Source organism: Hemicordylus capensis, chromosome 2 (assembly GCF_027244095.1).
Source record: "Hemicordylus capensis ecotype Gifberg chromosome 2, rHemCap1.1.pri, whole genome shotgun sequence".
In the NCBI taxonomy this organism is placed as follows: Eukaryota; Metazoa; Chordata; class Lepidosauria; order Squamata; family Cordylidae; genus Hemicordylus; species Hemicordylus capensis.
The window spans coordinates 181,509,647-181,773,886 of NC_069658.1; the positions used below are offsets into that span (position 1 = coordinate 181,509,647).

At 48.0% G+C, this 264,240-nt stretch overlaps 1 protein-coding gene across 27 annotated transcripts; it reads left to right on the top strand.

Moving 5' to 3' along the window:
- The first annotated feature begins 13,890 nt into the window (after nucleotides 1-13,890).
- Nucleotides 13,891-200,693, top strand: LOC128342168 (transcription initiation factor TFIID subunit 3-like). Of its 27 annotated transcripts, none has more exons than XM_053289149.1 (21): nucleotides 16,794-17,061; nucleotides 27,211-27,312; nucleotides 28,274-28,359; nucleotides 28,870-29,100; nucleotides 29,231-29,268; nucleotides 29,552-29,668; nucleotides 29,820-29,899; nucleotides 30,173-30,264; nucleotides 96,478-96,583; nucleotides 97,545-97,630; nucleotides 98,502-98,539; nucleotides 98,823-98,939; nucleotides 99,091-99,170; nucleotides 99,444-99,535; nucleotides 195,710-195,851; nucleotides 196,816-196,901; nucleotides 197,773-197,810; nucleotides 198,094-198,210; nucleotides 198,362-198,441; nucleotides 198,715-199,904; nucleotides 200,287-200,567. In XM_053289149.1, exons 5-20 carry the CDS (start codon nucleotides 29,254-29,256, stop codon nucleotides 199,118-199,120), a joined length of 1,692 nt encoding a protein of 563 aa, XP_053145124.1. In that variant the 5' UTR covers nucleotides 16,794-17,061; nucleotides 27,211-27,312; nucleotides 28,274-28,359; nucleotides 28,870-29,100; nucleotides 29,231-29,253; the 3' UTR covers nucleotides 199,121-199,904; nucleotides 200,287-200,567. The 27 variants fall into 27 exon arrangements, with proteins under 27 accessions (XP_053145113.1, XP_053145116.1, XP_053145112.1 ...); XM_053289150.1 differs by having other exon boundaries at nucleotides 16,796-17,061; nucleotides 27,211-27,659; nucleotides 28,870-29,047; XM_053289148.1 differs by having other exon boundaries at nucleotides 16,798-17,061; nucleotides 27,211-27,659.
- The last annotated feature ends 63,547 nt before the right edge of the window (nucleotides 200,694-264,240 follow it).

Here is a 264,240-nt window from a genome sequence, read left to right on the forward strand (position 1 = left end):
GATAATAGTAACAAGAAAGAAACAAGAACTGAGGACCATGGTGCTTTCTATCTTCTAAATAAAGATATATATATATATTAAAAAAATAATTATATTTATTATTATTATTATTATTATTATTATTATATTTACACACAATCTAGTAGATGTTATTGACTGCATTTGATACCACCACCACCACCACTACCATCATCATCATCATCATTGCTACTACTAGTATCCCAGCTAAAAGAGCAAAGAGGCAACTTTTGAAAGTGGTGATTCTCTTATATGTAGCAGAGGGAGAGCAACTGGCCCTATCCATCTCCAGCACAGCATCCCTCCAGTGACTGTTGCTGGTGTCTATCTTACGTTTCTTTTTTAGATTCTGAGCCCTTTGGGGGACAGGGAGCCATTTTTAAAATTTATTCATATTTATGTATACTACTTAAGAGGACTTTTCTTGGAAAGTGGTATAGAAATATTATGAGTATCAGCTTCCTTGCTTGTCCCTGTTTTTCCTGCTTGTGACACTTTCTAGTTCCCAAGCTACTGTTGAGTGTTTCCCAATATAGTTTTTACTGGGGAGGGCTAATCCAGTCCTGGGCGAAGCTATAAGTAAGCAGATGGAGTAATAGCACGGCTGGAAAACGACTAGACTAGGGAGCCAGAGGTTGCCAGTTCCAATCCCCGCTGGTACTATGGGAAAAACCTCTATCGGGCAGCAGTGATATAGGAAGATGCTGAAAGGCATCATCTCACACTGTGTAGGAGACAGCAATGGTCAACCCCTCCTGTATTCTACCAAAGACAACCACGGGGCTCTGTGGGTGCCAGGAGTTGAAATTGACTTGATGGCACACCTCACCTCTTCCAGCGGTTACCGAGGAATACAGGAAGGTCCTCAATGCTTTGCATTCTCAGCGGGATGCTGCTGTTCCTCCGTCGCTCCCACAGTCCCTGGCTGCTCTGGCTAGTAGCTTCTTTCCTTGGTCAGCTTGGCTCTTTGCATCCATGGCGCCACACACCCTGGAAGCTGCCATATACTGAGTCAGACCCTTGGTCCATCTAGCTCCAGATTGTCTCCTCGGACGGGCAGCGGCTTCTCCAAGATTGCAGGCCGGAGCCTCTCTCAGCCCTATCTTGGAGATGCTGCCAGGGAGTGAATCTGGAACCTTCTGCATGCCAGCCTGCAGGTGCACTTCCCAGAGCGGCCCCTCCATCCCCTGAGGGGGGAATATCTTACAGGGCTCACATGATGTAGTCTCCCCTTCCCATGTAAACCAGGATGGATCCTGCTTAGCAAAGGGGACCATTCAGGCTTCCTACCAGCTCTCCTCCCCTTCCTCTCCAAGAACCCAAGCCGCCCAGCTGCCTAGGAGCCACCTTGAAGCAAGAAGACCTCCAGCTGACAACAAAGCCAGCTAGGGAAAGAGCTCCAGAGGGCCACCTGGGCCCTTTCAGCTTATGGCCACGCCCCCTAATGTGATGTCACACACAGGTATATGTGGCTGGCATGCAGGAGGGCTCCCCGGGGAGACGGGTGCACCTGAGCTCTCTGTCCCCTGACTCAAGTGGCAGCAGATGAGTCGGGCAAAAACGGTTGCTTTGGGATTTCCCCCCTTCATGGAAGCCTCTTTCAAGGTCTAATTTGGGCTGTTGGTGGTTCTGGTCTTCCAGGCAACACTGCCTCCAGGGTGGTGTCATGGTTAGCGTGTTGGACGAGGACTGGGGAGAACGGAGCTCTAATCCCCGTTCAGCCATGACATTCCCTGGGGGACTCTGGGCCAGTCACGTCTCTCTCAGCCTCGCCCACCTCACAGGCTTGTTGTGAGGATAAACACAACCACGCACGCTGCTCTGGGCTCCTTGGAGGAAAAGCGGGATATTACATACGTACATACATACTCACTCCACTGTGCCCCCTGGAGAGGTGGGGGGCAAGTCATTCAAGTCAGGGCATCACTTCAAGGGTCAAGGGATCCACTTCCCACTGCTCAGTCTACAGCTGTTCCTTGAAGGGAGAGATCCCTTTGGTTCTCCACAGGAATCCCCCAAACTTTGGTTGGCCAACAGAAGCCAGGAACAGAAGGGGTCTCTTCTGCCAGTGGAGGCTGGTGGGCAGGGCAGTGAATGGGGCACAGCTGCGGGTAACCACAGGCCAACCCGGGACTGAGAATTCACACACACACACACACACACCCCTTTATCATTGTTTGCTTCCAGAGGTCCTCGACCGGTGGTCCTCTCGATATTGCTGGACTAGAACTCGGGTTCATTGTTGGCCTTCGAGAGAGCCCTTAACACCTCTCTGTTTGTCCTGGGGGCTTTACAGAAAGGGCTGTTTCCCCGAATCTCCTCCGGAGGAGAGAGTGTGCGTTCATACACCAGCCGAACGTACCCCAAAGTCCATTCAAGGTCCTTACAGCAATGATGTGGACTTGGGGATTTTTATTCCAGACTATAAGACAGATATGATTCCAGCCTTTCGGAAGGCAGGATTACCACCAAAGCACAAGTCTGGCAAGGTTGGGGGATAGTAGACTCATGTTTGTCTGTAGTGCTTTGCCCCTCTTGGGTAAGCCCTCCTTTCAAAGTGTCTGCAATACAGACTGACCACAAGGTTTTACAGGGAGAATGTTTTCTGTCTACTCATGCGCACACACACACACCAGGGAAGCCCTATTCAGACATTATGTTGTACTAGTGTACAGACATCTGTCCACTTGTCCATGTTTTTCTGTGAATGACAGGATGGGCTTCATTTTTAAAGGGAACCTGGGTACTGGCCCCACAAGTGTTTGATACAGCTCTAAGATGGGTACTGCTGCACCTGTCTGCAACATAACATGTGAATCACTCTACTTGTGTACAGAGCGGTATCTGTGGACAACGTACCCTCATTGTGCAAGTGGTGAACATAACACGTGAATCAGGCTACTGAGTTCTCAACCTTGTGTTGCACTGTAGCATGCTAAGAAGCAGAAGCCCTGATGGGGCCATGCAGACAGGAGCGGGCTTGCTTTTGGTTTAGCTGCCACCCCACTGATGTGCCTGAGTGCACCTCCTCACTTTCCCCCATATCTATGCACCACCTCTGTCCCTTCCATCGGGGAAACCTCCAGTGCATCACTTGGAAATGTGGTTGCCTACCTTCCGCTCTGATGCTTCATGTCCCAGCCCTCACTGACAAGGATCCTTTTACGTGTGTCCATCTGCTATCAATGTTGGGGATTTTGTTCGTCTCTAACGCTATGCTCAGTTTGTGCCTGAATCGTCTCCTCGGAAAGGAGTGCTGGTGAGTGTTGCTGCTGGCTCTCTCAAGAATTCCAGTGGCATAAGCATTATGATATACAGACACTAGGCAAAAGAATCATTCCCTAAAGCCTGATTTTACACATTTACTGTGCAATGGATTCCCTTTCAATAGGATCTGGGCCCGGCAGGAGCCGCTTTTCGGTGGGTTCTTGGCACAGCTCTACAGTCATGTTCAATGGCCTGCAGCCACCTGGACAGAGCAGTTGTGCAGTTCCTGTAGGCACAATTGCTTCCCGACTGAGATCGGGGCAAGAGTTTGGGGTGAAACTGTTGTGCAATTCGCCCTGCCCATTGGTTGCGGGCCTTTAGCATTCCATTCAGAATCCCGTCTCTAGCTGTTAGAATCTCATCTCTACCTGCTGCTGTTTCTAAGTTAACCTGCTAACTCAGAACAGCAGGCTATTACCACTGGAGAGATAAAATGTACTAGTAAGTATTGAGGCCCTATCTAGAAACATCCATCTTTTGGGCTACCAACTCCAAATGGCAAATGGATAATATCCATGAGATATTTGGGAAAATATCATCAAAGCCTGAGAATAGGGCATTATAGTTTTGATCAATCTGGAAAAGGTTGTAAAGGAACTGAATAAGAGATAGTATCCAAAATACCTGTGATGTGAGTGGAGAGTGCAGTGACCTTCCACTTGCAGATCATCTCAATGGCCGTTAAGTAAGATTGACAGGAACATACTCTGATCGTTGTTCTTACTTAAGGTTGATGAATGTGTGTCACATATTCACTGGATCATTGAAACACCAGGTGGTAACTCGCATCTCTGAATAGGCTCCCCTAACAACACCACAATTGCAACCTCCATATCACCTCAAGCGCAAAGCTTTTCCATGGAGTTGTTGTTTCGGACATTTAGCCATGAGCTGGGTGAATATGTATGTATGAATTAGCCCAGGGGCATAGCAAGGTTGGAGTGGGCCCAGAGACGAGATTTTAAAATGCCCCCCCCCACTCAAAGTCCAGGGCCTCCGCACACCCCAGGCCCCCAAGGAGTTAAGTCTGATATTCCAAAATAAGTATGCTGCCTGGAAATACATTTCATTGAATACACGCATGCACACTTCACAGTATATAGTGATATACATTGAGTACTATACATTTGTTTTACTTTTAATGCCTAGAACACACTAGAAAGATGAATGATTAAAATGGCCCCCTCGCTGCAGATTAGCAAAGGAGACTTTCAACCATGCAGGGTGAGCCTATGTTTGTTTTCTCAGAATTCTGAACAAATTCAGTCAAGTTTGATTCCAGGAGTCTTTTCACACCAGGCTTTTAAAGCCCTATAACACACATCTCCTCTGGAATTGAGGTGCTGCATTCACATGTTGGCCAGATTTACCCTGAAGTCCCTGCAAGTTATTGGGGAGCAGTTCACACACAAGAAAAATAAAATAAAATAAAATAAAAGCACAAGACATGCTTCACAGTTCTGGGTTGCAAAACAACTTGAACATAAGTGCATTTATAAATGAATGAATGAATGAATGAATGAATGAAAGAAATATAATACTGTTTCTTCCAGAAGTTTTTGTAATTTTCTGCCATGAAACAAGCCACTTATAGGACTTTTTAGATAGTTTTTTTTAAGCCAGCAAATTTTCCAAGCTGTTTAAAAATAAATATCCAGAGACTTCTCAGTCCCTCCCCCCCCCACATATCAAAGCCCTATGGCAAGCAGATGCCTATATATCCAGGGCGGGGAAGGTCACCACAAAAAGGAGTTCACACTCTACCGGGCAGGGCAGCAAGGGGTCTGCTGCTGCAGAGAACAGTGGTGGCCACTCTGGCTGCCTCCTCCTTCCTGGCTGGCTTGGGCCCTACTGGAGTTCAGGCTTCACAGAGGCCTACACAGAAGCCTCCATGGAAGCCCCGCCCACCCGCCGATCATCTGAGAGGCGGGAGAAAAGAAACATTGGTAGACTTACCCTGAAGGGTTCTTTTTCAAGTATGGGGAGGGCATCCTTCACACGGTGGGTTGTCAGTCACTGCATGCTCTGAGACAGGGCCAATCAGATTTAAGCAGGACCCTTACTCCCTCTGTCCAGCCCAGCTTGCCCAGTTCTGGTCTTGTAGAGCGATCCGCAGTCTCTCAGACTCTATAAATCTACAACTTAGATATAAGATACATAGAAGAAAAATGGGGGGAAAACGAGCAAGGTTGGGCCACAGCGTGAGACCCTTCAGACAGGAGCAAGGCCGAAAGGAAAGTGATAGCCAAATCTATACGCCCTAGGAGTTGTTCCACCTCCCCAAAAACAAACTCCCCACCCAAGCATCCGCGGGCGGGCCGGATGCCCTCCCCAGACTTGAAAAAGAACCCTTCACGGTAAGTCTACCAATGTTTCTTTTTCCACGTATGGGGAGGGCGTCCTTCACACGGTGGGACATATCCAAGCTCATGTGTGTGTGGGTGGGAATCGGATGCTGCCAATCACACCCTGTACTAACTATAATACTTTTTGCAGGACTGTACATCCTACGGCTGCTTGTGATTGATGGAAGGACGGAATTTTGTAATGCTTAATGAAGGGTGACGAGGAAGACCAGGTTGCTGCTTGACAAATGTCTTCCACAGGTACCCTGGCCGAGAAGGCCGCTGAAGCCGAAGCACTCCTAGTCGAATGTGCTGTGATTCCATGTGGAATGGGCAGGTGTAAGGATTCATAAGCCAATGCAATAGTGGCTCTAAGCCACCGCGCTAAAGCCTCCTTAGAAGCCTTGGTTCCCAGCTTAGAGGGTAGGAAACAAACAAACAAGGAGTCCGATCTCCTAAATGATTTGGTCCGTTTTAGGTATATACAAAGTGCCCTCCGGACATCTAGCCAGTGCCAAAGCTGCTCTTTCGTATGTTGAGGATTAGGGCAAAAGGATGGTAACACGATATCTGGAGCCCTATGGAACATTGAATTCACTTTGGGGAGAAAGGTGGGGTCCAATTTCATTACGACGACTTCTTTTTGAAAAACACACAGCTCATCCCTAGCCGATAGGGCAGCAAGTTCAGAGACTCTCCTGGCAGAAGTTATAGCCACCAAGAACAGAACCTTAAAGGTCATCAACTTTAGTGAAATCTTACATAGTGGTTCGAATGGATCCTTCGTGAGCGCCTGGAGGACCTTATCCAAGTCCCACGAAGGAAACCTAGGAACCGGAGGCGGATTTAGGTTAACCGCGCCCCTCAAAAATCTCCGAATGTCGGTATGGATGGAATGTGAGTCCACGCTGCCAAGATTCAGGACTGATGACAGGGCGGAGGTCTGTCTCCTTAGAGTAGCGGGGCGAAGACCCCTGTCAATCCCTGCCTGCAGAAAGCTAAGCACTGAGGCCACCCCGGCACGTGTCGGATCCAGTCCCTTCTTGCGTGACCAATCACAGAAGGTCGCCCATGTCATTTGATAGATGCGTTTTGTAGAGTGACGCCTCGATGCCAGGATAGTTTCTTGGACTGGTTCAGAATATCCTTTTTCCTCTAACATCCTTCGCTCAATCTCCACGCGTGAAGGCGGAGCCACGCCGGATCCGAATGCAGCAGAGGACCCTGGCTGAAAAGATCGGGTCTGTCGGGCAGAGCCCATGGTTTGTGCACGGACAGGGCCAACAGATCCGAAAACCACGGGCGCCGTGGCCAGAATGGGGCTATCAGGATAATTTCGGATCCCTCGGACATCAGCTTTCTGATGACTCTGCGTAGGATCATCAGCGGGGGGAAGGCGTACAGAAGAGCTCCCCGAGGCCACCTTGCAGTCAGGGCGTCCACCTGTTCCGCCTGAGGACAAAGATGGCGCGAGAAGAACCGTGGCAGTTTGCTGTTCGAAGGAGAAGCAAATAGGTCCACTGCTGGAGTGCCCCACCTTTTTGAGATCTGATCGAACACCCCCTGGTGGAGCGACCATTCCCCCGGATCCAGGTACTGCCTGCTCAGCCAGTCTGCCAGGATGTTCGACTGACCAGCCAGGTGTTCTGCAGTTATTGAATGCAGGTGAACCTCCGCCCAGCTGAACAACGCGTTTGACTCGAGCATCAGAGACCATGACCTCGTTCCACCTTGATGGTTCAGATGGGCTTTGGTTGGAACGTTGTCCGTACGGACTAGCACATCTCTGCCCTTGATGTAAGCCTGGAACTGCAACAGAGCCAAGCAGACAGCCTTCAGCTCTAACCAGTTTATGTTGTGGCAGAGATCCTCCTGACTCCATGTTCCTTGGGCCCGGTGCTCGAGGAAGTGAGCTTCCCAACCGTAGAGGCTGGCATCCGTTGTGATCACATACCTCTGTGTGAGCTCCAGGGGCAGCCCTTGTAACATGGCCGGTGAGGTCCACCATCGAAGAGAGTACAGCACTGGCGCAGTCATCCTGACCCAGACGTTTTTCCTGTTCATAATGTGTTCCTGGTGGGGCAGAAGGAGCCATTGAAGAGGCCTGGAGTGCCATCTTGACCAGGGCACGCAGTTGAAGCAGGCCACCATCATGCCCATAAGCTGGGCTAGATGAAGGAGCGGAGCCTTTTTCCTGCGTGTAAGAGAAGTAACCGTCTTCACAATCTTTTGCCTCCTTTCTTCGGGTAGGCAGACAATCGCTGTCTTGGTGTCGAACAACACACCTAGGTGAACTAGGACCTGAGTAGGTCGTAAGTGGCTCTTCATGGCATTGATGAGAAATCCGTGGTTCTGTAGGATGCTGACCGTGAGACGGACACTCTCTTCCGCCTCCTGCACTGAAGGTGCCCGTAGCAAAACATCGTCTAAGTAAGGGTATGCGTGTATGCCCTGCAACCGGGCATGGGCAATGACCGCCACCATTAACTTCGTAAACACCCTCGGCGCCGTGGAGAGGCCGAAGGGGAGGGCCTTGTACTGGTAGGAGTGACCGTTGTACGAGAAACGGAGAAACCGTCTGAAATCTGGATGAATCGGTACGTGAAGATACGCCTCCGACAGATCCAGCGAGGCCAACCAGTCCCCTGGAGGGACTGCCTCCTTGATGGATCTGAGGGACTCCATTCTGAAACGCCTTTTCCTCACGTACCGATTCAAACGCCTCAAATTCAAAATTGCCCTCCAAGACCCGTCCTTTTTGGGGACCAGGAAAAGAAGGGAGAAAACCCCTTTGTTGTTCTGCCATGCCGGAACCAACTCTATGGCTTGAATGTCCAGAAGATGTTGTATGGCATCCTGCATCAACTTTTCCTTTACTGGGTTTTTTGACATGGGCGTGATGTAGAAAAATTCTGGGGGCGTAGAGATGAACTCTATGCGGTACCCCTGAGAAACGGTGTGAAGCACCCAGGAGTCCGTGGACGTATCCCCCCAAACTGTGGCAAAGGCAGCTAATCTGCCTCCTAGCTAGCAGTAGTCATTGTTTACGGCCCCGGTGGTCCTGTCCAGGGGTGAAGGACCCTCCACGTCGGCTGGTTCCTCTGGCTCTCGGGTTCCAGGATTGGCACCAGGAAGGCCTATACTGGTGTCCTCTGAACTCTCTGTCTCTGAAAGAGTCTCGATAGCCAGTCGTGCCTGATCTTCCAAAGGACCTGAAGGGACGAAAGGAGTATTGAGAATTTGTTCCCCCTCGAAAGGTCCTCCCCCGTCCCATCGGCATGGCTTTCTTTTTATCTCGAGTTTCAAACAATACTGGGTCTAATGCCTCCCCAAATAACTTTGCCCTGCGAATGGGGGTGGCCGCCAGCGCCGACTTAGATTTAGAGTCGACATTCCAATGTCTTAACCATAGGCCTCTACGGACCGCTACATTGGCCGCCATAGCCCTAGAGGCATGCTGTAAGCAATCCAGGCTGGAGTCAGCCATTAGCGCGGAAGCCCTTGCAATTTTGTTCAGGCCTTGACGCAGCTTTGTGAGCTCTGGAGGTACCAGTTTTACCAACTCCTTTGTCCAGAGAATTGTAGCCCTGGCAAAAATAGAGTTAGTGGAGGCTGCACGGATGATGGTCGCCGAGGCCTCGTGCGCTTTCTTCAGGAGATGATCCGTCTTTTTCTCCTCCGGTGACTTGAAGAATTCCTCACCTTCCTTGTTGACCAAGGCTCCGGTCACCAATTGTGCGACTGGAGCATCAACCACTGGAACGGCTATCAAGGACATAATATCTGAAGGTAGAGTATACAATTTTTTAGGAAAGTTTAATGATAGTTTAGACGCCATAGGTACCCCCCATTCTGCCAACATAACTTCTTCGAATAAGGATGGAAAAGGAACTGTGGCTGGAGATGCAGAAGTAGATGGAAAGACTTCCTGATCAAGACCGGGCACAGTCTGAGGACCAGGATCATCAGAGACATCTTTAATTGCCCTCTTCGCCTTAGCCAACAGAACTTCAAACTCAGTAATGGAAAACAATCGTGCTGAGGGAGGCATTTCTGAGGGAGTCTCTTCATCAGACAGCTCCCCTTCCTCTTTTTCTGATTCATCGGAACTTGAACCCGGCTCCCTGGAACGACTAACGAGCGCGTCAGACATGGGAATCCCGTGAACCATGGATTTCTCCCGACCCTCCCGATCCCCTTGCAAAATTTCCACCATGGGGGCTGCGACAATAGTGGGGGCTGTAACAGTGGATCGAGCGCCGGTTCTTTTAGCCACTGGAGACACCTCCTCCCCTGAGGAAAAATCATGTGGTGTTCTCCTATGGCGGCGCTTTCTGGTGGTCCTAGCCAGCCAGACCCTTTCTCCCACAGGGATGGATTGTCTGACCGGACTGGAGTCCGGTGAAGATGAAAAGGAAGGGCGCCTTCCCCCGCGTGGCCTGTCCTGATGTGTGCTGACTGCCACCGTTCCCGTTTGGCCCCCCGCTGGAACAGTGCCAGCCATAGGGTTTATTATGCCCCCTTGAGTGTCAGACCTGTTCACAGGGGCTGAAGTAGAGGCACTGAGAGTACCCTGCTGAGTAAGGAGTGGAGACACCACCGCAAGGCCATTCTTCTGAACGAAGGCACTAAGCCACGCTAGTTCCTTTGGAGACAATAACTCCCCGCTAGGACCTACAGTGCCTGTCAGCGGTTCTCCCGCCGAATCACTCACCACTGAAAACGGAGGATGCTGCTGTTCCGAACGAGCCGACAAGGCGCATGGCTCCCCAGCCGCCTGTAAAACAGGCGGCATAGTCCCAGTGATCGGTCCGATTGAAGCTGGAGAAGCCGCGGACCTTGCCGATGTATCTAAAATGGCGGCCGCCATTTTGGCGGGAACAGCCGTTACCTCTTTCCCGGGCTGCCGCTCTCTGACTGCCTTCAACTGGAGCCTTTTGCTCATAGGCACCTTCAGCATGAGGGAAGCCTTAATCTTTTTCTTCTTTTTAGGCTTTTCGCCCTTCGCCCCTAAGTGCTTAAGCTTCTTGGGCGCTTTAGAATGGCCCGTGAGCACTTCCTTTTTTGCAGGCAGTTCCACCCCCGGCGGAACACTCTCTGCCGAAAACAAGCCTGCTGCGGCAATTTCAGACGTTTCCCCAGCCCCCAAGGGGACTATTGGGGACTCTTGCACTGGGGCATCAGAAAGGGGCCCTTCAGAGAGGGAACCCCGCAACATGTCGCCAGCGTGAGCAATCTCCATAATCAGGCTTCAATACGGACGAAAAGGAAGCACACAGCACAGAACCGGGGAAAGGTGAAATTGACCAGAAAACCACAATCGGAAACAATTACAGGGGGAAACCACAACAGAGGAAAAAATAACCGACCGTAATGTCGCCAACAACTCCTTTCCCCCCCTCGCACACAGAAGAACGGAGAGAGGAAAATAAGCAGTACTGTCCCAGAGCGAAGACAGGACCAGAACTGGGCAAGCTGGGCTCAACAGAGGGAGTAAGGGTCCTGCTTAAATCTGATTGGCCCTGTCTCAGAGCATGCGGTGACTGACAACCCACCGTGTGAAGGATGCCCTCCCCATACGTGGAAAAAGGAGCTCTTTGCAGCTTGTCTGCTGCTCGATTGCCGGCCAGGAGAACAAGCTGGAGAGACGGCGAACAGGGCAAGTGGCTGAGGGGCCTTGGGGCTAGGCAGGGGGCAATGGGGAGTCACGTGAGGTGCCTCTGGGGGGCCCCTCCAGGCAGTGGGGCCCCCAGACAACTGTCTCCCCTTGCCCGATCGTTGTTACGCGCCTGAATTAGCCTTTAAAATTGTTTGCTTTGGGGGTCAGGGTGGGGGATCAACATTCTTTCAATTTGGCTCTTGCATCTCTGCATATCTTCAAATCCACTAGAGACGTCTCATTCAAATTGTAGCAGAGGTTATATGCGCAAAGGTGACCAATTCAGATGTAGCATATTCTCAGTTTTGTGTGTTTCCAGTGCTCAACTGCAGCCTCTATGAAATATTTTTGTTCATACAAGGTGTATTTTTGTCTCCCTTACAAGTGGAAGACAGCTGGGAGCTCTCCTTTCAGGGAGAAGATGATGTGAATGTGTGGAATGGAGGAATACAGGCCAAATCGGGCAAGGTATTCTAGTATGATTTGGGATCCATGTCTGGGGGGAAGAAAATGAGCTACCTGACCACCCTATGATGAAATGCTCCTCCCAGGAAGCACAGAGCATCTGTCTTGGTGGAGGGAGCATAAAGAAGAAGGAGCCCACCAGGCATCAAGCAATTGCATCGTCTGCAGCTGGGTTTTCAAACTGTGTTTTGGGGAACCCTGGGATCCCACAGAGGCATATCAAGGGCTCCTCAATGAGAAGGTCAGGAATGGTGGGCAAATTCTGCCTGAAAGACGAACCTGCTCTTTTCTTTTTAACCAACCTTGTGTTGGAGGTAGAAGAAAGAGTTAACTGTGTTTCAAACCACAGTCAAAGTCCAGGTGAGGAAACAGTGAGGCCCCTCATTTTGTGTTTCTTTTTCTATGTAAACTGCTTTGGAAACATTTGTGGGAAAGCAGTCTATAAATAGTAGTAGTCCATAGTAAGAAGAAGCTTCCCCCAGGAAGGCTGAAAGCAGGATGCCATCCATCCTCAGGCAGTCCAGCTCCACATTATTGACCCTTCCAAGAGAATAAACAGTTCTTGGGGAATATCATCTGTATGTATGAGGGCCAGCTTGGTTCCAGCATTTTTCAAAAATGGTGCGTCATGCTCACAGCCAGAACAGCATTCTAGAGTGTGCTACACTTGGACTAAGACCACCTGTGACGAATGCTGGCTAAACCCATGAAACTGACTGAGTGATATTCCCCAGGAAGTGTTAATTCTCCTGGAAGGGTCAATAATGTGGAGCTATGACTGCCTGAGGTTGGATGGCATCCTGCTGTCAGCCTTCCTGGAGGAAGCAGAATGTTCTTATTATTCGCTGCTACTACTACTACTACTATATAGATCTTGCTTTCCCACAAAGGTTGTGCTCCAGTTCATGGCAAGGCTTTTTCAAAAAATGCATTCCATTAACCCTCCTGTCCTTTATGTTACACAGGTCCCTGTTTTCCAAATTCACACTCTGTTGGACCAAGTTCATAGAACTCAGGGTACGTGTACCGTGTGAAGCCCTCCAGTACATCAAAGCCAACCATGGAAGATACCTGTGAAGGCTTGGGACTGGAAGACCATACAACCCAATGTACAGTCCAATGGGATCTGTCCCATTGATGAATGGGAAGACATCATTCAGCTCGACTGATCTGTCTATAAGACACAACAACCTGTTGTGGCCCTTATCCAGCCCTTCTTTCCCCCATCAGGAAGTCATGGCCAGAAGAAGTTTTCCGTTCTGAGATGCTCTCTTCATTTTGCCAGAAAGACCCAATAAAGGATGTATTAATTGCGGGATTTTGTTTTCAGTATCACACAAAAATTGGTGTCTTTCACATTTTCATACCAAGGACAATACATTATTTTAATGTTTTATTTTTATATAATGTGTACTGTTTATTGTAAGCCTCCCAGAGACATAAGTTTTGGGTGGTACATAAATACGTTAAATAAAATAAATCAATTGATAATGTAATTCTGCTCTTGGAATCTTATTTTCTCTCTCTCGGAGTAGTTCTTCAAACGGGCCACCATGCAAGCACATCGCTTGGAGAATGTGCAGGCAAGGCATCAGCCCGGCCACTGCTGCCTCCGCTCCTTCCATAAAGATCAGCTTTCAACATTTTAACGGGTGGGGAGCAGGCCGTGCCCTTCCTTCTAGACGCCCTGATTGATTGGGTTGTGTCTCTCCAGTGGTGTTTCTGCCTTTCCCACTCTTGCAAATGTCAGGGGAACATCACTTTTCTAGCCTCCATACATTTTCTGCAGGGAAGAAAAATAAACCAGGCAAAAGAGGAAGCAATTTAGAACACAGACGTCAGTGATTGTTGTTGGAGGTTGTTAATTTTCACCCCCAGTAGGTAAAGCAGCAGAGCACTAAGGAATGAGCACACACTCCATTTCCAGAGTAGGTAGCAGAGGATGGTCTAGTTGTTGCAGCTCTTTAGAGAAAACACATGGAGATTCTTGTAGAACTAAATACTAAGCATTGATTGGTGAAGTAAGTGAGACTGCTCAGCCCTTGGGGGAGGGTTTGGCCACTTAATCCCCCACCCCCAGGCACCGTATATGGGGAGCATGTTTCCCCACATCAAAATAATAAAGTGGATGGTGGCAGCAGCCTCCTGGGAATCCCTTCCGGACAAGGGTCCCACCCCAGTGAGGGAATTCCTCCCCGCTCCCCCTGGGCCTCTGGCAGGAGTCCTGACACACACACAGGAGGAAAGGGATCTGGCTTGGAAAGACCGGCTTCTTCCTGCCTGAGGGATGGTGAGTCCTCCTTGCTGCCTCTCTCTGTGGGCACCAGCCAGAACTGTGGGCAGCGAATGCCTTGTGCTGAATCCGTGTTGCCGTCCTGGTATGTTTCAAAGGGTTTCTTAGGGGGGTGGGGACAAACCATCCATCCCAGAGGGAGATAACTAGGAGGAGGATGGAAGGCACAGACAAGACCGAAGATCGGAAGTCTCCGTGAAGCCCGAGCTGTCCATTGATTGAAATTACCACATCTCGACTTCTGCGAGACTTTTAGACTAACACTAGTGTCATCTGAATCTTGATTCTGAGATTGCCCTGGATGGACAAATGTCTCCAGGAGTCCAGATCTGCAGGGCTTGTGCCACCCCCACCCCCCATAGCCCACCAGGAGTGTAATGAAACTCCCTGGTTCTGCTTACTTCCCAGCACCGCAAAGACAGGGGAGTTGCTGAGCATCCATCAAGGCCCTGTCCATGCCTGGTGGGTCACCAGCGGTGCAGCCACCTCCTTGACGAGAGCTGCTTTCTGTCGGTTTGGCTGACCTTGGGGGGGCTTGATCAAAAGGGAAGGTGGATTCTTCATTGCTTCCTGTGTTTGAAGCGGTGTACGTGGTTAGGTTTACCCTCACAACAAGCCTGTGAGGTAGGTTAGGCTGAGAAATAAGTGACTGGCCCAGAGTCACCCAATGAGCTTCATGGCTGAACAGGGATTTGAACTCAGGGCTCCCCAGTCCTAGTCCAACTCTACACCACACTTGCTCCAGTGTGGACAGATATAGGATGCAGAAGTTGGCCATTCCTTCTCCTTGTCGCCTATGTGAGGAGGTGTGTCAAGCTGCACCTTTTCAGTCACTTCCCCATTGCAGACTTCTTGTTAGTCTTGTACTGCACGGTCTCAACACTCGGTCCCAGTTTGTATGTTTCTGGAAGAGTGTGCTTGTCTGTGGCTGGATCCCATACCGCTCAAGGAAGGGATATACAGGCGCACCTCAGTATCCGGGAGGGCTCCATTCTCTGCTACAACCGCCGATTCCGAAACGGCATATACCAAGGCATTAAGTCAATGAAAAAATCGCTGGGGAAATGGCCACAGAACGTTTAAAAGAGTGAAATAATGCACCCTACTGTGCTCTGCGGGCACCCAGCTAGCCATCCACCCACCCACCCACCCCCGTCTTAGTCCTTTCCATTATTCAGCAATTTCTTTTGCAGAAAATAGTGTTTTTAAAAACTGAATGAGCTCCCTTTTACAAAACGGCATCTGGACATATTGTTGGAGGATATTTTCGGGCATCTCCATACCGTGGATACATGGAAATTAACCATTTCCTTTCCCTGTATGCCGGGGTCAGGTGTCAATTGCCCGACCACGGATATGCTAAACCGCAGATATAGGATCCATGGATAACTGGGTTTGAATTCAACCTGAGGACAACTTCAGCCATGCCCTTTTAATTCCACAACGCTCCCATGATATCTGTAAAGAAGATCCAAAGCAGGCCCAGGGAATGAATCAAGGGGTTTCCTTTCATATCACCATCTCTGGGAGGGCTAAAATGGGTTCTGCTTTACAGGCAAGCCCTGTTCTCCATGAATCCTCCTCCTTCATGGCCAGGAGGCACGTTGGTGCTCGCCTTTTCTGGCACTCTTCATGCTGATGTATAGTAAATCAGAAATGCATAGAGGTTCACAGCATGACATAAGCAACGCCATTATGTTTAACTAAACTCAAGGATCTGCTCTGCTAGAAGGATGCTTACTACTGTGTATTCTATCTAGTGGTCTTCCATCCCCCATAGGTTACTGCGACCGTCTGTGGAATGTACTGAAGCTGATATGTAGAAGGGGTTGATATGACTAGGAAGATGTTGGCAGTCTGCCTGCGTACGTGTTTAGAGTTTGTTTTCTGGCCTGGGTTAGGCACCTTGGCATCATATGTTGTTTTCTTGTGAGGATGACTTTTGCATTTGTCATGTATAAAGATATGGATGTTTGAATATTCCTTTGTCTTGCTTTGAGCGAAAGCCAAAGTAACACCTCTGTTCTTAAGGCAGAATAAAACCTTTGATCTTGTTATCTCATCTGGGCTGATGATTATTGGGCTCCATCTGCCCAGGAACGAACCTCCTTGTTGGGGACAAGGTTACCCTGATACAGCAAGTGGTGCCGTGGCTGGGATATGGGGTGCAATCAGGGACCCCACTGGGCGGTGCGTCCCCTCCGGGGCTCTTGCTGGGTGAAAAGGGCATGCTGGCTACCGGGCAGTTTCCCGGGTCCTTTTTCACGAGCAGAGCAGCCCCCGAGTGGCCACCACAAGTGAGGAGTCCAGAGAGGAGTCCAGAGAGTCCAGAGATCACTGGTTGAGAAGCGCGCAAGGGTTAAAGTCCCAAGGAACGGGTGAGTGTTGTGCAAGCCTGGACACTAGAGTCCAGGTGCACAGGGTGGGTGGAGGTCCCACTTGGTTTGAGTCCCACTCCCAAGCCCCATATCGTGATGGGGAATGCTCAGAGCGATTTTGGAAGGGGAGTCATGAGCCCCGTTGGAATGTGTTTTATAGACCTGACTGCTTCTTGCGGGTGGCGTCCCGTTAAGGCAAAATGATTGGTCTTTTTCAAAAATATGGTTTTGTTATGACTTGGATGGAACGAAATGGCTTTTGGAAGTGATATTGCAACTTCTATTGTTTTGTACCCGGGTGGGAATTGGTTATCCACTTCTGTCCAGTTGGTTGTCCACTTCTGCCTGGGAGGTTTGTTTAACATATGTTCTAAAGTTTGTGGACTGAAATTGAAAAAGGCAGGGAAGGCTGTTTTCCCCCCCTCTTTTCTTTCTTCCTTCCTGCTGGAAACATGTTATCTGTGTTCGGTTAGTTGTTTTGGCTGGGAGAAAGGGGGAGAAGGGGTAAGGGAGCGCACTTTAGAGCGCACTGCTTAGGAGAGAGGAGAGTTTGTAAGTAAGAAGGGGAATTAGGATGGAATGTATTGCTATGTGGCTTGTCGTTTGAAGGACAAAAGGGAAGTTTTTATTTAAACGGTATTTAAATGGAACCACAGTTTTATTTTGTTTAAATGCAGTCTAAAATATGTGACTGTTCATTTTGTTAAAATGGAATTTGAATGTATCCCTAACATGCGAACTTATCTGCCTCCCTCCAAATACTTTGTCTGAAGGTTAACTGCGTTTGCTGTTAGTTCCAGGGGAGCTATGAATGTGTGTGTGTGCTTTTGAAATGATATTAAATTGTATCACTAACGTGTGAGCTTTTCTGCCTCCCATCAAGAGCTTTGTTTAAATATTGTCTGCGTCTGATGTTAATTTCAGGGTTGCTGTGGGGGTGTTTGTGTATGTGTTCAGTGTTACTATGCCTGATGTTAATTCTAGGGGAACTGTGTATAACTCTGTCCCCCCCATCTAACACTGTTTAATATTGACTGCGTCTTATGTTGATTCCAGGGGGATGTTTTGATTCCAGTTATGCTTCTGTTAGGTTTTGTGTGAAATTCCACATTTGGTTAGAATGCAGAGCAGGGTATTCTGCCTTTTTGCCGATTCATTTTGCTGATGGGACTTTTGTTATATATGTGAAAGTGTTTTAGTGGCTTCTTTGTGGGTTTTCCTCCTTCTGCAAAGGGGGAGAATGGTTGCTGGATTCTTCTGCAAAGTGGGAGACTGCTGCTACATGGTTGCAAGGTATGCAGGAGAAAGGGTGGGTTTTGTCTACTCCATTCTCCCAATGTCAGATTGCCTGTGTATTCCTTGTTACACGGGATGCAATTGTTTTTGTCGGATGTAGTTTTCTACTGTGGTATTGGCTTCTTTATTACAAGACTGTAATGTTTTTGAGCTAAAGGGGGATTGGGGAAAGGCTTTGTGATAATATATACTATTGTTTTCCTTTTGTTTTCTGTGTGGCCTGTGGTTCTGTGTTTTCTGTGTGGCCCATGAAGATGTGATCGCCTCACTCCAAATACTGAGTGAGAAGGAAAGTCTTTGAACAGCCACTTATTGTTGTGGGTGAGAAGGAAAAGAAATTCTAGGTCAAATAGTCAAATGGAGTTATTGTTTAATATCTTTTCAATATGTAAGAAATATTCCTGCTAATGATTTCTGATGTAAACTGAGAGTATTGTCAATGGGTTTGAGGCTTCAATTTATAAATCTGTCCTATCGCCAGCCCTGCTTTACCTTCACAGTAGCTGGATCTTGACATTCCAGATCCCGGATGTGGGATTGGTGAAAGGAATTTGGTTTGGCCACTCCTGCAAGTGGAGGGGAGTTCCAAAGGACTGGTTTGCATATTACCTGGAAAACCTCCCAGATTGAAAGGGATCAAGTTTTTTGTGTGTTATCATGGAATCCATACCCTGTTTTCACAGCTCCCGCCTAGAGAATAGATAATAACTGTGTTTATCACAGGTTTCACTCCTCGGCGAAACTAAGGACATTTTTCTTGATGATATCTTTTAATAAGGAAGCCTGTTTGTTTCATGAGACATTGGACCTCATGTAAGGGGTTTTAAATCCTATTTCAACAAGGTATAGTATTCTTGCTTGGACTGGGTGGGGACTGTTTCTTTTCTATAGGTTTTTATGAGGATATTGTAGCCCTACCAAGCTTGCTAGTACTGAGGCTGAAGATGGAGAGCTGGAACACTATCTGCACGTGGCTTAGATGGGGATAGTGAAAATCCCAAAGGCCAAATGTTACTGACAATCGAAGTCAGGTACACTGGATGGAGACTGATTGCCCTAACAGGAATCTGTGAGTATGGAGGCAGCCACTTAGGTTAGAGTGCTGGGCTAGGAAGGGGAGACCTGAGTTCAGATCCTCATTTGACCATGACCCTTGCTGGGTGATATTGAACCAGCCACTTAAACTGCTTGGCCTGCCTTGAAAGATTGTTGCGTACAGACATAGGACTTATGTAGTACACTGCTTTGGACTTTTCAGAAGAACAGCTGGACATAAGAGAGACTCTATGGGGCGATGGGGGAATGGGACTGTCAGTTCCACCCAAAGGGCCTTCGTGACATTCAAGCGCTGGAATTTCTGTTGCGGCCTCTCGAGTGATAAGACTGTGTTTTCCAACAAGGGGGGGAAGGATGTGGACTTCATTATTGCTTTCCCTTTGGGTTTTTATTGTTTTTGCCTCCTGCTCCGGATTGCTCATTGGGTGAAGCATTTAACCTGTTGTCAACAGCAGTTGTCGCAAGTCCCAATTGAGGACATCCCCTATTTTGGACTTTGGGGAAAGGGAAAAAGGGCAAGCAGGAAAGCAAAGCTGGAAAGAAAATGCCTAATGATCAAACTGAAAATAGCCTCAGGTTTGTTTATTGTATTGGGCTATTCAGGGACTCAGTCTCAGCATGATGTCCCTACCCAAGGCAGGGGGGGGGGCCTTGGAAATTCATGCGTCTATCTTTTATTCCTAAAATGAGCAGGATTGTCTTGAGCAGAGGACAATAGTCCTGACCCAGAAGAACTGGCAGTGTGACAGGCCAGACTAACCAACGGCGGCTGCCTGAAAGGGGGGTTCCCCATCTGCATTCCCAGTCCAGGCCAATGATGACGGAACATCCATTGGCTGCCCTGTTTTGGATTCGAGGAAAGGGTCGTGATGCAGGTTGCTTGTTCCTGCTTCTCATACGTCCCGGAGTGTTGTAGTTACTGATGCCAAATATCTGATGGAATTATGGTGATGCCGCATATCTAAATTGGTGCCAAATATCTGGGGAAGGCCTGTATGCATCCAGAGGACGGCCTTGCATATATCCGTGCCCTGAGAAGCCTATACCCACTATACTTGGTGCCTCTCGTTCCCCGTGAGGGACAGTGACTCTACCTGTTCGACGACCCCAGCCTTTTGAAGACCCCAAGTTGATCCTTAACACCCGGTTGTGTTCGAAGAAGGGGGGAGGGGATAGGTTGTGGTTGTCAAGATAGGGAGTGGGCATTCATGTCGTGATTTGAAGTGTCAAGCAGCCTTGCTGGGTGAAGAATTCCTGGATGGATAAGTTTTTAAAGAAACACTTGACATGTTTGGCTTTGGAGCTTCATTGAAACTGGGTTGGAGCATTGCCATTGGCTCTCTTGTGCACGTCTGACCCTTTTGCCCCTTTTTGAGGTGTTCTATGGGCGGTTCCCATTTCGAATGTCACGATTGACATTGACTTGCTTTTGAGGGGGGATGATGAACAGCAGGTGTATGTACAGGAACTGGTGCAGAGACTTGTTACCGGATATGCCTGCATCCCCAACCTACTGCTGACCAGCCTCTACGTGTACAATCTGGGGAGCCTTGATGTCCGTGACTGTGGGATTGGGGATGGCTCTTGCAGCATACTTGTGAATGTATTTTTGTGTATTTCTGTGTGTTTCTGTGGATTTCTGTCACAGATATTGAGGAGCACTCAGTGGGGTAGGAGAAGCCAAGTTATCTGTTTAGTCACTCAGGTTTGACTGTGGGTTGCTGTATTCCCCCCAACCACTTGTTCCCAACCATATTGTTCCCAACCACTTGGGGCCAAGTGATACCCCACCCCCAAGGTACAGGCAGTAGTCCTTGCCACCGGGCTTAAGGACTGCTGGGTGTGCACACGTGCTGACATACTGCGCAAATTGCCTGGTTAGGAGGTCTGGTACCCCTCACATGGTGGATAGGGGGCCCCCCCCACGTGTGGGATGAGGTCTTGTTTGGGTTAGCAACACTAACTGACCTTGCCTGGAGACCCACATGGAGGGGAGGTGGGGCCCAGGTTAAGGAGAGGTTAAGGCCTTTAGTCACGCATGGGGACGGAATTGGTTCTTCTTGGGAATACCTGAATGGTGGAGAGTGGAGCATCGGTTGCATTATCCTGTTGGCATCCAAAAATGATACCATATGGCTACTGTGCCCACACCTGGCTTGTTGGCATTGTGAATGTGGGGATGTGTTTCCCTCTGCATGATGGAGAACATACAGGTCCCTCAGGTACATTGTTCATTTGCATGGAGGGAGTACAAGGCTAGTGGGGATTCTGGTGAGCAATGAAACATGCAGGGATGATACGTACACCTGGGGTACCCCTTTTGGTATCTATGGCTCAGCATCATCTGTGCCAACCACAGGGATTACTCCCTGACCAGTGCTCCAGCCTGAAGGACCAATGTTGTTGGGAAGAAACACTGAGAGAACAGAAATATCTACTAGATTGAGTCATTGTTGTGCTACCTACAGCATGTTTCATTTCTTACCCGTTATGAGATTAAAGGGAAGAGGCAAGCAAACGAAACACCATGTGGTTGGGCGTGTCAGGAAGGAGACCAGTGCTGCCATAGCCTTGGTGTTTCAGTTTCTGATTCCCAGATTAACCCACAACGATGAAATCTACAGGCCATGTGATGTGTGGGAAGAGAAACTGTAGGACAGAGATGTGGATCAGGCATCTCCCCTATCCTGAAAGAACCAAGGATGTATTGGTTTTGCATATAAACAGAACAGCATATAAAACATAACCCCCTGAGTGGAAGGGCCGTTACGTCCCAACCTATAGGGCCCCTTGGGTGGCAGTACCTCCAGAGTATTGAATCTAGCTTTCTGCATTGGCATCGGAAGTCAACCGATGGCAGTGTGGAACACAGGGTTTCACATGGCCTGGAGGGCAATCCTATCCAGTCTGGGGTAATTGGACTGGAAAGGGCGATATTCATCATCTCCCAGGAAGAGCCAATGATTGATTTGTTTGATGATTGTTTGGTAATTTGATGATTGAACCAATGATTGATTGGTTCAATCAACGATTGAACCGGAAGGCCCAGGAACTTAGGAATGCCCTGCAGGTGTTTTAGAACACAGGGATCCACACGAGTTGGGATTCCTGGGAACAGCTTACCAGCTGGTTGCCTGACCTGAAATGCTCAGCTTGCATTGTCTTGATCGATATCATGAAGGTTATCATGATAGGTTATCACTGTTACTGTCACTGATACTTATAATACTACTGGAGGAAATGACTGATATAGCACTGCGTTTGGGAGTGAGGGCATATTTTCAGTGTGAACATAAGGATGATCCTATTTCTCTGATGTGGGTGTCATTGCTATGAGGGAATACTTAGTAAGTATGCCCTTTATTTGTAATTGATGGACTTAATAAGATAACTGTGTAGATGTACGTAATATCCTGGTGTAACTCATGATTTCCTATGTTGGTTGTCAGAAGGAAATTATTTACTGTTTCTCCTGTACAGAACTGCTCCTTATGATAATGTGCACGGATGGTTGTGATGGCTTTGGGCTTGTTTCTGTTTGCGTGTTGTTACTTGTGTTACTTGTGTACCCTGTTACTTATCTACCATTAGAGGATATGGAACCTCTAATATGAAAGATTTAACCCTTCTGGGAATCAATTACAAATGGAGGCGGCTTGATGCTAATGGGAGGAGAGGGGCAGGCTATGCTATGGTCACCGCATCCTCTGTTCTTGAGGTCACCCCACTGCCCCCTGGAACGAGTGCCCAGCTGGCAGAACTGGTAACACTTCATAAAGCGTTGGAATTGGCTGCGGGCTATAGGATGCTGCCTTGTGGGCTGGATGGGGATCAGATCAGCCTGTTAAGTGCTCAGTTGCTACAGGCAGTTCAGCCCACAGCCGTGGCAGTTATGCATTGCAAGGGACATCAGGATGGGCAGGACCCTCTAGCGCAAGGGAATGCCTTTGCTGATTCCATTGCCAGGCTTAAGGGCGATCCCTGCTTTCCATGTTCCCTTAGTAAACCATCCACATCCTTTGCCTTTGGCCCCTGAATATGCTAAGGAAGATCTGCAGTCCCTACCCACTCGCCCCATGAGGACTGGACATAGACTAAGAATGAGTGATGTATTGAATTTGAGCTTGCAATTATGTTTATGTGTTGCCATTATGTCAAAAAGCGCAGTCTAACGTATTCTATTTGTGAAAGACAGTTATTTCAGTTGTCCTATTGGCTTTTGTTTTTTTTCGGGTTCGACATAGTGGGGCTTATTTGTGAGTAAGCATGCATTTGTTTCAATTTGATTAGTTAGAATGTGAAACCGATATGTGTAACAGCCCAGTTCTGCTCATTGGAGTTCCAAGTTTATTCCCCAAGTGATTATGCACAGAATTGGCTGCCCCAATATTTGGGTTTTTGATAGAACTTTGTATAATGATGTCTTGTATGATCTCAGTGTATGGTGTATGTGTAGTATTGGTTCACCCTAGAGGGAGAGATAGGTTGCTTTAATGGATCTGACGGTTCAGATACGAACAAATAGAGAGGGGGGAATTGATGTATAGTAAATCAGAAATGCATAGAGGTTCACAGCATGACATAAGCAACGCCATTATGTTTAACTAAACTCAAGGATCTGCTCTGCTAGAAGGATGCTTACTACTGCGTATTCTATCTAGTGGTCTTCCATCCCCCATAGGTTACTGCGACCGTCTGTGGAATGTACTGAAGCTGATATGTAGAAGGGGTTGATATGACTAGGAAGATGTTGGCAGTCTGCCTGCATACGTGTTTAGAGTTTGTTTTCTGGCCTGGGTTAGGCACCTTGGCATCATATGTTGTTTTCTTGTGAGGATGACTTTTGCATTTGTCATGTGTAAAGGTATGGATGTTTGAATATTCCTTTGTCTTGCTTTGAGCGAAAGCCAAAGTAACACCTCTGTTCTTAAGGCAGAATAAAACCTTTGATCTTGTTATCTCGTCTGGGCTGATGATTATTGGGCTCCATCTGCCCAGGAACGAACCCCCTTGTTGGGGACAAGGTTACCCTGATACATCAATGCAACCTCACTTAGCGACTTGGACAACTATGGAGCAAGAGAGGGTGGAGGGGGACAAAAATGACACAGCACCGACAAAATGAAGGTGGAAAGCGGGGGTGGGGGGAGAATTCCCCAGGTGCTGGTAGATTTTTCTCAATGTTGTTATTGGTATATTTTCACAAAATAGAATTTGTGGCTTTGGAGATTACAAACTTGGTTCGGGGGTTACCAGCTCGTGCCACATTCAACCTGAAATCTAACTTAAGCGAGGTGCAATGCAGCATTGGCTGCTAGGTGCCATCCACCAAAGTGAGAAGCACAGAGACTTGCATCGACCAGCATGCCTACCAGGGGGAGGAGAAAGGTGTGTGGGTCTGCTGGCCCTCCCCTCCGCTCTGCTCCTTGGCGGCACAGGCTTGCACGTGGGCTTCTGGCATGTTACTGCGGATGACACTTGCACAAAACCATTCATGGTCTTCTCTTTCATTTCCCTAACGCACCTCAAGGCTGTCAGACAGATCAAGGAGAGGGACAGTACACACTTCTTTGCTTGTAACCACAGTTTCTAACTGAAGTTGAGGATTCCAGTATAAAACGCTCTCTTCTAATGTCTTCCTTGGGATTCTCGCTACTGAGTTCTGCATGGTGTCAAGACATGCTGCTCTGAGCTGGATTGACACTTCTTCCTGCTCCGTCTGTTGTTTCTCATGTGGTAACAAACATGGTCATATCTTAAAGAGAAGTGTAGTTATGTATTCCACAGCAGAGCTAATAATAGTAGCTTCCTTACAGTATTTGCAATTGCAGACCTAATTCAAAAGGAGCACGGAAGTCTCCTGAGCAGAGACAAATGAAGAGGTTGATCCCCTCCCTCCCTCCCTCCCTCCCTCTCGTAATGTACATCTCATGGACAGCATCAAAACTTCCATATGGCCTAGAAAGTTGGGCTTTGGAACATGTTGAAGACAATCTAACTAGCAGAAAAAACCAATAGTAGGATGTTGGTGCACTTGTTCCCGGGGTCAGTGCCAGACTCTTTTGCGCCCTAGGCAAACACATTGACACTCTACACTCTGCACCCCCCTGAGGTCTGAGGTCTGCACCCTGCTGCCTAGTTGGCCTAACGGTAGCACCGGCCCTGCTTGTTCCTCACAAGGGGGACACAGAACTGTAAGGCACTTGCATCTAGACCTGAAACTTCCTGAAGGTGCCTCCGATTAGAACACTCTTTGAAAGTGAAGATCCTTTTGACATGTAATCCTGAACCTGAGACAAGGAAACCCTCCAACAGAGGCCAGGCTGCTTGCTTCTTGCCAGTGATGATGAGAACTTGCTGCATCTCTCTGTGTGAACAAGCCAAAGGTATGAGCAGGGCCTGACTGATGTTGAATACATGTTGTGGAGGAGTTGCCGACTGCTTTGGCTGCTAGCCCAACCAGAGTGGTCTCGCTTGGAGATGGGTCTCGCCATGCCCCCAATCCCGCTTAGCAATGCGAGTCTCCAGTTGTGATGGTGGGGTCCCTGAAGGAACCAGCAGCTTCACCACCCATGGGCCGGTGAGCATGGTGGCAGCATGGTGTGGGATCACTTCAATTTCTGCCTTAGTGACCATAGACATGCTGACTGCACCTACTGGGTAGCAGGTACTGGGTAGTACTGGGTAGTAGGCACTGTCTGCACCTACATGTGTCAGCAAGGGAAAGGACCCCAAAGCGTCTTGGGACGATGGTGGTGCTGCTGTACCTGCGACCCCTTTCACCTGGGGGTCCTTTCTCCTGCTGGCAGCAATGGGTCTGGCGTGCCCTCGACTGGCAGCAACAGCTGCTCCTGCTCCCAAGCCTCCAGGATTCGAAGGGCACTTGCAATAGGGGGCTCCCACCACACAGGCCCTGCTAGGGCCCATAGCCAGCCTCAATGTACAACCTGGGACACACCCTGGCTACGGGCCCCTGCTGCTCCCATGGCACTCTTGCGGAGAAGCGCCACAAGATAGCCAGCCATTTCCACCAGGGTGAAAAGGCTCAGTGCATGCTGAAGAAGAGGCAGCTTGAGCTGGACATGCCTGAACACCTGATCCCTCAGGAGGTTCCTGCCCAGTGGAACTCTGACCTTCTACTCCAGGATGGTTTGTTTGGGGGGTTTTCTGCTCCATGCTGTGCCTCAGGAGAGGCAAGGAGGTTTGATTCTGTAATGTCCTTTTCTCTGCACTGAGTGTAATGCTGTTCTCTTGTCAGTATAACAACCTGGTTTTGCTGGTTCTCAGATTGACAAAAGCAGTACTTGGCTTCCTCGCTTGCTTGCTTGCTTGCTTGCTTGCTTGCTTGCTTGCTTGCTTCCTTCCTTCCTTCCTTCCTTCCTTCCTTCCTTCCTTCCTAGAGCTCTGGTTTGGTAGTCTGTGTGTGAGATGGTGTTGTGGAGAGAAAGGGACAGTGGCAGCTCAGCTCTATGTGTCTGTGTGTAATATTTCTTGGTGATTGCCGTGATGAGCTCTCTATCTAGGGTTCCCTTTGAGCACGATCAGGAAGCTACAGTGGGTCCGGAATGCAGCGGCTCGCCTACCCATGGGTACCAGAAAATATGATGGGGTAACACCTCTCCTGCAGTCATTGCACTGGTTGCCTATTGGCTTCCGAGTTCAATTTAAGGTCCTGGTTCTGACCTTGAAAGCCTTGCAGGGCTTGGCGCCTTTCTGCCTACAGACCCGCCTCTCCCTTTCCAGTTACATCCCTTCCGGTTAGATCGTCTCAGATGGCCCTTTTGTCGGTCCCTGATTTCCGAGAGGTTCGGGGCTCTAGGACCCGGGAAAGGGCCTTTTCGGTTGCTGCCCCACTTCTTTGGAACACTCTTCTGGCTTCTGGGGGCACCAGAGTGGGTTGAGCATGATGGGTGCTACCCACCACCCAACCCACAGAGCAATTGGGAAATCAGGTGGTTTTTAATGATTTCTTTTTAATTGTGTCAGGGTCATTTCAGTCCATTGCCCTACTGAGCCAGATAAAATTACATCTGGTTAGAGCTAGTCTCTCCGTTGGTTTTCTGGAAGGTCTAGTCTTCCCATTGGTCAGCCTTTTCCTTCCCACTGTCAGCAAGGTGCCATTCACATTTCCAATGTCTTCTTTGTGGTTTTATTGCTGTGTTACAGCCCTGTAACGCCAGCCTCCACCAACAGGCACAATTACCATCCACATGCCCAGTCAGCTGGTGTGACTGCACAGACCAAGACATGGGTGACAGAGCATTCCTTCCTCCCCAAAGTTTTTCCCAGCAGCCAGGCTAGGTTTTGCCATTTGGTAGCAAGCCGGCTGTCTTACCAATGGATTATTGACTTGTGCTGTAACCAATCAATGGTAGCCAGCCTTCATTCCAAAGGACGGTGTCCCACCCCTCTCTGTTTCTTTTTCCATTCCAGATCTGAGGACTGCAAAGCAGAAGAAAGAAAGAAAGAAAGAAAGAAAGAAAGAAAGAAAGAAAGAAAGAAAGAAAGAAAGAAAGAAAGAAAGAAAGGGCGGAGGTCAGGAACCATTGAGTAGAGGGCCTTCCTCCACCCAGCCCAGGACATTCCCCAACACTTGCTGGCTTGCCATGATGCTCTGCTCTAGATGAGCTTCCGTGGACTGGATCACCAGCCCTCCTCACACGATGAAATCTAAGATTTCTTCCTCCAGCGAAATGAAGCCAGCTCTGCCAATTAATCTAATAGCAGCAGTCCTGCACGTGGCCGTGTCCAAAGTCAACCAGCTGGACCCAGGGACGCAGGGATATTCTTATTGAGCTTTTTTTCTCCTGCGCCACAAACTCCAGCTGCTTCCACTCCCGGGATACTTGTCCCATTTGAGACCACTGCAGAATCTTTTCTATGTAAGGATGCCACAGTTTTGCTTTGTCATAATATGTTCTATGAAGAAGGGAGAATTCAGTGTCAACTGAAAATCTCCTGGTTGGCCCCAACTGGAACCCGAAGCAAAGCCCTGTAGTGGTAACCAATTCAGAAGATGGCGTTCCATAATTCCAGCATTGGTTTCATTCAGAAAGATTGGCATGATGCTTTCTTCTCAAGTCAAGTCCCATGGTTGTCTTTTTCTAGCATTACATGGCAAGCTAAAGAGTTTGGATATTATTCTGTAGGAAATGTAACTAAACTGGTTCAAGGTGTTTGAACTGGTTACCAAAACACTTTGAATATTTGACCCCACACTGAACGGGAGAGTTCCAAAAGAATGACCAAGTTTGAAATGGTGTGACTCCCTGCACAGGTGGTTTCTTACTTTTTTGAGATTTAATGTATAAGCTCTTCTTCCAGGTTAATTGTGAGCACCCTTTCCCACTTCCATATGTCCTGGTGGTTTCTTGGCCCAACTGGAATCAAACACAATACCACGATAAGCATGAGTGCTTTTTCAATGTTGCATTCTCAAGACCAGTTGTCACTCAGTTATATACTCATGTCTGATCTTTTCTCCCCCCCCCCATAGAAAGAGAACATTGAGGTGCTCAGAGGATGATAAGGGATTTGCTGGAGGAGGCCCCCTCTGTCTGGAACTTAATCAGCATCTTGAAGGTAAGTGCAATGAAAGCCCTATTCAGACAGTCGGTAGTACATGTGTGCAGGTGTCTGAACACTGGTACGTGATTTTGTGTGCATGACCGTAGTTGCATTTGTTTTAAAAGTGAACCTGGGCACAGGCCCCTTACAGGACTGGTCCAGCTAGGAAGTGTCATGCAGTGCCTGAAAACAGGACTGCCTTTTGGTTACACGGTTCCCATTCACCCCTGAGCTCGTTCATGGTTCTTCTCTGCACCTTTCCCAGCTCTAACATAACCTGGCTGAGCTGGGCTGACCAGAACTGCACCCCATATGTCAAAGGTCTCTGCCCCAAAGCGTTGGAGCAGCTGTCTGGACCCAATTCCTCAGCCAGAAGGAGGATGGTGCACCACCGTGAAGCCTATTGGGCTACCTGTATTGCTGCCCCTCCTTCTGTTCTGCACTCCTTCCCTGCCCCATTGGCCCCCTCTCCTGCCAATGTCTGCTTAAGGGTCGCATTCTCACCTTCTCCCTGCTCTCTTCTAGGTTGCGAAGAGTCTGCCTTTGCTGTAGGCAGCTCTTTAAGTCCTCCCCCACCAGTGACTCCAGCAAGGGCAAGCCCCCCAGAGGGATGTCCTGGCGATGTATTGAGCTGACTCCAGCACCACCTCCAACTCCCTCAGGAGGCACCCCAGCCGTCTCCGGAGTCACCATCGGTGTGGAGGTGCCCCAGGCTCCTGGGGAATGGTTGGGACTGGGGCTGACTCTTTGGGGAAGGTGAGCCAGCTGGTGCTTGGGAGCCCGGTAGCCAGCCTGAATGCCAACAAAGGGAATTCCCGTTGGTTAATTCCTCATGGGAATTCAAGTCCTGAATCCCCCCTCCCTTCCCATTCTTCTTCCCTTCCAGGTCTGACAACTGTCACGGAGGAAATGGACAGGGCTGAGGTAGGGAACCTTTGAGTAGAGGGCCTTCCTCCACAGAGCTCAAGACATCTCTGTGAGAGGCATTTCTTCCATCCGGGATCTGGGAGCACCAACTCTCTGCTCTGATCCTTTTCCCAGTTCTGCAGTCTCCCTGAGAGGCAGCAGCTGCAGAATATTCCATGGAGCGGGTGGTGTCCCCAGAAAGGACTTGAGAGCAGCCCACCAAGTCAGGGTGCCCGTTCCATTTCCAGGAAGGCACAGAGAGTCCTTCCATTACTAACAGTTCAGTGCTTCTAATTTTCAGGTCATCTTCAGCTGGACCCAGCTTTTGTCCGCCATAATTGAAGATGTTAAAGACGTCAGGTCGCTGGGTGGTCAGCTCCTGTCCTATGATAAGGACGAGGCCATGGAGGCCATACTGGTGAGTGAGATGCGGCAGAGAATGGAAGAGAATGACCAAGCTCAGGTTCAGTCAAAACCTGACTGCCAAAAGTGTGTGTTTGAGGCTGGTGCTATCCCAATGAAGTCCATGGGTAGTGACCAACTCTCTTCTGCTCTTTGATTTATGCCAGGAAATTATGGAGGACATCAAGAAGCATCCAGACCCTGGGTTTCTCCTGATCCTCACCATGGACACTGTTACGGAACTCAGGTATGCTTATAGTCCACAGAGAAAGGGCAGTGGCAAACCAGGAAAGATCTGTAACTGGATCTCCCCTTTTTAAAATATAGCTTTTAATTTGTTAAGTATTAGGGCCTTCTCCCAATCAGGTCCTTCCCAGACCGGGATTGGACCTTTTCGGGGGAAGAGGAGAAACCATTACAGACCTTGCTGGGTTGCTATGTTCCTCTTCTTTAGAGGAGCTTCCATTGGCTGGATCACCAGTCCTTCTCACACTACAAAATATCATCTTTCTCCCTCCAGCAAAATGAAGCCAGCTCTGCCGTTCAATGTGAAAGCAGCCGTCCTGCACATGGCGGTGTCCGGGGTGGAATCAACTGGACCCAGGGACCCAGGTAAATTCTTCTTGGGCTTTTTTCTCTTGCGAAGAAAACGTGATACCGCTGTCATTGTGAGTGATTTTTCAATGTTGTATTCTCAAGACCGGTTGTGTCTCCTACTCATGACTGATCTTCTCTTTCCCCCATTGAAGGAGAAAATGGCATCCTTCAAGAAGATGCTTCTGTCTTCATCCTCTCCAACATCCAAACATGGCCTGACAGAAAGAGGCAGCAGACCCCATTCTCTCAGTTTATTGAAGATATGTCTAGGTCACTTCCCTATTAGAAGCCAACTGGCTGAGAAGACAGAGAAAACATCACTCCCATAAGCAACCTTCAGAAATATTGAAGATCTTGTCAACTTTATTGGGGGGGGGGTGTGTTTATATGGAATTAGATCATCCTTCAATTCCTTTGGGCCGGCAACCAAGGGATCTTCCTGTAGTGGGACAAATTCCTTCCGGTCTTAGCTCTCAGTAGCATGGCAAGGGATGATTTAGGCCAGTGCGATGACTCTGAGCTGCTGTTTCAACCCACAGGAGCTCCACAGGTACATCAACTCGGAGAAGCCCCGGCTGCAGACTCTCGGCCAAGAGGCCTACATTGATGCTCTGGCTCACGTGGCCAGACTGCCCAATGTGGAAGTAAATACCCTGCTGTGGACATGGCTTCAGCATCCTCTGCTTCATCTTCTGCTTCAGCATCCTCTGTGGGACCCCTTGTCAGGTTCCAGGTTCACAAGAAGACCTCCCAGTGGTCACTGGTCACACGGGGGCCGCCGGGCAGCATACTTGCTGGAGAGAGGCTGTTTCCACTGGGGCTCACCGAATGCCCCTGGGGACAGCAGCAGGGGCAGGAGGAATGGAAGAGAGCTGGGTCCCCCCAGTGTCTCTTCCAGCTGCCCAGTGCCCAGAAGAGCCACGCTACATCTTTGTGAATCCTCAACTTTGTATCCAACTGGATCATTTTCAATTCTTAGCTGTTTTTGGATATGGTGTCACATTGACATGAAAATTACCATTTCCATCTCTATTTCTGCAGCTGGCCACATGGAAGGTTTTCTTTCGCAAGGAAGAAGAGTTGGTTCATCATGACATCCAGAGCACCATCAAAGGTAATGCCAATTTCCAGGGAATTGGGGAGCTCAAAACTGTCTCCTTGGAATCCCAGAATGGGCCTGAGCGACAAAGGTCATCGTTTGTCCAAAGAGCCCCAGTTTTGCTCTGACCTCTCTGTGGCAGGCCTCCCGAGTGGGCATGTCTCAAACTCCCAACCCCTCTCACAGGGGTAAAAATGGTTCTTGCAGGCAAAGACCTTGTAGCAAAACTGTGAGGTCTGGAAGCCATGCTTGCCTTCCGCTTTGGGAACCCCAAGGCAAAAAGTGACCCATTAGACCCTCCTCCATTTGTTCAACATGTATAAGTCCCTCCTTACCTAAATCAATTAACATCAGAATTTTACTTCTCTTCTCTTCTCTTCTCTTCTCTTCTCTTCTCTTCTCTTCTCTTCTCTTCTCTTCTCTTCAGATGGCCTTGTCTTCGAGGACTTCCATGAAAAGGAAGTCTGATCGCCCATTTGCTTCCTTTTCTTTTTAATGCTCCTAAAGCTAGGAGAATAGCTGCCTGGAAGTATTATATGTTTTTAAGAATCATACATATCATACATATTACATAACTGATTTTAACAATGACTTTGAAATGGTTCTGTATTGTATTTTGTATTTCCTTCACCCCTCCCCCCCCCCTTTTGGACCTGTTATGATTTAATTTTTTTTGTTTTATCTTAATAAATACAGTTTTTTGTTCTTATTCTTATTTGAATTCTTATATTAGTGAAACTGCTATATATCTTGAATTTCTGCCCAGACATTTACGAAGCGACATAACAGCTGGGGGAAGCACCGTGCCTTGTAGAGGTGCACCAGGCAGAAATTCATCTGGGGCATCTCTAGGAAGTTGATTGGGGAAGCTGCAATTCTGGAATGTCTGCCTAGACACATCCCTCCCCAGCCCAATGTCCAGCTGAGAGATCAAGGCAAAGTGTGGCTGCATGGAGCCTCTTTTCGAAAGCCACCATACGCTCCCAGGTAGGGATGTGCGGTTCGGTTCGGATCCGGACCGGTTCGTCCGAACCGGTCCGGATCCGGCGGCTCAATCCCGGACCGAATCGGGCCCTTCCGGGACCGAGCCGGACCGAATTCGAGCCGGTTCGGTACCGAACCGGCTCGGGTTTCCCGAACTGGTTCGGGAATGAAATTGAGTCTCTGGAGTGTCTCTTTAAAGTTCCAAGTGTGTCCTCCATTTTGTGTCTCCTTCCCGAAACTTTTGCTCCTCCTTGCATCCATTTTGTGATGCTATTTCCAGGCATTGTATTGGCTGCGCTATTGATCCTTGATTGGCCAGAATGAGTCCTTTGGTCTGGTAGGCTGCTTGGCTGTTGCACTGTTGAGAGCTGGCACCCTGTTGGCCGTGGGGGGAGTGCAAAGGTGGGGGCTCCCAAAGGAGGGAATTTCAAACCTATATAAACCCAAGCCTCTTCTCTGGAAACTTCTCTTGGCTGCAGTTGTGGGATCATCTCTGAGACCTGCTTGCCCTTTGCTGGCTGCTCTGGTGTCTCTGTGAGTCCTGACTGTGTCCTGTGTCTCTCTGTGTGTGCTCTGTCTAATCCTTTGTCCACCTGCCCTTTGTGACTCTCTGTGTGTCTCCTCTCTCTGTCTGTCTCTTGTCTGTATACTGTGTGTTACTTCACTTTACTTTCTTCTTAATTTCCCCCAATTTTCCCTGTTCCTTGTCTGTCTGCTTTTCTCCCCCCCTCCCCCCCTTTCCCTTCTCATCCTTTGGGCCTACCCTCCCCCTCCCCCACTCCCACCCACTGCATCCTCATTGCTTTAAAACTTCTTCCATTAATTATTGCTCTTTGTCCTGCCTTGTTTTTGTCCAACTTTTTGATTTTCACATTGCATTCCATTGGTTTCAGTTATATATTGCTTGCTGGTTTTGCTTAAATTGTACCATTTTGTTTGTTTCTGCTGACTGCTGCTGCCCTGCGAGTTGGTTCCCTGAATCCCTCCCCCCCACCCCCAGAGGATTCTGTTGTTGTTTCTTGTTGTCCCATATAATCAGTTTTGGTTCCCTGCTCCAAACTTGCCCCTCCAAGTCCAACCACACCCCACCCCAACCCCACCCCATCCAGCCTTCTCCCAAGTTTGCTGCTGCCAAACCGAGTCCAGTTTTCTTTGCTTGGTTCCACTTATTCATTTGCTATTATTAATTTGCAGCAATTGTGGTTTCATTGTCTCTGTTCACTTAGTGGCCCCCCCTCAGAGTCTGTGTTTGGTTCCCCCTCCCCACACCCCCACCCCCAAGTTTTTTCTGCTGGTTATAGTCTTTCTTTTAATTTTTTTTTTAAACTTCTGGCTTGTGTTCTCTTGATATATATTGCTTTATATATTTTGCTACCCTCCTCCTCCTCCTCCCCCCCCTGCCTGCCCCCCCCACGCTCCCTCCTCCCAGACCCTACCCTAGCCCAGGCCCAGCTCCTCCCCCAACCACCCCATCCAGCCTAATCGCTGCTGCTGCCCGAGTTGTTCCAGTTTCTCCTTTGCTGTTTGTTGTTGCCCCCTCCCCTTCCCCCCAACACCCCTCTGCCACACACTAGCCCCCAACCAGACACACCCTCTCTGCTCCCCCCAACCCACCTCTTTTTCTCCTTGCCCCTGACTCTCTCCACTCACCCCAGGCCCCCTGCCACACACTAGCCCCCAACCACACACACCCTCTCTGCTCCCCCCACCCCACCTCTTTTCCTCCTTGCCCCCGACTCTCTCCACTTACCCCAGGCCCCCTGCCACACACTAGCCCCAACCACACACACCCTCTCTGCTCCCCCCACCCCACCTCTTTTTCTCCTTGCCCCCGACTCTCTCCACTTACCCCAGGCCCCCTGCCACACACTAGCCCCCAACCACACACACCCTCTCTGCTCCCCCCACCCCACCTCTTTTCCTCCTTGCCCCCGACTCTCTCCACTTACCCCAGGCCCCCTGCCACACACTAGCCCCCAACCACACACACCCTCTCTGCTCCCCCCACCCCACCTCTTTTCCTCCTTGCCCCTGACTCTCTCCACTTACCCCAGGCCCCCTGCCACACACTAGCCCCAACCACACACACCCTCTCTGCTCCCCCCACCCCACCTCTTTTCCTCCTTGCCCCCGACTCTCTCCACTTACCCCAGGCCCCCTGCCACACACTAGCCCCCAACCACACACACCCTCTCTGCTCCCCCCACCCCACCTCTTTTCCTCCTTGCCCCCGACTCTCTCCACTTACCCCAGGCCCCCTGCCACACACTAGTCCCCAACCACACACACCCTCTCTGCTCCCCCCACCCCACCTCTTTTCCTCCTTGCCCCTGACTCTCTCCACTTACCCCAGGCCCCCTGCCACACACTAGCCCCAACCACACACACCCTCTCTGCTCCCCCCACCCCACCTCTTTTTCTCCTTGCCCCCGACTCTCTCCACTTACCCCAGGCCCCCTGCCACACACTAGCCCCCAACCACACACACCCTCTCTGCTCCCCCCACCTCTTTGGACCGCTGCTACTGCTGTGTCCTCCCCCCACACCTGAATCCCCCCTCCCTGCTGCGCTGCGCTTCTCCTCTCTCCTCTTTCTCTCTATCATCTCTCTTTCTCCTCTCTCTCTCTTTCTTTTCTCTCTCTCTCCTCTCTTTCTCTTTGTCCCTGCCCCCCCTCTCTTTTCTCTCTCTCTTAGTCTTTTCTCTCTCTGCTCCCCTTCACTTTCCACCTCCTCTCCCACAGCTGCAGCCACACACAGTAGCCTACCCACCTGGCGGCTGCCATCGGTTTTTTTTTTCTTTTATAGTTTTTGGTTGATTTTGTCTCTGCTTGGGGGTGAGTTGAGCGACACAAATAGTGTTGTCTCCTCACTTCTGCCCCTCCATCGTTGTTGAACTACCCCGGTTGCCTGTGTGCCTCGTGCGGCCGCCCTGCTGTGTCTCAGCCCAGGGTGGCTGGCTGGCGGCGGCGAATCCGTGACCAGCAGTGAGCGGCAGGAGAAGGACCGGAAGAAGAGGGGTTAGTGCGTGTGCGATTGTGCACCTTTTGTTGCCCCTTTCTCTCCCTAGCTGGCGGTTTTAAATAGGGACACCCCTATTCTGAAATGCATTTGGGTGTGGGGAGGAGGGAGGGAACCTTGGAGAGGAGATGTACTGTTGTAAAACTTGTGTCTTCATGCCCATGCCCAGTAAAGAAATTGCTGCTGTGTGTTGCGTTGCATTGCATGCGTTTTGCAGGTGGTTTTTGAACAGGTGCCTTCCAGAGTGCTTCCTTGCCTCTGGGGCAGTCTGAGTGGGGTCCTGGCTGGGCTCTGATGCTGCCACTACATGCTGGGCCAATACACACGTATGATGATGATCATGATGTTCAATCCATGAGGCTGCCATCAAGTGTTTGCTGCTGCTTGCTTGCCATGGCATTGGGCAGGCAGAGTCACAGAGTGGGTGGGTTCAACCTCTGTGTTGGTGTGACTGGGTTCTGGTTTTGGTTGTGTGCAATTTAGAGTCACTAAATAGGCTGCATTGAGTTTGATGCTCCCCCCACAGGAGCATTACTTGAGAACCACCCCCCAGAACCCACACTTTGTGTTCCAGTTCACTAAATAAGGGTTTCCTCCTTTGATCTGCAGGTTCCCAAGCGTTGACTGCATCCCTCCCCCACCCCCGGTAGGTGCTGTGCCCTCCCCCCATCCACTCTCCCCCCCCAAAAAAGCTAAAAACTTGCCACCCACACCACAACTACTCCACCCAACTGCCCGTGCCACCCTCCCACACCGGGGTTCCACCCTTTAACCCCCTATTTTTCTAAAAAAAAAACCCTCCCAGACCCATCTCCCCAATTGGCTTGGTGGTTGACTCCCAAATTCAAAAAGGACACCCTCCCCCTCACTTCGATTGGCTTCCCCCCCCATATCAAAAAGTCTTCCTTTCCCCCCAATTGGCTTCCTTTTTTGAAAACAAACTTCCCCCCCGCCGCCTCCAAATCAGCTGCCCTTTTTTTGGCCCCTAAGCCCCTCCAAATTATTTTTTTGACCCTGTCTGGCCTTCCTCCTAAAGTCTCCCTCCTTCTGACCTAGCAGCATGTCTGAGCGCCGTGTGGCGGGCAGGGCTCGCTCAAGGCTGGCAGGCAGAGGTGGGAGAGGCCAGGTGCGGGGTGCGCCTGCGGCACGGGGAGGGAGAGGACGCGGGGAGCCTGAGGACACCCCAGTTCTCCCCATTGGAGAATTCTTTGCTCCGGCCCCATCTTTGGTGCGCAGGATTCAGTTCCCCACGCCTGCTGCCGCCAATCGCGGCAGAGGCAGAGGCACTGTTAGGGCTGTGGCGGGTCCCTCCTCGCCGGCGGCACCAGGTGCTGCTGAGCTACCGCCAGTTGTTGAGGTGGAGGAGACTGTGGAGTTGGAAGAGCAGGTAGAGGGCGGTGAGGACCGTGCGGCTGGCAGCGATGCAGCCAGGTTCTCCCTCCCTCTGGGGCCCCTTCCCCCTATCCTTTCGCCGCTCAGTGGGGCCCCCCCTCGTGAAGCCCGACACTCTGGTGGGGAGCGGTCTGGCGAGGTGGTGGAGGAGAGGCCTGCCTCTCCGATGCCAGTTGAGCTGGGCCCTTCCTCCGCTGTGGAGGGCGGAAGGGGCGGGTTGGGTGGCAGCAGTGGGCAGGCAGCGGCGGCCGCCCCCCCCCAGGACTGCAGCCACCCTGCGAGAAACGGCCTAGGACGGCGCCCAGGGCGCAGGAGGCCAAGGGCAGTGGTGCATGGGTGCATTTTGAGGTCCCTCAAGATGCCCCATTCCACGCCCGCTGTGTCCACTGCAGGATGCTTGTCAGCCGTGGAAGGGACCCTGCGCACCTGGGTACAACGCCTATGTGGAGACACCTAGAGCGTCACCACCCAGGTCTCAGGGGACAGGCTGGCAGCACTAGTGTGCCTTGTGCATCTGCCACTAGGGCGGGCAGCGGCAGTGTGCCAGCCAGCAGGCAGGCTACACTGCCCGTCCAGCGGTGGACGCAGTCCTCGGGCAGCCAGCGTATTGTTCGCGTGGACCATCATCACCTCACCCGCCTCATAGGGGAGATGATTTCCACCGATGACCAGCCGTTTCAGGTGGTCAAGAACAACGGCTTCCGCCGGATTCTCCAATACCTGGCTCCCGAATACGTCATCCCCTCAAGGACGACGTTCAGCCGGAACGTGGTCCCCTCCCTGTACCGCCGGTGCAGGGAGCTCGTGTCGGCCGAGCTGCGTGCAGCTCCGGCCGGGACAAGCGTGCATTTCACGACTGACCTCTGGACCAGTGTCAGTGGGATGCACGCTTCTTTCCTGGCCCTCACTGCCCACTGGTGGGGACCGGAGAGTGAGGGGACCTCCGCGGGCGATGCTTCCGGGTCCGGCGCGGCTCCCGATGCACTACGGCACAGGTGGGCCGTCCTGCACGTGGAGACGATGGACATGAGGCACACCGCGGAGGAGGTGGCGGCCGTACTCGACCGCCAGATAGAGGAGTGGATTGGCGGGTGTCCACACCTCTCCCGCGGCTTCATTGTCACCGACAATGGAGCCAACGTTACCGCCGCTGTCGAGACAGTCATGGACTGTGTGAACATACGGTGTATGGCACACACGCTCCATCTGACCGTCAGGGACGCCCTTGGCCTTAAGGAGCTGAGGGCGTCCCAGGAGAAGGGGGCCCGCCCCATCGCAGGTGCTGTTGCTGCCACGGCCACGCTTGTGGATAAATCCCGCAAGCTGGCCGCCCACTTCCACCGCAGCGAGAAGTCCAGGAGACTGCTTCGCCAGAAGCAGGATGACCTTGGCCTTCCTCGCCATCTCATCCCTACGGATGTGGAGACGCGGTGGAACTCCACCTTCCTCCTGTTCCAGCACCTGTTGGAGCAGGAGAGAGCCCTTGTCGCCCTGGCGAGGGACGAGTCCTTGGATGTCTGTGACTTCTCGAACGCAGAGTGGAAGCAGATGTCCGAGGCGGTGTCGGCACTCGAGCCCTTCCAGCTTGCCACGAAGGGCTTGTGTGGCGACACCACTCCCTTGAGCCAGGCGCTGCCCACAGCTGTTGGTCTCGAGAAGCTGATGGGTGGACTCCATATCTCTCTGACCACGCCAGAGGGTCGTGCTCTGGCTGGGAGGCTGAGGTCTGGGGTTGACAAGCGGCTCGTTGATGTGCTGGGAGACAGGGAGGAGTATGTCCTCGCTTGTCTCTGTCACCCAGCCCTCAAGGGCAATGCCGTGAGTGCCGACGACTTGCCCAGGTGGAAGGGCATCCTGGTCGAGAAGGTTAGGGAGGAGGAGGCTGCTAGGGCCCGCAGAGACCAGGGTGTTGGTAGTGGTGCGGGGGCAGCCCTCGCGGCCCAACCCGCACCCAGCAGCAGCATGGGCGGCCAGCCGGCGTCAGCTTCCCCTTCCCCTCCCTCTTCCCAGTCCAGCAGCGCGGCATCCCAGGCGGCGCCATCGCAGCAGCCATTTGCTACCGACTCGAGATCCGCCCAGTGGTTTCAGCGGTTCTGCTATGGCGCCATGCCTGGTATGCGGGAGGCTCGACCTCCCAGGCCCCCCTCCAGTGCTGAGCAATGCGTTGCGCAGTACTTGGAGGAGCCTGTGGAGGGAGACGGCGTGGACTGCGCACAGTTCTGGGCGAGCCGCCGCCAAGTCTGGCCGGACCTGGCGGTGGTGGCTGTGCGCCTCCTCTCCTGCCCCCCAACCAGTGTCCAGAGCGAGCGGGTGTTTTCACGTGCCGGGGACGTGGTGACACCCTCTCGCTCCCGCTTGGACCCTGGTCTGGTGGAGCAGCTGGTCTTCCTTAAGGTGAACCTCCCCCTGTTGGGCTACCCCAAGCTGCAGTTTGAGACGGGCGAGTGATTACCGTGGGTTGCCCCATGGTTGGTCACCTGCCTGGCTCGAACTCTGTGCTTATCCCTACCCTCCCCCCTTCCACCTCTAGCTGAGCTGACGTGACAGATGCTGAGCCGTGCCAGCCAGTCGCAGCGTGTAGTGTGCCCACACAGAGATGCAGTTGTAGTAGTAGTTGTAGTGCTGCGACTGGCCAGATGTTTACAATGCCCACGCCCACCTAAAAAGAAACCCAATGCTGACCAGCACAGGCCCTTTATCTATCCACCTGTCAGCATTTGGGGACCTGGCGTGGGCACGGCACACCCCCCCAAAGTAGCACAGCCCATGGAGTACTAGACTTAGCGGCAGCGGCGGGTATACGTTCAAAAATGCAGTGTAGATATGTAAATACTGTATGTAAATAAACATGTAAATAATTTTTTCTTTAAAAACCCCATGTCAAAATCAAGCCTCAAAATTATGCAAAAGAAAGAAAAAAAGGTGACAAAGGGAGAACAAAATGATGAATGCCAAATGAATTGATTTTATTGAAAATGTCACCAGAAATCATGTGTGGGGGGCTTGGTTTACATGGAGAAAATGATTGGGTGATTTTTTGAAATGAAACGAATGAATTATTATCATCTTATGTTCATCTTGATTGTGGTCACTGTTGATGTTGGCTGATGGCAAAAAACCCAAAACCATCAGAACAGCAATGAACTGGCTGCCAACACAACATATTGATTGATAACTGTGCAGGGGGGGAATTGGGTCTGTGTGTGTGTGTGTGGTGCAGGCTCAGTCTGTCTCTTCCTGTTGTGTGTCTGTCTGTCTGTCTGTCTGTGTGAATGGATGCCTAGCACTGTCTCTGTGTGTGGATGCTTTCTGTGTGTAGTGTGGTGTGTGTCTACATGTTTTTTTTCCTCCCCCCCATGCCTCCCTCCATCCTTCCCCTCTCATCCTCTCCCCTTCCTCTTCACCACCTTCCATCCTCCCTCCCTTCCAGCCCACCACCGCCTCACCTACCCCCAACCCCGGTCTGGCAGATGATGAGAGTCTGGTCTCTCCCACCGAAGCACACACGTGAGCACGTGTGTGCACAAATATGTGGCTGACCAACTCTGAGCCGGACCCTCCCCCCTTCAATCCCCTCTACATCCCTCTCCCCCTCCCCTTTCCTCCCCCCTGCCTCCCAGCCTCCCTCCCTGCCTCCCTCCCCCCTCCTAGCTAGCAGCGCACACATACACACACAAAACACCTGTGGTGGCAAACACCACCAGCACACATGCACTCACACTGGTGCCACCACCTCTGCCTTGGGCCTCTGTGTCCTTGAGCAGATATGTGGTGGTGGACCAGAGAAGCATTTCTTTCCAGCAAGGCAAAAGGCATGCACTCACTGCACACACACACACACACACACACACGAAGAGGTGAAGACGAGAAGAGGCAACTTCTAGAACCAGCAGCAGCAGGTGAGTGTCGTGTAATTGTGTTGCTTCCCAAGGCCACTGCCCATGCTCAATGCTCAGTCTGCTGAAACTAAAGAACTAGCTACAATCACCCTTCCTCACATGCAGCTCAGCTCAGCTCAGCTCAGCTGCACAGCACACTGACTAACTAGACACTACAGCTGGTGGTAGAAAAAACAGAAGTCTAGATTCTAGAAGATGTCCTGGTGGATTTTAAACTTTCAAATCTGTGCTAGGATTGCCTCGCCCGCCTCCTCCTCCTCCTCCTCCTCCTCCTCCTCCTCCTCCTCCTCCTCCTCCTGCCTGTAATTGTGCCCTCTCCCCTTGCAGTTGCGCCGTCGTGATGGGTTGGTGATGTGCGTGCGCCGTCTACTTGTTAGCTCTCTCCTCCTCATGTTGGCTGGGCTTGCCAGGCACTGGCTGGCAGCAGCTGTTGGCTGTGTGCTAGGCTCAGGCTGTGGCGCGTGTGACTGGACTGGGAATGTTATTGTAGCGGCAACACTGGTTGTGGTGGTAGCAGTAGTAGCTGTTGTTGTTGCTGGGCTGGTGGCTGCTGGCCTGTGCTGACTCTGCGCACTTGGTCTGGTCTGGTCTGGTCATTGGGATGCAGATGTAGGGTGTGTGTGCATCATCCATGGGGAGCATCAGAGCAGAGCAGAGCAGGTTGGCTGGCTTCTGTCTGTCGGGCCTAGTCAGTGGCAGGCACTGAGTGAGGCGGTGGTTTCTTTGGGCATCACGTCACCCATCATGCAGAGCGGCAGGTCTGCTGCTCTGCTGCTCCGCCTCCTGCTTCTTCTCTGTGTGTGCTGCTCTTGTGCTTAGTGTGCTGCTCCGCTGCTGCTGCTGTGCTGGCAGGCAGCACAGTAGTGGCCTTTTTGTTAGATCAGAGAGTGGGTGTTGTCTCTCTGAGTGTCCTCCTCTTACTTGCTTGGATAGGAGTGGTGGTAGTAGGTAGGCATTAAGATGGACTGACTAGGTGTTACGTGTTAGGGCGCCCAGAGAGAGGCGCCAAAAAGATGGGGTGGCAATTGTTGGGTTGCTCCTAGTATTATTGGTGAATTTCTGAAGAAATTTTTTTTTTCCATTGGCTAGAATGGGGGTTCGGGGCTGCCCCAGACCCGCCTCTGTGGGGTGGCAGCACCGCCAAAGTGGGTCCGGGGCCATGGCAAAAATGCCCTCAGTCCCTCCCAGCAATCCCCGTAGAGATAGGAGTGATGGTTCTGTTGTTTTTCTGAGGTGTTCTGAGTGAGTGTGGATTCTGTCATAGCAAATGAGAGTGGATTCATGGTGTCTCATTGGAAATCTCATAAGCTATCATAGAATCTACACTCAGAATACCTCAGAAAAACAACAGAACCATCACTCCTATCTCTACGGGGATTGCTGGGAGGGACTGAGGGCATTTTTGCCATGGCCCCGGACCCACTTTGGGGGTGCTGCCACCCCACAGAGGTGGGTCTGGGGCAGCCCCAAACCCCCATTCTAGCCAATGGAAAAAAAATTTTCTTCAGAAATTCACCAATAATACTAGGAGCCACCAATTGCCTTGGGATTTTTGGGGTGGAGGACACCCATGGGTGGCTACCACCCACCCCAGCTTTTTTGCCCCTAAGGGCTCCACATTGTGAGTTATGGGCAAAAATTTATTTTTTGAAAAAATTTGTAAAAAATCAGAGGAAGGTCCAATCGACTTGAAATTTGGGTGGCAGGTAGAACACAATGTCCCCTTCAAAACCAGCCACTTTTTGTGATCCGAACCAGTTCGGTTCAGATCCGAACCGGTTCGAAACCGAACCGGACCGGGGGGGTGGTCTGGCAAAACCAAAACCGAACCACCCCGGTCCGGTTCGGACCCGGTTCGGACCCGAACCGAACCGGGAGAACCGGTTTTATGCACATCCCTACTCCCAGGCTGGACAAAGTCTTGACAGCTTCTATGGTGTGGAATTTATCATGGCCACCTTCGCTTGGAATTTCCGTGCTTTTTAGAGTAGAACTGGAAATGGAAAGCATCTCAACTCTCATCTGAAAGAAGAGGCTTTAGGATGACTGGAGAACATTGAAGCCCTATTGAGTTGCTTTATCTAAACCTTTTCTGATCAGATCGGCTTAAAGTTAAAAGACGAGGCCACCTGAAAAGATGACACTACTTCCAAATGATAGTCAGGAGAGCGCTGAGGACTATTGCAGAGAACGAAGATGGACCTAGTTTGGGGCCTTCTTATGTGGACCAGCTCAGTCTTTCTCCTATTCCAGTTGGACTACTACAAACATTATTAATCTCCCCGAAGGGAAGAACTTTCACAGCTCTTCCTTTTTAATGAAACTCTTACCTTCAGCATCATTTATCTCAACTAGAAATTAAAATGTCTTACTCCCTGAAGCGTATCACACCATCTATAGATGGCAGAAGTAGGATTCAAGCAGCAATCCTAAACATAGCTGCTTGGAAGGAAATCCCTTTGAAATCAATAGGGCTTACGTTGAGTAAGCATACTTCAGTTCAGGGTTGTAAGATCCGAAACATTCAAATTCACAGACTAGCCCAGAGGAGCAGAACTTCTCAATGATTCTATTGACAGGCTTTTGATCTTGCTTGATTTTGGGCTGTGTTGCATGGAATGCGATCTATTCATTTGGAAGTGTGGTATATTGCATAAGTCTATATACACGGACGTTATGAAGAGGTTTGGAGAGAAGAGGTAGCAGAGGAGCTCTGTATGGACAGCAGTGCTGGATGATAGTCTTGACATAGCATCTTTTATTGTACACACCATTTTCTTTGTGGGATTAATCTGCACATAACTGGGTGAGTCATGATAGCTGCTGTTTTACCAGTGGGCAGGCAGGATCACAGTGTGACTTGCTCAAGACCACCCGTGAGTTTATGGCTGAGCACAGATGTCAGCCAGGGTCCAGATCAAGACTGCTGCCCCACCCCACCCGCCCCCATTACATTTATATCCCACTCTTCCTCCCTGAGGGTAGAGTTCTCCATGTTATCCTTGCAACAGCCTTCTGAGGTAGGCTAGGCAGAGAATAGTGACTGGCCCACGGCCACCCAGTGTGTTTCATGGCTGAAAGAGAATCTGAAGCCAGGAGAGGTGGCTCAGTCATGCATTATGAGAGGCTGTCTCCACAGGAGCACCAATGGCCATAGGGCTGGATTTGGGGCTTGCTCCTGCTCTCCGTTTACAATCCTGCTGGAGGCTCAGCACTTGATTAGACAAGAGGACATCTGGAACTTGGTGATGCTAGCTTACCCTCTTTATTTCATGCCCAGACATTGAACAGCTGGCACCAGACCTTTATGACCAATTCAGGTTTTCTGTTAGGCGACAACTCCAGAACAGCATTCCTTCCGTGACTGGCACAAGCTTCTCCCTGGTGCTTCTTTTTAGATTGCGAGCTCTTTGGGGGACAGGGGGCCACTTTCTTCTCCTTTTTGTATGTAAACCACTTTGAGAACAGTTGCGTTGAAACATGAGATATAAATAAGAGAAGTAGTTGTTTGCTTCTGTATTCCATTTCTCAACATCCTTCCTTGACAGAGGGGGGAAGCGCCAGTTGGACTTCCAAGGAGACCCTGACCTGGATGAAGCCGGCTCAGTTTTGAACAATATCAGGGCTTGGGTTGCCCTCCGAACAACTTGAGTTGCCCCCCATAACGTCACGGGCTTGCGATGATCTCTAAACTGCACAGGCGTGCATCTCAGTTGCTTCAAGATACTCAGTTGCTTCAAGACACCGTCCCTCCCCCCTCGCTGCCACCCCGCAGCCACAATTAGAGTCTTTGGTTTGGTTTTTTAATGGAGCTTTGGTGGGGTGGGGCCCCCAAAGGAAGTTTTGGGGAGCCTCGCGTGGGGGTGGGGGCTCGTGGCTGGTCAGTCCGGATGCCCAAATTACCTTGGTGTGCCCCTAGAAGGATCTGCTCTGCTGCTAACACCAGACATGGATCTCCTGACCAATGACCCCTTTAACCACTGCCACCAAGTAGACTTGTGTGTTCTATACTGAATCTACCGCAATGGCCTTCCAACCTTCCGTTGCAAAAGCAAACTTCTTTCAAGGTAGTAAGGCCTATAGGCGTGGGGTGGATTCCACAGAAGCTAGAATTTTCCTTTGGCTATCACAAGAAATCTGACTTTGTAATTAGTTCACTTCAAGGTTGTTTCACACGTTCAGTACAAAACAACAACAACAACAACAACAACAGCAACCAAAAGAGCAAAAGGAACAGACAAAATGTGGTCAAAAACGCATCCAAGATAGAAAGATCTCTGTCTTAGCATATGGTTATGAAATGTCTTGGTGTGATGTCCGGTCACAACATAGCTATGCATCTTCTGGATCTTATTAGCAAAGCGCCAAAAGGAAGCTACCCACACCAGTTACAGAGTAGAGTGCAGAGTTGAGTTGTTGCCATTATTTGAAGAACACGCATGGAGATTGTTGTACAATCTAAAGGAAAAAGATGTATTGGTGAAGTACATTTAGAGAGGGGAAACCTAGTCCTATCTATCAGCTTCATAATGAATAGGAAGGGAGAGAGAGATGTTTCCATCTACTCTCTAAGAGGAAAGGAAGAGGACTGACTCTTAACTGGAAATACCTGAGGAGCCGAGGCAGGGGCCATAGAGTAGAGGCAAGCAGGGACAGGTAAGGAGACCCTCACTAACTACCTCTACTCCCAATACCCCAAGTGGTCATTAGGAGAGCTGGTGCAAAAGGTCGATGCACTGGATCTCCATCTCCAACTCTAAGAGTAGTAGCTTCTTTACAGTAAGTGCAATTTCTGACCTAATTCCAAAGGAGCACGGGAGCCTCTTGTGCAGAGTTCAAGCTCTCTCTCTCTCTTTCCATTAAGGTTTCATGGTCAGCACCAAAACTTCCATATGATCTAGACAGCTGGGCTTTGGAACATGTTCATGACCATCTAACTAGCCTGGGACAAGCTTACCCTGTAGCAGAGGCCTGTACAGAGCAAGCCAGGCTGCACATGGGACATCTCAAGCTGTTTGATGTGGCTTCTGTATTCATGCTTGATGTGGCTTGATGTGGCTTCTGTATTCACGCTTGATTGTGGGAGAGGGGAGTGGCCTTCAATGTTCTAATCAAAGACCTGCATCTGAGCTGGCACAATACAAGCGCAAGTTGCTATTCTCTTATAATGAGCCAGCCCTATTGGTATCCCAGGTATATTTTGGTGTACTTAAGCTTTGCCCATATATGGCAAAGCTTTTCTGCAAGCAAATCAGAGTGTGAAAAGTCAGACCAGATACTGGTGGTCACCAGGGAGCTGTTGCTGAAAACGGCCTCCAAGAGGCTGTTGTTGGGGTTTGTGATTATTTAGCAAAGCACCAAGGAAGCTACCAGGCATTGGAGAAGATCCTTTATCTTCTGCTTCTGGTGGAGAAGGAATGCCCCATCCCCTTCTCTTTTGGATTTGGATGCCAGGGTAATTGGAGATGTTTCCGAGTTCCTTCACCTCTCTTTCCTTGTTCCGGTGCTGTACAGTCTCATGGCTGTCTTGTTTTTCTTCACATGTAATAATCAAGTCAACAACCGAAGTCAGGATGTAAGTCCATCTATTGTCTCTGAATCTGGAATATAGGCAGGGGTCAGCTTTTCCTTCCATCAACCCCTCCTTAAGTAGCAGTTGATTTCGTTTCTCATTCCACACTCTGGCTGCTTGTTTGAAGCCATAGATGCTCCTTTCTGGTTTGGACACAAGCAGCCCCTTCTTTCTAGGTACCTCCCAGCCTGGTGGCTATTGCATAGAGACGTCTTCCTCGATTTCCCCATGAAGGAAGGCAGTCTTTACATTCATGTCTTCAACTTGCATTCTTCTGGCCGCTGCTATGCTGAGCAGTGTCCTCATTGAAGTGTATGTCACAAGTGGTGCAAAGGTCCCATTGTAGTCCTCACCATAGATCTGGGAGTATCCCTCGGCTACTTGCCTCGCCTTGTAGCGCTCTGCCTCCCCTTCTGCATCCTGCTTGACTCTGAAGACCCACTTGCATCCCACAGTCTTTCTTCCTGTGGTCATTGATACAAGTCTTCAAGTCTCCTTTTGGTGCAGGGAATCAATTCCTTCGAATGCTGCTTTTCTCCATGTCTCACCTTTTGTCAGCTGGCATCTTTTCTTTCTCTCGCCATGTGGTGGGTTCTTGTAGCTCTCCTCCTTTGGTCACGAGTGAGAACCTTTTGGGTGAAAACCCTTTGTTGGGCCTCTAGCAGCGCCTCAGTTTGGGCTCAGGCTGTGCAGCCCCTTCTCTAATCTGTATCCCCTTCTGAACCTCCTTCTGGTTGTGACACAGATTCTTCGGGTTCGCGGTCTGGCTCTTGCATCGTGAGACATCTTGCCTCTTTCACCTGGATCTCTGGCACAAGTTCTGGCACATCATCCCTCGTTGGCCCTTGTCTCTCCTCAAAAGACAACACATTGCAGATCCTGACCTCTCCATTTGTACGATCAGAGGTTCTCTATCCCTTTTGGCCAGGCGAATATCTAACCAACACTCCCAGTTCACATTTGCGATTGAGTTTGGTTCTCCTGGCCTTTGGGACGTATGCATAAGCTTTCGATCCAAACATGTTGGCATGCTTTAGAGAGGGTTTGTGCCCAAGCCATCGTTCAGATGGTGTCTTGTCTATTGCTTTGGCTGTCAATCTGAGTTGCAAGGACTTAGGAACACATGGGAAGCTGCCATAGACTGAGTCAGACCATAGGTCCATCTAGCTCAGAATTGTCTGCACAGACTGGCAGCGGCTTCTCCAAGGTTGGGAGAAGGTTGGGGTCCACCCTGGTTGCATATGAATGGGAGACTAGCACTGTAAGAGATTCCCCTTAGGGGATGGAGCCGCTCTGGGAAGAGCAGAAGGTTCCAAGTCCCCTCCCTGGCTTCTCCAAGATAGGACTGAGAGAGATTCCTGCCTGCAACCTTGGAGAAGTCGCTGCATATTAGAGGGGATTCATGGTGTCTCATTGAAAATTTCATTTGCTATCATAGAATCCACACTCAATACCTCAGAAACAACAGAACCCTGTACCCCATGGCTTAGAAACCCATGGGGGTGGTTGGCACCCTATGTGCACTACTACACCACTCGCTCTGGGCCACCCCAGCACCCCCCAAGTACACTTATGGGGCTGCTGACACCTCAATGCTTCTCTATGGGGAAAAACCTTAAAGACGCGTAAACTTCAACAATTAACCAACAATCAGCCCTCTGCCCAAATCCTTTGAAAAAATTCAGGTAGCTTCCCTGCCCATAACCGGCACTACCACCAACCCCACACCACTCTAGGCCACCCCTTTCCCCCCGACATGAAGCGATACACCCTTCATTATATCTAATGGGGGAAAACCTTAAAGACACGTAAACTTCAACAATTAACCAAAAATCACCCCTTTGCCCAATTCCTTTCAAATAATTCAGGTAGCTTCCTTGCCCACCCTAGCAACTACCAGCCACCACACTGCACTCAACAACACCCCTTTCCCCCCGACGTGAAGCTATACATTTGCTGCAATCCTCATTATTCTCTATGAGGAATTCAAAAATATTTTAACAATTCACCAATAATCAGAGGAGTGTCCAATTGCCTTGGGATTTTTTGGGTGGTTGGCACCCCTGCCTGTCTACCACCCACCCCACCTTTGTGCCCCTAGGTGCTCCACAATAGGGGATATGGACTGGTTCAGGTCCCATTATACTCTAAGAGAAAAATAATTAAAAATATTTCAAATATTCATAAAAAATCAAAGGGGTGTCTGATTGCTTCAGGGTTTGCATGGTTGTTGGTACCCATGGGTGCTACACAATAGGTAATAATGGCCTGGTTCGAGTCCCATTATATCCTATGAGAAAAAATAAAAATATTTTTCAAAAATTCATAAAAACTCGTACGAGCCTCACCATGGACACCGTTAAGGAACTCAGGTATGCTTATAGTCCACAGAGAAAGGGCAGTGGCAAACCAGGCAAGATCTGTGATCAACCCTTTTTAAAAAGATGACCATTAATTTGTTAAGTATTACAGCCTTCTCCCAATCAGGTCCTTCCCAGACCAGGATTGGACGTTTTAGGAAAAAAGAGGAAAAACCATCACAGACTTTGCTGGGTTGCCATGTTCCTCTTCTTTAGAGGAGCTTCCATTGGCTGGATCACCAGTCCTTCTCACCCTACGAAATATAATATTTCTCCCTCCAGCAAAATGAAGCCGGCTCTGCTGTTCAATGTGAAAGCAGCAGTCCTGCACGTGGTGGTGTCCAGGGTGGACCAACTGGACCCAGGGACCCAAGTAAATTCTTCTTGTGCTTTTTCTCTTGCGAAGAAAACGTGACACCGCTGTCAGTACGAGTGATTTTTCAATGTTGTATTCTCAAGACCGGTTGTGTCTCCTACTCATGACTGATGTTCTCTTTCTCCCCTTGAAAGTTCAAGGTGTTCTCTTTCTCCCCTTGAAGGAGAAAATGGCATCCTTCAAGAAGATGCTCAGGGGGATGCTGGAGGAGGCCACCTCTATCCAGAACATAATTGGCATCTTGAAGGTAAGTGAAATGTAAGTCCTATTCGGACATTAGGTATTAGATGTATGCAGGTGTCTGAACACTGGTACGTGATTTTGTCTGCATGACTGTAGTTGCGTTTCTTTTCAAAGTGAACCTGGGCACGGGCCCCTCACAGGCCTGGTACAGAGAGGAAGTGTCAAGCAGTGCCTGTATTCAACATTATGTATGAATTGCTGTCCTTGTGTCCAGATCTGCACCTGTGCACTGTCCACTCGTGGTCCGAGTGTGGAACATAAGGTGTGAATGGGGCTTCTGTCTTTAGCCTCTCCGACATCCGAATGTGGCCTGACAGAAAGAGGCAACAGACCCCATTCTCTCCGTTTATTGAAGATATGTCTAGGTGCCTTCCCTATTAGAAGCCAACTGGCTGAGAAGACAGAGAAAACATCACTCCCATAAGCAACCTTCAGAAATATTGAAGATCTTGTCAACTCAATTGTGGTGTGTGTGTGTGTGTGTGTTTATATGGAATTAGATCATCCTTAGACGCCTTTGGGCCGGCAACCAAGGGATCTTCCTGTAGTGGGACAAATTCCTTCCGGGCTTAGCTCTCAGTAGCATGCCAAGGGATGATTTAGGCCAGTGCGATGAATCTGAGATGCTGTTTCAACCCACAGGAGCTCCACACGTACATCAACTCAGAGGAGTCCTGGCTGCAGGCTCTGGGCCAAGAAGCCTACAGATACGCTCTGGCTCACGTGGCCAGACTGCCCAATTTGGAAGTAAGTACCCTGCTGTGGACATGGCTTCAGCATCCTCTGCTTCAGCATCCTCTGTGGGACCCCTTGTCAGGTTTCAGGTTCACAAGAAGACCTCCCAGTGGTCTCTGTTCACACAGGGGCTGCCTGGCAGCACACTTACTGGAGAGAGGCTGTTTCCAGTGGGGCTCACCGAATGCCCCTGGGGACAGCAGCAGGGGCAGGAGGAACAGAAGTGAGCTGGGTCCCCCCAGTGTGTCTTCCGGCTGCCCAGTGCCCAGAAGAGCCACACTAGATCTTTGGGAATCCTCAACATTGTATCCAACTAGATCATCTTCAGTTCTTAACTGCTTTCGATATGGTGTCACATTGATATAGCAGGGGGGAGTCCATCTCTATTTCTGCAGCTTGCAACATGGAAGGTTCTGTTTCGCAAGGAAGAGGAGTTGGCTCATCATGACATCCAGAGCACCATCAAAGGTAATGCCAATTTCCAGGGAATTGGAGGGCACAAAACTGTCTCCTTGGAATCCCAGAATGGGCCTGAGTGACAAAGGTCATTGTTTGTCCAAGAAGCACCAGTTTTGCTCTGACCGCTCTGTGGCAGGCCTCCCGAGTGGGCATGTCTCAAACTCCCAACCCCTCTCACAGGGGTTAATACAGTTCTTGCAGGCAAAGACCTTGCAGCAAAACTGTGAGGTCTGGAAGCCATGCTTGCCTTCCGCTTTGGGGAACCCCAAGGCAGAAAGTGTCCCATTAGATAGACCCTCCTCTATTTGTTCAACATTTATAAGTCCCTCCTTACCTAAATCAATTAACATCGGAATATCACATCTTTTCTCATGTCTTCTCTTCTCTTTAGATGGCCTCATCTTAGAGGATTTCCATGAAAAGGAGGAGTTTGTCGCATCCCACATTTCCTTCCTCTTCTTTTTAATGCTAGCAGCCTAAAGCTAGGAGAATATCTGCCTGGAGGAATTACATGTTTTTAAAAATATGTATCATACATATTACATGATTGTTTTTAATAATGGTTTTGTATTTTATTTTGTATTTTCTTTGCCCCTCCCCCTTTTTGATCTGTTATGATTGTCAGGATCTCCCTGTTAGGATCTCCCCTGATGGCGGCAAGTCAGAATGCACGTACTCTGTGCTCCCTCTGTGCTCCCTGTGGACTTCACTGCTTTTTGCACTGCTGGACAGAACCTGGAAAGTACTATCCGTGGTATATGAGGATGACTGGAAATAACCTCTGAGGTCATTTCATAACACTCACGGTCTAATTTTTTTGGTATGTCCGTGTATACCCTTGTTCTTCGCATTTTGTGTCCCCCGCCCCCCAAGCTTACCTTCTGAGTGATGGCACTATCTAAAAATACATTGGCTTAAAAAGTTGTGCCATCTCCAGGTTCTAGCAACTCTGTTGAGACCTTCCACCACAGATCTCTTAGTGTTGCAGGTAAGAGATCTGTTACTGTGGTGACTGTTGCACTCTTTGTCTGCATTGCTCTGTGGTCAGATCCCATCTGAAGAGTTCCTGGGAAATGCACTAGAGACCTTGGAACCTCTCAGTAGTTTTAACCATACATTTATGTTCTTAAATAGCTCTTAAGCTCATCGTGGTTGGGCAAGGTTGGACAACATGATCTTGCCTCAAGCTTCCAGTCGTCCTCATACCGCGGATAAGAAGACATTAACAATTTGATTCCCGTGGATGTTGAGGTTGGGTGTCAATTACCTGAGCACGGATATGCAAAAGGGCGGATATCAGATTCACTGATAACGGGCTTTGCCTGTAAAGCAGATCCCTTTCTAGCCCATCCAGAGATGCCAGTGTGAAAGGAAACCCCTTCATCCTCTGGGCCTACTTTGCTTCTTCTTTATAGATATTATTGGGGCATTGTGGAATTCAAGCTCAGGAAAACATCAGCTGTGTCCCTTGAATACTGTGTGAATTGGCTCTCACTAGCATTTGTTGCAAGGTTTTCCTGTCCCATTTCCTAACTAGGACCACAATTAACTCACTTATCATAAGAAGCAAAGTAAGAGCAAATGAATACAATCCTAGCTCTTAAGCTTCAGCTCAGTATCCACAAGCCCTGATTCTCTGTACATAGTGCCAAACTGAATATGTGTACAGTGACTTATATTATATTAAATTAATTTTTTTTTACTTGTAGCCCCTTCGGGATGCTTCCTATAGGCCGTGTGTGTGTGTGTGTGTGTGTCTTCAAAGGTTACCCCTCCCACCGCTGGCCTCTAGGGCCTCGCAGAGACCATTTGAACATGTGCAGTGGCCATTTTTTAAAATACTTTTTTTTAAATGGCTGCTGAAAACAAAATGGCCACCGTGCATGCTCAAATGGCTTCTGTGAGGCCTGGCATGGCCTAGGGCCTCACAGAGGCCATGTGAGCATGTGCAGTGGCCATTTTGTTTTTGGTGGCCTTTTTTTTTTATTATTAATTTTAAGAAATTGTGCCCCCCTTCAAGTGGCGCCCAGGGCATGTGCCCTGCCTGCCCTACCCTAGATATACCCCTGGGAGATAGAAAAATACCCAAACCACCAACCAACCACTAGCACAGTTGTACGTCAGACAGATAGGCAGCAAGTACAGTCTGTCTCTTTCCATTCCAATTCTCTGAAAAAACTCCACCCATTCACAAGAAGCAACTCCAAAAGCTCACGGCACATAGGCAACTAAGCAGGGGGAAAGTATCTTTTTTTCCAGAGACTTGCATCAGAGGATAAAATGGGGCACAAGCTGGGGCAAGTCCACTCTGCCTTTCCCTCTTCTTTCTTCTGTTTTTCCTCAGCATCCAGCCCTCAGAGGGATACCTGCATTTGTTCACCGGGCTCCCCAGAGCTCACCTGTCTATTGACAGACCTATCTTCCATTAATTGGTGTCATTCTTAACCAAAGCCAGTGGCACGCCCGAGACCTCAAAGGGAATCCCACAACATAATGATGCATGGTGCAAAGCAGACTGTCCTGAATCTAGTGCCACTGGGTAACTTCAAGTTCTATTATTATTAATTTTTATTTATTTATTTATTTACACAGTCAGACAGGTGTTATTGACTGGTTTGTTCTATCCAGACATCGAGTCCTTCCCAAGGACCTGGGATGGCTGAATTTTATTGTCAATGTTGTTGCTGTTATAGATATTGTCGCAGTATATAGGCTGTTCCCAGTAAAATTGCTTTTTGTAATTGGCTGATGGTGATTTTGTTGTTGTTGTTGTTGTTGTTATTAATATCCCACTCTTCCTCCAAGGAGCCCAGAGTGGTGTACTACATGCTTAGGTTTCTCTTCACAACAACCCTGTGAAGTAGGTTAGGTTGAGAGAGAAGTGACTGGCCCAGAGTCACCCAGCAAGTATCATGGCTCAATGGGGATTTGAACTCGGGTTTCCCCGGTCCTAGTCCAGCACTCTAACCACTACACCACGCTGGCTCCTATTATGCAAGCGACAGCAAAAAGAGGGGGTGGGACCCATTGCCTGTACAGTCCACTATAAAACCATTTTTACTTATTTACAGCTATTGAATTTAGCATCCTACACATCTGACTTCATCTAACAGTTGTCAGCTATACTGCAGTCGAGTCGTAAGGCAAGTCTGACAGCTGTGCTTTGCAAGAAAGACCCAATGATACACCTGAATAAAGAAAGACAAGTTTACCGTTGCCCTGCCAGGTCTGACTTGTCATAGGCTCCAGGGTCGCGGCCAAACGGTACCTTCTGGAAAGGCACACGCTTCCTGTCCATGTGCCGTTTCAACCACAGCTGTCCATGCCAAATGTAGTGGTGCTCCTCTCATCAAAGACCATGAGGCGATTCTTACGATCGCCAAAAAGTGGGCTAAGGGAGCCTAGCCTGCTTTTTGGCGACCGTGTGCTGCAACGGGAGCCGCGCTGCTTCCGGCAGAAAAATGCCCAAAGTACCCTTCCCCTTAGCTGAGATTAACGGAGCAAACATGTTAACTGAAAGGTACTTGATACTGATCATGAGATTATTGTCAACCACCCTCACCGTTTCTCTGTAAGCGGTGACCTATCACAGTATGTTGGAGTTTGTCATTGCTTCCATGGTTGAGTTGAATGGAGCCACTGAAGAATGTTTACCTCAAAGCACTCTTGCAGAAATGAAAATGACACCACCAGTCTAGGGAACAAATGGTGGAGCAAGGATTGGATCATTCCGCTCTGAAGCTGCTCAGCCGATCCTTAAAACCAGGCAAAAGCACATCTCTTCCATTGGACTTCTTGGACTGGTTTGGGATTCTTGAAAAAGCTGCTTCTTAAGACCTCTCTCAGATAGATTTTGGTCATTGAAACTCTCTGGAAGGGTTGTCTGAACCACATTTCCCACATGAATACAGTCCACAAGAGGACCAGTCTTGGACAATTCCCTACACCAACCTTTCTTTCTTTTTCTTTTTTTGCATTTATATTTTTATTGGTTTTCTGTATACCAATGTGACTTCCAGTTCATCTTTCAACATAGTTATACTATAACATCTATATTTGCTCTCATATAAATATTTTCTTCATATTTTACCATCATAATCCTTTAGTTCGTTACTCAAACAAATTCCCCGACTGTTATTTTTATATTTCAGGCCTCATGGATAGGTTCAAATTTACATTTGCATTGTTTTTCCTGTACCACAAAGAGAGTTTCCAGTCTTCTAGAAAACTTGCTAAATGGCCATCCCTTACTAATACAATACATTTAGAAATTTCTGTTTTCTTTCGGGATTTCTTCATTGATTATACCCAACAAAAAGGGTTCAAATCTCTTGTGAGAGTCTTTTTAAATTATCCTAAGGCCTCTTTACTTCTCTGCAGGACTACCACATGTGATAAAGGGATCCCTCGCTTTCTTTACATCTCCAATGCTTATTAGATACATTTTGTAAATTAAAGCTAATTTCTTAGGTATTAAATGCCATGCATCAATTTTATCAGATTTTCTTTTGCATTATAACACACTGTGAGTTTGAGATCTTTCTTCCACTGCTTCTCCCAGACCTCTAAATTAATATTATAACCTAATTCTTGGACCCACTTTACCATTATTAATTTTACCACTTCATCTCTTGTTTCTAGGGTTGTGCATTTTGTTTTGTTTTTCTGTTTTGTTTTTGGCCCGAATCCAAAATACCCCCGTTTTGTTCTTTGTTCGAAACCAGCCAATCCGAAACACCCCAATTTTGTTCTTTGTTCGAAATTGCAAAATCCAAATCTGAAACGTTTGGATTTTAAAAAAATGGCCCCAGGGAAAAACTAGTGGGTGGGGGTGGTAGTGCCCAATGGGTGGAAACTACCACCCAAATGTCAGAGGAATTGGGCAAAGGGCTGGGTTTTGGTGAATTTTTAAAGTATAGGACTTTTCCCTTAGGGAAGAAATGAGGTTTTAGCAAAAGTATAGCTTCATGTTGGGGGGGGAAGGGGTGGCCCAGAGCACAGTAGGGTGGGTGGTAGTGCCCAGTGGGGATGATTTTTAAAGATGCAATGGAGTTTGCGTGTCTGTCAAGTTCTTCCCCATAGGGAATGATGGACCTCCATAATTCCTGCCCCATAACTGCACTTGGGGGGGGGCACCAGGGTGTCCCAGAGCGAGTGGTGGTGTAGACCACATAGGGTGCCAAGCACCCCCATGGGTTGCTAACCCATGGGGTACTGGGTTCTGTTTTTTCTGAGATGTTTTGAGTGTAGATTCAGATTCTCTGGTAGCATATGAGAGTGGATTCATTGTTTGTCTTTGAAAATATCATCTGCTACCAGAGAATCTACACTCAGAACACCTCAGAAACAACAGAACCCAGCACCCCATGGGTTAGCAACCCATGGGGGTGGTTGGCACCCTATGTGCACTACACCACCACTCACTCCCAGCCATCCCAGTGCCCCCCAGGTGGAGTTATGGGTCTGCTGAAACTTCCATTATTCCCTGGGGGTGTTTAAAGAAGCGTAAACTTCCAACAATTCCTAAGAAATCAGCCCTTTTCCCAATTCCTTTGGAATCTGGGTGGCAGCAGGCACCCATTGGGGCACTACCACCTGAACCACCCTTCTGCCCCTAAAGCCCCCTTTCTGCCCCAATCCACCCCAAATAACATCAACATCACACAACAACAACAGCAGAGCTTTGGAAAAAATCAGGCAGATTTCCAAAGGTCATGCACATCCACATCCCCCCCGCCCGAAATGCAATTGATCTACACACAACAGTGTGAAACAACAACAATGAAATGCACACTGCCCCACTGGCCAATGAGGGTAAAATTTACCCTTCAATTTGCTTAAAAGGAACAAGGAGGCAATTGCCAGCAGATCAGCCCATGCTTTCGCTGGCCAATCTGCGGGCTGGAAGGGCTGGAAAGTCAAACAGATGTCAAAACTCAAAATGGAGACTCAAGGAGAAAGACTGAAGGAGAAAGACTTTTTGCGATTGCAAAATGGAGTTGCAAAACAGCCGAAACAACAAAACATTTTGTATCCGAAACAGGGACGTTTTGTTTTGGCTACAAAATTTTCTGTTTTGAGCATTGGGTGTTTTGTTTTGGCTACAAAACAGCCGAAATGGCTTGTTTTGTTCACAAAACGTTTTGTATCCGAAACGAAACGCACATCCCTGTTCCAGAGCAGCTCCATCCCCTAAGGGAAATATCTTACAGCGATCACACATGTGGTCTCCCATTTGGCAGACCCTGCTTAGCTAAGGGGAAAAGTCATGCTTGCTACCACATGTGGTCTCCCATTCAAATGCAACCAGGTTGGACCCTGCTTAGCTAGGGGGCCAGGCCATGCTTGTCACCACAATACCAGCTCTCTTCACTAGACCAGCTCTCCTCTCTATGCAAGAACATCATCCTCTATGCAAGAACATAGCCTGGGACTCTAGTCCGATCTAGAATGGGCCCCATCCATATATGCTTCTATCCATTCTGAAAATAAAGCCAGCCGCTCCAGAACAAATGGAGGCAGGCCCATATTAGAACTGCTTTGAATCAGAGCTTCATATGGTCATAGAATCTGCACTCGAGGCTCTGAGGAAGAGAGCTGGTCTTGTGGAAGGGAGCATGGATTGTTCTTTTTGCTATGCAGTGTCCATGCTGGTTTGCTTTTGGATGGGTGACTACATCCAAGAGCCAGCGTGGTGCAGTGGTTAGAGTGCTGCACTAGGACCAGGGAGACCCGAGTTCAAATCCCCATTCAGCCATAAGACTTGCTGGGTGACTCTGGGCCAGTCACTTCTCTCTCAGCCTAACCTACTTCACAGGGTTGTTGTGAGGAGAAACTCAAGTATGTCGTACACTGCTCTGGGCTCCTTAGAGGAAGAGCGGGATATAAAATGTAAAAATAAATAAAATACATGGGAGCACTCTCTGATGTAAGATATTCTCCTTCAGGCAGGGGTGGGCAACCTTGGCTGTCCAGCTGTTGAGGAACTACAACTCCCATCATCCCCAGCTAAAATAAATTGTGATTGGAGTTCCTGAATGTAGTGGGTAAAAAGGGTCACAGCTTTATTGATAAACTATAATTGGATTAGCGGACTGGATAGGGTTAAGCCCACCTCCCCAAGACAGTGCGGGGCCTAGCAATGACCGGGTTTGGACTACCGCATCCTCCCCCGTGCCTAGCTTGGGCGACACACCCTGGCTCAGGAAGGCAGCAGATGGAAAACCTTCTCCCTCCCCTTCATGGCCAACCCCCAAGGGGGCCTGGATCCTTCCAGGTCTTTGCACACCCCGGACCGCACAGCCCATCGGTATGTGAAGTGCCTGAAGCAGGTTTCATGGAGAATCGTCCTCCCTGGGCCGCACAAACCACAAGGGAACGATTGACCGATCACCTGTTTTGACTGTCCAAGGGTGCTCACCAATGTTCCATCCCATCTACTTACCACCCATCCCGCACTGTCCCTGCCAAGCCATGACCTAACTATCTAACCATTGATGCTAGGGTAGCAGGACGGAGTAGGCGGAACCCCCCCCCCCCAACATGGCCAATGCATTGGGAGCCAAAAATTCCTTCTCAGCCCCCAAGGAGGGCAACCAGCCTCTAGACTCGCTCTACTCCTAGGGAAAGGAGGGTGGAGGAATCGCGCTCCAGACTGATCCTTCGGGATGGGGAGCTGCTGGAGCAGCAACCTTAGCCCCACCCACCAGACGCTGAGGCCCAATCAGGAGCCTCTTGGGGCCCGTGCTAGGGAGCTGGGACAAATCACCCTTCCCCCAGCATGAGGCCGGGGGAAGGGGCATTCTTGCCCTCCTCAGTTATTACTCAGGTAAGGGAGTAGAGGACTCTCTTAACATTGGCTTCCAGGCCAGTGACAAAGAATCTATTTCTATTGTCTATTTATGCTTCAATCAAGGTCCAAAATATGTCTTTCTCTACCCAAGAACATATTCTGGAACTCTGGGATGGTTTAGAGACAGGCCCCGTTCATATGCGGTTTCATCCATCAAGAAGAATATGCACCCTCTGTAACAAATAAAATTAATCAGTGGAAGAGGGTGGTATATCCTCCCAATGGCCATTGATTGCCTTTCATTTTTCATTCTTTTTTGAGATTAGCTAACATTTATTACAATCCATGACCAGAAAACAAAAACAGAAACAAAAAGAAAACATATATACAATTACAGGAAATGAATGCAACTTATGGCAACTTACATTGCATCGATTTATGGTTTTACATTTACATTAAATCATGGATCAAGCTTGGTCTCATGCCATTGAGGTCAACCTTGACCTCATGTCATTGGCTCAGCTCAGGTATCACCTCCTCCAGCGGTGGAGTTCCATTTCGACCACAGCCAATGAGCGTGAGCAGATTTGCATGGTGGACCATTCTTCAGTTCCTGGGCGATGTAAGAAAGAAGAAGGAAGATTCCAGACAGACCTACACTCTTGCCTCACCTTTCACCACCATGCCCTGGTCTCTGTTTCTCCTCACGTTTCTCAGTTACGCCTCAGGTAAGGGTGTGGAGGATGCAGTTTGCATAACCTGAAGCACAGACCGCAGAGCAATTGATGCTCTGTATTTAAGGGAGAAACCTAGCGATGATGTGCTATCTCAGAGCAGGGAGAAGGTACTAAGGCCATGATTGCTGTTCTGTGTTTCTTGTAAAGGTGTCAGGACACAGCCAACGGTGAATCAGCTGGCCACTCAGTCCGTGTCCCTGGGCCAAACCGTTAAACTATCCTGCACAAGACACAGTGGTAATAACTGGGGTGACGACTTCTACTGGCATCAACAGAAGCCTGGACAGGCCCCTCGCCTTCTGATTTACGACACCAGCAAGAAGGGAGAAGGGGCCTCAGATCGGTTCACTGGGTCTGCATTGGGGAATACTGGCCATTTAACCATCACAAACACCCAGGCTGCAGATGAGGCCAATTATTACTGTGGGGCCAGGGAGTGGAGTACTGCTGTGTATCACGGTGGCACAGGCGAATTAGGAAATGAGACAAAAACCTTCATTCCTCCTTCTCAAAGTGAGGGCTCCCAAACCTGAATGTGTTCTGTGCCTGCAACTGTCTCCTTTAGAGGGGTTCTGCTTTGCCTTGTGCCACTCAGGGCCAAAGTGCGCATATGGTTAAATGCAGAAACCCTGGTCACATATCGAGGTCATTCACACAACCCAAAACTGTGTTCTACTTGGGTTTGGGAGCTATCTGTGCTCCCAATTTTTGGTTGTGGAGAAGCGATTGTGTGGAAGCAAGGTAGGAGGAAAAGCTACCCAGGTTTTTCTCCAACCTTGCTTCCACTCAGCTGAAAATTGGGAGTACACACAGCACCCAAATCCGGGTAGAACCCAGGTAGAAGGAGGTTGTTATTTGAACAATCAATCAATCAATCAATGTCTATATCTTTAAAAAAATATTGCAGTCGCCTGGCTCTCTCAATTGCAAAGGAAATTAACATTTATGTAATGATTGTAAGGAGTCCATACAAGTGGAGGAATCCCCCTCCCCTTGCCTCGTGCAAGTGGGAGGGTGTTTGTCCCAGCCCGGGACTCACAAGCCCAAGAAGAAGCCTGATTGGTTGGCTGGCTCGTGGTGGGCGGGGCTTGCTGAGAGGCCGAGCGTTTCCCCGCTCTGGCCTCTCAGTCGGCTGTTTGTTTCCGATTAGGAAGGAGCTCAGTCCGGGAGCTCCTTCCTCGAAGGCCTTAGTTGGGGGGGTGCGCCCGACAAGCGGGCGAGGCGGCATTCGGCGGCGTTCCGTCGAGGGGGCCATAGTGTCAGCGGTGGCCCCGCTGGTAGGGGGGTACTCCCGGGACTGCTCCCGGCTGGGTTGCAGCTGCAGCAGCAGCGTCTTTGGGCCTCTTCAGCGCGGCGTCGGCACTCGGCTTCCTGGGCGTGGTTCTCCTTCTGGGCGTTTGCCCTTTTGGTTTGTGGGGTATTTGGGGGGTTTCCATCAGCCTGGGTGGCTGGGCAGCGGCCCCTTTTCCGTTCCCTGGAGCACTACTTTTGATGCCAACATTCTTTTATTTGTTTGGTGGGTAGCAGGTGGGTGTTTGTGCTCATCGGTGCCCTGGTGGGCCTGGCCTGGTTGAGAGTCAAAAGGCCTTTTCAAGCCTTCTCCTTGGGTGGGGGGCTCTGGTGCTTTCCTGGATAGGATTGAGTATTGTTTTTGATTCAGGACAAGGGCTTGGCTTTTGTTCTATATCCTTGCTACCTTCATTCTGTGTGTGGTTGGCGCTTTTTTTTTTTTTCCCCCTCCAACCCCTTTTGGAATCCCACTATTTGGAGGCAGTATGCCGGGGAAGGCCAAGGGCAAGAAAGGGGGGCGCCCTGTTAAGCAGCCCAAGAGGCCTGCTCCCCCGCAGTCCTCCTCCTCGGAGGAGGAGGAGGAGATGACTCTGATACGGGGGTTAATTAATAGGATGGAAGCTTTAGAGAAAGCAAAAGCAGCCCCCTCCGACAAAGGTGCGGGTCCTTCAGGTGTGGGGGGGTGCCTCCTCCTAAGGTCCCTCGGAGGACCAGGGGTTCTGTGAAAAGCCAGCTGCTAACTTCTCTCTCTAGTAGGCTGGCTGCGCTGGAAGAAGGGCTGAACCCTGCTGGACCGGGCCCTTCTGCTCCTGCGTTACCGCTTCCTGAACCTGAGTCTCCAGTTCCGGAGTCGCCTTCACCATTGCTACCTCCGCCTGCGGCACCAGTTGTTCAGCCTCCAGTGGATACGGCTACTCCTTTGGCCCAGGGTGAGCCTGCAGCACCTACACCGCCCGGCGTCACCGGCCAGTGGCTTTGTCCCTGGCCGATGCCTGCCATGGGTGGATGGGGCCCAGCTTCTTACTGGCCCCCATATACACAACCTTGGGTGGCGGGTTCCCCGCCGGTTTTTCCTGGAGTTATTGCAGGCTTACAAGGCGCTGCGGAGCAGGTCTGGTTGGGCAACCGGCCCTCCAGCGGGTCGCTCCCACTCCCGGGGGTGGCCTCCTCTGCTGGATCTGCCACGGGGGTGCAGGCGGGTTATTATCCGATGGGGATTCTGCCGTCACCTCAGCATGCGCCCTATGGTAGCATGGGCCTCCCGTTAGGGGATCACTTACTCCCTTCTACAAAAGAAAAAATCCTTAAGGGTGAATATGTGGACATTTTTAGCTTGTTGTTCAGGGAACCTGAGGTTAAGCATAAAGAGGGGGAATCTTGTAAGGAGCACGAAGCCACCAAGAGAAAGCCGGTCGAAAAGACTTGGAATAATTGGCTTTCTGGCTTCACGATTTATATGGGGGTTATTGTCCAAGCCCAGCCCGCAAGGGGCCCTGCCCTGTTAAAATACATGGATATAATTCACAGGGCGGTCTCCGACTTTGCTGGATCTTCCTGGGTACGGTACGATGAGAGTTTTAGAATGAGGGCTGCCCTTGACCCCACATTGCCCTGGGATGCTCCGTTGCAGGAGTTGTGGCTGGTTACTATGTCTCCAGCCCGGCCCATAGAGGGAGATAGGTCTGACAGTGGGCATTTGCTTTCTAAACCATCGGGGGTTTTGCCCTCAGGGAGTCCTGGGCAACAGTGGGTTCAACCCCACCTTGTTTGCTGGGAGTTTAACTCCAATGGCAAGTGCTCCCGTTCCCCTTGTCGGTTTAAGCATGCCTGCGGGGTCTGTGGGGCGAGGCACCCCAGTTCCTCCTGCCCCAGGGCCAAGTTTGGGGGTTCCGGGGCTAAGTATAGGCAGGGGAGCAGTAAAAAGGGTGGCCCTCCTCCACCCGCTCCGAATAAAGGGTCCTAGCCCTATCAAGGTGAAGGTGCTTGAGCAGCTGTTGCTGGACTATCCTGACCAGTCAGCAGCTTCTTATTTGTTATGTGGCTTCCGGGATGGTTTCAGAATTCCCTCTTCGGCCCGGAGGGGATTAGGCAGTTCTCGCAATCTGAGATCAGTGGTTGGTAAGGAGGAAGTCGTTGTTAGGAAAATTGGTAAGGAGGTGGCTGCGGGCAGGGTGATGGGGCCTTTTGCCAGTCTCCCCTTCCCCAGCCTTAGGGTCTCCCCATTAGGGGTGGTCCCTAAAAAGGTTCCTGGTGAATTTAGGTTGATTCACCACCTTTCTCATCCCAGGGGGTCCTCAGTAAATGATGGCATCCCTGATAGCTTATGCTCTGTACGTTATACCTCATTTGATGAGGCCGTGGAAGTGGTCAGGGGTAGGGGCCCCGGGGCCCTTTTGGCGAAGTGTGATATGGAATCCGCCTTTCGCCTGTTGCCGGTACATCCAAATGACTTCGAGCTGCTGGGCTTTGCATTTGCTGGCCAATTTTATTTTGATAGGGCTTTGCCTATGGGCTGCTCGATTTCCTGCGCAGCATTCGAAACATTCAGCTCCTTTTTGGAGTGGGCAGTTAGGCGCCAGGCGGGTCTTCCCTACACGGCTCATTTTTTAGATGATTTTCTTTTTACAGGCAGGGGGAATTCGAGGGAGTGCCACCATTTACTTCGCTCCTTCATGGAGCTAACAGACCGGCTAGGTGTCCCTTTGGCACGGGATAAGACGGAGGGGCCGGTCACGTGCCTCGCCTTTTTAGGGATTGAGTTGGACACTGTTGCCGGTTGCTCCAGGCTGCCTCAGGCCAAGCTGCGGGTTTTATTGGACATGGTTAGGTCCCTTGGTCGCGCCCGTAAGGTCTCCCTTAGGGATCTCCAGGTTGTTTTGGGTCACCTCAATTTTGCCTGCAAAGTGGTGGCTCCGGGCCGGGCCTTTTTGCGCCGGTTATGTGACCTGACTGTGGGCGTTAGGGCTCCCCATCACAGAGTACGAATTACGGAGGGTGCCCGGGCTGACCTGGCTCTTTGGGAAGCATTTCTCACTGATTTTAATGGGGTGTCTTTCTGGCGGGATGTTAGACTTCTGGAAACCGACCTGCAGGTCCACTCTGACGCTGCAGGTGGAATAGGTTTCGGGGTTTATTTCAGGGGACGTTGGTGTTCCGCCAGGTGGCCCGAGGACTGGTTCAGGCAGGGGGTTTCCCGGGACCTGACTTTCCTAGAGCTCTTTCCAATTGTGGTGGCCGTGCATATTTGGTCCGCTGAGTTTGCCAACTCCTCAGTTGTGTTTTGGTGTGACAATCTGGCAGTTGTTCAGATTGTCAATAGTCAGACTTCCCAGTCCCCGAGGGTCATGGTTTTGGTTAGGGCATTGGTATTGCAGTGTCCGCGGGCTAACATCCTTTTCCGGTCCCGCCATGTTCCGGGTATCCGGAATGACATAGCTGACGCTTTGTCTCGTTTTCAGTTAAACAGGTTCAGAGCGTTAGCGCCCGAGGCCGCCCTTCACCCGGAACCCATGCCAGCTTTTCTGTGGGAACTTGGCAGGCGGAGGCACAGCGGGCCATAGCGGCATCTCTGGCACCTAGCACCAGAGTGAGCTACACAGCCAAGCTTGAGGCTTTCTCTCTTTTTCGAAAGACTGAAGGTTTGGCGGAGGTGTGGCCGGTCCCTGTAGAGCAACTTCAGCAGTTTTTGGTCTTCCTCCGCAGGGCGGGGCGTGCGGTATCCACTTTGGGGGGCTATCTTGCCGCGTTAGCTTTTGAAGCCCAGGTTCGTGGGGTTGGTGATTCCTCCTCCGACCCGCGGGTGCGGTGCATGTTGGAGGGTTGGGCTAGGGGGGAGCCTAGGACTAGGGACCCCAGACGCCCTTTTACTCTGGAGTTGGTGGCTTCAACGCTGGGCCACCTAGTGGGGTGCTGCTCTGGCCCATGGGAGGTGTCGCTGTTTAGGGCTGCACTGTTGGTTGCCTTTTTTGGGGCCTTCCGTCCAGGGGAGTTGCTTCCCCGCAGCGGGTCTTCCCCCAGGGACCGCTGCTTGCAATATTCTGATTTATCGTTCGGTGACGGGGAGGTGCGTTTGCTCCTTCGTCGCTCCAAGACGGATCAGAGGGGCAGAGGCCAGACGGTTCGCCTCGCGGCGGCCGGGAATATCAATGTATGCCCCGTGGTGGCCCTGAGGCAGTACGCTGGGCTGGGCCCCTTTTCGGGGGGATGTCTTTTTACCCACAGCAATCAGACTCCTCTGACGCAGTATCAATTCTTGGCGGTGGTGAGGAAGGCTCTGTTGGCCGCGGGGGTTGCGCTCCAGGGGCTTACTCTACATTCATTTCGTATTGGTGCGGCCACCACCGCTACACGTATGGGGCTTCAGGAGGTCGAAGTTCAGAGGATTGGACGTTGGAGGTCCGTGGCGGTCAGGCGTTATGTGCGCTGACAGCGGACAGGTGTGGGCTCTACTGACCTGTTGCTTTCTTTTGGCAGGTGCTGGCGGGGCGGCGGTCCCGGTCCGAGTCCTGATGTGTGGCCATTCGTTGGTCTTCTGGGCTTTCAAGCGGGCCAGCACCACCCGCTGGGGATCCCAGTTGGGTTTAGGAAGCAAGGCTTCAGTTTATTGGTTGGGCATGAGGGGCATGCTCTGGAATCAGTTGCTTCCAGCATTGAGGAAGCATTTAGATAGGTTTCCCATTCCCGACATCCTGGTTCTTCATTTAGGGGAGAATGATTTGGGCCGGCGGCCTGGCCTCGCCATCCTTCAGCAAGCCTCCTCGGATTTGTCTATTTTGCGCAGCTGGATGCCTGGCGTGCGCATAATATGGGTTAATTGGCTCCAGCGCAGGGTGTGGCGGGGTGCTCATTCTTGCCTTAGCTTGGAAAAGGCACGCAGGAAGATTTCAGCCGCAATAGGTAAAGTGGTTTTGGCGGCCGGGGGGTCTGTGGTGCGGCAGCCAGATATAGCTGCTCGCTTTCCCGAGTTATTCCGCCCTGACGGGGTCCACCTGTCTGAGAAAGGTTGTGATTTGTATCTGCATAATATCCGGGAAGTGCTTGCTGAAGGTTTGGAGGGGGTGGGGCAGGAAGGTCAAGCGAGGGCTAACCTTCCTGGGTGGCGGTAACAGTGCGGGCTGTGGGTAAGGAGGTCTAGATTTCGGTGAGCACCCTTGGACATTTTAAGGTGGATTGGTCAATTGCTTCCTTGTGGCCTGTGCGGCACGGGAAGAATTACATTGCCAAGAAACCTGCTTCAGGACTTCACCTACCTTTGGGCTGTGCGGTCTGGGGAGGTAAAGATCTGAAGCTGTCCAGATCCCCTCTTCTAAAAGGGGTGGTTGGCTTTGAAGGAATTGGGCGGGAGCTACCTGCCTCTTTCCTGAGCCAGGGTGTGTCGCCCTTGCAGGCGATGGGTAGGACGTTTTGAATCCTAGCCCACGCCTAGGTGCCCGCACTGTTTTTATGTTGGTGATTAATCACCTTGTTTCCAGTCCGCCACAAATGTTGTTATATTAATAAAGCGTGGCCCGTTTCTCCCATTAAAAAATGTCTCTGTGTCTTCTTGGGCTGGGGTCTGGGTACAAAATCAAAGTCCTTGGTGGTATGTTCTCAAAATGTGTTTAAATAGGACTTGTATGGCTATTTATTTATTCATGACATCTATGAATCATCTCTGAAGATCAAAAAACTCCAAAAGGTGTTTAGCATACACAGCAAATTGTGTGTTCTGTTTCTTTATTTGAATCCTACATTGCTATATAGCTTAGATTTGAAAAATATTTCATCTCTTCACCTACATTACCTTGGAGAAGCTGCTATCAGTCTGTATAGAAAGGAGTGAGCTAGATGGACCAGTGGTCTGATTTAATATAAGGCAGCTTCCTATGTTCCTAGAGGAACACGTATTTTCAGAGAGGTTATGAAGCTCCAAGCCACCTAATGGCACAGTGGGGAAGGAACTTGCCTAGGGAGCCAGAGGTTTCTGGTTCGAATCCCCGCTGGTATGTTTCCTAGACTATGGAAACCACCTCTATCGGGCAGCAGCAATATAGGAAGGTGCTGAAAGGCATCATCTCACACAGTGTGGGAGATGGCAATGGCAAACCCCTCCTGTATTCTACCAAAGAAAATCACACAGGGCTCTGTGTTCGCCAGGGGTTGCCACCAGCTTGACGGCACAACTTTACTTTACTTTATGACGCTCCAGCAGAGCCAATGATCACAGAACAAATTTGCTTCAAGGGGCTTTTCTTCAGCGATGGAGGATTTAAGGAAGGAAGGGGGAGATCCCACATGGTTCTCTGTTGACTTCAGTTAAACTGCTCTAGAGAGCTCACCACGGCCTGGACTCTGTTATTCTTGATGCTTCTCAATTACTGCTCAGGTAATGGAATGCAGGGCCCGCATCACATTGCTCTCTGACCACCAAGCAATGTATCTTCAGTATTCATCGGGAAAATCATTATGTGATATATGAAGGCAGCATTAATGTACGGATATCTTGACTGTTGGTTTGTCTTTTTTGTAAAGGTGTCCATTCCCAGGCAAGTGTGACTCAGCCTGCCTCCCAGTCTGCGTCCCTGGGCCAAACAGCAAAACTCACCTGCACGAAAAGCAGTGGTGGTCGCTGAGGCAGCTTTTACTGGTATCAACAGAGATCTGGACAGGCCCCTCGCTTTGTGCACTGTAGTGGTTGCAGCAGAGGAGAAGGGATCCCAGATCGGTTCACTGGTTCTGCCTCTGGAGACAACGGCTATTTAACCATCACCAGTATCCAGGCTGAAGATGAGGCCAATTTTTACTGTGCTATCTGGTATAGCACTGTGGTAGAGCAGAATGGGGACCTGAGACAAAAACCTTCCCCGTCTTCCCCTGAGCGGAGAAGAGAATCAGAGCTTCCCTTGCAGTTTTCCCAGAGGTGCACCGAGGTGATTTTGGAGCCTGGAACTGAAGGCCTTTGGAGCCCCCTCCCCCCCACTGCAAGTTAAGCACAATCCCTTACACACAGACACACACACACACACACATCATGACACATGCAGTATCATTTACACATGGGTTCTTTAGAATGCAAACAGAAACTGAACTCACAAGAATGTATGAATAAAAAACAGTTATATTTATGGAAATATGCATTAGCAGGAACATTTCAGCACGCAGCGTAACATATTTCCATCATACATATTTCTTTCCCCACTCCCCCCATTGTCTTTAAAGCAGAAGTCAACTCTGGTGCAGGCAACAGTCATGCTCGGTCGCCTGGAAAACAATGGGCCAGGATAGACTAAAAAGGATGTTGGGGCCCCCAGGATGTGTGGAGGCCTTGGAGTTCACCCAGAAATCCAGGGGTAAGAGTGCCTCTGAATGTTCCCTCTGATCTTTTTCATCTGTGCGCGGAATGAGTTTTGTTCCGAGTGGAAGAATCAAGGCAGTGTGCGCCTGATCAGCACACAAAAGTGGAATCCTTGTCCCCAGACCCCAGCCCAAGAAGACACGTAGACTTAGTATGGGTAAAAGGGCCACAACTTTATTAACTGTAACAAAAGACACGGCGGACTGGAACACCATGTGACTAATCACCCTTAGAGAACAGTGCGGGCCAATAGGACCGGGTTAGAACTCTGACGTCCTACCCAGCACCTTACTGGGTGACACACCCTGGCTCGGGAAACGGGCAGGTATGCCCCGCCCAATTCCTTCAAAGCCAACCCCCCCTTTCGTAAGAGAGGATCTGGATACTTCAAGGTCTTCGCCCACCCCGGACCGCTCAGCCCAAAGGTTGGTGAAGTCCTGAAGCAGGTTTCATGGCAATCCATTCTCCCCGTGCTGCACAGGCCACAAAGGAGCGATTGACCAATCACCCTTTTAAATATCCAAGGGTGCTCACCGATGTTCTAACCCTCGAATTACCACCCCGCCCGCACTGTTACTGCCATTGTGACCGGCCTAACTCTAACTACACACCTGGAACACAGAACGGAGTAGGCGAAAAAACCCCCAACAGTGGCCAATGCGTTGGGAGCAAAAAATTCCTACTCGGCCCCGTTGGGCGACCAGTCGCTAGACCCACTCTGTACCAGGGAGGGAGGGAGGGGAATGCCTGGCCCAAACTGAGGAGAACAGGGCGGGGATCGGCCGATCCCAGCTGAAACCCCGCCCCCTAACCCAAAGGGCCAATCGGCCCGCTTCTTGGGCCTCGTGCAGAGCGGGGCTGGGACAAACTCCCTCCCCTCTTCACGAGGCCAAGGGGAGGGGGATTTCTGTAGTCCTGAACACGTAATGTAGGTTCTATCTCGGTCCATTGCTGCTGTCATCGGAGTCATGGGGAGGATGCAGTCCACCGAAGGATTCGTAGAAGCCAGCCTTGAGAGAGTCTCTGCTGTTCTCCAGCCTTTTCAGCTCCGCTTCCATCTCTGGGCTTGGGTCTGTTCAGCTCAGTTTGGGGGCAGAATCGGAACAGAAAGAGAGAAGGTGCTTAATATACGGCTGTTCAAGTCTGCATCAGTTGTGTTGGACATGGCCTGAGACTTTTCCTTGAGTAAGGAATAAGGATCCGAGATGGCCATGAGTACACTAAACAAGAAGTCATCTCTTCATGGGTCACCAAACACTTGGGACACAGCGCATATAAAACACGCAACGTGATGCATTTGATTCAGTCTTGATCAAGAGCATGAATCAAAGTGGGTGGTCAGTCGATCCAAATTTAACACTACACCCCTGGCTAAAAAATATGTCCACAAGGCCCTGACAGAATTTAAAGACACCAATCGTCTTGCCCAGTTGAGCCATTGGAGATTCCAAGCTCATGGGACTCCAGTCCACTGTCCTAAAGCTGCCCAGACAATGGTATTTTTTTAAAAAATGGTATCATGCCCAATTCACTCTAAGGGAACCTAGAGATTGTGTACTCAGTCAAACTGGGGGATGCAATTTAAAAATCGAGGCCCACACAGGCCCTGATCTTGCCCAATTCCTTACAGAATTTAAAAACCCTAGAGGTCTTGCCCAATCAGAATACAAATGTCAATGTCAAGCTGGGGGATGCAATTTAAAAATCGAGGCCCACACAGGCCTTGATCTTGCCCAATTCCATATACAATTTAAAAATCCTAGAGATCTTGCCCAATTCAATCAAGACAGAATTTAAAAACCCTAGAGGTCTTGCCCAATCAGAATGCAAATTCAAATGTCCAGACACACATTGTGGTCCGAACCTTGCCCAATCAGTCTGGGAATATCTCTTGTGCCATAACAGAGGCACCCCAAGATGTGTGCCCTACTGTTCAACATCTCCTGGCATCAACGAAAATGTGGTGCTTTAACTGTCAAAAAGAGGGAATAAACCCAAGGTGGTATGAAAGCTTACTGGGGTATAACAACAACAACAACAACAACAACAACAACAACAACATGAAGCTGACCTTCTTTCCAGTTGTAACTGTTCCTCAGAAGTAACTGTGAATTATACAGACATTGTGTTAGGCAATGTTCTGAGTACTTTTTCATTTCACCCTTTGGCCAAAAGCTTGGGGCAATGTACATCCATCTCTTCCTGTGCACCTCACTCATGATTTAACCTCAGAACTGTCTCATAATGGAGGGAAAGTAGCAAGAGATTGCTCAAGTTTCCCCCATGGACCTTTAGTCTGGGTGAGGATTGGAAGCCAAGTCCTGATTACATACTAACGCCTGGCACATCGTTTGGGTAGCTTTGAACGCTGCAAGGTCCGGGCAAGATGGCAACCCTGAGGGAGGAGAAGACCAGTCATACTGTTCTCCCTGCTCAAACTGGGCCAGGGTTCCAATGCGGTGGATGTGGCTGGTCACGGCCTGCTTTGAACAGGGTTGGTGGGCAAGTCTGCTCTGGGTTTGGAGTCAGGAAGCGGAGGAGACATTTTTTACAGCTTGCTATTTCCCCACTGCATGGGGTGTGTGCCCCAATTTCATGGTGCCTGGGAAACTAGAGCCTGGTATTTTGCCACATTTGGAAAACTTACTGTGTATCGTTCCAGTCACCAGATTACAAAAGAAGGGATACTGTCGAACTGGAGAAGGTGCAGCAGAAGAGGGAAACCAAAATGATGAAGGGGCTGATTCTGCTCTTCCCAAAGTGTGTTCTTCCAGTGTAGAGTCTCTTCTCTCCTTCTTCTTAGCTTCTCCCAACCTCTGTAAGAGAGTCATTGAGAAATGTTAGACTGCCTCAAATTTATTTACTAATTCGGCATCTGTTATGGAAGAAGCCCAACACAGACGGGGCATCATCCAACCAGTCAGGCCCAGTTACTCACCCCATCCTCACCACAGGACTCCCGCCGCCTTTGGTGATCTGCCTTCCTCTCCTTAAGCAGGTGCATTCGCCTCCATTCCCTCTGGTGTCCATTTCTCAGGCCGGGCGTTCACGCAATCCATGTCTGAAGAGTCTTGAATGCTAAACAGCTAAACATCATCTTCAACAAAGACACAACCTTCCACAAGGCTTGTTGTGTCTGTGCAAGATAGCAGGATTTGCACCTAGGCTGCAAGAACCTTTCTTGCTGACAAGGCAATCAGACTATTTCTTTAGTCAAGACAGTTCTCAAAACCCTAGCATGACATAATCAATTTAAACATTTGCATGTGAAATGATTTCTACCATTTTATCAATAGACATGAAAAACATCAAAACCTTGAGCCCAGCATTCAAAATCAATGCTTTTTTCCTTGAGTAAGGAATAAGGATCCGAGATGGCCATGAGTGCACTAAACAAGAAGTCATCTCTTCATGGGTCACCAAACACTTGGGACACAGCACATATAAAACACGCAACGTGATCCATTTGATTCTGTCTTGATCAAGAGCATGAACCAAAGTGGGTGGTCAGTCGATCCAAATTTAACACTACACCCCTGGCTAAAAAAGATGTCCACAAGGCCCTGACAGAATTTAAAGACACCAATCGTCTTGCCCAGTTGAGCCATTGGAGATTCCAAGCTCATGGGACTGCAGTCCACTGTCCTAAAGCTGCCCAGACAATGGTCTTTTTTAAAAAAATGGTATCATGCCCAATTCACTCTAAGGGAACCTAGAGATTGTGTGCTCAGTCAAGCTGGGGGATGCAATTTAAAAATCGAGGCCCACACAGGCCCTGATCTTGCCCAATTCCTTACAGAATTTAAAAACCCTAGAGGTCTTGCCCAATCAGAATACAAATGTCAATGTCAAGCTGGGGGATGCAATTTAAAAATCGAGGCCCACACAGGCCTTGATCTTGCCCAATTCCATATACAATTTAAAAATCCTAGAGATCTTGCCCAATTCAATCAAGACAGAATTTAAAAACACTAGAGGTCTTGCCCAATCAGAATGCAAATTTAAATGTCCAGACACACATTGTGGTCCGATCCTTGCCCAATCAGTCTGGGAATATCTCTTGTGCCATAACAGAGGCACCCCATGATGTGTGCCCTACTGTTCAACATCTCCTGGCATCAATGAAAATGTGGTGCTTTAACTGTCAAAAAGAGGGAATAAACCCAAGGTGGTATGAAAGCTTACTGGGCTATAACAACAACAACAACAACAACAACAACAACATGAAGCTGACCTTCTTTCCAGTTGTAACTGTTCCTCAGAAGTAACTGTGAATGATACAGACATTGTGTTAGGCAATGTTCTGAGTACTTTTTCATTTCACCCTTTGGCCAAAAGCTTGGGGCAATGTACATCCATCTCTTCCTGTGCACCTCACTCATGATTTAACCTCATAACAATTGTCTCATAATGGAGGGAAAGTAGCAAGAGATTGCTCAAGTTTCCCCCATGGACCTTTCGTCTGGGTGAGGATTGGAAGCCAAGTCCTGATTACATACTAACGCCTGGCACATCATTTGGGTAGCTTTGAACGCTGCAAGGTCCGGGCAAGATGGCAACCCTGAGGGAGGAGAAGACCAGTCATACTGTTCTCCCTGCTCAAATTGGGCCAGGGTTCCAATGCGGTGGATGTGGCTGGTCACGGCCTGCTTTGAACAGGGTTGGTGGGCAAGTCTGCTCTGGGTTTGGAGTCAGGAAGCGGAGGAGACATTTTTTACAGCTTGCTATTTCCCCACTGCATGGGGTGTGTGCCCCAATTTCATGGTGCCTGGGAAACTAGAGCCTGGTATTTTGCCACATTTGGAAAACTTACTGTGTATCGTTCCAGTCACCAGATTACAAAAGAAGGGATACTGTCGAACTGGAGAAGGTGCAGCAGAAGAGGGAAACCAAAATGATGAAGTGGCTGATTCTGCTCTTCCCAAAGTGTGTTCTTCCAGTGTAGAGTCTCTTCTCTCCTTCTTCTTAGCTTCTCCCAACCTCTGTAAGAGAGTCATTGAGAAATGTTAGACTGCCTCAAATTTATTTACTAATTCGGCATCTGTTATGGAAGAAGCCCAACACAGACGGGGCATCATCCAACCAGTCAGGCCCAGTTACTCACCCCATCCTCACCACAGGACTCCCGCCGCCTTTGGTGATCTGCCTTCCTCTCCTTAAGCAGGTGCATTCGCCTCCATTCCCTCTGGTGTCCATTTCTCAGGCCGGGCGTTCACGCAATCCATGTCTGAAGAGTCTTGAATGCTAAACAGCTAAACATCATCTTCAACAAAGACACAACCTTCCACAAGGCTTGTTGTGTCTGTGCAAGATAGCAGGATTTGCACCTAGGCTGCAAGAACCTTTCTTGCTGACAAGGCAATCAGACTAATTCTTTAGTCAAGACAGTTCTCAAAACCCTTGCATGACATAATCAATTTAAACATTTGCATGTGAAATGATTTCTACCATTTTATCAATAGACATGAAAAACATCAAAACCTTGAGCCCAGCATTCAAAATCAATGCTTTTTTCCTTGAGTAAGGAATAAGGATCCGAGATGGCCATGAGTGCACTAAACAAGAAGTCATCTCTTCATGGGTCAACAAACACTTGGGACACAGCGCATATAAAACACGCAACGTGATCCATTTGATTCAGTCTTGATCAAGAGCATGAATCAAAGTGGGTGGTCAGTCGATCCAAATTTAACACTACACCCCTGGCTAAAAAATATGTCCACAAGGCCCTGACAGAGTTTAAAGACACCAATCGTCTTGCCCAGTTGAGCCATTGGAGATTCCAAGCTCATGGGACTCCAGTCCACTGGCCTAAAGCTGCCCAGACAATGGTCTTTTTTTAAAAAATGGTATCATGCCCAATTCACTCTAAGGGAACCTAGAGATTGTGTGCTCAGTCAAGCTGGGGGATGCAATTTAAAAATCGAGGCCCACACAGGCCCTGATCTTGCCCAATTCCTTACAGAATTTAAAAACCCTAGAGGTCTTGCCCAATCAGAATACAAATGTCAATGTCAAGCTGGGGGATGCAATTTAAAAATCGAGGCCCACACAGGCCTTGATCTTGCCCAATTCCATATACAATTTAAAAATCCTAGAGATCTTGCCCAATTCAATCAAGACAGAATTTAAAAACCCTAGAGGTCTTGCCCAATCAGAATGCAAATTTAAATGTCCAGACACACATTGTGGTCCGAACCTTGCCCAATCAGTCTGGGAATATCTCTTGTGCCATAACAGAGGCACCCCAAGATGTGTGCCCTACTGGTTAACTTCTTCTGTCTTTTGGCATCAATGAAAATGTGGTGCTTTAACTGTCAAAAAGAGGGAATAAACCCAAGGCTGTATATAAGCTTATGGAGGAGGAGGAGGAGGAGGAGGAGTAGTTGAAGAATAAGAATAAGAATAAGAATAAGAATAAGAATAAGAATAAGAATAAGAATAAGAATAAGAAGAAGAAGAAGAAGAAGAAGAAGAAGAAGAAGAAGAAGAAGAAGAAGCAGCTGCTTACCTTCTTTCTCGCTGTAGCTATTTCCCAGATATAACTGTGAATTATAAAGGCATCACATTAGACATTTCCCCACAAAATAGACAGAATATTTATACTAATTCGCCACTAGCAAGCAATTATAGTCTTACCCACCCGTTGGCCAAAAGCTCAGGGCAATGAATGTACATGGATCTCTTCCTTTGCTCCCCACTCACCTTTTAGCCTCACAACCATCTTATAAGGTTGGGTAGATAGCAAGAGATTGGCCCCAATTCCCCCTAGGGAGCTTCAGGCTGAGTGAGAATTGGGCTCCAGATCCTCCTCTCATCCTTATCTCCTGACACTTTTCTTGGGTTGCTTTGAAAGGCACAGGAGGAGAGGTTCCCCCAGGGAAGAGGAAGGCCAGAAGGACAGTTCTTCCTGCTCAAACAGGGCCAGGGTTCTATCATTGATGGTTGCTGGGTAACAGTTGCTGCTCAATGGCTGCTTTGAACAGGGTTGTTTGTCTTCTAGTGGTAGTTTTCCAGTGCCTGCTCTGCCCCCTACAGCATGTGGGGTGTGCTCCATTTCATGGCGCTTTGGGAAATGACCTTTTTGCTTTCTATGGGATTTTAGTTTTGGTTGGCCACTTGGGGCCTGTGGAGAAAGGCAGGGCGCAGATGTTCAAATAAAAGTCAAGGAATGATTAGCCCGGTCTGCTTGGAGAGGCAAGGTCCCCCTGTGGACTGAGCAACGGGGCACCCAGCAAATCGGTGATGCCCTTTAGGTTAAGCAGGGGGAGAGCATCTGGCCCTGTCCAGCCCCACCACGGCATCCCTCCAGCGGCTCTTGCTGGGGTCTCCCTTCTCTCTTCGTGGACTGTGAGCCCTCTGGGGACAGCAAACCTTTCCCCTGTGCAAACTGCTCTGAGAAGAGTTTGCTTTTTGTTGAAAAACAGTCTACAGATAATAGTAACAAGAAAGAAACAAGAACTGAGGACCATGGTGCTTTCTATCTTCTAAATAAAGATATATATATATTAAAAAAATAATTATATTTATTATAATTATTATTATTATTATTATTATTATTATTATTATTATTATATTTACACACAATCTAGTAGATGTTATTGACTGCATTTGATACCACCACCACCACCACCACTACCATCATCATCATCATCATTGCTACTACTAGTATCCCAGCTAAAAGAGCAAAGAGGCAACTTTTGAAAGTGGTGATTCTCTTATATGTAGCAGAGGGAGAGCAACTGGCCCTATCCATCTCCAGCACAGCATCCCTCCAGTGACTGTTGCTGGTGTCTATCTTATGTTTCTTTTTTAGATTCTGAGCCCTTTGGGGGACAGGGAGCCATTTTTAAAATTTATTCATATTTATGTATACTACTTAAGAGGACTTTTCTTGGAAAGTGGTATAGAAATATTATGAGTATCAGCTTCCTTGCTTGTCCCTGTTTTTCCTGCTTGTGACACTTTCTAGTTCCCAAGCTACTGTTGAGTGTTTCCCAATATAGTTTTTACTGGGGAGGGCTAATCCAGTCCTGGGCGAAGCTATAAGTAAGCAGATGGAGTAATAGCACGGCTGGAAAACGACTAGACTAGGGAGCCAGAGGTTGCCAGTTCCAATCCCCGCTGGTACTATGGGAAAAACCTCTATCGGGCAGCAGTGATATAGGAAGATGCTGAAAGGCATCATCTCACACTGTGTAGGAGATAGCAATGGTCAACCCCTCCTGTATTCTACCAAAGACAACCACGGGGCTCTGTGGGTGCCAGGAGTCGAAATTGACTTGATGGCACACCTCACCTCTTCCAGCGGTTACCGAGGAATACAGGAAGGTCCTCAATGCTTTGCATTCTCAGCGGGATGCTGCTGTTCCTCCGTCGCTCCCACAGTCCCTGGCTGCTCTGGCTAGTAGCTTCTTTCCTTGGTCAGCTTGGCTCTTTGCATCCATGGCGCCACACACCCTGGAAGCTGCCATATACTGAGTCAGACCCTTGGTCCATCTAGCTCCAGATTGTCTCCTCGGACGGGCAGCGGCTTCTCCAAGATTGCAGGCAGGAGCCTCTCTCAGCCCTATCTTGCAGATGCTGCCAGGGAGTGAATCTGGAACCTTCTGCATGCCAGCCTGCAGGTGCACTTCCCAGAGCGGCCCCTCCATCCCCTGAGGGGGGAATATCTTACAGGGCTCACATGATGTAGTCTCCCCTTCCCATGTAAACCAGGATGGATCCTGCTTAGCAAAGGGGACCATTCAGGCTTCCTACCAGCTCTCCTCCCCTTCCTCTCCAAGAACCCAAGCCGCCCAGCTGCCTAGGAGCCACCTTGAACCAAGAAGACCTCCAGCTGACAACAAAGCCAGCTAGGGAAAGAGCTCCAGAGGGCCACCTGGGCCCTTTCAGCTTATGGCCACGCCCCCTAATGTGATGTCACACACAGGTATATGTGGCTGGCATGCAGGAGGGCTCCCCGGGGAGACGGGTGCACCTGAGCTCTCTGTCCCCTGACTCAAGTGGCAGCAGTTGAGTCGGGCAAAAACTGTTGCTTTGGGATTTCCCCCCTTCATGGAAGCCTCTTTCAAGGTCTAATTTGGGCTGTTGGTGGTTCTGGTCTTCCAGGCAACACTGCCTCCAGGGTGGTGTCATGGTTAGCGTGTTGGACGAGGACTGGGGAGAACGGAGCTCTAATCCCCGTTCAGCCATGACATTCCCTGGGGGACTCTGGGCCAGTCACGTCTCTCTCAGCCTCGCCCACCTCACAGGCTTGTTGTGAGGATAAACACAACCACGCACGCTGCTCTGGGCTCCTTGGAGGAAAAGCGGGATATTACATACGTACATACATACTCACTCCACTGTGCCCCCTGGAGAGGTGGGGGGCAAGTCATTCAAGTCAGGGCATCACTTCAAGGGTCAAGGGATCCACTTCCCACTGCTCAGTCTACAGCTGTTCCTTGAAGGGAGAGATCCCTTTGGTTCTCCACAGGAATCCCCCAAACTTTGGTTGGTCAACAGAAGCCAGGAACAGAAGGGGTCTCTTCTGCCAGTGGAGGCTGGTGGGCAGGGCAGTGAATGGGGCACAGCTGCGGGTAACCACAGGCCAACCCGGGACTGAGAATTCACACACACACACACACACACACCTTTATCATTGTTTGCTTCCAGAGGTCCTCGACCGGTGGTCCTCTCGATATTGCTGGACTAGAACTCGGGTTCATTGTTGTCCTTCGAGAGAGCCCTTAACACCTCTCTGTTTGTCCTGGGGGCTTTACAGAAAGGGCTGTTACCCCGAATCTCCTCCGGAGGAGAGTGTGCGTTCATACACCAGCCGAACGTACCCCAAAGTCCATTCAAGGACCTTACAGCAATGATGTGGACTTGGGGATTTTTATTCCAGACTATAAGACAGATATGATTCCAGCATTTTGGAAGGCAGGATTACCACCAAAGCACAAGTCTGGCAAGGTTGGGGGATAGTAGACTCATGTTTGTCTGTAGTGCTTTGCCCCTCTTGGGTAAGCCCTCCTTTCAAAGTGTCTGCAATACAGATTGACCACAAGGTTTTACAGGGAGAATGTTTTCTGTCCACTCATGCGCACACACACACCCACACACCAGGGAAGCCTTATTCAGACATTATGTTGTACTAGTGTACAGACATCTGTCCACTTGTCCATGTTTTTCTGTGAATGACAGGATGGGCTTCATTTTTAAAGGGAACCTGGGTACTGGCCCCACAAGTGTTTGATACAGCTCTAAGATGCGTACTGCTGCACTTGTCTTCAACATAACATGTGAATCACTCTTCTTGTGTACAGAGCAGTCTCTGTGAACAACGTACCCTCATTGTGCAAGTGGTGAACATAACACGTGAATCAGGCTACTGAGTTCTCAACCTTGTGTTGCACTGTAGCATGCTAAGAAGCAGAAGCCCTGATGGGGCCATGCAGACAGGAGCGGGCTTGCTTTTGGTTTAGCTGCCACCCCACTGATGTGCCTGAGTGCACCTCCTCACTTTCCCCCATATCAATGCACCACCTCTGTCCCTTCCATCGGGGAAACCTCCAGTGCATCACTTGGAAATGTGGTTGCCTACCTTCCGCTCTGATGCTTCATGTCCCAGCCCTCACTGACAAGGATCCTTTTACGTGTGTCCATCTACTATCAATGTTGGGGATTTTGTTTGTCTCTAACGCTATGCTCAGTTTGTTCCTGAATCGTCTCCTCTGAAAGGAGTGCTGGTGAGTGTTGCTGCTGGCTCTCTCAAGAATTCCAGTGGCATAAGCATTATGATATACAGACACTAGGCAAAAGAATCATTCCCTAAAGCCTGATTTTACACATTTACTGTGCAATGGATTCCCTTTCAATAGGATCTGGGCCCGGCAGGAGCCGCTTTTCGGTGGGTTCTTGGCACAGCTCTACAGTCATGTTCAATGGCCTGCAGCCACCTGGACAGAGCAGTTGTGCAGTTCCTGTAGGCACAATTGCTTCCCGACTGAGATCGGGGCAAGAGTTTGGGGTGAAACTGTTGTGCAATTCGCCCTGCCCATTGGTTGCGGGCCTTTAGCATTCCATTCAGAATCCCGTCTCTAGCTGTTAGAATCTCATCTCTACCTGCTGCTGTTTCTAAGTTAACCTGCTAACTCAGAACAGCAGACTATTACCACTGGAGAGATAAAATGTACTAGTAAGTATTGAGGCCCTATCTAGAAACATCCATCTTTTGGGCTACCAACTCCAAATGGCAAATGGATAATATCCATGAGATATTTTGGAAAATATCATCAAAGCCTGAGAATAGGGCATTATAGTTTTGATCAATCTGGAAAAGGTTGTAAAGGAACTGAATAAGAGATAGTATCCAAAATACCTGTGATGTGAGTGGAGAGTGCAGTGACCTTCCACTTGCAGATCATCTCAATGGCCGTTAAGTAAGATTGACAGGAACATACTCTGATCGTTGTTCTTACTTAAGGTTGATGAATGTGTGTCACATATTCACTGGATCATTGAAACATCAGGTGGTAACTCGCATCTCTGAATAGGCTCCCCTAACAACACCACAATTGCAACCTCCATATCACCTCAAGCGCAAAGCTTTTCCATGGAGTTGTTGTTTCGGACATTTAGCCATGAGCTGGGTGAATATGTATGTATGAATTAGCCCAGGGGCGTAGCAAGGTTGGAGTGGGCCCAGAGACGAGATTTTAAAATGCCCCCCCCCACTCAAAGTCCAGGGCCTCCGCACACCCCAGGCCCCCAAGGAGTTAAGTCTGATATTCCAAAATAAGTATGCTGCCTGGAAATACATTTCATTGAATACACGCATGCACACTTCACAGTATATAGTGATATACATTGAGTACTATACATTTGTTTTACTTTTAATGCCTAGAACACACTAGAAAGATGAATGATTAAAATGGCCCCCTCGCTGCAGATTAGCAAAGGAGACTTTCAACCATGCAGGGTGAGCCTATGTTTGTTTTCTCAGAATTCTGAACAAATTCAGTCAAGTTTGATTCCAGGAGTCTTTTCACACCAGGCTTTTAAAGCCCTTTAACACACATCTCCTCTGGAATTGAGGTGCTGCATTCACATGTTGGCCAGATTTACCCTGAAGTCCCTGCAAGTTATTGGGGAGCAGTTCACACACAAGAAAAATAAAATAAAATAAAATAAAAGCACAAGACATGCTTCACAGTTCTCACTCAGACCTTCTGGGTTGCAAAACAACTTGAACATAAGTGCTTTTATAAATGAATGAATGAATGAATGAATGAATGAAAGAAATATAATACTGTTTCTTCCAGAAGTTTTTGTAATTTTCTGCCATGAAACAAGCCACTTATAGGACTTTTTAGATAGTTTTTTTTAAGCCAGCAAATTTTCCAAGCTGTTTAAAAATAAATATCCAGAGACTTCTCAGTCCCTCCCCCCGCCCCCCCACATATCAAAGCCCTATGGCAAGCAGATGCCTATATATCCAGGGCGGGGAAGGTCACCACAAAAAGGAGTTCACACTCTACCGGGCAGGGCAGCAAGGGGTCTGCTGCTGCAGAGAACAGTGGTGGCCACTCTGGCTGCCTCCTCCTTCCTGGCTGGCTTGGGCCCTACTGGAGTTCAGGCTTCACAGAGGCCTACACAGAAGCCTCCGTGGAAGCCCCGCCCACCCGCCGATCAGCTGAGAGGCGGGAGAAAAGAAACATTGGTAGACTTACCCTGAAGGGTTCTTTTTCAAGTATGGGGAGGGCATCCTTCACACGGTGGGTTGTCAGTCACTGCATGCTCTGAGACAGGGCCAATCAGATTTAAGCAGGACCCTTACTCCCTCTGTCCAGCCCAGCTTGCCCAGTTCTGGTCTTGTAGAGCGATCCGCAGTCTCTCAGACTCTATAAATCGACAACTTAGATATAAGATACATAGAAGAAAAATGGGGGGGGGGACGAGCAAGGTTGGGCCACAGCGTGAGACCCTTCAGACAGGAGCAAGGCCGAAAGGAAAGTGATAGCCCAATCTATACGCCCTAGGAGTGCCTTCAACTGGAGCCTTTCGCCCATAGGCGCCTTCAGCATGAGGGAAGCCTTAGTCTTTTTCTTCTTTTTAGGCTTTTCGCCCTTCGCCCCTAAGTGCTTAAGCTTCTTGGGCGCTTTAGAATGGCCCGTGAGCACTTTCTTTTTTGCAGGCAGTTCCAGGGATCAACATTCTTTCAATTTGGCTCTTGCATCTCTGCATATCTTCAAATCCACTAGAGACGTCTCATTCAATTTGTAGCAGAGGTTATATGCGCAAAGGTGACCAATTCAGATGTAGCTTATTCTCAGTTTTGTGTGTTTCCAGTGCTCAACTGCAGCCTCTATGAAATATTTTTGTTCATACAAGGTGTATTTTTGTCTCCCTTACAACTGGAAGACTGCTCGGAGCTCTCCTTTCAGGGAGAAGATGATGTGAACGTGTGGAATGGAGGAATACAGGCCAAATCAGGCAAGAAATTCTAGTATGATTTGGGATCCATGTCTGGGGGGAAGAAAATGAGCTACCTGACCACCCTATGATGAAATGCTCCTCCCAGGAAGCACAGAGCATCTGTCTTGGTGGAGGGAGCATAAACAAGAAGGAGCCCACCAGACATCAAGCAATTGAATCGTCTGCAGCTGGGTTTTCAAACTGTGTTTTGGGGAACCCTGGGATCCCACAGAGGCATCTCAAGGGCTCCTCAATGAGAAGGTCAAGAATGGTGGGCAAATTCTGCCTGAAAGACGAACCTGCTCTTTTCTTTTTAACCAACCTTGTGTTGGAGGTAGAAGAAAGAGTTAACTGTGTTTCAAGCCACAGTCAAAGTCCAGGTGAGGAAACAGTGAGGCCCTTCATTTTGTGTTTCTTTTTCTATGTAAACGGCTTTGGAAACATTTATGGAAAAGCAGTCTATATAAATAGTAGTAGTGAATAGTAAGAAGAAGCTTCCCCCAGGAAGGCTGAAAGCAGGATGCCATCCATCCTCAGGCAGTCAAGCTCCACATTATTGACCCTTCCAAGAGAATCACCAGTTCTTGGGGAATATCATTTGTATGTATGAGGGCCAGCTTGGTTCCAGCATTTTTCAAAAATGGTGCGTCATGCTTACAGCCAGAGCAGTGTTTTAGAGAGTGTGCTACACTTGGACTAAGACCACCTGTGACAAATGCTAGCTTTCCCATGAAACTGACTGAGTGATATTCCCCAGGAAGTGTTAATTCTCCTGGAAGGGTCAATAATGTAGAGTTATGACTGCCTGAGGATGGATGGTATCCTGCTGTCAGCCTTCCTGGAGAAAGCAGAATGTTCTTATTAGTCACTACTACTACTACTACTACTACTACTACTACTACTATATAGATCTTGCTTTTCCACAAAGGTTGTGCTCCAGTTCATGGCAAGGCTTTTTCAAAAAATGCATTCCATTAACCCTCCTGTCCTTTATGTTACACAGGTCCCTGATTTCCAAATTCACACTCTGTTGGACCCAGTTCATAGAACTCAGGGTACGTGTACCGTGTGAAGCCCTCCAGTACATCGAAGCCAACCATGGAAGATACCTGTGAAGGCATGGGACTGGAAGACCACACAACCCAATGTACAGGCCAATGGGATCTGGACCACTGATGAATGGGAAGACATCATTCGGCTCGACTGACCTGTCTATAAGACACAACCACCTGTTGTGGCCCTTATCCAGCCCTTCTTTCCCCCATCAGGAAGTCATGGCCAGAAGAAGTTTTCCGTTCTGAGATGCTCTCTTCATTTTGCCAGAAAGACCCAATAAAGGATGTATTAATTGCAGGATTTTGTTTTCAGCATCACACAAAAATTGGTGTCTTTCACATTTTCATACCAAGAACAATACATTATATTAATGTTTTATTTTTATATAATGTGTACTGTTTATTGTAAGCCTCCCAGAGACATAAGTTTTGGGTGGTACATAAATACGTTAAATAAAATAAATCAATTGATAATGTAATTCTGCTCTTGGAATCTTATTTTCTCTCTCTCGGAGTAGTTCTTCAAACGGGCCACCATGCAAGCACATCACTTGGAGAATGTGCAGGCAAGGCATCAGCCCGGGCACTGCTGCCTCCGCTCCTTCCATAAAGATCAACTTTCAACATTTTAACGGGTGGGGAGCAGGCCGTGCCCTTCCTTCTAGACTCCCTGATTGATTGGGTTGTGTCTCTCCAGTGGTGTTTCTGCCTTTCCCACTCTTGCAAATGTCAGGGGAACATCACTTTTCTAGCCTCCATACATTTTCTGCAGGGAAGAAAAATAAACCAGGCAAAAGAGGAAGCAATTTAGAACACAGACGTCAGTGATTGTTGTTGGAGGTTGTTAATTTTCACCCCCAGTAGGTAAAGCAGCAGAGCACTAAGGAATGAGCACACACTCCATTTCCAGAGTAGGTAGCAGAGGATGGTCTAGTTGTTGCAGCTCTTTAGAGAAAACACATGGAGATTCTTGTAGAACTAAATACTAAGCATTGATTGGTGAAGTAAGTGAGACTGCTCAGCCCTTGGGGGAGGGTTTGGCCACTTAATCCCCCACCCCCAGGCACCGTATATGGGGAGCATGTTTCCCCACATCAAAATAATAAAGTGGATGGTGGCAGCAGCCTCCTGGGAATCCCTTCCAGGCAAGGATCCCACCCCAGTGAGGGAACTCCTCCCCGCTCCCCCTGGGCCTCTGGCAGGAGTCCTGACACACACACAGGAGGAAAGGGATCTGGCTTGGAAAGACCGGCTTCTTCCTGCCTGAGGGATGGTGAGTCCTCCTTGCTGCCTCTCTCTGTGGGCACCAGCCAGAACTGTGGGCAGCGAATGCCTTGTGCTGAATCCGTGTTGCCGTCCTGGTATGTTTCAAAGGGTTTCTTAGGGGGGTGGGGACAAACCATCCATCCCAGAGGGAGATAACTAGGAGGAGGATGGAAGGCACAGACAAGACCTGAGATCGGAAGTCTCCGTGAAGCCCGAGCTGTCCATTGATTGAAATTACCACATCTCGACTTCTGCGAGACTTTTAGACTAACACTAGTGTCATCTGAATCTTGATTCTGAGATTGCCCTGGATGGACAAATGTCTCCAGGAGTCCAGATCTGCAGGGCTTGTGCCACCCCCACCCCCCATAGCCCACCAGGAGTGTAATGAAACTCCCTGGTTCTGCTTACTTCCCAGCACCGCAAAGACAGGGGAGTTGCTGAGCATCCATCAAGGCCCTGTCCATGCCTGGTGGGTCACCAGCGGTGCAGCCACCTCCTTGACGAGAGCTGCTTTCTGTCGGTTTGGCTGACCTTGGGGGGGCTTGATCAAAAGGGAAGGTGGATTCTTCATTGCTTCCTGTGTTTGAAGCGGTGTTAGGTTTACCCTCACAACAAGCCTGTGAGGTAGGTTAGGCTGAGAAATAAGTGACTGGCCCAGAGTCACCCAATGAGCTTCATGGCTGAACAGGGATTTGAACTCAGGGCTCCCCAGTCCTAGTCCAACTCTACACCACACTTGCTCCAGTGTGGACAGATATAGGATGCAGAAGTTGGCCATTCCTTCTCCTTGTCGCCTATGTGAGGAGGTGTGTCAAGCTGCACCTTTTCAGTCACTTCCCCATTGCAGACTTCTTGTTAGTCTTGTACTGCACGGTCTCAACACTCGGTCCCAGTTTGTATGTTTCTGGAAGAGTGTGCTTGTCTGTGGCTGGATCCCATACCGCTCAAGGAAGGGATATACAGGCGGACCTCAGTATCCGGGAGGGTTCCATTCTCTGCTACAACCGCCGATTCCGAAACGGCATATACCAAGGCATTAAGTCAATGAAAAAATCGCTGGGGAAATGGCCACAGAACGTTTAAAAGAGTGAAATAATGCACCCTACTGTGCTCTGCGGGCACCCAGCTAGCCATCCACCCACCCACCCACCCCCGTCTTAGTCCTTTCCATTATTCAGCAATTTCTTTTGCAGAAAATAGTGTTTTTAAAAACTGAATGAGCTCCCTTTTACAAAACGGCATCTGGACATATTGTTGGAGGATATTTTCGGGCATCTCCATACCGTGGATACATGGAAATTAACCATTTCCTTTCCCTGTATGCCGGGGTCAGGTGTCAATTGCCCGACCACGGATATGCTAAACCGCAGATATAGGATCCATGGATAACTGGGTTTGAATTCAACCTGAGGACAACTTCAGCCATGCCCTTTTAATTCCACAACGCTCCCATGATATCTGTAAAGAAGATCCAAAGCAGGCCCAGGGAATGAATGAAGGGGTTTCCTTTCATATCACCATCTCTGGGAGGGCTAAAATGGGTTCTGCTTTACAGGCAAGCCCTGTTCTCCATGAATCCTCCTCCTTCATGGCCAGGAGGCACGTTCTTGCTGGCCCTTTCTGGCCCTCTTCATGCTGATGTATAGTAAATCAGAAATGCATAGAGGTTCACAGCATGACATAAGCAACGCCATTATGTTTAACTAAACTCAAGGATCTGCTCTGCTAGAAGGATGCTTACTACTGTGTATTCTATCTAGTGGTCTTCCATCCCCCATAGGTTACTGCGACCGTCTGTGGAATGTACTGAAGCTGATATGTAGAAGGGGTTGATATGACTAGGAAGATGTTGGCAGTCTGCCTGCGTACGTGTTTAGAGTTTGTTTTCTGGCCTGGGTTAGGCACCTTGGCATCATATGTTGTTTTCTTGTGAGGATGACTTTTGCATTTGTCATGTATAAAGATATGGATGTTTGAATATTCCTTTGTCTTGCTTTGAGCGAAAGCCAAAGTAACACCTCTGTTCTTAAGGCAGAATAAAACCTTTGATCTTGTTATCTCATCTGGGCTGATGATTATTGGGCTCCATCTGCCCAGGAACGAACCTCCTTGTTGGGGACAAGGTTACCCTGATACAGCAAGTGGTGCCGTGGCTGGGATATGGGGTGCAATCAGGGACCCCACTGGGCGGTGCGTCCCCTCCGGGGCTCTTGCTGGGTGAAAAGGGCATGCCGGCTACCGGGCAGTTTCCCGGGTCCTTTTTCACGAGCAGAGCAGCCCCCGAGTGGCCACCACAAGTGAGGAGTCCAGAGAGGAGTCCAGAGAGTCCAGAGATCACTGGTTGAGAAGCGCGCAAGGGTTAAAGTCCCAAGGAACGGGTGAGTGTTGTGCAAGCCTGGACACTAGAGTCCAGGTGCACAGGGTGGGTGGAGGTCCCACTTGGTTTGAGTCCCACTCCCAAGCCCCATATCGTGATGGGGAATGCTCAGAGCGATTTTGGAAGGGGAGTCATGAGCCCCGTTGGAATGTGTTTTATAGACCTGACTGCTTCTTGCGGGTGGCGTCCCGTTAAGGCAAAATGATTGGTCTTTTTCAAAAATATGGTTTTGTTATGACTTGGATGGAACGAAATGGCTTTTGGAAGTGATATTGCAACTTCTATTGTTTTGTACCCGGGTGGGAATTGGTTATCCACTTCTGTCCAGTTGGTTGTCCACTTCTGCCTGGGAGGTTTGTTTAACATATGTTCTAAAGTTTGTGGACTGAAATTGAAAAAGGCAGGGAAGGCTGTTTTTCCCCCCTCTTTTCTTTCTTCCTTCCTGCTGGAAACATGTTATCTGTGTTGGGTTAGTTGTTTTGGCTGGGAGAAAGGGGGAGAAGGGGTAAGGGAGCGCACTTTAGAGCGCACTGCTTAGGAGAGAGGAGAGTTTGTAAGTAAGAAGGGGAATTAGGATGGAATGTATTGCTATGTGGCTTGTCGTTTGAAGGACAAAAGGGAAGTTTTTATTTAAACGGTATTTAAATGGAACCACAGTTTTATTTTGTTTAAATGCAGTCTAAAATATGTGACTGTTCATTTTGTTAAAATGGAATTTGAATGTATCCCTAACATGCGAACTTATCTGCCTCCCTCCAAATACTTTGTCTGAAGGTTAACTGCGTTTGCTGTTAGTTCCAGGGGAGCTATGAATGTGTGTGTGTGCTTTTGAAATGATATTAAATTGTATCACTAACGTGTGAGCTTTTCTGCCTCCCATCAAGAGCTTTGTTTAAATATTGTCTGCGTCTGATGTTAATTTCAGGGTTGCTGTGGGGGTGTTTGTGTATGTGTTCAGTGTTACTATGCCTGATGTTAATTCTAGGGGAACTGTGTATAACTCTGTCCCCCCCCCCATCTAACACTGTTTAATATTGACTGCGTCTTATGTTGATTCCAGGGGGATGTTTTGATTCCAGTTATGCTTCTGTTAGGTTTTGTGTGAAATTCCACATTTGGTTAGAATGCAGAGCAGGGTATTCTGCCTTTTTGCCGATTCATTTTGCTGATGGGACTTTTGTTATATATGTGAAAGTGTTTTAGTGGCTTCTTTGTGGGTTTTCCTCCTTCTGCAAAGGGGGAGAATGGTTGCTGGATTCTTCTGCAAAGTGGGAGACTGCTGCTACATGGTTGCAAGGTATGCAGGAGAAAGGGTGGGTTTTGTCTACTCCATTCTCCCAATGTCAGATTGCGTGTGTATTCCTTGTTACACGGGATGCAATTGTTTTTGTCGGATGTAGTTTTCTACTGTGGTATTGGCTTCTTTATTACAAGACTGTAATGTTTTTGAGCTAAAGGGGGATTGGGGAAAGGCTTTGTGATAATATATACTATTGTTTTCCTTTTGTTTTCTGTGTGGCCTGTGGTTCTGTGTTTTCTGTGTGGCCCATGAAGATGTGATCTCCTCACTCCAAATACTGAGTGAGAAGGAAAGTCTTTGAACAGCCACTTATTGTTGTGGGTGAGAAGGAAAAGAAATTCTAGGTCAAATAGTCAAATGGAGTTATTGTTTAATATCTTTTCAATATGTAAGAAATATTCCTGCTAATGATTTCTGATGTAAACTGAGAGTATTGTCAAAGGGTTTGAGGCTTCAATTTATAAATCTGTCCTATCGCCAGCCCTGCTTCACCTTCACAGTAGCTGGATCTTGACATTCCAGATCCCGGATGTGGGATTGGTGAAAGGAATTTGGTTTGACCACTCCTGCAAGTGGAGGGGAGTTCCAAAGGACTGGTTTGCATATTACCTGGAAAACCTCCCAGATTGAAAGGGATCAAGTTTTTTGTGTGTTATCATGGAATCCATACCCTGTTTTCACAGCTCCCGCCTAGAGAATAGATAATAACTGTGTTTATCACAGGTTTCACTCCTCGGCGAAACTAAGGACATTTTTCTTGATGATATCTTTTAATAAGGAAGCCTGTTTGTTTCATGAGACATTGGACCTCATGTAAGGGGTTTTAAATCCTATTTCAACAAGGTATAGTATTCTTGCTTGGACTGGGTGGGGACTGTTTCTTTTCTATAGGTTTTTATGAGGATATTGTAGCCCTACCAAGCTTGCTAGTACTGAGGCTGAAGATGGAGAGCTGGAACACTATCTGCACGTGGCTTAGATGGGGATAGTGAAAATCCCAAAGGCCAAATGTTACTGACAATCGAAGTCAGGTACACTGGATGGAGACTGATTGCCCTAACAGGAATCTGTGAGTATGTAGGCAGCCACTTAGGTTAGAGTGCTGGGCTAGGAAGGGGAGACCTGAGTTCGGATCCTCATTTGACCATGACCCTTGCTGGGTGATATTGAACCAGCCACTTAAACTGCTTGGCCTGCCTTGAAAGATTGTTGTGTACAGACATAGGACTTATGTAGTACACTGCTTTGGACTTTTCAGAAGAACAGCTGGACATAAGAGAGACTCTATGAGGCGATGGGGGAATGGGACTGTCAGTTCCACCCAAAGGGCCTTCGTGACATTCAAGCGCTGGAATTTCTGTTGCGGCCTCTCGAGTGATAAGACTGTGTTTTCCAACAAGGGGGGAAGGATGTGGACTTCATTATTGCTTTCCCTTTGGGTTTTTATTGTTTTTGCCTCCTGCTCCGGATTGCTCATTGGGTGAAGCATTTAACCTGTTGTCAACAGCAGTTGTCGCAAGTCCCAATTGAGGACATCCCCTATTTTGGACTTTGGGGAAAGGGAAAAAGGGCAAGCAGGAAAGCAAAGCTGGAAAGAAAATGCCTAATGATCAAACTGAAAATAGCCTCAGGTTTGTTTATTGTATTGGGCTATTCAGGGACTCAGTCTCAGCATGATGTCCCTACCCAAGGCGGGGGGGGGGGCCTTGGAAATTCATGCGTCTATCTTTTATTCCTAAAATGAGCAGGATTGTCTTGAGCAGAGGACAATAGTCCTGACCCAGAAGAACTGGCAGTGTGACAGGCCAGACTAACCAACGGCGGCTGCCTGAAAGGGGGGTTCCCCATCTGCATTCCCAGTCCAGGCCAATGATGACGGAACATCCATTGGCTGCCCTGTTTTGGATTCGAGGAAAGGGTCGTGATGCAGGTTGCTTGTTCCTGCTTCTCATACGTCCCGGAGTGTTGTAGTTACTGATGCCAAATATCTGATGGAATTATGGTGATGCTGCATATCTAAATTGGTGCCAAATATCTGGGGAAGGCCTGTATGCATCCAGAGGACGGCCTTGCATATATCCGTGCCCTGAGAAGCCTATACCCACTATACTTGGTGCCTCTCGTTCCCCGTGAGGGACAGTGACTCTACCTGTTGGACGACCCCAGCCTTTTGAAGACCCCAAGTTGATCCTTAACACCCGGTTGTGTTCGAAGAAGGGGGGAGGGGATAGGTTGTGGTTGTCAAGATAGGGAGCGGGCATTCATGTCGTGATTTGAAGTGTCAAGCAGCCTTGCTGGGTGAAGAATTCCTGGATGGATAAGTTTTTAAAGAAACACTTGACATGTTTGGCTTTGGAGCTTCATTGAAACTGGGTTGGAGCATTGCCATTGGCTCTCTTGTGCACGTCTGACCCTTTTGCCCCTTTTTGAGGTGTTCTATGGGCGGTTCCCATTTCGAATGTCACGATTGACATTGACTTGCTTTTGAGGGGGGATGATGAACAGCAGGTGTATGTACAGGAACTGGTGCAGAGACTTGTTACCGGATATGCCTGCATCCCCAACCTACTGCGTCCCCAACCTACTGCTGACCAGCCTCTACGTGTACAATCTGGGGAGCCTTGAGGTCCGTGACTGTGGGATTGGGGATGGCTCTTGCAGCATACTTGTGAATGTATTTTTGTGTATTTCTGTGTGTTTCTGTGGATTTCTGTCACAGATATTGAGGAGCACTCAGTGGGGTAGGAGAAGCCAAGTTATCTGTTTAGTCACTCAGGTTTGACTGTGGGTTGCTGTATTCCCCCCAACCACTTGTTCCCAACCATATTGTTCCCAACCACTTGGGGCCAAGTGATACCCCACCCCCAAGGTACAGGCAGTAGTCCTTGCCACCGGGCTTAAGGACTGCTGGGTGTGCACACGTGCTGACATACTGCGCAAATTGCCTGGTTAGGAGGTCTGGTACCCCTCACATGGTGGATAGGGGGCCCCCCCCACGTGTGGGATGAGGTCTTGTTTGGGTTAGCAACACTAACTGACCTTGCCTGGAGACCCACATGGAGGGGAGGTGGGGCCCAGGTTAAGGAGAGGTTAAGGCCTTTAGTCACGCATGGGGACGGAATTGGTTCTTCTTGGGAATACCTGAATGGTGGAGAGTGGAGCATCGGTTGCATTATCCTGTTGGCATCCAAAAATGATACCATATGGCTACTGTGCCCACACCTGGCTTGTTGGCATTGTGAATGTGGGGATGTGTTTCCCTCTGCATGATGGAGAACATACAGGTCCCTCAGGTACATTGTTCATTTGCATGGAGGGAGTACAAGGCTAGTGGGGATTCTGGTGAGCAATGAAACATGCAGGGATGATACGTACACCTGGGGTACCCCTTTTGGTATCTATGGCTCAGCATCATCTGTGCCAACCACAGGGATTACTCCCTGACCAGTGCTCCAGCCTGAAGGACCAATGTTGTTGGGAAGAAACACTGAGAGAACAGAAATATCTACTAGATTGAGTCATTGTTGTGCTACCTACAGCATGTTTCATTTCTTACCCGTTATGAGATTAAAGGGAAGAGGCAAGCAAACGAAACACCATGTGGTTGGGCGTGTCAGGAAGGAGACCAGTGCTGCCATAGCCTTGGTGTTTCAGTTTCTGATTCCCAGATTAACCCACAACGATGAAATCTACAGGCCATGTGATGTGTGGGAAGAGAAACTGTAGGACAGAGATGTGGATCAGGCATCTCCCCTATCCTGAAAGAACCAAGGATGTATTGGTTTTGCATATAAACAGAACAGCATATAAAACATAACCCCCTGAGTGGAAGGGCCGTTACGTCCCAACCTATAGGGCCCCTTGGGTGGCAGTACCTCCAGAGTATTGAATCTAGCTTTCTGCATTGGCATCGGAAGTCAACCGATGGCAGTGTGGAACACAGGGTTTCACATGGCCTGGAGGGCAATCCTATCCAGTCTGGGGTAATTGGACTGGAAAGGGCGATATTCATCATCTCCCAGGAAGAGCCAATGATTGATTTGTTTGATGATTGTTTGGTAATTTGATGATTGAACCAATGATTGATTGGTTCAATCAACGATTGAACCGGAAGGCCCAGGAACTTAGGAATGCCCTGCAGGTGTTTTATAACACAGGGATCCACACGAGTTGGGATTCCTGGGAACAGCTTACCAGCTGGTTGCCTGACCTGAAATGCTCAGCTTGCATTGTCTTGATCGATATCATGAAGGTTATCATGATAGGTTATCACTGTTACTGTCACTGATACTTATAATACTACTGGAGGAAATGACTGATATAGCACTGCGTTTGGGAGTGAGGGCATATTTTCAGTGTGAACATAAGGATGATCCTATTTCTCTGATGTGGGTGTCATTGCTATGAGGGAATACTTAGTAAGTATGCCCTTTATTTGTAATTGATGGACTTAATAAGATAACTGTGTAGATGTACGTAATATCCTGGTGTAACTCATGATTTCCTATGTTGGTTGTCAGAAGGAAATTATTTACTGTTTCTCCTGTACAGAACTGCTCCTTATGATAATGTGCACTGATGGTTGTGATGGCTTTGGGCTTGTTTCTGTTTGCGTGTTGTTACTTGTGTTACTTGTGTACCCTGTTACTTATCTACCATTAGAGGATATGGAACCTCTAATATGAAAGATTTAACCCTTCTGGGAATCAATTACAAATGGAGGCGGCTTGATGCTAATGGGAGGAGAGGGGCAGGCTATGCTATGGTCACCGCATCCTCTGTTCTTGAGGTCACCCCACTGCCCCCTGGAACGAGTGCCCAGCTGGCAGAACTGGTAACACTTCATAAAGCGTTGGAATTGGCTGCGGGCTATAGGATGCTGCCTTGTGGGCTGGATGGGGATCAGATCAGCCTGTTAAGTGCTCAGTTGCTACAGGCAGTTCAGCCCACAGCCGTGGCAGTTATGCATTGCAAGGGACATCAGGATGGGCAGGACCCTCTAGCGCAAGGGAATGCCTTTGCTGATTCCATTGCCAGGCTTAAGGGCGATCCCTGCTTTCCATGTTCCCTTAGTAAACCATCCACATCCTTTGCCTTTGGCCCCTGAATATGCTAAGGAAGATCTGCAGTCCCTACCCACTCTCCCCATGAGGACTGGACATAGACTAAGAATGAGTGGTGTATTGAATTTGAGCTTGCAATTATGTTTATGTGTTGCCATTATGTCAAAAAGCGCAGTCTAACGTATTCTATTTGTGAAAGACAGTTATTTCAGTTGTCCTATTGGCTTTTGTTTTTTTTCTGGGTTCGACATAGTGGGGCTTATTTGTGAGTAAGCATGCATTTGTTTCAATTTGATTAGTTAGAATGTGAAACCGATATGTGTAACAGCCCAGTTATGCTCATTGGAGTTCCAAGTTTATTCCCCAAGTGATTATGCACAGAATTGGCTGCCCCAATATTTGGGTTTTTGATAGAACTTTGTATAATGATGTCTTGTATGATCTCAGTGTATGGTGTATGTGTAGTATTGGTTCACCCTAGAGGGAGAGATAGGTTGCTTTAATGGATCTGACGGTTCAGATACGAACAAATAGAGAGGGGGGAATTGATGTATAGTAAATCAGAAATGCATAGAGGTTCACAGCATGACATAAGCAACGCCATTATGTTTAACTAAACTCAAGGATCTGCTCTGCTAGAAGGATGCTTACTACTGCGTATTCTATCTAGTGGTCTTCCATCCCCCATAGGTTACTGCGACCGTCTGTGGAATGTACTGAAGCTGATATGTAGAAGGGGTTGATATGACTAGGAAGATGTTGGCAGTCTGCCTGCGTACGTGTTTAAAGTTTGTTTTCTGGCCTGGGTTAGGCACCTTGGCATCATATGTTGTTTTCTTGTGAGGATGACTTTTGCATTTGTCATGTGTAAAGGTATGGATGTTTGAATATTCCTTTGTCTTGCTTTGAGCGAAAGCCAAAGTAACACCTCTGTTCTTAAGGCAGAATAAAACCTTTGATCTTGTTATCTCGTCTGGGCTGATGATTATTGGGCTCCATCTGCCCAGGAACGAACCTCCTTGTTGGGGACAAGGTTACCCTGATACATCAATGCAACCTCACTTAGCGACTTGGACAACTATGGAGCAAGAGAGGGTGGAGGGGGACAAAAATGACACAGCACCGACAAAATGAAGGTGGAAAGCGGGGGTGGGGGGAGAATTCCCCAGGTGCTGGTAGATTTTTCTCAATGTTGTTATTGGTATATTTTCACAAAATAGAATTTGTGGCTTTGGAGATTACAAACTTGGTTCGGGGGTTACCAGCTCGTGCCACATTCAACCTGAAATCTAACTTAAGCGAGGTGCAATGCAGCATTGGCTGCTAGGTGCCATCCACCAAAGTGAGAAGCACAGAGACTTGCATCGACCAGCATGCCTACCAGGGGGAGGAGAAAGGTGTGTGGGTCTGCTGGCCCTCCCCTCCGCTCTGCTCTTTGGCGGCACAGGCTTGCACGTGGGCTTCTGGCATGTTACTGCGGATGACACTTGCACAAAACCATTCATGGTCTTCTCTTTCATTTCCCTAACGCACCTCAAGGCTGTCAGACAGATCAAGGAGAGGGACAGTACAACACTTCTTTGCTTGTAACCAGAGTTTCTAACTGAAGTTGAGGATTCCAGTATAAAACGCTCTCTTCTAATGTCTTCCTTGGGATTCTCGCTACTGAGTTCTGCATGGTGTCAAGACATGCTGCTCTGAGCTGGATTGACACTTCTTCCTGCTCCGTCTGTTGTTTCTCATGTGGTAACAAACATGGTCATATCTTAAAGAGAAGTGTAGTTATGTATTCCACAGCAGAGCTAATAATAGTAGCTTCCTTACAGTATTTGCAATTGCAGACCTAATTCAAAAGGAGCACGGAAGTCTCCTGAGCAGAGACAAATGAAGAGGTTGATCCCCTCCCTCCCTCCCTCCCTCTCGTAATGTCAAATACATCTCATGGACAGCATCAAAACTTCCATATGGCCTAGATTTAAAGTTGGGCTTTGGAACATGTTGAAGACAATCTAACTAGCAGAAAAAACCAATAGTAGGATGTTGGTGCACTTGTTCCCGGGGTCAGTGCCAGACTCTTTTGCGCCCTAGGCAAACACATTGACACTCTACACTCTGCACCCCCCTGAGGTCTGAGGTCTGCACCCTGCTGCCTAGTTGGCCTAACAGTAGCACCGGCCCTGCTTGTTCCTCACAAGGGGGACACAGAACTGTAAGGCACTTGCATCTAGACCTGAAACTTCCTGAAGGTGCCTCCGATTAGAACACTCTTTGAAAGTGAAGATCCTTTTGACATGTAATCCTGAACCTGAGACAAGGAAACCCTCCAACAGAGGCCAGGCTGCTTGCTTCTTGCCAGTGATGGTGAGAACTTGCTGCATCTCTCTGTGTGAACAAGCCAAAGGTATGAGCAGGGCCTGACTGATGTTGAATACATGTTGTGGAGGAGTTGCCGACTGCTTTGGCTGCTAGCCCAACCAGAGTGGTCTCACTTGGAGATGGGTCTCGCCATGCCCCCAATCCCCCTTAGCAATGCGAGTCTCCAGTTGTGATGGTGGGGTCCCTGAAGGAACCAGCAGCTTCACCACCCATGGGCCGGTGAGCATGGTGGCAGCATGGTGTGGGATCACTTCAATTTCTGCCTTAGTGACCATAGACATGCTGACTGCACCTACTGGGTAGCAGGTACTGGGTAGTAGGCACTGTCTGCACCTACATGAGTCAGCAAGGGAAAGGACCCCAAAGCGTCTTGGGACGATGGTGGTGCTGCTGTACCTGCGACCCCTTTCACCTGGGGGTCCTTTCTCCTGCTGGCAGCAATGGGTCTGGCGTGCCCTCGACTGGCAGCAACAGCTGCTCCTGCTCCCAAGCCTCCAGGATTCGAAGGGCACTTGCAATAGGGGGCTCCCACCACACAGGCCCTGCTAGGGCCCATAGCCAGCCTCAATGTACAACCTGGGACACACCCTGGCTACGGGCCCCTGCTGCTCCCATGGCACTCTTGCGGAGAAGCGCCACAAGATAGCCGGCCATTTCCACCAGGGTGAAAAGGCTCAGTGCATGCTGAAGAAGAGGCAGCTTGAGCTGGACATGCCTGAACACCTGATCCCTCAGGAGGTTCCTGCCCAGTGGAACTCTGACCTTCTACTCCAGGATGGTTTGTTTGGGGGGTTTTCTGCTCCATGCTGTGCCTCAGGAGAGGCAAGGAGGTTTGATTCTGTAATGTCCTTTTCTCTGCACTGAGTGTAATGCTGTTCTCTTGTCAGTATAACAACCTGGTTTTGCTGGTTCTCAGATTGACAAAAGCAGTACTTGGCTTCCTCGCTTGCTTGCTTGCTTGCTTGCTTGCTTGCTTGCTTCCTTCCTTCCTTCCTTCCTTCCTAGAGCTCTGGTTTGGTAGTCTGTGTGTGAGATGGTGTTGTGGAGAGAAAGGGACAGTGGCAGCTCAGCTCTATGTGTCTGTGTGTAATATTTCTTGGTGATTGCCGTGATGAGCTCTCTATCTAGGGTTCCCTTTGAGCACGATCAGGAAGCTACAGTGGGTCCGGAATGCAGCGGCTCGCCTACCCATGGGTACCAGAAAATATGATGGGGTAACACCTCTCCTGCAGTCATTGCACTGGTTGCCTATTGGCTTCCGAGTTCAATTTAAGGTCCTGGGTCTGACCTTGAAAGCCTTGCAGGGCTTGGCGCCTTTCTGCCTACAGACCCGCCTCTCCCTTTCCAGTTACATCCCTTCCGGTTAGATCGTCTCAGATGGCCCTTTTGTTGGTCCCTGATTTCCGAGAGGTTCGGGGCTCTAGGACCCGGGAAAGGGCCTTTTCGGTTGCTGCCCCACTTCTTTGGAACACTCTTCTGGCTTCTGGGGGCACCAGAGTGGGTTGAGCATGATGGGTGCTACCCACCACCCAACCCACAGAGCAATTGGGAAATCAGGTGGTTTTTAATGATTTCTTTTTAATTGTGTCAAGGTCATTTCAGTCCATTGCCCTACTGAGCCAGATAAAATTACATCTGGTTAGAGCTAGTCTCTCCGTTGGTTTTCTGGAAGGTCTAGTCTTCCCATTGGTCAGCCTTTTCCTTCCCACTTTCAGCAAGGTGCCATTCACATTTCCAATGTCTTCTTTGTGGTTTTATTGCTGTGTTACAGCCCTGTAACGCCAGCCTCCACCAACAGGCACAATTACCATCCACATGCCCAGTCAGCTGGTGTGACTGCACAGACCAAGACATGGGTGACAGAGCATTCCTTCCTCCCCAAAGTTTTTCCCAGCAGCCAGGCTAGGTTTTGCCATTTGGTAGCAAGCCGGCTGTCTTACCAATGGATTATTGACTTGTGCTGTAACCAATCAATGGTAGCCAGCCTTCATTCCAAAAGACGGTGTCCCACCCCTCTCTGTTTCTTTTTCCATTCCAGATCTGAGGACTGCAAAGCAGAAGAAAGAAAGAAAGAAAGAAAGAAAGAAAGAAAGAAAGAAAGAAAGAAAGAAAGAAAGAAAGAAAGAAAGAAAGAAAGGGCGGAGGTCAGGAACCATTGAGTAGAGGGCCTTCCTCCACCCAGCCCAGGACATTCCCCAACACTTGCTGGCTTGCCATGATGCTCTGCTCTAGATGAGCTTCCGTGGACTGGATCACCAGCCCTCCTCACACGATGAAATCTAAGATTTCTTCCTCCAGCGAAATGAAGCCAGCTCTGCCAATTAATCTAATAGCAGCAGTCCTGCACGTGGCCGTGTCCAAAGTCAACCAGCTGGACCCAGGGACGCAGGGATATTCTTATTGACCTTTTTTTCTCCTGCGCCACAAACTCTGGCTGCTTCCACTCCCGGGATACTTGTCCCATTTGAGACCACTGCAGAATCTTTTCTATGTAAGGATGCCACAGTTTTGCTTTGTCATAATATGTTCTATGAAGAAGGGAGAATTCAGTGTCAACTGAAAATCTCCTGGTTGGCCCCAACTGGAACCCGAAGCAAAGCCCTGTAGTGGTAACCAATTCAGAAGATGGCGTTCCATAATTCCAGCATTGGTTTCATTCAGAAAGATTGGCATGATGCTTTCTTCTCAAGTCAAGTCCCATGGTTGTCTTTTTCTAGCATTACATGGCAAGCTAAAGAGTTTGGATATTATTCTGTAGGAAATGTAACTAAACTGGTTCAAGGTGTTTGAACTGGTTACCAAAACACTTTGAATATTTGACCCCACACTGAACGGGAGAGTTCCAAAAGAATGACCAAGTTTGAAATGGTGTGACTCCCTGCACAGGTGGTTTCTTACTTTTTTGAGATTTAATGTATAAGCTCTTCTTCCAGGTTAATTGTGAGCACCCTTTCCCACTTCCATATGTCCTGGTGGTTTCTTGGCCCAACTGGAATCAAACACAATACCACGATAAGCATGAGTGCTTTTTCAATGTTGCATTCTCAAGACCAGTTGTCACTCAGTTATATACTCATGTCTGATCTTTTCTCCCCACCCCCATAGAAAGAGAACATTGAGGTGCTCAGAGGATGATAAGGGATTTGCTGGAGGAGGCCCCCTCTGTCTGGAACTTAATCAGCATCTTGAAGGTAAGTGCAATGACAGCCCTATTCAGACAGTCGGTAGTACATGTGTGCAGGTGTCTGAACACTGGTACGTGATTTTGTGTGCATGACTGTAGTTGCATTTGTTTTAAAAGTGAACCTGGGCACAGGCCCCTTACAGGACTGGTCCAGCTAGGAAGTGTCATGCAGTGCCTGAAAACAGGACTGCCTTTTGGTTACACGGTTCCCATTCACCCCTGAGCTCGTTCATGGTTCTTCTCTACACCTTTCCCAGCTCTAACATAAACTGGCTGAGCTGAGCTGACCAGAACTGCACCCCATATGTCAAAGGTCTCTGCCCCAAAGCGTTGGAGCAGCTGTCTGGACCCAATTCCTCAGCCAGAAGGAGGATGGTGCACCACCGTGAAGCCTATTGGGCTACCTGTATTGCTGCCCCTCCTTCTGTTCTGCACTCCTTCCCTGCCCCATTGGCCCCCTCTCCTGCCAATGTCTGCTTAAGGGTCGCATTCTCACCTTCTCCCTGCTCTCTTCTAGGTTGCGAAGAATCTGCCTTTGCTGTAGGCAGCTCTTTAAGTCCTCCCCCACCAGTGACTCCAGCAAGGGCAAGCCCTACAGAGGGATGTCCTGGCGATGTATTGAGCCGACTCCAGCACCACCTCCAACTCCCTCAGGAGGCACCCCAGCCGTCTCCGGAGTCACCATTGGTGTGGAGGTGCCCCAGGCTCCTGGGGAATGGTTGGGACTGGGGCTGACTCTTTGGGGAAGGTGAGCCAGCTGGTGCTTGGGAGCCCGGTAGCCAGCCTGAATGCCAACAAAGGGAATTCCTGTTGGTTAATTCCTCATGGGAATTCAAGTCCTGAATCCCCCCTCCCTTCCCATTCTTCTTCCCTTCCAGGTCTGACAACTGTCACGGAGGAAATGGACAGGGCTGAGGTAGGGAACCTTTGAGTAGAGGGCCTTCCTCCACAGAGCTCAAGACATCTCTGTGAGAGGCATTTCTTCCATCCGGGATCTGGGAGCACCAACTCTCTGCTCTGATCCTTTTCCCAGTTCTGCAGTCTCCCTGAGAGGCAGCAGCTGCAGAATATTCCATGGAGCGGGTGGTGTCCCCAGAAAGGACTTGAGAGCAGCCCACCAAGTCAGGGTGCCCGTTCCATTTCCAGGAAGGCACAGAGAGTCCTTCCATTACTAACAGTTCAGTGCTTCTAATTTTCAGGTCATCTTCAGCTGGACCCAGCTTTTGTCCGCCATAATTGAAGATGTTAAAGACGTCAGGTCGCTGGGTGGTCAACTCCTGTCCTATGATAAGGACGAGGCCATGGAGGCCATACTGGTGAGTGAGATGCGGCAGAGAATGGAAGAGAATGACCAAGCTCAGGTTCAGTCAAAACCTGACTGCCAAAAGTGTGTGTTTGAGGCTGGTGCTATCCCAATGAAGTCCATGGGTAGTGACCAACTGTCTTCTGCTCTTTGATTTATGCCAGGAAATTATGGAGGACATCAAGAAGCATCCAGACCCTGGGTTTCTCCTGATCCTCACCATGGACACTGTTACGGAACTCAGGTATGCTTATAGTCCACAGAAAAAGGGCAGTGGCAAACCAGGAAAGATCTGTAACTGGATCTCCCCTTTTTAAAATATAGCTTTTAATTTGTTAAGTATTAGGGCCTTCTCCCAATCAGGTCCTTCCCAGACCGGGATTGGACCTTTTCGGGGGAAGAGGAGAAACCATTACAGACCTTGCTGGGTTGCTATGTTCCTCTTCTTTAGAAGAGCTTCCATTGGCTGGATCACCAGTCCTTCTCACACTACAAAATATCATATTTCTCCCTCCAGCAAAATGAAGCCAGCTCTGCCGTTCAATGTAAAAGCAGCTGTCCTGCACATGGCGGTGTCTGGGGTGGAATCAACTGGACCCAGGGACCCAGGTAAATTCTTCTTGGGCTTTTTTCTCTTGCGAAGAAAACGTGATACCGCTGTCATTGTGAGTGATTTTTCAATGTTGTATTCTCAAGACCGGTTGTGTCTCCTACTCATGACTGATCTTCTCTTTCCCCCGTTGAAGGAGAAAATGGCATCCTTCAAGAAGATGCTTCTGTCTTCATCCTCTCCAACATCCAAACATGGCCTGACAGAAAGAGGCAGCAGACCCCATTCTCTCAGTTTATTGAAGATATGTCTAGGTCACTTCCCTATTAGAAGCCAACTGGCTGAGAAGACAGAGAAAACATCACTCCCATAAGCAACCTTCAGAAATATTGAAGATCTTGTCAACTTTATTGGGGGGGGGGTGTTTATATGGAATTAGATCATCCTTCAATTCCTTTGGGCCGGCAACCAAGGGATCTTCCTGTAGTGGGACAAATTCCTTCCGGTCTTAGCTCTCAGTAGCATGGCAAGGGATGATTTAGGCCAGTGCGATGACTCTGAGCTGCTGTTTCAACCCACAGGAGCTCCACAGGTACATCAACTCAGAGAAGCCCCGGCTGCAGACTCTCGGCCAAGAGGCCTACATTGATGCTCTGGCTCACGTGGCCATACTGCCCAATGTGGAAGTAAATACCCTGCTGTGGACATGGCTTCAGCATGCTCTGCTTCATCTTCTGCTTCAGCATCCTCTGTGGGACCCCTTGTCAGGTTCCAGGTTCACAAGAAGACCTCCCAGTGGTCACTGGTCACACGGGGGCCACCGGGCAGCATACTTGCTGGAGAGAGGCTGTTTCCACTGGGGCTCACCGAATGCCCCTGGGGACAGCAGCAGGGGCAGGAGGAATGGAAGAGAGCTGGGTCCCCCCAGTGTCTCTTCCAGCTGCCCAGTGCCCAGAAGAGCCACGCTACATCTTTGTGAATCCTCAACTTTGTATCCAACTGGATCATTTTCAATTCTTAGCTGTTTTGGATATGGTGTCACATTGACATGAAAATTACCATTTCCATCTCTATTTCTGCAGCTGGCCACATGGAAGGTTTTGTTTCGCAAGGAAGAAGAGTTGGTTCATCATGACATCCAGAGCACCATCAAAGGTAATGCCAATTTCCAGGGAATTGGGGAGCTCAAAACTGTCTCCTTGGAATCCCAGAATGGGCCTGAGCGACAAAGGTCATCGTTTGTCCAAAGAGCCCCAGTTTTGCTCTGACCTCTCTGTGGCAGGCCTCCCGAGTGGGCATGTCTCAAACTCCCAACCCCTCTCACAGGGGTAAAAATGGTTCTTGCAGGCAAAGACCTTGCAGCAAAACTGTGAGGTCTGGAAGCCATGCTTGCCTTCCGCTTTGGGAACCCCAAGGCAAAAAGTGACCCATTAGACCCTCCTCCATTTGTTCAACATGTATAAGTCCCTCCTTACCTAAATCAATTAACATCAGAATTCTACTTCTCTTCTCTTCTCTTCTCTTCTCTTCTCTTCTCTTCTCTTCTCTTCTCTTCTCTTCTCTTCTCTTCTCTTCTCTCCTCTCCTCTCCTCTCCTCTCCTCTCCTCTCCTCTCCTCTCCTCTCTTCTCTTCTCTTCAGATGGCCTTGTCTTCGAGGACTTCCATGAAAAGGAAGTCTGATCGCCCATTTGCTTCCTTTTCTTTTTAATGCTCCTAAAGCTAGGAGAATAGCTGCCTGGAAGTATTATATGTTTTTAAGAATCATACATATCATACATATTACATAACTGATTTTAACAATGACTTTGAAATGGTTCTGTATTGTATTTTGTATTTCCTTCACCCCTCCCCCCCCTTTTGGACCTGTTATGATTTAATTTATTTTGTTTTATCTTAATAAATACAGTTTTTTGTTCTTATTCTTATTTGAATTCTTATATTAGTGAAACTGCTATATATCTTGAATTTCTGCCCAGACATTTACGAAGCGACATAACAGCTGGGGGAAGCACCGTGCCTTGTAGAGGTGCACCAGGCAGAAATTCATCTGGGGCATCTCTAGGAAGTTGATTGGGGAAGCTGCAATTCTGGAATGTCTGCCTAGACACATCCCTCCCCAGCCCAATGTCCAGCTGAGAGATCAAGGCAAAGTGTGGCTGCATGGAGCCTCTTTTCAAAAGCCACCATACGCTCCCAGGCTGGACAAAGTCTTGACAGCTTCTATGGTGTGGAATTTATCATGGCCACCTTCGCTTGGAATTTCCGTGCTTTTTAGAGTAGAACTGGAAATGGAAAGCATCTCAACTCTCATCTGAAAGAAGAGGCTTTAGGATGACTGGAGAACATTGAAGCCCTATTGAGTTGCTGTATCTAAACCTTTTCTGATCAGATCGGCTTAAAGTTAAAAGACGAGGCCACCTGAAAAGATGACACTACTTCGAAATGACAGTCAGGAGAGCGCTAAGGACTATTGCAGAGAACGAAGAAGGACCTAGTTTGGGGCCTTCTTATGTGGACCAGCTCAGTCTTTCTCCTATTCCAGTTGGACTACTACAAACATTATTAATCTCCCCGAAGGGAAGAACTTTCACAGCTCTTCCTTTTTAATGAAACTCTTACCTTCAGCATCATTTATCTCAACTAGAAATTAAAATGTCTTACTCCCTGAAGCGTATCACACCATCTATAGATGGCAGAAGTAGGATTAAAGCAGCAATCCTAAACATAGCTGCTTGGAAGGAAATCCCTTTGAAATCAATAGGGCTTACGTTGAGTAAGCATACTTCAGTTCAGGGCTGTAAGATCCGAAACATTCGAATTCACAGACTAGCCCAGAGGAGCAGAACTTCTCAATGATTCTATTGACAGGCTTTTGATCTTGCTTGATTTTGGGCTGTGTTGCATGGAATGCGATCTATTCATTTGGAAGTGTGGTATATTGCATAAGTCTATATACACGGACGTTATGAAGAGGTTTGGAGAGAAGAGGTAGCAGAGGAGCTCTGTATGGACAGCAGTGCTGGATGATAGTCTTGACATAGCATCTTTTATTGTACACACCATTTTCTTTGTGGGATTAATCTGCACATAACTGGGTGAGTCATGATAGCTGCTGTTTTACCAGTGGGCAGGCAGGATCACAGGGTGACTTGCTCAAGACCACCCATGAGTTTATGGCTGAGCACAGATGTCAGCCAGGGTCCAGATCAAGACTGCTGCCCCACCCCACCCGCCCCCATTACATTTATATCCCACTCTTCCTCCCTGAGGGTAGAGTTCTCCATGTTATCCTTGCAACAGCCTTCTGAGGTAGGCTAGGCAGAGAATAGTGACTGGCCCACGGCCACCCAGTGTGTTTCATGGCTGAAAGAGAATCTGAAGCCAGGAGAGGTGGCTCAGTCATGCATTAAGAGAGGCTGTCTCCACAGGAGCACCAATGGCCATAGGGCTGGATTTGGGGCTTGCTCCTGCTCTCCGTTTACAATCCTGCTGGAGGCTCAGCACTTGATTAGACAAGAGGACATCTGGAACTTGGTGATGCTAGCTTACCCTCTTTATTTCATGCCCAGACATTGAACAGCTGGCACCAGACCTTTATGACCAATTCAGGTTTTCTGTTAGGCGACAACTCCAGAACAGCATTCCTTCCGTGACTGGCACAAGCTTCTCCCTGGTGCTTCTTTTTAGATTGCGATCTCTTTGGGGGACAGGGGGCCACTTTCTTCTCCTTTTTGTATGTAAACCACTTTGAGAACAGTTGCGTTGAAACATGAGATATAAATAAGAGAAGTAGTTGTTTGCTTCTGTATTCCATTTCTCAACATCCTTCCTTGACAGAGGGGGGAAGCGCCAGTTGGACTTCCAAGGAGACCCTGACCTGGATGAAGCCGGCTCAGTTTTGAACAATATCAGGGCTTGGGTTGCCCTCCGAACAACTTGAGTTGCCCCCCATAACGTCACGGGCTTGCGATGATCTCTAAACTGCACAGGCGTGCATCTCAGTTGCTTCAAGATACTCAGTTGCTTCAAGACACCGTCCCTCCCCCCTCGCTGCCACCCCGCAGCCACAATTAGAGTCTTTGGTTTGGTTTTTTAATGGAGCTTTGGTGGGGTGGGGCCCCCAAAGGAAGTTTTGGGGAGCCTCGCGTGGGGGTGGGGGCTCGTGGCTGGTCGGTCCGGATGCCCAAATTACCTTGGTGTGCCCCTAGAAGGATCTGCTCTGCTGCTAACACCAGACATGGATCTCCTGACCAATGACCCCTTTAACCACTGCCACCAAGTAGACTTGTGTGTTCTAGACTGAATCTACCGCAATGGCCTTCCAACCTTCCGTTGCAAAAGCAAACTTCTTTCAAGGTAGTAAGGCCTATAGGCGTGGGGTGGATTCCACAGAATCTAGAATTTTCCTTTGGCTATCACAAGAAATCTGACTTTGTAATTAGTTCACTTCAAGGTTGTTTCACACGTTCAGTACAAAACAACAGCAACAACAACAACAACAGCAACCAAAAGAGCAAAAGGAACAGACAAAATGTGGTCAAAAACGCATCCAAGATAGAAAGATCTCTGTCTTAGCATATGGTTATGAAATGTCTTGGTGTGATGTCCGGTCACAACATAGCTATGCATCTTCTGGATCTTATTAGCAAAGCGCCAAAAGGAAGCTACCCACACCAGTTACAGAGTAGAGTGCAGAGTTGAGTTGTTGCCATTATTTGAAGAACACGCATGGAGATTGTTGTACAATCTAAAGGAAAAAGATGTATTGGTGAAGTACATTTAGAGAGGGGAAACCTAGTCCTATCTATCAGCTACATAATGAATAGGAAGGGAGAGAGAGATGTTTCCATCTACTCTCTAAGAGGAAAGGAAGAGGACTGACTCTTAACTGGAAATACCTGAGGAGCCGAGGCAGGGGCCATAGAGTAGAGGCAAGCAGGGACAGGTAAGGAGACCCTCACTAACTACCTCTACTCCCAATACCCCAAGTGGTCATTAGGAGAGCTGGTGCAAAAGGTCGATGCACTGGATCTCCATCTCCAACTCTAAGAGTAGTAGCTTCTTTACAGTAAGTGCAATTTCTGACCTAATTCCAAAGGAGCATGGGAGTCTCTTGTGCAGAGTTCAAGCTCTCTCTCTCTCTTTCCATTAAGGTTTCATGGTCAGCACCAAAACTTCCATATGATCTAGACAGCTGGGCTTTGGAACATGTTCATGACCATCTAACTAGCCTGGGACAAGCTTACCCTGTAGCAGAGGCCTGTACAGAGCAAGCCAGGCTGCACATGGGACATCTCAAGCTGTTTGATGTGGCTTCTGTATTCATGCTTGATGTGGCTTGATGTGGCTTCTGTATTCACGCTTGATTGTGGGAGAGGGGAGTGGCCTTCAATGTTCTAATCAAAGACCTGCATCTGAGCTGGCACAATACAAGCGCAAGTTGCTATTCTCTTATAATGAGCCAGCCCTATTGGTATCCCAGGTATATTTTGGTGTACTTAAGCTTTGCCCATATATGGCAAAGCTTTTCTGCAAGCAAATCAGAGTGTGAAAAGTCAGACCAGATACTGGTGGTCACCAGGGAGCTGTTGCTGAAAACGGCCTCCAAGAGGCTGTTGTTGGGGTTTGTGATTATTTAGCAAAGCACCAAGGAAGCTACCAGGCATTGGAGAAGATCCTTTATCTTCTGCTTCTGGTGGAGAAGGAATGCCCCATCCCCTTCTCCTTTGGATTTGGATGCCAGGGTAATTGGAGATGTTTCCGAGTTCCTTCACCTCTCTTTCCTTGTTCCGGTGCTGTACAGTCTCATGGCTGTCTTGTTTTTCTTCACATGTAATAATCAAGTCAACAACCGAAGTCAGGATGTAAGTCCATCTATTGTCTCTGAATCTGGAATATAGGCAGGGGTCAGCTTTTCCTTCCATCAACCCCTCCTTAAGTAGCAGTTGATTTCGTTTCTCATTCCACACTCTGGCTGCTTGTTTGAAGCCATAGATGCTCCTTTCTGGTTTGGACACAAGCAGCCCCTTCTTTCTAGGTACCTCCCAGCCTGGTGGCTATTGCATAGAGACGTCTTCCTCGATTTCCCCATGAAGGAAGGCAGTCTTTACATTCATGTCTTCAACTTGCATTCTTCTGGCCGCTGCTATGCTGAGCAGTGTCCTCATTGAAGTGTATGTCACAAGTGGTGCAAAGGTCCCATTGTAGTCCTCACCATAGATCTGGGAGTATCCCTCGGCTACTTGCCTCGCCTTGTAGCGCTCTGCCTCCCCTTCTGCATCTTGCTTGACTCTGAAGACCCACTTGCATCCCACAGTCTTTCTTCCTGTGGGCATTGATACAAGTCTTCAAGTCTCCTTTTGGTGCAGGGAATCAATTCCTTCGAATGCTGCTTTTCTCCATGTCTCACCTTTTGTCAGCTGGCATCTTTTCTTTCTCTCGCCATGTGTTGGGTTCTTGTAGCTCTCCTCCTTTGGTCACGAGTGAGAACCTTTTGGGTGAAAACCCTTTGTTGGGCCTCTAGCAGCGCCTCAGTTTGGGCTCAGGCTGTGCAGCCCCTTCTCTAATCTGTATCCCCTTCTGAACCTCCTTCTGGTTGTGACACAGATTCTTCGGGTTCACGGTCTGGCTCTTGCATCGTGAGACATCTTGCCTCTTTCACCTGGATCTCTGGCACAAGTTCTGGCACATCATCCCTCGTTGGCCCTTGTCTCTCCTCAAAAGACAAAACATTGCAGATCCTGACCTCTCCATTTGTACGATCAGAGGTTCTCTATCCCTTTTGGCCAGGCGAATATCTAACCAACACTCCCAGTTCACATTTGCGATTGAGTTTGGTTCTCCTGGCCTTTGGGACGTATGCATAAGCTTTCGATCCAAACATGTTGGCATGCTTTAGAGAGGGTTTGTGCCCAAGCCATCGTTCAGATGGTGTCTTGTCTATTGCTTTGGCTGTCAATCTGAGTTGCAAGGACTTAGGAACACATGGGAAGCTGCCATAGACTGAGTCAGACCATAGGTCCATCTAGCTCAGAATTGTCTGCACAGACTGGCAGCGGCTTCTCCAAGGTTGGGAGAAGGTTGGGGTCCACCCTGGTTGCATATGAATGGGAGACTAGCACTGTAAGAGATTCCCCTTAGGGGATGGAGCCGCTCTGGGAAGAGCAGAAGGTTCCAAGTCCCCTCCCTGGCTTCTCCAAGATAGGACTGAGAGAGATTCCTGCCTGCAACCTTGGAGAAGTCGCTGCATATTAGAGGGGATTCATGGTGTCTCATTGAAAATCTCATTTGCTATCATAGAATCCACACTCAATACCTCAGAAACAACAGAACCCTGTACCCCATGGCTTAGAAACCCATGGGGGTGGTTGGCACCCTATGTGCACTACACCACCACTCGCTCTGGGCCACCCCAGCACCCCCCAAGTACACTTATGGGGCTGCTGACACCTCAATGCTTCTCTATGGGGAAAAACCTTAAAGACGCGTAAACTTCAACAATTAACCAACAATCAGCCCTCTGCCCAAATCCTTTGAAAAAATTCAGGTAGCTTCCCTGCCCATAACCGGCACTACCACCAACCCCACACCACTCTAGGCCACCCCTTTCCTCCCGACATGAAGCGATACACCCTTCATTATATCTAATGGGGGAAAACCTTAAAGACACGTAAACTTCAACAATTAACCAAAAATCACCCCTTTGCCCAATTCCTTTCAAATAATTCAGGTAGCTTCCTTGCCCACCCTAGGAACTACCAGCCACCACACTGCACTCAACGACACCCCTTTCCCCCCGACGTGAAGCTATACATTTGCTGCAATCCTCATTATTCTCTATGAGGAATTCAAAAATATTTTAACAATTCACCAATAATCAGAGGAGTGTCCAATTGCCTTGGGATTTTTTGGGTGGTTGGCACCCCTGCCTGTCTACCACCCACCCCACCTTTGTGCCCCTAGGTGCTCCACAATAGGGGATATGGACTGGTTCAGGTCCCATTATACTCTAAGAGAAAAATAATTAAAAATATTTCAAATATTCATAAAAAATCAAAGGGGTGTCTGATTGCTTCAGGGTTTGCATGGTTGTTGGTACCCATGGGTGCTACACAATAGGTAATAATGGCCTGGTTCGAGTCCCATTATATCCTATGAGAAAAAATAAAAATATTTTTCAAAAATTCATAAAAACTCGTACGAGCCTCACCATGGACACCGTTACGGAACTCAGGTATGCTTATAGTCCACAGAGAAAGGGCAGTGGCAAACCAGGCAAGATCTGTGATCAACCCTTTTTAAAAAGATGACCATTAATTTGTTAAGTATTACAGCCTTCTCCCAATCAGGTCCTTCCCAGACCAGGATTGGACGTTTTAGGAAAAAAGAGGAAAAACCATCACAGACTTTGCTGGGTTGCCATGTTCCTCTTCTTTAGAGGAGCTTCCATTGGCTGGATCACCAGTCCTTCTCACCCTACGAAATATAATATTTCTCCCTCCAGCAAAATGAAGCCGGCTCTGCTGTTCAATGTGAAAGCAGCAGTCCTGCACGTGGTGGTGTCCAGGGTGGACCAACTGGACCCAGGGACCCAAGTAAATTCTTCTTGCGCTTTTTCTCTTGCGAAGAAAACGTGACACCGCTGTCAGTACGAGTGATTTTTCAATGTTGTATTCTCAAGACCGGTTGTGTCTCCTACTCATGACTGATGTTCTCTTTCTCCCCTTGAAAGTTCAAGGTGTTCTCTTTCTCCCCTTGAAGGAGAAAATGGCATCCTTCAAGAAGATGCTCAGGGGGCTGCTGGAGGAGGCCACCTCTATCCAGAACATAATTGGCATCTTGAAGGTAAGTGAAATGTAAGTCCTATTCGGACATTAGGTATTAGATGTATGCAGGTGTCTGAACACTGGTACGTGATTTTGTCTGCATGACTGTAGTTGCGTTTCTTTTCAAAGTGAACCTGGGCACGGGCCCCTCACAGGCCTGGTACAGAGAGGAAGTGTCAAGCAGTGCCTGTATTCAACATTATGTATGAATTGCTGTCCTTGTGTCCAGATCTGCACCTGTGCACTGTCCACTCGTGGTCCGAGTGTGGAACATAAGGTGTGAATGGGGCTTCTGTCTTTAGCCTCTCCGACATCCGAATGTGGCCTGACAGAAAGAGGCAACAGACCCCATTCTCTCCGTTTATTGAAGATATGTCTAGGTGCCTTCCCTATTAGAAGCCAACTGGCTGAGAAGACAGAGAAAACATCACTCCCATAAGCAACCTTCAGAAATATTGAAGATCTTGTCAACTCAATTGTGGTGTGTGTGTGTGTGTGTGTGTGTTTATATGGAATTAGATCATCCTTAGACGCCTTTGGGCCGGCAACCAAGGGATCTTCCTGTAGTGGGACAAATTCCTTCCGGGCTTAGCTCTCAGTAGCATGCCAAGGGATGATTTAGGCCAGTGCGATGAATCTGAGATGCTGTTTCAACCCACAGGAGCTCCACACGTACATCAACTCAGAGGAGTCCTGGCTGCAGGCTCTGGGCCAAGAAGCCTACAGATACGCTCTGGCTCACGTGGCCAGACTGCCCAATTTGGAAGTAAGTACCCTGCTGTGGACATGGCTTCAGCATCCTCTGCTTCAGCATCCTCTGTGGGACCCCTTGTCAGGTTCCAGGTTCACAAGAAGACCTCCCAGTGGTCTCTGTTCACACAGGGGCTGCCTGGCAGCACACTTACTGGAGAGAGGCTGTTTCCAGTGGGGCTCACCGAATGCCCCTGGGGACAGCAGCAGGGGCAGGAGGAACAGAAGAGAGCTGGGTCCCCCCAGTGTGTCTTCCGGCTGCCCAGTGCCCAGAAGAGCCACACTAGATCTTTGGGAATCCTCAACTTTGTATCCAACTAGATCATCTTCAGTTCTTAACTGCTTTCGATATGGTGTCACATTGATATAGCGGGGGGGAGTCCATCTCTATTTCTGCAGCTGGCCACATGGAAGGTTCTGTTTCGCAAGGAAGAGGAGTTGGCTCATCATGACATCCAGAGCACCATCAAAGGTAATGCCAATTTCCAGGCAATTGGAGGGCACAAAACTGTCTCCTTGGAATCCCAGAATGGGCCTGAGTGACAAAGGTCATTGTTTGTCCAAGAAGCACCAGTTTTGCTCTGACCGCTCTGTGGCAGGCCTCCCGAGTGGGCATGTCTCAAACTCCCAACCCCTCTCACAGGGGTTAATACAGTTCTTGCAGGCAAAGACCTTGCAGCAAAACTGTGAGGTCTGGAAGCCATGCTTGCCTTCCGCTTTGGGGAACCCCAAGGCTGAAAGTGTCCCATTAGATAGACCCTCCTCTATTTGTTCAACATTTATAAGTCCCTCCTTACCTAAATCAATTAACATCAGAATATCACATCTTTTCTCATCTCTTCTCTTCTCTTTAGATGGCCTCATCTTAGAGGATTTCCATGAAAAGGAGGAGTTTGTCGCATCCCACATTTCCTTCCTCTTCTTTTTAATGCTAGCAGCCTAAAGCTAGGAGAATATCTGCCTGGAGGAATTACATGTTTTTAAAAATATGTATCATACATATTACATGATTGTTTTTAATAATGGTTTTGTATTTTATTTTGTATTTTCTTTGCCCCTCCCCCTTTTTGATCTGTTATGATTGTCAGGATCTCCCTGTTAGGATCTCCCCTGATGGCGGCAACTCAGAATGCACGTACTCTGTGCTCCCTCTGTGCTCCCTGTGGACTTCACTGCTTTTTGCACTGCTGGACAGAACCTGGAAAGTACTATCCATGGTATATGAGGATGACTGGAAATAACCTCTGAGGTCATTTCATAACACTCGCGGTCTAATTTTTTTGGTATGTCCGTGTATACCCTTGTTCTTCGCATTTTGTGTCCCCCGCCCCCCAAGCTTACCTTCTGAGTGATGGCACTATCTAAAAATACATTGGCTTAAAAAGTTGTGCCATCTCCAGGTTCTAGCAACTCTGCTGAGACCTTCCACCACAGATCTCTTAGTGTTGCAGGTAAGAGATCTGTTACTGTGGTGACTGTTGCACTCTTTATCTGCATTGCTCTGTGGTCAGATCCCGTCTGAAGAGTTCCTGGGAAATGCACTAGAGACCTTGGAACCTCTCAGTAGTTTTAACCATACATTTATGTTCTTAAATACCTCTTAAGCTCATCGTGGTTGGGCAAGGTTGGACAACATGATCTTGCCTCAAGCTTCCAGTCGTCCTCATACCGCTGATAAGAAGACATTAACAATTTGATTCCCGTGGATGTTGAGGTTGGGTGTCAATTACCTGAGCACGGATATGCAAAAGGGCGGATATCAGATTCACTGATAACGGGCTTTGCCTGTAAAGCAGATCCCTTTCTAGCCCATCCAGAGATGCCAGTGTGAAAGGAAACCCCTTCATCCTCTGGGCCTACTTTGCTTCTTCTTTATAGATATTATTGGGGCATTGTGGAATTCAAGCTCAGGAAAACATCAGCTGTGTCCCTTGAATACTGTGCGAATTGGCTCTCACTAGCATTTGTTGCAAGGTTTTCCTGTCCCATTTCCTAACTAGGACCACAATTAACTCACTTATCATAAGAAGCAAAGTAAGAGCAAATGAATACAATCCTAGCTCTTAAGCTTCAGCTCAGTATCCACAAGCCCTGATTCTCTGTACATAGTGCCAAACTGAATATGTGTACAGTGACTTATATTATATTAAATTTATTTTTTTTTACTTGTAGCCCCTTCGGGATGCTTCCTATAGGCCGTGGGGGTGTGTGTGTGTCTTCAAAGGTTACCCCTCCCACCGCTGGCCTCTAGGGCCTCGCAGAGACCATTTGAACATGTGCAGTGGCCATTTTTTAAAATACTTTTTAAAAAATGGCTGCTGAAAACAAAATGGCCACCGTGCATGCTCAAATGGCTTCTGTGAGGCCTGGCATGGCCTAGGGCCTCACAGAGGCCATGTGAGCATGTGCAGTGGCCATTTTGTTTTTGGTGGCCTTTTTTTTTTATTATTAATTTTAAGAAATTGTGCCCCCCTTCAAGTGGCGCCCAGGGCATGTGCCCTGCCTGCCCTACCCTAGATATACCCCTGGGAGATAGAAAAATACCCAAACCACCAACCAACCACTAGCACAGTTGTACGTCAGACAGATAGGCAGCAAGTACAGTCTGTCTCTTTCCATTCCAATTCTCTGAAAAAACTCCACCCATTCACAAGAAGCAACTCCAAAAGCTCACGGCACATAGGCAACTAAGCAGGGGGAAAGTATCTTTTTTTCCAGAGACTTGCATCAGAGGATAAAATGGGGCACAAGCTGGGCCAAGTCCACTCTGCCTTTCCCTCTTCTTTCTTCTGTTTTTCCTCAGCATCCAGCCCTCAGAGGGATACCTGCATTTGTTCACCGGGCTCCCCAGAGCTCACCTGTCTATTGACAGACCTATCTTCCATTAATTGGTGTAATTCTTAACCAAAGCCAGTGGCACTCCCGACATCTCAAAGGGAATCCCACAACATAATGATGCATGGTGCAAAGCAGACTGTCCTGAATCTAGTGCCACTGGGTAACTTCAAGTTCTATTATTATTAATTTTTATTTATTTATTTATTTATTTACACAGTCAGACAGGTGTTATTGACTGGTTTGTTTTATCCAGACATCGAGTCCTTCCCAAGGACCTGGGATGGCTGAATTTTATTGTCAATGTAGTTGCTGTTACAGATATTGTCGCAGTATATAGGCTGTTCCCAGTAAAATTGCTTTTTGTAATTGGCTGATGGTGATTTTATTGTTGTTGTTGTTGTTGTTGTTATTAATATCCCACTCTTCCTCCAAGGAGCCCAGACTGGTGTACTACATGCTTAGGTTTCTCTTCACAACAACCCTGTGAAGTAGGTTAGGTTGAGAGAGAAGTGACTGGCCCAGAGTCACCCAGCAAGTATCATGGCTCAATGGGGATTTGAACTCGGGTTTCCCCGGTCCTAGTCCAGCACTCTAACCACTACACCACGCTGGCTCCTATTATGCAAGAGACAGCAAAAAGAGGGGGGGACCCATTGCCTGTACAGTCCACTATAAAACCATTTTTACTTATTTACAGCTATTGAATTTAGCATCCTACACATCTGACTTCATCTAACAGTTGTCAGCTATACTGCAGTCGAGTCGTAAGGCAAGTCTGACAGCTGTGCTTTGCAAGAAAGACCCAATGATACACCTGAATAAAGAAAGACAAGTTTACCGTTGCCCTGCCAGGTCTGACTTGTCATAGGCTCCAGGGTCGCGGCCAAACGGTACCTTCTGGAAAGGCACACACTTCCTGTCCATGTGCCGTTTCAACCGCAGCTGTCCACGCCAAATGTAGTGGTGCTCCTCTCATCAAAGACCATGAGGCGATTCTTACGATCGCCAAAAAGTGGGCTAAGGGAGCCTAGCCTGCTTTTTGGCGACCGTGTGCTGCAACGGGAGCCGCGCTGCTTCCGGCAGAAAAATGCCCAAAGTACCCTTCCCCTTAGCTGAGATTAACGGAGCAAACATGTTAACTGAAAGGTACTTGATACTGATCATGAGATTATTGTCAACCACCCTCACCGTTTCTCTGTAAGCGGTGACCTATCACAGTATGTTTGAGTTTGTCATTGCTTCCATGGTTGAGTTGAATTGAGCACAGGCAAATGAGGAAATGAGACAAAAACCTTCATTCCTCCTTCTCAAAGTGAGGGCTCCCAAACCTGAATGTGTTCTGTGCCTGCAACTGTCTCCTTTAGAGGGGTTCTGCTTTGCCTTGTGCCACTCAGGGCCAACGTGCGCATATGGTTAAATGCAGAAACCCTGGTCACATATCGAGGTCATTCACACAACCCAAAACTGTGTTCTACTTGGGTTTGGGAGCTATCTGTGCTCCCAATTTTTGGTTGTGGAGAAGCGATTGTGTGGGAGCAAGGTAGGAGGAAAAGCTACCCAGGTTTTTCTCCAACCTTGCTTCCACTCAGCTGAAAATTGGGAGTGCACACAGCACCCAAATCCGGGTAGAACCCAGGTAGAAGGAGGTTGTTATTTGAACAAACAATCAATCAATCAATGTATATATCTTTTAAAAAATATTGCAGTTGCCTGGCTCTCTCAATTGCAAAGGAAATTAACATTTATGTAATGATTGTAAGGAGTCCATACATGTGGAGGAAAATCAAAGTCCTTGGTGGTATGTTCTCAAAATGTGTTTAAATAGGACTTGTATGGCTATTTATTTATTCTTGACATCTATGAATCATCTCTGAAGATCAAAAAACTCCAAAAGGTGTTTAGCATACACAGCAAATAGTGTGTTCTGTTTCTTTATTTGAATCCTACATTGCTATATAGCTTAGATTTGAAAAATATTTCATCTCTTCACCTACATTACCTTGGAGAAGCTGCTATCAGTCTGTATAGAAAGGAGTGAGCTAGATGGACCAGTGGTCTGATTTAATATAAGGCAGCTTCCTATGTTCCTAGAGGAACACGCATTTTCAGAGAGGTTATGAAGCTCCAAGCCACCTAATGGCATAGTGGGGAAGGAACTTGCCTAGGGAGCCAGAGGTTTCTGGTTCGAATCCCCGCTGGTATGTTTCCTAGACTATGGAAACCACCTCTATCGGGCAGCAGCAATATAGGAAGGTGCTGAAAGGGATCATCTCACACAGTGTGGGAGATGGCAATGGCAAACCCCTCCTGTATTCTACCAAAGAAAATCACACAGGGCTCTGTGGTCGCCAGGGGTCGCCACCAGCTTGACGGCACAACTTTACTTTACTTTATGACGCTCCAGCAGAGCCAATGATCACAGAACAAATTTGCTTCAAGGGGCTTTTCTTCAGCGATGGAGGATTTAAGGAAGGAAGGGGGAGATCCCGCATGGTTCTCTGTTGACTTCAGTTAAACTGCTCTAGAGAGCTCACCACGGCCTGGACTCTGTTATTCTTGACGCTTCTCAATTACTGCTCAGGTAAGGGAATGCAGGGCCCGCATCACATTGCTCTCTGACCACCAAGCAATGTATCTTCAGTATTCATCGGGAAAATCATTATGTGATATATGAAGGCAGCATTAATGTACGGATATCTTGACTGTTGGTTTGTCTTTTTTGTAAAGGTGTCCATTCCCAGGCAAGTGTGACTCAGCCTGCCTCCCAGTCTGCGTCCCTGGGCCAAACAGCAAAACTCACCTGCACGAAAAGCAGTGGTGGTCGCTGAGGCAGCTTTTACTGGTATCAACAGAGATCTGGACAGGCCCCTCGCTTTGTGCACTGTAGTGGTTGCAGCAGAGGAGAAGGGATCCCAGATCGGTTCACTGGTTCTGCCTCTGGAGACAACGGCTATTTAACCATCACCAGTATCCAGGCTGAAGATGAGGCCAATTATTACTGTGCTATCTGGTATAGCACAGTGGTAGAGCAGAATGGGGACCTGAGACAAAAACCTTCCCCTGTCTTCCCCTGAGTGGAGAAGAGAATCAGAGCTTCCCTTGCAGTTTTCCCAGAGGTGCACCGAGGTGATTTTGGAGCCTGGAACTGAAGGCCTTTGGAGCCCCCCCCCCCAACTGCAAGTTAAGCACCATCCCTTACACACAGACACACACACACACACACACACATCATGACACATGCAGTATCATTTACACATGGGTTCTTTAGAATGCAAACAGAAACTGAACTCACAAGAATGTATGAATAAAAAACAGTTATATTTATGGAAATATGCGTTAGCAGGAACATTTCAGCACGCAGCGTAACATATTTCCATCATACATATTTCTTTCCCCACTCCCCCCATTGTCTTTAAAGCAGAAGTCAACTCCGGTGCAGGCAACAGTCATGCTCGGTCGCCTGGAAAACAATGGGCCAGGATAGACTAAAAAGGATGTTGGGGCCCCCAGGATGTGTGGAGGCCTTGGAGTTCACCCAGAAATCCAGGGGTAAGAGTGCATCTGAATGTTCCCTCTGATCTTTTTCATCTGTGCGCAGAATGAATTTTGTTCCGAGTGGAAGAATCAAGGCAGTGTGCGCCTGATCAGCACACAAAAGTGGAATCCTTGTCCCCAGACCCCAGCCCAAGAAGACACGTAGACTTAGTATGGGTAAAAGGGCCACAACTTTATTAACTGTAACAAAAGACATGGCGGACTGGAACACCATGTGACTAATCACCCTTAGAGAACAGTGCGGGCCAATAGGACCGGGTTAGAACTCTGACGTCCTACCCAGCACCTTACTGGGTGACACACCCTGGCTCGGGAAACGGGCAGGTACGCCCCGCCCAATTCCTTCAAAGCCAACCCCCCCTTTCGTAAGAGAGGATCTGGATACTTCAAGGTTTTCGCCCACCCCGAACCGCTCAGCCCAAAGGTTGGTGAAGTCCTGAAGCAGGTTTCATGGCAATCCATTCTCCCCGTGCCGCACAGGCCACAAAGGAGCGATTGACCAATCACCCTTTTAAATATCCAAGGGTGCTCACCGATGTTCTAACCCTCGAATTACCACCCCGCCCGCACTGTTACTGCCATTGTGACCGGCCTAACTCTAACTACACACCTGGAACACAGAACGGAGTAGGCGAAAAAACCCCCAACAGTGGCCAATGCGTTGGGAGCAAAAAATTCCTACTCGGCCCCGTTGGGCGACCAGTCGCTAGACCCGCTCTGTACCAGGGAGGGAGGGAGGGGAATGCCTGGCCAAAACTGAGGAGAACAGGGCGGGGATCGGCCGATCCCAGCTGAAACCCCGCCCCCTAACCCAAAGGGCCAATCGGCCCGCTTCTTGGGCCTCGTGCAGAGCAGGGCTGGGACAAACTCCCTCCCCTCTTCACGAGGCCAAGGGGAGGGGGATTTCTGTAGTCCTGAACACGTAATGTAGGTTCTCTCTCGGTCCATTGCTGCTGTCATCGGAGTCATGGGGAGGATGCAGTCCACCGAAGGATTCGTAGAAGCCAGCCTTGAGAGAGTCTCTGCTGTTCTCCAGCCTTTTCAGCTCCGCTTCCATCTCTGGGCTTGGGTCTGTTCAGCTCAGTTTGGGGGCAGAATCGGAACAGAAAGAGAGAAGGTGCTTAATATACGGCTGTTCAAGTCTGCATCAGTTGTGTTGGACATGGCCTGAGACTTTTCCTTGAGTAAGGAATAAGGATCCGAGATGGCCATGAGTACACTAAACAAGAAGTCATCTCTTCATGGGTCACCAAACACTTGGGACACAGCGCATATAAAACACGCAACGTGATGCATTTGATTCAGTCTTGATCAAGAGCATGAATCAAAGTGGGTGGTCAGTCGATCCAAATTTAACACTACACCCCTGGCTAAAAAATATGTCCACAAGGCCCTGACAGAATTTAAAGACACCAATCGTCTTGCCCAGTTGAGCCATTGGAGATTCCAAGCTCATGGGACTGCAGTCCACTGTCCTAAAGCTGCCCAGACAATGGTATTTTTTTAAAAAATGGTATCATGCCCAATTCACTCTAAGGGAACCTAGAGATTGTGTGCTCAGTCAAGCTGGGGGATGCAATTTAAAAATCGAGGCCCACACAGGCCCTGATCTTGCCCAATTCCTTACAGAATTTAAAAACCCTAGAGGTCTTGCCCAATCAGAATACAAATGTCAATGTCAAGCTGGGGGATGCAATTTAAAAATCGAGGCCCACACAGGCCTTGATCTTGCCCAATTCCATATACAATTTAAAAATCCTAGAGATCTTGCCCAATTCAATCAAGACAGAATTTAAAAACCCTAGAGGTCTTGCCCAATCAGAATGCAAATTTAAATGTCCAGACACACATTGTGGTCCGAACCTTGCCCAATCAGTCTGGGAATATCTCTTGTGCCATAACAGAGGCACCCCAAGATGTGTGCCCTACTGTTCAACATCTCCTGGCATCAACGAAAATGTGGTGCTTTAACTGTCAAAAAGAGGGAATAAACCCAAGGTGGTATGAAAGCTTACTGGGGTATAACAACAACAACAACAACAACAACAACAACAATAACAACATGAAGCTGACCTTCTTTCCAGTTGTAACTGTTCCTCAGAAGTAACTGTGAATGATACAGACATTGTGTTAGGCAATGTTCTGAGTACTTTTTCATTTCACCCTTTGGCCAAAAGCTTGGGGCAATGTACATCCATCTCTTCCTGTGCACCTCACTCATGATTTAACCTCATAACAATTGTCTCATAATGGAGGGAAAGTAGCAAGAGATTGCTCAAGTTTCCCCCATGGACCTTTCGTCTGGGTGAGGATTGGAAGCCAAGTCCTGATTACATACTAACGCCTGGCACATCGTTTGGGTAGCTTTGAACGCTGCAAGGTCCGGGCAAGATGGCAACCCTGAGGGAGGAGAAGACCAGTCATACTGTTCTCCCTGCTCAAACTGGGCCAGGGTTCCAATGCGGTGGATGTGGCTGGTCACGGCCTGCTTTGAACAGGGTTGGTGGGCAAGTCTGCTCTGGGTTTGGAGTCAGGAAGCGGAGGAGACATTTTTTACAGCTTGCTATTTCCCCACTGCATGGGGTGTGTGCCCCAATTTCATGGTGCCTGGGAAACTAGAGCCTGGGATTTTGCCACATTTGGAAAACTTACTGTGTATCGTTCCAGTCACCAGATTACAAAAGAAGGGATACTGTCGAACTGGAGAAGGTGCAGCAGAAGAGGGAAACCAAAATGATGAAGGGGCTGATTCTGCTCTTCCCAAAGTGTGTTCTTCCAGTGTAGAGTCTCTTCTCTCCTTCTTCTTAGCTTCTCCCAACCTCTGTAAGAGAGTCATTGAGAAATGTTAGACTGCCTCAAATTTATTTACTAATTCGGCATCTCTTATGGAAGAAGCCCAACACAGACGGGGCATCATCCAACCAGTCAGGCCCAGTTACTCACCCCATCCTCACCGCAGGACTCCCGCCGCCTTTGGTGATCTGCCTTCCTCTCCTTAAGCAGGTGCATTCGCCTCCATTCCCTCTGGTGTCCATTTCTCAGGCCGGGCGTTCACGCAATCCATGTCTGAAGAGTCTTGAATGCTAAACAGCTAAACATCATCTTCAACAAAGACACAACCTTCCACAAGGCTTGTTGTGTCTGTGCAAGATAGCAGGATTTGCACCTAGGCTGCAAGAACCTTTCTTGCTGACAAGGCAATCAGACTATTTCTTTAGTCAAGACAGTTCTCAAAACCCTTGCATGACATAATCAATTTAAACATTTGCATGTGAAATGATTTCTACCATTTTATCAATAGACATGAAAAACATCAAAACCTTGAGCCCAGCATTCAAAATCAATGCTTTTTTCCTTGAGTAAGGAATAAGGATCCGAGATGGCCATGAGTACACTAAACAAGAAGTCATCTCTTCATGGGTCACCAAACACTTGGGACACAGCGCATATAAAACACGCAACGTGATCCATTTGATTCAGTCTTGATCAAGAGCATGAATCAAAGTGGGTGGTCAGTCGATCCAAATTTAACACTACACCCCTGGCTAAAAAAGATGTCCACAAGGCCCTGACAGAATTTAAAGACACCAATCGTCTTGCCCAGTTGAGCCATTGGAGATTCCAAGCTCATGGGACTGCAGTCCACTGTCCTAAAGCTGCCCAGACAATGGTATTTTTTAAAAAAATGGTATCATGCCCAATTCACTCTAAGGGAACCTAGAGATTGTGTGCTCAGTCAAGCTGGGGGATGCAATTTAAAAATCGAGACCCACACAGGCCCTGATCTTGCCCAATTCCTTACAGAATTTAAAAACCCTAGAGGTCTTGCCCAATCAGAATACAAATGTCAATGTCAAGCTGGGGGATGCAATTTAAAAATCGAGGCCCACACAGGCCTTGATCTTGCCCAATTCCATATACAATTTAAAAATCCTAGAGATCTTGCCCAATTCAATCAAGACAGAATTTAAAAACCCTAGAGGTCTTGCCCAATCAGAATGCAAATTTAAATGTCCAGACACACATTGTGGTCCGAACCTTGCCCAATCAGTCTGGGAATATCTCTTGTGCCATAACAGAGGCACCCCAAGATGTGTGCCCTACTGTTCAACATCTCCTGGCATCAACGAAAATGTGGTGCTTTAACTGTCAAAAAGAGGGAATAAACCCAAGGTGGTATGAAAGCTTACTGGGGTATAACAACAACAACAACAACAACAACAATAACAACATGAAGCTGACCTTCTTTCCAGTTGTAACTGTTCCTCAGAAGTAACTGTGAATGATACAGACATTGTGTTAGGCAATGTTCTGAGTACTTTTTCATTTCACCCTTTGGCCAAAAGCTTGGGGCAATGTACATCCATCTCTTCCTGTGCACCTCACTCATGATTTAACCTCATAACAATTGTCTCATAATGGAGGGAAAGTAGCAAGAGATTGCTCAAGTTTCCCCCATGGACCTTTCGTCTGGGTGAGGATTGGAAGCCAAGTCCTGATTACATACTAACGCCTGGCACATCGTTTGGGTAGCTTTGAACGCTGCAAGGTCCGGGCAAGATGGCAACCCTGAGGGAGGAGAAGACCAGTCATACTGTTCTCCCTGCTCAAACTGGGCCAGGGTTCCAATGCGGTGGATGTGGCTGGTCACGGCCTGCTTTGAACAGGGTTGGTGGGCAAGTCTGCTCTGGGTTTGGAGTCAGGAAGCGGAGGAGACATTTTTTACAGCTTGCTATTTCCCCACTGCATGGGGGGTGTGCCCCAATTTCATGGTGCCTGGGAAACTAGAGCCTGGGATTTTGCCACATTTGGAAAACTTACTGTGTATCGTTCCAGTCACCAGATTACAAAAGAAGGGATACTGTCGAATTGGAGAAGGTGCAGCAGAAGAGGGAAACCAAAATGATGAAGGGGCTGATTCTGCTCTTCCCAAAGTGTGTTCTTCCAGTGTAGAGTCTCTTCTCTCCTTCTTCTTAGCTTCTCCCAACCTCTGTAAGAGAGTCATTGAGAAATGTTAGACTGCCTCAAATTTATTTACTAATTCGGCATCTCTTATGGAAGAAGCCCAACACAGACGGGGCATCATCCAACCAGTCAGGCCCAGTTACTCACCCCATCCTCACCGCAGGACTCCCGCCGCCTTTGGTGATCTGCCTTCCTCTCCTTAAGCAGGTGCATTCGCCTCCATTCCCTCTGGTGTCCATTTCTCAGGCCGGGCGTTCACGCAATCCATGTCTGAAGAGTCTTGAATGCTAAACAGCTAAACATCATCTTCAACAAAGACACAACCTTCCACAAGGCTTGTTGTGTCTGTGCAAGATAGCAGGATTTGCACCTAGGCTGCAAGAACCTTTCTTGCTGACAAGGCAATCAGACTATTTCTTTAGTCAAGACAGTTCTCAAAACCCTTGCATGACATAATCAATTTAAACATTTGCATGTGAAATGATTTCTACCATTTTATCAATAGACATGAAAAACATCAAAACCTTGAGCCCAGCATTCAAAATCAATGCTTTTTTCCTTGAGTAAGGAATAAGGATCCGAGATGGCCATGAGTACACTAAACAAGAAGTCATCTCTTCATGGGTCACCAAACACTTGGGACACAGCGCATATAAAACACGCAACGTGATCCATTTGATTCAGTCTTGATCAAGAGCATGAATCAAAGTGGGTGGTCAGTCGATCCAAATTTAACACTACACCCCTGGCTAAAAAATATGTCCACAAGGCCCTGACAGAATTTAAAGACACCAATCGTCTTGCCCAGTTGAGCCATTGGAGATTCCAAGCTCATGGGACTGCAGTCCACTGTCCTAAAGCTGCCCAGACAATGGTATTTTTTTAAAAAATGGTATCATGCCCAATTCACTCTAAGGGAACCTAGAGATTGTGTGCTCAGTCAAGCTGGGGGATGCAATTTAAAAATCGAGGCCCACACAGGCCCTGATCTTGCCCAATTCCTTACAGAATTTAAAAACCCTAGCGGTCTTGCCCAATCAGAATACAAATGTCAATGTCAAGCTGGGGGATGCAATTTAAAAATCGAGGCCCACACAGGCCTTGATCTTGCCCAATTCCATATACAATTTAAAAATCCTAGAGATCTTGCCCAATTCAATCAAGACAGAATTTAAAAACCCTAGAGGTCTTGCCCAATCAGAATGCAAATTTAAATGTCCAGAAACACATTGTGGTCCGAACCTTGCCCAATCAGTCTGGGAATATCTCTTGTGCCATAACAGAGGCACCCCAAGATGTGTGCCCTACTGTTCAACATCTCCTGGCATCAACGAAAATGTGGTGCTTTAACTGTCAAAAAGAGGGAATAAACCCAAGGTGGTATGAAAGCTTACTGGGGTATAACAACAACAACAACAACAACAACAACAATAACAACATGAAGCTGACCTTCTTTCCAGTTGTAACTGTTCCTCAGAAGTAACTGTGAATGATACAGACATTGTGTTAGGCAATGTTCTGAGTACTTTTTCATTTCACCCTTTGGCCAAAAGCTTGGGGCAATGTACATCCATCTCTTCCTGTGCACCTCACTCATGATTTAACCTCATAACAATTGTCTCATAATGGAGGGAAAGTAGCAAGAGATTGCTCAAGTTTCCCCCATGGACCTTTCGTCTGGGTGAGGATTGGAAGCCAAGTCCTGATTACATACTAACGCCTGGCACATCGTTTGGGTAGCTTTGAACGCTGCAAGGTCCGGGCAAGATGGCAACCCTGAGGGAGGAGAAGACCAGTCATACTGTTCTCCCTGCTCAAACTGGGCCAGGGTTCCAATGCGGTGGATGTGGCTGGTCACGGCCTGCTTTGAACAGGGTTGGTGGGCAAGTCTGCTCTGGGTTTGGAGTCAGGAAGCGGAGGAGACATTTTTTACAGCTTGCTATTTCCCCACTGCATGGGGGGTGTGCCCCAATTTCATGGTGCCTGGGAAACTAGAGCCTGGGATTTTGCCACATTTGGAAAACTTACTGTGTATCGTTCCAGTCACCAGATTACAAAAGAAGGGATACTGTCGAACTGGAGAAGGTGCAGCAGAAGAGGGAAACCAAAATGATGAAGGGGCTGATTCTGCTCTTCCCAAAGTGTGTTCTTCCAGTGTAGAGTCTCTTCTCTCCTTCTTCTTAGCTTCTCCCAACCTCTGTAAGAGAGTCATTGAGAAATGTTAGACTGCCTCAAATTTATTTACTAATTCGGCATCTCTTATGGAAGAAGCCCAACACAGACGGGGCATCATCCAACCAGTCAGGCCCAGTTACTCACCCCATCCTCACCGCAGGACTCCCGCCGCCTTTGGTGATCTGCCTTCCTCTCCTTAAGCAGGTGCATTCGCCTCCATTCCCTCTGGTGTCCATTTCTCAGGCCGGGCGTTCACGCAATCCATGTCTGAAGAGTCTTGAATGCTAAACAGCTAAACATCATCTTCAACAAAGACACAACCTTCCACAAGGCTTGTTGTGTCTGTGCAAGATAGCAGGATTTGCACCTAGGCTGCAAGAACCTTTCTTGCTGACAAGGCAATCAGACTATTTCTTTAGTCAAGACAGTTCTCAAAACCCTTGCATGACATAATCAATTTAAACATTTGCATGTGAAATGATTTCTACCATTTTATCAATAGACATGAAAAACATCAAAACCTTGAGCCCAGCATTCAAAATCAATGCTTTTTTCCTTGAGTAAGGAATAAGGATCCGAGATGGCCATGAGTACACTAAACAAGAAGTCATCTCTTCATGGGTCACCAAACACTTGGGACACAGCGCATATAAAACACGCAACGTGATCCATTTGATTCAGTCTTGATCAAGAGCATGAATCAAAGTGGGTGGTCAGTCGATCCAAATTTAACACTACACCCCTGGCTAAAAAAGATGTCCACAAGGCCCTGACAGAATTTAAAGACACCAATCGTCTTGCCCAGTTGAGCCATTGGAGATTCCAAGCTCATGGGACTGCAGTCCACTGTCCTAAAGCTGCCCAGACAATGGTATTTTTTTAAAAAATGGTATCATGCCCAATTCACTCTAAGGGAACCTAGAGATTGTGTGCTCAGTCAAGCTGGGGGATGCAATTTAAAAATCGAGGCCCACACAGGCCCTGATCTTGCCCAATTCCTTACAGAATTTAAAAACCCTAGCGGTCTTGCCCAATCAGAATACAAATGTCAATGTCAAGCTGGGGGATGCAATTTAAAAATCGAGGCCCACACAGGCCTTGATCTTGCCCAATTCCATATACAATTTAAAAATCCTAGAGATCTTGCCCAATTCAATCAAGACAGAATTTAAAAACCCTAGAGGTCTTGCCCAATCAGAATGCAAATTTAAATGTCCAGAAACACATTGTGGTCCGAACCTTGCCCAATCAGTCTGGGAATATCTCTTGTGCCATAACAGAGGCACCCCAAGATGTGTGCCCTACTGTTCAACATCTCCTGGCATCAACGAAAATGTGGTGCTTTAACTGTCAAAAAGAGGGAATAAACCCAAGGTGGTATGAAAGCTTACTGGGGTATAACAACAACAACAACAACAACAACAATAACAACATGAAGCTGACCTTCTTTCCAGTTGTAACTGTTCCTCAGAAGTAACTGTGAATGATACAGACATTGTGTTAGGCAATGTTCTGAGTACTTTTTCATTTCACCCTTTGGCCAAAAGCTTGGGGCAATGTACATCCATCTCTTCCTGTGCACCTCACTCATGATTTAACCTCATAACAATTGTCTCATAATGGAGGGAAAGTAGCAAGAGATTGCTCAAGTTTCCCCCATGGACCTTTCGTCTGGGTGAGGATTGGAAGCCAAGTCCTGATTACATACTAACGCCTGGCACATCGTTTGGGTAGCTTTGAACGCTGCAAGGTCCGGGCAAGATGGCAACCCTGAGGGAGGAGAAGACCAGTCATACTGTTCTCCCTGCTCAAACTGGGCCAGGGTTCCAATGCGGTGGATGTGGCTGGTCATGGCCTGCTTTGAACAGGGTTGGTGGGCAAGTCTGCTCTGGGTTTGGAGTCAGGAAGCGGAGGAGACATTTTTTACAGCTTGCTATTTCCCCACTGCATGGGGGGTGTGCCCCAATTTCATGGTGCCTGGGAAACTAGAGCCTGGGATTTTGCCACATTTGGAAAACTTACTGTGTATCGTTCCAGTCACCAGATTACAAAAGAAGGGATACTGTCGAACTGGAGAAGGTGCAGCAGAAGAGGGAAACCAAAATGATGAAGGGGCTGATTCTGCTCTTCCCAAAGTGTGTTCTTCCAGTGTAGAGTCTCTTCTCTCCTTCTTCTTAGCTTCTCCCAACCTCTGTAAGAGAGTCATTGAGAAATGTTAGACTGCCTCAAATTTATTTACTAATTCGGCATCTCTTATGGAAGAAGCCCAACACAGACGGGGCATCATCCAACCAGTCAGGCCCAGTTACTCACCCCATCCTCACCGCAGGACTCCCGCCGCCTTTGGTGATCTGCCTTCCTCTCCTTAAGCAGGTGCATTCGCCTCCATTCCCTCTGGTGTCCATTTCTCAGGCCGGGCGTTCACGCAATCCATGTCTGAAGAGTCTTGAATGCTAAACAACTAAACATCATCTTCAACAAAGACACAACCTTCCACAAGGCTTGTTGTGTCTGTGCAAGATAGCAGGATTTGCACCTAGGCTGCAAGAACCTTTCTTGCTGACAAGGCAATCAGACTATTTCTTTAGTCAAGACAGTTCTCAAAACCCTTGCATGACATAATCAATTTAAACATTTGCATGTGCAATGATTTCTACCATTTTATCAATAGACATGAAAAACATCAAAACCTTGAGCCCAGCATTCAAAATCAATGCTTTTTTCCTTGAGTAAGGAATAAGGATCCGAGATGGCCATGAGTACACTAAACAAGAAGTCATCTCTTCATGGGTCACCAAACACTTGGGACACAGCGCATATAAAACACGCAACGTGATCCATTTGATTCAGTCTTGATCAAGAGCATGAATCAAAGTGGGTGGTCAGTCGATCCAAATTTAACACTACACCCCTGGCTAAAAAATATGTCCACAAGGCCCTGACAGAATTTAAAGACACCAATCGTCTTGCCCAGTTGAGCCATTGGAGATTCCAAGCTCATGGGACTGCAGTCCACTGTCCTAAAGCTGCCCAGACAATGGTATTTTTTTAAAAAATGGTATCATGCCCAATTCACTCTAAGGGAACCTAGAGATTGTGTGCTCAGTCAAGCTGGGGGATGCAATTTAAAAATCGAGGCCCACACAGGCCCTGATCTTGCCCAATTCCTTACAGAATTTAAAAACCCTAGAGGTCTTGCCCAATCAGAATACAAATGTCAATGTCAAGCTGGGGGATGCAATTTAAAAATCGAGGCCCACACAGGCCTTGATCTTGCCCAATTCCATATACAATTCAAAAATCCTAGAGATCTTGCCCAATTCAATCAAGACAGAATTTAAAAACCCTAGAGGTCTTGCCCAATCAGAATGCAAATTTAAATGTCCAGACACACATTGTGGTCCGAACCTTGCCCAATCAGTCTGGGAATATCTCTTGTGCCATAACAGAGGCACCCCAAGATGTGTGCCCTACTGTTCAACATCTCCTGGCATCAATGAAAATGTGGTGCTTTAACTGTCAAAAAGAGGGCATAAACCCAAGGTGGTATGAAAGCTTACTGGGCTATAACAACAACAACAACAACAACAACAACAATAACAACATGAAGCTGACCTTCTTTCCAGTTGTAACTGTTCCTCAGAAGTAACTGTGAATGATACAGACATTGTGTTAGGCAATGTTCTGAGTACTTTTTCATTTCACCCTTTGGCCAAAAGCTTGGGGCAATGTACATCCATCTCTTCCTGTGCACCTCACTCATGATTTAACCTCATAACAATTGTCTCATAATGGAGGGAAAGTAGCAAGAGATTGCTCAAGTTTCCCCCATGGACCTTTCGTCTGGGTGAGGATTGGAAGCCAAGTCCTGATTACATACTAACGCCTGGCACATCGTTTGGGTAGCTTTGAACGCTGCAAGGTCCGGGCAAGATGGCAACCCTGAGGGAGGAGAAGACCAGTCATACTGTTCTCCCTGCTCAAACTGGGCCAGGGTTCCAATGCGGTGGATGTGGCTGGTCATGGCCTGCTTTGAACAGGGTTGGTGGGCAAGTCTGCTCTGGGTTTGGAGTCAGGAAGCGGAGGAGACATTTTTTACAGCTTGCTATTTCCCCACTGCATGGGGTGTGTGCCCCAGTTTCATGGTGCCTGGGAAACTAGAGCCTGGGATTTTGCCACATTTGGAAAACTTACTGTGTATCGTTCCAGTCACCAGATTACAAAAGAAGGGATACTGTCGAACTGGAGAAGGTGCAGCAGAAGAGGGAAACCAAAATGATGAAGGGGCTGATTCTGCTCTTCCCAAAGTGTGTTCTTCCAGTGTAGAGTCTCTTCTCTCCTTCTTCTTAGCTTCTCCCAACCTCTGTAAGAGAGTCATTGAGAAATGTTAGACTGCCTCAAATTTATTTACTAATTCGGCATCTCTTATGGAAGAAGCCCAACACAGACGGGGCATCATCCAACCAGTCAGGCCCAGCTACTCACCCCATCCTCACCGCAGGACTCCCGCCGCCTTTGGTGATCTGCCTTCCTCTCCTTAAGCAGGTGCATTCGCCTCCATTCCCTCTGGTGTCCATTTCTCAGGCCGGGCGTTCACGCAATCCATGTCTGAAGAGTCTTGAATGCTAAACAGCTAAACATCATCTTCAACAAAGACACAACCTTCCACAAGGCTTGTTGTGTCTGTGCAAGATAGCAGGATTTGCACCTAGGCTGCAAGAACCTTTCTTGCTGACAAGGCAATCAGACTATTTCTTTAGTCAAGACAGTTCTCAAAACCCTTGCATGACATAATCAATTTAAACATTTGCATGTGAAATGATTTCTACCATTTTATCAATAGACATGAAAAACATCAAAACCTTGAGCCCAGCATTCAAAATCAATGCTTTTTTCCTTGAGTAAGGAATAAGGATCCGAGATGGCCATGAGTACACTAAACAAGAAGTCATCTCTTCATGGGTCACCAAACACTTGGGACACAGCGCATATAAAACACGCAACGTGATCCATTTGATTCAGTCTTGATCAAGAGCATGAATCAAAGTGGGTGGTCAGTCGATCCAAATTTAACACTACACCCCTGGCTAAAAAAGATGTCCACAAGGCCCTGACAGAATTTAAAGACACCAATCGTCTTGCCCAGTTGAGCCATTGGAGATTCCAAGCTCATGGGACTGCAGTCCACTGTCCTAAAGCTGCCCAGACAATGGTATTTTTTTTAAAAAAATGGTATCATGCCCAATTCACTCTAAGGGAACCTAGAGATTGTGTGCTGAGTCAAGCTGGGGGATGCAATTTAAAAATCGAGGCCCACACAGGCCCTGATCTTGCCCAATTCCTTACAGAATTTAAAAACCCTAGAGGTCTTGCCCAATCAGAATACAAATGTCAATGTCAAGCTGGGGGATGCAATTTAAAAATCGAGGCCCACACAGGCCTTGATCTTGCCCAATTCCATATACAATTTAAAAATCCTAGAGATCTTGCCCAATTCAATCAAGACAGAATTTAAAAACCCTAGAGGTCTTGCCCAATCAGAATGCAAATTTAAATGTCCAGACACACATTGTGGTCCGAACCTTGCCCAATCAGTCTGGGAATATCTCTTGTGCCATAACAGAGGCACCCCAAGATGTGTGCCCTACTGTTCAACATCTCCTGGCATCAACGAAAATGTTGTGCTTTAACTGTCAAAAAGAGGGAATAAACCCAAGGTGGTATGAAAGCTTACTGGGGTATAACAACAACAACAACAACAACAACAACAACAATAACAACATGAAGCTGACCTTCTTTCCAGTTGTAACTGTTCCTCAGAAGTAACTGTGAATGATACAGACATTGTGTTAGGCAATGTTCTGAGTACTTTTTCATTTCACCCTTTGGCCAAAAGCTTGGGGCAATGTACATCCATCTCTTCCTGTGCACCTCACTCATGATTTAACCTCATAACAATTGTCTCATAATGGAGGGAAAGTAGCAAGAGATTGCTCAAGTTTCCCCCATGGACCTTTCGTCTGGGTGAGGATTGGAAGCCAAGTCCTGATTACATACTAACGCCTGGCACATCGTTTGGGTAGCTTTGAACGCTGCAAGGTCCGGGCAAGATGGCAACCCTGAGGGAGGAGAAGACCAGTCATACTGTTCTCCCTGCTCAAACTGGGCCAGGGTTCCAATGCGGTGGATGTGGCTGGTCACGGCCTGCTTTGAACAGGGTTGGTGGGCAAGTCTGCTCTGGGTTTGGAGTCAGGAAGCGGAGGAGACATTTTTTACAGCTTGCTATTTCCCCACTGCATGGGGTGTGTGCCCCAGTTTCATGGTGCCTGGGAAACTAGAGCCTGGGATTTTGCCACATTTGGAAAACTTACTGTGTATCGTTCCAGTCACCAGATTACAAAAGAAGGGATACTGTCGAACTGGAGAAGGTGCAGCAGAAGAGGGAAACCAAAATGATGAAGGGGCTGATTCTGCTCTTCCCAAAGTGTGTTCTTCCAGTGTAGAGTCTCTTCTCTCCTTCTTCTTAGCTTCTCCCAACCTCTGTAAGAGAGTCATTGAGAAATGTTAGACTGCCTCAAATTTATTTACTAATTCGGCATCTCTTATGGAAGAAGCCCAACACAGACGGGGCATCATCCAACCAGTCAGGCCCAGCTACTCACCCCATCCTCACCGCAGGACTCCCGCCGCCTTTGGTGATCTGCCTTCCTCTCCTTAAGCAGGTGCATTCGCCTCCATTCCCTCTGGTGTCCATTTCTCAGGCCGGGCGTTCACGCAATCCATGTCTGAAGAGTCTTGAATGCTAAACAGCTAAACATCATCTTCAACAAAGACACAACCTTCCACAAGGCTTGTTGTGTCTGTGCAAGATAGCAGGATTTGCACCTAGGCTGCAAGAACCTTTCTTGCTGACAAGGCAATCAGACTATTTCTTTAGTCAAGACAGTTCTCAAAACCCTTGCATGACATAATCAATTTAAACATTTGCATGTGAAATGATTTCTACCATTTTATCAATAGACATGAAAAACATCAAAACCTTGAGCCCAGCATTCAAAATCAATGCTTTTTTCCTTGAGTAAGGAATAAGGATCCGAGATGGCCATGAGTACACTAAACAAGAAGTCATCTCTTCATGGGTCACCAAACACTTGGGACACAGCGCATATAAAACACGCAACGTGATCCATTTGATTCAGTCTTGATCAAGAGCATGAATCAAAGTGGGTGGTCAGTCGATCCAAATTTAACACTACACCCCTGGCTAAAAAAGATGTCCACAAGGCCCTGACAGAATTTAAAGACACCAATCGTCTTGCCCAGTTGAGCCATTGGAGATTCCAAGCTCATGGGACTGCAGTCCACTGTCCTAAAGCTGCCCAGACAATGGTATTTTTTTTTAAAAAATGGTATCATGCCCAATTCACTCTAAGGGAACCTAGAGATTGTGTGCTGAGTCAAGCTGGGGGATGCAATTTAAAAATCGAGGCCCACACAGGCCCTGATCTTGCCCAATTCCTTACAGAATTTAAAAACCCTAGAGGTCTTGCCCAATCAGAATACAAATGTCAATGTCAAGCTGGGGGATGCAATTTAAAAATCGAGGCCCACACAGGCCTTGATCTTGCCCAATTCCATATACAATTTAAAAATCCTAGAGATCTTGCCCAATTCAATCAAGACAGAATTTAAAAACCCTAGAGGTCTTGCCCAATCAGAATGCAAATTTAAATGTCCAGACACACATTGTGGTCCGAACCTTGCCCAATCAGTCTGGGAATATCTCTTGTGCCATAACAGAGGCACCCCAAGATGTGTGCCCTACTGTTCAACATCTCCTGGCATCAACGAAAATGTTGTGCTTTAACTGTCAAAAAGAGGGAATAAACCCAAGGTGGTATGAAAGCTTACTGGGGTATAACAACAACAACAACAACAACAACAACAACAATAACAACATGAAGCTGACCTTCTTTCCAGTTGTAACTGTTCCTCAGAAGTAACTGTGAATGATACAGACATTGTGTTAGGCAATGTTCTGAGTACTTTTTCATTTCACCCTTTGGCCAAAAGCTTGGGGCAATGTACATCCATCTCTTCCTGTGCACCTCACTCATGATTTAACCTCATAACAATTGTCTCATAATGGAGGGAAAGTAGCAAGAGATTGCTCAAGTTTCCCCCATGGACCTTTCGTCTGGGTGAGGATTGGAAGCCAAGTCCTGATTACATACTAACGCCTGGCACATCGTTTGGGTAGCTTTGAACGCTGCAAGGTCCGGGCAAGATGGCAACCCTGAGGGAGGAGAAGACCAGTCATACTGTTCTCCCTGCTCAAACTGGGCCAGGGTTCCAATGCGGTGGATGTGGCTGGTCACGGCCTGCTTTGAACAGGGTTGGTGGGCAAGTCTGCTCTGGGTTTGGAGTCAGGAAGCGGAGGAGACATTTTTTACAGCTTGCTATTTCCCCACTGCATGGGGTGTGTGCCCCAATTTCATGGTGCCTGGGAAACTAGAGCCTGGGATTTTGCCACATTTGGAAAACTTACTGTGTATCGTTCCAGTTACCAGATTACAAAAGAAGGGATACTGTCGAACTGGAGAAGGTGCAGCAGAAGAGGGAAACCAAAATGATGAAGGGGCTGATTCTGCTCTTCCCAAAGTGTGTTCTTCCAGTGTAGAGTCTCTTCTCTCCTTCTTCTTAGCTTCTCCCAACCTCTGTAAGAGAGTCATTGAGAAATGTTAGACTGCCTCAAATTTATTTACTAATTCGGCATCTCTTATGGAAGAAGCCCAAAACAGACGGGGCATCATCCAACCAGTCAGGCCCAGTTACTCACCCCATCCTCACCGCAGGACTCCCGCCGCCTTTGGTGATCTGCCTTCCTCTCCTTAAGCAGGTGCATTCGCCTCCATTCCCTCTGGTGTCCATTTCTCAGGCCGGGCGTTCACGCAATCCATGTCTGAAGAGTCTTGAATGCTAAACAACTAAACATCATCTTCAACAAAGACACAACCTTCCACAAGGCTTGTTGTGTCTGTGCAAGATAGCAGGATTTGCACCTAGGCTGCAAGAACCTTTCTTGCTGACAAGGCAATCAGACTATTTCTTTAGTCAAGACAGTTCTCAAAACCCTTGCATGACATAATCAATTTAAACATTTGCATGTGAAATGATTTCTACCATTTTATCAATAGACATGAAAAACATCAAAACCTTGAGCCCAGCATTCAAAATCAATGCTTTTTTCCTTGAGTAAGGAATAAGGATCCGAGATGGCCATGAGTACACTAAACAAGAAGTCATCTCTTCATGGGTCACCAAACACTTGGGACACAGCGCATATAAAACACGCAACGTGATGCATTTGATTCAGTCTTGATCAAGAGCATGAATCAAAGTGGGTGGTCAGTCGATCCAAATTTAACACTACACCCCTGGCTAAAAAATATGTCCACAAGGCCCTGACAGAATTTAAAGACACCAATCGTCTTGCCCAGTTGAGCCATTGGAGATTCCAAGCTCATGGGACTGCAGTCCACTGTCCTAAAGCTGCCCAGACAATGGTATTTTTTTAAAAAATGGTATCATGCCCAATTCACTCTAAGGGAACCTAGAGATTGTGTGCTCAGTCAAGCTGGGGGATGCAATTTAAAAATCGAGGCCCACACAGGCCCTGATCTTGCCCAATTCCTTACAGAATTTAAAAACCCTAGAGGTCTTGCCCAATCAGAATACAAATGTCAATGTCAAGCTGGGGGATGCAATTTAAAAATCGAGGCCCACACAGGCCTTGATCTTGCCCAATTCCATATACAATTCAAAAATCCTAGAGATCTTGCCCAATTCAATCAAGACAGAATTTAAAAACCCTAGAGGTCTTGCCCAATCAGAATGCAAATTTAAATGTCCAGACACACATTGTGGTCCGAACCTTGCCCAATCAGTCTGGGAATATCTCTTGTGCCATAACAGAGGCACCCCAAGATGTGTGCCCTACTGTTCAACATCTCCTGGCATCAACGAAAATGTGGTGCTTTAACTGTCAAAAAGAGGGAATAAACCCAAGGTGGTATGAAAGCTTACTGGGGTATAACAACAACAACAACAACAACAACAACAACAATAACAACATGAAGCTGACCTTCTTTCCAGTTGTAACTGTTCCTCAGAAGTAACTGTGAATGATACAGACATTGTGTTAGGCAATGTTCTGAGTACTTTTTCATTTCACCCTTTGGCCAAAAGCTTGGGGCAATGTACATCCATCTCTTCCTGTGCACCTCACTCATGATTTAACCTCATAACAATTGTCTCATAATGGAGGGAAAGTAGCAAGAGATTGCTCAAGTTTCCCCCATGGACCTTTCGTCTGGGTGAGGATTGGAAGCCAAGTCCTGATTACATACTAACGCCTGGCACATCGTTTGGGTAGCTTTGAACGCTGCAAGGTCCGGGCAAGATGGCAACCCTGAGGGAGGAGAAGACCAGTCATACTGTTCTCCCTGCTCAAACTGGGCCAGGGTTCCAATGCGGTGGATGTGGCTGGTCACGGCCTGCTTTGAACAGGGTTGGTGGGCAAGTCTGCTCTGGGTTTGGAGTCAGGAAGCGGAGGAGACATTTTTTACAGCTTGCTATTTCCCCACTGCATGGGGTGTGTGCCCCAATTTCATGGTGCCTGGGAAACTAGAGCCTGGGATTTTGCCACATTTGGAAAACTTACTGTGTATCGTTCCAGTTACCAGATTACAAAAGAAGGGATACTGTCGAACTGGAGAAGGTGCAGCAGAAGAGGGAAACCAAAATGATGAAGGGGCTGATTCTGCTCTTCCCAAAGTGTGTTCTTCCAGTGTAGAGTCTCTTCTCTCCTTCTTCTTAGCTTCTCCCAACCTCTGTAAGAGAGTCATTGAGAAATGTTAGACTGCCTCAAATTTATTTACTAATTCGGCATCTCTTATGGAAGAAGCCCAACACAGACGGGGCATCATCCAACCAGTCAGGCCCAGCTACTCACCCCATCCTCACCGCAGGACTCCCGCCGCCTTTGGTGATCTGCCTTCCTCTCCTTAAGCAGGTGCATTCGCCTCCATTCCCTCTGGTGTCCATTTCTCAGGCCGGGCGTTCACGCAATCCATGTCTGAAGAGTCTTGAATGCTAAACAGCTAAACATCATCTTCAACAAAGACACAACCTTCCACAAGGCTTGTTGTGTCTGTGCAAGATAGCAGGATTTGCACCTAGGCTGCAAGAACCTTTCTTGCTGACAAGGCAATCAGACTATTTCTTTAGTCAAGACAGTTCTCAAAACCCTTGCATGACATAATCAATTTAAACATTTGCATGTGAAATGATTTCTACCATTTTATCAATAGACATGAAAAACATCAAAACCTTGAGCCCAGCATTCAAAATCAATGCTTTTTTCCTTGAGTAAGGAATAAGGATCCGAGATGGCCATGAGTACACTAAACAAGAAGTCATCTCTTCATGGGTCACCAAACACTTGGGACACAGCGCATATAAAACACGCAACGTGATCCATTTGATTCAGTCTTGATCAAGAGCATGAATCAAAGTGGGTGGTCAGTCGATCCAAATTTAACACTACACCCCTGGCTAAAAAAGATGTCCACAAGGCCCTGACAGAATTTAAAGACACCAATCGTCTTGCCCAGTTGAGCCATTGGAGATTCCAAGCTCATGGGACTGCAGTCCACTGTCCTAAAGCTGCCCAGACAATGGTATTTTTTTTAAAAAAATGGTATCATGCCCAATTCACTCTAAGGGAACCTAGAGATTGTGTGCTGAGTCAAGCTGGGGGATGCAATTTAAAAATCGAGGCCCACACAGGCCCTGATCTTGCCCAATTCCTTACAGAATTTAAAAACCCTAGAGGTCTTGCCCAATCAGAATACAAATGTCAATGTCAAGCTGGGGGATGCAATTTAAAAATCGAGGCCCACACAGGCCTTGATCTTGCCCAATTCCATATACAATTTAAAAATCCTAGAGATCTTGCCCAATTCAATCAAGACAGAATTTAAAAACCCTAGAGGTCTTGCCCAATCAGAATGCAAATTTAAATGTCCAGACACACATTGTGGTCCGAACCTTGCCCAATCAGTCTGGGAATATCTCTTGTGCCATAACAGAGGCATCCCAAGATGTGTGCCCTACTGTTCAACATCTCCTGGCATCAATGAAAATGTGGTGCTTTAACTGTCAAAAAGAGGGCATAACCCCAAGGTGGTATGAAAGCTTACTGGGGTATAACAACAACAACAACAACAATAACAACATGAAGCTGACCTTCTTTCCAGTTGTAACTGTTCCTCAGAAGTAACTGTGAATGATACAGACATTGTGTTAGGCAATGTTCTGAGTACTTTTTCATTTCACCCTTTGGCCAAAAGCTTGGGGCAATGTACATCCATCTCTTCCTGTGCACCTCACTCATGATTTAACCTCATAACAATTGTCTCATAATGGAGGGAAAGTAGCAAGAGATTGCTCAAGTTTCCCCCATGGACCTTTCGTCTGGGTGAGGATTGGAAGCCAAGTCCTGATTACATACTAACGCCTGGCACATCGTTTGGGTAGCTTTGAACGCTGCAAGGTCCGGGCAAGATGGCAACCCTGAGGGAGGAGAAGACCAGTCATACTGTTCTCCCTGCTCAAACTGGGCCAGGGTTCCAATGCGGTGGATGTGGCTGGTCACGGCCTGCTTTGAACAGGGTTGGTGGGCAAGTCTGCTCTGGGTTTGGAGTCAGGAAGCGGAGGAGACATTTTTTACAGCTTGCTATTTCCCCACTGCATGGGGTGTGTGCCCCAATTTCATGGTGCCTGGGAAACTAGAGCCTGGGATTTTGCCACATTTGGAAAACTTACTGTGTATCGTTCCAGTCACCAGATTACAAAAGAAGGGATACTGTCGAACTGGAGAAGGTCCAGCAGAAGAGGGAAACCAAAATGATGAAGGGGCTGATTCTGCTCTTCCCAAAGTGTGTTCTTCCAGTGTAGAGTCTCTTCTCTCCTTCTTCTTAGCTTCTCCCAACCTCTGTAAGAGAGTCATTGAGAAATGTTAGACTGCCTCAAATTTATTTACTAATTCGGCATCTCTTATGGAAGAAGCCCAACACAGACGGGGCATCATCCAACCAGTCAGGCCCAGCTACTCACCCCATCCTCACCGCAGGACTCCCGCCGCCTTTGGTGATCTGCCTTCCTCTCCTTAAGCAGGTGCATTCGCCTCCATTCCCTCTGGTGTCCATTTCTCAGGCCGGGCGTTCACGCAATCCATGTCTGAAGAGTCTTGAATGCTAAACAGCTAAACATCATCTTCAACAAAGACACAACCTTCCACAAGGCTTGTTGTGTCTGTGCAAGATAGCAGGATTTGCACCTAGGCTGCAAGAACCTTTCTTGCTGACAAGGCAATCAGACTATTTCTTTAGTCAAGACAGTTCTCAAAACCCTTGCATGACATAATCAATTTAAACATTTGCATGTGAAATGATTTCTACCATTTTATCAATAGACATGAAAAACATCAAAACCTTGAGCCCAGCATTCAAAATCAATGCTTTTTTCCTTGAGTAAGGAATAAGGATCCGAGATGGCCATGAGTACACTAAACAAGAAGTCATCTCTTCATGGGTCACCAAACACTTGGGACACAGCGCATATAAAACACGCAACGTGATCCATTTGATTCAGTCTTGATCAAGAGCATGAATCAAAGTGGGTGGTCAGTCGATCCAAATTTAACACTACACCCCTGGCTAAAAAAGATGTCCACAAGGCCCTGACAGAATTTAAAGACACCAATCGTCTTGCCCAGTTGAGCCATTGGAGATTCCAAGCTCATGGGACTGCAGTCCACTGTCCTAAAGCTGCCCAGACAATGGTATTTTTTTTAAAAAAATGGTATCATGCCCAATTCACTCTAAGGGAACCTAGAGATTGTGTGCTGAGTCAAGCTGGGGGATGCAATTTAAAAATCGAGGCCCACACAGGCCCTGATCTTGCCCAATTCCTTACAGAATTTAAAAACCCTAGAGGTCTTGCCCAATCAGAATACAAATGTCAATGTCAAGCTGGGGGATGCAATTTAAAAATCGAGGCCCACACAGGCCTTGATCTTGCCCAATTCCATATACAATTTAAAAATCCTAGAGATCTTGCCCAATTCAATCAAGACAGAATTTAAAAACCCTAGAGGTCTTGCCCAATCAGAATGCAAATTTAAATGTCCAGACACACATTGTGGTCCGAACCTTGCCCAATCAGTCTGGGAATATCTCTTGTGCCATAACAGAGGCACCCCAAGATGTGTGCCCTACTGTTCAACATCTCCTGGCATCAACGAAAATGTTGTGCTTTAACTGTCAAAAAGAGGGAATAAACCCAAGGTGGTATGAAAGCTTACTGGGGTATAACAACAACAACAACAACAACAACAACAACAACAACAATAACAACATGAAGCTGACCTTCTTTCCAGTTGTAACTGTTCCTCAGAAGTAACTGTGAATGATACAGACATTGTGTTAGGCAATGTTCTGAGTACTTTTTCATTTCACCCTTTGGCCAAAAGCTTGGGGCAATGTACATCCATCTCTTCCTGTGCACCTCACTCATGATTTAACCTCATAACAATTGTCTCATAATGGAGGGAAAGTAGCAAGAGATTGCTCAAGTTTCCCCCATGGACCTTTCGTCTGGGTGAGGATTGGAAGCCAAGTCCTGATTACATACTAACGCCTGGCACATCGTTTGGGTAGCTTTGAACGCTGCAAGGTCCGGGCAAGATGGCAACCCTGAGGGAGGAGAAGACCAGTCATACTGTTCTCCCTGCTCAAACTGGGCCAGGGTTCCAATGCGGTGGATGTGGCTGGTCACGGCCTGCTTTGAACAGGGTTGGTGGGCAAGTCTGCTCTGGGTTTGGAGTCAGGAAGCGGAGGAGACATTTTTTACAGCTTGCTATTTCCCCACTGCATGGGGTGTGTGCCCCAATTTCATGGTGCCTGGGAAACTAGAGCCTGGGATTTTGCCACATTTGGAAAACTTACTGTGTATCGTTCCAGTTACCAGATTACAAAAGAAGGGATACTGTCGAACTGGAGAAGGTGCAGCAGAAGAGGGAAACCAAAATGATGAAGGGGCTGATTCTGCTCTTCCCAAAGTGTGTTCTTCCAGTGTAGAGTCTCTTCTCTCCTTCTTCTTAGCTTCTCCCAACCTCTGTAAGAGAGTCATTGAGAAATGTTAGACTGCCTCAAATTTATTTACTAATTCGGCATCTCTTATGGAAGAAGCCCAAAACAGACGGGGCATCATCCAACCAGTCAGGCCCAGTTACTCACCCCATCCTCACCGCAGGACTCCCGCCGCCTTTGGTGATCTGCCTTCCTCTCCTTAAGCAGGTGCATTCGCCTCCATTCCCTCTGGTGTCCATTTCTCAGGCCGGGCGTTCACGCAATCCATGTCTGAAGAGTCTTGAATGCTAAACAACTAAACATCATCTTCAACAAAGACACAACCTTCCACAAGGCTTGTTGTGTCTGTGCAAGATAGCAGGATTTGCACCTAGGCTGCAAGAACCTTTCTTGCTGACAAGGCAATCAGACTATTTCTTTAGTCAAGACAGTTCTCAAAACCCTTGCATGACATAATCAATTTAAACATTTGCATGTGAAATGATTTCTACCATTTTATCAATAGACATGAAAAACATCAAAACCTTGAGCCCAGCATTCAAAATCAATGCTTTTTTCCTTGAGTAAGGAATAAGGATCCGAGATGGCCATGAGTACACTAAACAAGAAGTCATCTCTTCATGGGTCACCAAACACTTGGGACACAGCGCATATAAAACACGCAACGTGATCCATTTGATTCAGTCTTGATCAAGAGCATGAATCAAAGTGGGTGGTCAGTCGATCCAAATTTAACACTACACCCCTGGCTAAAAAATATGTCCACAAGGCCCTGACAGAATTTAAAGACACCAATCGTCTTGCCCAGTTGAGCCATTGGAGATTCCAAGCTCATGGGACTGCAGTCCACTGTCCTAAAGCTGCCCAGACAATGGTATTTTTTTAAAAAATGGTATCATGCCCAATTCACTCTAAGGGAACCTAGAGATTGTGTGCTCAGTCAAGCTGGGGGATGCAATTTAAAAATCGAGGCCCACACAGGCCCTGATCTTGCCCAATTCCTTACAGAATTTAAAAACCCTAGAGGTCTTGCCCAATCAGAATACAAATGTCAATGTCAAGCTGGGGGATGCAATTTAAAAATCGAGGCCCACACAGGCCTTGATCTTGCCCAATTCCATATACAATTCAAAAATCCTAGAGATCTTGCCCAATTCAATCAAGACAGAATTTAAAAACCCTAGAGGTCTTGCCCAATCAGAATGCAAATTTAAATGTCCAGACACACATTGTGGTCCGAACCTTGCCCAATCAGTCTGGGAATATCTCTTGTGCCATAACAGAGGCACCCCAAGATGTGTGCCCTACTGTTCAACATCTCCTGGCATCAACGAAAATGTGGTGCTTTAACTGTCAAAAAGAGGGAATAAACCCAAGGTGGTATGAAAGCTTACTGGGGTATAACAACAACAACAACAACAACAACAACAACAATAACAACATGAAGCTGACCTTCTTTCCAGTTGTAACTGTTCCTCAGAAGTAACTGTGAATGATACAGACATTGTGTTAGGCAATGTTCTGAGTACTTTTTCATTTCACCCTTTGGCCAAAAGCTTGGGGCAATGTACATCCATCTCTTCCTGTGCACCTCACTCATGATTTAACCTCATAACAATTGTCTCATAATGGAGGGAAAGTAGCAAGAGATTGCTCAAGTTTCCCCCATGGACCTTTCGTCTGGGTGAGGATTGGAAGCCAAGTCCTGATTACATACTAACGCCTGGCACATCGTTTGGGTAGCTTTGAACGCTGCAAGGTCCGGGCAAGATGGCAACCCTGAGGGAGGAGAAGACCAGTCATACTGTTCTCCCTGCTCAAACTGGGCCAGGGTTCCAATGCGGTGGATGTGGCTGGTCACGGCCTGCTTTGAACAGGGTTGGTGGGCAAGTCTGCTCTGGGTTTGGAGTCAGGAAGCGGAGGAGACATTTTTTACAGCTTGCTATTTCCCCACTGCATGGGGTGTGTGCCCCAATTTCATGGTGCCTGGGAAACTAGAGCCTGGGATTTTGCCACATTTGGAAAACTTACTGTGTATCGTTCCAGTTACCAGATTACAAAAGAAGGGATACTGTCGAACTGGAGAAGGTGCAGCAGAAGAGGGAAACCAAAATGATGAAGGGGCTGATTCTGCTCTTCCCAAAGTGTGTTCTTCCAGTGTAGAGTCTCTTCTCTCCTTCTTCTTAGCTTCTCCCAACCTCTGTAAGAGAGTCATTGAGAAATGTTAGACTGCCTCAAATTTATTTACTAATTCGGCATCTCTTATGGAAGAAGCCCAACACAGACGGGGCATCATCCAACCAGTCAGGCCCAGCTACTCACCCCATCCTCACCGCAGGACTCCCGCCGCCTTTGGTGATCTGCCTTCCTCTCCTTAAGCAGGTGCATTCGCCTCCATTCCCTCTGGTGTCCATTTCTCAGGCCGGGCGTTCACGCAATCCATGTCTGAAGAGTCTTGAATGCTAAACAGCTAAACATCATCTTCAACAAAGACACAACCTTCCACAAGGCTTGTTGTGTCTGTGCAAGATAGCAGGATTTGCACCTAGGCTGCAAGAACCTTTCTTGCTGACAAGGCAATCAGACTATTTCTTTAGTCAAGACAGTTCTCAAAACCCTTGCATGACATAATCAATTTAAACATTTGCATGTGAAATGATTTCTACCATTTTATCAATAGACATGAAAAACATCAAAACCTTGAGCCCAGCATTCAAAATCAATGCTTTTTTCCTTGAGTAAGGAATAAGGATCCGAGATGGCCATGAGTACACTAAACAAGAAGTCATCTCTTCATGGGTCACCAAACACTTGGGACACAGCGCATATAAAACACGCAACGTGATCCATTTGATTCAGTCTTGATCAAGAGCATGAATCAAAGTGGGTGGTCAGTCGATCCAAATTTAACACTACACCCCTGGCTAAAAAAGATGTCCACAAGGCCCTGACAGAATTTAAAGACACCAATCGTCTTGCCCAGTTGAGCCATTGGAGATTCCAAGCTCATGGGACTGCAGTCCACTGTCCTAAAGCTGCCCAGACAATGGTATTTTTTTTAAAAAAATGGTATCATGCCCAATTCACTCTAAGGGAACCTAGAGATTGTGTGCTGAGTCAAGCTGGGGGATGCAATTTAAAAATCGAGGCCCACACAGGCCCTGATCTTGCCCAATTCCTTACAGAATTTAAAAACCCTAGAGGTCTTGCCCAATCAGAATACAAATGTCAATGTCAAGCTGGGGGATGCAATTTAAAAATCGAGGCCCACACAGGCCTTGATCTTGCCCAATTCCATATACAATTTAAAAATCCTAGAGATCTTGCCCAATTCAATCAAGACAGAATTTAAAAACCCTAGAGGTCTTGCCCAATCAGAATGCAAATTTAAATGTCCAGACACACATTGTGGTCCGAACCTTGCCCAATCAGTCTGGGAATATCTCTTGTGCCATAACAGAGGCATCCCAAGATGTGTGCCCTACTGTTCAACATCTCCTGGCATCAATGAAAATGTGGTGCTTTAACTGTCAAAAAGAGGGCATAACCCCAAGGTGGTATGAAAGCTTACTGGGGTATAACAACAACAACAACAACAATAACAACATGAAGCTGACCTTCTTTCCAGTTGTAACTGTTCCTCAGAAGTAACTGTGAATGATACAGACATTGTGTTAGGCAATGTTCTGAGTACTTTTTCATTTCACCCTTTGGCCAAAAGCTTGGGGCAATGTACATCCATCTCTTCCTGTGCACCTCACTCATGATTTAACCTCATAACAATTGTCTCATAATGGAGGGAAAGTAGCAAGAGATTGCTCAAGTTTCCCCCATGGACCTTTCGTCTGGGTGAGGATTGGAAGCCAAGTCCTGATTACATACTAACGCCTGGCACATCGTTTGGGTAGCTTTGAACGCTGCAAGGTCCGGGCAAGATGGCAACCCTGAGGGAGGAGAAGACCAGTCATACTGTTCTCCCTGCTCAAACTGGGCCAGGGTTCCAATGCGGTGGATGTGGCTGGTCACGGCCTGCTTTGAACAGGGTTGGTGGGCAAGTCTGCTCTGGGTTTGGAGTCAGGAAGCGGAGGAGACATTTTTTACAGCTTGATATTTCCCCACTGCATGGGGTGTGTGCCCCAATTTCATGGTGCCTGGGAAACTAGAGCCTGGGATTTTGCCACATTTGGAAAACTTACTGTGTATCGTTCCAGTCACCAGATTACAAAAGAAGGGATACTGTCGAACTGGAGAAGGTCCAGCAGAAGAGGGAAACCAAAATGATGAAGGGGCTGATTCTGCTCTTCCCAAAGTGTGTTCTTCCAGTGTAGAGTCTCTTCTCTCCTTCTTCTTAGCTTCTCCCAACCTCTGTAAGAGAGTCATTGAGAAATGTTAGACTGCCTCAAATTTATTTACTAATTCGGCATCTCTTATGGAAGAAGCCCAACACAGACGGGGCATCATCCAACCAGTCAGGCCCAGCTACTCACCCCATCCTCACCGCAGGACTCCCGCCGCCTTTGGTGATCTGCCTTCCTCTCCTTAAGCAGGTGCATTCGCCTCCATTCCCTCTGGTGTCCATTTCTCAGGCCGGGCGTTCACGCAATCCATGTCTGAAGGGTCTTGAATGCTAAACAGCTAAACATCATCTTCAACAAAGACACAACCTTCCACAAGGCTTGTTGTGTCTGTGCAAGATAGCAGGATTTGCACCTAGGCTGCAAGAACCTTTCTTGCTGACAAGGCAATCAGACTATTTCTTTAGTCAAGACAGTTCTCAAAACCCTTGCATGGCATAATCAATTTAAACATTTGCATGTGAAATGATTTCTACCATTTTATCAATAGACATGAAAAACATCGAAACCTTGAGCCCAGCATTCAAAATCAATGTTTTTTTCCTTGAGTAAGGAATAAGGATCCGAGATGGCCATGAGTACACTAAACAAGAAGTCATCTCTTCATGGGTCACCAAACACTTGGGACACAGCGCATATAAAACACGCAACGTGATCCATTTGATTCAGTCTTGATCAAGAGCATGAATCAAAGTGGGTGGTCAGTCGATCCAAATTTAACACTACACCCCTGGCTAAAAAATATGTCCACAAGGCCCTGACAGAATTTAAAGACACCAATCGTCTTGCCCAGTTGAGCCATTGGAGATTCCAAGCTCATGGGACTGCAGTCCACTGTCCTAAAGCTGCCCAGACAATGGTATTTTTTTAAAAAATGGTATCATGCCCAATTCACTCTAAGGGAACCTAGAGATTGTGTGCTCAGTCAAGCTGGGGGATGCAATTTAAAAATCGAGGCCCACACAGGCCCTGATCTTGCCCAATTCCTTACAGAATTTAAAAACCCTAGAGGTCTTGCCCAATCAGAATACAAATGTCAATGTCAAGCTGGGGGATGCAATTTAAAAATCGAGGCCCACACAGGCCTTGATCTTGCCCAATTCCATATACAATTTAAAAATCCTAGAGATCTTGCCCAATTCAATCAAGACAGAATTTAAAAACCCTAGCGGTCTTGCCCAATCAGAATGCAAATTTAAATGTCCAGACACACATTGTGGTCCGAACCTTGCCCAATCAGTCTGGGAATATCTCTTGTGCCATAACAGAGGCACCCCAAGATGTGTGCCCTACTGTTCAACATCTCCTGGCATCAATGAAAATGTGGTGCTTTAACTGTCAAAAAGAGGGCATAAACCCAAGGTGGTATGAAAGCTTACTGGGCTATAACAACAACAACAACAACAACAACAACAATAACAACATGAAGCTGACCTTCTTTCCAGTTGTAACTGTTCCTCAGAAGTAACTGTGAATGATACAGACATTGTGTTAGGCAATGTTCTGAGTACTTTTTCATTTCACCCTTTGGCCAAAAGCTTGGGGCAATGTACATCCATCTCTTCCTGTGCACCTCACTCATGATTTAACCTCATAACAATTGTCTCATAATGGAGGGAAAGTAGCAAGAGATTGCTCAAGTTTCCCCCATGGACCTTTCGTCTGGGTGAGGATTGGAAGCCAAGTCCTGATTACATACTAACGCCTGGCACATCGTTTGGGTAGCTTTGAACGCTGCAAGGTCCGGGCAAGATGGCAACCCTGAGGGAGGAGAAGACCAGTCATACTGTTCTCCCTGCTCAAACTGGGCCAGGGTTCCAATGCGGTGGATGTGGCTGGTCACGGCCTGCTTTGAACAGGGTTGGTGGGCAAGTCTGCTCTGGGTTTGGAGTCAGGAAGCGGAGGAGACATTTTTTACAGCTTGCTATTTCCCCACTGCATGGGGTGTGTGCCCCAATTTCATGGTGCCTGGGAAACTAGAGCCTGGGATTTTGCCACATTTGGAAAACTTACTGTGTATCGTTCCAGTCACCAGATTACAAAAGAAGGGATACTGTCGAACTGGAGAAGGTCCAGCAGAAGAGGGAAACCAAAATGATGAAGGGGCTGATTCTGCTCTTCCCAAAGTGTGTTCTTCCAGTGTAGAGTCTCTTCTCTCCTTCTTCTTAGCTTCTCCCAACCTCTGTAAGAGAGTCATTGAGAAATGTTAGACTGCCTCAAATTTATTTACTAATTCGGCATCTCTTATGGAAGAAGCCCAACACAGACGGGGCATCATCCAACCAGTCAGGCCCAGCTACTCACCCCATCCTCACCGCAGGACTCCCGCCGCCTTTGGTGATCTGCCTTCCTCTCCTTAAGCAGGTGCATTCGCCTCCATTCCCTCTGGTGTCCATTTCTCAGGCCGGGCGTTCACGCAATCCATGTCTGAAGGGTCTTGAATGCTAAACAGCTAAACATCATCTTCAACAAAGACACAACCTTCCACAAGGCTTGTTGTGTCTGTGCAAGATAGCAGGATTTGCACCTAGGCTGCAAGAACCTTTCTTGCTGACAAGGCAATCAGACTATTTCTTTAGTCAAGACAGTTCTCAAAACCCTTGCATGGCATAATCAATTTAAACATTTGCATGTGAAATGATTTCTACCATTTTATCAATAGACATGAAAAACATCGAAACCTTGAGCCCAGCATTCAAAATCAATGTTTTTTTCCTTGAGTAAGGAATAAGGATCCGAGATGGCCATGAGTACACTAAACAAGAAGTCATCTCTTCATGGGTCACCAAACACTTGGGACACAGCGCATATAAAACACGCAACGTGATCCATTTGATTCAGTCTTGATCAAGAGCATGAATCAAAGTGGGTGGTCAGTCGATCCAAATTTAACACTACACCCCTGGCTAAAAAATATGTCCACAAGGCCCTGACAGAATTTAAAGACACCAATCGTCTTGCCCAGTTGAGCCATTGGAGATTCCAAGCTCATGGGACTGCAGTCCACTGTCCTAAAGCTGCCCAGACAATGGTATTTTTTTAAAAAATGGTATCATGCCCAATTCACTCTAAGGGAACCTAGAGATTGTGTGCTCAGTCAAGCTGGGGGATGCAATTTAAAAATCGAGGCCCACACAGGCCCTGATCTTGCCCAATTCCTTACAGAATTTAAAAACCCTAGAGGTCTTGCCCAATCAGAATACAAATGTCAATGTCAAGCTGGGGGATGCAATTTAAAAATCGAGGCCCACACAGGCCTTGATCTTGCCCAATTCCATATACAATTTAAAAATCCTAGAGATCTTGCCCAATTCAATCAAGACAGAATTTAAAAACCCTAGCGGTCTTGCCCAATCAGAATGCAAATTTAAATGTCCAGACACACATTGTGGTCCGAACCTTGCCCAATCAGTCTGGGAATATCTCTTGTGCCATAACAGAGGCACCCCAAGATGTGTGCCCTACTGTTCAACATCTCCTGGCATCAATGAAAATGTGGTGCTTTAACTGTCAAAAAGAGGGCATAAACCCAAGGTGGTATGAAAGCTTACTGGGCTATAACAACAACAACAACAACAACAACAACAATAACAACATGAAGCTGACCTTCTTTCCAGTTGTAACTGTTCCTCAGAAGTAACTGTGAATGATACAGACATTGTGTTAGGCAATGTTCTGAGTACTTTTTCATTTCACCCTTTGGCCAAAAGCTTGGGGCAATGTACATCCATCTCTTCCTGTGCACCTCACTCATGATTTAACCTCATAACAATTGTCTCATAATGGAGGGAAAGTAGCAAGAGATTGCTCAAGTTTCCCCCATGGACCTTTCGTCTGGGTGAGGATTGGAAGCCAAGTCCTGATTACATACTAACGCCTGGCACATCGTTTGGGTAGCTTTGAACGCTGCAAGGTCCGGGCAAGATGGCAACCCTGAGGGAGGAGAAGACCAGTCATACTGTTCTCCCTGCTCAAACTGGGCCAGGGTTCCAATGCGGTGGATGTGGCTGGTCACGGCCTGCTTTGAACAGGGTTGGTGGGCAAGTCTGCTCTGGGTTTGGAGTCAGGAAGCGGAGGAGACATTTTTTACAGCTTGCTATTTCCCCACTGCATGGGGTGTGTGCCCCAATTTCATGGTGCCTGGGAAACTAGAGCCTGGGATTTTGCCACATTTGGAAAACTTACTGTGTATCGTTCCAGTCACCAGATTACAAAAGAAGGGATACTGTCGAACTGGAGAAGGTGCAGCAGAAGAGGGAAACCAAAATGATGAAGGGGCTGATTCTGCTCTTCCCAAAGTGTGTTCTTCCAGTGTAGAGTCTCTTCTCTCCTTCTTCTTAGCTTCTCCCAACCTCTGTAAGAGAGTCATTGAGAAATGTTAGACTGCCTCAAATTTATTTACTAATTCGGCATCTCTTATGGAAGAAGCCCAACACAGACGGGGCATCATCCAACCAGTCAGGCCCAGCTACTCACCCCATCCTCACCGCAGGACTCCCGCCGCCTTTGGTGATCTGCCTTCCTCTCCTTAAGCAGGTGCATTCGCCTCCATTCCCTCTGGTGTCCATTTCTCAGGCCGGGCGTTCACGCAATCCATGTCTGAAGAGTCTTGAATGCTAAACAGCTAAACATCATCTTCAACAAAGACACAACCTTCCACAAGGCTTGTTGTGTCTGTGCAAGATAGCAGGATTTGCACCTAGGCTGCAAGAACCTTTCTTGCTGACAAGGCAATCAGACTATTTCTTTAGTCAAGACAGTTCTCAAAACCCTTGCATGACATAATCAATTTAAACATTTGCATGTGAAATGATTTCTACCATTTTATCAATAGACATGAAAAACATCAAAACCTTGAGCCCAGCATTCAAAATCAATGCTTTTTTCCTTGAGTAAGGAATAAGGATCCGAGATGGCCATGAGTACACTAAACAAGAAGTCATCTCTTCATGGGTCACCAAACACTTGGGACACAGCGCATATAAAACACGCAACGTGATCCATTTGATTCAGTCTTGATCAAGAGCATGAATCAAAGTGGGTGGTCAGTCGATCCAAATTTAACACTACACCCCTGGCTAAAAAAGATGTCCACAAGGCCCTGACAGAATTTAAAGACACCAATCGTCTTGCCCAGTTGAGCCATTGGAGATTCCAAGCTCATGGGACTGCAGTCCACTGTCCTAAAGCTGCCCAGACAATGGTATTTTTTTTAAAAAAATGGTATCATGCCCAATTCACTCTAAGGGAACCTAGAGATTGTGTGCTGAGTCAAGCTGGGGGATGCAATTTAAAAATCGAGGCCCACACAGGCCCTGATCTTGCCCAATTCCTTACAGAATTTAAAAACCCTAGAGGTCTTGCCCAATCAGAATACAAATGTCAATGTCAAGCTGGGGGATGCAATTTAAAAATCGAGGCCCACACAGGCCTTGATCTTGCCCAATTCCATATACAATTTAAAAATCCTAGAGATCTTGCCCAATTCAATCAAGACAGAATTTAAAAACCCTAGAGGTCTTGCCCAATCAGAATGCAAATTTAAATGTCCAGACACACATTGTGGTCCGAACCTTGCCCAATCAGTCTGGGAATATCTCTTGTGCCATAACAGAGGCATCCCAAGATGTGTGCCCTACTGTTCAACATCTCCTGGCATCAATGAAAATGTGGTGCTTTAACTGTCAAAAAGAGGGCATAACCCCAAGGTGGTATGAAAGCTTACTGGGGTATAACAACAACAACAACAACAATAACAACATGAAGCTGACCTTCTTTCCAGTTGTAACTGTTCCTCAGAAGTAACTGTGAATGATACAGACATTGTGTTAGGCAATGTTCTGAGTACTTTTTCATTTCACCCTTTGGCCAAAAGCTTGGGGCAATGTACATCCATCTCTTCCTGTGCACCTCACTCATGATTTAACCTCATAACAATTGTCTCATAATGGAGGGAAAGTAGCAAGAGATTGCTCAAGTTTCCCCCATGGACCTTTCGTCTGGGTGAGGATTGGAAGCCAAGTCCTGATTACATACTAACGCCTGGCACATCGTTTGGGTAGCTTTGAACGCTGCAAGGTCCGGGCAAGATGGCAACCCTGAGGGAGGAGAAGACCAGTCATACTGTTCTCCCTGCTCAAACTGGGCCAGGGTTCCAATGCGGTGGATGTGGCTGGTCACGGCCTGCTTTGAACAGGGTTGGTGGGCAAGTCTGCTCTGGGTTTGGAGTCAGGAAGCGGAGGAGACATTTTTTACAGCTTGCTATTTCCCCACTGCATGGGGTGTGTGCCCCAATTTCATGGTGCCTGGGAAACTAGAGCCTGGGATTTTGCCACATTTGGAAAACTTACTGTGTATCGTTCCAGTCACCAGATTACAAAAGAAGGGATACTGTCGAACTGGAGAAGGTGCAGCAGAAGAGGGAAACCAAAATGATGAAGGGGCTGATTCTGCTCTTCCCAAAGTGTGTTCTTCCAGTGTAGAGTCTCTTCTCTCCTTCTTCTTAGCTTCTCCCAACCTCTGTAAGAGAGTCATTGAGAAATGTTAGACTGCCTCAAATTTATTTACTAATTCGGCATCTCTTATGGAAGAAGCCCAACACAGACGGGGCATCATCCAACCAGTCAGGCCCAGCTACTCACCCCATCCTCACCGCAGGACTCCCGCCGCCTTTGGTGATCTGCCTTCCTCTCCTTAAGCAGGTGCATTCGCCTCCATTCCCTCTGGTGTCCATTTCTCAGGCCGGGCGTTCACGCAATCCATGTCTGAAGGGTCTTGAATGCTAAACAGCTAAACATCATCTTCAACAAAGACACAACCTTCCACAAGGCTTGTTGTGTCTGTGCAAGATAGCAGGATTTGCACCTAGGCTGCAAGAACCTTTCTTGCTGACAAGGCAATCAGACTATTTCTTTAGTCAAGACAGTTCTCAAAACCCTTGCATGGCATAATCAATTTAAACATTTGCATGTGAAATGATTTCTACCATTTTATCAATAGATATGAAAAACATCAAAACCTTGAGCCCAGCATTCAAAATCAATGTTTTTTTCCTTGAGTAAGGAATAAGGATCCGAGATGGCCATGAGTACACTAAACAAGAAGTCATCTCTTCATGGGTCACCAAACACTTGGGACACAGCGCATATAAAACACACAACGTGATCCATTTGATTCAGTCTTGATCAAGAGCATGAATCAAAGTGGGTGGTCAGTCGATCCAAATTTAACACTACACCCCTGGCTAAAAAATATGTCCACAAGGCCCTGACAGAATTTAAAGACACCAATCGTCTTGCCCAGTTGAGCCATTGGAGATTCCAAGCTCATGGGACTGCAGTCCACTGTCCTAAAGCTGCCCAGACAATGGTATTTTTTTAAAAAATGGTATCATGCCCAATTCACTCTAAGGGAACCTAGAGATTGTGTGCTCAGTCAAGCTGGGGGATGCAATTTAAAAATCGAGGCCCACACAGGCCCTGATCTTGCCCAATTCCTTACAGAATTTAAAAACCCTAGAGGTCTTGCCCAATCAGAATACAAATGTCAATGTCAAGCTGGGGGATGCAATTTAAAAATCGAGGCCCACACAGGCCTTGATCTTGCCCAATTCCATATACAATTTAAAAATCCTAGAGATCTTGCCCAATTCAATCAAGACAGAATTTAAAAACCCTAGAGGTCTTGCCCAATCAGAATGCAAATTTAAATGTCCAGACACACATTGTGGTCCGAACCTTGCCCAATCAGTCTGGGAATATCTCTTGTGCCATAACAGAGGCACCCCAAGATGTGTGCCCTACTGTTCAACATCTCCTGGCATCAATGAAAATGTGGTGCTTTAACTGTCAAAAAGAGGGCATAAACCCAAGGTGGTATGAAAGCTTACTGGGCTATAACAACAACAACAACAACAACAACAACAATAACAACATGAAGCTGACCTTCTTTCCAGTTGTAACTGTTCCTCAGAAGTAACTGTGAATGATACAGACATTGTGTTAGGCAATGTTCTGAGTACTTTTTCATTTCACCCTTTGGCCAAAAGCTTGGGGCAATGTACATCCATCTCTTCCTGTGCACCTCACTCATGATTTAACCTCATAACAATTGTCTCATAATGGAGGGAAAGTAGCAAGAGATTGCTCAAGTTTCCCCCATGGACCTTTCGTCTGGGTGAGGATTGGAAGCCAAGTCCTGATTACATACTAACGCCTGGCACATCGTTTGGGTAGCTTTGAACGCTGCAAGGTCCGGGCAAGATGGCAACCCTGAGGGAGGAGAAGACCAGTCATACTGTTCTCCCTGCTCAAACTGGGCCAGGGTTCCAATGCGGTGGATGTGGCTGGTCACGGCCTGCTTTGAACAGGGTTGGTGGGCAAGTCTGCTCTGGGTTTGGAGTCAGGAAGCGGAGGAGACATTTTTTACAGCTTGCTATTTCCCCACTGCATGGGGTGTGTGCCCCAATTTCATGGTGCCTGGGAAACTAGAGCCTGGGATTTTGCCACATTTGGAAAACTTACTGTGTATCGTTCCAGTTACCAGATTACAAAAGAAGGGATACTGTCGAACTGGAGAAGGTGCAGCAGAAGAGGGAAACCAAAATGATGAAGGGGCTGATTCTGCTCTTCCCAAAGTGTGTTCTTCCAGTGTAGAGTCTCTTCTCTCCTTCTTCTTAGCTTCTCCCAACCTCTGTAAGAGAGTCATTGAGAAATGTTAGACTGCCTCAAATTTATTTACTAATTCGGCATCTCTTATGGAAGAAGCCCAACACAGACGGGGCATCATCCAACCAGTCAGGCCCAGCTACTCACCCCATCCTCACCGCAGGACTCCCGCCGCCTTTGGTGATCTGCCTTCCTCTCCTTAAGCAGGTTCATTCGCCTCCATTCCCTCTGGTGTCCATTTCTCAGGCCGGGCGTTCACGCAATCCATGTCTGAAGAGTCTTGAATGCTAAACAGCTAAACATCATCTTCAACAAAGACACAACCTTCCACAAGGCTTGTTGTGTCTGTGCAAGATAGCAGGATTTGCACCTAGGCTGCAAGAACCTTTCTTGCTGACAAGGCAATCAGACTATTTCTTTAGTCAAGACAGTTCTCAAAACCCTTGCATGACATAATCAATTTAAACATTTGCATGTGAAATGATTTCTACCATTTTATCAATAGACATGAAAAACATCAAAACCTTGAGCCCAGCATTCAAAATCAATGCTTTTTTCCTTGAGTAAGGAATAAGGATCCGAGATGGCCATGAGTACACTAAACAAGAAGTCATCTCTTCATGGGTCACCAAACACTTGGGACACAGCGCATATAAAACACGCAACGTGATCCATTTGATTCAGTCTTGATCAAGAGCATGAATCAAAGTGGGTGGTCAGTCGATCCAAATTTAACACTACACCCCTGGCTAAAAAAGATGTCCACAAGGCCCTGACAGAATTTAAAGACACCAATCGTCTTGCCCAGTTGAGCCATTGGAGATTCCAAGCTCATGGGACTGCAGTCCACTGTCCTAAAGCTGCCCAGACAATGGTATTTTTTTTAAAAAAATGGTATCATGCCCAATTCACTCTAAGGGAACCTAGAGATTGTGTGCTGAGTCAAGCTGGGGGATGCAATTTAAAAATCGAGGCCCACACAGGCCCTGATCTTGCCCAATTCCTTACAGAATTTAAAAACCCTAGAGGTCTTGCCCAATCAGAATACAAATGTCAATGTCAAGCTGGGGGATGCAATTTAAAAATCGAGGCCCACACAGGCCTTGATCTTGCCCAATTCCATATACAATTTAAAAATCCTAGAGATCTTGCCCAATTCAATCAAGACAGAATTTAAAAACCCTAGAGGTCTTGCCCAATCAGAATGCAAATTTAAATGTCCAGACACACATTGTGGTCCGAACCTTGCCCAATCAGTCTGGGAATATCTCTTGTGCCATAACAGAGGCATCCCAAGATGTGTGCCCTACTGTTCAACATCTCCTGGCATCAATGAAAATGTGGTGCTTTAACTGTCAAAAAGAGGGCATAACCCCAAGGTGGTATGAAAGCTTACTGGGGTATAACAACAACAACAACAACAATAACAACATGAAGCTGACCTTCTTTCCAGTTGTAACTGTTCCTCAGAAGTAACTGTGAATGATACAGACATTGTGTTAGGCAATGTTCTGAGTACTTTTTCATTTCACCCTTTGGCCAAAAGCTTGGGGCAATGTACATCCATCTCTTCCTGTGCACCTCACTCATGATTTAACCTCATAACAATTGTCTCATAATGGAGGGAAAGTAGCAAGAGATTGCTCAAGTTTCCCCCATGGACCTTTCGTCTGGGTGAGGATTGGAAGCCAAGTCCTGATTACATACTAACGCCTGGCACATCGTTTGGGTAGCTTTGAACGCTGCAAGGTCCGGGCAAGATGGCAACCCTGAGGGAGGAGAAGACCAGTCATACTGTTCTCCCTGCTCAAACTGGGCCAGGGTTCCAATGCGGTGGATGTGGCTGGTCACGGCCTGCTTTGAACAGGGTTGGTGGGCAAGTCTGCTCTGGGTTTGGAGTCAGGAAGCGGAGGAGACATTTTTTACAGCTTGCTATTTCCCCACTGCATGGGGTGTGTGCCCCAATTTCATGGTGCCTGGGAAACTAGAGCCTGGGATTTTGCCACATTTGGAAAACTTACTGTGTATCGTTCCAGTCACCAGATTACAAAAGAAGGGATACTGTCGAACTGGAGAAGGTGCAGCAGAAGAGGGAAACCAAAATGATGAAGGGGCTGATTCTGCTCTTCCCAAAGTGTGTTCTTCCAGTGTAGAGTCTCTTCTCTCCTTCTTCTTAGCTTCTCCCAACCTCTGTAAGAGAGTCATTGAGAAATGTTAGACTGCCTCAAATTTATTTACTAATTCGGCATCTCTTATGGAAGAAGCCCAACACAGACGGGGCATCATCCAACCAGTCAGGCCCAGCTACTCACCCCATCCTCACCGCAGGACTCCCGCCGCCTTTGGTGATCTGCCTTCCTCTCCTTAAGCAGGTGCATTCGCCTCCATTCCCTCTGGTGTCCATTTCTCAGGCCGGGCGTTCACGCAATCCATGTCTGAAGGGTCTTGAATGCTAAACAGCTAAACATCATCTTCAACAAAGACACAACCTTCCACAAGGCTTGTTGTGTCTGTGCAAGATAGCAGGATTTGCACCTAGGCTGCAAGAACCTTTCTTGCTGACAAGGCAATCAGACTATTTCTTTAGTCAAGACAGTTCTCAAAACCCTTGCATGGCATAATCAATTTAAACATTTGCATGTGAAATGATTTCTACCATTTTATCAATAGATATGAAAAACATCAAAACCTTGAGCCCAGCATTCAAAATCAATGTTTTTTTCCTTGAGTAAGGAATAAGGATCCGAGATGGCCATGAGTACACTAAACAAGAAGTCATCTCTTCATGGGTCACCAAACACTTGGGACACAGCGCATATAAAACACGCAACGTGATCCATTTGATTCAGTCTTGATCAAGAGCATGAATCAAAGTGGGTGGTCAGTCGATCCAAATTTAACACTACACCCCTGGCTAAAAAATATGTCCACAAGGCCCTGACAGAATTTAAAGACACCAATCGTCTTGCCCAGTTGAGCCATTGGAGATTCCAAGCTCATGGGACTGCAGTCCACTGTCCTAAAGCTGCCCAGACAATGGTATTTTTTTAAAAAATGGTATCATGCCCAATTCACTCTAAGGGAACCTAGAGATTGTGTGCTCAGTCAAGCTGGGGGATGCAATTTAAAAATCGAGGCCCACACAGGCCCTGATCTTGCCCAATTCCTTACAGAATTTAAAAACCCTAGAGGTCTTGCCCAATCAGAATACAAATGTCAATGTCAAGCTGGGGGATGCAATTTAAAAATCGAGGCCCACACAGGCCTTGATCTTGCCCAATTCCATATACAATTTAAAAATCCTAGAGATCTTGCCCAATTCAATCAAGACAGAATTTAAAAACCCTAGAGGTCTTGCCCAATCAGAATGCAAATTTAAATGTCCAGACACACATTGTGGTCCGAACCTTGCCCAATCAGTCTGGGAATATCTCTTGTGCCATAACAGAGGCACCCCAAGATGTGTGCCCTACTGTTCAACATCTCCTGGCATCAATGAAAATGTGGTGCTTTAACTGTCAAAAAGAGGGCATAAACCCAAGGTGGTATGAAAGCTTACTGGGCTATAACAACAACAACAACAACAACAACAATAACAACATGAAGCTGACCTTCTTTCCAGTTGTAACTGTTCCTCAGAAGTAACTGTGAATGATACAGACATTGTGTTAGGCAATGTTCTGAGTACTTTTTCATTTCACCCTTTGGCCAAAAGCTTGGGGCAATGTACATCCATCTCTTCCTGTGCACCTCACTCATGATTTAACCTCATAACAATTGTCTCATAATGGAGGGAAAGTAGCAAGAGATTGCTCAAGTTTCCCCCATGGACCTTTCGTCTGGGTGAGGATTGGAAGCCAAGTCCTGATTACATACTAACGCCTGGCACATCGTTTGGGTAGCTTTGAACGCTGCAAGGTCCGGGCAAGATGGCAACCCTGAGGGAGGAGAAGACCAGTCATACTGTTCTCCCTGCTCAAACTGGGCCAGGGTTCCAATGCGGTGGATGTGGCTGGTCACGGCCTGCTTTGAACAGGGTTGGTGGGCAAGTCTGCTCTGGGTTTGGAGTCAGGAAGCGGAGGAGACATTTTTTACAGCTTGCTATTTCCCCACTGCATGGGGTGTGTGCCCCAATTTCATGGTGCCTGGGAAACTAGAGCCTGGGATTTTGCCACATTTGGAAAACTTACTGTGTATCGTTCCAGTCACCAGATTACAAAAGAAGGGATACTGTCGAACTGGAGAAGGTGCAGCAGAAGAGGGAAACCAAAATGATGAAGGGGCTGATTCTGCTCTTCCCAAAGTGTGTTCTTCCAGTGTAGAGTCTCTTCTCTCCTTCTTCTTAGCTTCTCCCAACCTCTGTAAGAGAGTCATTGAGAAATGTTAGACTGCCTCAAATTTATTTACTAATTCGGCATCTCTTATGGAAGAAGCCCAACACAGACGGGGCATCATCCAACCAGTCAGGCCCAGCTACTCACCCCATCCTCACCGCAGGACTCCCGCCGCCTTTGGTGATCTGCCTTCCTCTCCTTAAGCAGGTGCATTCGCCTCCATTCCCTCTGGTGTCCATTTCTCAGGCCGGGCGTTCACGCAATCCATGTCTGAAGGGTCTTGAATGCTAAACAGCTAAACATCATCTTCAACAAAGACACAACCTTCCACAAGGCTTGTTGTGTCTGTGCAAGATAGCAGGATTTGCACCTAGGCTGCAAGAACCTTTCTTGCTGACAAGGCAATCAGACTATTTCTTTAGTCAAGACAGTTCTCAAAACCCTTGCATGGCATAATCAATTTAAACATTTGCATGTGAAATGATTTCTACCATTTTATCAATAGATATGAAAAACATCAAAACCTTGAGCCCAGCATTCAAAATCAATGTTTTTTTCCTTGAGTAAGGAATAAGGATCCGAGATGGCCATGAGTACACTAAACAAGAAGTCATCTCTTCATGGGTCACCAAACACTTGGGACACAGCGCATATAAAACACGCAACGTGATCCATTTGATTCAGTCTTGATCAAGAGCATGAATCAAAGTGGGTGGTCAGTCGATCCAAATTTAACACTACACCCCTGGCTAAAAAATATGTCCACAAGGCCCTGACAGAATTTAAAGACACCAATCGTCTTGCCCAGTTGAGCCATTGGAGATTCCAAGCTCATGGGACTGCAGTCCACTGTCCTAAAGCTGCCCAGACAATGGTATTTTTTTAAAAAATGGTATCATGCCCAATTCACTCTAAGGGAACCTAGAGATTGTGTGCTCAGTCAAGCTGGGGGATGCAATTTAAAAATCGAGGCCCACACAGGCCCTGATCTTGCCCAATTCCTTACAGAATTTAAAAACCCTAGAGGTCTTGCCCAATCAGAATACAAATGTCAATGTCAAGCTGGGGGATGCAATTTAAAAATCGAGGCCCACACAGGCCTTGATCTTGCCCAATTCCATATACAATTTAAAAATCCTAGAGATCTTGCCCAATTCAATCAAGACAGAATTTAAAAACCCTAGAGGTCTTGCCCAATCAGAATGCAAATTTAAATGTCCAGACACACATTGTGGTCCGAACCTTGCCCAATCAGTCTGGGAATATCTCTTGTGCCATAACAGAGGCACCCCAAGATGTGTGCCCTACTGTTCAACATCTCCTGGCATCAATGAAAATGTGGTGCTTTAACTGTCAAAAAGAGGGCATAAACCCAAGGTGGTATGAAAGCTTACTGGGCTATAACAACAACAACAACAACAACAACAACAACAACAATAACAACATGAAGCTGACCTTCTTTCCAGTTGTAACTGTTCCTCAGAAGTAACTGTGAATGATACAGACATTGTGTTAGGCAATGTTCTGAGTACTTTTTCATTTCACCCTTTGGCCAAAAGCTTGGGGCAATGTACATCCATCTCTTCCTGTGCACCTCACTCATGATTTAACCTCATAACAATTGTCTCATAATGGAGGGAAAGTAGCAAGAGATTGCTCAAGTTTCCCCCATGGACCTTTCGTCTGGGTGAGGATTGGAAGCCAAGTCCTGATTACATACTAACGCCTGGCACATCGTTTGGGTAGCTTTGAACGCTGCAAGGTCCGGGCAAGATGGCAACCCTGAGGGAGGAGAAGACCAGTCATACTGTTCTCCCTGCTCAAACTGGGCCAGGGTTCCAATGCGGTGGATGTGGCTGGTCACGGCCTGCTTTGAACAGGGTTGGTGGGCAAGTCTGCTCTGGGTTTGGAGTCAGGAAGCGGAGGAGACATTTTTTACAGCTTGCTATTTCCCCACTGCATGGGGTGTGTGCCCCAATTTCATGGTGCCTGGGAAACTAGAGCCTGGGATTTTGCCACATTTGGAAAACTTACTGTGTATCGTTCCAGTCACCAGATTACAAAAGAAGGGATACTGTCGAACTGGAGAAGGTGCAGCAGAAGAGGGAAACCAAAATGATGAAGGGGCTGATTCTGCTCTTCCCAAAGTGTGTTCTTCCAGTGTAGAGTCTCTTCTCTCCTTCTTCTTAGCTTCTCCCAACCTCTGTAAGAGAGTCATTGAGAAATGTTAGACTGCCTCAAATTTATTTACTAATTCGGCATCTCTTATGGAAGAAGCCCAACACAGACGGGGCATCATCCAACCAGTCAGGCCCAGCTACTCACCCCATCCTCACCGCAGGACTCCCGCCGCCTTTGGTGATCTGCCTTCCTCTCCTTAAGCAGGTGCATTCGCCTCCATTCCCTCTGGTGTCCATTTCTCAGGCCGGGCGTTCACGCAATCCATGTCTGAAGGGTCTTGAATGCTAAACAGCTAAACATCATCTTCAACAAAGACACAACCTTCCACAAGGCTTGTTGTGTCTGTGCAAGATAGCAGGATTTGCACCTAGGCTGCAAGAACCTTTCTTGCTGACAAGGCAATCAGACTATTTCTTTAGTCAAGACAGTTCTCAAAACCCTTGCATGGCATAATCAATTTAAACATTTGCATGTGAAATGATTTCTACCATTTTATCAATAGATATGAAAAACATCAAAACCTTGAGCCCAGCATTCAAAATCAATGTTTTTTTCCTTGAGTAAGGAATAAGGATCCGAGATGGCCATGAGTACACTAAACAAGAAGTCATCTCTTCATGGGTCACCAAACACTTGGGACACAGCGCATATAAAACACGCAACGTGATCCATTTGATTCAGTCTTGATCAAGAGCATGAATCAAAGTGGGTGGTCAGTCGATCCAAATTTAACACTACACCCCTGGCTAAAAAATATGTCCACAAGGCCCTGACAGAATTTAAAGACACCAATCGTCTTGCCCAGTTGAGCCATTGGAGATTCCAAGCTCATGGGACTGCAGTCCACTGTCCTAAAGCTGCCCAGACAATGGTATTTTTTTAAAAAATGGTATCATGCCCAATTCACTCTAAGGGAACCTAGAGATTGTGTGCTCAGTCAAGCTGGGGGATGCAATTTAAAAATCGAGGCCCACACAGGCCCTGATCTTGCCCAATTCCTTACAGAATTTAAAAACCCTAGAGGTCTTGCCCAATCAGAATACAAATGTCAATGTCAAGCTGGGGGATGCAATTTAAAAATCGAGGCCCACACAGGCCTTGATCTTGCCCAATTCCATATACAATTTAAAAATCCTAGAGATCTTGCCCAATTCAATCAAGACAGAATTTAAAAACCCTAGAGGTCTTGCCCAATCAGAATGCAAATTTAAATGTCCAGACACACATTGTGGTCCGAACCTTGCCCAATCAGTCTGGGAATATCTCTTGTGCCATAACAGAGGCACCCCAAGATGTGTGCCCTACTGTTCAACATCTCCTGGCATCAATGAAAATGTGGTGCTTTAACTGTCAAAAAGAGGGCATAAACCCAAGGTGGTATGAAAGCTTACTGGGCTATAACAACAACAACAACAACAACAACAACAATAACAACATGAAGCTGACCTTCTTTCCAGTTGTAACTGTTCCTCAGAAGTAACTGTGAATGATACAGACATTGTGTTAGGCAATGTTCTGAGTACTTTTTCATTTCACCCTTTGGCCAAAAGCTTGGGGCAATGTACATCCATCTCTTCCTGTGCACCTCACTCATGATTTAACCTCATAACAATTGTCTCATAATGGAGGGAAAGTAGCAAGAGATTGCTCAAGTTTCCCCCATGGACCTTTCGTCTGGGTGAGGATTGGAAGCCAAGTCCTGATTACATACTAACGCCTGGCACATCGTTTGGGTAGCTTTGAACGCTGCAAGGTCCGGGCAAGATGGCAACCCTGAGGGAGGAGAAGACCAGTCATACTGTTCTCCCTGCTCAAACTGGGCCAGGGTTCCAATGCGGTGGATGTGGCTGGTCACGGCCTGCTTTGAACAGGGTTGGTGGGCAAGTCTGCTCTGGGTTTGGAGTCAGGAAGCGGAGGAGACATTTTTTACAGCTTGATATTTCCCCACTGCATGGGGTGTGTGCCCCAATTTCATGGTGCCTGGGAAACTAGAGCCTGGGATTTTGCCACATTTGGAAAACTTACTGTGTATCGTTCCAGTCACCAGATTACAAAAGAAGGGATACTGTCGAACTGGAGAAGGTGCAGCAGAAGAGGGAAACCAAAATGATGAAGGGGCTGATTCTGCTCTTCCCAAAGTGTGTTCTTCCAGTGTAGAGTCTCTTCTCTCCTTCTTCTTAGCTTCTCCCAACCTCTGTAAGAGAGTCATTGAGAAATGTTAGACTGCCTCAAATTTATTTACTAATTCGGCATCTCTTATGGAAGAAGCCCAACACAGACGGGGCATCATCCAACCAGTCAGGCCCAGCTACTCACCCCATCCTCACCGCAGGACTCCCGCCGCCTTTGGTGATCTGCCTTCCTCTCCTTAAGCAGGTGCATTCGCCTCCATTCCCTCTGGTGTCCATTTCTCAGGCCGGGCGTTCACGCAATCCATGTCTGAAGGGTCTTGAATGCTAAACAGCTAAACATCATCTTCAACAAAGACACAACCTTCCACAAGGCTTGTTGTGTCTGTGCAAGATAGCAGGATTTGCACCTAGGCTGCAAGAACCTTTCTTGCTGACAAGGCAATCAGACTATTTCTTTAGTCAAGACAGTTCTCAAAACCCTTGCATGGCATAATCAATTTAAACATTTGCATGTGAAATGATTTCTACCATTTTATCAATAGACATGAAAAACATCAAAACCTTGAGCCCAGCATTCAAAATCAATGTTTTTTTCCTTGAGTAAGGAATAAGGATCCGAGATGGCCATGAGTACACTAAACAAGAAGTCATCTCTTCATGGGTCACCAAACACTTGGGACACAGCGCATATAAAACACGCAACGTGATCCATTTGATTCAGTCTTGATCAAGAGCATGAATCAAAGTGGGTGGTCAGTCGATCCAAATTTAACACTACACCCCTGGCTAAAAAATATGTCCACAAGGCCCTGACAGAATTTAAAGACACCAATCGTCTTGCCCAGTTGAGCCATTGGAGATTCCAAGCTCATGGGACTGCAGTCCACTGTCCTAAAGCTGCCCAGACAATGGTATTTTTTTAAAAAATGGTATCATGCCCAATTCACTCTAAGGGAACCTAGAGATTGTGTGCTCAGTCAAGCTGGGGGATGCAATTTAAAAATCGAGGCCCACACAGGCCCTGATCTTGCCCAATTCCTTACAGAATTTAAAAACCCTAGAGGTCTTGCCCAATCAGAATACAAATGTCAATGTCAAGCTGGGGGATGCAATTTAAAAATCGAGGCCCACACAGGCCTTGATCTTGCCCAATTCCATATACAATTTAAAAATCCTAGAGATCTTGCCCAATTCAATCAAGACAGAATTTAAAAACCCTAGAGGTCTTGCCCAATCAGAATGCAAATTTAAATGTCCAGACACACATTGTGGTCCGAACCTTGCCCAATCAGTCTGGGAATATCTCTTGTGCCATAACAGAGGCACCCCAAGATGTGTGCCCTACTGTTCAACATCTCCTGGCATCAATGAAAATGTGGTGCTTTAACTGTCAAAAAGAGGGCATAAACCCAAGGTGGTATGAAAGCTTACTGGGCTATAACAATAACAACAACAACAACAACAACAACAACAACAACAACAATAACAACATGAAGCTGACCTTCTTTCCAGTTGTAACTGTTCCTCAGAAGTAACTGTGAATGATACAGACATTGTGTTAGGCAATGTTCTGAGTACTTTTTCATTTCACCCTTTGGCCAAAAGCTTGGGGCAATGTACATCCATCTCTTCCTGTGCACCTCACTCATGATTTAACCTCATAACAATTGTCTCATAATGGAGGGAAAGTAGCAAGAGATTGCTCAAGTTTCCCCCATGGACCTTTCGTCTGGGTGAGGATTGGAAGCCAAGTCCTGATTACATACTAACGCCTGGCACATCGTTTGGGTAGCTTTGAACGCTGCAAGGTCCGGGCAAGATGGCAACCCTGAGGGAGGAGAAGACCAGTCATACTGTTCTCCCTGCTCAAACTGGGCCAGGGTTCCAATGCGGTGGATGTGGCTGGTCACGGCCTGCTTTGAACAGGGTTGGTGGGCAAGTCTGCTCTGGGTTTGGAGTCAGGAAGCGGAGGAGACATTTTTTACAGCTTGCTATTTCCCCACTGCATGGGGTGTGTGCCCCAATTTCATGGTGCCTGGGAAACTAGAGCCTGGGATTTTGCCACATTTGGAAAACTTACTGTGTATCGTTCCAGTCACCAGATTACAAAAGAAGGGATACTGTCGAACTGGAGAAGGTGCAGCAGAAGAGGGAAACCAAAATGATGAAGGGGCTGATTCTGCTCTTCCCAAAGTGTGTTCTTCCAGTGTAGAGTCTCTTCTCTCCTTCTTCTTAGCTTCTCCCAACCTCTGTAAGAGAGTCATTGAGAAATGTTAGACTGCCTCAAATTTATTTACTAATTCGGCATCTCTTATGGAAGAAGCCCAACACAGACGGGGCATCATCCAACCAGTCAGGCCCAGTTACTCACCCCATCCTCACCACAGGACTCCCGCCGCCTTTGGTGATCTGCCTTCCTCTCCTTAAGCAGGTGCATTCGCCTCCATTCCCTCTGGTGTCCATTTCTCAGGCCGGGCGTTCACGCAATCCATGTCTGAAGAGTCTTGAATGCTAAACAGCTAAACATCATCTTCAACAAAGACACAACCTTCCACAAGGCTTGTTGTGTCTGTGCAAGATAGCAGGATTTGCACCTAGGCTGCAAGAACCTTTCTTGCTGACAAGGCAATCAGACTATTTCTTTAGTCAAGACAGTTCTCAAAACCCTTGCATGGCATAATCAATTTAAACATTTGCATGTGAAATGATTTCTACCATTTTATCAATAGACATGAAAAACATCAAAACCTTGAGCCCAGCATTCAAAATCAATGTTTTTTTCCTTGAGTAAGGAATAAGGATCCGAGATGGCCATGAGTACACTAAACAAGAAGTCATCTCTTCATGGGTCACCAAACACTTGGGACACAGCGCATATAAAACACGCAACGTGATCCATTTGATTCAGTCTTGATCAAGAGCATGAATCAAAGTGGGTGGTCAGTCGATCCAAATTTAACACTACACCCCTGGCTAAAAAATATGTCCACAAGGCCCTGACAGAATTTAAAGACACCAATCGTCTTGCCCAGTTGAGCCATTGGAGATTCCAAGCTCATGGGACTGCAGTCCACTGTCCTAAAGCTGCCCAGACAATGGTATTTTTTTAAAAAATGGTATCATGCCCAATTCACTCTAAGGGAACCTAGAGATTGTGTGCTCAGTCAAGCTGGGGGATGCAATTTAAAAATCGAGGCCCACACAGGCCCTGATCTTGCCCAATTCCTTACAGAATTTAAAAACCCTAGAGGTCTTGCCCAATCAGAATACAAATGTCAATGTCAAGCTGGGGGATGCAATTTAAAAATCGAGGCCCACACAGGCCTTGATCTTGCCCAATTCCATATACAATTTAAAAATCCTAGAGATCTTGCCCAATTCAATCAAGACAGAATTTAAAAACCCTAGAGGTCTTGCCCAATCAGAATGCAAATTTAAATGTCCAGACACACATTGTGGTCCGAACCTTGCCCAATCAGTCTGGGAATATCTCTTGTGCCATAACAGAGGCACCCCAAGATGTGTGCCCTACTGTTCAACATCTCCTGGCATCAATGAAAATGTGGTGCTTTAACTGTCAAAAAGAGGGCATAAACCCAAGGTGGTATGAAAGCTTACTGGGCTATAACAACAACAACAACAACAACAACAACAACAATAACAACATGAAGCTGACCTTCTTTCCAGTTGTAACTGTTCCTCAGAAGTAACTGTGAATGATACAGACATTGTGTTAGGCAATGTTCTGAGTACTTTTTCATTTCACCCTTTGGCCAAAAGCTTGGGGCAATGTACATCCATCTCTTCCTGTGCACCTCACTCATGATTTAACCTCATAACAATTGTCTCATAATGGAGGGAAAGTAGCAAGAGATTGCTCAAGTTTCCCCCATGGACCTTTCGTCTGGGTGAGGATTGGAAGCCAAGTCCTGATTACATACTAACGCCTGGCACATCGTTTGGGTAGCTTTGAACGCTGCAAGGTCCGGGCAAGATGGCAACCCTGAGGGAGGAGAAGACCAGTCATACTGTTCTCCCTGCTCAAACTGGGCCAGGGTTCCAATGCGGTGGATGTGGCTGGTCACGGCCTGCTTTGAACAGGGTTGGTGGGCAAGTCTGCTCTGGGTTTGGAGTCAGGAAGCGGAGGAGACATTTTTTACAGCTTGCTATTTCCCCACTGCATGGGGTGTGTGCCCCAATTTCATGGTGCCTGGGAAACTAGAGCCTGGGATTTTGCCACATTTGGAAAACTTACTGTGTATCGTTCCAGTCACCAGATTACAAAAGAAGGGATACTGTCGAACTGGAGAAGGTGCAGCAGAAGAGGGAAACCAAAATGATGAAGGGGCTGATTCTGCTCTTCCCAAAGTGTGTTCTTCCAGTGTAGAGTCTCTTCTCTCCTTCTTCTTAGCTTCTCCCAACCTCTGTAAGAGAGTCATTGAGAAATGTTAGACTGCCTCAAATTTATTTACTAATTCGGCATCTCTTATGGAAGAAGCCCAACACAGACGGGGCATCATCCAACCAGTCAGGCCCAGTTACTCACCCCATCCTCACCACAGGACTCCCGCCGCCTTTGGTGATCTGCCTTCCTCTCCTTAAGCAGGTGCATTCGCCTCCATTCCCTCTGGTGTCAATTTCTCAGGCCGGGCGTTCACGCAATCCATGTCTGAAGAGTCTTGAATGCTAAACAGCTAAACATCATCTTCAACAAAGACACAACCTTCCACAAGGCTTGTTGTGTCTGTGCAAGATAGCAGGATTTGCACCTAGGCTGCAAGAACCTTTCTTGCTGACAAGGCAATCAGACTATTTCTTTAGTCAAGACAGTTCTCAAAACCCTTGCATGACATAATCAATTTAAACATTTGCATGTGAAATGATTTCTACCATTTTATCAATAGACATGAAAAACATCAAAACCTTGAGCCCAGCATTCAAAATCAATGCTTTTTTCCTTGAGTAAGGAATAAGGATCCGAGATGGCCATGAGTGCACTAAACAAGAAGTCATCTCTTCATGGGTCACCAAACACTTGGGACACAGCGCATATAAAACACGCAACGTGATCCATTTGATTCAGTCTTGATCAAGAGCATGAATCAAAGTGGGTGGTCAGTCGATCCAAATTTAACACTACACCCCTGGCTAAAAAATATGTCCACAAGGCCCTGACAGAATTTAAAGACACCAATCGTCTTGCCCAGTTGAGCCATTGGAGATTCCAAGCTCATGGGACTGCAGTCCACTGTCCTAAAGCTGCCCAGACAATGGTAGTTTTTTTTAAAAAAATGGTATCATGCCCAATTCACTCTAAGGGAACCTAGAGATTGTGTGCTGAGTCAAGCTGGGGGATGCAATTTAAAAATCGAGGCCCACACAGGCCCTGATCTTGCCCAATTCCTTACAGAATTTAAAAACCCTAGAGGTCTTGCCCAATCAGAATACAAATGTCAATGTCAAGCTGGGGGATGCAATTTAAAAATCGAGGCCCACACAGGCCTTGATCTTGCCCAATTCCATATACAATTTAAAAATCCTAGAGATCTTGCCCAATTCAATCAAGACAGAATTTAAAAACCCTAGAGGTCTTGCCCAATCAGAATGCAAATTTAAATGTCCAGACACACATTGTGGTCCGAACCTTGCCCAATCAGTCTGGGAATATCTCTTGTGCCATAACAGAGGCATCCCAAGATGTGTGCCCTACTGTTCAACATCTCCTGGCATCAACGAAAATGTGGTGCTTTAACTGTCAAAAAGAGGGCATAAACCCAAGGTGGTATGAAAGCTTACTGGGGTATAACAACAACAACAACAACAACAACAATAACAACATGAAGCTGACCTTCTTTCCAGTTGTAACTGTTCCTCAGAAGTAACTGTGAATGATACAGACATTGTGTTAGGCAATGTTCTGAGTACTTTTTCATTTCACCCTTTGGCCAAAAGCTTGGGGCAATGTACATCCATCTCTTCCTGTGCACCTCACTCATGATTTAACCTCATAACAATTGTCTCATAATGGAGGGAAAGTAGCAAGAGATTGCTCAAGTTTCCCCCATGGACCTTTCGTCTGGGTGAGGATTGGAAGCCAAGTCCTGATTACATACTAACGCCTGGCACATCGTTTGGGTAGCTTTGAACGCTGCAAGGTCCGGGCAAGATGGCAACCCTGAGGGAGGAGAAGACCAGTCATACTGTTCTCCCTGCTCAAACTGGGCCAGGGTTCCAATGCGGTGGATGTGGCTGGTCACGGCCTGCTTTGAACAGGGTTGGTGGGCAAGTCTGCTCTGGGTTTGGAGTCAGGAAGCGGAGGAGACATTTTTTACAGCTTGCTATTTCCCCACTGCATGGGGTGTGTGCCCCAATTTCATGGTGCCTGGGAAACTAGAGCCTGGGATTTTGCCACATTTGGAAAACTTACTGTGTATCGTTCCAGTCACCAGATTACAAAAGAAGGGATACTGTCGAACTGGAGAAGGTGCAGCAGAAGAGGGAAACCAAAATGATGAAGGGGCTGATTCTGCTCTTCCCAAAGTGTGTTCTTCCAGTGTAGAGTCTCTTCTCTCCTTCTTCTTAGCTTCTCCCAACCTCTGTAAGAGAGTCATTGAGAAATGTTAGACTGCCTCAAATTTATTTACTAATTCGGCATCTCTTATGGAAGAAGCCCAACACAGACGGGGCATCATCCAACCAGTCAGGCCCAGTTACTCACCCCATCCTCACCGCAGGACTCCCGCCGCCTTTGGTGATCTGCCTTCCTCTCCTTAAGCAGGTGCATTCGCCTCCATTCCCTCTGGTGTCCATTTCTCAGGCCGGGCGTTCACGCAATCCATGTCTGAAGAGTCTTGAATGCTAAACAGCTAAACATCATCTTCAACAAAGACACAACCTTCCACAAGGCTTGTTGTGTCTGTGCAAGATAGCAGGATTTGCACCTAGGCTGCAAGAACCTTTCTTGCTGACAAGGCAATCAGACTATTTCTTTAGTCAAGACAGTTCTCAAAACCCTTGCATGACATAATCAATTTAAACATTTGCATGTGAAATGATTTCTACCATTTTATCAATAGACATGAAAAACATCAAAACCTTGAGCCCAGCATTCAAAATCAATGCTTTTTTCCTTGAGTAAGGAATAAGGATCCGAGATGGCCATGAGTACACTAAACAAGAAGTCATCTCTTCATGGGTCACCAAACACTTGGGACACAGCGCATATAAAACACGCAACGTGATCCATTTGATTCAGTCTTGATCAAGAGCATGAATCAAAGTGGGTGGTCAGTCGATCCAAATTTAACACTACACCCCTGGCTAAAAAATATGTCCACAAGGCCCTGACAGAATTTAAAGACACCAATCGTCTTGCCCAGTTGAGCCATTGGAGATTCCAAGCTCATGGGACTGCAGTCCACTGTCCTAAAGCTGCCCAGACAATGGTATTTTTTTAAAAAATGGTATCATGCCCAATTCACTCTAAGGGAACCTAGAGATTGTGTGCTCAGTCAAGCTGGGGGATGCAATTTAAAAATCAAGGCCCACACAGGCCCTGATCTTGCCCAATTCCTTACAGAATTTAAAAACCCTAGAGGTCTTGCCCAATCAGAATACAAATGTCAATGTCAAGCTGGGGGATGCAATTTAAAAATCGAGGCCCACACAGGCCTTGATCTTGCCCAATTCCATATACAATTTAAAAATCCTAGAGATCTTGCCCAATTCATCAAGACAGAATTTAAAAACCCTAGAGGTCTTGCCCAATCAGAATGCAAATTTAAATGTCCAGACACACATTGTGGTCCGAACCTTGCCCAATCAGTCTGGGAATATCTCTTGTGCCATAACAGAGGCACCCCAAGATGTGTGCCCTACTGGTTAACTTCTTCTGTCTTTTGGCATCAATGAAAATGTGGTGCTTTAACTGTCAAAAAGAGGGAATAAACCCAAGGCTGTATATAAGCTTATGGAGGAGGAGGAGGAGGAGTTGAAGAAGAAGAAGAAGAAGAAGAAGAAGAAGAAGAAGAAGAAGAAGAAGAAGAAGAAGAAGAAGAAGAAGAAGAAGAAGAAGAAGAAGCAGCAGCAGCTGCTTACCTTCTTTCTCGCTGTAGCTATTTCCCAGATATAACTGTGAATTATACAGGCATCACGTTAGACATTTCCCCACAAAATATACATAAATTGTATACTAATTTGCCACTAGCAAGCAATCATAGTCTTACCCACCCTTTGGCCAAAAGCTTAGGGCAATGAATGTACATGGATCTCTTCCTTTGCTCCCCACTCACCATTTAGCCTCACAACCGTCTTATAAGGTTGGGTAGATAGCAAGAGATTGGCCCCAATTCCCCCAGGGAGCTTCAGGCTGAGTGAGAATTGGGCCCCAGATCCTCCTCTGATCCTTATCTCCTGACACTTTTCTTGGGTTGCTTTGAAAGCCACAGGAGGAGAGGTTGGTAACCCCCAGGGAAGAGCCAGGCCAGAAGGACAGTTCTTCCTGCTCAAACAGGGCCAGGGTTCTATCATTGATGATTGCTGGGTAACAGTTGCTGCTCAACGGCTGCTTTGAACAGGGTTGTTTGTCTTCTAGTGGTAGTTTTCCAGTGCCTGTTCTGCCCCTACAGCATGTGGGGTGTGCCCCATTTCATGGCGCTTTGGGAAATGATCTTTTTGCTTTCTATGGGATTTTAGTTTTGGTTGGCCACTTGGGGCCTGTGGAGAAAGGCAGGGCGCAGATGTTCAAATAAAGTCAAGTAATGATTAGCCCAGTCTGCTTGGAGAGGCAAGGTCCCCCTGTGGACTGAGCAACGGGGCACCCAGCAAAGCGGTGATGCCCTTTAGGTTAAGCAGGGGGAGAGCATCTGGCCCTGTCCAGCCCCACCACGGCATCCCTCAAGTGGCTCTTGCTGGGGTCTCCCTTCTCTCTTCGTGGACTGTGAGCCCTCTGGGGACAGCAAACCTTTCCCCTGTGCAAACTGCTCTGAGAAGAGTTTGCTTTTTGTTGAAAAACAGTCTACAGATAATAGTAACAAGAAAGAAACAAGAACTGAGGACCATGGTGCTTTCTATCTTCTAAATAAAGATATATATATATTAAAAAAATAATTATATTTATTATTATTATTATTATTATATTTACACACAATCTAGTAGATGTTATTGACTGCATTTGATACCACCACCACCACCACCACTACCATCATCATCATCATCATTGCTACTACTAGTATCCCAGCTAAAAGAGCAAAGAGGCAACTTTTGAAAGTGGTGATTCTCTTATATGTAGCAGAGGGAGAGCAACTGGCCCTATCCATCTCCAGCACAGCATCCCTCCAGTGACTGTTGCTGGTGTCTATCTTACGTTTCTTTTTTAGATTCTGAGCCCTTTGGGGGACAGGGAGCCATTTTTAAAATTTATTCATATTTATGTATACTACTTAAGAGGACTTTTGTTGGAAAGTGGTATAGAAATATTATGAGTATCAGCTTCCTTGCTTGTCCCTGTTTTTCCTGCTTGTGACACTTTCTAGTTCCCAAGCTACTGTTGAGTGTTTCCCAATATAGTTTTTACTGGGGAGGGCTAATCCAGTCCTGGGCGAAGCTATAAGTAAGCAGATGGAGTAATAGCACGGCTGGAAAACGACTAGACTAGGGAGCCAGAGGTTGCCAGTTCCAATCCCCGCTGGTACTATGGGAAAAACCTCTATCGGGCAGCAGTGATATAGGAAGATGCTGAAAGGCATCATCTCACACTGTGTAGGAGATAGCAATGGTCAACCTCTCCTGTATTCTACCAAAGACAACCACGGGGCTCTGTGGGTGCCAGGAGTTGAAATTGACTTGATGGCACACCTCACCTCTTCCAGCGGTTACCGAGGAATACAGGAAGGTCCTCAATGCTTTGCATTCTCAGCGGGATGCTGCTGTTCCTCCGTCGCTCCCACAGTCCCTGGCTGCTCTGGCTAGTAGCTTCTTTCCTTGGTCAGCTTGGCTCTTTGCATCCATGGCGCCACACACCCTGGAAGCTGCCATATACTGAGTCAGACCCTTGGTCCATCTAGCTCCAGATTGTCTCCTCGGACGGGCAGCGGCTTCTCCAAGATTGCAGGCAGGAGCCTCTCTCAGCCCTATCTTGGAGATGCTGCCAGGGAGTGAATCTGGAACCTTCTGCATGCCAGCCTGCAGGTGCACTTCCCAGAGCGGCCCCTCCATCCCCTGAGGGGGGAATATCTTACAGGGCTCACATGATGTAGTCTCCCCTTCCCATGTAAACCAGGATGGATCCTGCTTAGCAAAGGGGACCATTCAGGCTTCCTACCAGCTCTCCTCCCCTTCCTCTCCAAGAACCCAAGCCGCCCAGCTGCCTAGGAGCCACCTTGAAGCAAGAAGACCTCCAGCTGACAACAAAGCCAGCTAGGGAAAGAGCTCCAGAGGGCCACCTGGGCCCTTTCAGCTTATGGCCACGCCCCCTAATGTGATGTCACACACAGGTATATGTGGCTGGCATGCAGGAGGGCTCCCCGGGGAGACGGGTGCACCTGAGCTCTCTGTCCCCTGACTCAAGTGGCAGCAGATGAGTCGGGCAAAAACGGTTGCTTTGGGATTTCCCCCCTTCATGGAAGCCTCTTTCAAGGTCTAATTTGGGCTGTTGGTGGTTCTGGTCTTCCAGGCAACACTGCCTCCAGGGTGGTGTCATGGTTAGCGTGTTGGACGAGGACTGGGGAGAACGGAGCTCTAATCCCCGTTCAGCCATGACATTCCCTGGGGGACTCTGGGCCAGTCACGTCTCTCTCAGCCTCGCCCACCTCACAGGCTTGTTGTGAGGATAAACACAACCACGCACGCTGCTCTGGGCTCCTTGGAGGAAAAGCGGGATATTACATACGTACATACATACTCACTCCACTGTGCCCCCTGGAGAGGTGGGGGGCAAGTCATTCAAGTCAGGGCATCACTTCAAGGGTCAAGGGATCCACTTCCCACTGCTCAGTCTACAGCTGTTCCTTGAAGGGAGAGATCCCTTTGGTTCTCCACAGGAATCCCCCAAACTTTGGTTGGCCAACAGAAGCCAGGAACAGAAGGGGTCTCTTCTGCCAGTGGAGGCTGGTGGGCAGGGCAGTGAATGGGGCACAGCTGCGGGTAACCACAGGCCAACCCGGGACTGAGAATTCACACACACACACACACACACACACCCCTTTATCATTGTTTGCTTCCAGAGGTCCTCGACCGGTGGTCCTCTCGATATTGCTGGACTAGAACTCGGGTTCATTGTTGGCCTTCGAGAGAGCCCTTAACACCTCTCTGTTTGTCCTGGGGGCTTTACAGAAAGGGCTGTTACCCCGAATCTCCTCCGGAGGAGAGTGTGCGTTCATACACCAGCCGAACGTACCCCAAAGTCCATTCAAGGTCCTTACAGCAATGATGTGGACTTGGGGATTTTTATTCCAGACTATAAGACAGATATGATTCCAGCCTTTCGGAAGGCAGGATTACCACCAAAGCACAAGTCTGGCAAGGTTGGTGGATAGTAGACTCATGTTTGTCTGTAGTGCTTTGCCCCTCTTGGGTAAGCCCTCCTTTCAAAGTGTCTGCAATACAGACTGACCACAAGGTTTTACAGGGAGAATGTTTTCTGTCCACTCATGCGCACACACACACACACACCAGGGAAGCCCTATTCAGACATTATGTTGTACTAGTGTACAGACATCTGTCCACTTGTTCATGTTTTTCTGTGAATGACAGGATGGGCTTCATTTTTAAAGGGAACCTGGGTACTGGCCCCACAAGTGTTTGATACAGCTCTAAGATGGGTACTGCTGCACCTGTCTGCAACATAACATGTGAATCACTCTACTTGTGTACAGAGCGGTATCTGTGAACAACGTACCCTCATTGTGCAAGTGGTGAACATAACACGTGAATCAGGCTACTGAGTTCTCAACCTTGTGTCGCACTGTAGCATGCTAAGAAGCAGAAGCCCTGATGGGGCCATGCAGACAGGAGCGGGCTTGCTTTTGGTTTAGCTGCCACCCCACTGATGTGCCTGAGTGCACCTCCTCACTTTCCCCCATATCTATGCACCACCTCTGTCCCTTCCATCGGGGAAACCTCCAGTGCATCACTTGGAAATGTGGTTGCCTACCTTCTGCTCTGATGCTTCATGTCCCAGCCCTCACTGACAAGGATCCTTTTACGTGTGTCCATCTGCTATCAATGTTGGGGATTTTGTTCGTCTCTAACGCTATGCTCAGTTTGTGGCTGAATCGTCTCCTCGGAAAGGAGTGCTGGTGAGTGTTGCTGCTGGCTCTCTCAAGAATTCCAGTGGCATAAGCATTATGATATACAGACACTAGGCAAAAGAATCATTCCCTAAAGCCTGATTTTACACATTTACTGTGCAATGGATTCCCTTTCAATAGGATCTGGGCCCGGCAGGAGCCGCTTTTCGGTGGGTTCTTGGCACAGCTCTACAGTCATGTTCAATGGCCTGCAGCCACCTGGACAGAGCAGTTGTGCAGTTCCTGTAGGCACAATTGCTTCCCGACTGAGATCGGGGCAAGAGTTTGGGGTGAAACTGTTGTGCAATTCGCCCTGCCCATTGGTTGCGGGCCTTTAGCATTCCATTCAGAATCCCGTCTCTAGCTGTTAGAATCTCATCTCTACCTGCTGCTGTTTCTAAGTTAACCTGCTAACTCAGAACAGCAGGCTATTACCACTGGAGAGATAAAATGTACTAGTAAGTATTGAGGCCCTATCTAGAAACATCCATCTTTTGGGCTACCAACTCCAAATGGCAAATGGATAATATCCATGAGATATTTTGGAAAATATCATCAAAGCCTGAGAATAGGGCATTATAGTTTTGATCAATCTGGAAAAGGTTGTAAAGGAACTGAATAAGAGATAGTATCCAAAATACCTGTGATGTGAGTGGAGAGTGCAGTGACCTTCCACTTGCAGATCATCTCAATGGCCGTTAAGTAAGATTGACAGGAACATACTCTGATCGTTGTTCTTACTTAAGGTTGATGAATGTGTGTCACATATTCACTGGATCATTGAAACACCAGGTGGTAACTCGCATCTCTGAATAGGCTCCCCTAACAACACCACAATTGCAACCTCCATATCACCTCAAGCGCAAAGCTTTTCCATGGAGTTGTTGTTTCGGACATTTAGCCATGAGCTGGGTGAATATGTATGTATGAATTAGCCCAGGGGCATAGCAAGGTTGGAGTGGGCCCAGAGACGAGATTTTAAAATGCCCCCCCCCACTCAAAGTCCAGGGCCTCCGCACACCCCAGGCCCCCAAGGAGTTAAGTCTGATATTCCAAAATAAGTATGCTGCCTGGAAATACATTTCATTGAATACACGCATGCACACTTCACAGTATATAGTGATATACATTGAGTACTATACATTTGTTTTACTTTTAATGCCTAGAACACACTAGAAAGATGAATGATTAAAATGGCCCCCTCGCTGCAGATTAGCAAAGGAGACTTTCAACCATGCAGGGTGAGCCTATGTTTGTTTTCTCAGAATTCTGAACAAATTCAGTCAAGTTTGATTCCAGGAGTCTTTTCACACCAGGCTTTTAAAGCCCTTTAACACACATCTCCTCTGGAATTGAGGTGCTGCATTCACATGTTGGCCAGATTTACCCTGAAGTCCCTGCAAGTTATTGGGGAGCAGTTCACACACAAGAAAAATAAAATAAAATAAAATAAAAGCACAAGACATGCTTCACAGTTCTGGGTTGCAAAACAACTTGAACATAAGCGCATTTATAAATGAATGAATGAATGAATGAATGAATGAATGAATGAAATATAATACTGTTTCTTCCAGAAGTTTTTGTAATTTTCTGCCATGAAACAAGCCACTTATAGGACTTTTTAGATAGTTTTTTTAAAGCCAGCAAATTTTCCAAGCTGTTTAAAAATAAATATCCAGAGACTTCTCAGTCCCTCCCCCCCCCCCCCACATATCAAAGCCCTATGGCAAGCAGATGCCTATATATCCAGGGCGGGGAAGGTCACCACAAAAAGGAGTTCACACTCTACCGGGCAGGGCAGCAAGGGGTCTGCTGCTGCAGAGAACAGTGGTGGCCACTCTGGCTGCCTCCTCCTTCCTGGCTGGCTTGGGCCCTACTGGAGTTCAGGCTTCACAGAGGCCTACACAGAAGCCTCCGTGGAAGCCCTGCCCACCCGCCGATCAGCTGAGAGGCGGGAGAAAAGAAACATTGGTAGACTTACCCTGAAGGGTTCTTTTTCAAGTATGGGGAGGGCATCCTTCACACGGTGGGTTGTCAGTCACTGCATGCTCTGAGACAGGGCCAATCAGATTTAAGCAGGACCCTTACTCCCTCTGTCCAGCCCAGCTTGCCCAGTTCTGGTCTTGTAGAGCGATCCGCAGTCTCTCAGACTCTATAAATCTACAACTTAGATATAAGATACATAGAAGAAAAATGGGGGAAAAACGAGCAAGGTTGGGCCACAGCGTGAGACCCTTCAGACAGGAGCAAGGCCGAAAGGAAAGTGATAGCCAAATCTATACGCCCTAGGAGTTGTTCCACCTCCCCAAAAACAAACTCCCCACCCAAGCATCCGCGGGCGGGCCGGATGCCCTCCCCAGACTTGAAAAAGAACCCTTCACGGTAAGTCTACCAATGTTTCTTTTTCCACGTATGGGGAGGGCGTCCTTCACACGGTGGGACATATCCAAGCTCATGTGTGTGTGGGTGGGAATCGGATGCTGCCAATCACACCCTGTACTAACTATAATACTTTTTGCAGGACTGTACATCCTACGGCTGCTTGTGATTGATGGAAGGACGGAATTTTGTAATGCTTAATGAAGGGTGACGAGGAAGACCAGGTTGCTGCTTGACAAATGTCTTCCACAGGTACCCTGGCCGAGAAGGCCGCTGAAGCCGAAGCACTCCTAGTCGAATGTGCTGTGATTCCATGTGGAATGGGCAGGTGTAAGGATTCATAAGCCAATGCAATAGTGGCTCTAAGCCACCGCGCTAAAGCCTCCTTAGAAGCCTTGGTTCCCAGCTTAGAGGGTAGGAAACAAACAAACAAGGAGTCCGATCTCCTAAATGATTTGGTCCGTTTTAGGTATATACAAAGTGCCCTCCGGACATCTAGCCAGTGCCAAAGCTGCTCTTTCGTATGTTGAGGATTAGGGCAAAAGGATGGTAACACGATATCTTGAGCCCTATGGAACATTGAATTCACTTTGGGGAGAAAGGTGGGGTCCAATTTCATTACGACGACTTCTTTTTGAAAAACACACAGCTCATCCCTAGCCGATAGGGCAGCAAGTTCAGAGACTCTCCTGGCAGAAGTTATAGCCACCAGGAACAGAACCTTAAAGGTCATCAACTTTAGTGAAATCTTACATAGTGGTTTGAATGGATCCTTCGTGAGCGCCTGGAGGACCTTATCCAAGTCCCACGAAGGAAACCTAGGAACCGGAGGCGGATTTAGGTTAACCGCGCCCCTCAAAAATCTCCGAATGTCGGTATGGAGGGAATGTGAGTCCACGCTGCCAAGATTCAGGACTGATGACAGGGCGGAGGTCTGTCTCCTTAGAGTAGCGGGGCGAAGACCCCTGTCAATCCCTGCCTGCAGAAAGCTAAGCACTGAGGCCACCCCGGCACGTGTCGGATCCAGTCCCTTCTTGCGTGACCAATCACAGAAGGTCGCCCATGTCATTTGATAGATGCGTTTTGTAGAGTGACGCCTCGATGCCAGGATAGTTTCTTGGACTGGTTCAGAATATCCTTTTTCCTCTAACATCCTGCGCTCAATCTCCACGCGTGAAGGCGGAGCCACGCCGGATCCGAATGCAGCAGAGGACCCTGGCTGAAAAGATCGGGTCTGTCGGGCAGAGCCCATGGTTTGTGCACGGACAGGGCCAACAGATCCGAAAACCACGGGCGCCGTGGCCAGAATGGGGCTATCAGGATAATTTCGGATCCCTCGGACATCAGCTTTCTGATGACTCTGCGTAGGATCATCAGCGGGGGGGAGGCGTACAGAAGAGCTCCCCGAGGCCACCTTGCAGTCAGGGCGTCCACCTGTTCCACCTGAGGACAAAGATGGCGCGAGAAGAACCGTGGCAGTTTGCTGTTCGAAGGAGAAGCAAATAGGTCCACTGCTGGAGTGCCCCACCTTTTTGAGATCTGATCGAACACCCCCTGGTGGAGCGACCATTCCCCCGGATCCAGGTACTGCCTGCTCAGCCAGTCTGCCAGGATGTTCGACTGACCAGCCAGGTGTTCTGCAGTTATGGAATGCAGGTGAACCTCCTCCCAGCTGAACAACGCGTTTGACTCGAGCATCAGAGACCATGACCTCGTTCCACCTTGATGGTTCAGATGGGCTTTGGTTGGAACGTTGTCCGTGCGGACTAGCACATCTCTGCCCTTGATGTAAGCCTGGAACTGCAACAGAGCCAAGCAGACAGCCTTCAGCTCTAACCAGTTTATGTTGTGGCAGAGATCCTCCTGACTCCATGTTCCTTGGGCCCGGTGCTCGAGGAAGTGAGCTTCCCAACCGTAGAGGCTGGCATCCGTTGTGATCACATACCTCTGTGTGAGCTCCAGGGGCAGCCCTTGTAACATGGCCGGTGAGGTCCACCATCGAAGAGAGTACAGCACTGGCGCGGTCATCCTGACCCAGACGTTTTTCCTGTTCATAATGTGTTCCTGGTGGGGCAGAAGGAGCCATTGAAGAGGCCTGGAGTGCCATCTTGACCAGGGCACGCAGTCGAAGCAGGCCACCATCATGCCCATAAGCTGGGCTAGATGAAGGAGCGGAGCCTTTTTCCTGCGTGTAAGAGAAGTAACCGTCTTCACAATCTTTTGCCTCCTTTCTTCGGGTAGGCAGACAATCGCTGTCTTGGTGTCGAACAACACACCTAGGTGAACTAGGACCTGAGTAGGTCGTAAGTGGCTCTTCATGGCATTGATGAGAAATCCGTGGTTCTGTAGGATGCTGACCGTGAGACGGACACTCTCTTCCGCCTCCTGCACTGAAAGTGCCCGTAGCAAAACATCGTCTAAGTAAGGGTATGCGTGTATGCCCTGCAACCGGGCATGGACAATGACCGCCACCATTAACTTCGTAAACACCCTCGGCGCCGTGGAGAGGCCGAAGGGGAGGGCCTTGTACTGGTAGGAGTGACCGTTGTACGAGAAACGGAGAAACCGTCTGAAATCTGGATGAATCGGTACGTGAAGATACGCCTCCGACAGATCCAGCGAGGCCAACCAGTCCCCTGGAGGGACTGCCTCCTTGATGGATCTGAGGGACTCCATTCTGAAACGCCTTTTCCTCACGTACCGATTCAAACGCCTCAAATTCAAAATTGCCCTCCAAGACCCGTCCTTTTTGGGGACCAGGAAAAGAAGGGAGAAAAACCCTTTGTTGTTCTGCCATGCCGGAACCAACTCTATGGCTTGAATGTCCAGAAGATGTTGTATGGCATCCTGCATCAACTTTTCCTTTACTGGGTTTTTTGACATAGGCGTGATGTAGAAAAATTCTGGGGGCGTAGAGATGAACTCTATGCGGTACCCCTGAGAAACGGTGTGAAGCACCCAGGAGTCCGTGGACGTATCCCCCCAAACTGTGGCAAAGGCAGCTAATCTGCCTCCTAGCTAGCAGTAGTCATTGTTTACGGCCCCGGTGGTCCTGTCCAGGGGTGAAGGACCCTCCACGTCGGCTGGTTCCTCTGGCTCTCGGGTTCCAGGATTGGCACCAGGAAGGCCTATACTGGTGTCCTCTGAACTCTCTGTCTCTGAAAGAGTCTCGATAGCCAGTCGTGCCTGATCTTCCAAAGGACCTGAAGGGACGAAAGGAGTATTGAGAATTTGTTCCCCCTCGAAAGGTCCTCCCCCGTCCCATCGGCATGGCTTTCTTTTTATCTCGAGTTTCAAACAATACTGGGTCTAATGCCTCCCCAAATAACTTTGCCCTGCGAAAGGGGGTGGCCGCCAGCGCCGACTTAGATTTAGAGTCGACATTCCAATGTCTTAACCATAGGCCTCTACGGACCGCTACATTGGCCGCCATAGCCCTAGAGGCATGCTGTAAGCAATCCAGGCTGGAGTCAGCCATTAGCGCGGAAGCCCTTGCAATTTTGTTCAGGCCTTGACGCAGCTTTGTGAGCTCTGGAGGTACCAGTTTTACCAACTCCTTTGTCCAGAGAATTGTAGCCCTGGCAAAAATAGAGTTAGTGGAGGCTGCACGGATGATGGTCGCCGAGGCCTCGTGCGCTTTCTTCAGGAGATGATCCGTCTTTTTCTCCTCCGGTGACTTGAAGAATTCCTCACCTTCCTTGTTGACCAAGGCTCCGGTCACCAATTGTGCGACTGGAGCATCAACCACTGGAACGGCTATCAAGGACATAATATCTGAAGGTAGAGTATACAATTTTTTAGGAAAGTTTAATGATAGTTTAGACGCCATAGGTACCCCCCATTCTGCCAACATAACTTCTTCGAATAAGGATGGAAAAGGAACTGTGGCTGGAGATGCAGAAGTAGATGGAAAGACTTCCTGATCAAGACCGGGCACAGTCTGAGGACCAGGATCATCAGAGACATCTTTAATTGCCCTCTTCGCCTTAGCCAACAGAACTTCAAACTCAGTAATGGAAAACAATCGTGCTGAGGGAGGCATTTCTGAGGGAGTCTCTTCATCAGACAGCTCCCCTTCCTCTTTTTCTGATTCATCGGAACTTGAACCCGGCTCCCTGGAACGACTAACGAGCGCGTCAGACATGGGAATCCCGTGAACCATGGATTTCTCCCGACCCTCCCGATCCCCTTGCAAAATTTCCACCATGGGGGCTGCGACAATAGTGGGGGCTGTAACAGTGGATCGAGCACCGGTTCTTTTAGCCACTGGAGACACCTCCTCCCCTGAGGAAAAATCATGTGGTGTTCTCCTATGGCGGCGCTTTCTGGTGGTCCTAGCCAGCCAGACCCTTTCTCCCACAGGGATGGATTGTCTGACCGGACTGGAGTCCGGTGAAGATGAAAAGGAAGGGCGCCTTCCCCCGCGTGGCCTGTCCTGATGTGTGCTGACTGCCACCGTTCCCGTTTGGCCCCCCGCTGGAACAGTGCCAGCCATAGGGTTTATTATGCCCCCTTGAGTGTCAGACCTGTTCACAGGGGCTGAAGTAGAGGCACTGAGAGTACCCTGCTGAGTAAGGAGTGGAGACACCACCACAAGGCCATTCTTCTGAACGAAGGCACTAAGCCACGCTAGTTCCTTTGGAGACAATAACTCCCCGCTAGGACCTACAGTGCCCGTCAGCGGTTCTCCCGCCGAATCACTCACCACCCAAAACGGAGGATGCTGCTGTTCCGAACGAGCCGACAAGGCGCATGGCTCCCCAGCCGCCTGTAAAACAGGCGGCATAGTCCCAGTGATCGGTCCGATTGAAGCTGGAGAAGCCGCGGACCTTGCCGATGTATCTAAAATAGCGGCCGCCATTTTGGCGGGAACAGCCGTTACCTCTTTCCCGGGCTGCCGCTCTCTGACTGCCTTCAACTGGAGCCTTTTGCTCATAGGCCCCTTCAGCATGAGGGAAGCCTTAATCTTTTTCTTCTTTTTAGGCTTTTCGCCCTTCGCCCCTAAGTGCTTAAGCTTCTTGGGCGCTTTAGAATGGCCCGTGAGCACTTCCTTTTTTGCAGGCAGTTCCACCCCCGGCGGAACACTCTCTGCCGAAAACAAGCCTGCTGCGGCAATTTCAGACGTTTCCCCAGCCCCCAAGGGGACTATTGGGGACTCTTGCACTGGGGCATCAGAAAGGGGCCCTTCAGAGAGGGAACCCCGCAACATGTCGCCAGCGTGAGCGATCTCCATAATCAGGCTTCAATACGGACGAAAAGGAAGCACACAGCACAGAACCGGGGAAAGGTGAAATTGACCAGAAAACCACAATCGGAAACAATTACAGGGGGAAACCACAACAGAGGAAAAAATAACCGACCGTAATGTCGCCAACAACTCCTTTCCCCCCCTCGCACACAGAAGAACGGAGAGAGGAAAATAAGCAGTACTGTCCCAGAGCGAAGACAGGACCAGAACTGGGCAAGCTGGGCTCAACAGAGGGAGTAAGGGTCCTGCTTAAATCTGATTGGCCCTGTCTCAGAGCATGCAGTGACTGACAACCCACCGTGTGAAGGATGCCCTCCCCATACGTGGAAAAAGGAGCTCTTTGCAGCTTGTCTGCTGCTCGATTGCCGGCCAGGAGAACAAGCTGGAGAGACGGCGAACAGGGCAAGTGGCTGAGGGGCCTTGGGGCTAGGCAGGGGGCAATGGGGAGTCACGTGAGGTGCCTCTGGGGGGCCCCTCCAGGCAGTGGGGCCCCCAGACAACTGTCTCCCCTTGCCCGATCGTTGTTACGCGCCTGAATTAGCCTTTAAAATTGTTTGCTTTGGGGGTCAGGGTGGGGGATCAACATGCTTTCAATTTGGCTCCTGCATCTCTGCATATCTTCAAATCCACTAGAGACGTCTCATTCAAATTGTAGCAGAGGTTATATGCGCAAAGGTGACCAATTCAGATGTAGCATATTCTCAGTTTTGTGTGTTTCCAGTGCTCAACTGCAGCCTCTATGAAATATTTTTGTTCATACAAGGTGTATTTTTGTCTCCCTTACAAGTGGAAGACAGCTGGGAGCTCTCCTTTCAGGGAGAAGATGATGTGAATGTGTGGAATGGAGGAATACAGGCCAAATCGGGCAAGGTATTCTAGTATGATTTGGGATCCATGTCTGGGGGGAAGAAAATGAGCTACCTGACCACCCTAAGATGAAATGCTCCTCCCAGGAAGCACAGAGCATCTGTCTTGGTGGAGGGAGCATAAAGAAGAAGGAGCCCACCAGGCATCAAGCAATTGCATCGTCTGCAGCTGGGTTTTCAAACTGTGTTTTGGGGAACCCTGGGATCCCACAGAGGCATATCAAGGGCTCCTCAATGAGAAGGTCAGGAATGGTGGGCAAATTCTGCCTGAAAGACGAACCTGCTCTTTTCTTTTTAACCAACCTTGTGTTGGAGGTAGAAGAAAGAGTTAACTGTGTTTCAAACCACAGTCAAAGTCCAGGTGAGGAAACAGTGAGGCCCCTCATTTTGTGTTTCTTTTTCTATGTAAACTGCTTTGGAAACATTTGTGGGAAAGCAGTCTATAAATAGTAGTAGTCCATAGTAAGAAGAAGCTTCCCCCAGGAAGGCTGAAAGCAGGATGCCATCCATCCTCAGGCAGTCAAGCTCCACATTATTGACCCTTCCAAGAGAATCAACAGTTCTTGGGGAATATCATCTGTATGTATGAGGGCCAGCTTGGTTCCAGCATTTTTCAAAAATGGTGCGTCATGCTCACAGCCAGAACAGCATTCTAGAGTGTGCTACACTTGGACTAAGACCACCTGTGACGAATGCTGGCTAAACCCATGAAACTGACTGAGTGATATTCCCCAGGAAGTGTTAATTCTCCTGGAAGGGTCAATAATGTGGAGCTATGACTGCCTGAGGATGGATGGCATCCTGCTGTCAGCCTTCCTGGAGGAAGCAGAATGTTCTTATTATTCGCTGCTACTACTACTACTACTATATAGATCTTGCTTTCCCACAAAGGTTGTGCTCCAGTTCATGGCAAGGCTTTTTCAAAAAATGCATTCCATTAACCCTCCTGTCCTTTATGTTACACAGGTCCCTGTTTTCCAAATTCACACTCTGTTGGACCAAGTTCATAGAACTCAGGGTACGTGTACCGTGTGAAGCCCTCCAGTACATCAAAGCCAACCATGGAAGATACCTGTGAAGGCTTGGGAGTGGAAGACCACACAACCCAATGTACAGTCCAATGGGATCTGTCCCATTGATGAATGGGAAGACATCATTCAGCTCGACTGATCTGTCTATAAGACACAACAACCTGTTGTGGCCCTTATCCAGCCCTTCTTTCCCCCATCAGGAAGTCATGGCCAGAAGAAGTTTTCCGTTCTGAGATGCTCTCTTCATTTTGCCAGAAAGACCCAATAAAGGATGTATTAATTGCGGGATTTTGTTTTCAGTATCACACAAAAATTGGTGTCTTTCACATTTTCATACCAAGGACAATACATTATTTTAATGTTTTATTTTTATATAATGTGTACTGTTTATTGTAAGCCTCCCAGAGACATAAGTTTTGGGTGGTACATAAATACGTTAAATAAAATAAATCAATTGATAATGTAATTCTGCTCTTGGAATCTTATTTTCTCTCTCTCGGAGTAGTTCTTCAAACGGGCCACCATGCAAGCACATCGCTTGGAGAATGTGCAGGCAAGGCATCAGCCCGGGCACTGCTGCCTCCGCTCCTTCCATAAAGATCAGCTTTCAACATTTTAACGGGTGGGGAGCAGGCCGTGCCCTTCCTTCTAGACGCCCTGATTGATTGGGTTGTGTCTCTCCAGTGGTGTTTCTGCCTTTCCCACTCTTGCAAATGTCAGGGGAACATCACTTTTCTAGCCTCCATACATTTTCTGCAGGGAAGAAAAATAAACCAGGCAAAAGAGGAAGCAATTTAGAACACAGACGTCAGTGATTGTTGTTGGAGGTTGTTAATTTTCACCCCCAGTAGGTAAAGCAGCAGAGCACTAAGGAATGAGCACACACTCCATTTCCAGAGTAGGTAGCAGAGGATGGTCTAGTTGTTGCAGCTCTTTAGAGAAAACACATGGAGATTCTTGTAGAACTAAATACTAAGCATTGATTGGTGAAGTAAGTGAGACTGCTCAGCCCTTGGGGGAGGGTTTGGCCACTTAATCCCCCACCCCCAGGCACCGTATATGGGGAGCATGTTTCCCCACATCAAAATAATAAAGTGGATGGTGGCAGCAGCCTCCTGGGAATCCCTTCCGGACAAGGGTCCCACCCCAGTGAGGGAATTCCTCCCCGCTCCCCCTGGGCCTCTGGCAGGAGTCCTGACACACACACAGGAGGAAAGGGATCTGGCTTGGAAAGACCGGCTTCTTCCTGCCTGAGGGATGGTGAGTCCTCCTTGCTGCCTCTCTCTGTGGGCACCAGCCAGAACTGTGGGCAGCGAATGCCTTGTGCTGAATCCGTGTTGCCGTCCTGGTATGTTTCAAAGGGTTTCTTAGGGGGGTGGGGACAAACCATCCATCCCAGAGGGAGATAACTAGGAGGAGGATGGAAGGCACAGACAAGACCGAAGATCGGAAGTCTCCGTGAAGCCCGAGCTGTCCATTGATTGAAATTACCACATCTCGACTTCTGCGAGACTTTTAGACTAACACTAGTGTCATCTGAATCTTGATTCTGAGATTGCCCTGGATGGACAAATGTCTCCAGGAGTCCAGATCTGCAGGGCTTGTGCCACCCCCACCCCCCATAGCCCACCAGGAGTGTAATGAAACTCCCTGGTTCTGCTTACTTCCCAGCACCGCAAAGACAGGGGAGTTGCTGAGCATCCATCAAGGCCCTGTCCATGCCTGGTGGGTCACCAGCGGTACAGCCACCTCCTTGACGAGAGCTGCTTTCTGTCGGTTTGGCTGACCTTGGGGGGGCTTGATCAAAAGGGAAGGTGGATTCTTCATTGCTTCCTGTGTTTGAAGCGGTGTACGTGGTTAGGTTTACCCTCACAACAAGCCTGTGAGGTAGGTTAGGCTGAGAAATAAGTGACTGGCCCAGAGTCACCCAAGGAGCTTCATGGCTCAACAGGGATTTGAACTCGGGGCTCCCCAGTCCTAGTCCAACTCTACACCACACTTGCTCCAGTGTGGACAGATATAGGATGCAGAAGTTGGCCATTCCTTCTCCTTGTCGCCTATGTGAGGAGGTGTGTCAAGCTGCACCTTTTCAGTCACTTCCCCATTGCAGACTTCTTGTTAGTCTTGTACTGCACGGTCTCAACACTCGGTCCCAGTTTGTATGTTTCTGGAAGAGTGTGCTTGTCTGTGGCTGGATCCCATACCGCTCAAGGAAGGGATATACAGGCGGACCTCAGTATCCGGGAGGGTTCCATTCTCTGCTACAACCGCCGATTCCGAAACGGCATATACCAAGGCATTAAGTCAATGAAAAAATCGCTGGGGAAATGGCCACAGAACGTTTAAAAGAGTGAAATAATGCACCCTACTGTGCTCTGCGGGCACCCAGCTAGCCATCCACCCACCCACCCACCCCCGTCTTAGTCCTTTCCATTATTCAGCAATTTCTTTTGCAGAAAATAGTGTTTTTAAAAACTGAATGAGCTCCCTTTTACAAAACGGCATCTGGACATATTGTTGGAGGATATTTTCGGGCATCTCCATACCGTGGATACATGGAAATTAACCATTTCCTTTCCCTGTATGCCGGGGTCAGGTGTCAATTGCCCGACCACGGATATGCTAAACCGCAGATATAGGATCCATGGATAACTGGGTTTGAATTCAACCTGAGGACAACTTCAGCCATGCCCTTTTAATTCCACAACGCTCCCATGATATCTGTAAAGAAGATCCAAAGCAGGCCCAGGGAATGAATGAAGGGGTTTCCTTTCATATCACCATCTCTGGGAGGGCTAAAATGGGTTCTGCTTTACAGGCAAGCCCTGTTCTCCATGAATCCTCCTCCTTCATGGCCAGGAGGCACGTTCTTGCTGGCCCTTTCTGGCCCTCTTCATGCTGATGTATAGTAAATCAGAAATGCATAGAGGTTCACAGCATGACATAAGCAACGCCATTATGTTTAACTAAACTCAAGGATCTGCTCTGCTAGAAGGATGCTTACTACTGTGTATTCTATCTAGTGGTCTTCCATCCCCCATAGGTTACTGCGACCGTCTGTGGAATGTACTGAAGCTGATATGTAGAAGGGGTTGATATGACTAGGAAGATGTTGGCAGTCTGCCTGCGTACGTGTTTAGAGTTTGTTTTCTGGCCTGGGTTAGGCACCTTGGCATCATATGTTGTTTTCTTGTGAGGATGACTTTTGCATTTGTCATGTATAAAGATATGGATGTTTGAATATTCCTTTGTCTTGCTTTGAGCGAAAGCCAAAGTAACACCTCTGTTCTTAAGGCAGAATAAAACCTTTGATCTTGTTATCTCATCTGGGCTGATGATTATTGGGCTCCATCTGCCCAGGAACGAACCTCCTTGTTGGGGACAAGGTTACCCTGATACAGCAAGTGGTGCCGTGGCTGGGATATGGGGTGCAATCAGGGACCCCACTGGGCGGTGCGTCCCCTCCGGGGCTCTTGCTGGGTGAAAAGGGCATGCCGGCTACCGGGCAGTTTCCCGGGTCCTTTTTCACGAGCAGAGCAGCCCCCGAGTGGCCACCACAAGTGAGGAGTCCAGAGAGGAGTCCAGAGAGTCCAGAGATCACTGGTTGAGAAGCGCGCAAGGGTTAAAGTCCCAAGGAACGGGTGAGTGTTGTGCAAGCCTGGACACTAGAGTCCAGGTGCACAGGGTGGGTGGAGGTCCCACTTGGTTTGAGTCCCACTCCCAAGCCCCATATCGTGATGGGGAATGCTCAGAGCGATTTTGGAAGGGGAGTCATGAGCCCCGTTGGAATGTGTTTTATAGACCTGACTGCTTCTTGCGGGTGGCGTCCCGTTAAGGCAAAATGATTGGTCTTTTTCAAAAATATGGTTTTGTTATGACTTGGATGGAACGAAATGGCTTTTGGAAGTGATATTGCAACTTCTATTGTTTTGTACCCAGGTGGGAATTGGTTATCCACTTCTGTCCAGTTGGTTGTCCACTTCTGCCTGGGAGGTTTGTTTAACATATGTTCTAAAGTTTGTGGACTGAAATTGAAAAAGGCAGGGAAGGCTGTTTTCCCCCCCTCTTTTCTTTCTTCCTTCCTGCTGGAAACATGTTATCTGTGTTCGGTTAGTTGTTTTGGCTGGGAGAAAGGGGGAGAAGGGGTAAGGGAGCGCACTTTAGAGCGCACTGCTTAGGAGAGAGGAGAGTTTGTAAGTAAGAAGGGGAATTAGGATGGAATGTATTGCTATGTGGCTTGTCGTTTGAAGGACAAAAGGGAAGTTTTTATTTAAACGGTATTTAAATGGAACCACAGTTTTATTTTGTTTAAATGCAGTCTAAAATATGTGACTGTTCATTTTGTTAAAATGGAATTTGAATGTATCCCTAACATGCGAACTTATCTGCCTCCCTCCAAATACTTTGTCTGAAGGTTAACTGCGTTTGCTGTTAGTTCCAGGGGAGCTATGAATGTGTGTGTGTGCTTTTGAAATGATATTAAATTGTATCACTAACGTGTGAGCTTTTCTGCCTCCCATCAAGAGCTTTGTTTAAATATTGTCTGCGTCTGATGTTAATTTCAGGGTTGCTGTGGGGGTGTTTGTGTATGTGTTCAGTGTTACTATGCCTGATGTTAATTCTAGGGGAACTGTGTATAACTCTGTCCCCCCCCATCTAACACTGTTTAATATTGACTGCGTCTTATGTTGATTCCAGGGGGATGTTTTGATTCCAGTTATGCTTCTGTTAGGTTTTGTGTGAAATTCCACATTTGGTTAGAATGCAGAGCAGGGTATTCTGCCTTTTTGCCGATTCATTTTGCTGATGGGACTTTTGTTATATATGTGAAAGTGTTTTAGTGGCTTCTTTGTGGGTTTTCCTCCTTCTGCAAAGGGGGAGAATGGTTGCTGGATTCTTCTGCAAAGTGGGAGACTGCTGCTACATGGTTGCAAGGTATGCAGGAGAAAGGGTGGGTTTTGTCTACTCCATTCTCCCAATGTCAGATTGCGTGTGTATTCCTTGTTACACGGGATGCAATTGTTTTTGTCGGATGTAGTTTTCTACTGTGGTATTGGCTTCTTTATTACAAGACTGTAATGTTTTTGAGCTAAAGGGGGATTGGGGAAAGGCTTTGTGATAATATATACTATTGTTTTCCTTTTGTTTTCTGTGTGGCCTGTGGTTCTGTGTTTTCTGTGTGGCCCATGAAGATGTGATCTCCTCACTCCAAATACTGAGTGAGAAGGAAAGTCTTTGAACAGCCACTTATTGTTGTGGGTGAGAAGGAAAAGAAATTCTAGGTCAAATAGTCAAATGGAGTTATTGTTTAATATCTTTTCAATATGTAAGAAATATTCCTGCTAATGATTTCTGATGTAAACTGAGAGTATTGTCAAAGGGTTTGAGGCTTCAATTTATAAATCTGTCCTATCGCCAGCCCTGCTTCACCTTCACAGTAGCTGGATCTTGACATTCCAGATCCCGGATGTGGGATTGGTGAAAGGAATTTGGTTTGACCACTCCTGCAAGTGGAGGGGAGTTCCAAAGGACTGGTTTGCATATTACCTGGAAAACCTCCCAGATTGAAAGGGATCAAGTTTTTTGTGTGTTATCATGGAATCCATACCCTGTTTTCACAGCTCCCGCCTAGAGAATAGATAATAACTGTGTTTATCACAGGTTTCACTCCTCGGCGAAACTAAGGACATTTTTCTTGATGATATCTTTTAATAAGGAAGCCTGTTTGTTTCATGAGACATTGGACCTCATGTAAGGGGTTTTAAATCCTATTTCAACAAGGTATAGTATTCTTGCTTGGACTGGGTGGGGACTGTTTCTTTTCTATAGGTTTTTATGAGGATATTGTAGCCCTACCAAGCTTGCTAGTACTGAGGCTGAAGATGGAGAGCTGGAACACTATCTGCACGTGGCTTAGATGGGGATAGTGAAAATCCCAAAGGCCAAATGTTACTGACAATCGAAGTCAGGTACACTGGATGGAGACTGATTGCCCTAACAGGAATCTGTGAGTATGTAGGCAGCCACTTAGGTTAGAGTGCTGGGCTAGGAAGGGGAGACCTGAGTTCGGATCCTCATTTGACCATGACCCTTGCTGGGTGATATTGAACCAGCCACTTAAACTGCTTGGCCTGCCTTGAAAGATTGTTGTGTACAGACATAGGACTTATGTAGTACACTGCTTTGGACTTTTCAGAAGAACAGCTGGACATAAGAGAGACTCTATGAGGCGATGGGGGAATGGGACTGTCAGTTCCACCCAAAGGGCCTTCGTGACATTCAAGCGCTGGAATTTCTGTTGCGGCCTCTCGAGTGATAAGACTGTGTTTTCCAACAAGGGGGGGAAGGATGTGGACTTCATTATTGCTTTCCCTTTGGGTTTTTATTGTTTTTGCCTCCTGCTCCGGATTGCTCATTGGGTGAAGCATTTAACCTGTTGTCAACAGCAGTTGTCGCAAGTCCCAATTGAGGACATCCCCTATTTTGGACTTTGGGGAAAGGGAAAAAGGGCAAGCAGGAAAGCAAAGCTGGAAAGAAAATGCCTAATGATCAAACTGAAAATAGCCTCAGGTTTGTTTATTGTATTGGGCTATTCAGGGACTCAGTCTCAGCATGATGTCCCTACCCAAGGCGGGGAGGGGGGCCTTGGAAATTCATGCGTCTATCTTTTATTCCTAAAATGAGCAGGATTGTCTTGAGCAGAGGACAATAGTCCTGACCCAGAAGAACTGGCAGTGTGACAGGCCAGACTAACCAACGGCGGCTGCCTGAAAGGGGGGTTCCCCATCTGCATTCCCAGTCCAGGCCAATGATGACGGAACATCCATTGGCTGCCCTGTTTTGGATTCGAGGAAAGGGTCGTGATGCAGGTTGCTTGTTCCTGCTTCTCATACGTCCCGGAGTGTTGTAGTTACTGATGCCAAATATCTGATGGAATTATGGTGATGCCGCATATCTAAATTGGTGCCAAATATCTGGGGAAGGCCTGTATGCATCCAGAGGACGGCCTTGCATATATCCGTGCCCTGAGAAGCCTATACCCACTATACTTGGTGCCTCTCGTTCCCCGTGAGGGACAGTGACTCTACCTGTTCGACGACCCCAGCCTTTTGAAGACCCCAAGTTGATCCTTAACACCCGGTTGTGTTCGAAGAAGGGGGGAGGGGATAGGTTGTGGTTGTCAAGATAGGGAGCGGGCATTCATGTCGTGATTTGAAGTGTCAAGCAGCCTTGCTGGGTGAAGAATTCCTGGATGGATAAGTTTTTAAAGAAACACTTGACATGTTTGGCTTTGGAGCTTCATTGAAACTGGGTTGGAGCATTGCCATTGGCTCTCTTGTGCACGTCTGACCCTTTTGCCCCTTTTTGAGGTGTTCTATGGGCGGTTCCCATTTCGAATGTCACGATTGACATTGACTTGCTTTTGAGGGGGGATGATGAACAGCAGGTGTATGTACAGGAACTGGTGCAGAGACTTGTTACCGGATATGCCTGCATCCCCAACCTACTGCTGACCAGCCTCTACGTGTACAATCTGGGGAGCCTTGAGGTCCGTGACTGTGGGATTGGGGATGGCTCTTGCAGCATACTTGTGAATGTATTTTTGTGTATTTCTGTGTGTTTCTGTGGATTTCTGTCACAGATATTGAGGAGCACTCAGTGGGGTAGGAGAAGCCAAGTTATCTGTTTAGTCACTCAGGTTTGACTGTGGGTTGCTGTATTCCCCCCAACCACTTGTTCCCAACCATATTGTTCCCAACCACTTGGGGCCAAGTGATACCCCACCCCCAAGGTACAGGCAGTAGTCCTTGCCACCGGGCTTAAGGACTGCTGGGTGTGCACACGTGCTGACATACTGCGCAAATTGCCTGGTTAGGAGGTCTGGTACCCCTCACATGGTGGATAGGGGGGCCCCCCCACGTGTGGGATGAGGTCTTGTTTGGGTTAGCAACACTAACTGACCTTGCCTGGAGACCCACATGGAGGGGAGGTGGGGCCCAGGTTAAGGAGAGGTTAAGGCCTTTAGTCATGCATGGGGACGGAATTGGTTCTTCTTGGGAATACCTGAATGGTGGAGAGTGGAGCATCGGTTGCATTATCCTGTTGGCATCCAAAAATGATACCATATGGCTACTGTGCCCACACCTGGCTTGTTGGCATTGTGAATGTGGGGATGTGTTTCCCTCTGCATGATGGAGAACATACAGGTCCCTCAGGTACATTGTTCATTTGCATGGAGGGAGTACAAGGCTAGTGGGGATTCTGGTGAGCAATGAAACATGCAGGGATGATACGTACACCTGGGGTACCCCTTTTGGTATCTATGGCTCAGCATCATCTGTGCCAACCACAGGGATTACTCCCTGACCAGTGCTCCAGCCTGAAGGACCAATGTTGTTGGGAAGAAACACTGAGAGAACAGAAATATCTACTAGATTGAGTCATTGTTGTGCTACCTACAGCATGTTTCATTTCTTACCCGTTATGAGATTAAAGGGAAGAGGCAAGCAAACGAAACACCATGTGGTTGGGCGTGTCAGGAAGGAGACCAGTGCTGCCATAGCCTTGGTGTTTCAGTTTCTGATTCCCAGATTAACCCACAACGATGAAATCTACAGGCCATGTGATGTGTGGGAAGAGAAACTGTAGGACAGAGATGTGGATCAGGCATCTCCCCTATCCTGAAAGAACCAAGGATGTATTGGTTTTGCATATAAACAGAACAGCATATAAAACATAACCCCCTGAGTGGAAGGGCCGTTACGTCCCAACCTATAGGGCCCCTTGGGTGGCAGTACCTCCAGAGTATTGAATCTAGCTTTCTGCATTGGCATCGGAAGTCAACCGATGGCAGTGTGGAACACAGGGTTTCACATGGCCTGGAGGGCAATCCTATCCAGTCTGGGGTAATTGGACTGGAAAGGGCGATATTCATCATCTCCCAGGAAGAGCCAATGATTGATTTGTTTGATGATTGTTTGGTAATTTGATGATTGAACCAATGATTGATTGGTTCAATCAACGATTGAACCGGAAGGCCCAGGAACTTAGGAATGCCCTGCAGGTGTTTTAGAACACAGGGATCCACACGAGTTGGGATTCCTGGGAACAGCTTACCAGCTGGTTGCCTGACCTGAAATGCTCAGCTTGCATTGTCTTGATCGATATCATGAAGGTTATCATGATAGGTTATCACTGTTACTGTCACTGATACTTATAATACTACTGGAGGAAATGACTGATATAGCACTGCGTTTGGGAGTGAGGGCATATTTTCAGTGTGAACATAAGGATGATCCTATTTCTCTGATGTGGGTGTCATTGCTATGAGGGAATACTTAGTAAGTATGCCCTTTATTTGTAATTGATGGACTTAATAAGATAACTGTGTAGATGTACGTAATATCCTGGTGTAACTCATGATTTCCTATGTTGGTTGTCAGAAGGAAATTATTTACTGTTTCTCCTGTACAGAACTGCTCCTTATGATAATGTGCACGGATGGTTGTGATGGCTTTGGGCTTGTTTCTGTTTGCGTGTTGTTACTTGTGTTACTTGTGTACCCTGTTACTTATCTACCATTAGAGGATATGGAACCTCTAATATGAAAGATTTAACCCTTCTGGGAATCAATTACAAATGGAGGCGGCTTGATGCTAATGGGAGGAGAGGGGCAGGCTATGCTATGGTCACCGCATCCTCTGTTCTTGAGGTCACCCCACTGCCCCCTGGAACGAGTGCCCAGCTGGCAGAACTGGTAACACTTCATAAAGCGTTGGAATTGGCTGCGGGCTATAGGATGCTGCCTTGTGGGCTGGATGGGGATCAGATCAGCCTGTTAAGTGCTCAGTTGCTACAGGCAGTTCAGCCCACAGCCGTGGCAGTTATGCATTGCAAGGGACATCAGGATGGGCAGGACCCTCTAGCGCAAGGGAATGCCTTTGCTGATTCCATTGCCAGGCTTAAGGGCGATCCCTGCTTTCCATGTTCCCTTAGTAAACCATCCACATCCTTTGCCTTTGGCCCCTGAATATGCTAAGGAAGATCTGCAGTCCCTACCCACTCGCCCCATGAGGACTGGACATAGACTAAGAATGAGTGATGTATTGAATTTGAGCTTGCAATTATGTTTATGTGTTGCCATTATGTCAAAAAGCGCAGTCTAACGTATTCTATTTGTGAAAGACAGTTATTTCAGTTGTCCTATTGGCTTTTGTTTTTTTTCGGGTTCGACATAGTGGGGCTTATTTGTGAGTAAGCATGCATTTGTTTCAATTTGATTAGTTAGAATGTGAAACCGATATGTGTAACAGCCCAGTTCTGCTCATTGGAGTTCCAAGTTTATTCCCCAAGTGATTATGCACAGAATTGGCTGCCCCAATATTTGGGTTTTTGATAGAACTTTGTATAATGATGTCTTGTATGATCTCAGTGTATGGTGTATGTGTAGTATTGGTTCACCCTAGAGGGAGAGATAGGTTGCTTTAATGGATCTGACGGTTCAGATACGAACAAATAGAGAGGGGGGAATTGATGTATAGTAAATCAGAAATGCATAGAGGTTCACAGCATGACATAAGCAACGCCATTATGTTTAACTAAACTCAAGGATCTGCTCTGCTAGAAGGATGCTTACTACTGCGTATTCTATCTAGTGGTCTTCCATCCCCCATAGGTTACTGCGACCGTCTGTGGAATGTACTGAAGCTGATATGTAGAAGGGGTTGATATGACTAGGAAGATGTTGGCAGTCTGCCTGCATACGTGTTTAGAGTTTGTTTTCTGGCCTGGGTTAGGCACCTTGGCATCATATGTTGTTTTCTTGTGAGGATGACTTTTGCATTTGTCATGTGTAAAGGTATGGATGTTTGAATATTCCTTTGTCTTGCTTTGAGCGAAAGCCAAAGTAACACCTCTGTTCTTAAGGCAGAATAAAACCTTTGATCTTGTTATCTCGTCTGGGCTGATGATTATTGGGCTCCATCTGCCCAGGAACGAACCCCCTTGTTGGGGACAAGGTTACCCTGATACATCAATGCAACCTCACTTAGCGACTTGGACAACTATGGAGCAAGAGAGGGTGGAGGGGGACAAAAATGACACAGCACCGACAAAATGAAGGTGGAAAGCGGGGGTGGGGGGAGAATTCCCCAGGTGCTGGTAGATTTTTCTCAATGTTGTTATTGGTATATTTTCACAAAATAGAATTTGTGGCTTTGGAGATTACAAACTTGGTTCGGGGGTTACCAGCTCGTGCCACATTCAACCTGAAATCTAACTTAAGCGAGGTGCAATGCAGCATTGGCTGCTAGGTGCCATCCACCAAAGTGAGAAGCACAGAGACTTGCATCGACCAGCATGCCTACCAGGGGGAGGAGAAAGGTGTGTGGGTCTGCTGGCCCTCCCCTCCGCTCTGCTCCTTGGCGGCACAGGCTTGCACGTGGGCTTCTGGCATGTTACTGCGGATGACACTTGCACAAAACCATTCATGGTCTTCTCTTTCATTTCCCTAACGCACCTCAAGGCTGTCAGACAGATCAAGGAGAGGGACAGTACACACTTCTTTGCTTGTAACCACAGTTTCTAACTGAAGTTGAGGATTCCAGTATAAAACGCTCTCTTCTAATGTCTTCCTTGGGATTCTCGCTACTGAGTTCTGCATGGTGTCAAGACATGCTGCTCTGAGCTGGATTGACACTTCTTCCTGCTCCGTCTGTTGTTTCTCATGTGGTAACAAACATGGTCATATCTTAAAGAGAAGTGTAGTTATGTATTCCACAGCAGAGCTAATAATAGTAGCTTCCTTACAGTATTTGCAATTGCAGACCTAATTCAAAAGGAGCACGGAAGTCTCCTGAGCAGAGACAAATGAAGAGGTTGATCCCCTCCCTCCCTCCCTCCCTCCCTCTCGTAATGTACATCTCATGGACAGCATCAAAACTTCCATATGGCCTAGAAAGTTGGGCTTTGGAACATGTTGAAGACAATCTAACTAGCAGAAAAAACCAATAGTAGGATGTTGGTGCACTTGTTCCCGGGGTCAGTGCCAGACTCTTTTGCGCCCTAGGCAAACACATTGACACTCTACACTCTGCACCCCCCTGAGGTCTGAGGTCTGCACCCTGCTGCCTAGTTGGCCTAACGGTAGCACCGGCCCTGCTTGTTCCTCACAAGGGGGACACAGAACTGTAAGGCACTTGCATCTAGACCTGAAACTTCCTGAAGGTGCCTCCGATTAGAACACTCTTTGAAAGTGAAGATCCTTTTGACATGTAATCCTGAACCTGAGACAAGGAAACCCTCCAACAGAGGCCAGGCTGCTTGCTTCTTGCCAGTGATGATGAGAACTTGCTGCATCTCTCTGTGTGAACAAGCCAAAGGTATGAGCAGGGCCTGACTGATGTTGAATACATGTTGTGGAGGAGTTGCCGACTGCTTTGGCTGCTAGCCCAACCAGAGTGGTCTCGCTTGGAGATGGGTCTCGCCATGCCCCCAATCCCCCTTAGCAATGCGAGTCTCCAGTTGTGATGGTGGGGTCCCTGAAGGAACCAGCAGCTTCACCACCCATGGGCCGGTGAGCATGGTGGCAGCATGGTGTGGGATCACTTCAATTTCTGCCTTAGTGACCATAGACATGCTGACTGCACCTACTGGGTAGCAGGTACTGGGTAGTACTGGGTAGTAGGCACTGTCTGCACCTACATGAGTCAGCAAGGGAAAGGACCCCAAAGCGTCTTGGGACGATGGTGGTGCTGCTGTACCTGCGACCCCTTTCACCTGGGGGTCCTTTCTCCTGCTGGCAGCAATGGGTCTGGCGTGCCCTCGACTGGCAGCAACAGCTGCTCCTGCTCCCAAGCCTCCAGGATTCGAAGGGCACTTGCAATAGGGGGCTCCCACCACACAGGCCCTGCTAGGGCCCATAGCCAGCCTCAATGTACAACCTGGGACACACCCTGGCTACGGGCCCCTGCTGCTCCCATGGCACTCTTGCGGAGAAGCGCCACAAGATAGCCGGCCATTTCCACCAGGGTGAAAAGGCTCAGTGCATGCTGAAGAAGAGGCAGCTTGAGCTGGACATGCCTGAACACCTGATCCCTCAGGAGGTTCCTGCCCAGTGGAACTCTGACCTTCTACTCCAGGATGGTTTGTTTGGGGGGTTTTCTGCTCCATGCTGTGCCTCAGGAGAGGCAAGGAGGTTTGATTCTGTAATGTCCTTTTCTCTGCACTGAGTGTAATGCTGTTCTCTTGTCAGTATAACAACCTGGTTTTGCTGGTTCTCAGATTGACAAAAGCAGTACTTGGCTTCCTCGCTTGCTTGCTTGCTTGCTTGCTTGCTTGCTTGCTTGCTTGCTTCCTTCCTTCCTTCCTTCCTTCCTTCCTTCCTTCCTTCCTTCCTAGAGCTCTGGTTTGGTAGTCTGTGTGTGAGATGGTGTTGTGGAGAGAAAGGGACAGTGGCAGCTCAGCTCTATGTGTCTGTGTGTAATATTTCTTGGTGATTGCCGTGATGAGCTCTCTATCTAGGGTTCCCTTTGAGCACGATCAGGAAGCTACAGTGGGTCCGGAATGCAGCGGCTCGCCTACCCATGGGTACCAGAAAATATGATGGGGTAACACCTCTCCTGCAGTCATTGCACTGGTTGCCTATTGGCTTCCGAGTTCAATTTAAGGTCCTGGGTCTGACCTTGAAAGCCTTGCAGGGCTTGGCGCCTTTCTGCCTACAGACCCGCCTCTCCCTTTCCAGTTACATCCCTTCCGGTTAGATCGTCTCAGATGGCCCTTTTGTCGGTCCCTGATTTCCGAGAGGTTCGGGGCTCTAGGACCCGGGAAAGGGCCTTTTCGGTTGCTGCCCCACTTCTTTGGAACACTCTTCTGGCTTCTGGGGGCACCAGAGTGGGTTGAGCATGATGGGTGCTACCCACCACCCAACCCACAGAGCAATTGGGAAATCAGGTGGTTTTTAATGATTTCTTTTTAATTGTGTCAGGGTCATTTCAGTCCATTGCCCTACTGAGCCAGATAAAATTACATCTGGTTAGAGCTAGTCTCTCCGTTGGTTTTCTGGAAGGTCTAGTCTTCCCATTGGTCAGCCTTTTCCTTCCCACTGTCAGCAAGGTGCCATTCACATTTCCAATGTCTTCTTTGTGGTTTTATTGCTGTGTTACAGCCCTGTAACGCCAGCCTCCACCAACAGGCACAATTACCATCCACATGCCCAGTCAGCTGGTGTGACTGCACAGACCAAGACATGGGTGACAGAGCATTCCTTCCTCCCCAAAGTTTTTCCCAGCAGCCAGGCTAGGTTTTGCCATTTGGTAGCAAGCCGGCTGTCTTACCAATGGATTATTGACTTGTGCTCTAACCAATCAATGGTAGCCAGCCTTCATTCCAAAGGACGGTGTCCCACCCCTCTCTGTTTCTTTTTCCATTCCAGATCTGAGGACTGCAAAGCAGAAGAAAGAAAGAAAGAAAGAAAGAAAGAAAGAAAGAAAGAAAGAAAGAAAGAAAGAAAGAAAGAAAGAAAGAAAGAAAGAAAGGAAGAAAGAAAGAAAGGAAGGAAGGAAGGAAGGGCGGAGGTCAGGAACCATTGAGTAGAGGGCCTTCCTCCACCCAGCCCAGGACATTCCCCAACACTTGCTGGCTTGCCATGATGCTCTGCTCTAGATGAGCTTCCGTGGACTGGATCACCAGCCCTCCTCACACGATGAAATCTAAGATTTCTTCCTCCAGCGAAATGAAGCCAGCTCTGCCAATTAATCTAATAGCAGCAGTCCTGCACGTGGCCGTGTCCAAAGTCAACCAGCTGGACCCAGGGACGCAGGGATATTCTTGTTGAGCTTTTTTTCTCCTGCGCCACAAACTCCAGCTGCTTCCACTCCCGGGATACTTGTCCCATTTGAGACCACTGCAGAATCTTTTCTATGTAAGGATGCCACAGTTTTGCTTTGTCATAATATGTTCTATGAAGAAGGGAGAATTCAGTGTCAACTGAAAATCTCCTGGTTGGCCCCAACTGGAACCCGAAGCAAAGCCCTGTAGTGGTAACCAATTCAGAAGATGGCGTTCCATAATTCCAGCATTGGTTTCATTCAGAAAGATTGGCATGATGCTTTCTTCTCAAGTCAAGTCCCATGGTTGTCTTTTTCTAGCATTACATGGCAAGCTAAAGAGTTTGGATATTATTCTGTAGGAAATGTAACTAAACTGGTTCAAGGTGTTTGAACTGGTTACCAAAACACTTTGAATATTTGACCCCACACTGAACGGGAGAGTTCCAAAAGAATGACCAAGTTTGAAATGGTGTGACTCCCTGCACAGGTGGTTTCTTACTTTTTTGAGATTTAATGTATAAGCTCTTCTTCCAGGTTAATTGTGAGCACCCTTTCCCACTTCCATATGTCCTGGTGGTTTCTTGGCCCAACTGGAATCAAACACAATACCACGATAAGCATGAGTGCTTTTTCAATGTTGCATTCTCAAGACCAGTTGTCACTCAGTTATATACTCATGTCTGATCTTTTCTCCCCCCCCCCCCCATAGAAAGAGAACATTGAGGTGCTCAGAGGATGATAAGGGATTTGCTGGAGGAGGCCCCCTCTGTCTGGAACTTAATCAGCATCTTGAAGGTAAGTGCAATGAAAGCCCTATTCAGACAGTCGGTAGTACATGTGTGCAGGTGTCTGAACACTGGTACGTGATTTTGTGTGCATGACCGTAGTTGCATTTGTTTTAAAAGTGAACCTGGGCACAGGCCCCTTACAGGACTGGTCCAGCTAGGAAGTGTCATGCAGTGCCTGAAAACAGGACTGCCTTTTGGTTACACGGTTCCCATTCACCCCTGAGCTCGTTCATGGTTCTTCTCTGCACCTTTCCCAGCTCTAACATAACCTGGCTGAGCTGGGCTGACCAGAACTGCACCCCATATGTCAAAGGTCTCTGCCCCAAAGCGTTGGAGCAGCTGTCTGGACCCAATTCCTCAGCCAGAAGGAGGATGGTGCACCACCGTGAAGCCTATTGGGCTACCTGTATTGCTGCCCCTCCTTCTGTTCTGCACTCCTTCCCTGCCCCATTGGCCCCCTCTCCTGCCAATGTCTGCTTAAGGGTCGCATTCTCACCTTCTCCCTGCTCTCTTCTAGGTTGCGAAGAGTCTGCCTTTGCTGTAGGCAGCTCTTTAAGTCCTCCCCCACCAGTGACTCCAGCAAGGGCAAGCCCCCCAGAGGGATGTCCTGGCGATGTATTGAGCTGACTCCAGCACCACCTCCAACTCCCTCAGGAGGCACCCCAGCCGTCTCCGGAGTCACCATCGGTGTGGAGGTGCCCCAGGCTCCTGGGGAATGGTTGGGACTGGGGCTGACTCTTTGGGGAAGGTGAGCCAGCTGGTGCTTGGGAGCCCGGTAGCCAGCCTGAATGCCAACAAAGGGAATTCCCGTTGGTTAATTCCTCATGGGAATTCAAGTCCTGAATCCCCCCTCCCTTCCCATTCTTCTTCCCTTCCAGGTCTGACAACTGTCACGGAGGAAATGGACAGGGCTGAGGTAGGGAACCTTTGAGTAGAGGGCCTTCCTCCACAGAGCTCAAGACATCTCTGTGAGAGGCATTTCTTCCATCCGGGATCTGGGAGCACCAACTCTCTGCTCTGATCCTTTTCCCAGTTCTGCAGTCTCCCTGAGAGGCAGCAGCTGCAGAATATTCCATGGAGCGGGTGGTGTCCCCAGAAAGGACTTGAGAGCAGCCCACCAAGTCAGGGTGCCCGTTCCATTTCCAGGAAGGCACAGAGAGTCCTTCCATTACTAACAGTTCAGTGCTTCTAATTTTCAGGTCATCTTCAGCTGGACCCAGCTTTTGTCCGCCATAATTGAAGATGTTAAAGACGTCAGGTCGCTGGGTGGTCAGCTCCTGTCCTATGATAAGGACGAGGCCATGGAGGCCATACTGGTGAGTGAGATGCGGCAGAGAATGGAAGAGAATGACCAAGCTCAGGTTCAGTCAAAACCTGACTGCCAAAAGTGTGTGTTTGAGGCTGGTGCTATCCCAATGAAGTCCATGGGTAGTGACCAACTCTCTTCTGCTCTTTGATTTATGCCAGGAAATTATGGAGGACATCAAGAAGCATCCAGACCCTGGGTTTCTCCTGATCCTCACCATGGACACTGTTACGGAACTCAGGTATGCTTATAGTCCACAGAGAAAGGGCAGTGGCAAACCAGGAAAGATCTGTAACTGGATCTCCCCTTTTTAAAATATAGCTTTTAATTTGTTAAGTATTAGGGCCTTCTCCCAATCAGGTCCTTCCCAGACCGGGATTGGACCTTTTCGGGGGAAGAGGAGAAACCATTACAGACCTTGCTGGGGTGCTATGTTCCTCTTCTTTAGAGGAGCTTCCATTGGCTGGATCACCAGTCCTTCTCACACTACAAAATATCATCTTTCTCCCTCCAGCAAAATGAAGCCAGCTCTGCCGTTCAATGTGAAAGCAGCCGTCCTGCACATGGCGGTGTCCGGGGTGGAATCAACTGGACCCAGGGACCCAGGTAAATTCTTCTTGGGCTTTTTTCTCTTGCGAAGAAAACGTGATACCGCTGTCATTGTGAGTGATTTTTCAATGTTGTATTCTCAAGACCGGTTGTGTCTCCTACTCATGACTGATCTTCTCTTTCCCCCATTGAAGGAGAAAATGGCATCCTTCAAGAAGATGCTTCTGTCTTCATCCTCTCCAACATCCAAACATGGCCTGACAGAAAGAGGCAGCAGACCCCATTCTCTCAGTTTATTGAAGATATGTCTAGGTCACTTCCCTATTAGAAGCCAACTGGCTGAGAAGACAGAGAAAACATCACTCCCATAAGCAACCTTCAGAAATATTGAAGATCTTGTCAACTTTATTGGGGGGTGTGTGTGTTTATATGGAATTAGATCATCCTTCAATTCCTTTGGGCCGGCAACCAAGGGATCTTCCTGTAGTGGGACAAATTCCTTCCGGTCTTAGCTCTCAGTAGCATGGCAAGGGATGATTTAGGCCAGTGCGATGACTCTGAGCTGCTGTTTCAACCCACAGGAGCTCCACAGGTACATCAACTCGGAGAAGCCCCGGCTGCAGACTCTCGGCCAAGAGGCCTACATTGATGCTCTGGCTCACGTGGCCAGACTGCCCAATGTGGAAGTAAATACCCTGCTGTGGACATGGCTTCAGCATCCTCTGCTTCATCTTCTGCTTCAGCATCCTCTGTGGGACCCCTTGTCAGGTTCCAGGTTCACAAGAAGACCTCCCAGTGGTCACTGGTCACACGGGGGCCGCCGGGCAGCATACTTGCTGGAGAGAGGCTGTTTCCACTGGGGCTCACCGAATGCCCCTGGGGACAGCAGCAGGGGCAGGAGGAATGGAAGAGAGCTGGGTCCCCCCAGTGTCTCTTCCAGCTGCCCAGTGCCCAGAAGAGCCACGCTACATCTTTGTGAATCCTCAACTTTGTATCCAACTGGATCATTTTCAATTCTTAGCTGTTTTGGATATGGTGTCACATTGTCATGAAAATTACCATTTCCATCTCTATTTCTGCAGCTGGCCACATGGAAGGTTTTGTTTCGCAAGGAAGAAGAGTTGGTTCATCATGACATCCAGAGCACCATCAAAGGTAATGCCAATTTCCAGGGAATTGGGGAGCTCAAAACTGTCTCCTTGGAATCCCAGAATGGGCCTGAGCGACAAAGGTCATCGTTTGTCCAAAGAGCCCCAGTTTTGCTCTGACCTCTCTGTGGCAGGCCTCCCGAGTGGGCATGTCTCAAACTCCCAACCCCTCTCACAGGGGTAAAAATGGTTCTTGCAGGCAAAGACCTTGCAGCAAAACTGTGAGGTCTGGAAGCCATGCTTGCCTTCCGCTTTGGGAACCCCAAGGCAAAAAGTGACCCATTAGACCCTCCTCCATTTGTTCAACATGTATAAGTCCCTCCTTACCTAAATCAATTAACATCAGAATTTTACTTCTCTTCTCTTCTCTTCTCTTCTCTTCTCTTCAGATGGCCTTGTCTTCGAGGACTTCCATGAAAAGGAAGTCTGATCGCCCATTTGCTTCCTTTTCTTTTTAATGCTCCTAAAGCTAGGAGAATAGCTGCCTGGAAGTATTATATGTTTTTAAGAATCATACATATCATACATATTACATAACTGATTTTAACAATGACTTTGAAATGGTTCTGTATTGTATTTTGTATTTCCTTCACCCCTCCCCCCCCCTTTTGGACCTGTTATGATTTAATTTTTTTTGTTTTATCTTAATAAATACAGTTTTTTGTTCTTATTCTTATTTGAATTCTTATATTAGTGAAACTGCTATATATCTTGAATTTCTGCCCAGACATTTACGAAGCGACATAACAGCTGGGGGAAGCACCGTGCCTTGTAGAGGTGCACCAGGCAGAAATTCATCTGGGGCATCTCTAGGAAGTTGATTGGGGAAGCTGCAATTCTGGAATGTCTGCCTAGACACATCCCTCCCCAGCCCAATGTCCAGCTGAGAGATCAAGGCAAAGTGTGGCTGCATGGAGCCTCTTTTCGAAAGCCACCATACGCTCCCAGGTAGGGATGTGCGGTTCGGTTCGGATCCGGACCGGTTCGTCCGAACCGGTCCGGATCCGGCGGCTCGATCCCGGACCGAATCGGGCCCTTCCGGGACCGAGCCGGACCGAATTCGAGCCGGTTCAGTACCGAACCGGCTCGGGTTTCCCGAACTGGTTCGGGAATGAAATTGAGTCTCTGGAGTGTCTCTTTAAAGTTCCAAGTGTGTCCTCCATTTTGTGTCTCCTTCCCGAAACTTTTGCTCCTCCTTGCATCCATTTTGTGATGCTATTTCCAGGCATTGTATTGGCTGCGCTATTGATCCTTGATTGGCCAGAATGAGTCCTTTGGTCTGGTAGGCTGCTTGGCTGTTGCACTGTTGAGAGCTGGCACCCTGTTGGCCGTGGGGGGAGTGCAAAGGTGGGGGCTCCCAAAGGAGGGAATTTCAAACCTATATAAACCCAAGCCTCTTCTCTGGAAACTTCTCTTGGCTGCAGTTGTGGGATCATCTCTGAGACCTGCTTGCCCTTTGCTGGCTGCTCTGGTGTCTCTGTGAGTCCTGACTGTGTCCTGTGTCTCTCTGTGTGTGCTCTGTCTAATCCTTTGTCCACCTGCCCTTTGTGACTCTCTGTGTGTCTCCTCTCTCTGTCTGTCTCTTGTCTGTATACTGTGTGTTACTTCACTTTACGTTCTTCTTAATTTCCCCCAATTTTCCCTGTTCCTTGTCTGTCTGCTTTTCTCCCCCCCTCCCCCCCTTTCCCTTTTCATCCTTTGGGCCTACCCTCCCCCTCCCCCACTCCCACCCACTGCATCCTCATTGCTTTAAAACTTCTTCCATTAATTATTGCTCTTTGTCCTGCCTTGTTTTTGTCCAACTTTTTGATTTTCACATTGCATTCCATTGGTTTCAGTTATATATTGCTTGCTGGTTTTGCTTAAATTGTACCATTTTGTTTGTTTCTGCTGACTGCTGCTGCCCTGCGAGTTGGTTCCCTGAATCCCTCCCCCCCACCCCCAGAGGATTCTGTTGTTGTTTCTTGTTGTCCCATATAATCAGTTTTGGTTCCCTGCTCCAAACTTGCCCCTCCAAGTCCAACCACACCCCACCCCAACCCCACCCCATCCAGCCTTCTCCCAAGTTTGCTGCTGCCAAACCGAGTCCAGTTTTCTTTGCTTGGTTCCACTTATTCATTTGCTATTATTAATTTGCAGCAATTGTGGTTTCATTGTCTCTGTTCACTTAGTGGCCCCCCCTCAGAGTCTGTGTTTGGTTCCCCCTCCCCACACCCCCACCCCCAAGTTTTTTCTGCTGGTTATAGTCTTTCTTTTAATTTTTTTTTTAAACTTCTGGCTTGTGTTCTCTTGATATATATTGCTTTATATATTTTGCTACCCTCCTCCTCCTCCTCCCCCCCTGCCTGCCCCCCCCACCCTCCCTCCTCCCAGACCCTACCCTAGCCCAGGCCCAGCTCCTCCCCCAACCACCCCATCCAGCCTAATCGCTGCTGCTGCCCGAGTTGTTCCAGTTTCTCCTTTGCTGTTTGTTGTTGCCCCCTCCCCTTCCCCCCAACACCCCTCTGCCACACACTAGCCCCCAACCAGACACACCCTCTCTGCTCCCCCCACCCCACCTCTTTTTCTCCTTGCCCCTGACTCTCTCCACTCACCCCAGGCCCCCTGCCACACACTAGCCCCCAACCACACACACCCTCTCTGCTCCCCCCACCCCACCTCTTTTCCTCCTTGCCCCCGACTCTCTCCACTTACCCCAGGCCCCCTGCCACACACTAGCCCCAACCACACACACCCTCTCTGCTCCCCCCACCCCACCTCTTTTTCTCCTTGCCCCCGACTCTCTCCACTTACCCCAGGCCCCCTGCCACACACTAGCCCCCAACCACACACACCCTCTCTGCTCCCCCCACCCCACCTCTTTTCCTCCTTGCCCCCGACTCTCTCCACTTACCCCAGGCCCCCTGCCACACACTAGCCCCCAACCACACACACCCTCTCTGCTCCCCCCACCCCACCTCTTTTCCTCCTTGCCCCTGACTCTCTCCACTTACCCCAGGCCCCCTGCCACACACTAGCCCCAACCACACACACCCTCTCTGCTCCCCCCACCCCACCTCTTTTCCTCCTTGCCCCCGACTCTCTCCACTTACCCCAGGCCCCCTGCCACACACTAGCCCCCAACCACACACACCCTCTCTGCTCCCCCCACCCCACCTCTTTTCCTCCTTGCCCCCGACTCTCTCCACTTACCCCAGGCCCCCTGCCACACACTAGTCCCCAACCACACACACCCTCTCTGCTCCCCCCACCCCACCTCTTTTCCTCCTTGCCCCTGACTCTCTCCACTTACCCCAGGCCCCCTGCCACACACTAGCCCCAACCACACACACCCTCTCTGCTCCCCCCACCCCACCTCTTTTTCTCCTTGCCCCCGACTCTCTCCACTTACCCCAGGCCCCCTGCCACACACTAGCCCCCAACCACACACACCCTCTCTGCTCCCCCCACCTCTTTGGACCGCTGCTACTGCTGTGTCCTCCCCCCACACCTGAATCCCCCCTCCCTGCTGCGCTGCGCTTCTCCTCTCTCCTCTTTCTCTCTATCATCTCTCTTTCTCCTCTCTCTCTCTTTCTTTTCTCTCTCTCTCCTCTCTTTCTCTTTGTCCCTGCCCCCCCTCTCTTTTCTCTCTCTCTTAGTCTTTTCTCTCTCTGCTCCCCTTCACTTTCCACCTCCTCTCCCACAGCTGCAGCCACACACAGTAGCCTACCCACCTGGCGGCTGCCATCGGTTTTTTTTTTCTTTTTATAGTTTTTGGTTGATTTTGTCTCTGCTTGGGGGTGAGTTGAGCGACACAAATAGTGTTGTCTCCTCACTTCTGCCCCTCCATCGTTGTTGAACTACCCCGGTTGCCTGTGTGCCTCGTGCGGCCGCCCTGCTGTGTCTCAGCCCAGGGTGGCTGGCTGGCGGCGGCGAATCCGTGACCAGCAGTGAGCGGCAGGAGAAGGACCGGAAGAAGAGGGGTTAGTGCGTGTGCGATTGTGCACCTTTTGTTGCCCCTTTCTCTCCCTAGCTGGCGGTTTTAAATAGGGACACCCCTATTCTGAAATGCATTTGGGTGTGGGGAGGAGGGAGGGAACCTTGGAGAGGAGATGTACTGTTGTAAAACTTGTGTCTTCATGCCCATGCCCAGTAAAGAAATTGCTGCTGTGTGTTGCGTTGCATTGCATGCGTCTTGCAGGTGGTTTTTGAACAGGTGCCTTCCAGAGTGCTTCCTTGCCTCTGGGGCAGTCTGAGTGGGGTCCAGGGTTCTGATGCGATGCTGCCACTACATGCTGGGCCCATGCCATGCCAGAGTGCTTCCTTGCCTCTGGGGCAGTCTGAGTGGGGTCCTGGCTGGGCTCTGATGCTGCCACTACATGCTGGGCCAATACACACGTATGATGATGATCATGATGTTCAATCCATGAGGCTGCCATCAAGTGTTTGCTGCTGCTTGCTTGCCATGGCATTGGGCAGGCAGAGTCACAGAGTGGGTGGGTTCAACCTCTGTGTTGGTGTGACTGGGTTCTGGTTTTGGTTGTGTGCAATTTAGAGTCACTAAATAGGCTGCATTGAGTTTGATGCTCCCCCCACAGGAGCATTACTTGAGAACCACCCCCCAGAACCCACACTTTGTGTTCCAGTTCACTAAATAAGGGTTTCCTCCTTTGATCTGCAGGTTCCCAAGCGTTGACTGCATCCCTCCCCCACCCCCGGTAGGTGCTGTGCCCTCCCCCCATCCACTCTCCCCCCCAAAAAAAGCTAAAAACGTGCCACCCACACCACAACTACTCCACCCAACTGCCCGTGCCACCCTCCCACACCGGGGTTCCACCCTTTAACCCCCTATTTTTCTTTAAAAAAAACCCTCCCAGACCCATCTCCCCAATTGGCTTGGTGGTTGACTCCCAAATTCAAAAAGGACACCCTCCCCCTCACTTCGATTGGCTTCCCCCCCCATATCAAAAAGTCTTCCTTTCCCCCCAATTGGCTTCCTTTTTTGAAAACAAACTTTCCCCCCGCCGCCTCCAAATCAGCTGCCCTTTTTTTGGCCCCTAAGCCCCTCCAAATTATTTTTTTGACCCTGTCTGGCCTTCCTCCTAAAGTCTCCCTCCTTCTGACCTAGCAGCATGTCTGAGCGCCGTGTGGCGGGCAGGGCTCGCTCAAGGCTGGCAGGCAGAGGTGGGAGAGGCCAGGTGCGGGGTGCGCCTGCGGCACGGGGAGGGAGAGGACGCGGGGAGCCTGAGGACACCCCAGTTCTCCCCATTGGAGAATTCTTTGCTCCGGCCCCATCTTTGGTGCGCAGGATTCAGTTCCCCACGCCTGCTGCCGCCAATCGCGGCAGAGGCAGAGGCACTGTTAGGGCTGTGGCGGGTCCCTCCTCGCCGGCGGCACCAGGTGCTGCTGAGCTACCGCCAGTTGTTGAGGTGGAGGAGACTGTGGAGTTGGAAGAGCAGGTAGAGGGCGGTGAGGACCGTGCGGCTGGCAGCGATGCAGCCAGGTTCTCCCTCCCTCTGGGGCCCCTTCCCCCTATCCTTTCGCCGCTCAGTGGGGCCCCCCCTCGTGAAGCCCGACACTCTGGTGGGGAGCGGTCTGGCGAGGTGGTGGAGGAGAGGCCTGCCTCTCCGATGCCAGTTGAGCCGGGCCCTTCCTCCGCTGTGGAGGGCGGAAGGGGCGGGTTGGGTGGCAGCAGTGGGCAGGCAGCGGCGGCCGCCCCCCCCCCCCCAGGACTGCAGCCACCCTGCGAGAAACGGCCTAGGACGGCGCCCAGGGCGCAGGAGGCCAAGGGCAGTGGTGCATGGGTGCATTTTGAGGTCCCTCAAGATGCCCCATTCCACGCCCGCTGTGTCCACTGCAGGATGCTTGTCAGCCGTGGAAGGGACCCTGCGCACCTGGGTACGACGCCTATGTGGAGACACCTAGAGCGTCACCACCCAGGTCTCAGGGGACAGGCTGGCAGCACTAGTGCGCCTTGTGCATCTGCCACTAGGGCGGGCAGCGGCAGTGTGCCAGCCAGCAGGCAGGCTACACTGCCCGTCCAGCAGTGGACGCAGTCCTCGGGCAGCCAGCGTATTGTTCGCGTGGACCATCATCACCTCACCCGCCTCATAGGGGAGATGATTTCCACCGATGACCAGCCGTTTCAGGTGGTCGAGAACAACGGCTTCCGCCGGATTCTCCAATACCTGGCTCCCGAATACGTCATCCCCTCAAGGACGACGTTCAGCCGGAACGTGGTCCCCTCCCTGTACCGCCGGTGCAGGGAGCTCGTGTCGGCCGAGCTGCGTGCAGCTCCGGCCGGGACAAGCGTGCATTTCACGACTGACCTCTGGACCAGTGTCAGTGGGATGCACGCTTCTTTCCTGGCCCTCACTGCCCACTGGTGGGGACCGGAGAGTGAGGGGACCTCCGCGGGCGATGCTTCCGGGTCCGGCGCGGCTCCCGATGCACTACGGCACAGGTGGGCCGTCCTGCACGTGGAGACGATGGACATGAGGCACACCGCGGAGGAGGTGGCGGCCGTACTCGACCGCCAGATAGAGGAGTGGATTGGCGGGTGTCCACACCTCTCCCGCGGCTTCATTGTCACCGACAATGGAGCCAACGTTACCGCCGCTGTCGAGACAGTCATGGACTGTGTGAACATACGGTGTATGGCACACACGCTCCATCTGACCGTCAGGGACGCCCTTGGCCTTAAGGAGCTGAGGGCGTCCCAGGAGAAGGGGGCCCGCCCCATCGCAGGTGCTGTTGCTGCCACGGCCACGCTTGTGGATAAGTCCCGCAAGCTGGCCGCCCACTTCCACCGCAGCGAGAAGTCCAGGAGACTGCTTCGCCAGAAGCAGGATGACCTTGGCCTTCCTCGCCATCTCATCCCTACGGATGTGGAGACGCGGTGGAACTCCACCTTCCTCCTGTTCCAGCGCCTGTTGGAGCAGGAGAGAGCCCTTGTCGCCCTGGCGAGGGACGAGTCCTTGGATGTCTGCGACTTCTCGAACGCAGAGTGGAAGCAGATGTCCGAGGCGGTGTCGGCACTCGAGCCCTTCCAGCTTGCCACGAAGGGCTTGTGTGGTGACACCACTCCCTTGAGCCAGGCGCTGCCCACAGCTGTTGGTCTCGAGAAGCTGATGGGTGGACTCCATATCTCTCTGACCACGCCAGAGGGTCGTGCTCTGGCTGGGAGGCTGAGGTCTGGGGTTGACAAGCGGCTCGTTGATGTGCTGGGAGACAGGGAGGAGTATGTCCTCGCTTGTCTCTGTCACCCAGCCCTCAAGGGCAATGCCGTGAGTGCCGACGACTTGCCCAGGTGGAAGGGCATCCTGGTCGAGAAGGTTAGGGAGGAGGAGGCTGCTAGGGCCCGCAGAGACCAGGGTGTTGGTAGTGGTGCGGGGGCAGCCCTCGCGGCCCAACCCGCACCCAGCAGCAGCATGGGCGGCCAGCCGGCATCAGCTTCCCCTTCCCCTCCCTCTTCCCAGTCCAGCAGCGCGGCATCCCAGGCGGCGCCATCGCAGCAGCCATTTGCTACCGACTCGAGATCCGCCCAGTGGTTTCAGCGGTTCTGCTATGGCGCCATGCCTGGTATGCGGGAGGCTCGACCTCCCAGGCCCCCCTCCAGTGCTGAGCAATGCGTTGCGCAGTACTTGGAGGAGCCTGTGGAGGGAGACGGCGTGGACTGCGCACAGTTCTGGGCGAGCCGCCGCCAAGTCTGGCCGGACCTGGCGGTGGTGGCTGTGCGCCTCCTCTCCTGCCCCCCAACCAGTGTCCAGAGCGAGCGGGTGTTTTCACGTGCCGGGGACGTGGTGACACCCTCTCGCTCCCGCTTGGACCCTGGTCTGGTGGAGCAGCTGGTCTTCCTTAAGGTGAACCTCCCCCTGTTGGGCTACCCCAAGCTGCAGTTTGAGACGGGCGAGTGATTACCGTGGGTTGCCCCATGGTTGGTCACCTGCCTGGCTCGAACTCTGTGCTTATCCCTACCCTCCCCCCTTCCACCTCTAGCTGAGCTGACGTGACAGATGCTGAGCCGTGCCAGCCAGTCGCAGCGTGTAGTGTGCCCACACAGAGATGCAGTTGTAGTAGTAGTTGTAGTGCTGCGACTGGCCAGATGTTTACAATGCCCACGCCCACCTAAAAAGAAACCCAATGCTGACCAGCACAGGCCCTTTATCTATCCACCTGTCAGCATTTGGGGACCTGGCGTGGGCACGGCACACCCCCCCAAAGTAGCACAGCCCACGGAGTACTAGACTTAGCGGCAGCGGCGGGTATATGTTCAAAAATGCAGTGTAGATATGTAAATACTGTATGTAAATAAACATGTAAATAATTTTTTCTTTAAAAACCCCATGTCAAAATCAAGCCTCAAAATTATGCAAAAGAAAGAAAAAAAGGTGACAAAGGGAGAACAAAATGATGAATGCCAAATGAATTGATTTTATTGAAAATGTCACCAGAAATCATGTGTGGGGGGCTTGGTTTACATGGAGAAAATGATTGGGTGATTTTTTGAAATGAAACGAATGAATTATTATCATCTTATGTTCATCTTGATTGTGGTCACTGTTGATGTTGGCTGATGGCAAAAAACCCAAAACCATCAGAATAGCAATGAACTGGCTGCCAACACAACATATTGATTGATAACTGTGCAGGGGGGGAATTGGGTCTGTGTGTGTGTGTGTGGTGCAGGCTCAGTCTGTCTCTTCCTGTTGTGTGTCTGTCTGTCTGTCTGTCTGTGTGAATGGATGCCTAGCACTGTCTCTGTGTGTGGATGCTTTCTGTGTGTAGTGTGGTGTGTGTCTGTCTACATGTTTTTTTTCCTCCCCCCCATGCCTCCCTCCATCCTTCCCCTCTCATCCTCTCCCCTTCCTCTTCACCACCTTCCATCCTCCCTCCCTTCCAGCCCACCACCGCCTCACCTACCCCCAACCCCGGTCTGGCAGATGATGAGAGTCTGGTCTCTCCCACCGAAGCACACACGTGAGCACGTGTGTGCACAAATATGTGGCTGACCAACTCTGAGCCGGACCCTCCCCCCTTCAATCCCCTCTACATCCCTCTCCCCCTCCCCTTTCCTCCCCCCTGCCTCCCAGCCTCCCTCCCTGCCTCCCTCCCCCCTCCTAGCTAGCAGCGCACACATACACACACAAAACACCTGTGGTGGCAAACACCACCAGCACACATGCACTCACACTGGTGCCACCACCTCTGCCTTGGGCCTCTGTGTCCTTGAGCAGATATGTGGTGGTGGACCAGAGAAGCATTTCTTTCCAGCAAGGCAAAAGGCATGCACTCACTGCACACACACACACACACACACACACACACACACGAAGAGGTGAAGACGAGAAGAGGCAACTTCTAGAACCAGCAGCAGCAGGTGAGTGTCGTGTAATTGTGTTGCTTCCCAAGGCCACTGCCCATGCTCAATGCTCAGTCTGCTGAAACTAAAGAACTAGCTACAATCACCCTTCCTCACATGCAGCTCAGCTCAGCTCAGCTCAGCTGCACAGCACACTGACTAACTAGACACTACAGCTGGTGGTAGAAAAAACAGAAGTCTAGATTCTAGAAGATGTCCTGGTGGATTTTAAACTTTCAAATCTGTGCTAGGATTGCCTCGCCCGCCTCCTCCTCCTCCTCCTCCTCCTCCTCCTCCTCCTCCTCCTCCTGCCTGTAATTGTGCCCTCTCCCCTTGCAGTTGCGCCGTCGTGATGGGTTGGTGATGTGCGTGCGCCGTCTACTTGTTAGCTCTCTCCTCCTCATGTTGGCTGGGCTTGCCAGGCACTGGCTGGCAGCAGCTGTTGGCTGTGTGCTAGGCTCAGGCTGTGGCGCGTGTGACTGGACTGGGAATGTTATTGTAGCGGCAACACTGGTTGTGGTGGTAGCAGTAGTAGCTGTTGTTGTTGCTGGGCTGGTGGCTGCTGGCCTGTGCTGACTCTGCGCACTTGGTCTGGTCTGGTCTGGTCATTGGGATGCAGATGTAGGGTGTGTGTGCATCATCCATGGGGAGCATCAGAGCAGAGCAGAGCAGGTTGGCTGGCTTCTGTCTGTCGGGCCTAGTCAGTGGCAGGCACTGAGTGAGGCGGTGGTTTCTTTGGGCATCACGTCACCCATCATGCAGAGCGGCAGGTCTGCTGCTCTGCTGCTCCGCCTCCTGCTTCTTCTCTGTGTGTGCTGCTCTTGTGCTTAGTGTGCTGCTCCGCTGCTGCTGCTGTGCTGGCAGGCAGCACAGCAGTGGCCTTTTTGTTAGATCAGAGAGTGGGTGTTGTCTCTCTGAGTGTCCTCCTCTTACTTGCTTGGATAGGAGTGGTGGTAGTAGGTAGGCATTAAGATGGACTGACTAGGTGTTACGTGTTAGGGCGCCCAGAGAGAGGCGCCAAAAAGATGGGGTGGCAATTGTTGGGTTGCTCCTAGTATTATTGGTGAATTTCTGAAGAAATTTTTTTTTTCCATTGGCTAGAATGGGGGTTCGGGGCTGCCCCAGACCCGCCTCTGTGGGGTGGCAGCACCGCCAAAGTGGGTCCGGGGCCATGGCAAAAATGCCCTCAGTCCCTCCCAGCAATCCCCGTAGAGATAGGAGTGATGGTTCTGTTGTTTTTCTGAGGTGTTCTGAGTGAGTGTGGATTCTGTGATAGCAAATGAGAGTGGATTCATGGTGTCTCATTGGAAATCTCATAAGCTATCATAGAATCTACACTCAGAATACCTCAGAAAAACAACAGAACCATCACTCCTATCTCTACGGGGATTGCTGGGAGGGACTGAGGGCATTTTTGCCATGGCCCCAGACCCACTTTGGGGGTGCTGCCACCCCACAGAGGTGGGTCTGGGGCAGCCCCAAACCCCCATTCTAGCCAATGGAAAAAAATTTTTTTCAGAAATTCACCAATAATACTAGGAGCCACCAATTACCTTGGGATTTTTGGGGTGGAGAACACCCATGGGTGGCTACCACCCACCCCAGCTTTTTTGCCCCTAAGGGCTCCACATTGTGAGTTATGGGCAAAAATTTATTTTTTGAAAAAAATTTGTAAAAAATCAGAGGAAGGTCCAATCGACTTGAAATTTGGGTGGCAGGTAGAACACAATGTCCCCTTCAAAACCAGCCACTTTTTGTGATCCGAACCGGTTCGGTTCAGATCCGAACCAGTTCGAAACCGAACCGGACCGGGGGGGTGGTCTGGCAAAACCAAAACCGAACCACCCCGGTCCGGTTCGGACCCGGTTCGGACCCGAACCGAACCGGGAGAACCGGTTTTATGCACATCCCTACTCCCAGGCTGGACAAAGTCTTGACAGCTTCTATGGTGTGGAATTTATCATGGCCACCTTCGCTTGGAATTTCCGTGCTTTTTAGAGTAGAACTGGAAATGGAAAGCATCTCAACTCTCATCTGAAAGAAGAGGCTTTAGGATGACTGGAGAACATTGAAGCCCTATTGAGTTGCTTTATCTAAACCTTTTCTGATCAGATCGGCTTAAAGTTAAAAGACGAGGCCACCTGAAAAGATGACACTACTTCCAAATGATAGTCAGGAGAGCGCTGAGGACTATTGCAGAGAACGAAGATGGACCTAGTTTGGGGCCTTCTTATGTGGACCAGCTCAGTCTTTCTCCTATTCCAGTTGGACTACTACAAACATTATTAATCTCCCTGAAGGGAAGAACTTTCACAGCTCTTCCTTTTTAATGAAACTCTTACCTTCAGCATCATTTATCTCAACTAGAAATTAAAATGTCTTACTCCCTGAAGCGTATCACACCATCTATAGATGGCAGAAGTAGGATTAAAGCAGCAATCCTAAACATAGCTGCTTGGAAGGAAATCCCTTTGAAATCAATAGGGCTTACGTTGAGTAAGCATACTTCAGTTCAGGGCTGTAAGATCCAAAACATTCGAATTCACAGACTAGCCCAGAGGAGCAGAACTTCTCAATGATTCTATTGACAGGCTTTTGATCTTGCTTGATTTTGGGCTGTGTTGCATGGAATGCGATCTATTCATTTGGAAGTGTGGTATATTGCATAAGTCTATATACACGGACGTTATGAAGAGGTTTGGAGAGAAGAGGTAGCAGAGGAGCTCTGTATGGACAGCAGTGCTGGATGATAGTCTTGACATAGCATCTTTTATTGTACACACCATTTTCTTTGTGGGATTAATCTGCACATAACTGGGTGAGTCATGATAGCTGCTGTTTTACCAGTGGGCAGGCAGGATCACAGTGTGACTTGCTCAAGACCACCCGTGAGTTTATGGCTGAGCACAGATGTCAGCCAGGGTCCAGATCAAGACTGCTGCCCCACCCCACCCGCCCCCATTACATTTATATCCCACTCTTCCTCCCTGAGGGTAGAGTTCTCCATGTTATCCTTGCAACAGCCTTCTGAGGTAGGCTAGGCAGAGAATAGTGACTGGCCCACGGCCACCCAGTGTGTTTCATGGCTGAAAGAGAATCTGAAGCCAGGAGAGGTGGCTCAGTCATGCATCATGAGAGGCTGTCTCCACAGGAGCACCAATGGCCATAGGGCTGGATTTGGGGCTTGCTCCTGCTCTCCGTTTACAATCCTGCTGGAGGCTCAGCACTTGATTAGACAAGAGGACATCTGGAACTTGGTGATGCTAGCTTACCCTCTTTATTTCATGCCCAGACATTGAACAGCTGGCACCAGACCTTTATGACCAATTCAGGTTTTCTGTTAGGCGACAACTCCAGAACAGCATTCCTTCCGTGACTGGCACAAGCTTCTCCCTGGTGCTTCTTTTTAGATTGCGATCTCTTTGGGGGACAGGGGGCCACTTTCTTCTCCTTTTTGTATGTAAACCACTTTGAGAACAGTTGCGTTGAAACATGAGATATAAATAAGAGAAGTAGTTGTTTGCTTCTGTATTCCATTTCTCAACATCCTTCCTTGACAGAGGGGGGAAGCGCCAGTTGGACTTCCAAGGAGACCCTGACCTGGATGAAGCCGGCTCAGTTTTGAACAATATCAGGGCTTGGGTTGCCCTCCGAACAACTTGAGTTGCCCCCCATAACGTCACGGGCTTGCGATGATCTCTAAACTGCACAGGCGTGCATCTCAGTTGCTTCAAGATACTCAGTTGCTTCAAGACACCGTCCCTCCCCCCTCGCTGCCGCCCCGCAGCCACAATTAGAGTCTTTGGTTTGGTTTTTTAATGGAGCTTTGGTGGGGTGGGGCCCCCAAAGGAAGTTTTGGGGAGCCTCGCGTGGGGGTGGGGGCTCGTGGCTGGTCAGTCCGGATGCCCAAATTACCTTGGTGTGCCCCTAGAAGGATCTGCTCTGCTGCTAACACCAGACATGGATCTCCTGACCAATGACCCCTTTAACCACTGCCACCAAGTAGACTTGTGTGTTCTAGACTGAATCTACCGCAATGGCCTTCCAACCTTCCGTTGCAAAAGCAAACTTCTTTCAAGGTAGTAAGGCCTATAGGCGTGGGGTGGATTCCACAGAAGCTAGAATTTTCCTTTGGCTATCACAATAAATCTGACTTTGTAATTAGTTCACTTCAAGGTTGTTTCACACGTTCAGTACAAAACAACAACAACAACAACAACAACAGCAACCAAAAGAGCAAAAGGAACAGACAATATGTGGTCAAAAACGCATCCAAGATAGAAAGATCTCTGTCTTAGCATATGGTTATGAAATGTCTTGGTGTGATGTCCGGTCACAACATAGCTATGCATCTTCTGGATCTTATTAGCAAAGCGCCAAAAGGAAGCTACCCACACCAGTTACAGAGTAGAGTGCAGAGTTGAGTTGTTGCCATTATTTGAAGAACACGCATGGAGATTGTTGTACAATCTAAAGGAAAAAGATGTATTGGTGAAGTACATTTAGAGAGGGGAAACCTAGTCCTATCTATCAGCTACATAATGAATAGGAAGGGAGAGAGAGATGTTTCCATCTACTCTCTAAGAGGAAAGGAAGAGGACTGACTCTTAACTGGAAATACCTGAGGAGCCGAGGCAGGGGCCATAGAGTAGAGGCAAGCAGGGACAGGTAAGGAGACCCTCACTAACTACCTCTACTCCCAATACCCCAAGTGGTCATTAGGAGAGCTGGTGCAAAAGGTCGATGCACTGGATCTCCATCTCCAACTCTAAGAGTAGTAGCTTCTTTACAGTAAGTGCAATTTCTGACCTAATTCCAAAGGAGCACGGGAGCCTCTTGTGCAGAGTTCAAGCTCTCTCTCTCTCTTTCCATTAAGGTTTCATGGTCAGCACCAAAACTTCCATATGATCTAGACAGCTGGGCTTTGGAACATGTTCATGACCATCTAACTAGCCTGGGACAAGCTTACCCTGTAGCAGAGGCCTGTACAGAGCAAGCCAGGCTGCACATGGGACATCTCAAGCTGTTTGATGTGGCTTCTGTATTCATGCTTGATGTGGCTTGATGTGGCTTCTGTATTCACGCTTGATTGTGGGAGAGGGGAGTGGCCTTCAATGTTCTAATCAAAGACCTGCATCTGAGCTGGCACAATACAAGCGCAAGTTGCTATTCTCTTATAATGAGCCAGCCCTATTGGTATCCCAGGTATATTTTGGTGTACTTAAGCTTTGCCCATATATGGCAAAGCTTTTCTGCAAGCAAATCAGAGTGTGAAAAGTCAGACCAGATACTGGTGGTCACCAGGGAGCTGTTGCTGAAAACGGCCTCCAAGAGGCTGTTGTTGGGGTTTGTGATTATTTAGCAAAGCACCAAGGAAGCTACCAGGCATTGGAGAAGATCCTTTATCTTCTGCTTCTGGTGGAGAAGGAATGCCCCATCCCCTTCTCTTTTGGATTTGGATGCCAGGGTAATTGGAGATGTTTCCGAGTTCCTTCACCTCTCTTTCCTTGTTCCGGTGCTGTACAGTCTCATGGCTGTCTTGTTTTTCTTCACATGTAATAATCAAGTCAACAACCGAAGTCAGGATGTAAGTCCATCTATTGTCTCTGAATCTGGAATATAGGCAGGGGTCAGCTTTTCCTTCCATCAACCCCTCCTTAAGTAGCAGTTGATTTCGTTTCTCATTCCACACTCTGGCTGCTTGTTTGAAGCCATAGATGCTCCTTTCTGGTTTGGACACAAGCAGCCCCTTCTTTCTAGGTACCTCCCAGCCTGGTGGCTATTGCATAGAGACGTCTTCCTCGATTTCCCCATGAAGGAAGGCAGTCTTTACATTCATGTCTTCAACTTGCATTCTTCTGGCCGCTGCTATGCTGAGCAGTGTCCTCATTGAAGTGTATGTCACAAGTGGTGCAAAGGTCCCATTGTAGTCCTCACCATAGATCTGGGAGTATCCCTCGGCTACTTGCCTCGCCTTGTAGCGCTCTGCCTCCCCTTCTGCATCCTGCTTGACTCTGAAGACCCACTTGCATCCCACAGTCTTTCTTCCTGTGGTCATTGATACAAGTCTTCAAGTCTCCTTTTGGTGCAGGGAATCAATTCCTTCGAATGCTGCTTTTCTCCATGTCTCACCTTTTGTCAGCTGGCATCTTTTCTTTCTCTCGCCATGTGTTGGGTTCTTGTAGCTCTCCTCCTTTGGTCACGAGTGAGAACCTTTTGGGTGAAAACCCTTTGTTGGGCCTCTAGCAGCGCCTCAGTTTGGGCTCAGGCTGTGCAGCCCCTTCTCTAATCTGTATCCCCTTCTGAACCTCCTTCTGGTTGTGACACAGATTCTTCGGGTTCGCGGTCTGGCTCTTGCATCGTGAGACATCTTGCCTCTTTCACCTGGATCTCTGGCACAAGTTCTGGCACATCATCCCTCGTTGGCCCTTGTCTCTCCTCAAAAGACAAAACATTGCAGATCCTGACCTCTCCATTTGTACGATCAGAGGTTCTCTATCCCTTTTGGCCAGGCGAATATCTAACCAACACTCCCAGTTCACATTTGCGATTGAGTTTGGTTCTCCTGGCCTTTGGGACGTATGCATAAGCTTTCGATCCAAACATGTTGGCATGCTTTAGAGAGGGTTTGTGCCCAAGCCATCGTTCAGATGGTGTCTTGTCTATTGCTTTGGCTGTCAATCTGAGTTGCAAGGACTTAGGAACACATGGGAAGCTGCCATAGACTGAGTCAGACCATAGGTCCATCTAGCTCAGAATTGTCTGCACAGACTGGCAGCGGCTTCTCCAAGGTTGGGAGAAGGTTGGGGTCCACCCTGGTTGCATATGAATGGGAGACTAGCACTGTAAGAGATTCCCCTTAGGGGATGGAGCCGCTCTGGGAAGAGCAGAAGGTTCCAAGTCCCCTCCCTGGCTTCTCCAAGATAGGACTGAGAGAGATTCCTGCCTGCAACCTTGGAGAAGTCGCTGCATATTAGAGGGGATTCATGGTGTCTCATTGAAAATCTCATTTGCTATCATAGAATCCACACTCAATACCTCAGAAACAACAGAACCCTGTACCCCATGGCTTAGAAACCCATGGGGGTGGTTGGCACCCTATGTGCACTACACCACCACTCGCTCTGGGCCACCCCAGCACCCCCCAAGTACACTTATGGGGCTGCTGACACCTCAATGCTTCTCTATGGGGAAAAACCTTAAAGACGCGTAAACTTCAACAATTAACCAACAATCAGCCCTCTGCCCAAATCCTTTGAAAAAATTCAGGTAGCTTCCCTGCCCATAACCGGCACTACCACCAACCCCACACCACTCTAGGCCACCCCTTTCCTCCCGACATGAAGCGATACACCCTTCATTATATCTAATGGGGGAAAACCTTAAAGACACGTAAACTTCAACAATTAACCAAAAATCACCCCTTTGCCCAATTCCTTTCAAATAATTCAGGTAGCTTCCTTGCCCACCCTAGGAACTACCAGCCACCACACTGCACTCAACGACACCCCTTTCCCCCCGACGTGAAGCTATACATTTGCTGCAATCCTCATTATTCTCTATGAGGAATTCAAAAATATTTTAACAATTCACCAATAATCAGAGGAGTGTCCAATTGCCTTGGGATTTTTTGGGTGGTTGGCACCCCTGCCTGTCTACCACCCACCCCACCTTTGTGCCCCTAGGTGCTCCACAATAGGGGATATGGACTGGTTCAGGTCCCATTATACTCTAAGAGAAAAATAATTAAAAATATTTCAAATATTCATAAAAAATCAAAGGGGTGTCTGATTGCTTCAGGGTTTGCATGGTTGTTGGTACCCATGGGTGCTACACAATAGGTAATAATGGCCTGGTTCGAGTCCCATTATATCCTATGAGAAAAAATAAAAATATTTTTCAAAAATTCATAAAAACTCGTACGAGCCTCACCATGGACACCGTTACGGAACTCAGGTATGCTTATAGTCCACAGAGAAAGGGCAGTGGCAAACCAGGCAAGATCTGTGATCAACCCTTTTTAAAAAGATGACCATTAATTTGTTAAGTATTACAGCCTTCTCCCAATCAGGTCCTTCCCAGACCAGGATTGGACGTTTTAGGAAAAAAGAGGAAAAACCATCACAGACTTTGCTGGGTTGCCATGTTCCTCTTCTTTAGAGGAGCTTCCATTGGCTGGATCACCAGTCCTTCTCACCCTACGAAATATAATATTTCTCCCTCCAGCAAAATGAAGCCGGCTCTGCTGTTCAATGTGAAAGCAGCAGTCCTGCACGTGGTGGTGTCCAGGGTGGACCAACTGGACCCAGGGACCCAAGTAAATTCTTCTTGCGCTTTTTCTCTTGCGAAGAAAACGTGACACCGCTGTCAGTACGAGTGATTTTTCAATGTTGTATTCTCAAGACCGGTTGTGTCTCCTACTCATGACTGATGTTCTCTTTCTCCCCTTGAAAGTTCAAGGTGTTCTCTTTCTCCCCTTGAAGGAGAAAATGGCATCCTTCAAGAAGATGCTCAGGGGGCTGCTGGAGGAGGCCACCTCTATCCAGAACATAATTGGCATCTTGAAGGTAAGTGAAATGTAAGTCCTATTCGGACATTAGGTATTAGATGTATGCAGGTGTCTGAACACTGGTACGTGATTTTGTCTGCATGACTGTAGTTGCGTTTCTTTTCAAAGTGAACCTGGGCACGGGCCCCTCACAGGCCTGGTACAGAGAGGAAGTGTCAAGCAGTGCCTGTATTCAACATTATGTATGAATTGCTGTCCTTGTGTCCAGATCTGCACCTGTGCACTGTCCACTCGTGGTCCGAGTGTGGAACATAAGGTGTGAATGGGGCTTCTGTCTTTAGCCTCTCCGACATCCGAATGTGGCCTGACAGAAAGAGGCAACAGACCCCATTCTCTCCGTTTATTGAAGATATGTCTAGGTGCCTTCCCTATTAGAAGCCAACTGGCTGAGAAGACAGAGAAAACATCACTCCCATAAGCAACCTTCAGAAATATTGAAGATCTTGTCAACTCAATTGTGGTGTGTGTGTGTGTGTGTGTGTGTGTGTTTATATGGAATTAGATCATCCTTAGACGCCTTTGGGCCGGCAACCAAGGGATCTTCCTGTAGTGGGACAAATTCCTTCCGGGCTTAGCTCTCAGTAGCATGCCAAGGGATGATTTAGGCCAGTGCGATGAATCTGAGATGCTGTTTCAACCCACAGGAGCTCCACAGGTACATCAACTCAGAGGAGTCCTGGCTGCAGGCTCTGGGCCAAGAAGCCTACAGATACGCTCTGGCTCACGTGGCCAGACTGCCCAATTTGGAAGTAAGTACCCTGCTGTGGACATGGCTTCAGCATCCTCTGCTTCAGCATCCTCTGTGGGACCCCTTGTCAGGTTCCAGGTTCACAAGAAGACCTCCCAGTGGTCTCTGTTCACACAGGGGCTGCCTGGCAGCACACTTACTGGAGAGAGGCTGTTTCCAGTGGGGCTCACCGAATGCCCCTGGGGACAGCAGCAGGGGCAGGAGGAACAGAAGAGAGCTGGGTCCCCCCAGTGTGTCTTCCGGCTGCCCAGTGCCCAGAAGAGCCACACTAGATCTTTGGGAATCCTCAACATTGTATCCAACTAGATCATCTTCAGTTCTTAACTGCTTTCGATATGGTGTCACATTGATATAGCAGGGGGGAGTCCATCTCTATTTCTGCAGCTTGCAACATGGAAGGTTCTGTTTCGCAAGGAAGAGGAGTTGGCTCATCATGACATCCAGAGCACCATCAAAGGTAATGCCAATTTCCAGGGAATTGGAGGGCACAAAACTGTCTCCTTGGAATCCCAGAATGGGCCTGAGTGACAAAGGTCATTGTTTGTCCAAGAAGCACCAGTTTTGCTCTGACCGCTCTGTGGCAGGCCTCCCGAGTGGGCATGTCTCAAACTCCCAACCCCTCTCACAGGGGTTAATACAGTTCTTGCAGGCAAAGACCTTGCAGCAAAACTGTGAGGTCTGGAAGCCATGCTTGCCTTCCGCTTTGGGGAACCCCAAGGCAGAAAGTGTCCCATTAGATAGACCCTCCTCTATTTGTTCAACATTTATAAGTCCCTCCTTACCTAAATCAATTAACATCAGAATATCACATCTTTTCTCATCTCTTCTCTTCTCTTTAGATGGCCTCATCTTAGAGGATTTCCATGAAAAGGAGGAGTTTGTCGCATCCCACATTTCCTTCCTCTTCTTTTTAATGCTAGCAGCCTAAAGCTAGGAGAATATCTGCCTGGAGGAATTACATGTTTTTAAAAATATATATCATACATATTACATGATTGTTTTTAATAATGGTTTTGTATTTTATTTTGTATTTTCTTTGCCCCTCCCCCTTTTTGATCTGTTATGATTGTCAGGATCTCCCTGTTAGGATCTCCCCTGATGGCGGCAACTCAGAATGCACGTACTCTGTGCTCCCTCTGTGCTCCCTGTGGACTTCACTGCTTTTTGCACTGCTGGACAGAACCTGGAAAGTACTATCCGTGGTATATGAGGATGACTGGAAATAACCTCTGAGGTCATTTCATAACACTCACGGTCTAATTTTTTTGGTATGTCCGTGTATACCCTTGTTCTTCGCATTTTGTGTCCCCCGCCCCCCAAGCTTACCTTCTGAGTGATGGCACTATCTAAAAATACATTGGCTTAAAAAGTTGTGCCATCTCCAGGTTCTAGCAACTCTGCTGAGACCTTCCACCACAGATCTCTTAGTGTTGCAGGTAAGAGATCTGTTACTGTGGTGACTGTTGCACTCTTTGTCTGCATTGCTCTGTGGTCAGATCCCGTCTGAAGAGTTCCTGGGAAATGCACTAGAGACCTTGGAACCTCTCAGTAGTTTTAACCATACATTTATGTTCTTAAATACCTCTTAAGCTCATCGTGGTTGGGCAAGGTTGGACAACATGATCTTGCCTCAAGCTTCCAGTCGTCCTCATACCGCGGATAAGAAGACATTAACAATTTGATTCCCGTGGATGTTGAGGTTGGGTGTCAATTACCTGAGCACGGATATGCAAAAGGGCGGATATCAGATTCACTGATAACGGGCTTTGCCTGTAAAGCAGATCCCTTTCTAGCCCATCCAGAGATGCCAGTGTGAAAGGAAACCCCTTCATCCTCTGGGCCTACTTTGCTTCTTCTTTATAGATATTATTGGGGCATTGTGGAATTCAAGCTCAGGAAAACATCAGCTGTGTCCCTTGAATACTGTGTGAATTGGCTCTCACTAGCATTTGTTGCAAGGTTTTCCTGTCCCATTTCCTAACTAGGACCACAATTAACTCACTTATCATAAGAAGCAAAGTAAGAGCAAATGAATACAATCCTAGCTCTTAAGCTTCAGCTCAGTATCCACAAGCCCTGATTCTCTGTACATAGTGCCAAACTGAATATGTGTACAGTGACTTATATTATATTAAATTAATTTTTTTTTACTTGTAGCCCCTTCGGGATGCTTCCTATAGGCCGTGGGTGTGTGTGTGTGTGTCTTCAAAGGTTACCCCTCCCACCGCTGGCCTCTAGGGCCTCGCAGAGACCATTTGAACATGTGCAGTGGCCATTTTTTAAAATACTTTTTTTTTAATGGCTGCTGAAAACAAAATGGCCACCGTGCATGCTCAAATGGCTTCTGTGAGGCCTGGCATGGCCTAGGGCCTCACAGAGGCCATGTGAGCATGTGCAGTGGCCATTTTGTTTTTGGTGGCCTTTTTTTTTTTTATTATTAATTTTAAGAAATTGTGCCCCCCTTCAAGTGGCGCCCAGGGCATGTGCCCTGCCTGCCCTACCCTAGATATACCCCTGGGAGATAGAAAAATACCCAAACCACCAACCAACCACTAGCACAGTTGTACGTCAGACAGATAGGCAGCAAGTACAGTCTGTCTCTTTCCATTCCAATTCTCTGAAAAAACTCCACCCATTCACAAGAAGCAACTCCAAAAGCTCACGGCACATAGGCAACTAAGCAGGGGGAAAGTATCTTTTTTTCCAGAGACTTGCATCAAAGGATAAAATGGGGCACAAGCTGGGGCAAGTCCACTCTGCCTTTCCCTCTTCTTTCTTCTGTTTTTCCTCAGCATCCAGCCCTCAGAGGGATACCTGCATTTGTTCACCGGGCTCCCCAGAGCTCACCTGTCTATTGACAGACCTATCTTCCATTAATTGGTGTCATTCTTAACCAAAGCCAGTGGCACGCCCGAGACCTCAAAGGGAATCCCACAACATAATGATGCATGGTGCAAAGCAGACTGTCCTGAATCTAGTGCCACTGGGTAACTTCAAGTTCTATTATTATTAATTTTTATTTATTTATTTATTTACACAGTCAGACAGGTGTTATTGACTGGTTTGTTCTATCCAGACATCGAGTCCTTCCCAAGGACCTGGGATGGCTGAATTTTATTGTCAATGTTGTTGCTGTTATAGATATTGTCGCAGTATATAGGCTGTTCCCAGTAAAATTGCTTTTTGTAATTGGCTGATGGTGATTTTGTTGTTGTTGTTGTTGTTGTTATTAATATCCCACTCTTCCTCCAAGGAGCCCAGAGTGGTGTACTACATGCTTAGGTTTCTCTTCACAACAACCCTGTGAAGTAGGTTAGGTTGAGAGAGAAGTGACTGGCCCAGAGTCACCCAGCAAGTATCATGGCTCAATGGGGATTTGAACTCGGGTTTCCCCGGTCCTAGTCCAGCACTCTAACCACTACACCACGCTGGCTCCTATTATGCAAGCGACAGCAAAAAGAGGGGGTGGGACCCATTGCCTGTACAGTCCACTATAAAACCATTTTTACTTATTTACAGCTATTGAATTTAGCATCCTACACATCTGACTTCATCTAACAGTTGTCAGCTATACTGCAGTCGAGTCGTAAGGCAAGTCTGACAGCTGTGCTTTGCAAGAAAGACCCAATGATACACCTGAATAAAGAAAGACAAGTTTACCGTTGCCCTGCCAGGTCTGACTTGTCATAGGCTCCAGGGTCGCGGCCAAACGGTACCTTCTGGAAAGGCACACGCTTCCTGTCCATGTGCCGTTTCAACCACAGCTGTCCATGCCAAATGTAGTGGTGCTCCTCTCATCAAAGACCATGAGGCGATTCTTACGATCGCCAAAAAGTGGGCTAAGGGAGCCTAGCCTGCTTTTTGGCGACCGTGTGCTGCAACGGGAGCCGCGCTGCTTCCGGCAGAAAAATGCCCAAAGTACCCTTCCCCTTAGCTGAGATTAACGGAGCAAACATGTTAACTGAAAGGTACTTGATACTGATCATGAGATTATTGTCAACCACCCTCACCGTTTCTCTGTAAGCGGTGACCTATCACAGTATGTTGGAGTTTGTCATTGCTTCCATGGTTGAGTTGAATGGAGCCACTGAAGAATGTTTACCTCAAAGCACTCTTGCAGAAATGAAAATGACACCACCAGTCTAGGGAACAAATGGTGGAGCAAGGATTGGATCATTCCGCTCTGAAGCTGCTCAGCCGATCCTTAAAACCAGGCAAAAGCACATCTCTTCCATTGGACTTCTTGGACTGGTTTGGGATTCTTGAAAAAGCTGCTTCTTAAGACCTCTCTCAGATAGATTTTGGTCATTGAAACTCTCTGGAAGGGTTGTCTGAACCACATTTCCCACATGAATACAGTCCACAAGAGGACCAGTCTTGGACAATTCCCTACACCAACCTTTCTTTCTTTTTCTTTTTTTGCATTTATATTTTTATTGGTTTTCTGTATACCAATGTGACTTCCAGTTCATCTTTCAACATAGTTATACTATAACATCTATATTTGCTCTCATATAAATATTTTCTTCATATTTTACCATCATAATCCTTTAGTTCGTTACTCAAACAAATTCCCCGACTGTTATTTTTATATTTCAGGCCTCATGGATAGGTTCAAATTTACATTTGCATTGTTTTTCCTGTACCACAAAGAGAGTTTCCAGTCTTCTAGAAAACTTGCTAAATGGCCATCCCTTACTAATACAATACATTTAGAAATTTCTGTTTTCTTTCGGGATTTCTTCATTGATTATACCCAACAAAAAGGGTTCAAATCTCTTGTGAGAGTCTTTTTAAATTATCCTAAGGCCTCTTTACTTCTCTGCAGGACTACCACATGTGATAAAGGGATCCCTCGCTTTCTTTACATCTCCAATGCTTATTAGATACATTTTGTAAATTAAAGCTAATTTCTTAGGTATTAAATGCCATGCATCAATTTTATCAGATTTTCTTTTGCATTATAACACACTGTGAGTTTGAGATCTTTCTTCCACTGCTTCTCCCAGACCTCTAAATTAATATTATAACCTAATTCTTGGACCCACTTTACCATTATTAATTTTACCACTTCATCTCTTGTTTCTAGGGTTGTGCATTTTGTTTTGTTTTTCTGTTTTGTTTTTGGCCCAAATCCAAAATACCCCCGTTTTGTTCTTTGTTCGAAACCAGCCAATCCGAAACACCCCAATTTTGTTCTTTGTTCGAAATTGCAAAATCCAAATCCGAAACGTTTGGATTTTAAAAAAATGGCCCCAGGGAAAAACTAGTGGGTGGGGGTGGTAGTGCCCAATGGGTGGAAACTACCACCCAAATGTCAGAGGAATTGGGCAAAGGGCTGGGATTTGGTGAATTTTTAAAGTATAGGACTTTTCCCTTAGGGAAGAAATGAGGTTTTAGCAAAAGTATAGCTTCATGTTGGGGGGGGAAGGGGTGGCCCAGAGCACAGTAGGGTGGGTGGTAGTGCCCAGTGGGGATGATTTTTAAAGATGCAATGGAGTTTGTGTGTCTGTCAAGTTCTTCCCCATAGGGAATGATGGACCTCCATAATTCCTGCCCCATAACTGCACTTGGGGGGGGGGCACCAGGGTGTCCCAGAGCGAGTGGTGGTGTAGACCACATAGGGTGCCAAGCACCCCCATGGGTTGCTAACCCATGGGGTACTGGGTTCTGTTTTTTCTGAGATGTTTTGAGTGTAGATTCAGATTCTCTGGTAGCATATGAGAGTGGATTCATGGTTTGTCTTTGAAAATATCATCTGCTACCAGAGAATCTACACTCAGAACACCTCAGAAACAACAGAACCCAGCACCCCATGGGTTAGCAACCCATGGGGGTGGTTGGCACCCTATGTGCACTACACCACCACTCACTCCCAGCCATCCCAGTGCCCCCCAGGTGGAGTTATGGGTCTGCTGAAACTTCCATTATTCCCTGGGGGTGTTTAAAGAAGCGTAAACTTCCAACAATTCCTAAGAAATCAGCCCTTTTCCCAATTCCTTTGGAATCTGGGTGGCGGCAGGCACCCATTGGGGCACTACCACCTGAACCACCCTTCTGCCCCTAAAGCCCCCTTTCTGCCCCAATCCACCCCAAATAACATCAACATCACACAACAACAACAGCAGAGCTTTGGAAAAAATCAGGCAGATTTCCAAAGGTCATGCACATCCACATCCCCCCCGCCCGAAATGCAATTGATCTACACACAACAGTGTGAAACAACAACAATGAAATGCACACTGCCCCACTGGCCAATGAGGGTAAAATTTACCCTTCAATTTGCTTAAAAGGAACAAGGAGGCAATTGCCAGCAGATCAGCCCATGCTTTCGCTGGCCAATCTGCGGGCTGGAAGGGCTGGAAAGTCAAACAGATGTCAAAACTAAAAATGGAGACTCAAGGAGAAAGACTGAAGGAGAAAGACTTTTTGCGATTGCAAAATGGAGTTGCAAAACAGCCGAAACAACAAAACATTTTGTATCCGAAACAGGGACGTTTTGTTTTGGCTACAACATTTTCTGTTTTGAGCATTGGGTGTTTTGTTTTGGCTACAAAACAGCCGAAATGGCTTGTTTTGTTCACAAAACGTTTTGTATCCGAAACGAAACGCACATCCCTGTTCCAGAGCAGCTCCATCCCCTAAGGGAAATATCTTACAGCGATCACACATGTGGTCTCCCATTTGGCAGACCCTGCTTAGCTAAGGGGAAAAGTCATGCTTGCTACCACATGTGGTCTCCCATTCAAATGCAACCAGGTTGGACCCTGCTTAGCTAGGGGGCCAGGCCATGCTTGTCACCACAATACCAGCTCTCTTCACTAGACCAGCTCTCCTCTCTATGCAAGAACATCATCCTCTATGCAAGAACATAGCCTGGGACTCTAGTCCGATCTAGAATGGGCCCCATCCATATATGCTTCTATCCATTCTGAAAATAAAGCCAGCCGCTCCAGAACAAATGGAGGCAGGCCCATATTAGAACTGCTTTGAATCAGAGCTTCATATGGTCATAGAATCTGCACTCGAGGCTCTGAGGAAGAGAGCTGGTCTTGTGGAAGGGAGCATGGATTGTTCTTTTTGCTATGCAGGGTCCATGCTGGTTTGCTTTTGGATGGGTGACTACATCCAAGAGCCAGCATGGTGCAGTGGTTAGAGTGCTGCACTAGGACCGGGGAGACCCGAGTTCAAATCCCCATTCAGCCATAAGACTTGCTGGGTGACTCTGGGCCAGTCAATACTCTCTCAGCCTAACCTACTTCACAGGGTTGTTGTGAGGAGAAACTCAAGTATGTCATACACTGCTCTGGGCTCCTTGGAGGAAGAGCGGGATATAAAATGTAAAAATAAATAAAATAAATGGGAGCACTCTCTGATGTAAGATATTCTCCTTCAGGCAGCGGTGGGCAACCTTGGCTGTTCAGCTGTTGAGGAACTACAACTCCCATCATCCCCAGCTAAAATAAATTGTGATTGGAGTTCCTGAATGTAGTGGGTAAAAAGGGTCACAGCTTTATTGATAAACTATAATTGGATTAGCGGACTGGATAGGGTTAAGCTCACCTCCCCAAGACAGTGCGGGGCCTAGCAATGACCGGGTTTGGACTACCGCATCCTCCCCCGTGCCTAGCTTGGGCGACACACCCTGGCTCAGGAAGGCAGCAGATGGAAAACCTTCTCCCTCCCCTTCATGGCCAACCCCCAAGGGGGCCTGGATCCTTCCAGGTCTTTGCACACCCCGGACCGCACAGCCCATCGGTATGTGAAGTGCCTGAAGCAGGTTTCATGGAGAATCGTCCTCCCTGGGCCGCACAAACCACAAGGGAACGATTGACCAATCACCTGTTTTGACTGTCCAAGGGTGCTCACCAATGTTCCATCCCATCTACTTACCACCCATCCCGCACTGTCCCTGCCAAGCCATGACCTAACTATCTAACCATTGATGCTAGGGTAGCAGGATGGAGTAGGCGGAACCCCACCCCCCCCCAACATGGCCAATGCATTGGGAGCCAAAAATTCCTACTCAGCCCCCAAGGAGGGCAACCAGCCTCTAGACTCGCTCTACTCCTAGGGAAAGAAGGGTGGAGGAATCGCGCTCCAGACTGATCCTTCGGGATGGGGAGCTGCTGGAGCAGCAACCTTAGCCCCACCCACCAGATGCTGAGGCCCAATCAGGAGCCTCTTGGGGCCCGTGCTAGGGAGCTGGGACAAATCGCCCTTCCCCCAGCATGAGGCCGGGGGAAGGGGCATTCTTGCCCTCCTCAGTTATTACTCAGGTAAGGGAGTAGAGGACTCTCTTAACATTGGCTTCCAGGCCAGTGACAAAGAATCTATTTCTATTGTCTATTTATGCTTCAATCAAGGTCCAAAATATGTCTTTCTCTACCCAAGAACATATTCTGGAACTCTGGGATGGTTTAGAGACAGGCCCCGTTCATATGCGGTTTCATCCATCAAGAAGAATATGCACCCTCTGTAACAAATAAAATTAATCAGTGGAAGAGGGTGGTATATCCTCCCAATGGCCATTGATTGCCTTTCATTTTTCATTCTTTTTTGAGATTAGCTAACATTTATTACAATCCACGACCAGAAAACAAAAACAGAAACAAAAAGAAAAAATATATACAATGACAGGAAATGAATGCAACTTAGGGCAACTTACATTGCATCAATTTATGGTTTTACATTTACATTAAATCATGGATCAAGCTTGGTCTCATGCCATTGAGGTCAACCTTGACCTCATGTCATTGGCTCAGCTCAGGTATCACCTCCTCCAGCGGTGGAGTTCCATTTCGACCACAGCCAATGAGCGTGAGCAGATTTGCATGGTGGACCATTCTTCAGTTCCTGGGCGATGTAAGAAAGAAGAAGGAAGATTCCAGACAGACCTACACTCTTGCCTCACCTTTCACCACCATGCCCTGGTCTCTGTTTCTCCTCACGTTTCTCAGTTACGCCTCAGGTAAGGGTGTGGAGGATGCAGTTTGCATAACCTGAAGCACAGACCGCAGAGCAATTGATGCTCTGTATTTAAGGGAGAAACCTAGCGATGATGTGCTATCTCAGAGCAGGGAGAAGGTACTAAGGCCATGATTGCTGTTCTGTGTTTCTTGTAAAGGTGTCAGGACACAGCCAACGGTGAATCAGCTGGCCACTCAGTCCGTGTCCCTGGGCCAAACCGTTAAACTATCCTGCACAAGACACAGTGGTAATAACTGGGGTGACTACTTCTACTGGCATCAACAGAAGCCTGGACAGGCTCCTCGCCTTCTGATTTACGGCACCAGCAAGAAGGGAGAAGGGGCCTCAGATCGGTTCACTGGGTCTGCATTGGGGAATACTGGCTATTTAACCATCACAAACACCCAGGCTGCAGATGAGGCCAATTATTACTGTGGGGCCAGGGAGTGGAGTACTGCTGTGTATCACGGTGGCACAGGCGAATTAGGAAATGAGACAAAAACCTTCATTCCTCCTTCTCAAAGTGAGGGCTCCCAAACCTGAATGTGTTCTGTGCCTGCAACTGTCTCCTTTAGAGGGGTTCTGCTTTGCCTTGTGCCACTCAGGGCCAAAGTGCGCATATGGTTAAATGCAGAAACCCTGGTCACATATCGAGGTCATTCACACAACCCAAAACTGTGTTCTACTTGGGTTTGGGAGCTATCTGTGCTCCCAATTTTTGGTTGTGGAGAAGCGATTGTGTGGAAGCAAGGTAGGAGGAAAAGCTACCCAGGTTTTCCTCCAACCTTGCTTCCACTCAGCTGAAAATTGGGAGTACACACAGCACCCAAATCCGGGTAGAACCCAGGTAGAAGGAGGTTGTTATTTGAACAATCAATCAATCAATCAATGTCTATATCTTTAAAAAAATATTGCAGTTGCCTGGCTCTCTCAATTGCAAAGGAAATTAACATTTATGTAATGATTGTAAGGAGTCCATACAAGTGGAGGAAAATCAAAGTCCTTGGTGGTATGTTCTCAAAATGTGTTTAAATAGGACTTGTATGGCTATTTATTTATTCATGACATCTATGAATCATCTCTGAAGATCAAAAAACTCCAAAAGGTGTTTAGCATACACAGCAAATTGTGTGTTCTGTTTCTTTATTTGAATCCTACATTGCTATATAGCTTAGATTTGAAAAATATTTCATCTCTTCACCTACATTACCTTGGAGAAGCTGCTATCAGTCTGTATAGAAAGGAGTGAGCTAGATGGACCAGTGGTCTGATTTAATATAAGGCAGCTTCCTATGTTCCTAGAGGAACACGTATTTTCAGAGAGGTTATGAAGCTCCAAGCCACCTAATGGCACAGTGGGGAAGGAACTTGCCTAGGGAGCCAGAGGTTTCTGGTTCGAATCCCCGCTGGTATGTTTCCTAGACTATGGAAACCACCTCTATCGGGCAGCAGCAATATAGGAAGGTGCTGAAAGGCATCATCTCACACAGTGTGGGAGATGGCAATGGCAAACCCCTCCTGTATTCTACCAAAGAAAATCACACAGGGCTCTGTGTTCGCCAGGGGTCGCCACCAGCTTGACGGCACAACTTTACTTTACTTTATGACGCTCCAGCAGAGCCAATGATCACAGAACAAATTTGCTTCAAGGGGCTTTTCTTCAGCGATGGAGGATTTAAGGAAGGAAGGGGGAGATCCCGCATGGTTCTCTGTTGACTTCAGTTAAACTGCTCTAGAGAGCTCACCACGGCCTGGACTCTGTTATTCTTGATGCTTCTCAATTACTGCTCAGGTAAGGGAATGCAGGGCCCGCATCACATTGCTCTCTGACCACAAAGCAATGTATCTTCAGTATTCATCGGGAAAATCATTATGTGATATATGAAGGCAGCATTAATGTACGGATATCTTGACTGTTGGTTTGTCTTTTTTGTAAAGGTGTCCATTCCCAGGCAAGTGTGACTCAGCCTGCCTCCCAGTCTGCGTCCCTGGGCCAAACAGCAAAACTCACCTGCACGAAAAGCAGTGGTGGTCGCTGAGGCAGCTTTTACTGGTATCAACAGAGATCTGGACAGGCCCCTCGCTTTGTGCACTGTAGTGGTTGCAGCAGAGGAGAAGGGATCCCAGATCGGTTCACTGGTTCTGCCTCTGGAGACAACGGCTATTTAACCATCACCAGTATCCAGGCTGAAGATGAGGCCAATTTTTACTGTGCTATCTGGTATAGCACTGTGGTAGAGCAGAATGGGGACCTGAGACAAAAACCTTCCCCTGTCTTCCCCTGAGCGGAGAAGAGAATCAGAGCTTCCCTTGCAGTTTTCCCAGAGGTGCACCGAGGTGATTTTGGAGCCTGGAACTGAAGGCCTTTGGAGCCCCCTCCCCCCCACTGCAAGTTAAGCACCATCCCTTACACACAGACACACACACACACACATCATGACACATGCAGTATCATTTACACATGGGTTCTTTAGAATGCAAACAGAAACTGAACTCACAAGAATGTATGAATAAAAAACAGTTACATTTATGGAAATATGCGTTAGCAGGAACATTTCAGCACGCAGCGTAACATATTTCCATCATACATATTTCTTTCCCCACTCCCCCCATTGTCTTTAAAGCAGAAGTCAACTCTGGTGCAGGCAACAGTCATGCTCGGTCGCCTGGAAAACAATGGGCCAGGATAGACTAAAAAGGATGTTGGGGCCCCCAGGATGTGTGGAGGCCTTGGAGTTCACCCAGAAATCCAGGGGTAAGAGTGCATCTGAATGTTCCCTCTGATCTTTTTCATCTGTGCGCGGAATGAATTTTGTTCCGAGTGGAAGAATCAAGGCAGTGTGCGCCTGATCAGCACACAAAAGTGGAATCCTTGTCCCCAGACCCCAGCCCAAGAAGACACGTAGACTTAGTATGGGTAAAAAGGGCCACAACTTTATTAACTGTAACAAAAGACATGGCGGACTGGAACACCATGTGACTAATCACCCTTAGAGAACAGTGCGGGCCAAGAGGACCGGGTTAGAACTCTGACGTCCTACCCAGCACCTTACTGGGTGACACACCCTGGCTCGGGAAACGGGCAGGTATGCCCCGCCCAATTCCTTCAAAGCCAACCCCCCCTTTCGTAAGAGAGGATCTGGATACTTCAAGGTCTTCGCCCACCCCGGACCGCTCAGCCCAAAGGTTGGTGAAGTCCTGAAGCAGGTTTCATGGCAATCCATTCTCCCCGTGCCGCACAGGCCACAAAGGAGCGATTGACCAATCACCCTTTTAAATATCCAAGGGTGCTCACCGATGTTCTAACCCTCGAATTACCACCCCGCCCGCACTGTTACTGCCATTGTGACCGGCCTAACTCTAACTACACACCCGGAACACAGAACGGAGTAGGCGAAAAAACCCCCAACAGTGGCCAATGCGTTGGGAGCAAAAAATTCCTACTCGGCCCCGTTGGGCGACCAGTCGCTAGACCCGCTCTGTACCAGGGAGGGAGGGAGGGGAATGCCTGGCCAAAACTGAGGAGAACAGGGCGGGGATCGGCCGATCCCAGCTGAAACCCCGCCCCCTAACCCAAAGGGCCAATCGGCCCGCTTCTTGGGCCTCGTGCAGAGCGGGGCTGGGACAAACTCCCTCCCCTCTTCACGAGGCCAAGGGGAGGGGGATTTCTGTAGTCCTGAACACGTAATGTAGGTTCTCTCTCGGTCCATTGCTGCTGTCATCGGAGTCATGGGGAGGATGCAGTCCACCGAAGGATTCATAGAAGCCAGCCTTGAGAGAGTCTCTGCTGTTCTCCAGCCTTTTCAGCTCCGCTTCCATCTCTGGGCTTGGGTCTGTTCAGCTCAGTTTGGGGGCAGAATCGGAACAGAAAGAGAGAAGGTGCTTAATATACGGCTGTTCAAGTCTGCATCAGTTGTGTTGGACATGGCCTGAGACTTTTCCTTGAGTAAGGAATAAGGATCCGAGATGGCCATGAGTACACTAAACAAGAAGTCATCTCTTCATGGGTCACCAAACACTTGGGACACAGCGCATATAAAACACGCAACGTGATGCATTTGATTCAGTCTTGATCAAGAGCATGAATCAAAGTGGGTGGTCAGTCGATCCAAATTTAACACTACACCCCTGGCTAAAAAATATGTCCACAAGGCCCTGACAGAATTTAAAGACACCAATCGTCTTGCCCAGTTGAGCCATTGGAGATTCCAAGCTCATGGGACTGCAGTCCACTGTCCTAAAGCTGCCCAGACAATGGTATTTTTTTAAAAAATGGTATCATGCCCAATTCACTCTAAGGGAACCTAGAGATTGTGTGCTCAGTCAAGCTGGGGGATGCAATTTAAAAATCGAGGCCCACACAGGCCCTGATCTTGCCCAATTCCTTACAGAATTTAAAAACCCTAGAGGTCTTGCCCAATCAGAATACAAATGTCAATGTCAAGCTGGGGGATGCAATTTAAAAATCGAGGCCCACACAGGCCTTGATCTTGCCCAATTCCATATACAATTTAAAAATCCTAGAGATCTTGCCCAATTCAATCAAGACAGAATTTAAAAACCCTAGAGGTCTTGCCCAATCAGAATGCAAATTTAAATGTCCAGACACACATTGTGGTCCGAACCTTGCCCAATCAGTCTGGGAATATCTCTTGTGCCATAACAGAGGCACCCCAAGATGTGTGCCCTACTGTTCAACATCTCCTGGCATCAACGAAAATGTGGTGCTTTAACTGTCAAAAAGAGGGAATAAACCCAAGGTGGTATGAAAGCTTACTGGGGTATAAGAACAACAGCAACAACAAAAACAACAACAAAAACAACAACAACAACAACAACAACAACATGAAGCTGACCTTCTTTCCAGTTGTAACTGTTCCTCAGAAGTAACTGTGAATGATACAGACATTGTGTTAGGCAATGTTCTGAGTACTTTTTCATTTCACCCTTTGGCCAAAAGCTTGGGGCAATGTACATCCATCTCTTCCTGTGCACCTCACTCTTGATTTAACCTCATAACAATTGTCTCATAATGGAGGGAAAGTAGCAAGAGATTGCTCAAGTTTCCCCCATGGACCTTTAGTCTGGGTGAGGATTGGAAGCCAAGTCCTGATTACATACTAACGCCTGGCACATCGGTTGGGTAGCTTTGAACGCTGCAAGGTCCGGGCAAGATGGCAACCCTGAGGGAGGAGAAGACCAGTCATACTGTTCTCCCTGCTCAAACTGGGCCAGGGTTCCAATGCGGTGGATGTGGCTGGTCACGGCCTGCTTTGAACAGGGTTGGTGGGCAAGTCTGCTCTGGGTTTGGAGTCAGGAAGCGGAGGAGACATTTTTTACAGCTTGCTATTTCCCCACTGCATGGGGTGTGTGCCCCAATTTCATGGTGCCTGGGAAACTAGAGCCTGGTATTTTGCCACATTTTTAAAACTTACTGTGTATCGTTCCAGTCACCAGATTACAAAAGAAGGGATACTGTCGAACTGGAGAAGGTGCAGCAGAAGAGGGAAACCAAAATGATGAAGGGGCTGATTCTGCTCTTCCCAAAGTGTGTTCTTCCAGTGTAGAGTCTCTTCTCTCCTTCTTCTTAACTTCTCCCAACCTCTGTAAGAGAGTCATTGAGAAATGTTAGACTGCCTCAAATTTATTTACTAATTCGGCATCTCTTATGGAAGAAGCCCAACACAGACGGGGCATCATCCAACCAGTCAGGCCCAGTTACTCACCCCATCCTCACCACAGGACTCCCGCCGCCTTTGGTGATCTGCCTTCCTCTCCTTAAGCAGGTGCATTCGCCTCCATTCCCTCTGGTGTCCATTTTTCAGGCCGGGCGTTCACGCAATCCATGTCTGAAGAGTCTTGAATGCTAAACAGCTAAACATCATCTTCAACAAAGACACAACCTTCCACAAGGCTTGTTGTGTCTGTGCAAGATAGCAGGATTTGCACCTAGGCTGCAAGAACCTTTCTTGCTGACAAGGCAATCAGACTATTTCTTTAGTCAAGACAGTTCTCAAAACCCTTGCATGACATAATCAATTTAAACATTTGCATGTGAAATGATTTCTACCATTTTATCAATAGACATGAAAAACATCAAAACCTTGAGCCCAGCATTCAAAATCAATGCTTTTTTCCTTGAGTAAGGAATAAGGATCCGAGATGGCCATGAGTGCACTAAACAAGAAGTCATCTCTTCATGGGTCACCAAACACTTGGGACACAGCGCATATAAAACACGCAACGTGATCCATTTGATTCAGTCTTGATCAAGAGCATGAATCAAAGTGGGTGGTCAGTCGATCCAAATTTAACACTACACCCCTGGCTAAAAAAGATGTCCACAAGGCCCTGACAGAATTTAAAGACACCAATCGTCTTGCCCAGTTGAGCCATTGGAGATTCCAAGCTCATGGGACTGCAGTCCACTGTCCTAAAGCTGCCCAGACAATGGTATTTTTTAAAAAAATGGTATCATGCCCAATTCACTCTAAGGGAACCTAGAGATTGTGTGCTGAGTCAAGCTGGGGGATGCAATTTAAAAATCGAGGCCCACACAGGCCTTGATCTTGCCCAATTCCATATACAATTTAAAAATCCTAGAGATCTTGCCCAATTCAATCAAGACAGAATTTAAAAACCCTAGAGGTCTTGCCCAATCAGAATGCAAATTTAAATGTCCAGACACACATTGTGGTCCAAACCTTGCCCAATCAGTCTGGGAATATCTCTTGTGCCATAACAGAGGCACCCCAAGATGTGTGCCCTACTGTTCAACATCTCCTGGCATCAATGAAAATGTGGTGCTTTAACTGTCAAAAAGAGGGAATAAACCCAAGGTGGTATGAAAGCTTACTGGGGTATAAGAACAACAGCAACAACAACAACATGAAGCTGACCTTCTTTCCAGTTGTAACTGTTCCTCAGAAGTAACTGTGAATGATACAGACATTGTGTTAGGCAATGTTCTGAGTACTTTTTCATTTCACCCTTTGGCCAAAAGCTTGGGGCAATGTACATCCATCTCTTCCTGTGCACCTCACTCATGATTTAACCTCACAACTGTCTCATAATGGAGGGAAAGTAGCAAGAGATTGCTCAAGTTTCCCCCATGGACCTTTAGTCTGGGTGAGGATTGGAAGCCAAGTCCTGATTACATACTAACGCCTGGCACATCGGTTGGGTAGCTTTGAACGCTGCAAGGTCAGGGCAAGATGGCAACCCTGAGGGAGGAGAAGACCAGTCATACTGTTCTCCCTGCTCAAACTGGGCCAGGGTTCCAATGCGGTGGATGTGGCTGGTCACGGCCTGCTTTGAACAGGGTTGGTGGGCAAGTCTGCTCTGGGTTTGGAGTCAGGAAGCGGAGGAGACATTTTTTACAGCTTGCTATTTCCCCACTGCATGGGGAGTGTGCCCCAATTTCATGGTGCCTGGGAAACTAGAGCCTGGTATTTTGCCACATTTGGAAAACTTACTGTGTATCGTTCCAGTCACCAGATTACAAAAGAAGGGATACTGTCGAACTGAGGAAGGTGCAGCAGAAGAGAGAAACCAAAATGACGAAGGGGCTGATTCTGCTCTTCCCAAAGTGTGTTCTTCCAGTGTAGAGTCTCTTCTCTCCTTCTTCTTAACTTCTCCCAACCTCTGTAAGAGAGTCATTGAGAAATGTTAGACTGCCTCAAATTTATTTACTAATTCGGCATCTCTTATGGAAGAAGCCCAACACAGACGGGGCATCATCCAACCAGTCAGGCCCAGTTACTCACCCCATCCTCACCACAGGACTCCCGCCGCCTTTGGTGATCTGCCTTCCTCTCCTTAAGCAGGTGCATTCGCCTCCATTCACTCTGGTGTCCATTTCTCAGGCCGGGCGTTCACGCAATCCATGTCTGAAGAGTCTTGAATGCTAAACTGCTAAACATCATCTTCAACAAAGACACAACCTTCCACAAGGCTTGTTGTGTCTGTGCAAGATAGCAGGATTTGCACCTAGGCTGCAAGAACCTTTCTTGCTGACAAGGCAATCAGACTATTTCTTTAGTCAAGACAGTTCTCAAAACCCTTGCATGGCATAATCAATTTAAACATTTGCATGTGAAATGATTTCTACCATTTTATCAATAGACATGAAAAACATCAAAACCTTGAGCCCAGCATTCAAAATCAATGCTTTTTTCCTTGAGTAAGGAATAAGGATCCGAGATGGCCATGAGTGCACTAAACAAGAAGTCATCTCTTCATGGGTCACCAAACACTTGGGACACAGCGCATATAAAACACGCAACGTGATGCATTTGATTCAGTCTTGATCAAGAGCATGAACAAAAGTGGGTGGTCAGTCGATCCAAATTTAACACTACACCCCTGGCTAAAAAAATATGTCCACAAGGCCCTGACAGAATTTAAAGACACCAATCGTCTTGCCCAGTTGAGCCATTGGAGATTCCAAGCTCATGGGACTCCAGTCCACTGGCCTAAAGCTGCCCAGACAATGGTATTTTTTTTAAAAAATGGTATCATGCCAAATTCACTCTAAGGGAACCTAGAGATTGTGTGCTCAGTCAAGCTGAGGGATGCAATTTAAAAATTGAGGCCCACACAGGCCCTGATCTTGCCCAATTCCTTACAGAATTTAAAAACCCTAGAGGTCTTGCCCAATCAGAATACAAATGCCAATGTCAAGCTGGGGGATGCAATTTAAAAATCGAGGCCCACACAGGCCTTGATCTTGCCCAATTCCATATACAATTTAAAAATCCTAGAGATCTTGCCCAATTCAATCAAGACAGAATTTAAAAACCCTAGAGGTCTTGCCCAATCAGAATGCAAATTTAAATGTCCAGACACACATTGTGGTCCGAACCTTGCCCAATCAGTCTGGGAATATCTCTTGTGCCATAACAGAGGCACCCCAAGATGTGTGCCCTACTGTTCAACATCTCCTGGCATCAATGAAAATGTGGTGCTTTAACTGTCAAAAAGAGGGAATAAACCCAAGGTGGTATGAAAGCTTACTGGGGTATAAGAACAACAGCAACAACAACAACAACAACAACAACATGAAGCTGACCTTCTTTCCAGTTGTAACTGTTCCTCAGAAGTAACTGTGAATGATACAGACATTGTGTTAGGCAATGTTCTGAGTACTTTTTCATTTCACCCTTTGGCCAAAAGCTTGGGGCAATGTACATCCATCTCTTCCTGTGCACCTCACTCATGATTTAACCTCACAACTGTCTCATAATGGAGGGAAAGTAGCAAGAGATTGCTCAAGTTTCCCCCATGGACCTTTAGTCTGGGTGAGGATTGGAAGCCAAGTCCTGATTACATACTAACGCCTGGCACATCGGTTGGGTAGCTTTGAACGCTGCAAGGTCCGGGCAAGATGGCAACCCTGAGGGAGGAGAAGACCAGTCATACTGTTCTCCCTGCTCAAACTGGGCCAGGGTTCCAATGCGGTGGATGTGGCTGGTCACGGCCTGCTTTGAACAGGGTTGGTGGGCAAGTCTGCTCTGGGTTTGGAGTCAGGAAGCTGAGGAGACATTTTTTACAGCTTGCTATTTCCCCACTGCATGGGGTGTGTGCCCCAATTTCATGGTGCCTGGGAAACTAGAGCCTGGTATTTTGCCACATTTGGAAAACTTACTGTGTATCGTTCCAGTCACCAGATTACAAAAGAAGGGATACTGTCGAACTGAAGAAGGTGCAGCAGAAGAGAGAAATCAAAATGATGAAGGGGCTGATTCTGCTCTTCCCAAAGTGTGTTCTTCCAGTGTAGAGTCTCTTCTCTCCTTCTTCTTAGCTTCTCCCAACCTCTGTAAGAGAGTCATTGAGAAATGTTAGACTGCCTCAAATTTATTTACTAATTCGGCATCTCTTATGGAAGAAGCCCAACACAGACGGGGCATCATCCAACCAGTCAGGCCCAGTTACTCACCCCATCCTCACCACAGGACTCCGGCCGCCTTTGGTGATCTGCCTTCCTCTCCTTAAGCAGGTGCATTCGCCTCCATTCACTCTGGTGTCCATTTCTCAGGCCGGGCGTTCACGCAATCCATGTCTGAAGAGTCTTGAATGCTAAACTGCTAAACATCATCTTCAACAAAGACACAACCTTCCACAAGGCTTGTTGTGTCTGTGCAAGATAGCAGGATTTGCACCTAGGCTGCAAGAACCTTTCTTGCTGACAAGGCAATCAGACTATTTCTTTAGTCAAGACAGTTCTCAAAACCCTTGCATGACATAATCAATTTAAACATTTGCATGTGAAATGATTTCTACCATTTAATTAATAGACAGAAAAACATCAAAACCTTGAGCCCAGCATTCAAAATCAATGCGTTTTTCCTTGAGTAAGGAATAAGGATCCGAGATGGCCATGAGTGCACTAAACAAGAAGTCATCTCTTCATGGGTCACTCAACCCTTGGGACACAGCACATATAATACATGCAACATGATCCATTTGATTCAGACTTGATGAAGAGCATGAATAATAGTGGGTGATCAGAGGATTCAAATTTAACACTACACCCCTGGCTGAAAAATATGTCCGCAAGGCCCTGACAGAATTTAAAGACACCAATCGTCTTGCCCAGTTGAGCCATTGGAGATTCCAAGCTCATGGGACACCAGTCCTCTGGCTTAAAGCTGCCCAAACAGGGAATTTAAAAAAGAATGGTATCATGCCCAATTCACTCTAAGGGAACCTAGAGATTGTGTGTTCAGTCAAGCTGGGGCATGCAATTTAAAAATCGAGGCCCACACAGGCCCTGATCTTGCCCAATTCCTTACAGAATTTAAAAACCCTAGAGGTCTTGCCCAATCAGAATACAAATGTCAATGTCAAGCTGGGGGATGCAATTTAAAAATCGAGGCCCACACAGGCCTTGATCTTGCCCAATTCCATATACAATTTAAAAATCCTAGAGATCTTGCCCAATTCAATCAAGACAGAATTTAAAAACCCTAGAGGTCTTGCCCAATCAGAATGCAAATTTAAATGTCCAGACACACATTGTGGTCCAAACCTTGCCCAATCAGTCTGGGAATATCTCTTGTGCCATAACAGAGGCACCCCAAGATGTGTGCCCTACTGGTTAACTTCTCCTGTCTTTTGGCATCAATGAAAATGTGGTGCTTTAACTGTCAAAAAGAGGGAATAAACCCAAGACTGTATATAAGCTTATGGAGGAGGAGGAGGAGGAGGAGGAGGAGGAGGAGGAGTTGAAGAAGAAGAAGAAGAAGAAGAAGAAGAAGAAGAAGAAGAAGAAGAAGAAGAAGAAGAAGAAGAAGAAGAAGAAGAAGCTTACCTTCTTTCTCGCTGTAGCTATTTCCCAGATATAACTGTGAATTATAAAGGCATCACGTTAGACATTTCCCCACAAAATAGACAGAATATTTATAGTAATTTGCCACTAGCAAGCAATTATAGTCTTACCCACCCTTTGGCCAAAAGCTTAGGCCAATGAATGTACATGAATCTCTTCCTTTGCTCCCCACTCACCTTTTAGCCTCACAACCATCTTATAAGGTTGGGTAGATAGCAAGAGATTGGCCCCAATTCCCCCCAGGAGCTTCAGGCTGAGTCAGAATTGGGCCCCAGATCCTCCTCTGATCCTTATCTCCTGACACTTTTCTTGGGTTGCTTTGAAAGGCACAGGAGGAGAGGTTGGTAACCCCCAGGGAAGAGGAAGGCTAGAAGGACAGTTCTTCCTGCTCAAACAGGGCCAGGGTTCTATCTCTGATGGTTGCTGGGTAACAGTTGCTGCTTTACGGCTGCTTTGAACAGGGTTGTTTGTCTTCTAGTGGTAGTTTTCCAGTGCCTGCTCTGCCCCCACAGCATGTGGGGTGTGCCCCATTTCATGGCGCATTGGGAAATGACCTTTTTGCTTTCTATGGGATTTTAGTTTTGGTTGGCCATTTGGGGCCTGTGGAGAAAGGCAGGGCGCAGATGTTCAAATAAAAGTCAAGTAATGATTAGCCCAGTCTGCTTGGAGAGGCAAGGTCCCCCTGTGGACTGAGCAACGTGGCACCCAGCAAAGTGGTGATGCCCTTTAGGTTAAGCAGGGGGAGAGCATCTGGCCCTGTCCAGCCCCACCACGGCATCCCTCCAGCGGCTCTTGCTGGGGTCTCCCTTCTCTCTTCGTGGACTGTGAGCCCTCTGGGGACAGCAAACCTTTCCCCCGTGCAAACTGCTCTGAGAAGAGTTTGCTTTTTGTTGCAAAACAGTATACAGATAATAGTAACAATAAAGAAACAAGGACCATGGTGCTTTCTATCTTCTAAATAAAGATATATATTTTAAAAACATAATTATATTTTACATTATTATTATTATTATATTTACACACAATCTAGTAGATGTTATTGACTGCATTTGATACCACCACCACCACCACCACTACCATCATCATCATTGCTACTACTAGTATCCCAGCTAAAAGAGCAAAGAGGCAACTTTTGGAAGTGGTGATTTTCTTATATGTAGCAGGGGGAGAGCAACTGGCCCTATCCATCTCCAGCACAGCATCCCTCCAGTGACTGTTGCTGGTGTCTATCTTACGTTTCTTTTTTAGATTATGAGCCCTTTGGGGGACAGGGAGCCATTTTTAAAATTTATTCATATTTATGTATACTACTTAAGAGGACTTTTGTTGGAAAGTGGTATTGAAATATTATGAGTATCAGCTTCCTTGCTTGTCCCTGTTTTTCCTGCTTGTGCCACTTTCTAGTTCCCAAGTGTTTCCCAATATAGTTTTTACTGGGGAGGGCTAATTCAGTCCTGGGCGAAGCTATAATTAAGCAGATGGACTAATAGCACAGCAGGAAAACGACTAGACTAGGGAGCCAGAGGTTGCCAGTTCGAATCCCCGCTGGTACTATGGGAAAAACCTCTATCGGGCAGCAGTGATATAGGAAGATGCTGAAAGGCATCATCTCACACTGTGCAGGAGATAGCAATGGTCAACCCCTCCTGTATCCTACCAAAGACAAGCACAGGGCTCTGTGGGTGCCAGAAGTCGAAATTGACTTGATGGCACACCTCACCTTTTCCAGCGGTTACCTAGGAATACTGGAAGGTCCTCAATGCTTTGCATTCTCAGCGGGATGCTGCTGTTCCTCCGTCGCTCCCACAGTCCCTGGCTGCTCTGGCTAGTAGCTTCTTTCCTTGGTCAGCTTGGCTCTTTGTATCCATGGCGCCACACACCCTGGAAGCTGCCATATACTGAGTCAGACCCTTGGTCCATCTAGCTCCAGATTGTCTCCTCGGACGGGCAGCGGCTTCTCCAAGATTGCAGGCAGGAGCCTCTCTCAGCCCTATCTTGGAGATGCTGCCAGGGAGGGAATCTGGAACCTTCTGCATGCCAGCCTGCAGATGCACTTCCCAGAGCGGCCCCTCCATCCCCTGAGGGGGGAATATCTTACAGGGCTCACATGATGTAGTCTCCCCTTCCCATGTAAACCAGGATGGATCCTGCTTAGCAAAGGGGACCATTCAGGCTTGCTACCAGCTCTCCTCCCCTTCCTCCAAGAACCCAAGCCGCCCAGCTGCCTAGGAGCCACCTTGAAGCAAGAAGACCTCCAGCTGACAACACAGCCAGCTAGGGAAAGAGCTCCAGAGGGCCACCTGGGCCCTTCCAGCTTATGGCCACGCCCCCAAATGTGATGTCACACACAGGTATATGTGGCTGGCATGCAGGAGGGCTCCCCGGGGAGACGGGTGCTCCTGAGCTCACTGTCCCCTGACTCCAGTGGCAGCAGATGAGTCGGGCAAAAACGGTTGCTTTGGGATTTCCCCCCTTCATGGAAGCCTCTTTCAAGGTCTAATTTGGGCTGTTGGTGGTTGTGGTCTTCCAGGCAACACTGCCTCCAGGGTAGTGTCATGGTTAGCGTGTTGGACTAGGACTGGGGAGAACGGAGCTCTAATCCCCGTTCAGCCATGACGTTCCCTGGCGGACTCTGGGCCAGTCACGTCTCTCTCAGCCTCGCCCACCTCACAGGGTTGTTGTGAGGATAAACACAACCACGCACACTGCTCTGGGCTCCTTGGAGGAAAAGCGGGATATTACATACATACATACATACATACATACTCACTCCACTGTGCCCCCTGGAGCTGTGGGGGGCAAGTCATTCAAGTCAGGGCATCACTTCTAGGGTCAAGGGATCCACTTCCCACTGCTCAGTCTACAGCTGTTCCTTGAAGGGAGAGATCCCTTTGGTTCTCCACAGGAGTCCCCCAAACTTTGGTTGGCCGATAGAAGCCAGGAACAGAAGGGGTCTCTTCTGCCAGTGGAGGCTGGTGGGCAGGGCAGTGAATGGGGCACCGCTGCGGGTAACCACAGGCCAACCCGGGACTGAGATATGGTCCTCTAGATATTGCTGGACTAGAACTCAGGTTCATTGTTGGCCTTCGAAAGAGCCCTTAACACCTCTCTGTTTGGCCTGGGGGCTTTACAGAAAGGGCTGTTACCCCGAATCTCCTCCGGAGGAGAGAGAGAGTGTGCGTTCATACACCAGCCAAACGTACCCCAAAGTCCATTCAAGGTCCTTACAGCAAGGATGTGGACTTGGGGATTTTTATTCCAGACTATAAAACAGATATGATTCCAGCCTTTCAGAAGGCAGGATTACCACCAAAGCACAAGTCTGGCAAGGTTGGGGGATAGTAGACTCATGTTTGTCTGTAGTGCTTTGCCCCTCTTGGGTAAGCCCTCCTTTCAAAGTGTCTGCAATACAGATTGACCACAAGGTTTTACAGGGAGAATGTTTTCTGTCCACTCATGCGCACACACACACACACCAGGGAAGCCCTATTCAGACATTATGTTGTACTAGTGTACAGATATCTGTCCACTTGTCCATGTTTTTCTGTAATTGACAGGATGGGCTTCATTTTTAAAGGGAACCTGGGTACTGGCCCCACAAGTGTTTGATACAGATCTAAGATGGGCACTGCTGCACCTGTCTTCAACATAACATGTGAATCACTCTACTTGTGTACAGAGCGGTATCTGTGGACAACGTACCCTCATTGTGCAAGTGGTGAACATAACACTTGAATCAGTTGAACCCCACTGATGTGCCTGAGTGCACCTCCTCACTTTCCCCCATATCAATGCACCACCTCTGTCCCTTCCATCGGGGAAACCTCCAGTGCATCACTTGGAAATGTGGTTGCCTACCTTCCGCTCTGATGCTTCATGTCCCAGCCCTCACTGACAAGGATCCTTTTACATGTGTCCATCTGCTATCAATGTTGGGGATTTTGTTCGTCTCTAACGCTATGCTCAGTTTGTGCCTGAATCGTCTCCTCGGAAAGGAGTGCTGGTGAGTGTTGCTGCTGGCTCTCTCAAGAATTCCAGTGGCATAAGCATTATGATATACAGACACTAGGGGAAAGAATCATTCCCTAAAGCCTGATTTTACACATTTACTGTGCAATGGATTCCCTTTCAATAGGATCTGGGCCCGGCAGGAGCCGCTTTTCGGTGGGTTCTTGGCACAGCTCTACAGTCATGTTCAATGGCCTGCAGCCACCCGGACAGAGCAGTTGTGCAGTTCCTGTAGGCACAATTGCTGCCCAGCTGAGATCGGGGCAAGAGTTTGGGGTGAAACTGTTGTGCAATTCGCCCTGCCCATTGGTTGCGGGCCTTTAAGCATTCCATTCAGAATCCCGTCTCTAGCTGTTAGAATCTCATCTCTACCTGCTGCTGTTTCTAAGTTAACCTGCTAACTCAGAACAGCAGACTATTACCACTGGAGAGATAAAATGTACTAGTAAGTATTGAGGCCCTATCTAGAAACATCCATCTTTGGGCTACCAACTCCAAATGGCAAATGGATAATATCCATGAGATATTTTGGAAAATATCATCAAAGCCTGAGAATAGGGCATTATAGTTTTGATCAATCTGGAAAAGGTTGTAAAGGAACTGAATAAGAGATAGTATCCAAAATACCTGTGATGTGAGTGGAGAGTGCAGTGACCTTCCACTTGCAGATCATCTCAATGGCCGTTAAGTAAGATTGACAGGAGCACACTCTGATCATTGTTCATACTTAAGGCTGATGAATGTGCCTCACATATTCACTGGATCATTGAAACATCGGGTGGTAACTCGCATCTCTGAATAGGCTCCCCTAACAACACCACAATTGCAACATCCATATCACCTCAAGCGCAAAGCTTTTCCATGGAGTTGTTGTTTCAGACATTTAGTCATGAGCTGGGTGAATATGTATGTATGAATTAGCCTTTAAAATTGTTTGCTTTGGGGGTCAGGGTGGGGGATCAACATTCTTTCAATTTGGCTCTTGCATCTCTGCATATCTTCAAATCCACTAGAGACGTCTCATTCAAACTGTAGCAGAGGTTATATGCGCAAAGGTGACCAATTCAGATGTAGCATTTTCTCTGTTTTGTGTGTTTTCAGTGCTCAGCTGCAGCCTCTATGAAATATTTTTGTTCATACAAGGTGTATTTTTGTCTCCCTAACAAGTGGAAGACAGCTCGGAGCTCTCCTTTCAGGGAGAAAATAATGTGAACGTGTGGAATGGAGGAATACAGGCCAAATCTGGCAAGAAATTCAAGTATGATTTGGGTTCCATGTCTGGGGGGAAGAAAATGAGCTACCTGACCATCCTAAGATGAAATGCTCCTCCCAGGAAGCACAGAGCATCTGTCTTGGTGGAGGGAGCGTAAACAAGAAAGAGCCCACCAGGCATCAAGCAATTGCATTGTCTGCAGCTGGGTTTTCAAACTGTGTTTTGGGGAACCCTGGGATCCCACAGAGGCATCTCAAGGGCTCCTCAATGAGAAGGTCAGGAATGGTGGGCAAATTCTGCCTGAAAGACGAACCTGCTCTTTTCTTTTTAACCAACCTTGTGTTGAAGCTAGAAGAAAGAGTTAACTGTGTTTCAAGCCACAGTCAAAGTCCAGGTGAGGAAACAGTGAGGCCCCTCATTTTGTGTTTCTTTTTCTATGTAAACTGCTTTGGAAAACATTTGTGGAAAAGCAGTCTATAAACAGTAGTAGTCCATAGTAAGAAGAAGCTTCCCCCAGGAAGGCTGAAAGCAGGATGCCATCCATCCTCAGGCAGTCAAGCTCCACATTATTGACCCTTCCAAGAGAATCAACAGTTCTTGGGGAATATCATTTGTATGTATGAGGGCCAGCTTGGTTCCAGCATTTTTCAAAAATGGTGCGTCATGCTCACAGCCAGAGCAGCATTCTAGAGTGTGCTACACTTGGACTAAGACCACCTGTGACAAATGCTGGCTTTCCCATGAAACTGACTGAGTGATATTCCCCAGGAAATGTTAATTCTCCTGGAAGGGTCAATAATGTGGAGCTATGACTGCCTGAGGATGGATGGCATCCTGCTGTCAGCCTTCCTGGAGGAAGCAGAATGTTCTTATTATTCGCTGCTGCTACTACTACTACTACTATATAGATCTTGCTTTCCCACAAAGGTTGCGCTCCAGTTCATGGCAAGGCTTTTTCAAAAAGTGCATTCCATTAATGCTCCTGTCCTTTATGTTACACAGGTCCCTGTTTTCCAAATTCACACTCTGTTGGACCGAGTTCATAGAACTCAGGGTACGTGTACCGTGTGAAGCCCTCCAGTACATCAAAGCCAACCATGGAAGATACCTGTGAAGGCTTGGGACTGGAAGACCACACTACCCAATGTACAGGACAATGGGATCTGTCCCATTGATGAATGGGAAGACATCATTCAGCTCGACTGATCTGTCTATAAGACACAACAACCTATTGTCGCCCTTATCCAGCCCTTCTTTCCCCCATCAGGAAAAAGTTTTCCGTTCTGAGATGCTCTCTTCATTTTGCCAGAAAGACCCAATAAAGGATGTATTAATTGCGGTATTTTGTTTTCAGTATCACACAAAAATTGGTGTCTTTCACATTTTCATACCAAGGACAATACATTATTTTAATGTTTTATTTTTATATAATGTGTACTGTTTATTGAAAGCCTCCCAGAGACATAAGTTTTGGGTAGTACACAAAAACGTTAAATAAAATAAATCAATTGATAATGTAATTCTGCTCTTGGAATCTTATTTTTTCTCTCTCAGAGTAGTTCTTCAAACGGGCCACCATGCAAGCACATCGCTTGGAGCATGTGCAGGCAAGGCGTCAGCCTGGGCACTGCTTCCTCCACTCCTTCCATAAAGATCAACTTTCAACATTTTAAGGGGGGGGAGCAGGCCGTGCCCTTCCTTCTAGACTCCCTGATTGATTGGGTTGTGTCTCTCCAGTGGTGTTTCTGCCTTTCCCACTCTTGCAAATGTCAGGGGAACATCACTTTTCTAGCCTCCATACATTTTCTGCAGGGAAGAAAAATAAACCAGGCAAAAGAGGAAGCAATTTAGAACACAGACGTCAGTGATTGTTGCTGGAGGTTGTTAATTTTCACCCCCAGTAGGTAAAGCAGCAGAGCACTAAGGAATGAGCACACACTCCTGTTCCAGAGTAGGTAGCAGAGGATGGTCTAGTTGTTGCAGCTCTTTAGAGAAAACACAAGGAGATTCTTGTAGAACTAAATACTAAGCATTGATTGGTGAAGTACACTTGGATAGGAAAGCCTAACCCTAATCTAAAGGCCAACATGATGAATCAGTAATTAGGGAGACAGATGTTTCCATCGGTTCTCTAAGAGGAAAGGAAGGATTGAGTCTCATCAGCACAGGAAGTGTGGAAGAGTCAGATCAGGGCTCATAGAGTAGAGGCAGGTAGAACAGTTGAGGGAGACCCCCACACACTACCTCTACTCCCAATGCCCCGAGTGGTCATCATGAGGATAGTTGGTGCAAGAGGTCGATGCACTGGAACTCCATCTCCAACAATTATGACTGTGTGATTGGAAAGGCTGGTGCTACACAACCAGACGAAACCCCCCTCCTCTCTCTGGATGAGCTGTTATGGCACCCTTTCCCTCTTCCCAGGAGGCTTGCTGGCCAACTAATTGCTCAGCTAGGGAGGCATCTGCAGTAAGTCACATCTAAGGCAATGAGGACTAGTCATCCTGAAGAGGTGATAACGCACAATGTAGCATTACAGTGTAAGGATTGGGGGGAGGACTAGGCCTCGCTTAGAGCCAAATCAAAGGGACCAACTCAGAGGACTGGGCGGGATTCCTGGCTCCACCCCCAGCCGAAGCTCTGGTCTCCTGGTGAGTCTGTCCCAGGAGGAGGAGGAGGAGGAGGAGGAGGACCCCGAGGAAGAAGCAGGCCGAGAGCTGCTGGGGAGCTGGGAAGAAGTCCGCAGCCTGTGAGGAAGAAGGACCAGGACATCCGTGCAAGGCCTCCGGAGGGAAGTGGTTCTTCTGTACGGATCGTTGGGGATCTGCATTGCCAGGTTACTGAGACCTCTCTCTGGTCATCTCTTTGATGAAAAGTTCTTGCTGCACCGCTTTTCCTTGGAATCCGAAACGAAATCCTGGCTGCTCTGGGTCTGCCTTCGGCACCTGCCTTTGGAGGCCGAGGACTGCTCAGCCCTTTGGGGGAGGGTTTGGCCACTTAATCCCCCACCCCCAGGCACCGTATATGGGGAGCATGTTTCCCCACATCAAAATAATAAAGTGGATGGTGGCAGCAGCCTCCTGGGAATCCCTTCCGGACAAGGATCCCACCCCAGTGAGGGAACGCCTCCCCACTCCCCCTGGGCCTCTGGCAGGAGTCCTGACACACACACAGGAGGAAAGGGATCTGGCTTGGAAAGACCGGCTTCTTCCTGCCTGAGGGATGGTGAGTCCTCCTTGCTGCCTCTCTCTGTGGGCACCAGCCAGAACTGTGGGCAGCGAATGCCTTGTGCTGAATACGTGTTGCCGTCCTGGTATGTTTCAAAGGGTTTCTTAGGGGGGTGGGGACAAACCATCCATCCCAGAGGGAGATAACTAGGAGGAGGATGGAAGGCACAGACAAGACCGAAGATCGGAAGTCTCCGTGAAGCCCGAGCTGTCCATTGATTGAAATTACCACATCTTGACTTCTGCGAGACCTTTAGACTAACACTAGTGTCATCTGAATCTTGATTCTGAGATTGCCCTGGATGGACAAATGCCTCCAGGAGTCCAGATCTGCAGGGCTTGTGCCACCCCCACCCCCCATAGCCCACCAGGAGTGTAATGAAACTCCCTGGTTCTGTTTACTTCCCAGCACCGCAAAGACAGGGGAGTTGCTGAGCACCCATCAAGGCCCTGCCCATGCCTGGTGGGTCACCAGCGGTGCAGCCACCTCCTTGACGAGAGCTGCTTTCTGTCGGTTTGGTTTACCTTTTGGGGGGCTTGATCAAAAGGGAAGGTGGATTCTTCATTGCTTCCTGTGTTTGAAGCGGTGTACGTGGTTAGGTTTACCCTCACAACAAGCCTGTGAGGTAGGTTAGGCTGAGAAATAAGTGACTGGCCCAGAGTCACCCAAGGAGCTTCATGGCTCAACAGGGATTTGAACTCGGGGCTCCCCAGTCCTAGTCCAACTCTACACCACACTTGCTCCAGTGTGGACAGATATAGGATGCAGAAGTTAGCCATTCCTTCTCCTTGTCGCCTATGTGAGGAGGTGTGTCAAGCTGCACCTTTTCAGTCACTTCCCCATTGCAGACTTCTTGTTAGTCTTGTACTGCACGGTCTCAACACTCGGTCCCAGTCTGTATGTTTCTGGAAGAGTGTGCTTGTCTGTGGCTGGATCCCATACCGCTCAAGGAAGGGATATACAGGCGGACCTCAGTATCCGGGAGGGTTCCATTCTCCGCTACAACCGCCGATTCCGAAACGGCATATACCAAGGCATTAAGTCAATGAAAAAATCGCTGGGGAAATGGCCACAGAACGTTTAAAAGAGTGAAATAAAGCACCCTACTGTGCTCTGCGGGCACCCAGCTAGCCAACCACCCACCCACCCCCGTCTTAGTCCTTTCCATTATTCAGCAATTTCTTTTGCAGAAAATAGTGTTTTTAAAAACTGAATGAGCTCCCTTTTACAAAACGGCATCTGGACATATTGTTGGAGGATATTTTGGGGCATCTCCATACCGTGGATACACAGAAATTAACCATTTCTTTTCTGTGTACGCCGGGGTCGGGTGTCAATTGCCCGACCACGGATATGCTAAAGCACAGATATAGGATCCATGGATAACTGGGTTTGAATTCAACCTGAGGACAACTTCGGCCATGCCCTTTTAATTCCACAATGCTCCCATGATATCTGTAAAGAAGATCCAAAGCAGGCCCAGGGAATGAATGAAGGGGTTTCCTTTCATATCACCATATCTGGGAGGGCTACAAAGGGTTCTGCTTTACAGGCAAGCCCTGTTCTCCATGGATCCTCCTCCTTCATGGCCAGGAGGCACGTTGTTGCTGGCCCTTTCTGGCCCTCTTCATGCAACCTCACTTAGCGACTTGGACAACTACGGAGCAAGAGTGGGTGGAGGGGGAGAAAAATGACACAGCTCTGAATGAAGGTGGAAAATGGGGGGGGGAGAGAACTCCCCAGGTGCTGGTAGTTTTTTCTCAATTTTGTTATTGGTATATCTTAACTAGCAATTGCTAACAAGAAATATAAATATAAACTAAAAATTCAGGAAGGACATACGTATGAAATAAAAAAACTGACGTAACCACATAGCATTAGAGCAACACTTCGCCACCTTATATGTAATAGATGGAGATTGATCTGTCAAAAGATAAGAGACACAAAAATCTTCTGAGCATCCTGGAAAGGGTGCCAGACAAGGAGATATCAGGGAGGGTCTTAACTCTCTGTAAAACAGACAACAGAGCAATACATGTTGGATGATTTCAATCTCCCTATAACCACAAGGGCAGATTCTATCTTCCCTAGGTATATGCTTTATTCTCCCCGCCTGCACAACCAACCGGAGAAGGTCATACCTTGCTCTAAAGCAGGGCTGGGGAACCTTGGCCCTCCAGCTGTTTTTGATCTGGGATCATGGAAAGTTCATGTTGTTTTTCATTATCCAGGATTCTCTGCTTCAGAGCCTGTAGAGCTTGATTATGGCTCAACAAAACCAGATGATCCATGGAGAATCCCAATGAAAGAATTTTAGCATGGATTGCCTGGGCCCAAGAAGATTGAAAACTATCAACCAAAATGGCCAAAATCCATCCTTGAGGAAAGAAGTTTATCCTAAGCCAAAATGCTAGGATCAACATCCAAGCTCTAGCCTCAATTCTCAGAACACCCAGATCAATTCTCAACGTCACAGAATGAGCACATCTTGGTGCTCTTGGTATTGTCCTAAGAAATTGATTTTGCACAGCCTCCAGGGGTTTATAATAAGGATAGGGGCCCAACTGCGTGCCATACAGTGACTGACTCCTAGCTTTGGTCTCCCTGGCTTCTCCAAGAGAGGGCTGAGAGAAATTCCTGCCTGCAGCCTTGGAGAAACCGCTGCCACTCTGTGTAGAAAATACTGAGCTAGATAGACCAATAGTCTGACTCAGTATATGGCAGCTTCCTAGGTTCCTAAGAGGACAGCATCCAACAGGGATGATTTTCTAATGGAGAATTACACAGAGAAAGCAAGAGTGTGTTGGTGTGTTGAAGAATTTGTGGCTTTGGCGATTACAAACTTGGTTCGGGGGTTACCAGCTCGTGCCACATTCATCCTGAACTCTTTCTTAAGCGAGGTGCAATGCAGCATTGGCTGCTAGGTGCCATCCACCAAAGTGAGAAGCACAGAGACTTGCATCGACCAGCATGCCTACCAAGCGGAGGAGAAAGGTGTGTGGGTCTGCTGGCCCTCCCCTCCGCTCTGCTCCTTGGCAGCACAGGCTAGCACGTGGGCTTCTTGCATGTTACTGTGGATGACACTTGCACAAAATCATTCATGATCCTCTCTTTCATCTCCCTGATGCACCTCAAGGCTGTCAGACAGATCAAGGAGAGGGGCAGTACACACTTCTTTGCTTGTAACCACAGTTTCTAACTGAAGTTGAGGATTCCAGTATAAAAGGCTCTCTTCTAATGTCTTCCTTGGGATTCTCGCTACTGAGTTCTGCATGGTGTCAAGACATGCTGCTCTGAGCTGGTTTGACACTTCTTCCTGCTCCGTCTGTTGTTTCTCATGTGGTAACAAACATGGTCATATCTTAAAGAGAAGTGTAGTTTTGTATTCCACAGAAGAGCTAATAATAGTAGCTTCCTTACAGTATTTGCAATTGCAGAACTTATTCAAAAGGAGCACGGAAGTCTCCTGAGCAGAGACAAATGAAGAGGTTGATCCCCTCCCTCCCTCTCATAATGTCAAATACATCTCATGGACAGCACCAAAACTTCCATATGGCCTAGAAAGCTGGGCTTTGGAACATGTTGAAGACAATCTAACTAGCAGAAAAAACCAACAGTAGGATGTTGGTGCACTTGTTCCCAGGGTCGGTGCCAGACTCTTTTGCGCCCTAGGCAAACACATTGACACTCTACACTCTGCGTCCCCCTGAGGTCTGAGGTCTGCACTCTGCTGCCTAGTTGGCCTAACGGTAGCACCGGCCCTGCTTCTTCCTCACAAGGGGGACACAGAACTGTAAGGCACTTGCATCTAGACCTGAAACTTCCTGAAGGTGCCTCCGATTAGAACACTCTTTGAAAGTGAAGATCCTTTTGACATGTAATCCTGAACCTGAGACAAGGAAACCCTCCAACAGAGGCCAGGCTGCTTGCTTCTTGCCAGTGATGATGAGAACTTGCTGCATCTCTCTGTGTGAACAAGCCAAAGGTATGAGCCTGACTGATGTTGAATACATGTTGTGGAGGAGGTGCCAACTGCTTTGGCTACTAGCCCAACCAGAGTGGTCTCGCTTGGAGATGGGTCTCGCCATGCCCCCAATCCCCCTTAGCAATGCGAGTCTCCAGTTATGATGGTGGGGTCCCTGAAGGAACCAGCAGCTTCACCACCCACGGGCCGGTGAGCACGGTGGCAGCCTGGTGTGGGATCACTTCAGGTTCTGCCTTAGTGACCCTGTACAGGCTGTCTGCACCTACTTCAGGGCATGGGTCAGCAGGGGAAAGGACCCCAAGCGTCTTGAGACTATGGTGATGCTGTTGCACCTGCGACCCCTTTCACCTGGGGGTCCTTTCTCCTGCTGGCAGCAATAGGCCTGGCGTGGCCTTGGCTAGCAGCAGCTGCTGCTCCTTCTCCCAAGCCTCCAGGATGCGAAGGGCACTTGCAATAGGGGGCTCCCGCCACAAAGGCCCTGATCAGGCCCATAGCCAGCCTCAATGTACACCCTGGGACATCCCCTGGCTACAGGTCCCTGCTGCTCCCATGGCTGCTCTTGTGGGGAAGTGCCAAAAGATAGTCGGCCATTTCCACCGGGGTGAAAAGGCTCAGCATATGCTGAAAGAGAGGCAGCTTGAGCTGGACCTACCTGACCTACCTGAACACCTGATGCCTTTGCAGGTTCCTACCCAGTGGAACTCTCACGTTCTTCTCCAGGATGGTTTGGTTGGGGGTGGGGGTTCTCCTCCATGCTGTGCCTCAGGAGAGGCAAAGTGGTTTGATTTTGTAATGTGCTTTTCTCTGCACTGAGTGTAATAATGATCTGGTTTTCCTGGATCTCAGATGGACAAAAGCAGTATTTGGGTGCCTTCCTTCCTTCCTTCCTAGAGCTCTGGTTTGGTGGTCTGTGTGTGAGATGGTGTTGTGGAGAGAAAGGGACAGTGGCAGCTCAGCACTATGTGTCTGTGTGTAATATTTCTTGGTGATTGCTGTGATGAGCTCCATGTCTGGCCTTGAGACTGACTTGTGCTGCACTCACTGCTCTGCTCTGCCCTGCAATCTGCATTCGGGGGCAACAGTTTTGTGTAAAGCTGCCGTGCAATTAGCCCTGCCCATTGTCTGTGGGCCCTTAAGCATTACATTAGCAGCACCATGGGATGGACCCAAGGGAAAAAAGGTCCCCTACGTGTGTGAAATGTCATGTTTAAAGGAGTCGGCAGGAGTTGAGCTGAATTTTTTATCTGACAGGTGGGCTCAGGAGTGCAGCTGCCAAGGCAAGCCCTAGGAACTGGAAATAGATTGCGTTTCCTGTGTAACAACCCAATTCATGATGGTCTGGTCTATGTGCATTTGAGTATCAAAGTGTCCGTAAAGTAGAGTGGCAAATAAATCCCATCTCTACCTGCTGTTGCTAAGTTAACCTGCTAACTTAGAAACAACAGGCTATTACCATTGCTGTTTCTGGTGGTCATCACATGTCAAACCTGTGAAGTAGCTTAGTCCAGCGAACAAATACTTGTATTACACTCCTTCACCTTCACAATTTAGACTGAGAGATGACTGCCCAGCTCACTCAGTGGCTTTTAAAAAACAGCAACACCTGCATTATTTGCCCCTCCTTTCCTTTATGTTACACAGGTCCCTGTTGTCCAAATTCACACTCTGTTGGACTGAGTTCCTAGAACCCAGGCTATGTGTACCATGTGAGGCCCTCCAGTACATTGAAGCCAACCATGGAAGATACCTGTGAGGGCATGGGATTGGAAGACCTCACTACCCAATGTACAGCCCAATGAATGGGAAGAAGTCATTCAGCTCTACTGACCTGTCTATAAGACACAACCACCTAGAACAGGCATGTCAAACTCACGGTCCGTGGGCTGGATCTATCCTGTGAAGCTCCACTGTCCAGCAGCCACGTAGGCCCAGCTGATTCCTGCCATGAGTGCAGCCACATTCCCCGTCTTCCCCCTCACCAGCCCCGCTGCAGCGACTGCCAAGCAGGGGCCAGGAAGTCGATCACCGCCATGGCCGAGAAGTGGCCATTCTCCAGCCCCGTCTTTCCCTTGCCAGCCACCTGTCTTCCCCCTGCCAAGAAGTCATGGCTGAGAGGAAGCCATCATTCAGCTCCTGCCTTTCCCCTGCCAGCTGCCACGCCCCTGTCTTCCCCCCACCAGGCCATTGCCGGCCGCACTGTGGGGGAAAGATGGGGACTGGATGATGGTCACTAGAGGTGTGCACGGAACACGTTTCGTGTCTTGCTCTGAGCTCAGAATGGAACGCTAAGTGCCAGAACATTCTATCGGAATGACTCGCAGTGCCGGTTGTTCCAACAGAACAACCCTGTTCTGACCTGGAACATTCTGCCATTCTGGGTGGCCAGCGGAGGCCTGAAGTAGAGGGGTACCTAGGGTGGGGGGGTCAGAGAGTGAGTGAAGGGGAAGGAGGTGGCTGAGTGTGTGAGTGGGTAAAGGGGTGAGGGTGAAGGAAGGGGAAGGGGTGGGTGAATGAATGAGTGAAAGGGGAAAGGTAGAAAGAGTGTCCCATCTTCCCCCTCTCCCACCCCGCTGCTGACACCGCTGAGCAGGAGCCAGGAAGCAGTGGGCAAGAAGTGGCCATTAGAGATGTGCAGAACATTCCAAAGGGTAGAACGTTCCAACTTGGAGTGGGCCGTTCCGAGTTTTCCGAGCCCAGAACAGAACGCGCTTTAAAGAAGGGACCTGTTCAGGGCTCAGAATTTTCTGCCATTCCGGGTGGCCAGTGGGGGCCCCCAAGAAGTACCTTTAAAAGTTATCACCAGCAATAGTGCAAGAAGTGGGGGGGGGAGTGGTGCCACGCCAGCATCCCATGCGGCATGCACATGCGCAGTGGCCATTTGTGTGCCATAAGCAGGGCCTCTGCTGTGAGGAGTAAGGGAAAGAGGGAGGAGGAGGAGGAAGACAGTGGGCACGAGGCTGCAGCGCATGGGGGCTGCAGCCCCCTTAGGTGCACTGGAATCAAATCCGGCCTAACTCCCCATTGAGCTTGACACCCCTGACCTAGAATGTGTTTCTGACTGACTGCCTTTTCACCTGCCTCTCATCCGGAAGTGGTTTTCAGTGCTGAGATGCTTTCTTCATTTTGCTAAGAAGACACTATAAAGGATGTTTTAACTGTTGTATTGGGGAATTTTGTTGTCAGTATAACACAAACATTGGTGTGTTTCACATTTTTCATACTAAGGACAATAAAGTATTTTAATGTTTAATTTTGTTTTAATTTGTATGGTTTTATTGTAAACCGCCCAGAGACGTAAGTTTTGAGCACTACATGAGTATGTGAAATTTTATGTACTGCCAGATAAGGACCTTTCTACCTCTTTCACTGCTTCTGCCTGGCCGCCCCCTTGCTGCTGATTTATTTCACCCAAACTGGGCTTTGGCCAGTTCTGAATCGTCCATGGTTCAGTTCACGGTCGAGCCACAGAACCGGCCTGGTTTGAGTCAAACCAATTCGGTGGTGAACCGTCCATGCATACTTCTACCACCCACTCATGGAGGCTGTATCCTGCTCCCAATTATCATTAGCTTCACTCATATCCCCCTCACCATGGACTGTCTCACCACCTGTTCACCCAGGTTTCATAGCCAGCTTTGAGGCAAGGGGAGAGGTCCAGAAGATTGTTGTGTGGTGACTTCTACCCAACACCCCAGCGTACATGGCGCTTTCCAGATTACCCGCTCAACAGCGGCTGAATGCTTCAGTTCAGGCAAATTGCATTCAAAATGTAAATAGCAAAGCACCCAGCAGGGGGAGCAGTCTCACAAAAACGGACAACCAGAAGATACAGCAACCTTTTTACACCAGACATACGTTATAGCAATAAATCACAGCAATTAAATCTGAAACAAAGCATCTGAAATGTGAACGGCACCCTGCTGTCAGTGTAGGGACTGTGGTGTCACATCACAGGAAGTGCAAAAGCACACTTCAGAGATACGTCGTGACCCCGTTGCAGGGTCTAATCTGGAAAGCACCAGTGTCCATGAACTGCCCCATGAAGTATACTACAGCTTGCAGGGATATTGTGTAGTAGTGCTTCTGACCATAGCCTCGTAGCATCTGGGGTTGGGGGGAACCAAAATCTCCACATGTTTGCTGCCTGTATCCTCAATGATGCCCGAAAACCCCGACATCACCTCCTGCAGGTCACTCACACGGATCATGTCCTCAAGGAACATTTCAACCACCAGCAGACCGTCCATGTGCCAACTGCAAACGTTGCTCAGTGCTAGGTAACTGGAGTTGGAGGCCAGCTTTTAAACAGCAATAGCAAGCTGCTTGCATGCTGGCCCACCACAGCGGATCACTATATCTTGCCAATGGAGCAGAGGCTCCAGCCTGACTGCAAGGAAGCCCAAGATCCCTCAAGACCTCCTGAAGCTGCCTCAGAAACGCTCATGGTCCCACTCGTCCGGGTCCTCCATAGACCTCCAGGTGCTGCCATACCTTGGCAGCAACCACCACCTCTCAGATGTCCAGCCTTCCCGAAGAAGGTGCGAAACGGAGGAGAGGGCTGCCGCCTTTCTCTGGACAGTCACCGCAGCAGCCCTTGAGTGCGCAATCAGGCCATTGCATCTCCTTGAAACTTCAAAGAGCCTTGCTGACTTCTCACAGGCAGCTGCTGCCCCCATGGGCCCCAACCGTCCCAGTGCCCGCAGCAACTGCCTCCTCAGCTGGGCTCTGTGACTGGCTTCCTCCTCCATGATCTTCAGGACCATCTCCAGAGCGCTGTGGACTGCAATGCCAGGTGCTGTGCCTGCTATCGCGAAGCTATCTCTCGCTGGGAGGTGGAGTGATGGCACACACCCATGTGGGACTTAAATCGTGCATGCCATTTGCTTGGGGCATCCACAAAGTTGGTAGTGGGTGGGAGTGCCCGCCCTCCCAGCTCGCACAGCAGCCAGAAGCGAGGGCTGGTGCTCCTGAAAGGGAAGGGACTTGTCAACTGTGTGCCCTGTCAGGTCACAGTTACGGCCAGCAGTCTGTGCCGGCTGCTCTTCCTTCCTTCCTTCCTTCCTTCCTTCCTTCCTTCCTTCCTTCCTTCCTTCCTTCCTTTGAAGCATTTAATATACCGCCCACTCCAAAGACTCCAGGCGGTGTACAATAACATGTAAAGATAACATTAAAAATTACAATCAAAGATTACATTAAAATCGCAAACTAAAATAGATAATGGAAAGGAAATAAAGTAAAACGACAGGGCAAATGCCCGGTGGAAAAGAAAGGTCTTCAGTAAGGATTTAAAGACTGGTAAAGAGGGGGCTAGACGAATCTGAAGAGGAAAAGAATTCCAAAGAAGTGGGGCAGCAACCGAAAAAGCTCTTCCGTGGGCCCTAGAACTCCGAACCTCGCGAAAATCAGGGACCTTCTATTTAATGGCCATGAGGTATGCTGTGTTTGGCCTTTTCTGGACCTCTTCATGCAACCTCGCCTAGGTTCTTGGACAACTCCAACCCAGCCATGGCTGAATGTGTGTGTGCCCCCTCTCCTGCACGGCCTCAGTTCCCTGCCCATCGATTTCCTTCTTGCCCAGGGAGTTTGTGCAGCCTGGAAAGGAAGCCACAGAAAGACTGTCTGCCTTCTCCATTGCATCCCTCATTCCTTTTGCAACAAAATGGAGACATCCATGCGCCCCTGTCCCTGATGGTAGTTCAGCACCTGCACACAGTATGGCAGCAAGAGGTCAGTTCCGGCCAAGCCAGCCACTCATGGGGGAGGTTGAGGTGGTCTTTGGGACACAATACCCTCTCTAGAATCAGGCAAGATTCCAAGAAGGGCAGCCATGTGCACGCTCTTGGCCTCTCTCCTCCACAGGACTGTGTATCAGACCAGGAAACCGAGAACCAGATCCTGCTGTTAATATGTCAAGGAGAATCGTAAGGCAAAGATATTTTTTCCAACTATTGTTGGTAGATATCCAGAGCAAATACAACTAGAAAATGCTTCTGGTAATTTGCATAATATGCAAACTATCTGCAAGCCAGTTTAAATAATATGCAGATTAGGGTGCCCGGATTTGGAGAGCCAGAATATGGCAACCCTAGTCTCTTCTGATACATTCCTTGGGATTCCTACTACTGAGTTTTGACAAGACATGCTGCTCTCTGTGCTTTATTTATTTATTTGATTTATTTATTTGATTTATATACCGCCCTTCCAAATACGGCTCAGGGCAGTTTACACAGAGAAATAATAAATAAATAAGATGTATCCCTGTCCCCAAAGGGCTCACAATCTAAAAAGAAATATAAGATAGAAACCAGCAATGGTCACTGGAGATACTGTGCTGGGGGTGGATAGGGCCAGTTACTCTCTCCCTGCTAAATAAAAGAGAATCACTTCTTACGCTTCTTTCTGTTTCGTCTGCTGTCTTTCATGTGGTAACAAATGTGGTCACATCTTAAGGAGATGTGTGGTTATGTATTCTACAGCAGAGTTAATAATAGTAGCTTCCTTACAGTAAGGAATTCAGACCTAATCCAGACCTAATTCAAAAGGAGCACGAGCAGGGGCGTAACTATAATAGGGCAAGGGGAGACAGTTGTCTGGGGGCCCACTGCCTTGGGGGCCCTCCCGAGGCAAGTCACATGACTGACTCCCCCAGCCACGCACCCGCCCGGGCTTCCTTCAGTTGTATTCATCCTCCAAAATTGATGTGAGTGTTAAGACCTGGAGCTACCTTTCAAAAAATAATTTAGGATGATGTTCTATTGTGTCACATTACACACACACACACACACACACTTTTTGTTACCACTATTCAGCTTCATTTAAGATTTCTTTAGTTCATGAGCTGAGCTTCAGTGGGGGGGGCCTATTTTAAAATCTTGTCTCTGGGACCACTCCAACCTTGCTATGCCCCTGAGCACGGGAGTCTCTCTCTCTCTCTCTCTCTCTCTCTCTCTCTCTCCCCAGTACATCTCATGGAAAGCATCAAAACTTCCATATGGCCTAGAAAGCTGGGCTTTGAAACATGTTCAAGACAATCTAACTAGCAGAAAAACCGAACAGTAAGATATTGGTGCACTTGTTCCTCACAAGGGGGATACCGAACTGTAAGGCACTTACATATACGGTAGACCTGAAAGTTGCCTGAAACGTACCTCAGATTAAAACAGTCTTTGAAAGTTAAGATACTTTTAAACCTGAGACAAGTTTACCATGTAACAGAAGCCAGTCCAGGCGGCACATGGGACATCTCAAGCTGTTTGGTGTTGCTTGTCATGCGCCGAAATCATGCTTGATTGTGGAAGAGGGGAGTGGACTTCAATGTTCTAAGCAAAGACCTGCATGTGAGCTGGCACAAGACAAGCGTGAGTTGCTATTCTCTTATAATGAGCCAGCCCTATTGGTATCCAATAGGTATCCAAAGTATATTTTGTTGGAGCACCATGCTCCATATATGGCAAAGCTTTTCTTCAAGCAAATTGGAGTGTTAAAGGTCAGACCAGGTACTGGTGGTCACCAGGGAGCTGTTGCTGAAAACGGCCTCCTAGGATCTGATCTACATCTTGCGGCTAACACTTGGAAACATTGCGTACAACTTGACAATTGCACTGGGATTCTCCATGTCTCCATGTCATGTTGAAATGGGCTTGTGGGGATTTGCAGTGTGATTGCTGCATTGTAACTTCACCAAATACATATGCACAAACCGAGCAAAGGCCATTCACTACAAGGAGGCTGTTAAGTAACCACAAGGCTACCTCTGAAAAGTGTACTTTAGCACTAAATGGGGGAGTGGGGGAAGAAACGATTGCTAGAGAGACTAACCTCAGCACCGCATCTGGATAGCTGAGAGAGACGAGGGAAAGCTCTTGGTCGGAACCCAGCAAAGGATCATTCTAGCATCTTGGATGGGACAAGCCCTTTCCCCCAAAATTACGAGACATCCTGGCCAGTCCAGGACTGTTGGCAACCCTACTCTAGGGATCCCAGACCAGTATGCATGAGTATGTGTGTGCCCACATCTCTGTGAGGTAGGTTATCCTGAGGGATAAAGGACTGGCCCAGAGTCAAGGGAGTTTCGTGGCTGAATGGGGATTTGAACTCTGGTCTCCCCAGTCCTAGTTCAACCCTCTAACCGCTACACCTAGAGGTGCACCTAGGTAATTTTAGAGCCTGGACCTAAAGGCCTCCTCCTGCAAATTAAGCATCTTCATGCTCTGCCGGGTGACAACCACACCCAGGACATACTAAAGAGGATTGGGGGGGTCCAGGGGCTGTGGAGGCCCTGGACTTCAGCCCCAAAGTCCAGGGATAAGAGCAGCTCTGGCTACACCACACTGGCTCCCCGGGCACTGGGCTCCCAGCCTTAGTCCCTCCCTGCTCTGGCTCCAGCAAGGGGTCCCGGACAGTGCTCACTGCAGTCAGTAGCGGGCAAGGCAAGGGAGGATGAAGGAGGATAGATGGACAGCTGGATGGACACTTAAGGAATGTGGATGAAGCAGAAGAGGCTCCTTGCTGGCAGCATCTTCTCACCCTGGTCCTCTTGCAAGCCCTGAGAGGTGGTCAGGGCATCAAAAAGAGGCTGTCGGCAAGCAGCCTCCTCTCCGCAACCGATGCCCTGTTGAAAGGGAATGTGACAGGGGGTGGGTGGGTTTGAGGTGAGGCAGCATGCTCATACATTCGGCTGCTCCTACATGCATTCTGCAGAACAGAACCAGGGTGGATTTGGTAAAGTAGCAAAAATGCCAACATAAATTACGCGACACCGAGAGATATGGAAATCTGATCTGCTTCATTTATACAGGTTGCAGAAGTTGTCTTTTCTGAGTCCAGAATCGCCATTACCTTGGTGCGGAATTCCACACAGTCTTGCTTCTGGGTGCAAAACTAGCCAAGCAGTGGGAGAACTGCTGTGTCTGGACCGCTGTTCTAATCAGGGCTTTTAAACGTCCTTTGAGAGTGCTGCTATTCACCAAACCCACCCATTTCCATTTGGGGGCTTGTCCCCAAACAAATGCTTTGGGCCAGGTGGGGGACTATGCCCACAAGAAGCAGGAGTCCCTCCATTCCTCTGCATGCTGAGCATTTCTCCATTATGTACAGAGTGGTTCTCATTTGAATGACTGCCTGAGGATGTGGCTTTTGCCACCTTGTCCCCCTCATGCTCAGGGGTCCAATGCACATGCTCGCTTCTATTCTTACTTTTTAACCAGCCACATCCGTCCTTAAGTGTAACATTTGCAGCCATACAAAATGAAGCAGACTGAATGTACTAAAATACCACCCTCGAGAAGTCAAATAAAGCCATTTCAGTGTGGCTGTCCCAGTTACCATCACATACTGTACATATTCTTCCTCTTTCAAATTCTAAAAATGGCAACCAGACTGCAAGGTTTACTGACTCTTTTATGAGATCACCCAAGTGTGTGTGTGTGTGTGTGTCTGTCTGTCAGTCAGTCAGTCAACCTTGCAATGCCTGGACTGATCTGGACCAAATTCGGTACAGTTGTAGGGACACATAGGTGCTTTCCAGATTGACTCGAGACTGTGAGCTTTACAGAAGTGAAATGCTTTGGCTTGGCAGGATCGTATTGAAAACGTCAAGGGTGGAAGCCATCCGTTGCAAAAAGCCACCAGCAAGGGGAACAGTCTTTTCTAGCTTGTGCAAAGCCCTCCTACAACAGGAAAATAAAGCTGTTTTTCTGCAACGCATATCCAAGGTTGTAGCACTGAAATGCAAAGCTAAAACCCGAAAAAGGCATCGGAAATGTGAATGGCCTCTTGCTGACAGCTCAGGAACTGCGATGTCGAAACACAGGCAGTATGGAAGCACACTTAGCAGACACGTAGTGACACTGTCGTAGCATGCAGTCTGGAAAGTGCCATAGGGATAACTCAGTGGCACAGTTTGTGATGATGTCACCCACCCCAATTCAAGATGACGGAGGAGATTTTCTGCTTGGCTTGACAGCATTAGTTATTTGGTCCCGCCCCAGCCCCTCCATGTCCATCAGGCTCCACACAGAGGCACCAGGCACTCTGTTTAAAATTTTGTTTTTACTCTCCGACCAAGAAGTACGGATCTTAAATAATGTCACCAGGTCCTACTCTGCGGCCTACAATTCATTCACAAGGATACTTAAAGGGATACGGATGGTTTTTGAATGGAATCAATGTGTGTACATTAGACGATTATGTATGTATTAGTAGGGAGTATTTTAAAAAAAATTATTTCCTGGTATTTCCTTGTGTTTCCTTTGTATCTTCATGCACCTAAAGTTACACTGCTTCTGTTTGTACTGTATGAGTTGTACTGTATATTTCAGTGCTCTGGTCCTACTGTAGACCGTAATAAACATTCATTGATTGACTGATCTGCCCGTGCCACTGTACATGCCACGGCCCCATTTGTATAATTTTTCCTCCCCATTTTTGAGGGAGAAGAATCATGCAATAAGGACATGTTGTGGATCCTTCACAGATGTTGTCAGCTCTGACATTTCAAGGCTGTAGCCTCATTCTTGGGGTCTCTAGGAAAAGGAATAAAACCTCAGGTGATGAGCGAAACTTAAGGTTGGAGGAGATTTTCTGCTTGGCTTGACAGCATTAGTTATTTGGTCCACCCCAGCCCCCTCCCATGTCCATCAGACTCCACTCAGAGGCATCAGGCTCTTCCCCAGGCCAGCCTGGTGCAATGACTGGAACCACGAAGCGACACCCCAATCCCATCTGACTCCACCCTCTGGCTTATGCAGGTACCACTAAACTCCACCCTACGCAACCCAGCACCACCCCTTAATGCCCAGGCTTCACCCTGAGAGTCTCAGGCAAACTTGCAACCTTACCAGGACACTGGTCCCACCCAGTTTTGGGTTGTGTGATCAGCCTCATAGTTTGGTTAAAAGATGGGAGGCAAAGAAAGCTTATATAAAACATGTAAATGGCAACCTTTTTTTAATGGTTGGAATTCTTATGCTAATATATACAAACTAGCTGAACCGGTCACAGAGCATCAGTGCCTCTGGTTCTCCTGCTCCCCCCTGCCCCCCCACTTTCTACTACACTTTTGGGTGGCCGCTCCCTGCCATTTGGCCAGCAGGCGGGCCCAGAGAGGGAGGCTGGGCTGCCCTTTCCACTGCCTGCTCGGCTGTTCTCCAATGCAAGCTGACCTGGTGCCGGAGAGAGCGACTGTGCTGCCCTCTCTGCACTTCACATTTCAGCCCCAGCACCTTTCTTTGGGCCGGCAGGTGGGCCGGAGCTGTGCTGCCCTCTCTGCTGCCCACCCACCCTTCACATTCAGCCCCATTGCAGGCCATGCTTCCTTTGGGCCAGAAGGCGGGCCTCTTGTTCACTACCCCCGCTTCACCACCAGCCACTGTTTTCTTCCAAGCCCACTGTTTCCTCTGCCTGCCCACCTCTGTCTCCCCCCGTCCCCGGCCCAGCTGGCACCATTTTCTTCTCTCCCACCTCTGCCCGTCGCTTTCCGGGCACCTGCCTGCAAACTCTCGCAAGAACGCGAGGGGTATGCCTAAAAGAATTATATATAAAGAAGATGCTTCTCTGTTCTGTAGTTTCTTGGTTTCAAAAAAATAAAAGGTGAAGTACAAATTCATATTTATGAATGTTTCTAATTTTGCATTTTTACATGAAATGTGGAGATAAGGTGTTCTATATTTCTTATGGATGGATGGATTGATTGATTAAGTGCCGTCAAGTTGGTGTCAACTCTTAGCAACCACATAGATTAGATTCTCTCCAGGATGATCTGTCTTCAACTTGGCCTTTAAGGTCTCTAGTGGTGCATTCATTGCTGTAGTAATTGAGTCCATCCACCTTGCTGCTGGTCGCCCTCTTCTTCTCTTTCCTTCAACTTTCCACATCATTATAGACTTCTCAAGAGAGCTGGGTCTTCACATAATGTGTCCGATGTATGATAGTTTGAGCCTGGTCATTTGTGCCTTGAGTGAAAATTCTGGATTGATTTGTTCTATGATCCATTTGTTTCTTTTCCTGGCTGTCTATGGCATCTTCAAAAGTCTTCTCCAACACCAAAGTTCAAAAGCGTCAATGTTTTTTCTATCTTGCTTCTTCAAAGTCCAGCTTTCGCATCCATAGAGTGTCACAGGGAAAACCATTGTCCGAACTATTCTAATCTTTGTAGGTGTGGACGCATTACAACATCTAAATATCTTTTCCAAAGCCTTCATTGCAACCATACCAAATGCTAGTCTGTGGCATATTTATTGATGGTTGATCATAAAAGGCAAAAGCTATCCACCACTTCAATGTCTTCATTGTCAATTATGAGGCTGGTTGCTGTACCCATTGTCATTAGTTTAGTCTTCTTTACATTTAGTTGTAGTCCCATTTTTTTACTGTGCTTCTTGACTTACACTACTAGAGCATCTGCATTCTCAGCTATCAGAGTGGTGTCATCAGCGTAGCACAGGTTATTGATGTTCCTTCCTCCAACTTTAAAACCACGCTCATCTTCTTCCAATCCAGCTTCTCTCAGTACATGTTCAGCATATAAATTGAATAAAGAAGGAGAAAGTACACAGCTGTGTCTTACTCCTCTGCTGATCTGGAACCTATCTGTTTCACCATGTTCCGTCGGGACTGTGGCTTCCTGTCCTGTGTATAGGTTTCTCCTGAGAACAATGAGGTGTTCTGGGACGCCAATTTTCCTAAGGATATTCCACAACCTGACATGGTCGACACAAACAAAGGCTTTTCTGTAGCCAATAAAGCAATATTGATCTCTTTTTTGTATTCTTTGGCTTTCTTATGTATACATGGGATGAATTATTGTGTCTATATAGATATAAATATCTAATCTAATAATGCCAGTTCATTTATGGCATAATATTGGAATTATACTTTAAGTACATTTAAGAACATAAGAACAGCCCTGCTGGATCAGGCCCAAGGCCTATCTAGTCCAGCATCCTGTTTTGCAC

Coding starts and splice junctions, on each gene's coding strand:
- LOC128342168 (XM_053289131.1), top strand. CDS start 24,077: ATGCAGCATTGGCTGCTAGGTGCCATCCACCAAAGTGAGAAGCACAGA. Junction 30,265..96,477: donor AACTGGACCCAGGGACCCAG/GTAAATTCTTCT, acceptor TTTCCATTCCAG/ATCTGAGGACTGCAAAGCAG. Junction 96,584..97,544: donor GAAAGAAAGAAAGGGCGGAG/GTCAGGAACCAT, acceptor CCACCCCCATAG/AAAGAGAACATTGAGGTGCT.